The 288,358-nt window shown below is 37.8% G+C and overlaps 2 protein-coding genes, 1 long non-coding RNA gene and 2 pseudogenes across 10 annotated transcripts in view; 2 read left to right on the forward strand and 3 right to left on the reverse strand.

The window, feature by feature from the left end:
• Window positions 1-13,518: 13,518 nt before the first annotated feature.
• On the reverse strand, window positions 13,519-141,387 carry LOC143660877 (uncharacterized). 4 transcript variants are annotated; one of them, XR_013164292.1, is made up of 6 exons: window positions 141,119-141,387; window positions 89,743-89,912; window positions 89,437-89,606; window positions 63,771-63,929; window positions 15,506-15,589; window positions 13,519-13,842 (listed from the first exon to the last, which is right to left on the reverse strand). It is a non-coding gene; the product is annotated as an uncharacterized LOC143660877 (long non-coding RNA). The 4 variants fall into 4 exon arrangements; XR_013164293.1 differs by having other exon boundaries at window positions 13,521-13,842; window positions 15,527-15,589; XR_013164291.1 differs by lacking the exon at window positions 13,519-13,842 and having other exon boundaries at window positions 13,866-15,589.
• Window positions 125,717-126,895, forward strand: LOC143660876 (large ribosomal subunit protein uL3 pseudogene; annotated as a pseudogene).
• Window positions 141,388-169,638: 28,251 nt separating the features above from the next.
• On the reverse strand, window positions 169,639-239,396 carry FAM161A (FAM161 centrosomal protein A). Of its 5 annotated transcripts, none has more exons than XM_077134331.1 (7): window positions 239,117-239,396; window positions 230,709-230,947; window positions 228,701-229,870; window positions 228,143-228,310; window positions 226,395-226,494; window positions 219,790-219,944; window positions 218,636-219,313 (listed from the first exon to the last, which is right to left on the reverse strand). In XM_077134331.1, the coding sequence occupies exons 1-7, from the start codon at window positions 239,303-239,305 to the stop codon at window positions 219,175-219,177; spliced, it is 2,160 nt and encodes a 719-aa protein (XP_076990446.1). In that variant the 5' UTR covers window positions 239,306-239,396; the 3' UTR covers window positions 218,636-219,174. The 5 variants fall into 5 exon arrangements, 4 of the variants coding, with proteins under 4 accessions (XP_076990449.1, XP_076990446.1, XP_076990448.1 ...); XR_013164296.1 differs by lacking the exon at window positions 218,636-219,313 and adding an exon at window positions 224,086-224,195 and having other exon boundaries at window positions 219,847-219,944; XM_077134334.1 differs by lacking the exons at window positions 218,636-219,313; window positions 219,790-219,944 and adding an exon at window positions 169,639-169,839.
• Window positions 239,397-241,793: 2,397 nt separating this feature from the next.
• On the forward strand, window positions 241,794-244,585 carry LOC143661129 (PCNA-interacting partner-like; annotated as a pseudogene).
• A 29,791-nt stretch (window positions 244,586-274,376) lies between these two features.
• CCT4 (chaperonin containing TCP1 subunit 4) overlaps window positions 274,377-288,358 on the reverse strand; it is a 19,035-nt gene continuing 5,053 nt past the window's right edge. The window contains exons 4-14 of the mRNA XM_077134335.1: window positions 284,379-284,487; window positions 283,622-283,764; window positions 281,831-281,952; window positions 281,385-281,517; window positions 280,032-280,171; window positions 278,675-278,771; window positions 278,482-278,592; window positions 278,241-278,371; window positions 277,874-278,108; window positions 276,502-276,615; window positions 274,377-274,871 (exon numbers count right to left, since the gene is read on the reverse strand). Of these exons, the coding sequence (XP_076990450.1) occupies window positions 274,857-274,871; window positions 276,502-276,615; window positions 277,874-278,108; window positions 278,241-278,371; window positions 278,482-278,592; window positions 278,675-278,771; window positions 280,032-280,171; window positions 281,385-281,517; window positions 281,831-281,952; window positions 283,622-283,764; window positions 284,379-284,487 (1,350 nt within the window). The 3' untranslated portion in view covers window positions 274,377-274,856. The remainder of the gene's footprint in view (window positions 274,872-276,501; window positions 276,616-277,873; window positions 278,109-278,240; window positions 278,372-278,481; window positions 278,593-278,674; window positions 278,772-280,031; window positions 280,172-281,384; window positions 281,518-281,830; window positions 281,953-283,621; window positions 283,765-284,378; window positions 284,488-288,358) is intronic.

A 288,358-nucleotide genomic window follows, 5' to 3' on the forward strand; every position in this document is an offset into this window, starting at 1 on the left:
TTAATGATTCAGTATTCATTTTCATTTGTTAAGTCCTATTTTCTATGTATAATTCCACCATCACCTTTGATGTTTCCATACCCCTCTTTGGGGTTTTCTTGGATATGGCAATTCTAAATTTTTGCTATTGGAAGGATCTGTCACTAATATGGGGGAGGAAGATGAAACTATCTGATGTTCTGGAGAGGCTGGGCTAGGTTTCAGGCCTTATCTGCACCAGGGACCCATCTGGAGGTTGTAGATTTCTGGAAAGTTACTCTAGTGCCTGGAACACTTGTGGAATCTTATATATTGCTCTAGGTATTCTTTAGGATTGGCTGGAATGGTCCTGGTTGGGGGTTGGCAGGTTATGATAAGTAGCAAGGTCTACCTGAAGCTGTGTAATAGCAACCTCCAGAGTAGCCTCTCGACTCTATTTGAACTCCCTCTGCCAGATACTTTATTAATTCTACTTCTTTCCCCCCTTTTGGTGAGGATGGAATTGTTGATCCCATGGTGCCAGGTCTGGATTCATCCCTGGGAGTCATCTGCCATGTCGCCAGGGAGACTTTCATCCCTGTATGTCATGTCCCATGTAGGGGGAGGGTAATGATTTCGCTTGCAGAGTTGGGCTTAGAGAGACTGAGGCCACATCTGAGCAACAAAAGAGGTCCTCCAGAAGTAACCCTTAGGCATGTCTATTGGTAGTCTAAGCTTCTCCACTACCTACATTAGTTTCACAAGAGTAATCCTCATGATTGAGGGTGTGACCTAATGATTTGGGTGTCCCTAAAGTTTGATACAGTATCAGGGGATTCCCTGATGGTAACGTTTAATAGTTTCATAGACTTTCTCCCCTCCCTCAGGGGACTTTGCCAATATTTTTTGATTACCTGCTTAATATACTCTAAGATGTTTCCAGGCATTACAATAATCTATAGAAAATTAAAAGACCTCTTTCTTATTCTGTGCTTCCTGTGTTTCAATTGTTCAAATGAGCTATACAGATAGGTTGAATTAGATTATGCACTACAGAAAATTTCAGTTCCAGATCAAATAAACCTTTCTTCCACTCGCCTCAAAGAGTATATGTGGTTCTAAAATATAGACACTGTCTTCCTTACTCCTATGTTCTGAATTACTTTAACCCCAACCTGTTCAGCTTCATTCTTATCTCTAAATATCAGGTTATATATATAAAACAGCCTCTCAAAATCCAGAAATAATAATCACCACTCCGGTTTTAATGTGTCTGCTCTAACAGCTTACAATCTAGGCTCCTGTTTTCTTATAAGCATTTTCTAATGGTGACCATACCATTCTTGTTCTTTTGTTTCTGGCTTATTTTGACTCACCAAATGTCCCACAAGTTCATTCACATTGTTGCATCCCTCACGACTTTGTTCCTTTTTGTAGCAGCACAACCTTTGTTCATAAGCATACACTATCATTCACCAATCTCCTTCTCCATCTGTGCATCCTTCTGCCATCTGCATTTACTGGGCATCAATGAAGAGAGCCCAAAGTCCATAGCTCATCAACATTCTCAATTTTAGATAATTTCATTGTTCCCAAGAGACAGAAAACCAATAAACACTCTCCTCTTAACTCTTGTCTCTCACCCCATTATTTACCTCTGCTGTTGCTGTGGTAGTGCTGATGGTTTCCTTTTGAACATAGTTCATAGAATGCAATAGCATTTTCACTCTGTACCCTGGACTTAAACACTCTTTATACAAGAATCATATCTTTGAAGTAATTCTTACGAGAACTCATTCACATTTCTAGTGTGAGTCAGTGGGACATGTAGGTCTATACAACCCCTTTCAATCTTGTTCATCTTCAATATGGCAATATTACTTCTAGACCCACTACAGAGTCACTTCACTCCTATCTATCCCCTTACATTGGAGTTCAACCTCATTAGCTAATGGTTCACCCATCTCTAGCATCTATGTATCTCTAAGTCCCCTATATTCTGCATTATAAGCCTCTGATTATACCTTTATACTGGTCATAAAAGTGGAATCATACAGTATCTATCCTTTTGTGTCTGGCTAATTTCACTCAGCATTATGTCCTCAAGGCTCATCCATCTTGTCATGTGCGTCAGGGCGTCATTTTGTCTTACTGCTGCATAATATTCCATTGTATGTGTATACCACATTTTGTTGATCCACTCATCTGTTGATGGGCATTTCCATCTTTTGGTGATTGTGAATAATGCTGCTATGAACATCAGTGTGAAAATGTCTGTTTATGTTGCTGCTTTCAGCTCTTCTGGGTATATACCAAGTAGAACTATTGCTGGGTCATACGGCAACTTGATATTTGGTTTCTTAAGGAACCACCAAACAGTCTTCAATAGTGGCTGCACCATTATACATTCCCACCAGCAGTGCATAAGTGTCCCAGTTTCTCCATATCCTCTCCAACATTTATAGTTTTCTGTTAGTTTAACAGCAGCCATTCTTATAGGTGTGAGGTAGTATCACATTGTAGTCTTGATCTGCATTTCCCTTATAGCCAATGAAAATGAGCATTTCTTCATGTGCTTTTGAGCCATCTGTATTTGCTCTTCAGAAAAATGCCTATTCATATCTGTTCTAGTCTGCTAGCTGCTGGAATGCAACACACCAGAGATGGATTGGCTTTTTCTTTTTTCCCTTAAAACAAGCTGCTTTATTGAGCTTCAGTGGCAAATACATAAAAAAAAAAAGTCTTGATCTATTCAGACTTACGGTTTACATTATTAACATGACAATTGTGTGTGAACAGTTTATATTATACCCATACTATACACTAATAAAAGAAAATATCCAGGGGCTCCTTAAATTTCAGGATTAAAAAACCATAATGCCTTGACTGAACAGCATGATTACACACACGTATTATTTTAAAAACAGAAAATTGCTTTATAATACCCCCTCTCCCTTCCATTCTCACTTTATTCCAAAATCTCATTTACTTCATTAAACAATTTGTTTAACATTCATAATTTTTACAGATAGCTGACTTAAAAGACTATGCCTTTTTTTTTCTTTTAACAGTGGATTAAAACGTAATACAAGTGCATTTAATGATCAATGTTTGGGTTACCAAAAAACAAAACAATAGGGAGCGTAAATGTGAGTTCTTTTTACTTAGCCTCTGAGAAGATACCAATGGAAGAATTGAAAGGAATCCTCTTAAGAGATGGATTGGCTTTTAATAAAAGGGGATTTATTTCATTAGTTCTTCAGAGGAAAGGCAGCTAACTTTCAACTGAGGGTCTTTCTTATTCAGGAAAGCACAGGGTGATCTCTACTGACCTTCTCTCTAGGCCTCTGGGTTCCAACAACTTTTCCCGGGGTGATTCCTTTCTGCATCTCCAAAGGCCTGGGCTGAGCTGCAAGTGCTGGGATGAGGTATGCTGAGCTTCTTCAGCTGTGCTACATTGAGTTCTTTCATTTAAGTGCCAGCCAGTTAAATTAAACATAATTCATTGCAGCAGGCACACCTCCTAGCTAACTGCAGATGTAATCAGCAACAGATGAGGTTCACATGCGATTGGCTTATGTCCACAGCAATAGAACTTGGCACCTTCACCTGGCCAAGTTGACAACTGAATCTAACTACTACAATATCCTTAGCACATTTTATAATTGGAGTGTTTGTTCTTCTGTTGTTGAGTTGTATTATTTCTTTGTATATACAGGAAATCAAACCTTTGTCTGATATGTGATTTCCAAATATTTTCTCCCATTGAGTTGCCTGCCTCTTCACCTTTTTGACAAAGTCTTCTAAAGTGCAGAAGCATTTGATTTTGAGGAGTTCCCATTTATCTATTTTTTCTTTTGTTGCTTGTGCTTTGGGTGTAATGTTTAGGAAGCTACCTCCTATTAGTAAGTCTTGAAGATGTTTCCCTGCATTTTCTTCTAAAAAATTTATGCTGCTAGTTCTAATATTTAGATTTTTGATCCACTTTGGGTTAATTTTTGTGTAGGGTGTAAAATAGGGGCAAGTGTTGGAACCCAGAGGCCTGGAGAGAAGGCCAGTAGAGATCACCCTGTGCCTTCCTGCATAAGAAAGAACCTCAATTGAAAGTTAGCTGCCTTTCCTCTGAAGAACTAATGAAATAAATCCCTTTTTATTAAAAGCCAACCCAACTCTGGTGTGTTATATTCTGGCAGCTAGCAAACTAAACGGATATAAATAGGCATTTTTCTGAAGAATAAATATAGATGGCTCAAACGCACATTAAGAGATGCTCATTTCATTTCTTGGCTATTGATATCCAGTTCTTCCATGCCCAATTATTGAAAAGACTATTTTGTCCCAGTTCAGAGGATTTGGGGGCCTTGTCAACAATCAGTTGACCATAGATTTGGTGGTCTATTTCTGCACTCTCGATTCAATTCCAGTGACTTTATAGTAGATTATTTATTTATTTATTTTTGCATGGGCAGGCACTGGGAATCAAACCTGGGTGTCTGGCATGGCAGGCGAGAACTCTGCCTGCTGAGCCACCATGGCCTGCCCTACAATAGGTTTTAAAGTCAGGGAGTGTTAATTTTCCCACTTCATTCTTCTTTTGAGGATGCTTTTAGCTATTCGAGGTCTCTTTCCCTTCCAGATAAATTTGGCAGCAAGCTTTTCCAAATCTTCAAAGTAGGTTGTTGTAATTTTTATTGATACTGTGTTGAATCTGTAGATCAGTTTAGGGAGAATTGACCTCTTAGCTATATTTAGCCTTCCGCTCCATGAGCAGGGAATGTTTTTCCACCCATTTAGATTTCCTTTGATTTCTTTTAGCAATATTATGTAGTTTTTCTGTGTACAAGTCCATTACAGCCCTAGTTAAGTTCATTTTTAGTATTTGATTCTTTTAGTTGCTATTTTGAATGGAAATTTTTCTTAACTAACTCTCAGCTAGGTCATTGCTTGTGTATAGAAATGTCACCGATTTTTTGCACATTAATTTTATATCCCACCACTTTGCTGAATTTATTAGCTCAAGTAACTTTGCTGTAGATGTCTCAAGATCTTCCAAGTATAGTATCATATCATCTGCAAATAATGAGTTTTACTTCTTCCTTTCCAATTTGGATGCCTTTTATTTCTTTGTCCTGCCTGATTGCTCTAGCTGGAACTTCTAGTACAATGTTAATAATAGTGGTGACAGTGGACATCCTTGTCTTGTACCTGATTTAGGGGGAAGGTTTTCAGTCTCTCTCCATTGAGCATGATGCTGGCTATCGGTTTTTCATATATTCCCTTTATTATATTGAGGTAGTTACCTTTGATTCCTATCTTTTGGAGTGTTTTTATCAGAAAAGGATGCTGGGTTTTGTCGAATGCTTTTTCAGCATCAATAGAGATGATCAGGTGATCTTTCCGTTTTGATTTGTTAATGTGCTGTATTACATTAATTGATTTTCTTGTGCTGAACCTTCTTTTTTTTGCATTCCTGGTATAAACCTCATTTGGTCATGGTGTATAATTCTTTTAATGTACTGTTGGATTTGATTTGCTAATATTTTTTTGAGAATTTTTGCATCTGTGTTCATTAGGGAGATTGGCCTGTCATTTTCCTTTCTTATAGCATCTTTATCTGATTTTACCATTTAAATGATATTAGCTTCAAAAATGAGTTAGGTAGAGTTCCTTTTTCCTCAATTTTTTGGGAAAGTTTGAGCAGGATAGGTGTTAGTTCTTTCTGGAATGTTTGATAAAATTCCCCTGCAAAGCCATCTGGCTCTAGGCTTTTATTTGTAGGAAGATTTTTGATGACTGATTGAATCTCCTTACTTGTGATTGGTTTTGTTGAAATCTTCTATTTCTTCTGAGTCAGTGTAGCTTGTTTGTGTGTCTCCAGGAATTTGTCCATTTCATCTAAGTTGTGTAGTTTGTTGGTGTATAGTTGTTTAAAATATCCTCTTATGATTTCTTTCATTTCTTCAGGGTCTGTGGTAACGCACCCCTTCTCATTTCTGATTTTGTTTATTTGCATCCTCTCTCTTTTTTTCTTTGTCAGTCTTGCTAGTGGCCCATCAATTTTATTGATTTTCTCGAAGAACCAACTTTTGGCTTTATTCATTCTTTCTATTGTTATTTTGTTCTCCCATTCATTTATCTCTGTTTTAATCTTTGTTATTTCTCTTCTTCTATTTGCTTTGGGGTTAGTTTGCTGTTCTTTCTCAAGTACCTCCAGGTAAGTTGTTAAGTCCTCGATTTTTGCTCTTTCTTGTTCTTTAATATAGGCATTTAAGGTAATAAATTTCCCTCTCAGCACAGCCTTTGCCGCATCCCATAAGTTCTCATAAATTGTATTCCCATTTTCATTCATCTCCAGATAGCTACTGATTTCTCTAGCAATTTCTTCTTTGACCCACTGGTTGTTTAAGAGTGTGTTATTTAATCTCCATATATTTGTGAATATCCTCATTCTTTGGTGGTTATTGTGATCTAGTTTCATCCCATTGTAATCAGAGAAAGTGCTTTGAATAATTTCAATCTTTTAAAATTCTAAAGACCTGTTTTGTTCCCCAGCATATGATCTATCCTGGAGAATGTTATACCTTGTGTTTTGGGGTGCAATGACCTATATATGTCTGTTAGATCTAATTCATTTATCAAGTTATTTAACTTCTCTGTTTCCTTGTCGATCTTCTGTCTGGTTGTTCTATTTATAGAGGAGAGTGGCATATTGAAGTCTCCTACTATTATTGTTGAAACATCTATCTCTCCCTTCAGTTTTGCCAATGTCTGTATAATGTACTTTAGAGCTCCTTGATTGGGAGCATAAATATTTATGATTGTTATATCTTCTTGGTGAATTGATCCTTTAATTAGTATATAGTGTCCTTCTTTGTCTTTTATGATGTCTTTACATTTAAAGTCTATTTTGTCTGATATTAGTATAGCTCCTCCTGCTTTCATTTTGGTTACAACTTGTATGGAAAATCTTTTTCCATCCTTTCACTTTCAATCTATTTGTATCCTTGTGTCTAAGATGAGTCTCTTGTAAGAAGCATTTAGCTGGATTATGTTTCTTTCTCTTTTTTTAAAAAAATTTTATTGATAAAACAATGTACAAGCACTTACATTCTTAACATATAAGCATTCCATACATGGTGTACAATCAGTGGCTCTGGATTATGTTTCTTAATACATTCTGCCAATCTGTATCTTTTAATTGGTAAGTTTAGTCCATTAACATTCAAAGTTATTACTGAAAAGGTGTTTCTTGATTCCACGAGCTTATCTTTTTTATTTTATTTGTCAGATCTATATATTTTTCCCTCTTTCTCTTTTTATTATTTAAATTACCCCTAGCAGTACACTTCAATTCTGTGCCCTCCTCCAGACCTCCCTCTCCTGTCTTCTTTTTCAGCTGGCAGAACTCTTTTTAGTATTTCTTATAGGGTTGGTCTCTGGTTGACAAATTCTTTCAGGACTTTGTCTGTGAAACTTTAATCTCTCCCTCAGTTCTGAAGGACAATTTGGCTGGGGACAGAATTCTTGGTTGGAAGTCTTTCACTTTCCATATCACTGCCTTCTCACCTCCAGGGTTCTAGTTAAGTAGTCTGAAGTCAGTCTCATTTGATTTCCCTTGTATGTAGTGCATTGTTTTTCGCTTGTCATTTTCAGGATTTTCTGCTTCTCTTCAACATTTGACAGACTGATTAGTATGTGCCTTGGGGAAGGCCTATTTGGATTTATTCTGTTTGGAGTTCTTTGAGTTTCTTTGACTTGCATATTTGTGTCCTTTATGAGGGTTGGGAAGTTTTCCCCCATTATAGCCTCAACTACTCTTCCTAGCCCTTTACTCCTCTCTTTTCCTTCCGGGACACCAGTGATTCTTATATTTGTGTGTTTTGTTTTGTCTATCATTTCCTTGAGTTCCCATTCATTTTTTCCTTTTTTTTTTTTTGCCATTTCTGTTTTGAGTCTTTGAAGTCAATTATCCTGTCATCTATATCCCTTATTCTTTCTTCTGTCTCTTCAAATCTGAAGAGTATGTTTTTTATTTGGTCAACAGAGTCTTTAATGTCTGTGATTTGTGCTATTTTTCTGTTTATTCTTTCAAATTCCTCTTTGTGCTCTTCTACTGCTTTCTTGATCTACTTTATGTCATTTGCTGTCCCACTTATTTTATTAAGTAGAGTTGTATGAACATCTTTGATTAGTTGTTCCAATGTCTGTGTCTCCTGTGGTGTTTTAATCTGGTCATTAGGCAGGGCTATATCTGCCTGCATTGTGATATGCTTAGTGATCTTCTGCTGTCTTCATCGCAGCATATAAATATCTTGATTGATTTACTTTGGAAATTGATTTCTTTCAGTAGTCTACGGCCTTATGCTTGTGGGATGGTTGTACAGCAGGTTGCATGGCATGGGGTGCAGCATTCAGCATGGTGATTTGTTTCAGGGAAGATGTTACACTGATGCTTGTGAACTTGGGCGCCCAGTGGCCAGGGAGGATGTAGCTGTGCGGGTGCACTGGTCTGGGGGGCGTAACCCTGGTGTGCACTGGTTAAGGCACAGAGCTCTTTGTGAACATTCGTAGAGCTGTGGCAGCAGGTCGGCATTATACCTTCATGGATTGGGGTCAGATGCTGTGCAGGTTGGCACTTTCTCCATGCTGGAAAGTGAGGCTGGGGCCTGTGCACATGTGCAGTTCTAGGACTGCTGTAAAGTGCAGTTCCCAGAGTTGAATGACATGATTGGGGGCCCATGTGCATGCGTGGGCCTGAGAGTGCCATAAACAGATGTGCTGAGCTCAGGGTGGGTGGGGTGAGGCTGTGCAACACAATGGGCGGGGATGGGGGTAGCTTAGGTATGGAGGTTAGAGCCTGCAACCTGTATGTACTGGTAGTAGCCTACAGGGAACAGGGAGGGGGACGTAATTCTCAAGAGGGGTGCAGGAGAGGTGGGTTGGGATGCACTTGGGGTGGGGTGGTGGGGCAGGTACGTGCACTGGGGCCTGGTGGGGTGGGGGCACCTGGAGCATGGGGAATGGGAGCAGGTGACAGGGTTTAGGTGTGTGGGATGTGGGGTGAGTCGCTGGTCACAGGTGAGGGTAGTGCCTAGGAACAGGGCCTGGCTTACTTCCTATTCCCGTGCTCCCGTCCATGCACTCCCACCGGCTCTGCTGCTCCACAACTCAGTGCCAGGCTCCAGCTTTCTGCCTCTCAGTTCCAGCCTCTGCAACTAGGGTTGCTGCATGTGATGCAGAAGGCTCTCCCAGGTCAGCCACACTCCCAAATTGCCACCTCAGTTGCACTCCTGTCCCTTCTCTAACTTTTTCATGGAGCAGGGCTAATCTCAATCTACTCTAGTTAGCCATCTTCCCAGAAGTCTGCTTTCTAAGATTTTTAATCCATAAAAGGGTACTGATTTTTGTTGAATACTTTTTCTGCATTGACTCATATGATCATGTGATTTTCATTTTTTATCCTGTTAATATTGGATTATGTCCTGTTAATGGTTAATATTGGATTATTTATTACAGTCTGTTAATGGTTGATATTCTTTTTTTTCTGTATGCTGTGAGGTGGGGATCACATTTAATTCTTTTCTATATGACTATCCCATTATTACAGCACCATTTCTTGAAATTTTTTTTTTTTGGTGGTTGTTTGTTTTGGAGTGCATGAGATGGGTATCGAACTAGGATCTTGCATGGCAGGCAAAAATTCTACCACTAAACTACTCATGCACCCCACTGATTCATTTCTGAATATTGTTCTCACCTTGCATCCTGGGAACAAACCCCATGGTCATGGTGTATAATTCTTTTTATGTACTGCTGAATTCATTTGCTAATATTTTGTTGAGGATTTTTGGATCTACTTTCAAGAGAGATATTGGTCTCATTTTCTTTTTTTGTACTGTCCTTGTCTGTATAAAGGTAATATACATAATGAGGTGGGAAGTTTTCCCTCCTCTTCTATTTCCTGGAAAAGACTGCATAGTATTTGTGTAATTCTCCCTTAAACATTTGGTAGAGTTCTCCAGAAATCATCTCGGCCTGGGGATTTCTTTTTTTTGTAGTTCTTAAATTACTGATTTGATTTTCTAAATAAATACAAGGTATTCAAATTATTACATATTGGATGAGTTCTATTAGTTTGCATTTTTTGTGTTTGTGTGTAATCGGTCTATTTTACCTAAGTTGTCAAATTATTGTGTATAGAATTGCCCACAGTATTCCCTTCCTTACCATTCTTTGGTGTCTGCAGGGTCTATAATGATACCCCATCTCATCCCTAATATTAGTAATTTGTGTCTTCTCTCCTTTCCTTCATCATTTTTGCTAGAGGTTAGCAATTTTATTGAGCTTGTCAAGGAATCTTCTCTTTGTTTCACTGATTTTCTCTATTGTTTTCCATTTCATTGATTTCTGCTTTTTTTTTTTTTTTTTAGACAGCCAGGAAATAGTTTATTGGTGGGCACAAGTTGGTGAGGGCACTGCTGGCAAAGCCATCATGAGTGTAGGGTCTGCCACTTGTCCAAGGGGCTATGTCTGGGGATGTATTTAACCCTTTAACTATCTGGGATGAGATACTTCTCAGCCACCGGGACTTCTAATTCATCAACATTAAACTTGGTAAAGCCCCATTTCTTGGAGACATGGATTTCCAGGCAGCCAGAGAACCTGAACTTGGCCCTGTGTAGTGCCTCAATCACATGCTCCTTGTTTTGTTTTTTTTTTTGTATTTTTATCGACAAATTTTTCACATATATATAGTCCATATATGGTGTACAATCAAGGGCTCATAGTATCATCACATAGTTGCGTATTCATCACCATGTTCATTTTTAGAACATTTGCACCACTCCAGAAAAATAAATAAAAAGAAAAATCTCATGCATCCCATACCCCTGACCCCTCCCTCTCACTGATTGACTAATACTTCAATCTATCCAATTTATTTACCCCTTATGCCCCCTATTATTTATTTATTTGTTATCCATATTTTTTTACTCACGTGTCCATACCCTGGTTAAAAGGAGCATCAGACCCAAGGTTTTCATAATCACATGGTCACATTGTAAAAGTTATATCATTATACAATTGTCTACTGGAACACAGCTTAACAGTTTCAGGTACTTCCCTCCAGCCACTCCAACACCCCATAAACTAAACAGGGATTTCCATATAATGCATAAGTATTACTTCCAGTATAACCTTTTGACTCTGAAATCTCTCAGCCACTGAAATTTTATTTTGTTTCATTTCTCTTTCACCTTTTGGTTAAGAAGTCTTTCTCAATCCCATGATGCCAGGTCCCGGTTCATCCTGGAAGTTCTGTCCCACTTTGCCAGAGAGATTTACACCCCCGGGAGTCATGTCCCATTACGGGGGAGGGCAGTGAGTTCAACTGCCGAGTTGGCTTAGAGAGAGAGAGGCCACATCTATGCAACAAAAGAGATTCTCTGGGGGTGACTTTTAGGCCTAATTTTTAGTAAGCTTAGCCTGTCCTTTGCAGGAATAAGTTTCATAGACATGCTCCTTGTTTTGAAGCTTGGTGTAGATGGATATGATCACTTGGCCAATATGGACACTGGCTACCGTAACCTGGGACGAGGCTCTCCATTTCCAGGTTGTCTGGCTAAATAGAAAGCAGACTTTTGTTGGGCTTTTTTTTTTTTTAAATCTGTGTCACCTGTGGCCAGCTTCTTCAGTTTCTAGTTTGAGATACATGAAGTAAAAGGACAACTCAGAGAACTTATTACCACATTATTCCTCACGTACCAAGGTTCCTAGCTGGTCTGCTTTCTTCTCTTCACCTTTCAGAAACTTAGGTTTATTTTCAGATCATACGCTTTTAAAGTCAGAGGAGATTTTGGAGATTAACTCGTTTAATCATCTTATTTTACAGCTGAGGAAAGTAAAGTCCAAGGTTACAGGCTAGTTAGTGGTAATGTTAGTAATAGAATCCAGCCTTCAGAGCTCATTTTAGTACATCATGTCATCTCAATCAGATGACTTTGTTTCATTTTATTAGATATGCATTTAAATTACTTGGGTCTTTTTCCTTCAAGTGCTCAAATTTAGGGAAAAATATCTTCACTACAGTTTACCTAGTAAGGAACCAAAAACTTAGGAATCATTTTGTAGTGCATAAATTCAAATTTAAAAATTACAAAAAGTTAATTAACTTCTGTTTTACATTTTACAGTGCTTATAATACTGTGAAATATATCACATTACCAACCACCGATAAGATTCTATCTGAAAATCCTATGACATGCAAAAATATTCCAGTTGTTTTTATTTAAAGACAAGCTATAAACTCGATGTAATTATTTTAGGAAACATGTCTACTTCCACTGGTATTGTTTTTTTCATCCCTACTGAAATACCTAGCTGGCTTTAAAATCCTTTATTGCTGTATCATTGCATTGACACAACTGTCAATGAAAGATGTTTGTTTAATCTAGTTTAGGAACAGCTTCAGCTGCATAACTGAGATTTCTAAGATTTCCTAAATTGTTTCATAGATAATTTCAATGGATTTATTTTTCTACTCCCAAGTATTAGGCAGATATCAAATACAAAGCTATATTATTTAGTTTGTCAAAACTCCATACTATGAACAATTGCCACCACCAAACCAGAGACTTAATACTTGATGTATAGCCTTCCACACCTTTTCCTAGGGCATATTTAAATATAGCTTTATGTGAGTGTTTCAGTAGGAAAAACTTTCTGTTTTGGCACTTCTACAGTATTTAGCATGGGGCATGGGGCTCTTAGGCTTTTGAGAAAGAAGGAAACATGTTGTTACACATACAATCTGCTTTTTGGGTTTGTATTATTAATCTTTTTAAATAATGTTAACATTTTAAGTCTATGTAGGTGTAGGCATTTAGGCTTAATTCATTTTAACATTATTCTATGTTGGTAGGAACAGGCTCTCAACCACAGGTAACATTTCCAGGTTGTTGGTAAGAATGAAAGAAAAGAGAAGGCAAAATGAGACATACTGATTTCTAAAGTAGTCATTGTTTAAGATTATTTCTAGAATATAGGGCTTACCATATATAAGCCCTATATTTTATTGTACCAGCTATGAATCAAGAAGTGAAAGGTTTATTAACTTTCCCTAGAGAATCCTAACACACTGTCTAAATTTTTTCTTTTTTAAAAGTAGAATTTATTATTTTCTTATCTATAAAAAATGATCATTAGAGAATATGAAAAAAAATTTAAGTATAGAGAAAATGAAAATGGCCTAAATTCTACTCTTCAGCAATTACAAGTTAATAGTCTGATGTCGCTTCCAATCTTTTCTCAATACATACATATATTTTTATAAAATTGGGATGATATTTTTATGATCAAGTGAACATGAAAAACATTTGAGTGCCAGTAAATTTTAAATGACCAAATTTTTAAATAATTATAAATTGATGTAGCAATTTATACAATAATTTTATTAAAATTGATTTAGGTTAGGTTTTCAATTTCCGTCCTTACAAATGACACTTCAGTGAGAATCTTTTATATATAAATCTTTACTTGAATTTCTATTTCTGTTGGATAGATCCCTAAAAGGGCAGTTATTGGATCAAAGATCACAAACTTTTTTAAGATTATTAATATATCTTGCAAAATAAGTGTCTTAATTTTAAGTATAGTTTTGAAAATTTAACCCGATTTTTATCAAGCAGATAGAGGTGATTTGCTATTGGACAGGGAAAAATACATGCATTTACTATGGATAACATACCTATGTATTGAAATTGCTTCTACCTGTTCAGAACCATGATAAGTAAGCTGGTACCATTCCGGAATGAGCCATTTTAAACTGAAGGGAGTGATAGATCTTTCAACAATAATAGTAGGAGACTTCAATAACACCATTCTCCTCTATAGAAAGAACAACCAGACAGAAGATCAAGAAAAAAACAGAGAAGTTAAACAACTTGATAAATGAATTAGACCTAACAGACATATGTAGGTTACTGCACCCAAAAACGCCAGGATATACATTCTTCTCTAGTGTTCATGGTAACATTCTCCAGGATAGTTCATAAGCTGAAGCATAAAACAGGTCTTTATAAATTTAAAAACACTGAAATTATTCAAAGCACTTAAAAAAAGTTGGAATAGACTCATTTTTGGTATCGCTCTGTTATAGCCTTATGCATGTCTGAGAATACACAGCTGCCTTTTTGCTATGCAAGCTGCACTTTAATGTTTGCTTAATAAACATTAAAGAAGTAAAATAGGAAAGGAAGTTATTACCAGTAATAAGTTGCGATGTTCACATCAGAGGTCTCACCTCTGGCACTGTGCTGCTGCTCCTCAACATCTTGGTTATATCTAATTACTAAGAGTAGCAATTTTCTGTCATTATGCCCGACCTTGCAAAAGAACTCTGCTGATGGAGAGCAGTGGGCTAGAGTTTCCTCTTGCACTTCAGGCAGGGTGCTACGTATGCATCCTGATCAAACTGCCCTATGATTCATACTGTATCTCACAATCATTTTTTCCTTCAAATTTTGTCACTATCTTCATGATTGTTGCTGGATATTCTCTTGGAAAACATAAGGTTCCTAGCAGTGAAATCCCATTTGTCATATTCCATTTTAAGGCCTGGCAGAGTTTGTCAATATTCAGGCTAATAGAGGGTGCGTATCACAGACATATAGAGGTTGGATGGGGGGACAACTCTCAGTTTAAGCATCCTAAGACATGGAAGCTCAAAGAATTGTAAAAATGAAATAATAATTAGTTCTGTTTAGTGAACAGAAAATGTCCAGTTTTCAATTCATCTTTTATTAATAAGTAGAATAAAAATAAACCTCCCATTTTAAAATTTCTTCCTGGGGCTTCTCAAAGAGAAATCTGTGAACACTCTCCTTTTCTCATAATTTATTTTTCAATTCTGGCTGTTAACCATGTCCACCTATCCTTTATGTCAGAGGCAGAAAGAACGGAGAAACAGCAAGAACTTATCTATTTCCTTTCCCCATCAGACTTGCATGGACGCTTACACTAAGAATTTTCACTTTGTTCTTGTCAGCATAATAGATATATATGGTTAGCTACACCTTTCACTTTGTTACCAACTATCGCTGAATTATTTCTGAAGGACAAGGTTTCACTAGAGATAGTTAGTTAGAAGTATGTTTCCAAACTACACAATTCCTTAGGCAAACATACACAGAAGCTGGAGGACAGCTTTTATAATTATTCCAGGAAAGTGCTAAGCATTGTCCCCCTCCCCGCCCCCCTTAAACTCCCTACAAGAAGTGTGAAAACAATGTTTTCAGTTTCCCATAACATAGGCAGAAAACTTATGTGCTAAATCATCTGGCTTCATTTTGATTACAAGGGCTTACAGCAGACAATAACTTGGGAATACAAACATATCATTCAGACATGAAGAAACCTAGATGGCGGTGGCTTCATGTCACTTTTTTATTATGTCTGGGATATATATTGGTTGAAGTTTTTTCCCCCAGTATCTTTTAGATGCCTGAAAGGAACCCTGAAAACACCAACACATCATTTCCCTACTTCGTACCTGAATTTCTCTAAATATTACCTCCGAACTTGGTCTGCAAGCATCAGGTCAGGTGTCTACTGTACTGAACAGTCATCCTGTAGGCTGTAATTAATTAAAAGGCAGTCTGAAATCAGTTACATTTAGGTGGTGATTTTAACCATTTGTATTTTTAAACACAATGAATTCGCTTCAGAAAAATTTAGTACTCTCAAGGGCTTGCTCCGTGATTTTTCTTTGGCCAGGCACTTCGTAACTCAACTGCATTCTTCCCCTTTCGACAATCTATTTACCGACTTCCTTCCTATCACGTTCACTTGGGTCGGGGTGGGGAGCCAGGTGGAGGAAATGCCCAAACGGATCTTCAGGACTCACTCTCCTCGACCGTCCTCTCAGCAGAGATGCGCCTGAGAGGAGGTGACCAACCCAAGGCCGCCCGTCGCCGGCCGAACCCGGTCCTGGAAGGTCCCCAATGGGGGCACCCCCTGGGTTTGCCTCGAGATCCGGCAACCGCTGAGAAGGAAGTGACCGGTAGAGGAGGACTCACCAGAGGAGCGGAAGGAGGAGGAAGACCCTTCTCTAGGCTCCGCCTCGCGCAGGGCCGAACCCGGAGGGGCCGCAGGGGCGGGGCGGGATCCCGGGGGCGGGGCGTCAGGAACGGAAGCGCAAGGCGGGGAGGAGGCTTAGAACTGGGCGGGGCCTGGGGAGCGGAGCCTCGAAGGCGGGAACGCAGGGCTGGGTGGAGGCTCAGAACTGGGCGGAGCATCGGGGGCGGTGGCGCCGGGGAGGAGACGCAGGGGAGGGCTGAGGCACCGGAGAGCGGCTCCCGGCCACACGGCTTCCTCAAAGTGGGCGGGTAGAGTGGACTCGTGTTGTTTTTTTTTTTACATGGGCAGGCACCGGGAAACGAACCCAGGTCCTCTGGCATGGCAGGCAAGCGTTCTTGCCGCTGAGCCACTGTGGCCCTGGACTCGTGTTTTTGCAGAGGAAAGAACCCCTCTTCCCAAGAAGGAAGGCAAGCTCTAAAACAGGGTCACCATCCCGCAACCCCGCAGGTTTTTCGCCCCTCGTCAGGTCAAGGGGTGGCAATTAGGGAGCTTCTGCTTTCGTTTTCTTCTCGCCGCCCTGACCGCATATTTGGAACGTTTTGTCAGAGACGCGGTTAAATTTTTCGCGCTCTGTGACACCATCTTAACCCAAATTTCTCATTGTCTCATATATATACCCCGAAGGTGCACCAAAAAAGGTAAAGGACCGAAAGACAGTAGTAAGGCTGGTAAGGAAAGAATAAAAAAGTCTGTATAATTGTCTGTGCAAAGTAGACTTCAGCTTCCATCACTGCAAAATATGTTGGGTTAAGCAACCCGATTCTGTGTTAAACCCTGGGAAAACAAAGACAGGTAAAACACAAGAAATTCTAATAGGGGAGGCAGAGAAATAGAAAAACAATTACACTTCAGTGTAAGTTTAATGAGAAAAGCACGTAAAATAGGTACAAAGGTAGCATAACTGAAGAAGTAATTCCATAGGGTGTGGGATGGGGGCCTAAGAAAAGATTTCATCAGGAAGTGATGTCCATTTGAGGGGGTATTTGGAGCAAAAGAAGGATTTTTTTTTAAAGGCCATGAAGTAGGTATTAATAAATTGCCACAGAATGCTGATTGACAACACAGAAAAAAAGTGAAATATAAAAGAGTTTAGAATTACTTTAATTGATTTTTAATTTTTTTTTGCATGGGTGGACACCAGGAAGTGAACCCTTTAAAATTGTAGGCAAAGATAGTTTAAACATGGGGTGAAAGGATAGGGAAATTTTTACTCAAATCATAAGTATTAGAGAAATAAAATAACAGCCCTCCATAATTCTCACTCCCAGAAAGACCAGTGTTACTATATTGGTGTAAGTTCCTCCAGGTCATATATATTCATAATGTTTCTATAGAAGTGGAATCTTCACATGCTGTGAGGTGAGATGGGCACGCAAGGGACTGTGTTGCCTTTCACAGTCTAGTGTTGTCTGGGCTGGATTGCCGGGTCCACCACTTCCTACTTCTATCAATTTAGAAAGATACTTCACTTTATCTCAGTTTTCCCCTTTGTAAAATAGGGCTATAACTCTACCAGTTGTCAGTTGAGATTTTAAATATTTGAAGGGACCTTTTGTGGGACTCATAAAACTCTCAATTGATATTTATAAGGGCTTGTGCTGGTTTGAAGCTATTATGTACCCCAGGAAAGCCAAGTCCTTTTTAAAAAAGTTTTTTATTAATTTTTAAATTAAAAAAAATATATGACAAGAAACACAAACATTCTTAACATATGATCATTCCGCTCTACATATATAATCAGTAATTCACAATATCATCACATAGTTAAAGCCACATCCTTTAATCCTCGTTCAACATTGCTTGGGTGGGATCTTTTGATTGTTTCCATGGAGATGTGACCCACCCAATTGTGAGTGGTAACTTTGGATTAAATGGTTTCCATGGAGATGCGTCTCCCCCTTTTCAAGGTAAGGTTATTTACTGGAGTACTTTAAGAGGGAACCATTTTGGGAAAAGCTGGAGAGCGGACATAGCTGAGAGAGCCCACACAGCCAGAGATCTTCTGCAGAGAGCACCACGGAATCCTTTTGAAAGGAGCAGTCAGGAGAGAAAGCTAGCGGATGTGCCTTTCCAGCTGACAGAGATGTTCTGGACCCATCAGACATTCTTGAATCAAGGTATCTCTCTGTGGATGCCTTAGTTTGGATATTTTCATGGCCTTAGAATTGCAAACTTGCAACTTAATTCCCTTTTTAAGGATATATTGCATTCTGGCAGCTTACAAACTAAAACAGGGCTGTACTTTTTTTTTTTTTTTTTTTTTTGCACATGGCTAAGTGCATGCGTTCATTCTTTTTTTTTAAGCAATTTTAATGAAATAAATTCATATACCCTACAACTTGTTCTAGTTTGCTAGCTGCTGGAATGCAATATACCAGAAACGGAATGGCTTTTTTTTTTTTTTTTTAATTTTTTTATTAATCAAAAAAAAGAAAAGAAATTAACACAACATTTAGAAATCATTCCATTCTACAAATGCACTCAGTAATTCTTAGTATCATCACATAGATGTATGATCATCACTTCTTAGTACATTTGCATTGATTTAGGAAAAGAACTAGCAAAACAGCAGAAAAAGATATAGAATGTTAATATAGAGAAGAGAATTAAAATAATAATACTAATAATATATATATATAAAAAGGAAAAAGAAAAAAAACAAAAAAAAAAGATACAAACACACAAACAAACAAACAAAAAACCATATTTCAGGTGCAGCTTCATTCAGTGTTCCAACCTAGTTACATTACACTTAGGTATTATTGTGCTGTCCATTTTTGAGTTTTTGTATCTAGTCCTGTTGCACAGTCTGTATCCCTTCAGCTCCAATTACCCATTATCTTACCCTGTTTCTAACTCCTGCTGGTCTCTGTTACCAATGATATATTCCAAGCTGATTCTCGAATGTCGGTTCACATCAGTGGGACCTTACAGTATTCGTCCTTTAGTTTTGGGCTAGACTCACTCAGCATAATGTTTTCTAGGTCCATCCATGTTATTACATGCTTCATAAGTTTAGTCTGTCTTAAAGCTGCATAATATTCCATCGTAGGTATACGCCACAGTTTGTTTAGCCACTCGTCTGTTGATGAACATTTTGGCTGTTTCCATTTCTTTGCAATTGTAGATAATGCTGCTATAAACACTGGTGTGCAAATATCCGTCTGTGTCTTTGCCCTTAAGTCCCTTGAGTAGATACCTAGCAGTGGTATTGCTGGGTCGTAATCCATTCTGCCATTCTATGTCTTTTGATTGGGAAATTCAGTCCATTAACTTTTAGTGTTATTACTGTTTGGATAATATTTTCCTCTACCATTTTGGCTTTTGTATTATATATATCATATCTGATTTTCCTTCTTTCTACACTTTACTCCATACCTCTCTCTTCTGTCTTTTCGTATCTGACTCTAGTGCTCCCTTTAGTATTTCTTGCCGAGCTGGTCTCTTGGTCACAAATTCTCTCAGTGACTTTTTGTCTATAAATGTTTTAATTTCTCCTTCATTTTTGAAGGACAATTTTGCTGGATATAGGAGTCTTGGTTGGCAGTTTTTCTCTTTTAGTAATTTAAATATATCATCCCACTGTCTTCTAGCTTCCATGGTTTCTGCTGAGAAATCTACACATAGTCTTATTGGGTTTCCCTTGTATGTGACAGATTGTTTTTCTCTTGCTGCTTTCAAGATCCTCTCTTTCTCTTTGACCTCTGACATTCTAACTAGTAAGTGTCTTGGAGAACGCCTATTTGGGTCTATTCTCTTTGGGGTGCGCTGCACTTCTTGGATCTGCAAATTTAGGTCTTTCATAAGAGTTGGGAAATTTTCAGTGAAAATTTCTTCCATTAGTTTTTCTCCTCCTTTTCCCTTCTCTTCTCCTTCTGGGACACCCACAACACGTATATTTGTGCGCTTCATATTGTCCTTCAGTTCCCTGATCCCCTGCTCAAGTTTTTCCATTCTTTTCCCTATAGTTTCTGTTTCTTTTTGGAATTCAGATTTTCCATCCTCCAGTTCACTAATTGTAGCTTCTGTCTCTTTAGATCTACCATTGTAGGTATCCATTGTTTTTTCCATTTTTTCTTCTTTGTCCTTCACTCCCATAAGTTCTGTGATTTGTTTTTTCAGATTTTCTATTTCTTCTTTTTGTTCAGCCCATGTCTTCTTCATGTCCTCCCTCAATTTATTGATTTGGTTTTTGAAGAGTTTTTCCATTTCTGTTCGTATATTCAGCATTAGTTGTCTCAGCTCCTGTATCTCATTTGAACTATTGGTTTGTTCCTTTGACTGGGCCATATCTTCAATTTTCCGAGCGTCATCCATTATTTTCTGCTGGTGTCTGGGCATTTGATCAGATTTCCCTGGGTGTGGGACCCGGCTGGTTGAAAGGTTTTTCTGTGAAATCTCTGGGCTCTGTTTTTCTTTTCCTGCCCAGTAGGTGGCGCTCGTGGCGCGCGTCTGTCTGCACGGCAGTCGGCCCGGGAAACCGCGCATGGAGGCGGGGGTCGCTAGCCGCCGCGGCTTGGGAGAGTGCCGGTCCTAATTGCCCAGCTGGCCCGAAACGCCAAGCGGGACTGGAGGGCCCCGCTATCCAACGTTCCCAGTCAGACCGGGGAGCCACGTGCGTGGAGGGGACCCCAGTCGCCGGCCGCCCCGGCCGGGAAATCGTGCGCCCCTCGGGTATCTCACTGCAGCAGATTCTCCCTGCCCGTTCAGCTGTTCCAGAATGGGGTACGCTGTCTTTTTGGTCTCTGTCGTGACTCCGGGAACTGTTTCGTATTGTTTCTGTTTCTTTAGTTGCTTTTCTGGAGGAGGAACTAAGACCCGCGCGTCTTACTAAGCCGCCATCTTCTCCGGAAGTCCGGAATGGCTTTTAAAAGGGGTGATTTAATGAGTTGCTAGTTTACAGTTCTAGGGCCGAGAAAATGTCCCAATTACAACAAGTCTATAGTAATGTCCAATCAGAGGCATCCAGGGAAAGATACCTTGGTTCAAGAAGGCCGATGAAGTTCAGGGTCTCTCTCTCAAGTGAAACAGCACATAGCAAAAACAGTCAGGGCTTCTCTCTCAGCTGGAAGGGCACATGGCGAACATGGCGTCATCTGCTAGCTTTCTCTCCTGGCTTCCTATTTCGTGAAGCTCCCCGGGAGGTGTTTTCCTTCTTCATCTCCAAAGGTTGCTGGCTCGTGGACTCTATGCATCTCATGGCTTCATTGTTCTGCTCTCTCTGAATCTCTCATTCTCCAAAATATTTCCTCTTTTATAGGACTCCAGTAAACCAATCAAGACCCACCCAAATGGGTGGAGACATGTTGTCCCTTAATCCAGTTTAACAACCACTCTTGACTAAATCACATCATCCAGGGAGATGATCTCATTACAGTTTCAAATATACAGTATTGAATAGGGATTATTCTACCTTTATGAAATGGGATTTGTATTAAAACATGGCTTTTCTTAGGGGGCATACTTCCTTTCAAACCAGCACACGACCCATCTAAAATGTACCATCAATATCTTCTGCTATATTCACAGAGTTGTGCATTCATCACCAGAATCAATTCTAGAACATTTTCACCCTGCAGAGGGTTCACTATATTATAGTCTCATGTTTCATTCTACGGTTTTCCTTCTAGTGACATATATGACCCTAAACTTTCATTTTCAATCACAATTGTGCCCATGTATAAGCACTGTTAGGGGCTGTACATTTCAAGCCTAGTTGTTAAGCATTTAAACACAATTCTCAAACTCATTTAGCAATATTTTGATTTTATGATAAAACACTTTCATTTATTCTTTGATTATAATGTTCAGTGAATTTATTAATTTGACAGTTTAAATTTCCCATTCAAATGCTATTTATAAATGCTGTTGAATTTTTAAGCATCGTACATTAAAGTCACAAAAGTATACAAATCTAACAAATTCTCTGACACGTTTTAACACTGTTTATAAACTTCATTTGTTAAATATCCTTAAATATGTCAAATTCACACATTATTCACACTTTACTGTATCTGATTGTCTTGGGTACTTCACACCTATGAGAAGGCAGATTTGCACTCTAACCAGCGGACTCTTCCTGAACACTTAAGGGCATTGGATAGGAGCATGGGCTTCTAGTCAGTATGCAGAAGTTGAAAGTCTGGCTCTGCTACTAACTGGTTGTGTGGGTTTGGGCAAGCCATGTAACTCTCTTTGCCTCCATTGTATTATCTGAAAATGGAAGTAACAATAGCACACACCTCATCAAGTTGTGTGAGCTTTACTTGATTGAGTTAGGGCATACAAAGCATTTGGAACAATGCCTGGGAAAGTAGTAACACTCAACAAATGCTATGGTGTTTTTAGTGTAAATCTAGTACGTCAAATGTTCTTAAGCATCTGTATAGCATGAAAATGAAACTTATACATTAACCAAATTCACTTACGCATTTAAGCATTTACTACATCCTTAATTGGTCAAATCCTCGATATTTCAGTTGAAATTGTCTGAAATGCCAGGGTTTTTCTAGCCTGTCCAGATTCTCTAAAATATTTCAAATGTCTTAAAAACAGAATGCATGCACACATAGTGAGTTCAAAATTTGTTACTATTTCTGGTGTCATTAAAACAATATTCATATCTTCATCCTGTGTAAGTTTATTGGCGGGCAGTTGTTATCCAAGTGAGGGGAACAGATTTATTTTGAAACTGATATCTTGATGTTATGTGTTCAGGGTTGTCAGTCAAAGACTTGAGATTGGGGGGTTATGATTCAGGGTTTTCAGTCAGAGATCCCAAATGGGGAATGGGTGATAGGGGGTGGGGTGGAGGTGTAACCGAGAAATTAGGATTTAAAGGATGATTTTAATTACTGAATCATACTTCTTTTTGTTTTCTCAGCTATTGGAGTAGACAGGGGAATACCTGAAATCCCTAAACTGTAGTTCACCTGCTATGATATCTGAAAAGAGTGTAAAAGCGCCTATCTTGTGCCTTTGTGACTCTAAGAGCTGTTTTACCCTTTATCTGGTCATTTTCTTGAGGGCAAAGGCCCTAATTCTAATGAAGAAGTCAGCCATTAATTAGCCTCAACCCGGGACATTTGTAGATCATATCAGCTAGTTTCTGCTATTGAAAGATAACTTGTCTTCCTTCCTTTTAGCTTACACCTATAGTACTGAAGTGATAGCTCTGCCACCCCCCTTTCAGTTTATGATCTCCTATTGAAATGATAATGAAAACACTGTCTCCTTTTGTGCTTTGAACTTGCTATTCAAAATGACCTCATCTCCCCTTGCTAAAATGCTTAAAAACCTTGAACTGGGGGAGACAGATTTGGGGCCGCTAGGCCATCTGCTCTCCTCCTACGCACCTAGTAATAAGCTCTTTCTATCTTTGAAACCCCAATGTCTCAGGAATTGGTTATAGAGTGCGTTGAGTAAAAGGATCCATGGTCTTGGTCCAATAACAGAGTGTGCACCTCCTGGGGATTCCATCTGGCCTGCCAGTTAAGAAAATGAGCCCCTTCTATTTGGTGGGATTTGCTTGCTATGTAGTGGGGATTCAACGTCCACACATTTCAGCTTGGATTTGTTTTCACAACCTGTTGATCTTCCCGTCCCTTAAGAATCTTACAAGTTTTACCTTTACTTAATTTTTATGGTAACTGCTTTAAACTTTTCCCTGCTTGATTTGAGAGGAAGGAATTCTGCACTTTCTCACTGGAGCATTCAACTGACCTCTTTGCTTGTTAAAGTTAAATTCTTCACCTTCTTTATATTTTATTTTTTATCTGTTTAAGAAACAGATTAATTTCACAGTCCTACATCATAGGATTATTGTGGGGCTTAAATGAACTTCTGTAAAGCACAATGTCTGGAAGATAGTAAGTGCTTAATATGTATCAATCATTATTATTGTATAGTTACTTTTCTCAGGTTTTTTTTTTTCTTTAAACATTCTGAGTTATTTTTCATGTCACTACATATAGAGATTTCTCATTGCTTTTAGTGGTCATATAGTGTTCTATTGGATATACCATTATTTATTTTGTCTAAACTCTCATGGTCATGTATGCCCTCCCGCTCCTCCTTTTTTTTTTTTTTTGACTATTATGCACAATATTATAGCAAACATTCTAGTACCTATATTTTTGGGCATTTGTATGTTAAATAACCCTCCAAAGAGGTTTTACAAATTTACACTACCATAAATAGTGTAATAAGAGAGGTCATAAGGAACTTGGGCAGGGCAGATGAGGCCATTCCAGGCATGGGAACCACACAAACCAGCTACTGACTTGTTTTGGGAAAACCACAGTTTACATCTAGCCGCATCTACATGAAGCTCTATCTACAAATCAGAAAACTGAACTCAGGCCAGGAACTTAGTGAAGACATAGCATCTGCAGCTTTATAACAGTGGAATTTGAACTGTACATATGGCTTTGTAATTTTTTATTTTTTATACTTCCAAACAAATTGTATTTTTTTATTTTGTGAATGAATGATGATTTATGTAACTTATTCCTTATTACTGAACATTTAGGTTATTTGACAGAAACAAGTCAAGGAATACCCTTTAGCTAAATTTTTGCTCACATCCTTAATCATTTTCCTGGGATAATTCCCAGAAGTAGAATCACTGGGTTGACAGACATGCACATTTTTAGAGGTTTGGTTTATATTCCAAATTGCCTCCAGAAAAGTTGCTCCAATTTATATTCCCTGCAGCCAAGTGTGAAAGCATCCTCATCTCCAAAAGCACAGTGTACTATTACTTTAAAAACAGTCTTCCAATTCCGGAGAAGATGGCGGCTTAGTAAGACGCGCAGATCTTAGTTTCTTCCCCAGGACAGCTACTAGGGGAGTAGAAACGATACAGAAAGCGCCCAGAGCCACAACAGAGATAAAAAAGACAGTGTACCCCATCCTGGAATGGCTGGCTGGCTGAGAGAAGCAGCTCGGGTGAGATCACCGAGGCGCGCGGGCCTCACCGAGCGGGGCGGCAAGCGGCCGGAGTCACTCCCTTCCCCCTTCCTGGGCCGGCTGGGAGAATTGGAGAGGCGGTCCCCTGAAACCGCGGCGGCTGGCGCCCACACCATGCGTGGCCCCCCGTACCAACTGAGAGAATTGGATTGGAAATCCCCAGGCCGCGGAGAACGGTGACGGGTGGGGGAGGCCCCTTCCAAACCCGTGACTCCCCGGGAACGTGCACTCTCCCGGGTGGGCCGCTGCCGCTGGCGCCCTCCCTCCACGCTTGTCGCCCTGGGCCGACTAGGAAATTCAGACGGGCTCTTTCCCGGGCTGCAGCGGCCAGCAACCCTCCCTGCGTTCGGACCCCGGGCCGGCTCAAGCCGCTTCGGACAGCGAACCTCTCGGACGGCGAGAGTTTTCCAAAGTTTAAGGTCCCACAGCACCTTTTACTGGTGGGACCCGCAGACAAACGTGAGCCACGAGTGCCACCTACTGGGCAGGATAAGAAAAACAGAACCCAGAGATTTCACAGAAAAATCTTCCAAACTTTTGGATCCAATACCCAGGGAAATCTGTCTAAATGCGCAGACGCCAACAGAAGATAACGGATCACGCTCAAATAATTGAAAATATGGCCCAGTCAAAGGAACAAACCAATAGTTCAAATGAGATACAGGAGCTGAGACAACCAATGCTGAATATATGAACAGAAATGGAAAACCTCTTCAAAAATGAAATCGATAAATTGAGGGAGGACATGAAGAAGACATGGGCTGAACATAAAGAAGAAATAGAAAAACTGAAAAAACAAATCACAGAACTTATGGAAGTGAAGGACAAAGTAGAAAAGATAGAAAAAACAATGGATACCTACAATGATAGATTCAAAGAGACAGAAGATAGAATTAGTGATTTGGAGGATGGAACATCTGAATTCCAAAAACAAACAGAAACTATCGGGAAAAGAATGGAAAAATTTGAACAGGGTATCAGGGAACTCAAGGACAATATGAACTGCACAAATATACGTGTTGTGGGTGTCCCAGAAGGAGAAGAGAAGGGAAAAGGAGGAGAAAAACTAATGGAAGAAATTTTCACTGAAAATTTCCCAACTCTTATGAAAGACCTAAAATTACAGATCCAAGAAGTGCAGCACACCCCAAAGAGATTAGACCCAAATAGGCGTTCTCCAAGACACTTACTAGTTAGAATGTCAGAGGTCAAAGAGAAAGAGAGGATCTTGAAAGCAGCAAGAGAAAAACAATCCATCACATACAAGGGAAACCCAATAAGACTATGTGTAGATTTCTCAGCAGAAACCATGGAGGCTAGAAGACAGTGGGATGATATATTTAAATTACTAAAAGAGAAAAACTGCCAACCAAGACTCCTATATCCAGCAAAATTGTCCTTCAAAAATGAGGGAGAAATTAAAACATTCTCAGACAAAAAGTCACTGAGAGAATTTGTGACCAAGAGACCAGCTCTGCAAGAAATACTAAAGGGAGCACTAGAGTCAGACACAAAAAGACAGAAGAGAGAGGTATGGAGAAGAGTGTAGAAAGAAGGGAAGTCAGATATGATATGTATACTACAAAAGGCAAAATGGCAGAGGAAAATATTATCCAAACAGTAATAACACTAAATGTTAATGGACTGAATTCCCCAATCAAAAGACATAGATTGGCAGAATGGATTAAAAAACAGGATCCTTCTATATGCTGTCTACAGGAAACACATCTTAGACCCAAAGATAAACATAGGTTGAAAGTGAAAGGTTGGGAAAAGATATTTCATGCAAATAACAACCAGAAAATAGCAGGAGTGGCTATACTAATATCCAACAAGTTAGACTTCAAATGTAAAACAGTTAAAAGAGACAAAGAAGGACACTATATACTAATAAAAGGAACAATTAAACAAGAAGACATAACAATCATAAATATTTATGCACCGAACCAGAATGCTCCAAAATACGTGAGGAATACACTGCAAACACTGAAAAGGGAAATAGACACAAATACCATAATAGTTGGAGACTTCAATTCCCCACTCTCATCAATGGACAGAACATCTAGACAGAGGATCAATAAAGAAATAGAGAATCTGAATATTACTATAAAGGAGCTAGACTTAACAGACATTTATAGGACATTACATCCCACAACAGCAGGATACACCTTTTTCTCAAGTGCTCATGGATCATTCTCAAAGATAGACCATATGCTGGGTCACAAAGCAAGTCTTAACAAATTTAAAAAGATTGAAATCATACACAATACTTTCTCGGATCATAAAGGAATGAAGTTGGAAGTCAATAATAGGTGGAATGCCAGAAAATTCACAAATACCTGGAGGCTCAACAACACACTCTTAAACAACGAGTGGGTCAAAGAAGAAATTGCAAGAGAAATTAGTAAATACCTCGAGGCAAATGAAAATGAAAACACAACATATCAAAACTTATGGGATGCAGCAAAGGCAGTGCTAAGAGGGAAATTTATTGCCCTAAATGCCTATATCAGAAAAGAAGAAAAGGCAAAAATGCAGGAATTAACTGTTCAATTGGAAGAACTGGAGAAAGAACAGCAAACTAATCCCAAAGCAAGCAAAAGGAAAGAAATAACAAAGATCAGAGCAGAAATAAATGAAATTGAAAATATGAAAACAGTAGAGAAAATCAATAAGACCAGAAGTTGGTTCTATGAGAAAATCAATAAGATTGATGGGCCCCTATCAAGATTGACAAAAAGAAGAAGAGAGAGGATGCAAATAAATAAGATCAGAAATGGAAGAGGAGACATAACTACTGACCTCACAGAAATAAAGGAGGTAATAACAGGATACTATGAACAACTTTACGCTAATAAATACAACAATTTAGAGGAAATGGACGGGTTCCTGGAAAGACATGAACAACCAACTTTGACTCAAGAAGACATAGATGACCTCAACAAACCAATTACAAGTAAAGAAATTGAATTGGTCATTCAAAAGCTTCCTAAAAAGAAAAGTCCAGGACCAGATGGCTTCACATGTGAATTCTACCAAACGTTCCAGAAAGAATTAGTACCAATTCTCCTCAAACTCTTCAAAAAAATCGAAGTGGAGGGAAAACTGCCTAATTTATTCTATGAAGCCAACATCACCCTCATACCAAAACCAGGCAAAAATATTACAAAAAAAGAAAACTACAGACCAATCTCTCTAATGAATATAGATGCAAAAATCCTCAATAAAATTCTAGCAAATCGTATCCAACAACACATTAAAAGAATTATACATCATGACCAAGTAGGATTCATCCCAGGTATGCAAGGATGGTTCAACATAAGAAAATCAATTAATGTAATACACCATATCAACAAATCAAAGCAGAAAAATCACATGATCATCTCAATTGATGCAGAGAAGGCATTTGACAAGATTCAACATCCTTTCCTGTTGAAAACACTTCAAAGGATAGGAATACAAGGGAACTTCCTTAAAATGATAGAGGGAATATATGAAAAACCCACAGCTAATATCATCCTCAATGGGGAAAAATTGAAAACTTTCCCCCTAAGATCAGGAACAAGACAAGGATGTCCACTATCACCACTATTATTCAACATTGTGTTGGAGATTCTAGCCAGAGCAATTAGACAAGAAAAAGAAATACAAGGCATCGAAATTGGAAAGGAAGAAGTAAAACTATCCCTGTTTGCAGACGATATGATACTATACGTTGAAAACCCGGAAAAATCCACAACAAAACTACTAGAGCTAATAAATGAGTACAGCAAAGCAGCAGGTTACAAGATCAACATTCAAAAATCTGTAGCATTTCTATACACTAGTAATGAACAAGCTGAGGGGGAAATCAAGAAACGAATCCCATTTACAATTGCAACTAAAAGAATAAAATACCTAGGAATAAATTTAACTAAAGAGACAAAAAACCTATATAAAGAAAACTACAAAAAACTGCTAAAAGAAATCACAGAAGACCGAAATAGATGGAAGGGCATACCGTGTTCATGGATTGGAAGACTAAATATAGTTAAGATGTCAATCCTACCTAAATTGATTTACAGATTCAATGCAATACCAATCAAAATCCCAACAACTTATTTTTCAGAAATAGAAAAACCAATAAGCAAATTTATCTGGAAGGGCAGGGTGCCCCGAATTGCTAAAAACATCTTGAGGGAAAAAAACGAAGCTGGAGGTCTCGCGCTGCCTGACTTTAAGGCATATTATGAAGCCACAGTGGTCAAAACAGCATGGTATTGGCATAAAGATAGATATATCGACCAATGGAATCGAATAGAGTGCTCAGATATAGACCCTCTCATCTATGGACATTTGATCTTTGATAAGGCAGTCAAGCCAACTCACCTGGGACAGAGCAGTCTCTTCAATAAATGGTGCCTAGAGAACTGGATATCCATATGTAAAAGAATGAAAGAAGACCCGCATCTCACACCTTATACCAACGTTAACTCAAAATGGATCAAAGATCTAAACATTAGGTCTAAGACCATAAAACAGTTAGAGGAAAATGTAGGGAGACATCTTATGAAACTTACAACTGGAGTTGGTTTTATGGACCTTAAACCTAAAGCAAGAGCACTGAAGAAGGAAATGAATAAATGGGAACTCCTCAAAATTAAACACTTTTGTGCATCAGAGAACTTCATCAAGAAAGTAGAAAGACAGCCTACACAATGGGAAACAATATTTGGAAACGACATATCAGATAAAGGTCTAGTATCCAGAATTTATAAAGAGATTGTTCAACTCAACAACAAAAAGACAGCCAACCCAATTACAAAATGCGAAAAAGACTTGAACAGACACCTACCAGAAGAGGAAATACGGATGGCCAAGAGGCACATGAAGAGATGCTCAATGTCCCTGGCCATTAGAGAAATGCAAATCAAAACCACAATGAGATATCATCTCACACCCACCAGAATGGCCATTATCAACAAAACAGAAAATGACAAGTGCTGGAGAGGATGCGGAGAAAGAGGCACACTTATCCACTGTTGGTGGGAATGTCAAAGGGTGCAACCACTGTGGAAGGCAGTTTGGCGGTTCCTCAAAAAGCTGAATATAGAATTGCCATACGACCCAGCAATACCATTGCTGGGAATATACTCAAAGGACTTAAGGGCAAAGACACAAACGGACATTTGCACACCAATGTTTATAGCAGCGTTATTTACAATTGCAAAGAGATGGAAACAGCCGAAATTTCCATCAACAGAAGAGTGGCTAAACAAACTGTGGTATATACATACGATGGAATACTATGCAGCTTTAAGACAGGATAAACTTATGAAGCATGTAATAACATGGATGGACCTAGAGAACATTATGCTGAGTGAGTCTAGCCAAAAACTAAAGGACAAATACTGTATGGTCCCACTGATGTGAACAGACATTCGAGAATAAATTTGGAATATGTCTTTGATAACAGAGTCCAGCAGGAGGTAGAAACAGGCTAAGATAATGGCCAATTGGAGTTGAAGGGATACAGACGGTGTAACAGGACTAGATACAAAAACTCAAAAATGGACAGCACAATAATACCTAATTGTAAAGTAATCAGGTTAAAACACTGAATGAAGCTGCATCTGAGCTATAGGTTTTTGTTTTGTTTTGTTTTGATTTTACTATTATTACTTTTATTTTTTTTCTCTATATTAACATTCTATATCTTTTTCGGTTATGTTGCTAGTTCTTCTAAACCAATGCAAATGTACTAAGAAATGATGATCATGCATCTATGTGATGATGTTAAGAATTACTGATTGCATATGTAGAATGGTATGATCTCTAAATGTTGGGTTAATTTCTTTTTTTCCATTAATTAAAAAAAAAAAAGAGAACGGGTAATTGGAGCTGAAGAGATACAGACTGTACAACGGGACTGGATATAAAAACTCAGAAATGGACAGCACAATACTACCCAATTGTAATGCAATTATGTTAAAACACTGAATGAAGCTGCATGTGAGGTATAGGTTTTTTGTTTTTTTTCTTTCTATTATTGTTTTAATTCTTATTCTGTTGTCTTTTTATTTCTTTTTCTAAATCGATGCAAATGTACTAAGAAATGATGAATATGCAACCATGTGATGTTATTAAGAATTACTGATTGTACATGTAGATTGGAATGATTTCTAATTGTTTTGTTAATTCTTTTTTTAATTAATAAAAAAAAAAAACAGTCTTCCCAGTAATAGAATTGATCAAGACCTTTGGCTTGTAGGTTTTATTTTAAAATATTGTTAGTAATTTTTTCTGGCCACAAAAATAACATCTATGGATTTATAAAAATTCAAACATCAAGAAATATATAATGTAGAAAGTAAAAGTGCCCACACTCCTCATCATCCAGAGTTAGTAATATATATCTGTAAATATTGATTATCAAGTATATTGAGTTTCAGCTTTTCCTATGAATATACTAAATGCCCTTTATGCATATGACTTTACAAAACTATGCCTTAATATTTGGTGACTTGTGTACTTCAGTTAACAAAACATCTTTCTATGTCAGTATAATTAGATTGATCACTGTTGTTTTTGTTTTTGTTTTGTTTTTTTGAGACTGAATTAGTGGTAAGCTGGTGCCTGCTTCTACAGCTTGAGAGAGCGAGCCAAATATGCACAAATCTTCACAACTTCGAGTTCATTGGCATCATCTTGTTTGCTTGGAATGTTGAAATGTGTCATGGTGGGGCAATCTACATTGACAAACACTACAAATCAAAGGTTTTTTTGAGAGTCAGTTTACCCAGTTCCACATTGGACTGAATACTATTCCAATAAATAGAAGTACTATAATTTATTTATCACTCCCCTGTATTATAAATTGGGCTGTCTCTGATTTTCTATTATTATTACAAACAATATTACAAAGAACATCTTTGTGCATATGATTTTTCACACTTGTGTGAGTATATTTATAGGACATATTCCTGGAAGTAGAATTGCTAGGTCAAAGGGAAAGAATATTTAAAAATCTATTAGATATTCTCAAAAAGCCCTTTAAAAGAGGTTTTACCAGTGTACTTTTCTACCTATAATGTGTGAGAGTACATATTTTCCCTGGATGTAGGTTTGACATTTAGCTAAACTCAGTTGGAAACATGCTGAATTCCATTTCTAAGTAGGACTTTCACCAAATGAGTACAATGTAATTTACTATCTTTTGATCACTTATCCAAAACCAGCCATGATTGTTGAAAAGAAAACCAGCATAGGATGGTGGAGTTATACAGAGAAGGTAGGGTTTAACAAATGAATATGATTGCTAAATCATTAAATTGACATTTCTTTTAGTCTCCAGTATCTTAGAGCAGCTAGAAGTAAAAACCTAAAATTGTGGTTTGGGTTTTAGGTTTTTACCTAAACTCTGAAATCTGTTCTATAATAAATGTTGTGTTGTGCTTTGAAATTTATTGCTTTTTTGTATATATGTTATTTTTCATAAAAAAGTTGATTGTGATGATAAAAAAATAGTTATTCCTTCTGGGCTCTTATTTCTGGAGTAGCTAGAAGGAAAAATCTGAGATGATGGTATTGTAGCGCAGGACAAACTCTGGGATCTGTCCTGTAACTACTTGTTGAAGAGTGCTTTGAAAGTTATTGCTTTTTTCTTTCCTTGCTTTGTATACAGGTTATATTACACAATAAAAAAAGTTAAAAATGATAATAAATAACTGGAAAGATAAAGATGCCAGGAAAAAAAAAAAAAGAAAGAAAACCAACATGATAACATAATCACAGGGAAAATCAATTGTGTCTTGACTTGCAGCTTGTCAGAGACAGATTTTTCCATAGTTGAATACATTTACATTTCTGATCAATGTAAATAGATTGTACAATTGGCAAGTAAGCAACCAATAAACATTTGTTGAATGAATAAATGAAGGTTTTATGCTTTGGAGAAGAGCTTTGTATGGAACTCTTTCATTAGATTGTGTAATATTTCTTCAGAATGGATTCCTAGAAGTGAGATTCTAAATGTTACTTAAAAGTGAAAATTTTAAGTAACATTTCATCTACCCAGAATATGGCAACACTGCTAAAGCTTAGGAAGTGCATTCACACCTGTACAGTCACACACAAAAGTTCACCAGAGCAGCCAAAATAGCGGACAAAAAGTTACTAAGTCTCTTATATTTCACTCATGGGGAAAACCTTAGACTCATCTCAGATCCCACCAAGTTCACACTTGACATTATATCTAATAAGTTGGTTATCTGCTTTCCATACCTTGGCAGTGTGGAAATAAAAAATTAGAAGGGGAAGGAAGAAAGTTCTAGGTAGGTAAATTGATAGAACTAAAAACACTTGAAGAAACACATCTCAGTCAATAATGTGTCTCATTTATATGATATGATCAAATGAAAGAAAAATATATTTAACCTGTGCATTTAAGTCAAGAAAGGAAGGTGGGAAATAAGAGGTGTTTTATGTCGACTCTCTGATTCTCAAACCTTGGGCAAATCACTATCTGGACATTCACTTCCTCATATGGTAAAAGAGACACTTAGACAATTTGGCATCTAGGTTCCTTTTTACTCTGGAATTCTTTTATTTGAGTTGACACTGAATAGCTTGTCAGCAAGGAAACAATCAGAAGGGCTGCCACACATATGTATGGTGTTATGTACTATTATTTTGCATTATTATCTACTACCATTCAGATATACTACTGTGAATATAATATTTTTTACCATTGTCTGGAACAATCAAGCATGAGGCAGCAGGGCAAGGCATTTGTAGTATAGAAGGCATCACTCTTTCACAGCCAGAATAAACAACTAATATTTATGGTGATTCAATCTAGCCACTAATTACTGAACAACCACTCAGTGCAGGCACTGTGTTAGGTGCTAAGTCTTCATGGGAAATTAATTTACCATCATATGTTTCAAAAGACAGAAGGAGAGAAATTTGGCAATAACTAACTTAAATATATAACTTTTAAATACGTAAATCTTTGGACTTCCAGAAATTCTTCTTTCCAGAAGCTGTTCAAGAGAGGCTTTTATGCAAGTGCTCAAAGGTAGCAGTTCAAAGATGCTTATTTCCACATTGTTTGTGATATTGGAAAACTAGAAATGACCTAAATGTCTATCAATAGAATGAAAGAGACTTATATGTACCAACATGAAAAGATGTCTGAGATATAGTGCTAGATGACAAAAGAAGGTTATGAAGTAGAAAGTTATTCTTTTGTTGATATTTAGATGTAAGTATATGCACAGAAATATCTGAAGGCATTGAGTAGGACAGACTATTAATAAGGGAAAGGATTATAGAGAGTCTGTCCACATTAAAAAATAATATTCACCTAAAAATAATAAACATATTACACAGGAAAAACACAAGGCAAAACAAATAGAATAGTACACAATGAAAGTTAAGACATTAAGTGTTTAGTAATATTTTCGTGGTGGAACTATTGAAACTTTGTTATTTAGAACAAACATATTTTACAAGAATTTGGAATTGGCAGTAGCTAGAAGCTGTGAACTTTCTCTCAGTTTTCCCTCTCTTCATCCTGGTTGGTTTCCGAGTTTTAACAAAGCTTTTTACCTGAGTTTCCTCTTCAAGAGACCTGATTCAGAACACAGGATAATAGTGAGTGCACATGTGCCAATTTGTTTACCGCGAGTCTCTCAGAGGAAATCATGTACATCTATCTGTCTGTTTACTTTTCCTTGGAACCTAGAAGGTCATCCCTAAAAATAGTCTTGCTCGGTGTCAGAGCTTCCATAACAGAATGTACATATTTCGCATGCTCCACGCAGTTACTGCCCTAAGCTGGGCATATCCAGTTCCCCAAATGGCTCAGATTGGAGGAGGGAAAGCAGCTGCCACCTAAACAGTCCCCCTATTGATTTCATTTTATAATGAATACAAAGGAAACCCTTTAAAAGATAGTACATACCTTCTCTCATTATAAAAGCAAGCCATTTATTGTAGAATAATTAGAAAATACAAATTAGCAAAAATTAAATAAATCCATAATTTACCAAACATGGACAATTTCTGGGAGCCTTTTAGTGCTCATCCTTCTAGCTCAGAAAAACATTTCAAATCTCTGACACATATTGCCAAATTCCCTCTTCAGAACCATTTTACCAAATAACATTCTCCAAGCAGAATTTTTTTTTATTTTTATTTTATTTATTTATTTATTTATTTTTATTAATTAAAAAAAGAATTAACAAACCAATTAGAAATCATTCCAATCTACATGTGCAATCAGTACTTCTTAATAACATCACATAGTTGCATGTTCATCATTTCTTAGTACATTTGCATCGATTTAGAAAAAGAAATAAAAAGACAACAGAATAAGAATTAAAACAATAATAGAAAGAAAAAAAACAAAAAAAACAAAAACAAAAAACCTATACCTCACATGCAGCTTCATTCAGTGTTTTAACATAATTGCATTACAATTGGGTAGTATTGTGCTGTCCATTTCTGAGTTTTTATATCCAGTCCCGTTGTACAGTCTGTATCCCTTCAGCTCCAATTATCCTTTCTCTTTTTTTTTTTTAATTAACGGAAAAAAAGAAATTAACCCAACATTTAGAGATCATACCATTCTACATATGCAATCAGTAATTCTTAACATCATCACATAGATGCATGATCATCATTTCTTAGTACATTTGCATTGGTTTAGAAGAACTAGCAACATAACCGAAAAAGATATAGAATGTTAATATAGAGAAAAAAATAAAAGTAATAATAGTAAAATCAAAACAAAACAAAACAAAACAAAAACCTATAGCTCAGATGCAGCTTCATTTAGTGTTTTAACCTGATTACTTTACAATTAGGTATTATTGTGCTGTCCATTTTTGAGTTTTTGTATCTAGTCCTGTTACACCATCTGTATCCCTTCAACTCCAATTGGCCATTATCTTAGCCTGTTTCTACCTCCTGCTGGACTCTGTTATCAAGGACATATTCCAAATTTATTCTCGAATGTCTGTTCACATCAGTGGGACCATACAGTATTTGTCCTTTAGTTTTTGGCTAGACTCACTCAGCATAATGTTCTCTAGGTCCATCCATGTTATTACATGCTTCATAAGTTTATCCTGTCTTAAAGCTGCATAGTATTCCATCGTATGTATATACCACAGTTTGTTTAGCCACTCTTCTGTTGATGGAAATTTCGGCTGTTTCCATCTCTTTGCAATTGTAAATAACGCTGCTATAAACATTGGTGTGCAAATGTCCGTTTGTGTCTTTGCCCTTAAGTCCTTTGAGTATATTCCCAGCAATGGTATTGCTGGGTCGTATGGCAATTCTATATTCAGCTTTTTGAGGAACCGCCAAACTGCCTTCCACAGTGGTTGCACCCTTTGACATTCCCACCAACAGTGGATAAGTGTGCCTCTTTCTCCGCATCCTCTCCAGCACTTGTCATTTTCTGTTTTGTTGATAATGGCCATTCTGGTGGGTGTGAGATGATATCTCATTGTGGTTTTGATTTGCATTTCTCTAATGGCCAGGGACATTGAGCATCTCTTCATGTGCCTTTTGGCCATTTGTATTTCCTCTTCTGATAGGTGTCTGTTCAAGTCTTTTCCCATTTTGTAATTGGGTTGGCTGTCTTTTTGTTGTTGAGATGAACAATCTCTTTATAAATTCTGGATACTAGACCTTTATCTGATATATCATTTCCAAATATTGTCTCCCATTGTGAAGGCTGTCTTTCTACTTTCTTGATGAAGTTCTTTGATGCACAAAAGTGTTTAATTTTGAGGAGTTCCCATTTATTTATTTCCTTCTTCAGTGCTCTTGCTTTAGGTTTAAGGTCCATAAAACCGCCTCCAGTTGTAAGATCCATAAGATATCTCCCAACATTTTCCTCTAACTGTTTTATGGTCTTAGACCTAATGTTTAGATCTTTGATCCATTTTGAGTTAACTTTTGTATAGGGTGTGAGAGATGGGTCTTCTTTCATTCTTTTGCATATGGATATCCAGTTCTCTAGGCACCATTTATTGAAGAGACTGCTCTGTCCCAGGTGAGTTGGCTTGACTGCCTTATCAAAGATCAAATGTCCATAGATGAGAGGGTCTATATCTGAGCACTCTATTCGATTCCATTGGTCGATATATCTATCTTTATGCCAATACCATGCTGTTTTGACCACTGTGGCTTCATAATATGCCTTAAAGTCAGGCAGCGCGAGACCTCCAGCTTCGTTTTTTTCCCTCAAGATGTTTTTAGCAATTCGGGGCACCCTGCCCTTCCAGATAAATTTGCTTATTGGTTTTTCTATTTCTGAAAAATAAGTTGTTGGGATTTTGATTGGTATTGCATTGAATCTGTAAATCAATTTAGGTAGGATTGACATCTTAACTATATTTAGTCTTCCAATCCATGAACACGGTATGCCCTTCCATCTATTTCGGTCTTCTGTGATTTCTTTTAGCAGTTTTTTGTAGTTTTCTTTATATAGGTTTTTTGTCTCTTTAGTTAAATTTATTCCTAGGTATTTTATTCTTTTAGTTGCAATTGTAAATGGGATTCGTTTCTTGATTTCCCCCTCAGCTTGTTCATTACTAGTGTATAGAAATGCTACAGATTTTTGAATGTTGATCTTGTAACCTGCTACTTTGCTGTACTCATTTATTAGCTCTAGTAGTTTTGTTGTGGATTTTTCCGGGTTTTCGACGTATAGTATCATATCGTCTGCAAACAGTGATAGTTTTACTTCTTCCTTTCCAATTTTGATGCCTTGTATTTCTTTTTCTTGTCTAATTGCTCTGGCTATAACCTCCAACACAATGTTGAATAATAGTGGTGATAGTGGACATCCTTGTCTTGTTCCTGATCTTAGGGGGAAAGTTTTCAATTTTTCCCCATTGAGGATGATATTAGCTGTGGGTTTTTCATATATTCCCTCTACCATTTTAAGGAAGTTCCCTTGTATTCCTATCTTTTGAAGTGTTTTCAACAGGAAAGGATGTTGAATCTTGTCAAATGCCTTCTCTGCATCAATTGAGATGATCATGTGATTTTTCTGCTTTGATTTGTTGATATGGTGTATTGAAGAGTTTGAGGAGAGTTGGTACTAATTCTTTCTGGAATGTTTGATAGAATTCACATGTGAAGCCGTCTGGTCCTGGACTTTTCTTTTTAGGAAGCTTTTGAATGACTAATTCAATTTCTTTACTTGTGATTGGTTTGTTGAGGTCACCTATGTCTTCTTGAGTCAAAGTTGGTTGTTCATGTCTTTCCAGGAACCCTTCCATTTCCTCTAAATTGTTGTATTTATTAGCGTAAAGTTGTTCATAGTATCCTGTTATTACCTCCTTTATTTCTGTGAGGTCAGTAGTTATGTCTCCTCTTCCATTTCTGATCTTATTTATTTGCATCCTCTCTCTTCTTCTTTTTGTCAATCTTGATAGGGGCTCATCAATCTTATTGATTTTCTCATAGAACCAACTTCTGGTCTTATTGATTTTCTCTACTGTTTTCATATTTTCAATTTCATTTATTTCTGCTCTGATCTTTGTTATTTCTTTCCTTTTGCTTGCTTTGGGATTAGTTTGCTGTTCTTTCTCAAGTTCTTCCAATTGAACAGTTAATTCCTGCATTTTTGCCTTTTCTTCTTTTCTGATATAGGCATTTAGGGCAATAAATTTCCCTCTTAGCACTGCCTTTGCTGCATCCCATAAGTTTTGATATGTTGTGTTTTCATTTTCATTTGCCTCGAGGTATTTACTAATTTCTCTTGCAATTTCTTCTTTGACTCACTCGTTGTTTAAGAGTGTGTTGTTGAGCCTCCAGGTATTTGTGAATTTTCTGGCATTCCGCCTATTATTGATTTCCAACTTCATTCCTTTATGATCCGAGAAAGTGTTGTGTATGATTTCAATCTTTTTAAATTTGTTAAGACTTGCTTTGTGACCCAGCATATGGTCTATCTTTGAGAATGATCCATGAGCACTTGAGAAAAAGGTGTATCCTGCTGTTGTGGGATGTAATGTCCTATAAATGTCTGTTAAGTCTAGCTCCTTTATAGTAATATTCAGATTCTCTATTTCTTTATTGATCCTCTGTCTAGATGTTCTGTCCATTGATGAGAGTGGGGAATTGAAGTCTCCAACTATTATGGTATTTGTGTCTATTTCCCTTTTCAGTGTTTGCAGTGTATTCCTCACGTATTTTGGAGCATTCTGGTTCGGTGCATAAATATTTATGATTGTTATTTCTTCTTGTTTAATTGTTCCTTTTATTAGTATATAGTGTCCTTCTTTGTCTCTTTTAACTGTTTTACATTTGAAGTCTAACTTGTTGGATATTAGTATAGCCACTCCTGCTATTTTCTGGTTGTTATTTGCATGAAATATCTTTTCCCAACCTTTCACTTTCAACCTATGTTTATCTTTGGGTCTAAGATGTGTTTCCTGTAGACAGCATATAGAAGGATCCTGTTTTTTAATCCATTCTGCCAATCTATGTCTTTTGATTGGGGAATTCAGTCCATTAACATTTAGTGTTATTACTGTTTGGATAATATTTTCCTCTGCCATTTTGCCTTTTGTAGTATATATATCATATCTGACTTTCCTTCTTTCTACACTCTTCTCCATACCTCTCTCTTCTGTCTTTTCGGTTCTGACTCTAGTGCTCCCTTTAGTATTTCTTGCAGAGCTGGTCTCTTGGTCACAAATTCTCTCAGTGACTTTTTGTCTGAGAATGTTTTAATTTCTCCCTCATTTTTGAAGGACAATTTTGCTGGATATAGGAGTCTTGGTTGGCAGTTTTTCTCTTTTAGTAATTTAAATATATCATCCCACTGTCTTCTAGCCTCCATGATTTCTGCTGAGAAATCTACACATAGTCTTATTGGGTTTCCCTTGTATGTGATGGATTGTTTTTCTCTTGCTGCTTTCAAGATCCTCTCTTTCTCTTTGACCTCTGACATTCTAACTAGTAAGTGTCTTGGAGAACGCCTATTTGGGTCTAATCTCTTTGGGGTGTGCTGCACTTCTTGGATCTGTAATTTTAGGTCTTTCATAAGAGTTGGGAAATTTTCAGTGAAAATTTCTTCCATTAGTTTTTCTCCTCCTTTTCCCTTCTCTTCTCCTTCTGGGGCACCCACAACACGTATATTTGTGCGGTTCATATTGTCCTTGAGTTCCCTGATACCCTGTTCAAATTTTTCCATTCTTTTCCCGATAGTTTCTGTTTGTTTTTGGAATTCAGATGTTCCATCCTCCAAATCACTAATTCTATCTTCTGTCTCTTTGAATCTATCATTGTAGGTATCCATTGTTTTTTCTATCTTTTCTACTTTGTCCTTCACTTCCATAAGTTCTGTGATTTGTTTTTTCAGTTTTTCTATTTCTTCTTTATGTTCAGCCCATGTCTTCTTCATGTCCTCTCTCAATTTATCGATTTCATTTTTGAAGAGGTTTTCCATTTCTGTTCGTATATTTAGCATTAGTTGTCTCAGCTCCTGTATCTCATTTGAACTATTGGTTTGTTCCTTTGACTGGGCCATATTTTCAATTATTTGAGCGTGATCCGTTATCTTCTGTTGGCGTCTGCGCATTTAGACAGATTTCCCTGGGTATTGGATCCAAAAGTTTGGAAGATTTTTCTGTGAAATCTCTGGGTTCTGTTTTTCTTATCCTGCCCAGTAGGTGGCGCTCGTGGCACACGTTTGTCTGCGGGTCCCACCAGTAAAAGGTGCTGTGGGACCTTAAACTTTGGAAAACTCTCGCTGTCCGAAGCGGCTTGAGCCGGCCCGGGGTCCGAACGCAGGGAGGGTTGCTGGTCGCCGCAGCCTGGGAAAGAGCCCGTCCGAATTTCCTAGTCGGCCCTGGGCAACAAGCGTGGCGGGAGGGCGCCAGCGGCAGCGGCCCGCCCGAGAGAGTGCACGTTCCCCGGGAGTCACGGGTTTGGAAGGGGCCTCCCCCACCCGTCACTGTTCTCCGTGGCCTGGGGGTTTCCGATCCAATTCTCTCAGTTGGTCCGGGGGGCTGTGCGTGGTGTGGGCGCCAGCCGCTTTTGTTTCAGGGGACCGCCTCTCCAATTCTCCCAGCCGGCCCGGGAAGGGGGAAGGGAGTAACTCTGGCCGCTTGCCACCCCGCCCGGTGAGGCCCACGCGCCTCGGCGATCTCACCCGAGCTGCTTCTCTCAGCCAGCCAGCCATTCCAGGATGGGGTATGCTGTCTTTTTTATCTCTGTTGTGGCTTTGGGCACTTTCTGTATCGTTTCTACTCCCCTAGTAGCTGTCCTGGAGAAGAAACTAAGATCCGCGCGTCTTACTAAGCCGCCATCTTCCAGGAAGTCCCTCCAAGCAGAATTTTAAGGTACCATTTCCTTACACATTTGTCAATCTAGCATCATTTTTTGTTTGTGCTTTTAGTTGTTGTCGAATTGATGGGCAAACATGGTATCTTGTTTTTTAATGGGCGTTTGTTTTATTATCAGGTAGTTAGTCTGGGTCGCCTGAGAAGCAGACACAAATATGGGATAAATGTGCAAGGATTTGATCAAGGGAAATGCCTGCATGAGGGAAAATGGGGAAGATGTCAGACAAAGCTGTAGAGCCATCACACAGCAATGCAAGCTTGATCCTGAGTGAAGGAAAGAGGGAGAGGTGGTTGGGTAGAAAAGTCCTAGACTGCCATGTAGTCTAAGGAAGGTTTGATAATGCTGTCGGAGGAGTTGTGTCAGGAATGGGCCTGCGTAAATATGTGCTCAGCCACCAGCTGGGGGCAGCCCATGAGTAGTGTGGTTTCTGTGCAAATACAGTGATGGATTTCAGAGACAGCAGCTGGGGCTTTTGATAAATTATGTTTCCAGTGGTTGGAGGATTGCAAGGTAACTTCTCATGGCTGCCACACTAGACTAGTGATACTGGATTTTTAAATATGCTTGTTGGCTGTTTGTATTTCTTTCTTTTTTAATTTCTAAAAGAGATATTAAGAGCATGTCTGATAACAAAAGCTGTAGACTGAGTCCCCAATCTTGGGGTTTGTTCATATCAAACTTAACCCCACAAAGGATAGGTCGAGCCTACTTAAAATTAGGCCTAAGAGTCACCCCCAAGAGAACCTCTTTTTGTTGCTCAGATGTGGCCTTTCTCTCCAGCCAATACAACAAGCAAACTCACCAACTTCCCCCTGTCTACATGGGACATGATTCCCAGGGGTGTGGACCTTCCTGGCAACGTGGAACGGAAATTCTAGAATAAGCTGAGACCCAGCATCAAGGGATTGAGAAAACCTTCCAGACCAAAAGGGGGAAGAGTGAAATGAGACAAAATAAAGTGTCAATGGCTGAGAGATTCCAAACAGAGTTGAGAGGTTATCCTGGAGCTTATTCTTACGTATTGAATACATAGCACCTTATGTAGCGGAGAGGCTGAAGGGAACTGCCTGAAAATGTAGAGCTGTGTTCCAGTAGCCATGTTTCTTAAAGATGATTGTATAATGATATAGCTTTCACAATGTGGCTGTGTGATTGTGAAAACCTTGTGTCTGATGCTCCTTTTATCTACCTTATCAACAGATGAGTAAAACATATGGAATAAAAATAAATAATAGCGAGAACAAATGTTAAAATTATTTAGATTGAAAGGCTAGTGATCAATGAAAGGGAAGGGGAAGGGGTTATGGTATGTATGAATTTTTTTCTGTTTTCTTTTTATTTCGTTTTCTGAGTAGATGCAAATGTTTCAAGACATGATCATGATGATGAATATGCAACTATGTGATGATATTGTGAATTACTGATTATATATGTAGAATGGAATAATCAAAAGTTAAGAATGTTTGCATTTGTTTGGTGTTATATTTTTAAAATAAATAAAAGTATATATATAAAAGAAAAGAGTGTGTCTGATGATTGTATAACGACATAGCCTTTACAATGTGACTGTGTGATTGTGAAAACCTTGTGCCTGATGCTCCTTTTAGCCAGGGTATGGACAGATGCGTAAAAAATATGGATAATAAATAAATAAATAATAGGGGGAATAAAAGGTAAAATAAATTGGGTAGATTGAAATACTAGTGGTCAGTGAGAGGGAGGGATAAGGGATATGGGATATATGAGTTTTTCCTTTTAATTTCTTTTTCTGGAATGATGAAAATGCTCTAAAAATGAACATGGTGATAGATACACAACTATACAATGATATTGTGAGCCACTGATCATACACCATGTATGGACTGTATTGTATGAAGTTTTGACAAACAAATTTATTTTTTAAAAAGTTTCTCCATCACAACATCAGGTCAGCAGTTTTTTGATATGTGAGAGCATTTGGGTATTCCATGGTTAAACTGCACAGTTGTATCTCCTCTGCTTTAAAGCAACTTCTTTGGCCTTGCATGATATTATGTGGGATCATGTGTCAGTAGATCAAACACTATGTGGTCCATAAGATAATGTGTCATCTGAGGCCCTGTAATCAGGAAAGTAAAATCTGTATCCAGAATATGTTATTATGAATCACTTCTCTGTCCAGGGTGAAAGGGATCCAGCATATTCAGTTTGCTATCAAATGTATGGTTGGTCTCTTTGAAGGACAGTGTTACTTTGGAGGCTGTTTTAATTTGCTAGCTGCTGGAAAGCAACATACCAGAAACGGATTGGCTTTTAATAAAAGGGGATTTATTTCATTAGTTCTTCAGAGGAAAGGCAGCTAACTTTCAACTGAGGTTCTTCCTTACCTGGGAAGGCACAGGATGGTCTCTGCTGGCCTTCTCTCCAGGCTTCTGGGTTCCAACAACTTTCCCAGGGGTGATTTCTTTCTGCATCTCCAAAGGCCTGGGCTGAGCTGCAAGTGCCGAGATGAGGTATGCTGAGCTGCTTGGGCTGTGCTATGTTGAGCTCTCTCCTTTAAGCACCAGCCAATTAAATCAAACATCATTCATTACAGCAGGCACGCCTCTTAGCCGACTGCAGATGTAATGAACAACAGATGAGGTTCACATAGCATTGGCTCATGTCCACAGCAACAGAACTAGGTACCTTCACCTAGCCAAATTGACAAGTGAATCTAACTACCACAGAGGCTTTGCATTGGTCTCAGTCACTGGCAGATCAAATGTAGGAGTTGTATCAAGATCAGCTTTGGTAAAATGGAGTTCATGCTACTGAGTCCATTCAGAGCTTCTACTGTTGCCACCATTTATGTAACCATTGCACTAACACTAGGATGGCTGTTGGCAGAGATTGGCTGACACCAACTATTTCCTCTTGTGACTGCTGCTCGGATGTCCTAAGTAGAGAGAGAGAGACAGGTCCCCAGGAAGGAGAATCCTACAAGGTGACAGTGATAACATTCTCCCAGTCCTTCCTCAGTGGACATTTGTCCATTGAAGCTTGCAACTATGCACTAGGAAAAGGAGAGTGTGCAGACATTTCAAGGACTCTAAAGACAGAGTCAACTGATATTGATATTGATATTAGTATTGAAACTGAGAACATCATCAGAACTGCCCTTTCCATGTGGGGGCTTATGATGGCCAGACAAAAACTGGATTCCTGGCCAAGGTCCATCATAATCTGTCCAAGTGTTTTTTTTAAAATGACTTTTGCTTTTTTATTGGCTTGTCTGTTTTTCTTATTTGTGAACATGCTCTATATATTCTTGATATGGACTTTTGTGCATGAATATGTCAGAAATATCTTTTTCCATTCTTGATGCTTTGTCCTTTAACATTTTGTTACTGCCTTTGATGAAAATAGAATTTTAATGTAAAAAAAAAAGTATATCTGAACCAGAGCCCTTACAATGGTTATTTAACTTTGTAATAGATACATTTCCTCCTTTGGAAGGGTCCTGAGGTTCTTGATGAATAGGTGGCCCAGAGAATTTATGCATGTTCCTGGTGAACATAATCTTTTCCCTCTGATCCCCACTCTACCCCTCCCTAATTGCAATGGGCAGGAGAGAAAAAAAAAAAGGGAGATGCTAGTAGAAGAGGTGGAGTCAGAGTCACTAGAACTTTACAATTAATTGGAACCAGGTGCAAAGGAGTTCCACCTATCCCAGAAGATTCAACACTTGTGTTAGGAAATTGGTGGTGACATAGTGGAGGAGATGTCCCACTATGAACTCTGAAGCTCATCCTCTCCTTCCTCTCCAGGAACCTTACTCCAACAACTATGTTTTGTCATCTACCTTAATTATTATATATTATATATTATATATTCACTTTCACTGTCTCTTTCCACTTAAGGCTTTTCAAGATTCTCCCACATTAAAAAAAAAAAAAAAAAAGAAGATAAAACCAACCAAAAAAAAAAACCCTTTCTCTTTGAGAAGTGGTAGGAAGAGATTACTCATGTTCTTGCCTTAAAAAGTAGGGAGTCAAGGGATGCTGTTCATGATTAATGGAACAAAAAGTGGAGGCCTGAATAAGGGACAGTAGATTAACTGAGAATGGTGATACTGTTCACTTTGGAGAAGGGAAAGGGAGGGGCATAAGTGAACTAAATCCCCATTCAGCATATCATGAAGTTAGTAGATACTGTCTAAGGCTGATTAATAAATAAATAGCCATATAAGTAGGTTAATTAGAGATAGGTTATCACAAGATAGATAGCAGGTCAAAGTGCTTGCCTCTGGGCTGGGGTAGGGTAGACCAGACGAATTGTTGTTTTTTTTGAACCATGTGCATGTGTTTCTTTGATGTAGTTTTTAAAGCTTTTTTTTTCTTTTCTTTTTTAATGGTGGGGTCTGAGGCCTAAAAAAATTTCCCTGAACTCATATTTTATGGCTAGCACCCCTTTTCTAGTTTGCTAGCTGCCGGAATGCAACACACCAGAGACAGATTGGCTTTTAATAAAAGGGGATTTATTTTGTTGGTTCTTCGGAGGAAAGACAGCTAACTTTCCACTGAGGTTCTTTCTTACGTGGAAGGCACAAGATGGTCTCTGCTGGTCTTCTCTCCAGGCCCCTGGGTTCCAACAACTTTCCCCGGGGTGACTTCATTCTGCATCTCCCAAGGCCAGGGCTGAGCTGCTAGTGCTGAGATGAGGAATGCTGAGCTGCTTAGGCTGTGCTATGTTGCATTCTCTCATTTAAGCACCAGCCAATTAAGTCAAACGTCACTCATTGCAGCAGACACGCCTCCTAGCCGACTGCAGATGTAATTAGCAACAAATGAGGTTCACGTACCATTGGCTTATGTCCGCAGCAACAAGACTAGGTATGCTCACCTGGCCAAGTTGACAATTGAATCTAACTAACACATATCCACCCCTTGTCAACTTGGCAACTTCAAGCATCACCTTAGACAGGTGCAAAAAATTCTCTTCTTGCTGTGGACCTGTGAATCTCAAAACAAGTTGTCTAATGCCAAGATGCAAAGGAGAATACTCACAGGATACAGATTTTCATTTCCATAGGGAGAAATTGGAAGAAACACAGATGTAAAACCTGCAGGGCAAGTGCCATGGAATTTCAAAGTCTGAAAGTCATTCATCCTTTGGCTTAGGAAGTGGCAGTCCCACCCTTTCCGAGGGCCTATGCAGTGGCCCGCCTCTTTCCAAATCAACCTCGGAGAACATCGAGGAGACCACCTCTGGGCTCCACTCTCTCCAGGCATCAGGGCCACCCCTGGGCTCGCTGCCATTTCTGGGGCACATGCTCAACCCCTCCACATGGTGGCAGCCAGGCTCTCCCCGTCCCCCAAGGAGCGTGCTATGCCTTTTCCAAGGCCCAAGGCTGCACAACTATTCCACTGCAATAAGAGGGGAGACTCATCCTCGCCCTTCAGGGTAAACTCACCCTCTCCCTGTATATGGGTGGGTCCACTTTCCTAGTCAAGGTTTCTTGGCTTCAGACCCAAGCTTCCATGGTTCTCACTCTGTAAACTCCAATTTTTTCCCTTTTGTGTCCTCCTTTGTCAAGATTGGCAGTGGTTCCATTTACACCAACAGTCTCTTCAAACACTCAAGGACTTCGTCATCAATCTCTTCACAGTTCCTCCAAAGTCTCCCCTTTAGCCATCCAAAAACTGTTCCAACATATCTGGTATTTGCAAACTGCAGCAGCACCCCACTCCTGGTACCAAATCTGTTCTAGTTTGCTAGCTGCCGGAATGCAACACACCAGAGACGGATTGGCTTTTAATAAAAGGGGATTTATTTTGTTGGTTCTTCAGAGGAAAGGCAGCTAACTTTCCACTGAGGTTCTTTCTTACGTGGAAGGCACAAGATGGTCTCTGCTGGTCTTCTCTCCAGGCCCCTGGGTTCCAACAACTTTCCCCGGGGTGACTTCTTTCTGCATCTCCCAAGGCCAGGGCTGAGCTGCTAGTGCTGAGATGAGGAATGCTGAGCTGCTTAGGCTGTGCTATGTTGCGTTCTCTCATTTAAGCACCAGTCAATTAAGTCAAACGTCACTCACTGCAGCAGACACGCCTCCTAGCCGACTGCAGATGTAATTAGCAACAAATGAGGTTCACGTACCATTGGCTTATGTCCGCAGCAACAAGACTAGGTATGCTCACCTGGCCAAGTTGACAACTGAATCTAACTAACACAACCCTCCTCTTCTTCCTTAAAATATATCCCTTACTACAGTAAAAACAGTGGCCAGCAAGTATTCAAATATTGTTATGTGCCGTGCTTTATCTTAATTGCTTTATAGTCATCAACTGATTTAATCTTCAAAGTGACTTTAATGAGCTTGACCTCTTGAAGGAGTTGTCTATCATCACCATCCCCATTTTCCTATCATCCAATCTCTCCTTAATCCACTGCAGACTGGTTTTTGTCATCAAAACTCTGTTTAGACTGGGTTCAATAAAGGCACCAATAACTTCCCTGTTGTTGAAACTAGTACACTTTCAGCGTCTTCAACTCCGTTATTAAATCTTCTCCAGTGGCTTTCATAATGTTGCAGTCTTCTGCTTTTCCTCCTACCTTTCTAGCTTCTTCTCAGTCTCCTTTAATGTCTTTCTTCTATTCAGCTCCTAAATGTTGCTCTTCTTCAGAGTTCTTTCTTACCCTGATTGTTCTCATACTTTATATCTCCTTGGATTATTTCAGAGACACATTACTGAGGTTACTATCAATGACACTCAAACCTTTATCTCTATGCCAAACAGTTCTTTCTCTTGAGCTGTATAAACCCATAAACCATGGTCTACTGACTTTTTGACCCAAGTATCCCACTGGCACCTCAACTCAACATGCCCTGAATGACATGCATCATCCTCTATCCCTGCCCGTCCTCTTGTGTTACCTCTCTCACTGACTACCCTCCTTCATACAGCCAGCTAGGTTCCAAATGTGGACATTGTCCTTGACTCCTTGGCTGACCACACCGAATCAACCACCACATCTAATCACATTGAACCAACCACCAAGTTCTATGCAGTCTACTTCTTGGCTATCTCACCATTCCTCCTCATCTAGGGTCTTGCTAACTTAATTTATACCATCATGTTCTCGCATGTAGCTAGGGAAGTCACCTGTTCATTGGTTTCTTTACCTACAGTTTGGACTCTCTTGTGTCCTCCACACTGCAGCCAGAGCGATTCATTCTAATATGCAAATCCAAACTTACCTCTGCTCTGCTTAAAAGCATTTAATGATTTCCTGTACTCTCAACAGATTCCAGCTGGCCTCTGCTCTCCTCTACCTCTGGTTACTTCGGCTCTGGCTCCTCCTACTCTGGAATGCTTGTAGCCTTCAAACTCTCTCCCTTATTTTCAGGCAGTTACATTCACCACTCCCTCTTCTGAGATTGCCCTTCCTACTCCCTTTTCTTTCTGTATAATTCCTGCTAGTTCCGTATTTAGCCTAGAGGCTTTCTTTCTGATGGAGGTCTGTCTTGACCCCAAAGGGTGGGTTAGGTGCCCCTTCTGTAACTTCCCACAGGACCTTATCACAACACTTAGTCACCAATTGGATTTACCTGTGATGTCTCTGTCTCTTTCACTAATCTGCAAGGTTTTAGAGGGCAGTTAGTCTGTAATCTGCTGAATGAATTATGGGAGGCTGCCCTATAGATTGGAAAGAACATAGAGTTTGAATTCAGACAGACCTTGATTTTGAATCCCTTCCTTTCTGATCTTGCTTATTTCAGCTGAGATCATGATTTCTTTCTCACAGAGTTGTGAAAATTAAATGAGCTGACACATAAAAATGGCCTAGCACAGTACCAGGCACACAGGAGCCTCCACAGGCATTTTCCCAACTCCCAGCCAGCGGGAACCCGGTTGCTTGGAGAGGAATAATGATGACTCTCCAGGTGGACCACCCAGGAGCAGAGACCCTGCAGAGAGCTGTAAATTGAACCAGAAGTAGGACCTAAAGGTACAGAAGGCTTGGGAGTCACCAGCTTAAGGGTATGAGCTGAGGTGTAGGGATAAAAAAATCACCCAAGGAAGACTGTGCTTTGGAGTCATCTAAGGCTTAGGAAGCCATAAAAGGTGGACTTGCTTTTGAAAAAGAAATAGAAGGAATGGCCTGCAGGGTGTTAGAGGAGAACTAGGAGGAAGAGGGAGGAGCAACAGTGTCACACAGCAGAGAGGCTGGGGGGAAAACGCCAGTGACTTTGGACTTGAGGTCACTGATGTCCTTGGCAAGAGTGTTGATGGTTGTTTTGAGTGGTTAATCATTTGTTCTAGGGCGGAGGAGAAACAGGGGGGCCATGTGGGTGGACAGCGAGTTCCAGAGCAAAAGCCATCTGAACTGATAAGCTGGGAAGGAAGAATTGAAGATAATAGCAGCAAAAGCTGTCTGTAAATTAAGCACAGAGAGCAGCAGGGGCACACACCAGTGCCCAAATGCACATGGCCACTCCCACTTCTCACTCCCCTACCCCAGACCCCACAATTCCTGCCCTACCTAGGTAAAAGTTGGAATACCTAGGCATGGGTGGCAGGAACATGCTGTGCAGGCATTTACAAAAGTTCATATAGAAGTGTTTGCTTTTCATTAAAAACTTCCATCTATTATCTTCTGGGTGGCAGGCATGGCGCTGAATGCTTTGTGCATATTACTTCATTTACTCCTCACAACAGTCCTTTAAAATATTATCCTCTATTAATATGAAAACTGAGGCTCAGAGAAGTTAATTAACCTGCTGGAGGTCAAATAACTGGCAAGTGAGTTACAATCAAAACTCCAATTTCTGTGTCCCCACCATCCTTTCTCTTTCCAGCCCTACTAGACTTGGAGTGGGGAGCGGGGTGGGGGGGAGGGGTGGAGCCTGGAGAAGTCAGTAGGGCTTCCGGAAAGTTGGGGAACGTGCTTTGTGTACAAAACTCCTCATTTCCCTGACTTTCCCAAGCCGATAGTGAATTAAGCTTACCGTCTAAACCACAGGATGCAACATCAAGAGCAGTCCTAGGAATTTTCGGAGCTGATGAAATGTTCTATAACTGTGCTTTTCCAATACAGTGGCTATTGGGCACTTAAAAAAAATGTGCCTAGTGTGGTTGAGGAACTAAATATTTAGTTTTATTTTAATTTTAGTTATTTTAAATTTTATAACATACTGAATTCAACAACTTGGTAATATGAAACTACTTTTCTGATTTAAAATTGTGAATTGTAATCTAAATGCAGATCAAGTATTTCTCATGAAAATTTAGCATCTGAATTGAGAATTGCTATACACTGGATTTCAAAAAATTAGTATAAAAATGTAAAATAACAATAATTTAGAATTAATTACATGTTGAAGTGATAATATTTTGGACATATTGGATTAAATAAAATATAGTATTAAGGTTGATTTTTTAATGTGGCTACTAGAAACATTTAAATTAAATATGTGACTCATTTCTGTAGGACAGCACTAATCTAGAGATAGAGTCTTGCTATTACCATATTTCAGTTAAGTGGTGGAGTTGGAAGGTCTTTCCTTATCTTTTACTAATTCAGACCTTTCCATCCCTCCTTCCTATTCATTCTTCCTTCTCCTCTAACCCTTGTGGTAGGCAAGATATTAAGTACCTAATTATACCTCTTTAGGGTGTTTCATTTTAATGCATTAAATGCATTAGCGTGGTACATTTGTTACAATTAATGAAAGTATTTTAAAATTGTACTATTAACTCTAGTCCATTGTTTATAAAAGGGGTCATGTGATACTTTGCGTAAAGGAGTGATTGATTGACTTTGGATTTCCTGCCTTGGTGAAGGAGGGAGGAATTTGGCCTTCTAGGAGACTCTTCTGATAGATGCCTATGGCATCATTATTTCTTGGATTTCCAGGATTATCCAAATTTTACGTGGTCTGATTATGGGAGTAACTCATACTTGTCAAACCTTGTACCCCAGTTTAAGGTTCTAAAATGTGTATATATAGGAAACTATCAGTTGTTTTTGTATAATGCTATTCTCCCTCTTCCTAAAAGTGGCCCTTCCTGAGGAATTGAAGGACACCTGAGGCTGCAAACCTGTCTGTGGTCCTGCCACAAATCAGAGAGGCCAACTCTTATTGGGAGATCAAAACACTAAAGTTTGCTTATTGCCAACGTCTCTGTTTTCTGGAGTCCGTAATTAAAAGGGCATGTGGTAAAACCCTTTATTCTCTTTTTTTATGGTCAGAAAACTTATATTTAGAATTTGCCAGCTGGACTCAGTTTAGATGATCCCAGTTTTGTTGGCAAAATGTCATAGTCAGGAGCCAGTTGAACATAAAGCCTTCTTCTCTCCATCAGGCCTGATCAGAGTATTGACCTTGTTGATGTCAATGTCATAGAGCTTCTTCACAGCCTGTTTGATCTGGTGCTTTTTGGCCTTGATGTCCACAATGAACACAAGTGTGTTGTTGTCTTCAATCTTCTTCATGGCTGATTCAGTGGTTGGGGGAACTTGATGACACAGTGGTCAAGCTCATTTCTCCTTGGGGCACTCTTCTAAGGATATTTGGGTTGTCTTCTGAGATGCAGCATATTGGGCCAGGGGAATGTGGGTGAAGTGTGGGGTTTTTTTTTTGTGGCTGTGAACACCTTTCAGTACTGCTTTCTTGGCTTTCAAAGCCTTTGCTTTGGCTTTGGTTTTGGGAGGGGCATGGACTTCCTTCTTCGTTTTCAGCGTCATCTCCCTTATTTATTCTTGATTTTAAAATAAAGTAGGCTCAGTTTCTTTATGTAAATTGGCAATAATAATAGAAAAGGGGGATGTTTGGGTGGACTCATTAAGTTGCTAAGAAGACTAAATGAATTCATATTTGTAAAGTCCTTAGACCTATGTCTGGAAAACTTAATCAATGTTATCCTGTACTGCATAAGAGACTTTTAAATGTGTGTCAGATGTACTTTCCTCTACTAGTGAGGCTCTGTTTTCAGTTACAGTTCCAAAAAACATCCAGAAGAAGGACCGTGATTGGCTTAGCTTGGGTCAGTCTCCAACCTTAGAGCAATCAAGTTTGGCCATGGGAGCGGAGACATAGAAGAGTATAGTTGTTCCTATTGGAACCCCATGGTTGGGGGTGGGGAGTTTGGACAGAGCAGTTCCCCAAAGCAAGGGAGGGTCCTGGGCAGAAGCTTGCCATGCTAGTCCTCAGCTAGTGCTGCCCAGGAAAAGCATGGCTTCTGCTCAAATATTGCAACAGAGCCCAAATTTGTTGCAACTGGATGCTGTCAGCTAACTGGACTCCTTGAAGCTGATTAGATCTCTTTTTTTGTTAATAAGCATTTAGTTTATTAGAGAAGTTGTAGTTTTACAGAAAAATCATGCATAAAATACAGAGTTCCCATATACCCCTCTTTCATTATGAACACCTTGTATTAGTGTGGTACCGTTGTTACAATTAAGGAAAGAATATTTTATAATTGTACTATTAAATCTAGTCCATTGTTTACAATAGGGCTCACTGTGTTATACAGTTCTATGTGGTTGTTTTTTTAAAATTTTTATTGTAATAACATATATACAACTTAAAAATTTCCCTTTAATCCGCATCCAAATATTTATAATTCAGTGTGGTTAATTATGTTCACAGTGTTGTGTGACCATCACCACCAGCCCTTACCAAAACTTCACAATCAACCCAAATAGAAACTCTGTATAATTAAAGATTAACTCCCCATTCCCAACCCTCATCCTGCCCCCTGGTAACCTGTATTCTAGATTCTGACACTATGAGTTTGCTTATTTTAATTATTTCATATCAGTGAGGCCATATAATGTTTGTTCTTTTGTGTCTGGCTTATTTTATGCAGCATGATATTTTCAAGATTCATCCATGTTGTTGCATGTATCAGAACTTCATCCCCTTGTATGGCTGAATGATATTCCATTGTATGTAATACCACATTTTATTTCTCCATTCATCAGTTAATGAACACTTGGGTTGCTTCCATCTTTTGGCAGTTGTGAATAACACTGCTATGAACATTGATGTGCAAGTATCTATTTGAGTTACTACTTTCAATTATTTTGGGTATATACCTAGAAGTGGGATTGCTGGGTCATATGATAATTCTATACTTAACTTTCTGAGGACTCACCAAACTGTCTTCCACAGCGGCTGCATCATTTTCCATTCCTGCCAGCAATTAATGAGTGTTTCTATTTCTCTGCATCCTCTCCAATATTTGTATGTTTGTAATTTTCTACTTTTTTAACAAATAGTGGCCATTCTAATGGGTGTGAAATACTATCTGTGGTTTTTTTATTTGTTTTTTTTTTGGCCTGGGCAGGCTCCAGGAACAAATATTATCTGTGGTTTTGATTAACATTTTTCTAATAACTAACGATGTTAAGCATCTTTTCATGTGCTTTTTTTGGGATGTTTGTTTATTTTCTTTGGAGAAATGTCTTGTTCTAGTTTGCTAGCTGCCAGAATGCAACACACCAGAGATAGATTGGCTTTTAATAAAAGGGGATTTATTAAGTTAAAAGTGTATAGTTCTTAAGAGGAAAGGCAGCTAACTTTCAACTGAGGTTCTTTCTCACATGGAAAGGCATGGGGCAATCTCTGCTGGCCTTCTTCCCAGGTCTCTGGGTTCTAACAACTTTCCCTGGGGTGATTCCTTTCTGCATCTCCAAAGGCTGAGCTGCGGGTGCTGAGGTGATGTATGCTGAGCTGCTTGGGCTGTGCTACACTGAGCTCTCATTAAGCACCAGCCAATTAAATCAAACATCATTCAGTGCAGCAGGCATGCCTCCTAGCCGACTGCAGATTTAATCAGAAACAGATGAGGTTCACAAGCCATCCTCTATGAGGATGAGGTCCACACATATTCTCTATTGTGCTTCATTCTGGGGGCCTTTGATTACCAAGCCCTTCTCAAGCAGGGTTTGCTGCACTTGTCTATTCACCATCACAATTCAGCAAAGGAGTGCCAAGAGGCACCTAAGTGGGTCCTCTGAGTTCCACATGTATTCCTCCCTGCCCCCATTGTGGCCAGGAGCTCTGCCTCCACTTGCTCATCAGGAACGATGACTTCTGCCAAGATGGTGACTCCTCTTCTTGCCTGCTGGCTCCTGAACACAAGGAATCCAAAGCGCCCTGGCAGCAGCTACAGTTTACAGTTCACTGAGTCCACTGACAAGAGTGCACTCTCTTTAGGAACCAAGCCCTCTAATCCTGCAGAGCCTGGAGTTTCAGGGCTGGGAAACACAAAATCCTCCTGTGGGCTACTGGAAATGAGGCTAATTGGGACCACTCCTACCCCCACATCTTGGTTCCCAGGTACATATTTTCTTCTTCCTGGGAATATAGCACCATATAGAAGTCTCTGATTCAGTATATGTACTGCATCGTGCAGGATAGCCACCAAGAACATTGCCCCTAAGATGACACTGCAGCTATGTCTTCAGCTGGCCATTCCTTCACGCTACCAGGTTGGTAGCTTCTCCTTTGCTTAGAATGGGGTTCCCTAGTCTGGCTATGTTGTGTGGGATGCCATGCCTGTGGTTAAAGCACTCTATAAATCATTGAATAGCAAAGATGGCTGATGTCTGAGGACAAGGAAAGCAAATCCATACCCAAATCAGTGTCTATTTGTGTGAGAATGAATCTCTGGCTCTTCTAGGACAGAATGAGCTCCATTAGTCAACTTAATAACCCTTGGTCTCCTCAAGGAATAGAGCCATATCAGGGGTTGAGTGTTGTTCTCAGTTGCTGACAGGTTGCATATACAGGGGCAGCAATAGTGAGGTCACCTTCGATAAGTGGGCCCATATGTAGCCTCCATCTCTGCCACTGTGGTCACTCCACTCCTGTGCCCTTGTGCCAGTTCCAATGACATAGTCTGGCCAATGTTGCTGGTTGAGTCATTTTATCTCTTTGGTCATTCAGTGCGTCTTCCATGGAGGATCTTTTTGGTGGATGGATACAAAATCCTCTCACTTTGTGCCCACTCCCATATAGCCATCTTCATGCCTCTATTTCAGACCTCCTCATCTCCTTTCTCCCATTGTTTTTCATTCCAGGGACCTGACCAGCCTGCTAGGACATTTGCCACTGTCCATAAGTCCACAAATATTCTCACCTCAGGTGGCTTTTCTTTTCAACTAAAGTACTTGAGCAAGTCTGTTGCTTATAGTTCTGCCCATTGGGAACCTTTGCCCTCTCCACTGTCTTTCAAGACCAACATTGAGGGTTACTGTAATGAAGTTGCCAGTCATTTTTGGCTTGCACCCACATATCAAGCTGACCCATCTGAAACCAAGTTTATGATTTTTCCTCCTCCTTCAGCTGGTCTTACTGGTCACCTCCCTCCCCTGCATACAGCCATGGATGTGAGCTGAGGGAGGGGCATTAGTGCCCTTATCAGGTCCAGGGTATCCCCAGATGGACAGGCTGGGATTCAACTATAGTTATTTACCTAGAAGCCCAGAGAGGAAGTGGATACAGCTCCTGATAAGGGCAACTATTACCTTGAGGGAGAGAGGACTTTGCAGTGTCTTCTTCCACATGGGTGGTGTTAGCTCTTAGTAGGGAGGGTTTGGCTACTTCTGCAGACTCTGAGAGTTCAGGGAAGTTTGCAGAGCCACTATCTTTGGGTGTACCAATCCAGATGCTTCCATCCCATGTTTCAGGTTCCCAGGTTTTCTCAACCAGGGACCTGACTTTAATAACAGATACGCCTTGGCTGAGCATACAACTGTTCTGGGGGATCTTGAATTTTCAAGTTTTTAATAAACAGCCAATCCCATTGTTCTTGCATATGTTGTCTCCCCCTTCCTCTCCCACACCCCCACCCTCTACTCCCTAACATTTTCAAAGGCTTGAGTCATCTCACCAGCCAGGACATTCTCTGCTGAGATATTCTCTCAAGTCACCACTGGTGATATTTTTAGCAATTGGCCTATCACTTATGGCAAGGACTATCTGTGCCCACATTTCACTTGGGATGGTGGTCCTCCTTGCCAGCCAGGAGATATGAGGTCCAGTCCCAAACAGAGTTTCTTTGTTTTGGACCTTTCCAGTACCAACTGTGTTGATTAGGTTCCCTGGGAAGCAGATACCAAGACAGAGTTAGAAATGTAATGTCTACTAAAGGACAAAAGGGAAAAGGAGCAGGGAAAGTCGGGGAAAGTCTTTAGACTGTGATGTGGGTCTGACACTTGTGAAAGGAGAGGTGAGAGGAAGAAAGATTGGGTTGGAAGAGCTTTAACCTGAGTGTGAGAGAGAGAATCTCAGTCAGCACACAGAGAGGGCTCATATTGGGCAGAAATTTCCAGGTCCCAGTACCTCTGCTGTGTTCAGTCACAGGCTGGGAGCCTTCTGGGAGAATGTGGTTATAGCACATAGTGCCTGGAAGAAGAAGGCAGAAGAGGGCTTCTGGGATTTTGGTAATGATCTGTGTCTTAGTCTGGGTGCTGGTTTTATTTATGCATTCATTTTATAAAATTTTATCTTGCTTTTGATTTGTGCACTTTTATGTATATATGCTAAATCTCAATAAACTTTACTAAAAAAAGTCATAAGTCTCTGCCTATGGCAAAATTACTAGAGACTCTAAATCAGGATTTGAAACTCAAACCTAACTGCTCATACTTGAGCAGTTTGGAAATATACATAGAAAGTCTTAGAAACATGTATACCCATTTCTAGGAACTTATTGCAAAGAAAAGATCACACAATGTATAAAGTCTTAGGTACAAAGATGTTCCATCATTGCACTGCTTATAGTATTGTGGTGGTGGGCAGTCCCTGTGCAGCTTGCTACCTTTTCCTGGGACCTACAGCATCCTGTGCTCAGGATCATAATGTGCCAGCCTGGTGGGATAAAACACAAACCTCTAGTAGATTAGGGGACTGTTAGTACATTCCTTCCCCTATTGCCCCGAGCATATATAAACATTCACTGAAGATAGTCTAACTCTGGGGACCATGTTTTATGACAGCCAGCTCACAATCTGGTGGTACATCTGTCCCTGGATGTGGAATGAGCAGGATTCCTCCACTATAGCAGCACAGGGTTGCAAGAGAGGGGTGCTGTACACAGAAAATCTCCCTGTGTCCTGCTGGCTATGGGAAACCAATGCCCACTAGTGAAGCTCACATTACTCTGTTTCTTTTCTATGTGAGTGAAATGTCTCCTATCAGAGCTTATGTGAGTTGCGCTTTTGCTGGCAACCTTGACACCTGTATTATGACATTCCTTTAGGTGTCTCTCCTGACCAACAGAATCTAAATTTCTGTCAGTATAGGACCTGCTCAATAAATTATGGTTTATTCATACAACAGAATACAATGAAACAGTTTTAAAAATGATGATGAAAATATAGACATGGGACTATGTTTGTGCTATAGCATTAGTAAATGAAAAGAAGTAAATAAGTGGCACAAAAATGTTTAATTTGGCCTCTTTTCCCAAAATGTAATATGTGAATGTATTTATATTTAGTGAAAAGATTATGAGTATTGTACATAAAATGTTAGTAGTGGTTATCTTTAGATAGTATATTTAAATGATTATTTTCTTTTTCTTTTAAATGTAGTTTTGAAATTTTCTAAAATGAAAATTTAGTGCTTTTCTAATCAAAATTCTTCAGGCCATTAGGGTGCGGCCAATCCAAATCCAAACCCAATAGGGTGGCTACTATTTTTTTTTAAATGGAAAAATAACAAGTGTTGGCAAGGATGTGGAGAAATAGGAACCTTTGTACATTGTGGGTGGGAATGTAAAATGATGCAGCCTCTGTGGAAAACAGTTTGGCAGTTCCTGAGAAAGTTAAACATAGAATAACCATATGACCCTAAATCTAGATATATACCCCACAGAATTGAAAACAGGGACTGAAACAGATACATATTTTTTATTAAAAATTTTTTTATTAATAAAACCAATCAATATACAATATGAACATTTTTTAATCACATAGTTGTATATTCATCATCATGATCATTTCTTAGAACACTTGCATCAATTCAGAAAAATAAATAAAAAGAAAACAGAAAAAAATTCATATATACCATATCCGTTGTCCCTTCCTTTCATTGATCACTAGCATTTCAATCTACTAAATTTATTTTAACATTTGTTCCCCCTATTATTTATTTATTTTTAATCCATATGTTTTACTTATCTGTCCATAAGGTAGATGAGTAAATTTATACATATGAATTTTTTTCTGTTTTCTTTTTATCTTTTTCTGAATTGATGCAAATGTTCTAAGAAATGATCATAGTGATGAATATACAACTATGTGATGAGAAAAAAGAATGTTCATATTGTATGTTGATTGGTTTTATTAATAAAAATTAAAAAAAGAAAGAATTCTCTACTTGGGGAAGTTGAATTGAAACAGATATTTTTTATGCCAGTGTTCCTAGCAGCATTATTTACAATAGTCAAAAGATGAATGCAACCCACATGCCATCAACAGATTAATGAATAAACAAAATGTGATATGTACATACAATGGAATATTATTCATTTTATTTTCATTTAAAAGGAATGAAATTCTAACACATATTACAATGTGGATGAAACTTGAAGGCATTATACTGAGTGAAATAAGCCAGAGATAAAAGGACACGTATTATATGATTTAACTTATATGAAATACCTAGAATAAACAAATTCATAGAGACCAAAAGTAAGTTAGAAGTTGCCAGGGGCTGAGTAGGGATAGGGGATAGGGAGCTATTGTTTAAATGGGTACAGTTTTTCTGATTGAGGAAAGAGATAAGTTTTGTTAATGGATGGTGGTTCAATATTGTGAATGTAATTCGTATCACTGAACTGTACATGAGTGGCTAAGTAGGGAATTTTTGTTTCATATTTATGTTATCACAGATTTTCTTTTTTTTAAAGTCACTTCGGTATCTGAGGGAATAGAACCTCCTACCATCCTGCACAGAGAGCACATATAAAACCCATACCTTAGAAAGGAGGCTTAAGAATCCCTCCAAGAAATCCAAGTCACATTTGCCAAGATTGCTTTACCTAAATGAAAGCTGCTGCCTTTATTTCTAAAAATAAAAATGAATAAATAAATAAATCGGTCTTCATTTTTAAAGGAGTAATCAATCCGTCAGTAAAGGTTCATATCAAGCATCTACAAAGAACAGAATTTTATGCTAGGTCTTTATGGGGATTTTTTAAGAGAGGCCCAAGGGAGTATTCTTTACTTCAGGATGAGTTATCATCTTCATGGAGATATAAGACTTAGTTAGATACACAGAATGGGAGAACCAGTGAAGTTTTCTTAAATGTTTGACTAAGGAGGTGAGTCTTGAAATGGGCTTTGAAGATTGGCTGGATAGATATGATACAGATAGAAGACATACTCTGGGTTCTGTAATAAATTATTAGGCTACTAAGCTGAATTTATTGAAGAAAGGGATTCCTTGTCATTCATTTTCTTTCTATTTCTGTGGGCCTGCCAAGTGCTTGGCACATAGCAAGGATTCAATTAATATTGGATTAATCGAGAAATAAAATTGATGAATTCAGCCATGCAAGAATTTCTTTGGCAAAATATAATGCCTAATTCATTAAAGGATATGTTATTTGGAGGAAGAGATGAAAACTCCATTAATTCTTTGTGAAGGGGCCACTCTGATGGCCAGATATTTGAGCAAGCAGGCTAGGCCTCCAAGAAATTTAATCAAGCACATTTCTTATTGCCCAGAATGTCAATTGCGGATCTGCTGTCTGAGAGGACACCTGTCTTTCTGAGGTCAGCGGCTGCTACATTAGATTTATTAACAGTAACCAGATCTGGCTATAGATGCTGCCAAAACAGGATATCCCAACGTGTTGTTAGTGGATGCTAATTTTGGATAAACACCTCCTCAGGGCTTTAAATCCTTCAAAATGAAGATTATATGTTCTAAGAAGTCACGAATATTATTAGAGTAACCTTTCTCAGTGAATGGTTAAGTTCAAATATATATATATATATATTTTCTGTGGTTGGAGTGCTTGGAAATGGACATAATGGCATTTTTGTATACTTATACTGAGGTTTACAATTCAAATATTTTTCAAGGTCCAAGGAACTTGCTTACAAAGTAGTATGTTATGAAAAGAGATCCTGATGCAATATGATCACTCCCTTCGGAGAAACTGCAAGTAAATTTAGTTAGTTAAATCTTCTGCCAGCATGTTCCTAACCCACAGAATAAAAAAAAATATCTTCAGTTGCCAGTTGTTCTTATCTGCTGCTTCTCTAGATGCCTAATTTGGAAAAATCTCCATTTTGTTACAGGTTCAAGTCATTGGGTTATTGTACCCTGGATACTTTCCCCAACTATCAGATTCTCTTGAGCTTTTGGGGAAACTCAGTGGTTCATGACATAGTGCCTTTCAGTCAAAATACGAAAGGATAAAGCTGGTTAAAACAGCAATGTGTTAAGACTTTTTTTTTTTTTTTTTTTAAAGGAAAGACAGAGAGAAGGAAGGAAGGATAGAAGGAAGGAAGGAAGGAAGAAAGGGAAACATTTCCAAACATTTTCTTGCTTTATTGTATTTTGTTTTTCCGTTTTTGTTACATGGGCTGGGGCCGGGAATCGAACCGAGGTCCTCCGGCATAGCAGGCAAGCACTTTGCCCGCTGAGCCACCGCGGCCCACCCTAAGACTTTTTTAAAGCATGTTTTTTTTTTTTCTTGACAGGAAGGGTATTAATTGATCTTATTAGTTAAATGAAGAGATTAACACTTAAAAATAGCCTAGGCTAATCTTCTATAATTAAGCTGGAATGTGGTTTAATGCTTTCTACCATCATGCCAACATGAAATGGCTTTTCTTGCTTTCATTTTAACTAGCCAGAAACTACAGCGAACAAAGCTTAAATCTTAAAATGAGATGGTTTCCTTTTGACCCTCTGGGGCAGAAAATGGAGAGACGAGAAGGAAGGAGGCTAACTTATTCATCCAGGTCACCAAGATGCTCAGAGCTTCAGGGAAAGATTCCCCTAGAGATGATAGGATGTCACTTACAGTTCCCTAAAAAATTTATAAGGCAATTTGCTTTTTAATGCTCCTGCAATCTTAGTGTAGTGGCTTATTATAGCCCTGAGCTATGTCTTTAAATGGATACCCAATTGTAAAAGTGGGCCTTTACATATCACCCCTTCCTGCTGTTTCCAAAAATGGACTCTTTGTTAGTTATTTGCACACTTACACTTTCATTTGGCAACCATTTGAAATGACCCTGACTGGTTATGAACAAAGCCAGTCACTGGTGCCTTCAAAGTTAATCAAGAACAAATGCAGCCAGGTTGCAGTTTGGTACTTAGGAATGTTCATGAGGGGCAGTAGCCTGGTGGTTATGAGCACAGGTTTGGGCTGTGGCAAGCCGGGTTTTGAATCCTGGGTCCACAGTACACTACTATGGGATTTGTGACAGTTACTCTAACTCTTATCTGTGAAAAGGAAACCGTAATAGCACTGAGCTTAACCCATTATCATCACATAGTAAGCGCTTGGTAAATCTTACAGCCAAAAAGAAAATAAGCATCATCATCAATAAAACATTATGTATACAAGACTTTGTCATAGGCTCTGAGGATGCAATGTTGAAGATATAAGGTCCACCCTTCTCAGGAAGGTTGGGGAGAAAGGCCTGGTACACACGTGTTTATGTAAACATTATAATAAGTTGAGATACATGCTGTGAATGGGCAAGGGCGTCTGAACAGGCTTGTTGAGGTGGAAAGACAGGAGCCTGGCCTTGGAGGAGGAGCAGTATGCAGATAAGCTGGCTGCACGGCACAGGGCATTCTCAGGGCTGTCACAAATGCTTAAATGAAAGGGAAGCCGCTCTTGCCAACTTCATTGAGCATCTTAGGTACTTCAATGGCCAAAAATTCATCAGGCAGAGAGGTGGGGGGAGAACTTAAAAAGATCATGGGCAGATTTTTTTTAACCAAATATTTTCAGTTAGGTAATTTTAAAACATAGATTTGTTGCCAGTTTAAAAATACTTTTTTTCCTTAACTAAACTACATACTTTGTGGATTGCCAAATGCAGAATGGAAATAATACTCTGCCATAACAAAATTAAAACTACTTATGCACCCATATGTGTCTTGCTTTCTTGGAATAGCATAAACAAATATGGTCCTTGTCCTTAAGATGCAACCAAAACTCTGAACCATGTAAGTTTATACACAGTTTAATAAATTAGGCTTAAGAAAAGGTTTGGTCCAATTTAGTCCAGGGGAATTATGTGATGGTAGGTGAAGTATGGGGGAAATGTATGGATTTGACATCTTCATAGAGAGGCTATTTTGACATAACATACTGTGAGGAGAACAAGTTGGCAGGTAATATTTTCCCAGACATTCTTCTCTACAGACAATAAAGGGATTTGATGCTCTACTGTAACCAAAATCTTTATCAAAACAGAGTAAAAAATTCCCAAATATTGACAGACGAGGGGTAGAACTATTGGAATATATTCCTTGGAACTCTGCCTGTTAATTTATTCTCTTAATAATTTATTATATTTCCTGCTATGTGCCATGTGCTATATGTTAGGTACAGCATCTACAGTAGTGAACAAAAAAGATGTGATTCCGCTATCATGGATCATGGAGCACACAGTTAAGTGGAAGAAGACAATTAAAAGGTAAGCACATAAATCACTATATAATTATACATCACCTATTTACTTATTCAACAAGTATTTTGGAGCACATATTATATATTGGGTTCTGAGGAGACAGTGATGAGCAAAAATAGACATGGTCCCTGCCTTCATGGGCTTACAGACATGGGGAAGAAGCAACTTAATCAAAGAGTCATGCTAAAAAAAGTAAAGTTGTATCTGTGCTAAGAGTTATATAAGGTGCATATTATAAAGGAATTTGTCCTTCTAAAGAGGTCAAGAAGCCCGGTCAGAGGTAAAGCATGTGGCTAAGGTCATGGCATATCCTAGAAGCTGAAAGATAGTTAGTGTGGCTAGAAGAGGAAGATGAACCCCTGAAGGAGACGGAAAGGGAACAGCTAGAATTGAAGGAGCGAATCTAGGGAACACTGTTCATGGAAGCCATGGGAAGAGACTGTTTCAAGAAGGAGAATGTGGACAACAGAGTCAAATGCTACTGAGATGTTCAGTAATAGGGAACCGAAAAATGCCCCCTTGGGTTTCACAGCATGCATGTCCTTGGTGAGCACAGTGGAACAATGGGCCAGAATCCAAAAAGGAGCAGTTTGAGAGTGATTGGCAGGTGAGGAAATACAGGCAGTCAGTTTATCAATTAGGAATTGCATTTGGCTATATGTAAAGGAAGCTGATGACAATAGCTTAACAAGGATTATTTTTCTCACCTAACAAGAATGACAGGTGGCAGTTCAGGCTGGTACAATGGCTTTATGATGACTTCAATGCCCGAGAATCCTTCTGTCTTCCTTCTGGGTTATCCTCAGTATGTGGCTTTTTATCATCATGATCTCAGCAAGACTGCTGCTTACTCTTGAACCCCAAGTCTGTGTTTCAAGTAGAAAGAAGGAAGAAATGTTATGGTGAAAGGTCAGGAAAGCAAAACTTTCCTGTAAATCTCCAGCTAATCTCAGCTCACATGTCACTGGCCAGAGCTGTGTGTCACTGAAGATTTCTGTAAATCTCCAGCTAATCTCAGCTCACATGTCACTGGCCTAAGGCTGCAAAGGAGGATAGGAAACAGCTCTTTAGCTGGACACCTTACTACTCCAAACTGAATAAGTCTTTGTGAGGAAGAGGGGGAGATAAATATGGAGGGGGCAAATACAGCAGCTACACAGCAAGTACAAATCACGATTTCAAAAAGATATCCATAAATAGGAGGAGAAAGAGAAGATGATTGTTGGAGAGGGATGTGGGATTGAGTGACATTTAAAAAAATTGGGAATGCCTTGGATATGTTTAAAACTCAGTAAGAAACAAATAATGGGGGAAGAAAGATTAAAATAAATTAAGTAGGTTGAAATTCTAGTGGACAATGAGAAGGAGGGATAAGAGGTATAGTATACATGAGTTTTTTCTTTCTTCTACTGGAGTGATATAAATGTTCAAAAAAATGATCATGGTGGTGAATATACAACTATGTGATGATATTGAGAGCCATTGATTGTACACCATGCATGGGATGTTTGTATGTCAAGAATGTTTCCATGTTTGTATGTTAAGTTTTTTCAATAAAAATATTAAAATGAAAAAACTCAATGAGAAATATAATTGTGAGAGAGTCTGAATATACAATAAGGAAAAAGGATAATTGATAATGGAAGGAGGGAGGGAATGGAATCTAAATCAGGAAAGGAGGAATTAACATTAAACAGGTGTAACAACAGGAAGGAAGGTAGGTTAATGCTTTGTATTGAGAAGATGGGGCTTCCATTTCTTCTAAAATGTAGGAAGGAAAGTTTGTTGTTTCAGTGAGAGGATAGGAAGGAATGGTCTGAAGTTTGAGAAGAGAGGTAGAAGTATGAAACAGCTGTCGAGAAGAGTGAATGAGTCATTTGACCTGAGAAATTTAACCGGAGATATTTCTGTGATGATAATAACATAAATAGCCATTTTTTCCTTAGAGTAGTAGTGATTTCATGATATATCTTGAATGCCTTATCTATTCTGTTAAATGATTTTCTCTAAATTGATCAGGAAGAAAAACTTAGTGGCCCTTAATTGCCAGAGAAATATTTTTTTTTAATTAAAAAAATATATATTACAAGAGAGAAACACAAATATCCTTAACATAGACTCATTCCGTTCTACATATACAATCAGTAATTCACAATATCATCACATATTTGCATATTCATCATCATGATCATTTCTTCGAACATTTGCATCAATTCAGAAAAAGAAATAAAAAGTCAACAGAAAAATAAAACAAAAACAGAAAAAAAAAATTATACACGCCATACCTCTTGCCCCTCTCTTTCATTGAACACTAGCATTTCAAACTAATTTATTTTAACATTTGTTCCCCCTATTATTTATTTTTATTCGATATGTTCTCCTCGTCTGTTGCAAGGTAGATAAAAGGAGCATCAGACACAAGGTTTTCACAATCACACAGTCACATTGTGAAAGCTGTATCATTATACAATCATCATCAAGAAACATGGCTACTGGAACACAGCTCTACATTTTCAGGCAGTTCCCTCCAGCCTCTCCATTACATCTTGTATAACAAGATGATATCTATTTGATGCATAAGAATAACCTCCAGGATAACCTCTCAACTCTATTTGGAATCTCTCAGCCATTGACACTTCGTCTCATTTCACTCTTCCCCCTTTTGGTCAAGAAGGTTTTCTCAATCCCTTGATGCTGGATCTCAGCTCATTCTAGAGTTTTTCTCAATCCTTTGATGCTGAATCTCAGCTCATTCTGGGATTTCTGTCCCATGTTGCCAGGAAGATCCACACCCCTGGGAGTCATGTCCCATATAGACAGGGGGAGGGTAGTGAGTTTGCTTGTTGTGCTGCCTGGAGAGAGAGGCCACATCTGAACAACAGAAGAGTTTCTTTTGGAGGTGACTCTTAGACCTAATTTTAAGTAGGCTTGACCTATCCCCTGTGGGGTTAAGTTTCATATGAACAACCCCCAAGATTGGGAGCTCAGCCTATAGCTTTGGTTGCCCACACTGCTTGTGAGAATATCAAGAATTCAACTTGGGGAAGTTGAGTTTTCCCCCGTTCTCACCATTCCCCCAAGGGGACTTTGCAAATACTTTCCCTCTCACTAATCAGATCACTCTGGGATTCATCGGGGCATCACCTGGACAAACCAAAAAAATCTCATGTCCTATACAAAGTTCCATGTACTTAAGGTGTTCAATCAACTATCTACATAAGTTATATTAAGAGATGCACTAGTCAAAGTATAGATTTGTACCAAATAAATATTTTTTTGCTTTAGTCTCACACATTAGTTGAAATTTTAAAATATTAATTACCTTCTATTTTCAGCACACTGCAGTAATGACATTCTTTTTTTCTTCCTCATGCAAAAACATTCTTTAAATTTGTACATTTAATCACTATCATTATACAGTCTAAGCATTCCTAGATTATACCATCTCAATCTTTATCATCTATCTTTCTTTGTGATTCATATACGCCCCAGCCCTCTTCCCTCTATCATTCTCATATGCAGCTTCATACAGTGTTTTAGCATAATTGTATTACAGTTAGGTAATATTGTGTTGTCCATTTCTGAGTTTTATATTCAGTCCTGTTGCATAGTCTGTATCCCTTCAGCTCCAATTACCCAATATCTTACCCTCTTTCTACCTCCTGATGGTCTGTGTTACCAACGAAATATTCCATGTTTATTCACTAATGTCAGTTCATGTCAGTGAGACCATACAGTATTTGTCCTTTTGTTTCTGGCTAATCACACTCAGCATAATGTCCTTAAGGTCCATTCATGTTGTTACATACTTCATAACTTTATTCTGTCTTACAGCTGCATAATATTCCACCTTGTGTAAATGCCACAGTTTGTTTATCCAACTGTCGGTTGATGGACATTTTGGCTACTTCCATCCCTTGGTTATTGTAAATAATGCTGCTATGAACATTGGTGTGTAAATGTCCATTTGTCCTTGCCCTCATGTCCTTTGAGTAGAGACAGCATATAGATTGGTTGTGTTTTTTAATCCATTCTGCCAGACTATGTCTTTTGATTGGAGAGTTTAATCCATTAACATTCAGTGTTATTACTGCATGGGTAGTACTTTCCTCTACTGTTTTGCCTTCTGGATTTTATATGTCATATCTAATTTTCCTTCTTGTTACCTTTACTCATAGTCTTCCTTTCTACACTCTTCTCCATGCCTCTCTCTTCTGTCTCCATATCTGTCTCTAGTGTTCCCTTTAGTTTTTCTTGTAGAGCTGGTCTCTTGGTCAGAAATTCTCTCAGTGATTTTTTGTCTGAAAATGTTCTAATTTCTCCCTCATTTTTGAAGGACAATTCTACTGGATACAGAATCCTTGGTTGGCAGTTTTTCTCTTTTAATGATTTAAATATATCATCCCACTGTCTTCTCGCCTCTATGGTTTCTGCTGAGAGATCTGCACATAGTCTTATTGGGTTTCCCTTGTATGTGATGGATTGCTTTTCTCTTGCTGCTTTCAAGATCCTCTCTTTCTCTTTGACATCTGACATTCTGATTAGTAAATGTCTTGGAGTATGTCTATTTGGATCTATTCTCTTTGGGGTATGCTGCACTTCTTGGATCTGTAATTTTAAGTCTTTCATAAGAGTTGGGAAATTTTCCGTGATAATTTCCTCCATTAGTTTTTCTCTTCCTTTTCCCTTCTCTTCTCCTTCTGGGACACCCACAACACATATATTCATGCGCTTCATATTGTCCTTCAATTCCCTGAGTCCCTGCTCATATTTTTCCATTTTTTCCCCTATATTTTCTTTTTCTTGCCGGATTTCAGATGTTCTGTCCTCCAGTTCACTAATCCTATGTTCTGTCTCTCGAAATCTACCATTGTAGGTTTCCATTTTTTTCATCTGTTCTACCTTGCCTTTCATTCCCATAAGTTCTGTGATTTTTTTTTCAGACTTTCCATTTTTTCTTTGTTTTCATTCCTTATCTTCTTTATATTCCCTCTCAATTTACTGATTTGGTTTTTGATGAGGTTTTCCATATCTGTCCGTATATTCTGAATTAATCGTTTTAGCTCCTGTATCTCATTTGAATTGGGTTGTTCTTTTGTCTGGGCTATATCTTCAATTTTCCTAGTGTGATTTGTTATTTTTTTGCTGGTGTCTAGGCATTTAATTACCTTAATTAGTTTATTCTGGAGGTTGCTTTCACTTCTTTTACCTATGGTTTTCTTACTGGATGAATTTATTTTCTATCTGTTCTTTGACATTCAGTTCAGCTTTATCTGGACCTCTAGCTTAAGTTTTGTTTAACAAGGGAGAATTTTTCAGTTCTTGTTTTCTTGTTTCTTGCCCTGCTTGCATGGTGCTTCCCCCCCCCCCCCTTACCCCTTAAGGTAAGATATTAGATATTAGTCTACTTAGATGTTATAGACCCCAGCCAGATTTCCCCAGACCAAACTGGCCTCCTATCAGGAGGAAAGAGTCACCTGTGTTGGTTTTCCCTGAGGGTGAGACCCAGCAGGTTGAAAGACTTTCCTGTGAAGTCTCTGTGCTCTGTTTTTCTTATCCTGCCCAGGATGTGGTGCTTGTCTGTCTGCAGGTCCCACCAGTGTAAGATGATGTGGTACCTTTAACTTTGGTGGACTCTCCCTGCTGGGGGTGTGGTGGAGACAGAGGAGAGGTTGTAGGCTTGTTTCAATGGCTTCAAATCACCAAGCCCTGGTGTCTGAATTCCTTGAAGGAGGGATTCCACCTGAGTTGAGCTTCACCCCTCCCCTGGGGAAGGCACAGGCTCCAGACAAGCCCCCAGATGAGCTCACTTCTGCCTATGCCTGAGCAGTTGCAGCCTGAGAAGTCCTACCACTATATCCAAAGGCAGACAATCCTTTGTAGAAACACAGCCACAAAAACCTCTGTTTCCTTCTCCCCCCCACCTTTTTCCATCAGCCCTGCCCCTTGGTGCTAGGGTAAAAATGAGCAACCTCCGCTTTGACCAGGTTCACCTAAGCTGGGGGCCTATTTTTAGTAGTCAGAATTTGTTAATTAATTCCACATTAGTGTTTGATTGTGCTCAGTCCCTGCTGCTGGTAAAGTTCCTTTCCTTTCCCCTCTGGGAAGCAGTCTGTGGGAGAGTGGCTCTAGCCACCACGGCTTGGTGAAATCATGGTACTGTGGGTACTCGTAGCCGGTTCAGCTGGTCCAGACTGGGGTAAGCTGTGTGTCTGGTCACTGATGTGGCCCCAGAAGCTGTTCTGTACTGTTTCTGTTTATTTAGTAGTTGTTCTGTAGGACGAACTAAAATGCACACATTGTTCAGCTGCCATCTTGACCCCCATTGATTTGGTTTTTGATGAGGTTTTCCATGTCTGTTCGTATATTCTGAATGAATTGTTTCAGCTCCTGCATCTCATTTGAATTGTTGGGTTGTTCCTTTGACTGGGCCATATCTTCAATTTTCCTAGTGTGATTTGTTATTTTTTGCTGGCATCTAGGCATTTAATTACCTTAATTAGTATTCTGGAGATTGCTTTCACTTCTTTTACCTAGGGTTTTCTTACTGGATGAATTTGTTGTCTATCTGTTCTTTGACATTCAGTTCAGCTTTATCTGGACCTCTAGCTTGGGTTTTGTTTAACAGAGAAGAATTTTTCATTTCTTGTTTTCTTGTTTCTTGCCCTGCCCATATCCTGCCTTCCCCCCCACCCCCCCACCCCCACCTTAGGAGAGTCTGCTTAGGTATTATTGACCCCAGCTGGATTTTCCCAGACCAAAGTGGCCTCCTGTCAGAAGGAAAGAGTCACCTGAATTGGTTTCCCCTGAGGGTGAGACCCAGAAGGTTGACTTTCCTGTGAAGTCTCTGGGGTCTGTTTTTCTTATCCTGCCCAGTATGTGGTGCTTGTCTGCCTGCAGGTCCCACCAGCATAAGATGGTGTGGTATCTTTAACTTTGGCTGGGGGCATGGTGGAGACAGAGGAGAGGTTGTTGGCTAGTTTCAATGGCTTCAAATTACCAAACCCTGGTGACTGAATTCCTTGAGGGCCCTCCCTGGGGAAGGTACAGGCTCCAGAGAAGGCTTCAAATGAGCTTGTTTCTGCCTATGCCTGGGGTGGTTGCATCCTGAGAAGCCCTGCCACTGTATCCAAAGACAGTCAAGCCTTTGTAGAAACACAGCCACAAAACCTGTTTCTTTTTGTTTTTTCTTTTTTCATCAACTCTGCCCCCTTGGAGCCAGGGCAAAAATGAATGACCTCCACTTTGACCAGGTTCACCTGAGTGGGAGGCCTGTTTTTAGTAGTCAGAATTTGTTAATTAATTCCACAAATGGCCTTTGCTTGGGCTCAGCCCCTGCTGCTGGTAAAGTCTCTTTCCTTTCCCCTCTGGGTAGCAGCCTGTGGGGGAGGGGCACCAACCACCATGGCTTGGGGAATTCACAGTTCTGGGGGCGCTTGCAGCTGGTCCACCTGGTCCAGACTGGGGTACTCTGTGTGTCCTGTCACTGAGGTGGCCCCAGGAGCTGTTCTGTACTTTTTCTGGTTATTTAGTAGTTGTTCTGGAGGACGAACTAAAACACGCACATTGCTAGGTCACCATCTTGGCCTGGAATTTGCCAGAGAAATGTTTTATGAGGAGTAAAATATTGTGCAAAAAAATGAAAAGTCAGAAAATATCCAGGGAACAGCTATACCTCACATACTGAATTCTTGGATTTCTGATAAATGGGAGAATAATAGCAGTATATATTTGTGTGTGAAGGACACAAATGTAAGGGCAAAATTGGAATATATCAAAGTTAAAATAAATTATAAATTCTGAAATACCTTTATAAAGCCATAATCATCATCTTTAGTAAATTTTTAATCCATAAAGGAATGGATCTGGAATTCCTAAACTGGCATGAATATATAAAATTACTGCATTTTCCTATGATTTAACAAATTCCAACTCAACCTGAAATTGAAATGAAAAGTCTGAAAGTGCCTCACGTTAAAAATTAGGAATATTCAATTGAGTCATTGGAGAAATTTCATTTGATTTTGTGGAGAGTTTTCATGGCTGCTTGACAAAGTGCATTATATTCATCATGTCAGTTTACTTCAACTTCCAGAATGCATTATACCAGAAATAGACTGGCTTTTATAATGCGGATTTTTTAGTTCTAAATTTATAGTTCTAAGGCCAGGAAAATGTCCAAATTAAGGCATCAAGAGTAAGCCTCCTTCTTTGATGAAAGGCTATTGGCATCTGGGGTTTCTAGCACATGGCAATGTCTGCTGGTTCTTGTTCCAATGGCTGTCTTCAAAATGTCTCTGGGTATTTCTTTTTTTTTTTTAATTGAGAAATATCCACACATGTACAGTTCAACCATATTATACAATCAATGATTCACAGTATCATCACATATGTGTAATCTTCACCATGATCATTTTTAGAACATTTATATCACTGCAGAAAAAGAAAACAATTCATACATCCAATACTCCTTACCCCACCCTCTCACTGACCCAAAGCATTTCAATCTACCCAGTTTTTACCCTTTATCAACCCTTATTATTTATTTATTTTTTATCCTTATTTGCTATTTTTATTTATCTGTCCAAACCCTGGATAAAAGGAGCATCAGACACAAGGTTTCACAGTCACACAGTAACATTGTTATATAGACCTCTTCAAGAATCAAGGCAACTGGGGTGGGCCATGGCAGAGTTCTAGCCTAGCCTGCCATGTTGGAGACCCAGGTTGGATTCCCGGTAAATGCCCATGCAAAAACAACAACAACAACAAAAACAAAACAAAAAACTGCTACTGGAACACAGTTCAACAATTTCAGGTACTTCCTTCTAGCCACTCCAATACACGATCAACTAAAAAGGGATATCTATATAATGCATAATGATGCACCATTATCTTTGATCTTTCCATACCCCTCTTTGGGGTTTTCTTGGTTATGGCAATTCTAAATTTTTGCTATTGGAATGGTCTGTCACTAATATGGGGTAGGGAGATGGAACTATCTGATGTTCTGGAGAGGCTGGCTAGGTTTCAGGACTTATCTGGACCAGGGACCCATCTGGACCCATCTGGAGGTTGTAGTTTCTGGAATTGTTGATTCCACGGTGTCAGGTTTGGATTCATCCCTGGGAGTCATGTCCCATGTCGCCAGGGAGACTTTCACCCCTAATGTAGTGCCCCACATAGGGGGGGAATGCAATAATTTCACTTGCAGAGTTGGGCTTAGAGAGACTGAGGCCACATCTGAGCCACAACAGAGGTCCTCCAGAAGTAACTCTTAGTAACTCTTGCACTTATACCACCCTGTTCTAGTTTGCTAGCTGCTGGAATGAAATATTCCAGAAACAGAATGGCTTTTAAAAAGGGGAACTTAATAAGTTGATAGTCTACAGTTCTAAGGCTGAAGAAATGTCCCAATTAAAACAAGTCTATAGAAATGTCCAATCTAAGGCATCCAGGGAAAAATGCCTTGATATCTTAATCCTAATACCATTTTGTAAAGGCAGTCATTTCTTCTAATCCCTATTCAGCAAATTATGTTTGAAACTGTAATTAGATCATCTCCCTGGAGATGTGATTCAATCAAGAGCGGTTGTTAAACTGGATTAGGTGCAGATATGTCTCCACCTATTCGGGTGGTTCTTGATTAGTTTATTGGATTCCTATAAAAGAGGAAACATTTTGGAGAAAGAGAGATTCTGAGAGAGCAGAACAACATAGCCACGAGAAGCAGAGAGTCCACCAGCTAGCAACCTTGGTGATGAAGAAGGAAAATGGCTCCCGCGGAGCTTCATGAAGCAGGAAGCCAGGAAAGAAAGCTTGCAGATGCCGCCATGTTCACTACATGCCTTTCCAGATGAGGGAGTAACCCTGACCATGTTTGCCATGTACTTACTCACTTCAGAGAGAAACCCTGAGCTTCATTGGCCTTCTTGAACCAAGGTATCTTTCCCTGGATGCCTTAGATTGGATTTCTGTAGACTTGTTTTAATTGGGACATTTTCTCGGCCTTAGAACTGTAAACTAGCAACTTATTAAATTCCCTTTTTAAAAAGCCATTCCATTTCTGGTATAAAAAATTTAGTATTGCCATAACCCAAACAACCCCAAAGAAAGGTATGGAAAGATCAAGGGTGATGGTGGAATTATACATAGAAGATAGGACTTAACAAATGAAAATGAATGCTGAATCATTAAATTGATATCTCCTTTAGTCTCCAGTATTTTAAAGCAGCTAAAAGTAAAAACCTAAAATTGTGAAACTGTAACACAAGTCAAAGTCTGAAATATGTTCTACAACTAATTGTTGTGCTGTGCTTTGAAAATTATAGCTCTTTTGTATATATGTTATTTTCACAACAAAAGAAGGGGAAAAAGTTGTGATGATAAAATAATATTTAAGCCCTCTAGCTTGCTATATTTCGGAGCAGCTAGAAGGAAAAATCTGAGAGGATCATCTGGTAGCCCATGACAAACTCTTGGATCTGTCCTGTAACTACTTGTTAAAGAGTGCTCTGAAAACTATTGTGAGGGCATGGTTTATTGTTTGGGTATTCCTAAAGTTTGACACAGTATCAGGGGATTCTCTGATGGTAACGTTTAATAGTTCCATAGTCTTTCTCCCCTCCCTCATGGGACTTTGCCAATACTTTTGATTATCTGCTTAATATACTCTAGGATGTATCGAGGCATTACAATAATCTCTACAAGATTTAAGGACCTCTTTCTTATTCTGTGCTCCCTGAGTTTCAACTGTTCAAATGAGATGTACAGATAGGTTGAATTGGATTATGCACTACAGAAAATTTCAGGCCCAGACCAAATAAACCTTTCTTCCACTGGTCTCAAAGAGTATGTGTAGCTCTAAAATATAGATACTGTCATCCTTACCCCATGTTCTAAATTACTTTAATCCCAACCTGTTTGGCTTTGTTCTTTTCTCTAAATATTGGGTTATATATATATAAAACAGCCTCTCAAAATCCAGAAATAATAGTCACCACCCTGTACTTAATATGTCTGCTCTAAAAGTTTACAATCTAGGCCCCTGTTTTCTTATAAGCATTTTTTAAAGCTGACCATACCATGCTTGTTCTTTTGTTTCTGGCTTATTTTGTCTCACCAAATGTCCCACATGTTCTCACCAAATAGGAAATCTAAACCTCCTCTCAACTCTTGTCCCACTCCCTATTATTTACCTCTGCTGTTGTGGTGGTAATGCTGATGGTTTCCTTTTGAACACAGCTTGTAGCAGGCAATAGCAGTTTCCCCACTATAGCTTGGTTTAAACACTCTTTGTACAAGAAGCATATCTTTGAAGTAATTCTTAGGAGAAATAATTCATATTTCTATTGTTAATCATTGAGACAGGTAGGTCTATACAACCTTTTCAATCTTGTTCATCTTCAATAGGGTAATATTACTTATAGGCCCACTAGAGAACCACCTTCACTCCTATCTATTCCCTTACATTAGAGTTCAACCTCACTAGTGAATGGTTCACCCATCTCTAGCTTCTATGTATCTTTTGTATATTTTGCATTATAAGCTTCTGACTATACCTTTATGCTGGTCATAAAGGTGGAATCATGCAGTATCTATCCTTTTGTGTCTGGCTAATTTCACTCAGCATTATGTCCTCAAGGTTCATCTTGTCATGTGCTTCTGGACGTCATTTTGCCTTACTGCTGCATAATATTCCATTGTATGTGTATACCACATTTTGTTGATCCACTCGTCTGTTGATGGGCATTTGGTTTGTTTCCATCTTTTGGTGATTGTGAATAATGCTGCTATGAACATCAGTGTGCAAATGTCTGTTTATGTTGCTGCTTTCAGCTCTTCTGGGTATATACCAAGTAGAACTATTGCTGGGTCATACGGCAACTCGATATTTAGTTTCTTAAGGAACCACCAAACAGTCTTCAATAGTGGCTGCACCATTATACATTCCCACCAGCAGTGCATAAGTGTCCCAGTTTCTCCACATCCTCTCCAACATTTATAGTTTTCTGTTAGTTTAACAGCAGCTATTCTTATAGGTGTGAGGTAGTATCACATTGTAGTCTTGATCTGCATTTCCCTTATAGCCAATGAAAATGAGCATCTCTTCATGTGCTTTTGAGCCATCTGTATTTGCTCTTCAGAAAAATGCCTATTCATATCTGTTCTAGTCTGCTAGCTGCTGGAATGCAACACACCAGAGATGGATTGGCCTTTTTTCCCCCTTAAAACAAGCTGCTTTATTGAACTTCAGTGGCAAATACATAAAAAAAAAGTCTTGATCTATTCAGACTTACGGTTTACATTATTAACATGACAATTGTGTGTGAACACTTTATATTATACCCATACTACACACGAATAAAAGAAAATATCCAAGGGGCTCCTTAAATTTCAGGATTAAAAAACCATAATGCCTTGACTGAACACTATGATTAGACAGGTATTATTTTAAAAACAGGAAATTGCTTTATAATATCCCCTCTCCCTTCCATTCTCACTTTATTCCAAAATCTCATTTACTTCATTAAACAATTTGTTTAACACTCATAATTTTTACAGATAGCTGACTTAAAAGACCATGTCTTTTTTTTTCTTTTAACAGTGGATTAAAAAGTAATACAAGTGTATTTAATGATCAATGTTTGGGTTACCAAAAAACAAAACAATAGGGAGCGTAAATGTGAGTTCTTTTTACTTAGCCTCTGAGAAGATACCAATGGAAGAATTGAAAGGAATCATCTTAAGAGATGGATTGGCTTTTAATAAAAGGGGATTTATTTCATTAGTTCTTCAGAGGAAAGGCAGCTAACTTTCAACTGAGGTTCTTTCTTATGCAGGAAGGCACAGGGTGATCTCTACTGGCCTTCTCTCTAGGCCTCTGGGTTCCAACAACTTTTCCCAGGGAAATTCCTTTCTGCATCTCTAAAGGCCTGGGATGAGCTGCAAGTGCTGGTATGAGGTATGCTGAGCTTCTTGGGCTGTGCTACATTGAGTTCTCTCATTTAAGTGCCAGTCAATTAAATTAAACATAATTCATTGCAGCAGGCACACCTCCTAGCCAACTGCAGATGTAATCAGCAACAGATGAGGTTCACATGTGATTGGCTCATGTCCACAGCAATAGAACTAGGCCCCTTCACCTGGCCAAGTTGACAACTGAATCTAACTACTACAATATCTTTAGCCCATTTTATAATTGGATTGTTTGTTCTTCTGTTACTGAGTTGTATGATTTCTTTGTATATACAGGAAATCAAACCTTTGTCTGATATGTGATTTCCAAATATTTTCTCCCATTGAGTTGCCTGCCTCTTCACCTTTTTGACAAAGTCTTCTGAAGTGCAGAAGCATTTGCTTTTGAGGAGTTCCCATTTATCTATTTTTTCTTTTGTTGCTTGTACTTTGGGTGTAATGTTTAGGAAGCTACCTCCTATTAGTAGGTCTTGAAGATGTTTCCCTACATTTTCTTCTAAAAGCTTCATGGTGCTAGTTCTAATATTCAGATGTTTGATCCACTTTGAGTTAATTTTTGCGTAGGATGTAAGACAGGGGTCCTCTTTTATTCTCTTGGCTATTGATATCCAGTTCTTCCATGCCCAATCATTGAAAAGGCTATTTTGTCCCAGTTCAGAGGATTTGGGGGCCTTGTCAAAAATCAGCTGACCATAGATTTGGTGGTCTATTTCTGCACTCTTGATTCGATTCCATTGGTCAATGCTTCTTCTATCTTTGTGCCAGTACCATGATGTTTTGACCACTGTGGCTTTATAATACGTATTAAAGTCAGGGAGTGTTAATCCTCCCACTTCATTCTTCTTTTTAAGGATGCTTTTAGCTATTCGAGATCTCTTTCCCTTCCAGATGAATTTGGTAGAAAGCTTTTCCAAATCTTCAAAGTAGGTTGTTGCAATTTTTATTGGTACTGTGTTGAATCTGTAGATCAATTTAGGGAGAACTGACCTCTTACCTATACTTAGCATTCCTCTCCCTGAGCAGGGAATGTCTTTCTACCTATTTAGATTTCTTTTGATTTCTTTTAGCAATATTATGCAGTTTTTCTGTGAACAAGTCCATTACGGCCCTAGTTAAGTTCATTCTCAGTATTTGATTCTTTTAGTTACTATTTTGAATGGAATTTTTTTCTTAACTGACTCCTCAGCTAGGTCATTGCTTGTGTATAGAAATGTTATCGGTTTTTGCACATTAATTTTATATCCCGCCACTTTGCTGAATTTATTAGCTCAAGTAACTTTGCTAGATTTCTCAGGCTCTTCCAAGTATAGTATCATATCATCTGCAAATAATGAGATCCAATTTGGATGCCTTTTGTGCTGGTTTGGAAGGAAGTATGCCCCCTAAGAAAAGCCATGTTTTAATATAAATCCCATTTCATAAAGGTAGAATAATCTCTATTCAATACTGTATATTTGAAACTGTAATGAAATCATCTCCCTGGTTGATGTGATTTAGTCAAGAATGGTTGTTAAACTGGATTAAGGGATGACATGTCTCCACCCATTTGAGTGGGTCTTGATTAGTTTCTGAAGTCCTATAAAAGAGGAAACATTTTGGAGAATGAGAGATTCAGAGAGATTCAGAGAGAGCAACACTACAAAGCAGAGTCCACCAGCCAGCGACCTTTGGAGATGAAGAAGGAAGACACCTCCTGGGGAGCTTCATGAAATAGGAAGCCAGGAGAGAAAGCTAGCAGATGATGCCGTGTTTGCTACGTGCCCTTCCAGCTGAGAGAGAAGCCTTGACCATGTTCACCATGTGCCCTTCCACTTGAGAGAGAAACCCTGAACTTCACTGGCTTTCTTGAACCAAGGTATCTTTCCCTGGATGCCTTTGATTGGACATTTCTATAGACTTGTTTTAATTGGACATTTTCTCGGCCTTAGAACTGTAAACTGGCAACTCATTAAATTCCCCTTTTTAAAAGCCATTCGTTTCTGGTATATTGCATTCCAGCAGCTAGCAAACTAGAACACCTTTTATTTCTTTGTCCTGCCTGATTGCTCTAGCTGGAACTTCTAGCACAATGTTGAATAATAGTGGTGACAGTGGGCATCCTTGTCTTGTACTTGATCTTAGGGGGAAGGCTTTCAGTCTCTCTCCATTGAGCATGATGCTGGCTATCATTTTTTCATATATTCCCTTTATTATATTGAGGTAGTTACCTTTGATCCCTATCTTTTGGAGTGTTTTTATCAGAAAAGGATGCTGGGTTTTGTCAAATGCTTTTTCAGCATCAATCGAGATGATCAGGTGATCTTTCCCTTTTGATTTGTTAATGTGCTGTATTACATTAATTGATTTTCTTGTGTTGAACCATTTTTTTTTTTTTTTGGCATTCCTGGTATAAACCCCATTTGGTCATGGTGTATAATTCTTTAAATGTGCTGTTGGATTCAATTTGCTAATATTTTATTGAGAATTTTTACATCTGTTTTCATTAGGGAGATTGGCCTGTAGTTTTCCTGTCTTATAGCATCTTTACCTGATTTTGCTATTATAATGATATTAGCTTCATAAAATGAATTAGGTAGAGTTCCTTTTTTCCTCAGTTTTTAAAAAAAAGTTTGAGCAGGATAGGTGTTAGTTCTTTCTGGAATATTTGATAAAATTGCCCTGTGAAGCCAGCTGGCCCTGAGCTTTTCTTTGTAGGAAGATTTTTGATGGAGGATTGAATCTCTTTACTTGTGATTGGTTTGTTGAGATATTCTGTTTCTTCCTGAGTCAGTGTAGTTTGTTTGTGTGTCACCAGAAATTTGTCCATTTCATCTAAGTTGTGTAGTTGTTGGTGTATAGTTGTTTATAGTATCCTCTAATTTTTCTTTTATTTCTTCAGGGTCTGTGAAGAAGAAATGAGACCCTTCTCATTTCTGATTTTGTTTATTTGTATCCTCTCTCTTTTTTCTCTTTGTCAGTCTTGCTAGTGGCCCATCAATTTTATTGATTTTCTCAAAGAACCAGCTTTTGGCTTTATTGATTCTTTCTGTTGTTCTCCCATTCATTTATCTCTGTTTTATCTTTGTTATTTCTCTTCTATTTGCTTTGGAGTTAGTTTGCTGTTTATTCTCAAGTTCCTCCAGGTGAGCTGTTAAGTCCTTGATATTTGCTCTTTCTTGTTTTTTAATAAAGACTTGAAGGGCAATAAATTTCCCTCTCAGCACAGCACTTGCTGCATTCTACAAGTTCTCATAAGTTGTATTCTCGTTTTGATTCATCTCCAGATAGCTACTAATTTTCTAGCAATTTCTTCTTTGACCCACTTGTTTTTTAAGAGTGTGTTATTTAATCTCCATATATTTGTGAATGTTCCCGTTCTTTGGTAGTTATTTAGATTCAGCTTCATCCCATGTGATCAGAGAAAGTGCTTTGAATAATTTCAGTGTTTTAAATTAATAAAGACCTGTTTTGTGCCGCAGCATAGGATCTATCCTGGAGAATGTTCCATGAGCACTAGAGATGAATGTATATCCTTGTGCTTTGGGGTGCAATGACCTATATATGTCTGTTAGGTCTAATTCATTTATCAAGTTATTTAACTTCTCTATTTCCTCTATTTCCAGATCTTCTGTCTGGTTGTTCTATCTACAGAGGAGAGTGGTGTATTAAAGTCTCCTATTATTATTGTTGAAATATCTATTGCTCCCTTCAGTTTTGTCAATGTCCATCTCATTGATTGGGAGCATAAACATTTAAGATTGTTATATCTTCTTGGTGAATTGACCCTTTAGTTAGTATATAGTGTCCTTCTTTGTCTCTTATGATGTCTTTACATTTAAAATCTATTTTGTCCAATATTGGTATAGCTTCTGGTTACAACTTGTATAGAAAATCTTTTCCCATCCTTTCACTTTCAATCTATTTGTATCCTTGTGTCTAAGATGAGTCTCTTGTAAACAGCATATAGCTGGATTATGTTTCTTAATCAATTCTGCCAATCTGTATCTTTTAATTAGTAACTTTAGTTGTTAAAGTTCAAAGTTATTACTGAAAATGCATTTCTTGATTCCACCATCTTATCTTTTTAATTTTATTTGTCAGATCTATATATTCTTTTCCCTCTTTCTCTTTGTATTATTTAAATTACCCTTAGTGGTACTCTTCAATTCTGTGCCCTCCTCCAGACCTCCCCCTCCTATCTTTTTTTTCAGCTGGCAGAACTCCTTTTAGTATTTCTTGTAGGGTTGGTCTCTGGTTGACAAACTCTTTCAGGACTACTTTGTCTGTGAAAACTTTAATCTCTCCCTCAATTATGAGGGACAGTTTGGCTGGGTACAGAATTCTTGGCTGGAAGACTTTTTCTTTCAGGATTTGAATATATCATACCACTGCCTTCTTACCTCCACAGTGCTAGTTGAGTAGTCTGAACTCAGTCTTATTTGGTTTCCCTTGTATGTAGTACATTGTTTTACTCTTGCCACTTTCAGAATTTTCTGCTTCTCTTCAACATTTGACAGACTGATTAGTATGTGCCTTGGGGAAGGCCTATTTGGATTTATTCTGTTTGAAACTCATTGGACTTCTTTGACTTGCATATTTGTGTCCTTTATGAGGATTGGGAAATTTCTCCATTGTATCCTCAAGTACTTTTCCTAGCCCTTTACTCATCTCTTCTCCTTCTGGGACACCAATGATTCTTATATTTGTGTGCTTTGTTTTGCCTATCATTTCCCTGAGATCCAATTCAATTTTTTTCCATCTTTTTTACCACTTGCTGGTTTAGTCTTTGAAGTCAGTTATCCTGTCCTGTATATCACTAATTCTTTCTTCTGTCTCTTCAAATCTGGTGTTGTGTGCCTCTAGTATGTTTTTTATTTGATAAACAGAATCTTTAATCTCTGTGATTTCCTCTGTTTTTCTATTTATTCGTTCACATTCCTCTTTATGCTCTCCTACTGTCTTCTTGATCTTTTTTATGTCGTTTGCTGTTCCACATATTTTATTAAGTAGAGTTGTATGAACATTTTTGATTAGTTGTTCCAATGTCTGTGTCTCCTCTGGTGCTTTAATTCGGTCGTTAGGCAGGGCTATATCTGTCTGCATTGTGATATGCTTAGTGATCTTCTGTCTTTGTGGTATATAAATATCTTGATTGATTTACTTTGGGAGTTGATTTCTTTCAGTATTCTCAGGCCTTGTGTTTGCAGGATGGATGTACAGCAGGGAGCAGGGTACAGGGTGGGGCACTCAGTGTAGTGATTCGTTTCAGGTCAGGTATAGGTGCAGGTTGGGAATGTTATGCTGATGCTTGTGAATGTGGGCGCCCAGTGGCCAGGGAGGATGTAGCTGTGGAGGTGCACCAGTCTGGGGGGTGTAACCCTGGTGTGCACTGATCTAAGGCAAGGGGCCCTTTGTGTGCACACATAGAGCTGTGGCAGCAGGTCAGCTTTATGCCTTCATGGATGTGGGCAGATGCAACCTGGTTGTGCAGGTCAGCACTTTCTCAGTGCTGGGAAGTGTGGCTGAGGGCCATGCGCATGTGCTGTTCTAAGACTGCTGTAAAGTGCAGTTCTAAGAACTGAATGACGTGATTGGGGGCCCAAGCATATGTATGGGCATAAGAGTGCCACAAACTGATGCGTAGTGCTCAGGGGTGGAGGTGAGGGGTGGAGATGGGGGATGCGGGGTGAGGATGTGTGACACTATGGGCAGCGGGGCATGGATAGAGGTTGGTTGTTCTGCACGTGGGGAGGGTGTGGGGCAGGAACATGCACTGGGGGCCTGTGGGGTTGGGGGTGCCTGGAGTGTGGGGAATGGAAGTGTGTGACGGGATTTGGGTGTGTGGGTTGTGGGGTGAGTCGCTAGTCACGGTGCTGTGCTGGTGAGGGTAGCGTGCCCAAGGAATGTGGCCTGGCTTACATCCTAGTCCCTGGCTCATGTCTGTGCAGTCCCATGGGCCCTCCATGCCAGGCTCCAGCTTTTTGCCTCTCAGTTCCTCAGCCTCTGTGACCGGGGCTGCCGCATGTGGTGCAGAAGGCTCTCCCAGGTCAGCTGCACTATCAAATTGCTGCCTCAGTTGCCCTCCTGTCCCTTCTCTAACTTTTCTATACAGCAAGGTAATCTCAAACTACTCTATTCAGCCAAATTCCCAGAAGTCTCAACACTAGACTTTAAAAACTGAATTATATTGTCTTCTGCCATCCAAATGCTTCATTCATAAACATTCTACCCCTCCCTTTTAGTAGAGGAATTGCTACTTCATTTCTACCATCTAAAATATTGGTTTCTATTAGGGACACAATCTACAAAACTTGACTTTTGAAGCTTCTGACTCGATATGGGTAGTTCCCCTTCAAATTTATTTGTTGTGTTTGATTGACACCTGATCTTCTGCTGCTAGAAAAGGAATTTTATCTAGATTTAATTTGTAATTCTAACCAAGTCTAGCTTTAGGGGGTTCTATTTTTAGCATTAAAGGAAAATCCTTTTTCTGATTATATTTCAATTAAATTGAATTTAAAATGAATTAAAAAGGTTACAGTCTTCTCTTGGTATGTTTTTTATTCATTATTTTTTATTGTGAAAAATAACTTATGTCCAAAAAAGTTATAAATTTCAAAGCACACTACAACAGTTAGTTATAGAACAGATTTCAGAGTTTGAAATGGGTTACAGTTTCACAATTTTAGATTTTCCCTTCTGGCTGCTCCAAGACACTGGAAACTAAAAGAAATATCAATATAATGATCAGGAGTCATACTCATTTGTTAAATCCTATCTTCTCTTTTATAACTCCACCTTCTCCTTCATCTTTTTTAATTATTTATTTTTATTAATACATATTATATATTTACATTCCATGTAATCATCCAAAGCGTATAATTAATGGTTCACGAAATCATCACATAGCTGTGCATTTATTATCACAATTGGCTTATTTTTTCTTTTTTGTGAAAAATAACATACATACAAAAAAGCAATAAATTTCAAAGCACATTGCAACAATTAGTTGTAGAATAGCTTTCAGAGTTTGGTATGGGTTACAATTTTCACAATTTTATGTTTTTACTTCTAGCTGCCCTAAGATACTGGAGACTAAAAGAAATATCAATATAATTCAGCAATCATACCCATTTGTCAAAACTTACCTTCTCTGTATATCTTCTTTGGAGAAAAATTTGTTTAGATCCCTAGTGCATTGTTAAATCGGGTTGTCTTTTCTTTGCAATATTTTTCTTTATTAGAGAAATTGTGGGTTTAGTGAACAATCATGCATGAAATAGAGGATTCCCATATACTACGCTATTTATTAAAATCTTGTATTGTATCAATTGTTAAAATTGATAGCCTATTTTTATAATTGTACTAATAACTATAGCTCAGAGTTTAACTTCGGATTCGCTGTTTGTGTAGTGTAGTTCCATGTATGTTTTTTTTAATGCTGTGTGGTAGGGTCACATTTCATTATCTTTCCATGTGAGTATCCTGTTATTGCAGCACCATTTGTTGAATGTTTGCTTGTTTTTTGGGAAGTGCATGGACCGGGAATTGAACCTGGGTCTCCCACATGGCAGGCGAGAATTCTACCACTGAACTACACTTGCATCTCCTCCATGTATTTTTTTTAATAACATATATATATAACATTTCCCCCTTTAATCACATTCAAATACATATTTCCATGCTGTTAATTATGTTCACAATGTTGCACTGCCATTGTGAACATAGTTAACATCATTACCATCAATTAAAAAGAAACATCTCCATCATTCCAAATAGGAACCCTGTATGTTTTAAGCCTTAACTTCCTATTCTCTATCACCACCCTGTCCCCTGGTAACCTATAATCTAGATTCTGACTCTATGAGTTTGCTTATTCTAATTATTTCAAATCAGTGAGGTAATACAATATTTGTTCTTTTGTATCTGGCTTACTTCACTCAATGTAATGTCTTCAAGGTTCATCCATGATGTTGCATTTATCAGAACTTCATTGTTTTTGTGGCTGTGTAATATCCCATTGTATGTATATACTACATTTTATTTATCCATTCTTTGGTTGATGGACACTTTTGTTGCTTCCATCTTTTGGCAATTGTGAATAATACCTCTATGAATGTTGGTGTGCAAATATCTGTTCAAGTCCCTGCTTTCAATTCCTTTGGGTATACCTAGTAGAGGGATTGCTGGGTCATATGGTGGTTCTATCCTTAGCTTTCTGAGGAACACCAAACTGTCTTCCATCATGGCTTCACCATTTTACAATCCCAACAGCAATGATGACTGTTCCTACTTCTCTGCATCCTCTCCAACACTTGCTATTTTTTGTTTTTTGTTTGTTTTGAATAGCAGCCATTCTGATGGGTATGAAATGGTATCTCATTGTGGGTTTTATTTGCATTTCCCTGATGGTTAATGATGCTGAGCATCTTTTCATGTGTATTTTGGCTGTTTATAAATCTCCTTGGAGAGACATATAATCAAGTCTTTGCTCAGTTTTTAAAAATAATTTTATTCACACACCATACAATCCATCCAAAGCTTATAATCAATGGCTATTGGTTTAATCACATAGTTATACCTCATCTCCACAATCAATTTAAGAACATTCTCATTGCTTCAAAAAGAAAAACAAATCCATTTACCCCTTTTACTCCCTATTATTGATGTTTAGCTTTGGTACAGTACCTTTGTTGTAATTGATGAAAGACTATTACAATGTTACTGTTAACTATATTCCTTAGTTTGCATTAATTGTATTTTTCCCATATATCACCCTATTGTTAATATATGTAATACTGATGTACATTTGTTGTAGTTTATGTAGGAACTTATATCTGTAACAATTAACCACAGCCATCATCCAAGACAGGTTTCACTATGTTATACTAGTCCCATAGTTTATCTTCTAGCTTTTCTTCTAGCAATATACATAACCTTAGACTTCACCTTTTAACCATACTCACAATCAGCATTGTTAATTACACTTACAGTATTGTGCTACCATCACCTCTATTCATTTCTGAACCTTGACAATCAATCTTATCCAACATTCTGTACATTTTAAATATCATCTGCCCATTCTCTACCCTCTTTCTATTTCCTGGTAACCTATGCTCTAGATTTTAATTCCCTGAGATTGCTCATTATAATTAGTTCATATTAGTGATCCTTTTGTCTTTTTGTTATTAATTTGAAGCATTTCTTTATAAATTCTGGATATTAAAATCTTACCAGATATGGGGTTTCCAAATATTTTCTCTTATTGGGTAGGTGGCCATGCACTTTCATGATAAAGTCCTTTCAGGCACAAAAGTTTTTGATTTTGATAAGGTTCACTTTATTTTGTTTGTTGCTTGCATTTGGGTGCAAAGTCCATCACCTAACTCAAGGTTCTGAAGATGCTTCTTTATGTTTTCTTCTAGGAGTTTAATAATTCTGGCTCTTATATTTAGGTCTTTGATCCATTTTGAGTTGATTTTTTTGTATAAGGTATGAGGTAGGGATCTTCCTTCTTTCTTTGCAAACAGAGATCCAGTTGTCCCAGCAGCATTTGTTGAAGAGACTATTCTTTCCCAATTCAATGGTCTTTGCCCTTGGTCAAAAATCAGTTGGCCATAAATGCAAGGGTTGATTTCTGAGCTCTCAATACTATTCCATTTGGTCTATATGTCTGTATTTGTACCAATACCATGCTGTTTTGATTACTGTGACTTTGTAATAAATTTTAAGATTGGAAAGTGTGAGTCATCTAACTTTATTCTTCTTTATGAAGACGGCTTTAGCTATTTGGGGTCCCTTATCATTCCATATAAATTTTTGAACCCAGCCACAGGTGAAGGGCAGCATGTTAAGGTAAAGGGGGATGCATATTTGAGGTTTGAGGCAGGTAAACCTAAGCTGGGATAGGATTACAGCCAGGTGAATGACTCCAAATTGAGTTGGGATGTAGCGGCTCCAAGCTGATTTGGGATGGAGGGTTCTAAGCCAAGCTAGGAATAATGGTCTAAGCCAGGATGGCATGGACAGTTTTAAGTTGACTGAGATGGGCAGCTCCAAGCCTAGCAGGGATGAATGGGTCTAAAGTAAAGTCCTCATTATAAGCCACATATGATGGTTCATTGCATCATTCATTAAACAAGTGTCTTGAGCACTTGCTATGACAGTGGTGAGGAGTAGCTAAGGGCATGACTCTGCCATCAGACAGACCTGAATTCAAATCCACTCTGTCGTATTTTCACTGTATGACCTTGTACAAGTCATTTAATCTCTCTGAACCTTATTTTTTTTCTTTTCAAAATGATACTTACATCATAGGGAGGCTATGAAGATTAAAATAAGTAATGCAGGTATAAGAGAGTCTGGTACATCAAAAGATGTCCTTATTGCCTGTATCATTCATTATTAATGAAGTCTTCTTTTTTAATGGAAGAATTGAGATGTATAAATTTCCCTCCAGCACTGCCTTCACTGCATCCAATTAGTTTGGTATGTGGTATTTTCATTTCATTGACCTCAGAATGTCTCCCAATTTGACTTGTGAGCTCCTCTTTAACCCACTGATTGTTTAACAGTATGTTTAATTTCTACATATTTATGAATTTTCCATTTCTCCCTCTGTTATTGATTTCTAGCTTCATTCCACTGTGTTCAGAGACTATACATTATTTTATTTCAATTTTTAAAAAATTTATTGAGACTTGTTTTGTAGTTTAACATATGGTCTATCCTGGAGGAAGATCAATGCACACTCAAGAAGATTGTGTATTCTGTTGTTGTGTGAAGTCTTTTATATATGTCTGTTAAGTCTGGTTGATTTAGAATATCATTCAAGTCTTATATTTCCTTATTGATCTTCTGACTATATATTCTATTCATTTTTGAGAGTGTTTTAAAGTTTCCTACTATTAATGTAGAAACATCAATTTCTCCCTTCAAATTTGTTAGAACTGCTTCATATATTTGGGGGCTCTGCTCTTCTGTGCAGATATATTTATAATTGTTATATCTTCTTGTTGAAATATCCCTGTTATCAGTATATGATGACTGTCTTTGTACCTTGTAACTGTTTTTGTCCTAAAGTCTATTTTATCTGATATTAGTATAGCTACCCCAGGTCCCTTTTGGTTACTACTTCCATGGTATAAATATGTATATTTCCATCCTTTCATTTTCAACCTACTTGTACCTTTGACTTTAAGATGAGTATCTTGCAGACAGCATATACTTGGGTCTCTGAGCTTTTTGGTTGTACATAGTTGTGTCTTTTGCTAAGTTTAGGAAGTTCTCTACCATTATTTCTTTGACTGTCCCTTCTGCCCCCTACTCTCTTTGTTCTCTTTCTGGGATTCTTATATTGAGTATATTGGTATGCTTGATGCTGTTCCAGAGGTATCTTAGGCTATTTTTGCTTTTTATAATTCTTTTTTCTTTTTGCTCCTCTGCCTCATTCATTTCAAATGTCTTTGTCTTTAAGTTCACTGATTCTTCTGCCACATCCAATCTGCTCTTAAAACCTGCCTGGGAATTTTTCATTTCAGTTATTGTATTCTTCAACTCCAGTAGTTCTGTTTGCTTCCTTTTTAAAATTTCTGTCTCTACTAGGATTCTCATATTGCTCAATCATTATTTTTCTGATATCATTTAGTTCCACCTCTATATTTTCCTTCATCTCTTTGAACATTTTTAAGATCACTTTTTAAAGGCTTTTTTTTGGGGGGGGGGTGTCCACATTGTGGTCTTTTGTTAGGGTTTTTTTGGATTTTTTATCTTTATTCTTTAGATTGGTCATTGTTTACTATTTCTTTGTCTTGTATTCTTTTGTTGCACACTATACATTTAAAATATTAAAATATTATAATTAAAATACTAATATTAAAATTAATTCTGGGATTTACTCCTCAGGATATGTATTTCTTGATTTTATATCTGCTGGGGAGAAGATAGAGATTTTCTTGAGCTTTAGGCCTTCTCTCAGGAAGGTCTGCCCAAGGCAAATGCAGTATGCATGGTTTTTCCTGTCTTTCTGAGCCTGTGTCTTGTCTGGGCTTTTGATTGTTAGTTGTTTTGTAGTTCTCCTATTTGTAAGCGTTTGGCTGTCCTCTCTGTTTCCCAGGAGACAGACTTCCCTTTCTTCCATGTTTAAAGCCTGCAAGCCTTTGCTCCACACTGTTGCCTCTATAGTTTCTTACACTCCTTTAGTTACCTCAAGGTGTTTTGTCTGGAGGGAAAATTCTGGGAGAGGGGTATTCCGGAGAGGATTTTCCCAAGTCAGTCTTTCCCAGCCATAACAGGGTCAGGAAACCAATGAAGGTACACAGAACAGCTCTAAAATATCCATGAAGGGCTCCAAGAACTTCTTTCATGGCTTCCTAAAGCTGAGCTTTCTTTACCTGCCCAGCGAATGCAGCCCTTCAACTAACTGTTCTCTGTAGACCTGCTTAAGCATAGTCTCCTCCCTCATGACCTTTGTCTTCCATGGGTTGATACAACTGCCACCACTGCCTCTGTCTGGGGGGGGGGGGGGTTAAACAATGGCCACCCTTTGAGCTAGGACCCCAGTACTCTGAAGTTGCTAATCAAAAGCTATGATCAGCGATTGGTCATGCCTACCCCTAGTCTTGGGGAAGAGAATTTTTATGTCCCTTTCTGTCACCAGTAAGCCAGTAAGGGGCTGGATCCCATGAGACCTGTGGCAAGAGTCGGGGATATGTGCAAGTATTCACCACAGGGAGAGAGAAATTTACTGTTCTTTACCAGAATGTATTAGCGTCTTCCTGCCTCTTTTCCATGAATGCTGTATAGTGTTCTTCTGGCTTTCAGAGTTTCAAAATAGTTGTTTCAAACAATTCTTGCTTGTTTAATAGCTGTTCTGGTGGAAGCACTGCTTCCTGGAGCTTGCTACACCCCCATCTTCCCACAGTCCATTGAGTTATTTGTGTTTTCATTATTTAGTTGTAAGAGTTCTTTATATACTCTAGATACAAGTTTCTTATCAGATACATGATTTGCAAAAATTTTTCTACCATTCTTGTGACTTGTATTGCCCCTTATTTTTTAAAATATATTTTTTATTCTGAAAGTAATACATGTACATGACAAAACATTCAAACAGTATAGAGGTTTACCAATTTTAATGGAAAATTTTAAACCAACACAAAAGTAGAGAGACTAGAATAAGGAATCTCCAGGTATCATCCAGCTTTAACAATGATCATTTTTCCATTAAGTTTGAAATAATTTCTGATAGCATTGTATCTTAAATTCTTTCTGATTTAATTACTATTTCATTCAAATAATACCATGGTCTTTCAACATCATTGATATAATTAATATTTTTAATTCATCAGGGCTGAGGGGACCACTAAGTATTGTTGAAGTTAGTCCACTACAGCCCATGAAGTGTTTCTGTCTTACCTGGGAATATGGTTGTACCTGGGAATATGACCATTGTGGTAATGTTTGGTATTTGTTGGTCCCATTGGGTTGATCCATGTTTACCATACTGGCCATTTATTTTCCCTCCTCTCTTCTTCCTCCTCCTTCTCCTCCTTCTTCTTTTTGACAACTCAATCTTAATTCTCTTTCTATTAACACAGAAACAAAGAAGAAATGTATCCTCTGCAAAGATAATCCAAACAGAAAACTTAGTTGCTTAAATAATGAAAATGTACATTACAGTGTATTTCAGAGTATTCATAGGGGGTCCATTTAAAGGGTTACCTGATGCTCATGATCTCATAGGTTTGATGCCACTGTGGCCCAGATGACTTTCCTGGTTCTGTGACCACATGCTATACTTCTGATCCCCAGCCAGCCTTCTCTAAGATATGACAAAGTGGACCAGGCAGAGAGCATAGACATCTTGATCAAAAGTCTATCCTGCTACATGACTAAAAGAGTAAAAACAATAACAACAGAAACATATTCACATCCATTGTCAAGAGTAGAGCCATTTAAGTGTATTTTTTAAATTTTTTTATTTATTTAAAAAAAATTACAGAAAGAAACACAAACATTCCCAAAATGTGATCATTCCATTCTACATATATAATCAGTAATTCACAATATCATCACATAGCTGCAGATTCATCACCTGATCATTTCTTAGAACATTTGCATCAATTCAGAAAAAGAAACAAAAGGACAACAGAAAAATAAAACAAAAACAGAAAAAAAACCATACAACCATACCCCTTACACCTCCCTTTCATTGATCACTAGCATTTCAAACTAAATTTATTTTAACATTTGTTCCCCCTATTATTTATTTTTATTCCGTATGTTCTACTCATCTGTTGACAAGGTAGATAAAAGGAGCATAAGACACAAGGTTTTCACAGTCACACAGTCACACTGTGAAAGCTACACTATTATACAATCATCATAAAGAAACATGGCTACTGGAACACACCTCTACATTTTCAGACAGTTCCCTCCAGCCTCTCCATTACATCTTGGTTAACATGGTGATATCTACTTAATGCGTAAGAATAGCCTCCAGGATAACCTCTCGACTCTGTTTGAAATCTCTGTCATTGACACTTTGTCTCATTTCACTCTTCCCCCTTTTGGTCGAGAGGATTTTCTCAATCCCTTGATGCTGGGTCCCAGCTCATTCTAGGGTTTTTCTCAATCCCTTGATGCTGGGTCTCAGCTCATTCTAGGATTTCTGTCCCATGTTGCCAGGAAGGTCCACACCCCTGGGAGTCATGCCCCATGTAGACAGGGGGAGGGTGGTGAGTTTGCTTGTTGTGTTGGCTGGAGAGAGGGGCCACATCTGAGCAACAAAAGAGGTTCCTTTGGGGGTGACTCTTAGGCCTAATTTTAAGTAGGCTTGACCTATCCTTTGTGGGGTTAAGTTTCATATGAACAGACACCAAGAGCGGGGGCTCAGCCTATAGCTTTGGTTGTCCATACTGCTTGTGAGAATATCAAGAATTCAACTTGGGGAGGTTAAATTTTCCCCCATTCTCACCATTCCCCAAAGGGGACTTTGCAAATACTTTTCCACTCACTGATCAAATCACTCTGGGATTCAGTGGGGCATCACTCTGGACAAACCAACAAAATCTCACGTCTTACCCAAGGTTCCATGTACTTATGTTGTTCAACCCAGCTATCTACATATTTATATTAGGAAATGAACTAATATAACTTAATTATATTTTATAACTTAAAATATAAATTTTATAACAAATAAACATTTTTTGCTTTAGTCTCACACAGAAGGTGAGATTTTAAAATATTAATTACCATCTATTTTCAGCACCCTGCAGTAATGACATTCTTTTGTTCTTCCTCATGCAAAAGCATTTTTAAAATTTGTACATTTAGCCACTGTCATTATACACTCTAGGCAATCCTAGATTATACATCTCAATCTTTGTTGTCTATCTTTCTTTCTGATTTCATTTGTGCCCCGAGCCCTCCTCCCTCTATCATTCTCACATTCAGCTTCATTCAGTGTTTTTTTTTTTTTTTTTTTTTTTTTTTTTTAAAGGAAAGACAGAGAGAAGGAAGGAAGGATAGAAGGAAGGAAGGAAGGAAGAAAGGGAAACATTTCCAAACATTTTCTTGCTTTATTGTATTTTGTTTTTCCGTTTTTGTTACATGGGCTGGGGCCGGGAATCGAACCGAGGTCCTCCGGCATAGCAGGCAAGCACTTTGCCCGCTGAGCCACCGCGGCCCACCCTCATTCAGTGTTTTAACATAATTGTATTACAGTTAGGTAGCATTGTGCTGTCCATTTCTGAGTTTTTACATTCAGTGTTGTTGCACAATCTGTATCCCTTCAGCTCCAATTACCCAATATCTTACCCTATTTCTATTTCCTGATGGTCTCTGTTACCAACAAAATTCTCCAAGTTTATTCACTAATGTCAGTTCATATCAGTGAGACCATACAGTATTTGTCCTTTTGTTTCTGGCTAATCTCACTCAGCATAATGTCCTTAAGGTCCATCCATGTTGTTACATACTTCATAACTGTATTCTGTTTTACAGCTGCATAATATTCCATCATATATAAATACCACAGTTTGTTTAGCCACCCATCTGCTGATGGACATTTTGGCTGTTTCCATCTCTTGGCAATTGTAAATAATGCTGCTATAAACATTGGTGTGCAAATGTCTGTTTGTGTCCTTGCGCTCATGTCCTTTCAGTAGAGACAGCATATAGATGGATCCCATTCCCTAATCTATTCTGCCAGTCCATGTCCCCCGATTGGGAATCTTAACCCATCAACATCAGTGTTCTTACTGCCCGGGCTTTTTGCCTTTTGGCTTTTATATGTCCTTCTAATTTTCCTTCTTTTTACCTTTACTGATGGTCTTCCTTTCTACACTCTTCTCCACACCTCTCTCTTCTGCCTTTGTATCTGTCCCTAGTGCTCCCTTTAGTATTTTTTGCAGAGCTGGTCTCTTGGTCACGAGTTCTCTCAGTGATGTTTTGTCTGAAAATGTTTTAATTTCTCCCTCATTTTTGAGGGACAATTTTGCTAGATATAGAATTCTTGGCTGGCAGTTTTTCTCTTTTAATAATTTAAATATATCATCCCACTGTCATCTTGCCTCTGGTTTCTGTTGATAAATCTATGCGTAGTCTTATTGGGTTTCCCTTGTATGTGATGGATTGCTTTTCTCTTGCTGCTTTCAAGATTCTCTCTTTCTCTTTGACCTCTGACATTCTGATTAGTAAATGTCTTGCAGTATGTCTATTTGGATCTATTCTCTTTGGGGTATGCTGCACTTCTTGGATCTGAAATTTTAAGCCCTTCATAAGAGTTGGGAAATTTTCAGTGATAATTTCCTCCATTAGTTTTTCTCCCCCTTTTCCCTTCTCTTTGCCTTCTGGGACACCCACAACGCATATTTTCATGCGCTTCATATTGTCCTTCAATTCCCTGAGTCCCTGCTCATATTTTTCCATTTTTTCCCCTATATTTTCTTTTTCTTGCCGGATTTCGGGTGTTCCATCCTCCAGTTCAGAAATCCTATGTTTTGTCTCTTGAAATCTACCATTGTAGGTTCCCATTGTTTTTTTTCATCTCTTCCCTCATACCTTTCATTCCCATAAGTTCTGTGATTTGTTTTTTCAGACTTTTGATTTCTTCTTCATTTCTTGTTCATTCCTTGCCTTCTTTATATCCTCCCTCAATTCATTGATTTGGTTTTTGATGAGGTTTTCCATGTCTGTTCGTATATTCTGAATTGAATGTTTCAGCTCCTGTATGTCATTTGAAGTGTTGGTTTGTTCCTTTGACTGGGTCATATCTTCAATTTTCCAAGTGTGATTTGTTATTTTTTGCTGGTGTCTAGGCATTTAATTACCTTAATCAGTTTATTCTGGAGGTTGCTTGCACTTCTTTTACCTGGGGTTTTCTTGCTGGATGAATTTGTTGTGTCTCTGTTCTCTGACATTCAGTTCAGCTTTTTCTGGACCTCTAGCTTAAGTTTTGTTTAACATAGGAGAATTTTTCAGTTCTTGTTTTCTTGTTTCTTGCCCTGCTTGTCTGGTGCCTTTTTCCCCCCACCCTGAGGAGGGTTTGCAAATGTATTATAGACCCCAGCTGGATTTTCCCAGACCAAACTGGGCTCCTATCAGGAGGAAAGATTCACCTACTTCAGTTTTCCCTGAGGGTGAGACCCAGCAGGTTGAAAGACTTTCCTGTGAAGTCTCTGGGCTCTGTTTTTCTTATCCTGCTCAGTATGTGGTGCTTGTCTGCCTGCAGGTCCCACCAGCATAAGATGATGTGGTACCTTTAACTTTGGCTGGGGGCGTGGTGGAGACAGAGGAGAGGTTGTAGGCTAGTTTGAATGGCTTCAAATTACCAAACCTGGTGTCTGAATTCCTTGAGGGAGGGATTCCACCTGAGTTGGGCTTCACCCCTCCCCTGGGGAAGGCATAGGTTCCAGACAAGCCCTCAAAACGAGTTTGTTTCTGCCTATACCTGAGGCAGTTGCAGACTGAGGAGCCCTGCCACTGTACCCAAAGGCAGTCAAACCTTTGTAGAAACACAGCTGCAAAAACCTCTGTTTCCTTCTCTTTTTTCCCTTTTTTCCATCACCCCTGCCCCCTTGGTGCCGGGGCAAAAATGAGTGACCTCAGCTTTGACCAGGTTCACCTGAGCTGGGGGCCTATTTTTAGTAGTCAGAATTTGTTAATTAATTCCACAATTGGCGTTTGGTTGGGCTCAGCCCCTGCTGCTGGTAGTCTTTTTCCTTTCCCCTCTGGGAAGCAGTCTGTAGGGGAGGGGCGCTGGCCGCCATGGCTTGGGTAACTCACGGTTCTGGGGGGGCTCGCAGCTGGTCCAGACTGGGGTACACTGTGTGTCCGGTCACTGACGTGGCCCCAGGAGCTGTTCTGTATTGTTTCTGGTTATTTACTAGTTGTTCTGGAGGACGAATTAAAACATTGCTAACCCGCCATCTTGGCCCAGAAGTCAGTTAAGTGTATTTTTTATACAAATTTAGTAGCTGTAGCGCAAAGTTTTCTTTCAGTAATTTTAAGAATGGAATTTTTTTTCCTTAAAGTTAAGGATAGCAAATGTCTCATTAAGATATAGATTTCTTAGAGAATGTCTCATAAAAATTTCAAATTAAGATGTGACCTTAAAAAAAAGTGACCCTTTTCCAAGGTCCTTAGTTACTTTTTAAAAAAATTATTATTTATTATTTATTTTCTCCAAATTACTTTAAAAATAGATAGGGTCACTTTTTTTCTTTTTATCATTTTTTCCTCCTGGTTATATTTGGTGGATGCCAAATCTCCAACAGTCAGGCATTATAGTACTATATTACTATATAATACTGATAGTACTATTTGTCCCCTAGCTCCTTTTTGTGGTCACTTATTCTAAAATAATTATAATTTCATAGATTCAGATTTACTGAGTTATATTTCAAGATACTTGATGCATTATTTATTATAAGCCATCAGTTATTTAATTAACATTTTTATTCTTTTCTAATTGCTTCTTCAAGCAATAATTGCTTCTAATATTTATCATTTTCTAATCAAAATACTGTTTAACATTTTAATTAAATGAAAAATATAATTGTATCCTAATTACGAGACACAATTAACATAAAATGTCAAAGAAAATTAAAAATAAAGGAATGTAAAAGATTCACCAGAAAAATACTAAAAAAGGAGATATAACACTTTTATACTCATATTCTACTCACATAATATTCAGTATAGCATTGTAGTATTGTAAAACTATAACTATTTCATGGACTAAGAAAAGAAGGTAGTAGAGCTGTTCTTTAGCCTATTTTATATGCTTGCTTACCTCTACCTCCTTATCTGTAGGATCCTCTACAACTCAGTAGGTTCCCAGTATCCCAGTGTTTTGTATTTTGGGGGATGGTGCATGGTCAAACCTGAGTCTCCTGCATGGCAGATGAGCATTCTACCACCAAGCCACCCAAGCACCCTTCCAGTATTTTTTGTTTTTTTTTTTTTGGGGGGGGGGGGGGTTGTATGCTGTATGGCGGGGTCACACATTTCATTTTTTTTCCATGTTAGAATCCCATTATTGCAGTACCATTTGTTGAATTTTTTTGTTTAGTTTGTTTGTTTTTTTGGGAAGTGCATGGACTGGGAATCAAACCCTGGTTTCCCACATGGCAGGCAAGAATTCTACCATTGAGCTACCCCTGCACCACCACCACCCCCGCAGTGTTTTTATATCCACTCAAAATGGACTCTACACATATCCCCTCAAGACTCTTTTTTAAAATATAGCACTGAATAAAATCAACTACAGCTGTAACTGGGGCTCAATGACCCTAAAAGTTAACACCTTCAATCTTCCCCAAGCCCCATGATATCTCTGCCTCACCTGGGTCCTTGCAAATCTGTCCATATCAGGTCCAATTAGATTCTATCACAGTCCCAAGTCCAGATTACTCTGCCTAATAAGAGGTTTCCCAGGATCCTAGATCTCCCATTCATTCTCTAGAGACCTTTAGGCCCCAACCTCTAGCCCCTCCACATAGGCTCTGAGCTTCTCCTCCTCTGTGCATCATTTAAAGGTTTCAGCTGAATCATGATAGTCTTCTCCCTTTTTTGCTCCTCATCCCCAGGCTTACCCCCTAAAAACATATCCTGAATGTTATGCTCTTTATTCTGTGCTAGGTACATGGTCACCAACTCTAGCTTTTTTACTTAAGTTTTGACCACATTCCACATTAAAAATATGTTTTACATTATGACAAGGTGGATACAGAGTTTTTCCTAAACAATAATTAATCTGGCACTGCAATCTGATGTTTTCTTTTTTGTTATATTGAAAAAAAATTGAGTCACTAAATTGAATTCACTAACCAGTCAGACCATAAAGTCATTAAAACTCTCATTTTGATCTAGAGAGTCCCCCCCCCAACTCTTCTGACATCTTGTTTTATCATATCAGTTCAGATAATATGAAGGCAAATCTAAAATGATCAATGCCTCGTTTCCTGGATTTTCTAAGAGGGAATCCTTTTCCTTAGGACAACAGTTGCTAGTATGTAAACAGATGTACTTTCAGCAATTAATATGATAGCTGTTATTATAGGAAATGATGAAAACTTGTTTGAAGTCTCCTAGAAATATCCACAATCTGAAATCTTATTAAAGAACACAGGTAACAGGATTCCTTTTCTCACCCTGCCACTGTTCAAATAAGGAGGAAAGTCAGTCAGCTGTTCTGAAGGAGGGGATCTTGTTCTGAAGAATGATTGGGTAGAAGTAATTCATCTCCTCACCCCATAAATCTAATGATTCATTCACTCATTCATTTGTTCATTAATTCAGCATATGCTTCCTTAAGTACCAAGTAGGTCTCTCACTCCTTGTATTAGTCAGGGTTCTCCAGAGAAATAGAACCAGGAGATATCTGTAAATATGAGATTTACAAAAGTGTCTCACAACTGGGAATGAAAGAATCCAAAATCTGTAGGGCAGGCTGTAAAGCTCGCAGCTCTGATGAAGGGTCTGGACAAACTCCACAGGAGAGGCTATTGGCTGAAGAAGAGTGAAAGTCTCTCTTCTTCCTTAAAAGATTTCAACTGACTGGATTATCTCATTAAGGAGACACACCTTAGTTGATTGCAGACATAATCAGCCATAGATGCAATCAACTGACTTATGATTTAATACACTAGCCCTCCTGTTTATCAACCAGCCATGAGATATCCTTGCAGCAGTGGTCAGGCCAGTGTTTGCCTGATCAGACAACTGGGCATCATCACATGGCTAAGTTGACACCAGAACCTAACCATCATATTTCTCATCCAACAATTCAAGATTAGAGGGTCAGTGTTAAATATTAATCATGCATCACATGTGATCATACATCAAAGTTCCTTCTCCATCAAATTCATGCTTCATCAGGCACCACAGGGGAAATAAGCAGCTTCATATAAGCACATTAGCCAGAAAAATTTTGTTCATTTATATAAACTATTTAGCTAAAAATGTCTCATATATATTAAAGACTATACTGCAACTTAATAGTTTAATTAACCCTAATAATAATATTGCTTTTGTTTAAATTATATGAATTCTTGTACACATTTAAGAGGCCAAAATATAATTTTTTGACTCTAATTGCCTCTATTTTTTTCCCCACCACTCTGTAACTCTAATTTAACTGTCACAACACCAGATGTTAGTGCCATGAGTGGTAGGAGCATTACTAAAAGACACTTCTACATCAACATAGGTAGCAATAACTTAACTAAACTTAAAAGTGATCATGAACTACATAAAAATATCACATTAATTAAATAGGGAGACTGAATATACAAATGGACAATGGCCAGATTGTATATAAAAATAGAACAATTGTTATCGGATAAAGACAGTGGTTTCTTTTGCCTGACGCGCTCAATAACCAATTCTTGAGACTCCAGGGTTTCAAAGAGAGAAAGAGTTTATTACTAGACAAGTAGTAGGAGAGCACAAGCCTAGTCGCTCCAAACCTGTCTCCCTGAGTTTAGAGGGTTCAAGGTTCTTAAGGATTTTAGCAAGGGGAGATAAGGTTATTTCGAATCGCAAGTTCAAAGCAGAAAGGGAGACAGTGGTATCATTATTTCAATAGGAGAACATAAGTTGAGAGGAGGGGAGGCAGGCTATCACTTCAGAACTAAAGGTGGAAGCCAAAAGGAAGGGAGACAAGTTCTTTCAATAGCAGGGTCTAGCTGATACGATTTACAAATGATGGGGCAAATTTTTCATTAGCATTAGGGCCTTTGCCTTACAAGAAAATGACCAATGAAAGGAGTAACAGCTTTCACAGTCACAAAGGCCCAACATAAGGGCTTTTATACTCATTTCAGATACCAGGGCAGCTGAATTTAGTCAAGAGATTTCAGGTAGTCCCCTCTGTCTACTGCAATATTCTAGAAAGCAAAATGGAATGATTCAGTAATCAAAATCATCCTTTAAATCCTAATTTCTTGGTTACATTTTGACCCACTATCTGCAGCAACTAGACCAGGAAACTCTGACCTGCTTTCTGCAGCAATCTGTCCAGGAAGCTAACCACAATTTACAACTAGCCCAGGAAGCTATACCACATAACAATGAGCCCCAAATGTCCAGGACTTGATCAACAACTGATAGCTTCCCTAATTTTACCCCTGCTTCCACCTTAGGAACAACTGGAGAAAGTCAAATATGCTCCCCTACCCAATAGGGGATCAGTTGTCCCACTTTAGTTAGCTCACCTCCAGTTTCGCCGTACCAGTAGTCTCCAGTTGTGGCATATCTGGTCTTTCCTTTTCATCATGAAGCTTTCCCATTCCTCTGTCTGCCTTTGATCTCTGCCAAATGCAAGTGATGGTGGCTTGGACTCTCTTGCTATACCAAGCTCTGAATGTATAGCACTTGCTTGTTCTCATTGAATATTCTTTATTTTTCACTGTTATTGTAGGGGTTCCACTGAGACCCACTCTGTACTGCCTGTGGCCACAGACTCCAGCCTTCAATCAGGTGCAGCACCCACAAAGGCCACTTGTGCCTTGTTGTTTGTGGCTTGTTGAGTCTGTGCCCATGTGGTAAATCAGTACTAGGTCTGAACTTCACTGTCTTTGCATTGAGTTCTTCAACTATTTATTCTAAGTTTGATTCCTGGGTTTGATTTCTAATTACATCTTTTATTAGTTTGTGCTGCAAGAAAATTCCTTAATTTTCCTATGCCTCAGTTCTTCAATTTGTATAAATAGGATAATAATATCTAATGTGTAAGGCTATTTGGACTTATTGAATTAGATAATGCATAAAGCATGTAGCATCGTGCCTGGTACATGGTTAATGCTAATACATAAAAGTGATTGTTATGCTATGATGATGATGATGATGATGATGATGATAGTATTGTACTGAACACAATAATGGACTCAAGGGCTATTTGAGGGGTATATAATGTTCTGGTTTTTTTTGTTTGTTTTGTTTTGTTTTTTGGCATGGGCAGGCACCAGGAATCAAACACGGGTCTCTGGCACGGCAGGTGAGAATTCTGCCACTGAGCCACTACCACACCATCCGGTATATGTTTTTTGACTTTATAATAAATGTACTCCAAACTACTATGGTTTTTTAATTTCTTTAATTTGGCTTTAATTTCCAAAGGTTTTCAACATTCTGCAATAAATTATGGTGAAAAATAAAGAATTTTCTAATTTAAGCAGAAAGCTTACATAAGAAGGAGGTCAAGGCAGAAAAGACGGTAAAACTTCAGGAAATATTTCCATATTCCCAGAATCCAAAGATACAATTTTCTTGCCACTGTAAATTAATTCCAAGATCCATGGCTTCCCATAACTCCCTCTCAACTGTGGCCTCCTATCCATCTTGTATGAACAGCAACTTGTCCCACTCATAATTTTAGCTCAAAGAATTTTCCTATACTTTGTACCTCTGTAAAACCTATGTTTTTACATAACAGAAGGCTACAGCTTCAGGGAAAAGTTTAGGATGGGAAGAACCTTTTGCCAACCACTTCTTGGCTCTGCTAGGGGGGCTTCCTGACTCTTCTGTCAGTTTTGCCAGTGTTTGGCTAGATGTTAGACTTGTGTATCTAGGAGAGGTAAGGAACACACCAAATGCTTGCTCATGAATCCAGAGTAGTCAATCCACTCTCAACCAGAAATTTTTTGAAGGGGGAGTTGCAGATATCCTTACTGTTATATATGTACATACCAGAGTCAAATGGATAAGTTTATAGTTTTGAGAAGCTGAAGAAGTGACATTTACAGCCACTGTTCTGTCTCTAGAAGCAGAGAGGAAAACCTCTGTTGCCAAAATGGAACCTTCAGTTATGCAGATGACAAGCAGGAATCCACTGATTGTTCTTAAAGAAAATGGTGAAGACAACTGCAGCCAGTTGTAGCGCCTCTGAAGGCATAAAGTATTAAGACTTCCATTCAGGGATATAAATTGGGAGTATCTTTAGCCATTGCAGTCAGAAATATTTGGATTGCAATCTTTGCTCTGCTACTATTAGTTATTGGGAAAGTTAATCTGAGGCTCAATATCTTTATTTAAACAGTGGAAAATACCAACTTTATAGGGTTGTAAGCATTAAATGAAATGACATACAAAATCTCTCACATGGCAGACAGAACACTATCCACAGTGTAAACACTCAACAAACATTAGTAATCTTTCCATCCTCCTACCTTTATCCCCTAGAGGCGTGCCATTTTATTTCTAATTGTAAAATCTTAAACTGACATTCTGATTTATCAGTCTCTCATGAGTTTGTTCTACATGTTTATAAAATGTCTATTTTTCACATTAAAAAAATGATAGAATTGAAATAAATTTTATTACATATTTCAGTGACTAACCTTGATTCAATTTATTCATTTTTCAAACACTTATTGAGCATTTACTTTGAGCCAGATACCATGCTAGTTTCTGAAGACACCAAACGAATTGACTCTTCATGCCAGGGCCAAGACTAGGGTGAGACTAGAGAGGTGAGGTAAACAATTGCCTTAGGCAAAAAATTTAAGGAGATGAAAACAAAACAAAAACAAAAACCCCTCAACAATCAATATAAATATCTTCATGCAATATTATAAAAATCAGAATTAATGCAAAAATATGTGATGAACAAAATATCAAGATTCTAAGTAAAGACAGTATAACTGATTTTTGCTTTTACTTTAGGCTAAATATGGTCTGACACAGTACCACACTGTGTCATATTCATACCATTACGACTCATACTGTTTTTGTCTGAACATTATCCCTACATGGCTTCTCGTAGGGTTATCAAACCCATACCCCAAGGCCGTATGGATGGACAGGTGACTCAAGCTCAATCAAACAAGAGTATCTTATTCTCTTAATCATACTGATTGATCCAAAGCAGGACAGGTAACCCAAGATGGCCTACAAAGTATTTTTCCTTAGAGATGAATGAGGTCAACACACAGAGGTAAAAAGAGCCAAAAGTTGTCGAGGGTGAGACATGTAAATAGAAGAAGAGAAATCTGGAGGAAGGTTTCTTTTGAGCTAGTAAATATGGCTCCATGACTCCCAGGGGTATGGACCTTCCTGGCAACGTGGGACAGAAATCCTAGAATGAGCTGAGACCCAGCATCAAGGGATTGAGAAAACCTTCTCAACCAAAAGGGGGAAGAGGGAAATGAGACAAAGTGTCAATGGCTGAGAGATTCCAAACAGAGTTGAGAGGTTATCCTGGAGGTTATTCTTATGCATTGAGTAGATATCACCTTGTTATTCAAGATGTAAGGTAGAGGCTGGAAGGAACTGCCTGAAAATCTGGAGGAAGGTTTCTTTTGAGCTAGTAAATATGGGAAGCCAACTCTATCTCTTAACTTTCTAGGGACATGGGTCAAACAATCTCTTTTATGCTTATACTTATTTGAGTTAGGACCCTATTACAGCTAAAAAAGTCCTGACTAATAGAACATCTAAAGAAAGAGTATTTCAACCTTGAGGAGTATTGATCAGCATCATAAGCTTTTAGCAAAGACTCAGAGAAGCAGTGTACCTGCAGTATTATCCAGGGAAATGGTGGCTCTAGATATAATCTACAGTGGAAATGGAATCACCAAGTCCTTAGGATGAGCCAGCAATTCCCCTTGATTTAATCCTGAGCTCACCAGGGAGCTTATGATTACAATTTGACTTCCTACGTAGACTTGCCAGGAAAGAGAATAATCAATGAACAAGAGTCTTCAGTCTACTTGATGACTGAGTTGCTCATTTTTACGTAAAAAGTTGGCACTTTATGGGTCAATGCCAAGAATCAGATTACCTTGGAAAAAGTTGACAGTGCTTTGGAGAAAACATAATTACATTTCTAAAACCTAGACTCTCGAGCTAGGTTGCTCTGCCACTTACCAGCTGCATCATTTTGGGCAAGTAATTTAACTAATCTGTACCTTATCTATTCATCAGTAAAATGGGGATATAACAGTCTTACCTTGCAGGCCTCTTAAATGAGAATTATATATATGAGTTATATTTGCAAAGAACCTAAAACACAGTAAGTACTGTAGTGGTTTGTTAAAGCTGCTGGAGAGCAACATACCAGAAATAGTATGGCTTTTAAAAGGGGAATTTAATAAGTTGCAAGTTACAATTTAAGGCCATGAAAATGTCCAAATTAAGGCATGAACAAGAGGTCACCTTCACTCAAGAAAGGCTGATGCAGTCCAGAACACCTCTGTCAGCTGGTGTCTGCTGGTCCCTTGCTCCTGGGCTCCACTGCTTTCAGCCTGTTTTCCTGTGCTTCCCACGCTAAACATCTGTGGGCCTTTACTTAGTTCCTCCAGGACACAAGGCTGGAAGCATCTCATGGGAAGGCACATGGTGACATCTGCTGGTCTCTACCCATATCCAGGCATCTGCTCTCTCTGTCAGCACTCCAGGGATCCCCAAATATCCGTGTCTCTGTCAACTCTGAAGCAACTGTTCTCCAAGTGTCTGCATCTAAGGTTTCTTCAAAATGTCTCCCCTTTAAAGGACTCCAGTAAACTAATCAAGGCCTATCTTGAATGGGCAGAGTCCCATCTTCATCTAATCAGAAGGTCACTCCACAATTGGGCATGCCACATCTCTGTGGTGATAATCTAATCAAAGGGGTTTCTGCCTTAATCCTGAATCAGGATTAAAGGATATGACTTTTCTAGGATACACATCATTTTCAAACTAGCGCAAGTTCTACAAGCACTCTAAAATAGAAAATAAACACATACTAAATCAAGGGATGGACCTGGACCTATAAGCACTTTAAAATATAAAGTAAACATATACTAAACCAAGGGATGGACCCAAAAACTGACACTATTCCAGAGAGACTGACTGAATGGCTCTTCAGTACACAAAAAAGAATAGAACTTATTTAACTATATGCTTACATTTCTAGCTGAACAGTTGAAAACTAAGGTTCTAGAAGGCAGGAACTGTGCCTTATTCATCTTCAGGTTTCTAATATCTGAGATTCAGTAGGCACAAAGAGACAGAGAACGCTGTTCAAGGAATCAGAAGACCTGAATCTTCCAATTCTACCTAACCTTTTTCTTAGGCAATTTACTTACCTTCCCAGACTCTCACTTTGCATGGCAGCAAGTGAGAATAATAATGACTTTCTCAATTATTGAGAGTATTATGAGACTGAGGACCTTCAGATTATATATTGAGAGTATGAAGGAGGATAATTTAGGGATGTTTCTGTAATGCGTGTAAATCCCATTCAGTCAACATGGGCTTCCTTCCAACTCTGATATTTATAGTTCCAGAAATATTTTTCAATATTATTTAAAAAATACACTTATCTAAATAATCTATAGAGCTTATACGATCAGATAAAAGCATACTTCATCAATATTGTGGGTTTGATTTCAGACCACCACAATAAAGTGAATATCCCAATAAAATGATTTACACAAACATTTTGGTTTCTCAGTACATATAAAAGTTATATTTAAAAAGTTATATTTATACTATACTATAGTCTATTAAGTGTAAAATAGCATTATGTCTTAAAAAGCAATGTATATACCTTAATTAAAAATACTTTATTGCTAAAAATGCTAACCATCATCTGCACCTTTAATGAGTCATCATTTTTTTGCTGGTGGAGAATCTTGCCTCAAAGTTGACAGCTGCTGACTGATTAAGGTGATGGCTGCTGAAGGTCGTGGTAGCTGTGGCAACTTCTTAAAATAAAACAATAATGAAATTTACTGCACTAATTAACACTTCCTTTCATGAAAGATTTCTCTGTAGCATGTGATGTTGATTGATAGCATTTTACCCACAGCAGAATTTCTTTCAAAATTGAAGTCAATCCTTTCAAACCCTGCTGCTGCTTTATCAACTAAGTGTATGTGATATTCTGATTCCTTTGTTGTCATTTCAACAATGTTCATAACAACTTCACCAGGAGTAGATTTCATCTCAAGAAACCACTTTCTTTGCTCATCGATAAGAAGCAACTCCTCATCCATTCATGATTTATCATGACATTGCAGCAATTCAGTCACATGTTTAGGCTCCACTTCAAATTCCAGTTCTTTTGCTATTTCCAACACAGCTGCAGTTACTTTCTCCACTGAAGTCTTGAAGCCCTCAAAGTCATCCATGAGGATTGCTATTAACTTCTTCCTAACTCCTGTTAATGTTGATAATTTGACCCCATCCATGAATCATAGATGTTCTTAATGGCATCTAGAATGGTGAACCCTTTCCAGTAGGTTTTCAATTTTCTTTGCCCAGATACATCAGAGGAATCACTGGCAGTGATAGCCTTACAAAATGTTCTTCTTAAATAATTACACTTGAAAGCCAAAATTACTCCTTGACCCCTGGGTTGCAGAAGGAATATTGTGTTAGCAGGCATGAAAATAGCATTAATCTAATCATACATCTCCATCAGAGATCACTAGCCTCTACCAAGAAAGTCAGCTGTACTTTGAAGCTTTTAAGCCAGGCATTGACTTCTGCCTAGCTATGAAAGTCCTAGATGGTATCTTTTTCCAATATAATGCTGTTTCTTTTACATTGAAAATCCGATTTTAGCTAGATCTTCCGAATAACTTGCAGTGGCTTCTACGTCAGCACTTCCTGCTTTGCCTTGCACTTTTATTTATGGAGATGGCTTCTTTCCTTAACCAACTTTTGTTTGCTCCAAATTTTTCTTCTGCAGCTCCCTCACCTCTTTCAACCTTCACAGAATTGAAGACAGTTAGGGCCTTACTCTGGATTAGATTTTGGGTTATGGGAATGTTGTGGCTGGTTTGATCTGCAGGCCTGCTTTCTCCGCACTACCTTCCTGTGGGTCAAACTGCTTTCCTAGCTTCACCATTGAATTATTTTCCCGTTCAAGAGACCAGCTAAGACTAATCACAAATTACTGAGAAAGAGAATATTATTAGCTGGGCTTGAAATAGTTTTCTACCTACCCTTGACCCAATCAGCTATGGAAAGTGAAGGGGATGAGTAGGGTCAAGTGAAATAAGCATAAGGAAATAGATAGGGATGTGGGGTGGAGAGGAAGGTGGGCAGAGAAGGGTCACATAAGCATGCCATAGGTCATCAGATTCCATATTGTGGAAAGGCCACATAACCATAGCTCTGAGATCAAACAGCCTGGGTTTAACTTTGAATAGCCTATTTATTAGCTTGATCTTGGACAAGTTATTCAATCCCTTTGTGCCTCAGTTTCCTCATCTGTAAAAGGACGGGGATAATAATAGGGTTGTTATATGGATTAAATGAATTAACATAAAGCACTCAGCAAAAACTAGTATTGAACATTTATTACTTTTGTAAAGATGTCCATTTTCCCTAAATTAATCTATAAACTACTGCAATTCCAACAAAAAGCACAACTCTTTTTAATTTGACAAAATAAACTTACTATGAAAGACAGCAGACCTATTGAGGGTCTGGCAGGGGAAGAGCACATAGATTGATACAAACTGCTGGCAACACACTAGATGTTTTGGTTGGCTTAAACTGTCAGAACGAAATATACCAGAAATAGGATGACTTTTATGAAGGGGATTTATTAAGTTACAAGTTACAATTCTAAGGCTGTGGAAATGTCCAAATTAAGGCACAAATCAAAGGATACCTCCACTTAAGAAAGGTCTATCAAGTCTGGAGTTTGTCACATCAGAAAGCACATGGCAATGTCTGCTGTCCTTCTCTCCATGCTTCTGGTCTCCATGCATCTGTATCTAGACATCTGTTCTCTGTGTCGGCTCTGAGCTCTCTCTTCTCTGTGAGCTTTTTTTTTTTTTCCAATGGCTTAAAAACAGCATAAATTTACCCTCTTACAGTTCTGGAGGTCAGGAGTCTGAAATCAATTTCATTGGCCGAAATTAGAGTGTTGCAGCACTGGGATCTTCTGGAGGCTCTAAGGAGAAAATATTTTCTTACCTTTTTCAGCTTCTAGTGGTTGTCAGTATTTCTTGCCTTACATCTTCAAAGTTCCAATCTCTGCTTTCTTCATTAAATCTCCTTCTCTGACTTTGTAAGATCTCTCTCTGTTTCCCTCTTTTTAAAAAAAATATTTTTATTGACAGATCTTCACATACATGGTGTACAATCAATGACTCATAATATCATCACATAATAGTATATTCATCACCGTGATCTGTGAGCTCTTTTAAGAACTCCAGTAAACTAATTAAGACCTATGTGGATGAAGCCAGAAGGTGGAAGCAATGAAACACGTGAGGGAAGGGAGAAACAAGTAGATATTGCCATATGCCTGGCTATGTGACAAGGGACCTGGGAACTGCTGGTAGCCGGTCTTCAGGGAATAAGCATGGTCTTTCTGATTGCTGTTTTCTTTTTCTTTTTTAATTTTTTTAAATTAATTTTTAAATTTTTTTTAAAAAGTGACAAGAAAGAAACACAAACATTCTTAACATATGATCATTCCGTTCTACATATATAATCAGTAATTCACAATATCATCACAATATCATCACAATATCATCAACAATATCATGCATATTCATCATCATGATCATTTCTTAGAACATTTGCATCAATTCAGAAAAAGAAATAAAAAGACAACAGAAAAAGAAATAAAATGAAAACAGGAAAAAAAAATTATACATACCATACCCCTTACCCCTCCCTTACAATGATCACTAGCATTTCAAACTAAAATTATTTTAACATTTGTTCCCCCTATTATTTATTTTTATTCCATATATTCTACTCATCTGTTGGCAAGATAGATAAAAGGAGCATCAGACACAAGGTTTTCACAATCACACAGTCACATTGTGAAAGTTATATCTTTACACAATCATCTTCAAGAAACATGGCTACTGGAACACAGCTCTACATTTTCAGGCAGTTCCCTCCAGCCTCTCCATTACATCTTGAATAACAAGGTGATATCTACTTAATGCATAAGGATAACCTCCAGGATAACCTCTTGACTCTGTCTGGAATCTCTCAGTCAATGAGCCATTGACATTTTGTCTCATTTCACTCTTCCCCCTTTTGGTCGAGAAGGTTTTCTCAATCCCTTGATGCTGGGTCTCAGCTCATTCTAGGATTTTTCTCAATCCCTTGATGCTGAGTCTCAGCTTATTCTAGGATTTCTGTCCCACATTGCCAGGAAGGTCCACACCCCGGGGAATCATGCCCCATGTAGATAACGGGAGGGTGGTGAGTTTGCTTGTTGCGTTGGCTGGAGAGAGAGGCCACATCTGAGCCACAAAAGAGGCTCGCTTGGGGGTGACTCTTAGGCCTAATTTTAAGTAGGTTTGGCCTATCCTTTGTGGGGTTAAGTTTCATATGAACAAACCCCAAGACTGGGGGCTCAGCCTACAGCTTTGGTTGTCCACACTGCTTGTGAGAATATCAAGAATTCAACTTGGGGAGGTTGAATTTCCCTCTGTTCTTACCATTCCCTGTAGGGGACTTAAGCATGGTCTTTTGATGCTTTGATCTGGATGCTTTCACAGCCTAAGAATTGTAAGCTTTCAGATTAATAAATCCCCATTGTAAATGCCAAAAGAAAAAAAAAATGACCTACATTGAATGGGTGGGTCACATCTCCATGGAAACAACCTAATCAAGAGGTCCCACCCACAACTGGGTGGGTCACATTTCAGTGGAAACAACTTAATCAAAATGCCCCATGCACAATAAGTCTGCATCCACAAGACTAGATCAGGATTAGAAGAATATGGTGCCTGCCATGCCAGAGGACGCGGGTTCGATTCCTGGTGCCTGCCCATGTAAAAAAAAAAAAAGAATATGGCTTTTCTGGGGTACATAAAAGCTTCAAACCAGCACACTAGGTCTTAGGTTGGGGGCCAATTTCATATTATGAGTTTTTAACATATATATTACACAACTTTATTTGCATATATAAAATATATTTTTAAAATACAAATTTAAAGAAATACTCTGAAAAAGAAGATCAGTGATTGAGGACTTACTTACTCTACCAGAACTTAAAAAATAATTTAAAGGTATACAATTAAAGCAATAATATCATGCCCAGTAATAGATAAATCAATGGAACAGATAAAGTGCATATGGAAAACAATATGGGATTCAATGAGATTTGTAATAGGAACCCAATAGAAATATTGGAGTTGAAGAGCGTAAAATAACTGAAATGTAAAAATTCCTAGATGGTTTCTATAGCAGATTAGAAGTGGCAAATGAAAGAATCAGTGATCTCAAAGACAAGAAAATTTAAATGATTTAAGCTAAGGAGTATAAAGAAAAAATAATTAAAGAGTAAAAACAGAGCCTAAGAGACCCATGTGATACCATCAAGCATAACAATGCACACATTATCAGAGTCTTAAGAGAGGAAAAGAGGAAAGGGGGCAGAAGAAATATGCAAAGAAACAATGGCAGACTATGCACATCTAAGAAACCCAATAAACTGGACAAGTATTGTATGAAGAAAATACAGCGTCACTTCCGGGTCAAGATGGTGGCTTAACAATGTGCGCATTTTAGTTCATCCTCCAGAACAATTACTAAATAACCAGAAACAGTACAGAACAGCTCCCGGAGCCACGATAGTGACCGGACACACAGCATACCCCAGTCTGGACCAGCTGGACCGGCTGCGAGCACCCCCCAGAACCATGAGTTCCCCAAGCCGTGGTGGCCGGCACTCCTTCCCCACAGGCTGCTTCCCAGAGGGAAAAGGAAAGGACTTTATCAGCAGCAGGGACTGGGCACAATCAAATGCCAATTATGGAACTAATTAACAAATTCTGACTACTAAAAATAGGCCCCCAGATTAGGTGAACCTGATCAAAGTGGAGGTTGCACATTTTTGCCCCGGCACCAAGGGGGCAGGACTGACAGAAAAAGGGGGAAAAAAACAAGGAAACAGAGGTTTTTGTGGCTGTGTATCTACAAAGGCTTGACTGCCTCTGGATACAGTGGCAGGAATTTTCAGGCTGCAACTGCCCCAGGCATAGACAGAAGTGAGCTCTTTTGGGGACTTATCTGGAGCTTGTGCCTTCCCCAGGGGAGGGGTGAAGCCCCACCCAGGTGGAAGCCCTCCATCAAGGAATTCAGACACCAGGGCTCGGTAATTTGAAGCCATTAAAACCAGCCTACAACCTCTTCTCTGTCTCCACCATGCCCCCAGCAGGGAGAGTCTGCCAAAAATAAAGGTACCGCATTATCTTAGGCTGGTGGGAACTGCAGTCAGACAACCGCCACATTCTAGGCAGGATAAGAAAAACAGAGTCCAGAGACTTCAAAGGAAAGTCTTTCAACCTGCTGGGTCTCACCCTCAGGGAAAACTGACACAGGTGACTCTTTCCTCCTGATAGGAGGCCAGTTTGGTCTGGGAAAATCTGGCTGGGGTCTATAATATCTAAGTAGACCCTCCTAAGTGTGGGGGATGGAAAGGCACCACACAAGCAGGGCAAGAAACAAGAAAGCAAGAACTGAAAAATTCTCCTCTGTTAAACAAAACTTAAAGCTAAAGGTCCAGATAAAGCCGAACGGAATGTCAAAGAACAGATAGACAACAAATTCATCCAACAAGAAAACCCTAGATAAAAGAAGTGAAAGTAATCTCCAGAATAAACTAATTAAGGTAATTAAATGCCTAGATGTCAGCAAAAAATAACAAATCACACTAGGAAAATTGAAGATATGGCCCAGTCAAAGGAACAAACCAACAATTCAAATGACATACAGGAGCTGAAACAATTAATTCAGAATGTACGAACAGACATGGAAAACCTCATCAAAAACCAAATCAATGAATTGAGGGAGGATATAAAGAAGGCAAGGAAAGAACAAAAAGAAGAAACTGAAAGTCTGAAAAAACAAATCACAGAACTTATGGGAATGAAAGACACAGTAGAAGAGATGGAAAAAAACAATGGAAGCCTACAATGGTAGATTTCAAGAGACAGAACACAGGATTTCTGAACTGGAGGATGGAACATCTGAAATCCAACAAGAAACAGAAACTATAGGGGAAAAAATGGAAAAATATGAGCAGGGACTCAGGGAATTGAAGGACAATATGATGTGCATGAATATAAGTGTTGTGGGTCTCCCAGAAGAAGAAGAGAAGGGAAAAGGAGGAGAAAAACTAATGGAGGAAATTACCACTGAAAATTTCCCAACTCTTATGAAAGACTTAAAATTACAGATCCAAGAAGTGCAGCATACCCCAAAGAGAATAGATCCAAATAGACATACTGCAAGACATTTACTAATCAGAATGTCAGAGGTCAAAGAGAAAGAGAGAATCTTGAAAGCAGCAAGAGAAAAGCAATCCATCACATACAAGGGAAGCCCAATAAGACTATGTGCAGATCTCTCAGCAGAAACCATGGAGGCAAGAAGACAGTGGAATAATACATTTAAATTATTAAAAGAGAAAAACTGCCAACCAAGAATTCTATACCCAGCAAAATTGTCCTTCAAAAATGAGGGAGAAATTAAAACATTTTCAGACAAAACACTGAGAGAATTTGTGACCAAGAGACCAGCTCTGCAAGAAATACTGAAGGGAACACTAGAGACAGATACGAACACAGAAGAGAGAGGTGTGGAGAAGAGTGTAGAAAGGAAGACTATGAGTAAAGATAACAAGAAGGAAAATTAGATATCACATATAAAATCCAGAAGGCAAAATAGTAGAAGAAAGTACTACCCATGCAGTAAGAACACTGAATGTTAATACATTAAACTCTCCAATCAAAAGATATGGTCTGGCAGTATGGATTAAAAAATAGGACCCATCTATGTGCTGCCTCTACTCAAAGGACATGAGGCCAAGGACACAAATGGAAATTTACACACCAATGTTTATAGCAGCATTATTAACAATTACCAAGAGATGGAAACAGACAAAATGTACATCAACAGATAGCTGGCTAAACAAACTGTGACATTTACATAAGATGGAATATTATGCAGCTGTAAGACAGAATAAAGTTATGAAGTATGTAACAACATGAATGGACCTTAAGGACATTATGCTGAGTGTGATTAGCCAGAAACAAAAGGACAAATACTGTATGGTCTCACTGATATGAACTGACATTAGTGAATAAACTTGGAATACTTCCTTGGTAACAGAGACCATCAGGAGATAGAAATAGGGTAAGATATTGGGTAATTGGAGCTGAAGGGATACAGATTGTGCAACAGGACTGAATATAAAAACTCAGAAATGGACAGCACAATATTACCTAACTGTAATACAATTATATTAAAACACTGAATGAAGCTGCATATGAGAATGATAGAGGGAGGAGGGCTGGGGCATAAATGCAATCACAAAGAAAGATAGACAATAAAGATTGAGATGGTGTAATCTAGGAATGCCTAGAGTGTATAATGATAGTGACTAAATGTACAAATTAAAAAAATGTTTTTGCATGAGGAAGAACAAAAGAATGTCATTACTGCAGTGTGCTGAAAATAGATGGTACTTAATATTTCAAATTTTCAACTAATATGTGAGACTGAAGCAAAAAATGTTAATTGGTACAAATCTATACTTTGACTAGTGCATCTCCTAATATAACTTATGTAGATAGTTGGTTGAACACCTTAAGTACATGGAACTTTGTATAGGACATAAGATTTTTTTGGTTTGTCCAGGTGATGCCCTGATGAATCCCAGAGTGATCTGATCAGTGAGTGGAAAAGTATTTGCAAAGTCCCCTTGGGGGAATGCTTAGAACAGGGGAAAATTCAACTTCCCAAGTTGAATTCTTGATATTCTCACAAGCAGTGTGGACAACCAAAGCTATAGGCTGAGCCCCAGTCTTGGGGTTTGTTCATATGAAACTTAACCCCACAGGGGATAGGTCAAGCCTACTTAAAATTAGGTCTAAGAGTCACCTCCAAAAGAACCTCTTCTGTTGTTCAGATGTGGCCTCTCTCTCCAGGCAACACAGCAAGCAGACTCACCACCCTCCCTTTGTCTACGTGGGACATGACTCCCAGGGGTGTGGATCTTCTTGGTGGCGTGGGACAGAAATCCCAGAATGAGCTGAGATTCAGCATCAAGGGATTGAGAAAAACTCTAGAATGAGCTGAGACCCAGCATCAAGGGATTGAGGAAACCTTCTCGACCAAAAGGGGGAAGAGTGAAATGAGACAAAGTGTCAATGACCGAGAGATTCCAAACAGAGTCGAGAGGTTATCCTGGAGGTTATTCTTATGCATTAAGTAGATATCACCTTGTTATCCAAGATGTAATGGAGAGGATGGAGGGAACTGTTTGAAAATGTAGAGCTGTGTTCCAGTAGCCATGTTTCTTGATGATGATTGTATGATGATATAGCATTCACAATGTGACTGTGTGATTGTGAAAACCTTGTATCTGATGCTCCTTTTATCTACCTTGTTAACAGATAAGAGGAACATATGGAATAAAAATAAATAACAGGGGGGACAAATGTTAAAATAGATTTAGTTTGAAATGCTAGTGATCAATGAAAGGGATCAGTAAGGGGTATGGCCAGTAAAAGTTTTTATTTTTGTTTGTTGTATTTTTCTGTTGTCTTTTTATTTCTTTTTCTGAATTGAGCTAATGTTCTGGGAAATGATCATGATGATGATATGCAACTATGTGATGATATTGTGAATTGCTGAGTATATGTGTTGGGAATGTTTGTTTCTTGTAATTTTTTTTAATTAACAAAAAATTAAAAAAAAACAAAAACCATTAGAACTCAGAATGGAAAAATAAAAAGTTATCTAGTTACCCTTAAAAGAAAAAAGAAAACACAGCTTCAAATAAACTCAAAGAAAACCACATCCAGACATGTGGAAATCAAACTGCGTAATGCTAAGGACAAGGGGAGAATTTTGAAAGCTTTAAAAGAAAAGCAACAAGTTAGGTACAAGGGAACCCTGACAGGATTAAGTTCCAGTTTCTTATCAGAAACCCCAGAGGAAAGAAGCAGTGGAATGGAATATTAAAATGCTGAAAGAAAACAATTGCCAAGCAATAATTTTCTATCTAGCAAGACTTTCCTTCAAAAATGAGGGTGACCTTGGGTAGGACATGAGATTTTGCTGGTTTGTCCACGTGATGCCCTGATGAATCCCAGAGTGATTTGATCAGTGAGTGGAAAAGTATTTCCAAAGTCCCCTTCCGGGAATGGTGAGAACGGGGGAAATTTCAACTTCTCAAAGTTGAATTCTTCATATTCTCACAAGCAATACAGACAACCAAAGCTATAGGCTGAGCCTCCAGTCTTCGGGTTTGTTCATATGAAACAACCCAACAAAGGATAGGCCAAACCTACTTAAAATTAGGCCTAAGAGTCACCCCCAAGAGAACCTTTTCTCTTGCTCAGATGTGGCCTCTCTCTCCAGTCAACACAACAAGCAAACTCACCACCCTCCCCCTGTCTACGTGGGACATGACTCCCAGGGGTATGGACCTTCCTGGCAACGTGGGACAGAAATCCTAGAATGAGCTGAGACCCAGCATCAAGGGATTGAGAAAACCTTCTCAACCAAAAGGGGGAAGAGGGAAATGAGACAAAATGTCAATGGCTGAGAGATTCCAAACAGAGTCGAGAGGTTATCCTGGAGGTTATTCTTATGCATTGAGTAGATATCACCTTGTTATTCAAGATGTAAGGGAGAGGCTGGAGGGAACTGCCTGAAAATGTAGAGCTGTGTTCCAGTAGCCATGTTTCTTGAAGATGATTGAATAATGACATAGCTTTCACAATGTGACTGTGTGATTGTGAAAACTTTGTGTGATGCTCCTTTTATCTACCTTGTCAACAGATGAGTAGAATATATGGAATAAAAATAAATAATAGGGGGAACAAATGTTAAAATAAATTTAGTTTGAAATTCTAGTGATCAGTGAAAGCAAGGGGTATGGTAGGTATAATATTTTTTTCTTCCTGTTTTTGTTTTATTTCTTCTATTGTCTTTTTATTTCTTTTTCTGAATGGATACAAATGTTCTAAGAAATGATGAATACGCAACTAAGTGATGATATTGTGAATTACTGATTACCTATGTTAATTTTTTTTTAAATTTTTTTATTAATTAAAAAAAAGAAAAGAAATTAACACAACATTTAGAAATCATTCCATTCTACAAATGCACTCAGTAATTCTTAGTATCATCACATAGATGTATGATCATCATTTCTTAGTACATTTGCATCGATTTAGGAAAAGAACTAGCAAAACAGCAGAAAAAAGTATAGAATGTTAATATAAAGAAGAGAATTAAAATAATAATACTAATAATATATATATATATATAAAGGAAAAAGAAAAAAACAAAAACAAAAGATACAAACACACAAACAAACAAAAAACCATATTTCAGGTGCAGCTTCATTCAGTGTTCCAACATAGTTACATTACACTTAGGTATTATTGTGCTGTCCATTTTTGAGTTTTTGTATCTAGTCCTGTTGCACAGTCTGTATCCCTTCAGCTCCAATTACCCATTATCTTACCCTGTTTCTAACTCCTGCTGGTCTCTGTTACCAATGATATATTCCAAGCTGATTCTCATATGTCGGTTCACATCAGTGGGACCTTACAGTATTAGTTTTGGGCTAGACTCACTCAGCATAATGTTCTCTAGGTCCATCCATGTTATTACATGCTTCATAAGTTTAGTCTGTCTTAAAGCTGCATAATATTCCATCGTAGGTATACGCCACAGTTTGTTTAGCCACTCGTCTGTTGATGAACATTTTGGCTGTTTCCATCTCTTTGCAATTGTAGATAATGCTGCTATAAACACTGGTGTGCAAATGTCCGTCTGTGTCTTTGCCCTTAAGTCCCTTGAGTAGATACCTAGCAGTGGTATTGCTGGGTCGTAATCCATTCTGCCATTCTATGTCTTTTGATTGGGAAATTCAGTCCATTAACTTTTAGTATTATTACTGTTTGGATAATATTTTCCTCTACCATTTTGGCTTTTGTATTATATATATCATATCTGATTTTCCTTCTTCTACACTTTACTCCATACCTCTCTCTTCTGTCTTTTCATATCTGACTCTAGTGCTCCTTTTAGTATTTCTTGCAGAGCTGGTCTCTTGGTCACAAATTCTCTCAGTGACTTTTTGTCTATAAATGTTTTAATTTCTCCTTCATTTTTGAAGGACAATTTTGCTGGATATAGGAGTCTTGGTTGGCAGTTTTTCTCTTTTAGTAATTTAAATATATCATCCCACTGTCTTCTAGCTTCCATGGTTTCTGCTGAGAAATCTACACATAGTCTTATTGGGTTTCCCTTGTATGTGACAGATTGTTTTTCTCTTGCTGCTTTCAAGATCCTCTCTTTCTCTTTGACCTCTGACATTCTAACTAGTAAGTGTCTTGGAGAACGCCTATTTGGGTCTATTCTCTTTGGGGTGCGCTGCACTTCTTGGATCTGTAAATTTAGGTCTTTCATAAGAGTTGGGAAATTTTCAGTGATAATTTCTTCCATTAGTTTTTCTCCTCCTTTTCCCTTCTCTTCTCCTTCTGGGACACCCACAACACGTATATTTGTGCGCTTCATATTGTCATTCAGTTCCCTGATCCCCTGCTCAAGTTTTTCCATTCTTTTCCCTATAGTTTCTGTTTCTTTTTGGAATTCAGATGTTCCATCCTCCAGTTCACTAATTGTAGCTTCTGTCTCTTTAGATCTACCATTGTAGGTATCCATTGTTTTTTCCATTTTTTCTTCTTTGTCCTTCACTCCCATAAGTTCTGTGATTTGTTTTTTCAGATTTTCTATTTCTTCTTTTTGTTCAGCCCATGTCTTCTTCATGTCCTCCCTCAATTTATTGATTTGGTTTTTGAAGAATTTTTCCATTTCTGTTCGTATATTCAGCATTAGTTGTCTCAGCTCCTGTATCTCATTTGAACTATTGGTTTATTCCTTTGACTGGGCCATATCTTCAATTTTCCGAGCGTCATCCATTATTTTCTGCTGGTGTCTGGGCATTTGATCAGATTTCCCTGGGTGTGGGACCCAGCTGGTTGAAAGCTTTTTCTGTGAAATCTCTGGGCTCTGTTTTTCTTTTCCTGCCCAGTAGGTGGCGCTCGTGGCGCTCGTCTGTCTGCACGGCAGTCGGCCCGGGAAACCGCGCGTGGAGGTGGGGGTCGCTGGCCGCTGCGGCTTGGGAGAGTGCCGGTCCTAATTGCCCAGCTGGCCCGAAATGCCAAGCGTGACGGGAGGGCCCCGCTATCCAACGTTCCCAGTCAGACCGGGGAGCCACGTGCGTTGAGGGGTCCCCAGTCGCCAGCCGACCCGGCCAGGAAAACGCGCGCCCCTTGGGTAGCTCACCACAGCAGATTCTCCCTGCCCGTTCAGCTGTTCTGGAATGGGGTACGCTGTCTTTTTGGTCTCTGTCGTGACTCCGGGAGCTGTTTCGTATTGTTTCTGTTTCTTTAGTTGCTTTTCTGGAGGAGGAACTAAGACCCGCGCGTCTTACTAAGCCGCCATCTTCTCCCTGCAAAATCCCTATGTTAATTTTTATTTCATTTGTTAATTTTTTAAGAAATAAATAAATTTGAAAAAAAAAGATATAACTTTCACAATGTGACTGTGTGACTGTGAAAACCTTGTGTCTGATGCTCCTTTTATCTACCTTGCCAACAGATGAGTAGAACATATGGAATGAAAATAAATAATGGGGGAACAATTCTTAAAATAAATTTAGCTTGAAATGCTACTGATCAATGAAAGGGACGGGTAAGGGGTATGGTATGTATAATTTTTTTTTCTGTTTTTGTTTTATTTCTTTTTCTGTTGTCTTTTTATTTCTTTTTCTGAATTGATACAAATGTTCTAAGAAATGATCATGATGATGAACATGCAACTATGTGATGATATTGTGAATTACTGATTATATATGTAGAACGGAACGATCATTATGTTAGGAATGTTTGTGTTTCTTGTCATATATATTTTTTTAATTTAAAAATTAATTAAAAAAAGAAATTGTACTTGGAAATTTATTTTCTTTGTATATATGTTACATTTCACAATAAAAAAATTACAAAAAATTAAAATGAGGGTGAGATTAAGATATTCCCAGATAAACAAAAGCTAAGGCAGTTTATTATCATTAGACCAGTCCTACAAGCAATGCTAAAGATAGTTCTTCATACTGAAAGGAAAGGTCACTAGACCATAGAGCAAACCAGCATAAAGAAATAAAGACCTTATAAAGAGGCTAAAATGCAAATGCTTTAAAAGTAATGATAAAAGTAAATAGTTTTAGACATACAATATATAAAGATATAATTCGTAACAAGTACAAAAAAAAAAGGTGAGAATGGAAGTGTACAGAAACAGTGTACATGTAAGCTATAGAGGTTAAGTTGGTATCAAACCAAATATCACTGCCACAGATTTAAGATGTTAAATTTTAACCCCGTTGACAACCACAAAGAAAGTACCTGAAAAATATATTCAAAAAGAAATTAGAAAGGACTCAAAATGGTATAACACAAAAATCAAATATGAAAGTAGACATTAACAAAAGAAATGAGGGCCAAAAGAGGGAATAAAACATACAAAGACAAAACAGTAAAATGGCAGAAGAAAGTCCTGCCTAACCAGTTTTGCTTTAAATTGGGTGGTTCTCTCCAATCAAAAGGTAGAGATTGGCAGGATGTGTAAAAAAGCATGTGCTAACTGAATACTATTTACAAGAGAGTCACTTTAAAACAGCTGGGGTAGCTATAATAACATTAGATAAAATAGACTTAAAGTAAAAAACTGTTACAAGGGACAAAGAAGGTCATTATATAATGAAAAGGGGGATAATTCAATGGGAAGGTGTAACAATTATAAATATATATGCACCCAACAGCACAGCCCCAAAATACATGAAGCAAATATTGACAGGGTTGAAGAGAGAAATAGAAGGTTCTACATTAATAGCAGGAGACTTCAATACACCACTTTCAGTAGCAGACAGAACATCTGGATAGAAATTTAATAAGGAAATAGAAGACTTGAATGATACTCTAAACCAACTAGATAAAACAGACATCTAAGGAACACTTCACCAAAAAAGTGGCACATGGATCACCAAAAAAGTGACACATGGATCTATGGAACACTTCACCAAAAAGTGACACACTTCTGTAGTGCACATGGATCATTCTTCATGACAGATCATAAAGCAAATCTCAATAAATTTAAAAATATCGAAATCATGCGATGTATCTTCTCTGACCACAATGGAATGAAGCTAGAAATTGCTAACAGAGGAAGAAGTGGAAAATTCTGAGATGTGTAGAAATTAAACAATACACTCTTAAACAACCAATGTATCAAAGAAGAAATCATAAGGGATATTAGGAAATATCTTGAGATGAAAGAAAATGAAGACACAACATACCAAACTTATGGGATGTAACAAAAGCAGTGATGAGAGGAAAATTTAAATCTTTAAATGTCTACATTTAAAAAGGAAGAGCTCAAGCAGAGACCTAACCACAAAACTGCAGGATATAGAAAAAAGAAGTGGAAACTAAACCCAAAGCAAGCAGATGAAAGGAAATAACAAAGATTAGAATGTAGATAAATGAAAAACAGTGTTTAAAAAACAAGAGAGAGAATCAACAAAACCAAAAGTTGGTTGTTTGAAAATGTCAATAAAATTGATAAACCATTAGTGAGACTGACAAAGAAAAAAAAAGAGAGATGAGGCAAATAAAAATAATCAGATATTAAAAGGGAGACTTTACTATGAACCTCAGAGAAATAAAAAGAATTTTAAGAGGATGCTATGGATGACTGTAATACAAAAAAAAAATTATATAACCTAGATAAAATGAACACATTTCTAGAAACACATAAACTGCACTGACTCAGTAAGAAATAGATCTCAACAAACCAATAAATAGAAAAGAAATTGATTCAGTAATCAAAAACCCTCCATCAAAAGAAAGCCCAGGAGTTTGGGAAGATGGCAGAATAGGAAGGTTGAGTTCATCCCTGCTTCAAGGAACAGCTAGAGAAGGGGCAGGAAGGTGACTGGGACGGTAATTCCAGGCTATAAGTGGCCTAAAAGGGTCTTCTACACCACATATGGAGGCCCTTGTTGAAAAAGCAGATTTTCAAAGAACTATAGTCTGTTCAGCTATTGCAAACAGACTAAAGTACCCCTTTCCAAATGGAAGCCCAGGTCCCTCAGGACTGCACAGGGGACAAGGAAGTAAGCCAAGTCATGTTCTTTAACCGCGCTACCCTCACGCGCACCACCCCCGTCCTGTGACCTACGACCCACAACTGTGACCCATCCCATCCCACAAACCTGAACCCCATTACCTGACCCCTCACCATGCTGGAAGCGTCCCTACCCTGACCACCCTCACCCCCGCATGTCTTGCCCACACTCCTACCTGCGCATGCCTGCCCCAGAAATAAATCTAACCAAGGATGTAAAAACGTGTCCACAGAAAATTACAAAACATTTTTGAGGGAAATCAAAGATCTAAATAAATGGAAGGACATTCCGTGTTCATAGATGGAAAGAGTAAATATTATTAAGATATCTGTTTCACCAAAAGTGATACACAGATTCAATGCAATCCCAATCAAAATTCCAACAGCCTTCTTTGCAGAAATGGGAAAGCCAATCATCAAATTTATATGGACGGTTAGGGGGCCCTAACAGTCAAAGTCACTTGATAAAGAAGAGTGACGTTGGAATAAACATTTCCTAATCTTAAAACTCATTACAAAGCCAAAGTAATCAAAACAACATGATACTTAACAATGTACCACACTAATGCTAAGAGTCAATAATAGGAGGGCATAAGGGAAATGGGAAGAGTTTGATTTTTTTTTCTTTTTGAGTAATAAAAACGTTCTAAAATTGATTATGGTGTAGAATATACAACTATGTTATGATTTTATGAACCACTGATTGCATACTTTGGATGAATTGCATGATACATGTGAGTATAAATGAAACTGCTGACAAAAATAGAAACATTGAATAATAAATGAAACTTACTTAGAAAAACAATAGCAACAAAAAAACAGCATGGTACTAACACAATACAGACCAATAGAATCAAATTGAGAGCTCAGAAATCCACCCTCATATTGATGTCCAACTTATTTTTTTGTCTTGAAATATTTATTTTCATGTATACCAATTGAGAATACAGAAAAAAGAAAATAATATAAGTATACATTACCAGCTTTATCAAATCTTAATATTTTTCCATAATTGTTTCAGATTGTCCAACTTATTTTTGACAAAGGTGCCAAAACCACTCATTTGAGAAAGAATAAGCTCTTCAACAAATAGTGCTGTAAAAACTGGATACTCATATGCAAAAGAATGGTAGTGGACCTCTCGCTCACACCATATATAAAAATCAACTCAAAATGATCAAAGATCTAAATATAAGAGCCAAAAGTATACAACTCCTAGAAGAAAAGATGAAACATGAGGAAGCATCTTCAGGACACTGTTTTAGGTAATGGTTTCTTAGACTTTACACTCAAAGCACAAGCAATAAAAGGGAAAATTGATAAATGGGACCAAATCAAAATTGAATACTTTGCTTCCAAGGACTTCATCATGAAAGTAAAAAACAACCTATACAAATGAAGAGACCATTGGAAATCTGATAAGAATTTAATAACCAGAATACATAAAGCAACCTTCAATTTAACAACAAAAAGGCAAACAATCCAATTTTAAAAAGCATACTTTCCGGAAACGTCAAAAAGAAGTTTTGGTGTATATTGCCATCTGCTGGGCAGACCAGGAAAACCCAGTCTTGGGCAGCTGGATTAAAAAAAAAGCTTTTTGGAGTCTTTCCTATCTCTCCAGGGCTGTTTTGATTTGGTCTGTATTCCTGTGCAGGTACCTGGCCACGTTTTAGATGGGAAATATTCACAAACCAACTGTCAAAGAACAGCCTTATTGAGGAGGAAAGAAAGCTACTTAACTTTTGTTCTATGAAGCCAACATCACCCTAATACCAAAACCAGAAAAAGATACTACAGGAAAAAGAAAACTATAGACCATTCTCTTTAAAGAATACAGATGCAAAAATCCTCAACAAAATATTTGCAAATAGAATCCAGCAGCACATTAAAAGAATTACACATCATGACCAAGTGAAATTTATTCCAGGTATGCAAGGCTGGTTCAACACAAGAAAGTCAATTAATGTAATACACCATAACAATAAATCAAAGCAGAAAAACCACACGATCATCTTTTGATTGGTGCAGAAAAGTCATTTGACACATTCAACATCTTTTCTTGAAGAAAACTCTTCAAAGGATAGGGATAGAATGGAACTTCCTGAACATGATAAAGGAAATATATGAAAAACCCACAGCTAATATCATACTCAGTGGGGAAAAACTGAAAGTTTTCCCTCTAAGATCAGGAACAAAACAAGGATGCCAACTGTCACTAACATTGTGCTGAAAGTTTTGGCCAGAACAATTAGACAAGAAAAAAATAAAAGGCATCCAACTTGATAGGAAGAAGTAAAACTTTCGCTGTTTGCAGGTGATATGATATTACATATCAAAAATCTTGAAAAATATAAAGGAAACCTACTAGAGCTGATAAATGAGTACAGCAAAGTGGCAGGGTACATGATCCATACCTAAAAATCTGTAGTGTTTCTATACATTAGTAATGAACCTGAGAAGGAAATCAAGAAAAAAATTCCATTTACAATAGCAACCAAAAGAATAAAATACTTAGGAATAAATTTAAAAGGACACAAAAGGCCTATACACAGAAAACTATAAGAAATTGCTAGAAGAAATAAAAGAAAACTTAAATAAATGGAATGGCATACCATGTTTGTGGACTGAAAGAACAAATACAGTTAAGATGTCAATTTTACCCAAATTGATTTATAGATTCAATGTAATACCAATTAAAATCCTAACAAATTACATTGCAGAAATAGAAAAACCAATGACTAAATTTATTTGGAAGGGCAAGGTGCCCTGAATGCTAAAAGTATCTTGAGAAAATGGAATGAAGTGGGAGGTCTCACATGATCTGACTATTACAAAGCTACAGTGGTCAAAACAGCATGGTACTGGGTATACCAGATAGATATACTGACCAGTGGAATTGAAATAGAGTGTTCAGAAATAGATCCGCTCATCTATGGACAATTGATCTTTAATAGTCAAGCCAACACAACTGGGATGGAAAAAACTCTTCAATAAATGGTGATTGGAGAACTGAATATCCATATGCAAAAGAATGAAAGAGGACCCATATTTCACACCCTACATAAAGATGCGCTAAAAACAGATCAAAGACCTAAACATTAGAGTTAAGAGCATAAAACTTTTAGAAGAAAATGTAGGGAAATATCTTATAGATCTTATGATAAGAGTTGGTTTCCTAGACCTTATACCAAAGCACGAACAATACAAAAAGAAATAGATAAATGGGATCTCCTCAAACCTCTTTTGTTGCTCAGATGTAGCTTCTCTCTCTAAGCTGACATAACAAGTGAACTCACTGCCTTCCCACTGCATGGGACATGACTCCCAGGGGTGTAAACCTCCCTGGCAATGTGGGGCAGAAATCCTGGGATGAGATGGGACCTGGCATCAAGGGATTAAGAAAACCTTCCTGACCAAAAGGAGGAAGAGAGAAATGAGAAAAAATAAAGTGTCAGTGGCTGAGAGAGTTAAGAGGTTATCCTGGAGGTTATTCTTATGCATTACAGAGATATCCCTTTTCAGTTTATGGCAAATTGGAGTGGCTAGAGGGAAGTACCTGAAACTGAAGAGCTGTGTTCCAGTAGCCTTGCTTCTTAAAGATGATTGTATGATATAGCTTTTACAGTGTGATTGTGAAAATCTTGTGTCTGATGCTCCTTTTATCTAAGGTATGGACAGATGAGTAAAAAAAATGGATAAAAAATAAATAATAGGGGAGACAAAAGTTAAAATAAATTGGGTAGATGGAAATACTAGTGATCAATGGGGGGTGTAAGGGATATGGTATGTATGAGTTTTTTCTTTTTTCTTTCTTTTTCTGGAGCGATGAAATGTTCAAAAAAATGATCACGATGATGAATACAATTATGTGATGATATTGTGAGCCACTGATTGCACACCATGTATGGAATGTTTATATGTTAAGAATTTGTATGTTGTTTTATCAATAAAAATATTTTTTTAAAAAAGGGATCTCCTTGGGCGGGCCATGGTGGCTCAGCAGGCAGGGTTTTCACCTGCCGTGCCGGAGACCCAGGTTCAATTCCCAGTGTCTACCCATGCAAAAAAAAAAAAAAGATCTCCTCAAAATTAAACATTTGTGTGCATCAAAGCACTTTGTCAGGAAAGTAAAAAGGCAGCCTACGCAATGGGAGACAATATTTAGAAACCACATATTAGATAAATGTTAATATCCAAAATATATAAAAAGATTCTACAACTTAACAGCAAAAAGATGAACAATCCAATTTAAAAATGGACAAAAGATATGAACAGACACTTTTCAGAAGAGGAAATACAAATGGCTAAAAGGCACATGAAAAAATGCTCAACTTCACTGGCTATTAGGGAAATGCAAATAAAAACTACAATGAGGTATCATCTCACACCCACTAGAATGGCCATTATAAAAAAAATAAACACAGAAAAATACAAGTGCTAGAGAGGATGTGGAGAAAGAGGCACACTCACTGTTGGTAGGAATGTGGAATGGAGCAACTGCTCTGGAAGGCAGTTTGGCGATTCCTCAGGAAGCTAAGTATAGAACTGTCATATGGTCTGGTAACCCCATTACTAGGTATAATGGAACAGAAGGACACAAATGGACATTTTGCACAGAGATGGTTTTTTTTTTATTTTTTATTTTAATTTTTGTTCTGCATACTGATGTTTATAGCAGCATTATTCCCGATTGCCAAAAGATAGAAACAGCCCAAATATCCATCAATGGATGAGTGGCTAAACAAGCTGTGGTATATACATACACTGGAATATTATGCGGCTATAAAACAGAATAAAGTCATAAAGGATGTAACAACATGGATAAACCTTGAGGACATTACTCTGAGTGAAATTTGCCAGGAACTAAAGAACAAATACTATATGGTCTCACTAATATGAACTAAAATTAATCAGTGAACTTTGAGAGTTAAAGTTGAGAACACAGGTTATCAGGAGATAGAAAGAGGGTAGAGATTGGGTATTTGATGCTGAAGGAGTACAGAATGTGAAAAAGGGCTGATTGTAAAATCTAGAAATGGATAGCACAATACTATCTGATGATAGCACAATAATATAAGTACACTGACTGAGGCTGAATGTGAGCATGGTTGAGGGAAGAGTGCTGGGGGCATGTATAAAACCAAAAGGAAAGACAGAGGATAAAGAAAGAGATGGTATAACTTAGGAAATGCCTCAAGTAGATAATGACGGTGAATCAATGTACAAACATAAGAATATTATTGCATGAGGGAGAGCAAATGAATGTCAACATTGCAGGATGTTGAAAATGGGATGCTATACAGGAAAAAATACAATCAATGCAAGCTAGGGTCTATAGTTAACACTAACATTGCAATATGCTTCCATTGAACATAACAAAGGCAATATACCAAACTAAATGTCAATAAATGGGGGATATGAGGGATGGGTATGGGATTCTTTGGGGAAGAAAAGGAAATGTCCTCATATAGACTGTGGTGGTGAAGCCACAGTTATATGATTATATCAGGAACCACTGATTTTTTTACTTACGTTGGACTGTATGATATTTGAACAAAAGTGTTTAAAAATGAACAGAGGGATCCAAGAAAAAAAAAAAGCCTTAGCACAAACCCAATCAACAACAAAATCTGAGATGAGAGAGAAAATGACCTTGAGAATCAACCGATTAAGATAATCAGATTCTTATATATCTGCAAAAATATTTCAAGCCATACTAAGAAACAGGAAGGTGTGGCACAGTCAAAGGAAGAAATGAAAAAGTTAGAGGGGATACCAAATTTGGAACAACTAGTCAAAGATGTTCAAACAAGTCTCCTAAATCAATTCAGGGAAATGAAGGAAAATATGGTTAAAGAGATAAAGGATAGTAGGAAGATATTGGGTAAGCCTAAGGAATTTCAAAGCATATAAAGAAAAATAACAGACCTTATGGGAAAGAAAGTCACAATAGATGAGATTAAATAACACACTAGAGAAGACCTCTACCAGTGGCACTCAGGATGTGATGTCCCACAGGAAGTTCTCTGCTCCCAGACATGGGTTCCTGGGTTTCTTGCCTTGGAAATGCAGCAGCCGGCACCGTGGCAAAGTGAAGTGCTTCCCCAAGGATGACTCTACCAAACCTGTCACCTCATCATCTTTCTGGGCTACATGGCCGGCATGACTCGTATTGTGTGGGAAGTCAATAGGCCAGGATCCAAGGTAAACAAGAAGGAGGTTGTGGAGGCAGTGATTGTCGTGGAGACAACACCCATGGTGGTTGTAGGCATTGTGGGCTATGTGGAAACCCCTCATGGCCTCCGTACCTTCAAGACCATCTTTGCTGAGCATTATCAGTGATGAATGCAAAAGGTGCTTCTACAAGAACTGGAATAAATCTAAGAAGGCCTTCACTAAGTACTGCAAGAAGTGGCAGGATGACGATGGCAAGAAACAGCTGGAAAAGTACTTCAGCAGCATGAAGAAGTTTTGCCAGGTCATCTGTCATCGTGCACACCCAGATGCACCTGCTTCCTCTGCACCAGAAGAAGGCCCACCTGATGGAGATCCAGGTGAATGGAGGCACTGTGGCTGAGAAACTGGACTGGAGCTGGAGCAAGAGATGTTTGTGAGCCAAATGTTTGGGCAAGATGAGATGATCGATGTTGTCGGAGTAACCAAGGGCAAGGCTGCTGGCACACCAAGAAGCTGCCTTGCAAGACCCACTGAGGGCTGTGCAAAGTTGCCCATATTAGGGTGTGGCATCCTGCCTGTGTGGCCTTTTCTGTGGCTTGTGCTGGACAGAAAGGCTATCACCACCGTACTGAGATCAACAAGAAGATCTACAAGATCCTCCTCATCAATGAAGGCAAACTGATCAAAAACAATGCTTCCACCAATTACGACCTGTCTGAAAAGAACAGCAATTCTCTGGGTGGTTCTGTTCATTATGGTGAGGTGACAAATGATTTTGTCATGCTGAAAGGCTTGTGGTGGGGACCAAGAAGCAGGTGCTCACCCTTCACAAGTCCTTGCTAGTCCAGACAAAACGCTTGGCCCTGAAGAAGACTGACTTCAAGTTCATCCACACCACTTCCAAGTTTGGCCATAGCTACTTCCAGACTATGGAGGAGAAGAAGGCATTCATGGGACCACTTAAGAAAAACTGAATTGCAAAGAAAGAAGGAGCTTAATGTTAGGAACAGATTGTACAACTGGTGGGGTCTCAATAAAAAGACTAACCGATTAAAAAAAAAAAAACACTAGAGGAATACAACAGCAGATTTGAACAAGCAGAAGAAAGGATCAGTGAGTTTTAGACAGCCCATCTATGACTGAACAGAGAAAAGAAAAAATACAGAAAAGAGTGGAAAAAATTAAGCACGGCTGCAGGAAACTGAATGACAGCACGGAGCTGTCTGTCATGGGTGTCCCAGAAGGAGAAGAGAAGGGAAGAGGGAAAGAAAGAAAACTTAAGGAAATAAGTAGTCAAAAATTGCCTGACTTTTATAAAAGACATACATATATATACATAAGAAGCACAGTGCAGTCCACAAAGAATAATAAATCTGATTAGACTCGCTAAAAGTCACTACTAATCAGATGGCCAAATCTCAAATATAAAGAGAGAATTCTGAAAGCAGCAAGAGAAAAGCAATTCACCACATACAAGGGGCACCCAAGAAGACTAGATTCTGATTTTTCATCAAAAGCCATGGAGGTGAGAAGGCAGTGGTATGATATAATTAAGATACTGAAAGAGAAAAATTGCCAGCCAAGAATTCTTTGTCTAGCAAAACAGTCCTTCAAAAACGAGAGAGAGTTTGAAATGTTCGTGGATAAACAGTAGTTGAGGTTTGTTAACAGACCTATACTACAAGAAGCACGAAAGGAGTACTGCAGGTTGAAAAGAAAAAGCAGGAGAAAGAGGCTTAGAGGAGAGTGTAGAAATGAAGATCATCAGTAAGAGTAACTAAAAGGATTAAAAAAAGAAAAAATGAGATGAAAAATAAAAACAAAAAGACAAAATGGTTGAAGTAAGGACTGCCTTTTACATTAATAACACTGAATGTCAATAGATAAAACTCCCCAAACAAAAGACACAGATTGCCAGAATGGATAAAAAAAAAATGACCCATTTATATGCTGTTTACAAGAGACTCATTTTAGACCCAAAGATACAAATAGGTTGAAAGTAAAAGGCTGGCAAAATACATTCCACACAAGCAGCAACCATAAAAGAGTTGGTTCGCTATACTAGTTAATAATAATGTATCAGTATTGGCTCATTAATTGGAATATATATCATATTAATGTAAGATGTCAATAATGGGGGAAATGGGGAGTGAATTGTATGGTTTCTCTCTGTATTTGTTTCCCAATTTTTCCGTGAATCTAATATTAAAAAAATAAAGTATATTATAAAAGACTGAAAAACCATGATCCATCTATATGCTATCTATTAAAGACTCACCTTAGACCCAAACATACAAACAGATTGAAAGTGAAAGGTTGGAAAAAGATATTCTACATAAGCAGTAACTAAAAAAGTCTGGGACAGTTACACCAATATTGTTCAAAGTACACTTTAAATGCAAAAATGTTGAGACAAAGAAGGACATTACATATTAATAAAAAGGCCATTCACCAAGAAGAAGTAACAATGATAAATATCTACGCACCTAACCAAGGTGCCTCAAAGTACATGAGGCAAACACTGGCAAAACTGAAGGGAGTAACAGATGTTTCTACGTTAATAGTTGGAGACTTCAATACACCACTCTCATAATAGTTAGACCATCTAAACAGAGGATCAATAAAGAAACAGAAGACCTAAATAATACGACAAATGAATTAGATCTAATAGACATGTATAGAACATAGCATCCCAAAACAGGAGGATATATTCATCTCAAGTGCTCATGGATCATTTTCCAGGATAGTCCAGCATAGTTATTTTCTAGGGACAAAAAATAAGTCTCCATAAATTAAAAAATACTGAAATTATTCAAAGTACTTTCTCTGATTATACTGGAATGAAGCTGAAAATCAGTAATGGAGAACTGGAAAATTCACAAATACATGGAGGTTAAACAGCACAGTCTTAAACAATCAGTGGGTCAAAGAAGAAATTGCAGGAGAAATCAGTAAATATTTTGAGACAAATGAAAACAAGAACACAACATAACAAAACGTAAGAGATCCAGCAAAGGCAATGCTGACAGGGAAATTTATAGCCCTAAACGCCTGCATTTAAAAGGAAGAGTGCTAAAATCAAAGACCTAACTGAACACCTGGAGAAATTAGGAAAGAACAGTAATATAATCCCAAAGCTAGCAGAAGGAAAGAAACAACAAAGATTAGATAAAAAAGAAATGAAATTCAAAGAAAAAAAATCAAAACAACAAGCAAACAAAAGACAATAGAGAGAAGCAATAAAACCAAAAGTTGGTTCTTTGAGAAGATCAGTAAATTTGGCAAATCCTTAGACAGACTGACAAAGAAAAAAGAGACAGAGAGAATATGCAAATAAATGAAATTAGAAAAAAGAGGTGGGACATTACCATTGGCCTCATGGAACTAAAAAATTCATAAGAGTATATTATGAACAACAGTATGCCAACAAATTAGACAACTTAGATGCAATGGACAACTTCCCAGAAACACATGAACAACCTACATTGATTCTAGAAGAAACAGAAGACCTCAACAAACCAATCAGAAGTAAGGAGATTGAATCAGTCATCAAAAACCTCCCAAAAAAAAAAAAAGTCCAGGATCAAATGGCTTCACATGTGAATTCTACCATATTCTCAAGAAAAATTCATTACAATTCTGTGTAAACACTTCCGAAAAAAATTGAAAAGGAAGGAACACTACTAAACTCATTCTAAGGAGGCAACATTACCCTAATACCAAAGCCAAATAAAGATACTACAAAAAAATTACAGATCAATCTCTCTAATGAATATCACAAATCCACAACAAAATACTTGCAAATCAAGTCCAGCAGCACATTAAAAGAATTATACAACATGATCAAGAGGGTTTTATTCTGGGCATGCAAGTGTGTTTCAACATAAGAAAATCAAGTAATGCAACACACCATCTTGACAAATTGATGGGGAAAAATTACATGATCATATTTTTAAAAATTTTTTAAACTAAAAAATATTACAAGAAAGAAATACAAACATTCTTAATATATGATCATTCTGTTCTACATATATAATCAGTAATTCACAATATCATCACATAGTTGCATATTCATCATCATGGTCATTTCTTAGAACATTTGCATTAATTCAGAAAAAGAAATAAAAAGACAAAAGAAAAAAAAATGAAAACAGGAAAAAAAATTATACATACCATACTCCTTACCCCTCCCTTTCATTGATCACTAGCATTTCAAACTAAATTTATTTTAACATTTGTTCCCCCTATTATTTATTTTTACTCTGTATGTTCTACTCATCTGTTGCCAAGGTAGATAAAAGGAGCATCAGACACAAGGTTTTCACAATCACACAGTCATATTGTGAAAACTCTATCTGTGCTGGTTTGAAAGGAAGTATGCCCCCTAAGAAAGCCATGTTTTAATAAAAATCTCATTTCATAAAGGTAGAATAATCTCTATTCAATACTGTATGTTTGAAACTGTGATTGGATCATCTCCCTGGTTGATGTGATTTAGTTAAGAATGGTTGTTAAACTGGATTAGGGGATGACATGTCTCCACCTATTTGAGTGGGTCTTGATTAGTTTCTGAAGTCCTATAAAAGAGGAAACATTTTGGAGAATGAGAGATTCAGAGAGAGTGACACTATGAAGCAGAGAGTCCACCAGCCAGCAACCTTTGGAGATAAAGAAGGAAGACACCTCCCGGGGAGCTTCACAAAACAGGAAGCCAGGAGAAGACACGAGCAGATGACGCCGTATTCACCACGTGCCCTTCCAGCTGAGAGAGAAACCCTGAACTTCATCGGCCTTCTTGAACCAAGGTATCTTTCCCTAGATGCCTTTGATTGGACATTTCTTTAGACTTGTTTTTAATTGGGACATTTTCTCGGCCTTAGAACTGTATACCAGCAACTCATTAAATTCCTCCTTTTTAAAAGCCATTCCGTTTCTGGTATATTGCATTCCGGCAGCTAGCAAACTAGAACAATATCATTATGCAATCATCATCAAGAAACATGGCTACTGAGCACAGCTCTACATTTTCAGGCAGTTCCCTCCAGCCTCTCCATTACATCCTGAATAACAAGGTGATATATACTTAATGCATAAGAATAACCTCCAGGATAACCTCTCGACTCTGTTTGGTATCTTTCAGCCACTGACATCTTGTCTCAATTCACTCTTCCCCCTTTTGGTCAAGAAGGGTTTCTCAATCGCTTGATGCTGGGTCTCAGCTAATTCTAGGATTTCTGTCCCACATTGCCAGGAAGGTCCACACCCCTGGGAGTCATGTCCCACATAGACAGGGGGAGGGTGGTGAGTTTGCTTGTTGTGTTGGCTGGAGAGAGAGGCCACATCTGAGCAACAAAAGAGGCTCTCCTGGGGGGTGAGTCTTAGACCTAATTTTAAGTAGGCTTGACCTATCCTTTGTGGGGTTAAGTTTCATATGAACAAACCCCAAGACAGGGGGCTCAGCCTATAGCTTTGGTTGTCCACACTGCTTGTGAGAATATCAAGAATTCAACTTGCGGAGGTTGAATTTTCCCCCGTTCTCACCATTCCCCGAAGGGGACTTCGCAAATAATTTTCCACTCACTGATCGAATTACTTTGGGATTCATCGGGGCATCACTCTGGACACACCAACAAAATCTCATGTCCTGCCCAAGGTTCCATGTACTTATGGTGTTCAACCCAGCTATATTAGGAAATGCACTAGTCAAATATAAATTTTGTACCAAATAAACATTTTTTGCTTTAGTCTCACACATAAGTTGAAATTTTAAAATATCAATTACTATCTATTTTCAGCACCCTGCAGTAATGGTACTCCTTTGTTCTTCCTCATGCAAAAACATTTTTTAAATTTGTACATTTAGTCACTATCTTTATAGACTCTAAGCATTCCTAGATTATACCATCTCATTCTTTATCGTCTATCTTTCTTTCTGATTTCATTTATGCCCCCAGACCTCCTCCCTCTAGCTGAATGCTCACATTCAGTGTTTTAACATAATTGTATTACAGTTAGGTAGTATTGTGCTGTTCATTTCTGAGATTTTATATTCAGTCCTGTTGCACAATCTGTATCCCTTCAAATCCAATTACCCCAATATCTTACCCTATTTCTATCTCCTGATGGTCTCTGTTACCAATGAAATATTCCAAGTTTATTCCCTAATGTCAGTTCATATCAGTGAGACCATACAGTATTTGTCCTTTTGTTTTTGGCTAATCTCACTCAGCATAATGTCCTTAAGGGTCTTAATGTCCTTAAGGTCCATCCATGTTGTTACATACTTCATAACTTTATTCTGTCTTACAGTTGCATAATATTCCATCATATGTGTATGCCACAGTTTGTTTAACCACCCATCCATTGATGGACATTTTGGCTGTTTCCATCTCTTGGTAATTGTAAATAATGCTGCTATAAACATTGGTGAGCAAATGTCTGTTTGTGTCCTTACCCTCACGTCTTTGAGTAGAGACAGCATATAGATGGGTCCTGCTTTTTAATCCATTCTGCCAGTCTATGTCTTTTGATTGGGGTGTTTAATCCATTAACATTTAGTGTTACTACTATACGGGTAGTACCTTCTTCTATCATTTTGGCTTCTGGATTTTATATGTCATATCTAATTTTCCTTCTTTTTACCTTTACTCATAGTCTCCCTTTCTACATTCTTCTCCACACCTGTCTCTTCTGTCTTTTTGTATCTCTCTCTAGTGCTCCCTTTAGTATTTTTGCAGAGCTGGTCTCTTGGTCACAAATTCTCTCAGATATTTTTTGTCTGAAAATGTTTTAATTTCTCCCTCATTTTTGAAGGACAATTATGCTGGATATAGAATTATTTGGTTGGCAGTTTTTCTCTTTCAGTAATTTAAATATATCATCCCACTGTCTTCTCACCTTCATGGTTTCTGCTGAAAATCTATGCATAGTCTTATGGGACTTCCCTTTTATGTATCGATTGCTTTTCTCTTGCTGCTTTCAAGATTCTCTCTTTCTCCCTGACCTCTGATTAGTAAGTGTATTGGAGTACGTCTATTTGGATCTATTCTCTTTGGGGTACGTTGCACTTCTTGGATCTGTAATTTTAAGTCTTTCATAAGAGTTGGGAAATTTTCAGTGATAATTTCCTCCCTTAGTTTTTCTCCTCCTTTTCCCTTCTCTTCTCCTTCTGGAACACCCAGAACACGTATATTCATGAGCTTCATATTGTCCTTCAATTCCCTGAGTCTCCGCTCATAGTTTCCCATTTTTTTCCCTATATTTTCTTTTTCTTGCTGGATTTCAGATGTTCCATCCTCCAATTCACTATGCCTATCTTCTGCCTCTTGAAATCTACCATTGTAGGTTCCCATTGTTTCTTTCATCTCTTCTACTGTGCCTTTCATTTCCATAAATTCTGTGATTTGTTTTTTTAGAGTTTTGATTTCTTCTTTTTGTTCATTCCTTACCTTCTTTATATCCTCCCTCAACTCACTGATTTGGTTTTTGATGAGGTTTTCCATGTCTGTTCGTATATTCTGAATTAATTGTTTCAGCTCCTGCATCTCATTTGAATTGTTGGTTTGTTCCTCTGACTGGGCTGTATCTTCAATTTTCCAGTGTGATTTGTTATTTTTTGCTGGCATCTAGGCATTTAATTACCTTAATTAGTTTATTCTGGAGATTGCTTGCACTTCTTTTACCTAGGGTTTTCTTGCTGGATGAATTTGTTGTCTATCTGTTCTTTGACATTCAGTTCAGCTTTTTCTGGACCTCTAGCTTAGGTTTTATTTAACAGAGGAGAATTTTTCAGTTCTTGTTTTCTTGTTTCTTGCCCTGCTTGCATGGTGCCTCCCCCCACCCCACCCTTAGGAGGGTCTACTTAGGTATTATAGACCCCAGCCAATTTTCCCAGACAAAAGTGGCCTCCTATCAGGAGGAAAGAGTCACCTGTGTCACTTTTCCCTGAGGGTGAGACCCAGCAGGTTGAAAGACTTTCCTGTGAAGTCTCTGGGCTCTATTTTTCTTATCCTGCCCAGTATATGGTGCTTGTCTGCCTGCAGGTCCCACCAGCATAAGATGATGCAGTACCTTTAACTTTGGCAGACTCTCCCTGCTGGGGGTGTGGTGGAGACAGAGGAGAGGTTGTAGGCTGGCTTTAATGGCTTCAAATTACCAAGCCCTGGTGTCTGAATTCCTTGAGGGAGGGATTCCACCTGAGTTGGGTTTCACCCCTCCCCTGGGGAAGGCACAGGCTCCATACAAGCCCTCAAACAAGCTTGTTTCTGCCTGTGCCTGGGGTAGTTGCAGCCTGAGAAGCCCTGCCACTGAATCCAAAGGCAGTCAAGCCTTTGTAGGAACACAGCCACAAAAATCTCTGTTTCCTTTTTTTTTCTTTTTCCGTCAGCCCTGCCCCCTTGGTGCTGGGGCAAAAATGAGCAGACTCCACTTTGATCAGGTTCACCTGAGCTGGGGGACTTTTTTTAGTAGTCAGAATTTGTTAATTAGTTCATGATTGGCGTTTGGTTGGGCTCAGCCCCTGCTGCTGGTAAAGTTCCTTTCCTTTCCCCTCTGGGAAGCAACCTGTGGGGGAGGGGTGCCAGCCGCCACAGCTTGGGGAACTCACAGTTCTGGGTGGGTTCGCAGCTGGTCAAGCTGATCCAGACTGGGGTACGCTGTGTGTCTGGTCACTGATGTGGCCCCAGGACCTGTTCTGCATGTTTCTGGTTATTTAGTAGTTTTTCTGGAGGACGAACTAAAACGTGCACATTACTATGCTGCCATCTTGATTCCTTACTCTACATGATCATCTTGATTGATGAAGAAAAGGCATTCGAGAAAATATAAATCCTCTCTTGATAAAGTTACTTTCAAGGATAGGAATAGAAGGAAACTTCTTCAACATGAAAAACCACAGGTAGCATTTTATTCAATGGTGAGGGACTGGAACCTTTCCCTTTAAGACCAGGAATAAAACAAGGATACCCACTGTCAGTACTGTTACTTAAAATTGTTCCAGAAGTTCTAGCTAAAGCAATTAGGCAAGAAACAGAAAAAAAATACATCCAAGTCAGAAAGGAAGAAATAAAATGCTCATTATTTGCAGACAACATGATTCTATATTTAGAAAGTTCCAAAAAATCTACAACAAAACTATTAGAGCTAATAAATGAGTTCAGCAAAGTGGTGAGGTATAAAATTGACAGGCAAAAATAAGTAGTGTTTCTATACATTACTAATGAGCAATCTGAGGAGGAAATCAAGAAAACACTTCCAATTACAATAGCAACTAAAAGAATCAAATAACAGGAATAACATTAACCAAGGATAGAAAGGATCCATATTCAGAAAACTAAAAAACATTGTTAAAAGAAATCAAGGAAGACTCAAATAAATGGAAGGATATTCCAAGTTCATAGATTGGAAGGCTAAATGTCATTAAAATGTCAACTCTACAATGCCATTTTGACCAAAAGGGAGAAAAGAAGTGTAACAAATAAGGAATCAGTGGCTGGGAGAATTCAAATAGAGTAAAGAAACTACTCTGGAGATCACTCTTAATGCAAGCTTCAATTAGATATTGCTACATACCATAACTTGCCAAACCACAACCACTACCATTCCACTCAATCCTAAAGAACACCTAGGGTGTTATATGACTCTACAAAGGTTTCATGCACTAGGATAACATTTCAGAAACCTACAATCTCCAGATGGGCCCCTGGACCAGATAAGTCCTGGAATGCAGAGGGGCCAGCCACTCCAGAACATCAAATAGTTTCATCCTCCTATCCCATATTATCAACAGCCCCTTCCAACATGAAAAAGTTAGAATGGGAATATCCCAAAAGAGTAGGAGAAATATCAAAGGTGATGGTGGAGTTATACAGAGAAGATAGGATTTAACAAATGAGTATGACTGCTGATTCACTATATGGATATTTCTTTAAATCTCCATTATCTTAGAGCAGCTAGAAGTAAAAATCTAAAATTGTGGAATTGTAACCCATACCAAACTCTGAAATCTGTTCTACAACTAACTGTGTGATGTGCTTTGAAATTTATTGCTTTTTTTGTATATACGGTATTTTTCACAAAAAATTAAAAAAATTTTCTTCTAGCCTCCAGTGTTTTGGAGCAGCTAGAAGTAAAAATCTGCAATAGTGGAATGGTAACCCATAATAAACTCTGAAATCTGTTCTGTAACTACTTGTTGAAGTGTATTTTGAAAATCATTGCTTTTTCTCTTTTTTTTTTTACATATATATTAAATTTAATAATAAAAAACTTAACTTACCAAATCCCAACCAGGACCATTCTAGCCAATCCTGAAGAACACCTAAGGAAATACATAAGATTCCACAAGGGTTTCATGCACTAGTGTAACTTTCCAGAAACCTACACCCTCCAGATAGGGTCAGATAAGTCCTGAGACCTAGAGGGCCCAGCCTCTCCAGAACATCAGACAGTTTCATCTCCCTACCCCATATTAGTGACAGACCCTTCCAATATCAAAAAAATCAGAATGGCCATAGCCCAACACCCCTAAAGAGAGGGATGGAAATTTCAGAGGTGATGGTAGAGTTACACAGAGAAGACAGGACTTAGCAAATGACTATGAATGCTGAATCATTAAATTGATATCTCTTTTATTCTCCAGTATCTTAGGGCAGCTAGAAGTAAAAAGCTAAAATTGTGGAATTGTAACCCATAGCAAATGCTGAAATATGTTATATAACCAATTGTGGTGCTGTGCTTTGAAATTTATCGCTTTTTTGTATATATGTTATTTTTCACAAAAAAGAAGAAAAGTCTATCGTGAAGATAAATATTTATGCCTTCTAGCCTCTTATATTCTGGAGCAGCTAGAAGGAAAAATCTGAGAGGATCGTAATGATAGTCCACGACAAACCTGGGATCTGTCCTATAACTGCCTGTTGAAGAGTGCTTTGAAACCTATTGTTTTTTTATTTCTTTGCTTTGTAAATATGTTATACTATACAATAAAATAAGTTTAAAAAAATTGTTGGGTGGGATTTTTTTATTGTTTCCATGGAGATTTGACCACCCATTTGTGGGTGATCCCTTGTGATTAGATGGTTTCCATGGAGATATATTTCCATCCATTCAAGTGGGTCTTAATCTGCCTACTGGAGTCTTTTAAGAGTGAACCATTTTGGAAAAGGCTTCAGAGCAGACACAGACAAGAGATCTTTGGAGGTGCGAAAGAAAATGCTCCCAGGGAAGCTGTTTGAAACAAGAAGTCAGGAGGAAAAGTTAGCAGATGTCACCATGTGCCTTTGCACCTGACAGAGAAACCCTGAACATTATCAGTCTTTCCTGAGTCAAGATATCTTTTACTGGATGCCTTAGTTTGGACATTTTAGGGCTTTAGAACTGTAAACTCATAACTTAATAAATTCCTTTACAAAAGTAATTTCATTTCTGGTATATTGATTTCTGGCAGCTTTAGCAAGCCAAAACAGTATTCATCTGGGATAGAGCTGTCTCTTCAACAAATGGTGCTAGGAGAATTGGATATCCATATCAAAATAATGAAAGAGGAGCCCTACCTCACTCTTTATATAAAAATTAATGAAAAATGGATCAAAGACCTAAATATAAAAGAGCCAGGACCCTAAAATTCCTAGAAGAAAACATAAGGATGCATCCTAGAAGAAAATATAGGGAAGCATCTTCAAGATCTTGTGGTAGGCAGAGGTTTATTAGAACTTACAGGACAAGCAATAAAAGAAAAAAATAGATAAATGGGACCACCTCAAAACTGAATACTTTTCTGCTCCCAAAGAGTGCGTCAAGAAGATGAAAAGACAGTCTAATCAATGGGACAAAATACTTGGAAACCACATATCCAATAAGGGTTTAATACTATACTATATAAAGATATCCTAAAACGCAACAATAAAAAGACAACCCAATTTTAAAACGGGCAAAAGATTATGCATAAACATCTTTCCAAAGAGGAAATACAAACAGATAAAAAATATGTGAAAAAAACATGTAAATCATTTCCACAATGAAATATCATTTCACACCTACTAGGATGGCCACTATTAAACAAACACAAAACTACAAGTGATGGAGAAATAGGAACACCTATTCACTGTTGAAGGGAATGTAATATGGTACAGCCATTGTGGAAGACAGTTTGGTGGTTCCTCAGGAAGCTAAACATAGAACTGCCATATGATCTGGCAATCCTGCTACTTGGTATATACTAAGAAGAATTGAAAGCAGGAATGTGAATATTCATTTGCACACTGATGTTCATAGTGGTATTACTGACATTTGCTAAAAGATGGAAACAACCCAAATGTCTATCAACCGATGGATTAAAAATTTGGTATATACATACAATGAAATACTATTCAGCTATAAAAAGGAATGAAGTCCTGATGCATGTGACAACACAGATGAAACGTGAGGACATTATGTTGAGTGAAATAAACCAGACATAAAAAGACAAATATGGCATGATCTCACTAACATGAATGAAATATAATAAACTCATGGAGTTAATATCTAGACTAAGTTACCAGAATGATAGAGTGAGGACAGAGAATGTGGAATGGCTTCTTAATTTGTGAAGAATTTTATAATAAGGTTGACTGCAAATGTTTGGAAATGGATAGAGGTAATGGTAGCACATTTTGCATGTTTAAATAATAGCACTGAATTGGCAGTGTGATTGTGGTTGAAAGAGGAAATTTAGAGTTGGGTATATCACTAGAAGGAAAGCTAGATAATAAAACGAGTTACTGGATAACATACTGAATCCTGTTGTGGATGATGAAGGTGGTCAATAGTACAAATATAAGAATGCTCTTCCATGAATTAGAACAAATGTATGACACAACTACAAGATGTTAATAGGGTGGTATATGAGAAAAATACTAATGAAAACTGTGGATTAGTATTAACAGTAATATCTTTGGACACCACATATCTGATAATAAAGGCTTATATCCAGTATATAAATATATAAAGAAATCCTTCAACCTAACAACAAAAAGACAAAAACCCCAATTAAAAAATAGGCAAAAGATTTGTATAGCCACCTCTCCAAAATGCCAAAAAAAAAAAAAAAGAAAAGAACAGAAAAAAACAAATAACCAGAGGCACATAAAAAGATGCTGAACATCATTAGCCATCAGGGAAATGCAAATCAAAACCATTTCACTCCCACTAGAATAGCTGCTACTAAAAAAAAACAAACACCACCAGAAAATTACAAATGTAGGAAAGGATGCAGAGAAATAGGAACATTCATTCCCTGCTGGTGGCAATGCAAAATGATGCTGACTCTGTGGAATTCATTTTGATGGTTCCTCAGAAAGCTAAGTACAGAAATACCATAACGCAATCCCAATATTCGGTATATTTCCAAAAGAACTGGAAGAAAGGACTCAAACAGATGTTTGCCAATGTTCAGAGTGGCATTATTCACAACTGCCAAAAGATGGAAGCAACCCATGTGTCCATCAACCAATGAGTGGAATAAACAAAATGTGGTATATACATACAATGGAATGTTATTCAGTCTAATGAAACCTGTAACAACATGGATGAACCTTGAAGACATCAAGTCGAGTGAAACAAGCCAGACACAAAAGGACAAATATTGCGTGTGTCACATTTAAAACAATTAAAATAACCAAATTCAAAGACTCAGAATCTAGAATTTAGGTTACCAGGGGACAGGCTGGTGAAGTGGAAGGGGAAGTTAAGGCCTAAAAATATACAAGGTTCCTAGTTGGAATGATGGAAATGTTTTGGTGAAGGATGATAGTGAAAGCAGCACAATATTTTGAACTCACTGAAATACATATTTGAATATGATTAAAAGAGGAAATGTTAATTTATATATGGTAACAATAAAAAGAAAAAAAATATCCACAGAACTACAGTACAAAATAGTCAGCCCTCAGTTAAATCATGGACTTTATAGTATAGATGCAAAAATGTGTTATCATTAATTGTAAGAAATGATCCACACGAATGCAGGGTGCTGCTGGTGGTGTGGTGTGGTGTGGTGTGGGGAATCCTATATTTCATGCATGATTGTTCTGCAAATCCATACTTCCATAGTAATGATCACTAAAACAAGAAATGCTAGAAGAAAATACATACAGGTAAGGATGATACTAAAGCTAGAAATAAAGGAAAAGACTAACAGATGTGCCTACATAAAAATGAAAAACTTCTTTCAGCAAATAAACACTTCAGGTCAGATTACAAGATAAACAGGAACATTCTTGTAACCATATTTCTAACAAAAGTTAATACTTCTAATATACAAACAGCATTTGTAATTTTTTTTAAGAAAATGTATATACTGCCAGTTAAAAATGGGTATAAATCATAATAGGCAATTCACAAAAACAGAGCCAACAAATACACGAAAGGTGTTCAGTTTCACACTTAATGAAAACTAAAATAGGTTTCTAGAGGACAGAATCTTTAAAAATGTGCATTCTGTTTGACCTAGGTTGTTATATTTCTATGAACTTACATCATAAGGAAATAACCAGGTACATGCGCAGATTTACATGTAAGAATACCCTCCTCGTATTGCTAGTGGAAGCAAAAGCCTGGAGATACCCCAAAAATCCAATGAATTGAGCACTGGGAACAAATTATGACATCCATAGCTATCAAAAATGATTATGCAATCCATAGTAATCTACCTGTTAATGAGATATTAACATATGCACATTTTTCTATGAAGTTACTTTCACATATATATATATATATATATATATATATATATATATATATGAAAAGCTTGTTTATACAGCAAATATGCTAGTGTTATTTCTGGGTGCCGCAACTGTGCTATATAATGTTATTATATATATACACACTTCCATATATCGCTGGACGGTTTTATAGCAGGTAAAACACAGTAAAATTTTTTTAAGTGGATATTTTTACAATCAGAAAAAAACGAAACACTAAACTATTAACTTATGGAGGGAAAATGGGCGTTGGGAGGCTCCCATCTCCACAAGAGATAAGAAGCAAAAGTTCCCGAAACCCAAGCCTCGTCCTGGAGGGCACAGCGGCCGGAAACACGCCACGCGGGACCTCGGGAATTCTGGGTAACAAACGGACACCGCCTTACCTCACAAGGAGGTAAAACTGTTAACTTTTTTTTTTTTTAATGAATTCTTCCTTCCTTTAACACATCTCCATTACCGTGAGCGCTGCCCAGGGGCGCTTCTATACTTACCTGCGCACCGGGGCGAGGAGAGGTATGACAGGTTTTTCCCCTTGAAAATGAAAAACAGATTATTGCTCCCCACCACCTTCCTGCTCACACTAGAGAAGATTTGAGGCCGCCTCGGGGGAAGGTATTTCTAGAGGCGGGAATAGCATCAAGCTGGCTATTGTGTTCGGAAAGCTGCTCTAAAAGGATTGGACGTGGGACTCCCGGAGTAGAGGTGAGACACGTTCTGATTGGCCCGGGGCTCCGCACGCCCCGCGCCCGGGTTTGGGATAGTAGGGGCGGGGGGGGGGGGGGGGGGCTGCGCGCGGGCGCCGAGGTCTTTTCTCGCGTTCTCCTGTAGTGTTCTCGGGCTATCCGTCTCGAGGATGGGTGGGGTACGGAAAGTTTGCTCGGCTTGGAGAAGGATTGGGTTAATCTTCTCGGTCCCGTAACTAACTGCCCCCAGGAGGCAAGCGAGGCTTTCGTCCAAGGTTATGACCCTGTTGGACGTGGGACTGCGGAGGACAAGCAGGAGAGGCGTGACCTAGGGAGCGAGGCTGCGTGCGGCCTGCGGGTCAGCCGGGGCAGAAAGGGCGAGTCCCCCGCCTGTCCTGGCGGAACTGTAGGTGGGAAGGCGGAATGGGGAGAAATTGACTGCCCTGGACATGGGGTCCCAAGACTTCGCTGTACAGTGGAACCGTTCAGGGACTGTAGAAGGCGGAGAGAACTTGAGTGATTTACACTGTAGCACGTAGTAGAAGGGTCTTTGTTACTAGTAGCTAAATGCAATTCCTATTTGGTAAATGTATGATATATATTTGGCAATCCTTTTATGTAGAGTCAAGACTTAGTTTAATAATAAACTTTATTTTTAGAGCAATTTTGGGTTTACAAGAAATGAAAGTACAGAGTTCCCTAATAACTCCACCACCACCACCACCCCACAAGCGCACACACAATTTTCCCTATTATTGTCTTGCCTTATTGTGGTGTTTGTTATGATTAATGAACCAATACTGATACATTATTAGTAAGGAAGTCCATAATTTTCATTAGGGTTCACTCTGTATATACAGTTCTATGGCTTTTGACAAGTAATCATGTATCCATCATGGTATCATTGCCCTAAAAATACGTTTTTTCACTTAATCATCTGGCCAAGACATTTTGGATTTGAGTTCTCTGGTTGGCGTTCAGTATACCTCCATAAATTACACCAGTAATGCATTATCTATTATTGAGAGTTTTCATTTCCTTAATGTGGAGTAACAACTTGAAGATACTTACAGAGCAATCTGAGTGCAATATTCTAGATTTTTAGGTTTTTTTCTCTCATATTTTATTCTTCTTTCACCTTAACCTAATTTGATAGCAGCTTGGTTGTGTGTGTGTGTGTGTGTGTGTGTGTGTGTAAATCACCATTTTGATTTTCAGAGGAACCACTCTTTTTACTTATATTTAATCAACTTTTCCGATACTGAATAAAAGTACTTAATTACAGTAACGAGTACAACTTACACACATAGATTTAGGAACAAACAGACTCTCCTGGTAAGCAAACAACTCAACTGGTGAAAGCAGAAATGCACAGGTATGTTCAGAAGAAAACTACCAGACACAAATGTTCACTTCACTGTAGTCTTTATTCAATTTGTTGTACAGAGGAAACAGCAAGACAGTTAAACCAGTGAGTTTGTCAAGTAGCGGTCACTGAAGTGAGCCTCTGTTGCTCCACTTTCTCCAGCTTCCCAGGGAAGAGGTTTTTATTTCTATAGATGTATTATACTTGTGTATATGAGTGAATTCATAGGCTAAATCTCTAGCTTTGTTCCTTTTTTTGTTTGCTCAAACATTATGGAATCTGCACTACATGACAAGCCCTCTGCTAAAACCCTAAGGATTTGAAGATGAGTAAGACATGATGGTTGCTGCCCTTGAAAATCTAAGTGTTGTAATAGAATACTCAAAGCTGCATTCAAAGTCACAGCTAATACTGGACATACACATGTTAACAACAGGGCCTTTAACTACTATGGTGTATAAATAAAAATCACCTGGGTGCTTGTTAAAAATACTTATTACCACTTTACCTCTCTGATCTTCCTCCCCAAACCCATAAGCCAAGTGTAATCATGACAAAAAGACAGACAAATTTCAATAGTCAGGCACCCGACGAAACACCTGACCAGTATGCCTCAAAACTTGTCAAGGTCATGAAAAACAAGGAAAGTCTAAGAAAATGTCACAACCAAGAGGAGCTTAAGGGGACAGACAGCTAAATGTAATGTGGGATCTTGGATGGGATCCCAGGACAGAAAAAGGACATTAGGGAAAAACTAAGGAAATCTGAATAAAGTGTGGACTTCAGTTAAAAATTTGTATCAATATTAGTTCATTAATTGTAATATGTGCCATACTAGTGTAAGACAGTAATAATAGAAATTGTGTGTGTATACTGAGAGAGTGTAATGTGGGAACTCTCTCTGCTATCTGCTCAATTTTTCGGTAAATCTGTCCTAAAACTAAAGTATGAATTTCTTTAAAATGCTATATCTGTGCTCTCCTCTGGATCCAGTAATTCTAAAGGAGTGACTGGGAATCTAAAATTATTAATAATCTTAGTAACAAGAGCTACGTGGTCCACACAATAGAAATTTGAGAAACACTGCAGGTTTAGAATAAAATAGTGTTCCACAGAAATTAGAGGTCCCAGTATGTATGTGTTGGCAATAGATACTTATTTGGGCTCTCTCAAATAATGGAGATTTGTTGCAGGACTGCACAATCAGTAAGTGAAACAAGAGTCCCACAGAAATCCTAGAACAGGAATCAAGGCACAGTCAAGTCTTGTGGAAACAGAACTCTAGGCATCCATCTCTAAGACTGGGTTTGGGGACTGTACTGGCTTGAAAGGATGTATGTCCCCTAGAAAAATGTTTTGATCAAAATCCTATTTCATAAAGGCAGAATAATCCCTATTCAATACTGTAGGTTCGAAACTAATTAGATCTTCTCCCCGGAGATGTGATTTAATCAAGTGTGGTTATTAAACTGGATTAGATGACGACATGTCTCCACCCATTTGCATGGGTTTTGAGAAGTATCTGGAGTCCTATAAAAGAGGAAACATTTTGGAGAATGAGAGCGATTCAGAGAGATCCAGAGAAGAACGACATAGCCATGAGAGCCCACAAGCCAGTGACCTTTGGAGAGAAGAGGTAAAACACCTTTCAGGGAGCTTCATGAAACAGGAAGCCAGGAGAGAAAGCTAACAGATGACACCATGCTCACCATGTGCCCTTCCAGCCAAGAGAGAAACCGTGACTGTGTTTACCATGTGCCTTCTCAGATGAGAGAGAGACCCTGAACTTCATCTGCCTTCTTGAACCAAGGTATCTTTCCCTGGATAACTTTGATTGGACATTTCTATAGACTTGTTGTAATTGGGACATTATCTCAGCCTTAGAACTGCAATTTAAAATTTTAAATGCAATTTAAAAGCCATTCCGTTTCTGGTATATTGCATTCCAGCAGCTAGCAAACTAGAACAGGGACTCATATTGTTCCTCCTTTAACATGATTCAGCTATTCTCTTGATCTCTACTTTCTTCATATTTTTTCAGGTCAAATTGCCAAGAGAAATTATCCTATTTTCTTAGTCACCATATGCCATCTCCCATTTGGGTAGTTTTGCTGCCTTTGATCCAGAACAGAGTAGAAAAGGAAAGCAAGGTAATATGGAATAGAACATGGGTACTCAAGGAATAGCCACTTTTCTCAACCGGAACTGTGGCCAGGGCCATTTTTCATAGAAAGAGTTGTGGGTGAGAAAGGCATTCTAAAAATTTCCTGACTAACACTGAAAGAGACAAATACAATTTGAGGGTTGAGGATTAAGTTCCGATTATATGGCTTATTCACAGTTATTTAACTCAATGCTTCCCAAATAGCTATTGAATTGGAGTCTCTAGGGGAGTTACCCAGGAATCTGTACTTGAGATGGATTTATAAAGTGACATATGACCCTTTGGAATGATTTCCTTGCGAGCCTGAAAGAACACTGATGGAGGTTTATTTGTTGAAATTCTCTTCTTCAACTGACCAAAGTGTTAAACATTTTTAAAAGCCTTCATTTCAAACTTTATATTAGTATTGTGTTTATAGAAAATAGAATAAAATTGTTGGATGTACAATATGTAAATTGAAATTGTTATAAAAATGTTTACTATAAAGTCAGTAATTAAAAGCTAGTTAAATGTAAGCAGTTATATCATATGAAATATCTAATTCTCAGGTTTCTTGTTCCTGCCTGGAAAGTAATATGCCTATGCTAGTTTGAAATTATTTATGTACCCTAGAAAAGCCATCTTTTAATCCTAATCCTATTTTATAAAGGCAGCCTTTTCTTCTAATCCCTATTCAGTACTGTATATTTGAAATTGTAATTAGATCATCTCCCTGAATATGTGACTCAATCAAGAGTGGTTGTTAAGCTGGATTAGGTGGAGATGTGTCTCCATCATTTGGGTGGGTCTTGATTAGTTTACTGGGATCCTATAAAAAAGGAAACACCTTGGAGAATGAGAGAGATTCAGAGAGAGCAGAGAAGAATGACATAGCCACGAGAAGCAGAGAGGTCTGTTGTTGGGCCCTGTTCTGATACACTGATTGATCCGAGTAACCTTGGGCCGGTATTGAACGGTCCTGATTACTACAGCATTAGAGCAAGGTCTTTATATCTCAGAGGGCAAATCCTATCTCCACCCCCAACATCACACCAAATTTTTCTTCCTTAAGCGTATATTGACTCTTCTTATCCATGTGCTCTCTCATAAAACTTCTAGAATTAGATTGACAAACTCTACATCAAACAAATAAACAAACAAACAAAAACTCTGTTAAAACTTTGATTGGATTTGTAGATTGACTCAATACTGAATCTTCCAATTTGTGAATATGGTATAGCTTTCCATTTATTTTGGCCTTTTAAATGTCTTTCAATGAAGTTTTATAATTTTCTCCATAAAAATTGCAATATAGAAATATTATGTTTCTGAGATTTCTTCTTGAAAATCAATACCATCTGTATCAGGATCTAAAAAACAGTTGGTACCTTCATAGTGGATAATTAAGGAGAATTTAATAAAGGGGCTATTTATAAAGTCGAAGTTCAAGAAAAATAAAGAAGGATGGTGCAGTACTCAGGGCAGGTAACAACAGGGAGCTATTACCTACCTTAAGCCTGAGGAAAAGGGGAGGGAGCAGTTGCTAACCCCTGAGGGAAAGCTATGCTATGAGGGCCACCTGACAGGAATGGAAGCCTTTGATAGAGGGAAAAGCCAACCTATGGCTATGTGGCAGGAGGGAGACAAGAGAATAAATACCCTTTCCTCACTCTCTTACCAAAAATTTCCTACTAGAAGCACCTTTCCCTCCACAATGGTTGACTCCAACAAGAAGCCAAAGGGCAAAGAAGACCAATGGTGCAGTGTGTATGGATCAGCCTGTCAAAGTAGGGTGGAGGAGTGGAGAATGACTCTAAAGGGAAAATAGAAGATTATCTGTGATGTGTAGATTCCCATTAACTTTAATCAAAGAGGGTACCACTTTCTTGGCCTGAATATTTTTGCTTTATTCATCTGTTTTTGCCTCTTGTCATTACCTCTTGGATTTTAGGCTTACCTCTCTTTTGGACCTATAGCTGCCGCACACTACTTGGAAGAGTTAAAGTAATCATCTTGAGCCTCTGGATAGCTGTTTATTTCAATCAAAGCCATAGCTACCCCAGAAGAGGAAAGTGTTGCCTGAACACCTTTGCCAAGCTGGTTCCTGTCACTGGGTCAAAGCCTATAGCTGGATTTCTTATTCCTTATAAGTTTAAGTATGGCTGCCAGTAATTTAATTGAAGGTTTAGGCTGCCCTACAAAGACCTATGAGGAAAAAGAAGTATAGTTTTAGGAGGCAGCCCTTGCCCAGATGGAGAAGGTAGCTGAGATTGAAGGAGACCTGAGAGGGTTAAGTTCGTGGGTAAATTTTCTCAGTGCTTAAGAATAGAATACGTTTCTTGAATCAGAAAGATTTACAGCATTGTTTAGTGAATGGAAAATATTTTCACCTTTTAGTTTATATACATGTATTTTAAACAAGCTGTCCCTATTTGATTAGACACATTTGGAATCAATATTGATAAATAGGCTCATCACTAGACGGTGAATCTAGACTACAGGCTTTTTGGATAAACAAGTGAATGACATCAATAAAAAATTGTTCTACTGGTAAACCAATACAGTGACAGCAATAGCACCCTTTCCATGCTGAGTGAGCATTTAGCTTCTTTCCCTTTTCTGCATAGGGCAGAGGCAAAAAAAAAAAATTATGTTATTTACTGATATTAATGCATGATTCAAGAAATACTCTAGCTGCTTTTTATAATATCTTGGCACATTAATAAAAATCATTAAAATTAAGAGTAGCCAGTACCTTTTTTAAAAAAGCATTAAATATGTCTTTACTTAAGTGATTTAAAATTAGAATTTCTACAAACACTCAAATATTTAGCACAGACAGCTCCATGGAGATGATAGAATGCAATTCAAGTACAATTCAATTCCTTTCTTCTCCAATGTGTGTGATCCGTTTCCATGGAAATTTCATGTTGGCCAAGAATTGTAAAAATACTGTATGCAAACATTACTCAGAAGCAAACATTTTGGAGAATAATCATGATTTAATTTGAATCATGTCATTAAAATTGTTCAAATAATAAAGAAGACTATTCTTGTTTAGCAGGGGCCAATGTGCAATTTTCCTTTGTTTAATATATTAATCCTACGGAGTTGGAGATTATAGGGACTTTAATTTGCCTTTTTAAAAAGAATAACATTAAATCTTAATGACTTGAGTAAATTTATTCATTCAAACAAGTTGAAGACTTAATATGAGTCGGGTATTGTTAGGGTACTGAAAGGGATAAAAGATGTATACCAATACTATAACAGTATAAAATGGGATGGCTGTAGCAAAGAGAGAAATTAAGGTTCTCTGGAAGCACAGAGGAGGGAGAAATGTTTCTGGTTGGTAAGATTGAGAAACTCTTCTTGAATGAAATAGTAGTTGAGCTAGGTCTTAAAGGAGAGGGCCCTCCTGGTGAGGGAAAATATCTGAGCAAAGACACAGAGGTGGGAGAGCAGAGGGCATGTTTAGGGAATGATGAGCAATCCAACTGGCTGATGTGTAAAGGGAAACTGAGGAAGGTAAGATGGAAAGGTAGACTTTGGCTAGATTTTGGAAGGCCTTGAATGTCACACTAATTTGAATATTATGCTCAACAGTGGTAGTGTTCAGTTAGGAAATAATAATCTAGACTGTCAAAAGTTGAATATTGACTGATGAGACAGTGAGAACATCATTACTTTGAGAAGAGCTACATTAAAAGGATTAAGACAGCAGGGAATAGCTTGAAGGACTAGCAGACTTGAAACAATGGTTTATTTGAGACATATGTTGCTTTTAAAATATGCCCACTTTTTATTTTTTAAAATTTCTTCCTTTACAAGTTGGAGACTAATACCTCTCTTTTGAGTGTGGGCAGAATTGCTTCTAACAAATAGAATAAAACAGAAATAACAGTGTGCTGCTTCTGAGACTAGATCACAAAAAGCACTGTTCCTTATTGCTTTCTTTCTGAGCTCACTTGCTGTGGGGGAAGCCAGCTGCAATGTTGTGATGTCACTCAAGTATACTATAAAAAGGCCTACTTGGCAAGGAATTGAGGCCTCCTGCCTAGACTCATTGAGAGAGCCATCTTGGAAGGGAATTCTCCAGCCCTTGTCAAGGCTTTGGATGATTATAGCTCTAGTGGGCATTTTGGTTGCAGCCTCGTGAGAGATGCTGAGCCAGAACTACCACCAGCTAAGGTGTTTCCAAATTCCTGACTCACAGATATGTGAGATGATAATTGCTTGTTGTTTTAATCTGTTTTGCAGTAATTTGTTATGCAGCAATAGGTAATTAATGTAGAAGATTTAGGAATAGGAAAATCTTAGATATGTTTGTGGATTAAGAGGAAAGAATCAATGAAGACTGAGATGTTGTAGATCCCACAGGGAAAGAAGGATTCATCCTTAGGTCAATTCTGGAAGGAGTTTCATAGGAGATTGAATCATGAGGAAAAGGTGGAGAAATTATTTTTGGAAAGGAAGAGTGAGAATCAGGAATGTTTTCAGATTGGAAGGATGGAAAGTGAAATCAAGTCAGGTGTCCTTGATTTCTTTAGCGAAGGAAAAGGGTTAGATCATTTGCTGAAATGTAGGAACCCCTGGGATCAGTTCCTACTGGAGGAGAGTAGGAAAAGTTGGAAGAGCTGCTGTGAGATACTACATAGGGAATCAGGAAAAGCAAAGGACATAACTTTCTTCAGCTATTGCTTAGCACAGTGGGAGTCAGCTGAGAAAGAAGACAAAGAAGATTACCCAGGATTGGGATTAATAAATCAAACATGAAAAATCAAGTAGGTAAAGAATCTGGGATGCTGAAAAAATTGAAGTGGCTAGGCATGACGTCTAGCCTGGGGACAAGGACATGTGAAACTATAGGGGATTAATGAACTGAGAATACGAAGGGGTAGAACTTCTATGGCAACTGCAATCTGTACCATACACTTCACATATTATTCCTGTGCTGTCATATATGGATTATATAGCATTTTTGATGGTATGACTAGGTGCCCTGGTGAGATCATAAACTCAGGTTACCATTTTTGTACTGCCCCTGGCAGCTAGCATATTGCTTTATAGGCATTCATATATTTGTAGAATCAATGAACGAAATCATTCTAGCATTTTGTTGGAGTTCTATTGGTTTTTTTTCTTCCTTCACAACAACCATCTGATTGAGGCTAAAGATCTGCTCCTTTTAGATAACCAAATGTATTCCATCCTTGTCTCTAAGAGCCAAGATTTTTGAATACTTTAAAGAAGCATTATGAAATTATAAAAAGAAGAATACCTGATTGGCTAAAAATAATAAGCCTAATTATGCCCATGCAAAGCAACCTTGAAATAAACCTTGAGTGATTTCTCTTCAATCTGAAAAACAACAGCAAAACAATGAAATAAAAGTGAAAAGGTTTAGAGAGAAAAAGAGACTGAACTGGAAAATCAGGGGAAGTGGAGTCTTCCATTTAGAGGAAATTTGCAAAAGCTTGTATGTGGATCAACAGCTCTGAGAGGAAGGTCTAGTTTTTGAAGATTACTAGTACAAACTCCCTAGCATAAATGGACATTCATTTATTCTTTAGCTGTTGCAGTCTTCATTCCCAGGAAAGTCTACAATTGTTAAGGTGATACAGCTGTTAAGAAAAAAATTGAAAACCGTCTTTTTTTTTTGAATTGCATAACATAAATACAAAGCAAAGAAAGAAAAAAGCAATAGTTTTCAAAGCACTCTTCAAGAAGTAGTCACAGGACAGATCCCAGAGTTTGTCGTGGACTACCATACCATCATGTCAGATTTTTGCTTCTAGCTACTCCAGAATATAGGAGGCTAGAAGGAATAAATATTTATTTTTACCGTCTATTCTAGTTTGCTAGCTGCCAGAATGCAAAATACCAGTGGCTTTTAAAAAGAGGAATTTAATGAATTGCTAGTTTACCGTTCTAAGGCTGAGAAAATGTCCCAATTAAAACAAGTCTGTAGAAATGTCCAATCAAAGGCATCCAGAGAAAGATACATTGGTTCAAGAAGGCCGATGAAGTTCAGGGTTTCTCGCTCAAATGAGAAGGCACATGGTGAACACAGTCACATTTCTCTCTCAGCTGGAAGGGCACATGGCTCTCCTGGCTTCCTGTTTCATGAAGCTCCCCAGGAGGCTGTTTCCATCTCCAAAAGTCACTGGCTCGTGGGCTCTCTGCTTCTCATGGCTATGTCGTTCTTCTCTTCTCTGAAAGAATCTCTCTCTGAATCTCCTTCATTCTCCAAAATGTTTCCTCTTTTATAGGACTCCAGAAATTGATCAGGACCCAACCAAATGGGTGGAGACATGTCACCACCTAATCCAACTTAACAGTCACTCTTGATTAAATCACATCTCCAGGGACATGATCTAATACAGATTCAAACATACAGTATTGAATAGGGATTATTCTGCCTTTATGAAATAGGATTTAGATTAAAACATGGCTTTTCTAGGGGACATACATCCTTTAAACCAGCACACCATCACAACTGACTTTTTTTTCTTTTTTGTGAAAAATAACATATATACAAAAAAGCAATAAATTTCAAAGCACAGCACCACAGTTAGTTGTAGAACAGATTCCAGAGTTTGGTATGGGTTACAATTCCACAATGTTAGGTTTTTATTTCTAGTTTCTCTAAGATACTGGACACTAAAAGAAATATCAATTTGATGATTCAGCAATCATATTCGTTTGTTAAACCCTACCTTCTTTGTATAACTCCACCATCTACATTTGATCTTGTTATTCTACTCTTTAGGGATATTTGGGCTATGGCCGTTCCAGCTTTTTCATGTTAGAAGGAGCTGTCAATAATATGGGATAGGGAGATGTATCTAGCTGATGTTCTAGAAAGGCTGGGCCCTCTAGGTTTCAGGACTTATTTGGTCCAGGGACCCATCTGGAGGTTGTAAGTTTCTGTAAAGTTACCCTAGTACACGGAACCTCGTAGAATCTTACATATTGCCCTGGGTATTCTTTAGGATTGGCTGGAATGGGAAAACCATCTTTTTAACCATAGGACAGAGCTACTTATTGCAATCATATATATATGGCTCTTTAATTTTTTACCACTGACCCTTCTGTATATTATACATTCACAGTTCAACCCGCCTTTCATTCAATTTCATTTCATTCATTTATGTATTAGCTAATGAATTTGTGTTTTGTGCTATTATGGTGACACAGACAAGAGTTTCAGTTTACCACCTTTGTTGATGAATTCATTTTAACAAATATTTGACCATTTTATTATGTTTTGTCCCCCTATCTTATTAACATGAAAGGAAACAGAAAAACGAAAGTATTTATACCTGTGAAGCAAATTTAGATTTCCTACACTTGCTACAATTACGACAAAGATGAAAATCCCTTGTCTGTCTAAAAGAAACAGAACTTAACCTCAACCAGATGCTCGTTGTAAAGGAAAACAAACCAGAGAGAGAACATGTAGAAAGTACTGGGGCTAAATTACTGAAGATTATGTGTGAAATTGAGGAGTAATTAGGGATCTAATTGGCCTATATTGTTGTGCTCCAGGAAGCCCATGGATACATGGCAGTGGTAAGAGAAGGGCCAAGAGGGCAGAGCTTCAGGCTTCCCACCCCTGTGTCTACTTCTACCAAAATGGAACTCCTTTTCTGATTTTTCATTTTGGATTCTGAAGTTTTTTTTTGGCATGGGCAGGCTCTGGAAATCGAACCCAGATCTCCAGCATGGCAGGTAAGAATTCTGCCATTGCACCACCGTTGCATTGCCCTGGAGATTTATTTTAAAGGAAGGATTCCCAAGTAACAAAAGTCTGAAAATCACTGCCTTACTGTTACTAGATAAAGGTGGTGGATTTTCTGTCTGATGTGCTCCAGTGACCAATTCCTGAGACACCAGGGTTTCAGAGAGAGAAAAGGTTATTGCTACGTGTGAGGCAGGAGAGCAGATGGCCTATTAGCCCAAAACTCTGTCCCCTCGAATTGCAGTAATTCTGATAGTGTTATAGTATTAAAAGATGAGCATATTTTAGGATAATGAGCATACTGGTCCCAGATGATGTAATTAGCGGCGATTTAATAGTTGAGCATGCGCAGATTGATTACATGCTTAGTCACAGAACATATATAAGAAAATGGAGGCCTTACTATGATGATAGGCATGATTTTTAGTACTATAATGAGGTATAGGTGACTTATAGGTTAAAGTCTAAGCTACTGCACATGTTAGGTGAGCCCATTTCGGTTAGATCCAATCTCGGTTATCAAGATAACTTTTGGACTTGGGGTGGGTTAGTTCTGGGCTGACCCAAGACCCTTCATTAATAAACCTCAGGGGCTGTCTTTGGTGATTACGAAACTCCAAAGTTGAAAAACTCAACAAAATGAGTACAAGTGAGAGTCAGTCACAAGGTTTTTACAATCATAAGAGTGCAAGCTAAAGGCTAAACAATCATTATCAGAGATCAAGAATTGGATTACAATTCATAGATTTCAGGTGTTTCTCTCTGCCTACTCCAATAAACCAGAAAGCAAAAACAAATATCTAAATAGTGATTCAGCAACAATAATCATCACTTAAATCCTAATTTCTCCATTACATTACCTTGACATAGTATTTATACAAGAATATGAAGTGGTTCAAATTTCTGGGGGGACTATTTGGCAATATCTCTTAAAATCTAAACATTTATAGTGTTTAACTCTTTAGCAATTGATCGTACACACAAAAAAATCATTCAGGGGCACAAAGGTACATTTACTGCAGCATTGTTCCTAATAACAAAAGATTGAAAACAGTGCAATTATCTATAAGTAGGGAACCTGTTAGCATAATAATATGCATGAGATACTCCATAGTCTTTTAAAAAAAATGAGATAGAAAGATGTCCAAGATTAATTAAATGGGAAAAAAACAAGTTAAAAAACAAATATTCCATTTGTAAGTCAAATAAGTTAATAAATAAAAGAAAATCATTCCCTTGGTAAATGCAAATAATAGCTGTTACTTTGCTCCTTAAAATCATTACTAAAATGCATAGGCTTGTTTTATTTTAGGTATTAGATGGCATGATCTTTTTTTTTGTTGTTCCCCCTATTATTTATTTTTATTCCATATGTTTCTCTCATCTGTTGACAAGGTAGATAAAAGGCGCATCAGACACAAGGTTTTCACAATCACGCAGTCACATTGTGAAAGCTGTATCATTATACAATCATCATCAAGAAACATGGCTACTGGAACACAGCTCTACATTTTCAGGTAGTTCCCTCCAGCCTCTCCATTTCCTCTTGGATAACAAGGTGATATCTACTTAATGCATAAGAATAATCTCCAGGATAACCTCTGGACTCTGTTTGGAATCTCTCAGCCATTGACACTTTGTCTCATTTCACTCTTCCCCCTTTTGGTTCAGAAGGTTTCCTCAATCCCTTGATGCTGGGTCTCAGCTCATTCTAGAGTTTTTCTCAATCCCTTGATGCTGAATCTCAGCTCATTCTGGGATTTCTGTCCCACACTGCCAGGAAGATCCACACCCCTGGTAGTCATGTCCCACGTAGACAGGGGGAGGATGGTGAGTCTGCTTGCTGTGTTGGCTGGAGAGAGAGGCCACATCTGAGCAACAAAAGAGGTTCTCTTGGGGGTGACTCTTAGGCTTAATTTTAAGTAGGCTTGACCTATCCCCTGTGGGGTTAAGTTTCATGTGAACAAACCCCAAGACTGGGGGCTCAGCCTATAGCTTTGGTTGTCCACACTGCTTGTGAGAATATGATCATTTTTTTAAAGTACCGGGATAGTACTTATCCAATTTGGGAAATACTTTGAAGTTTTCCATAATTGCTCAATCTGAAAGCCTATGTTCTTGCACTGAAAAAGTGATTAATTGAACTTTTAGTATGGTGATTTTTAGAAAATGAAAAAAATTATATATTTGAAAACGTAAGGAGATCTTCAGCTGGTGAAGTCACAGGGTTTGACTAAAAATATTGATTCCTCAAGGTTACTCACAAACCTGGTATTTTAGTCACATTTAAGGGAATAATTACGTATGTTGATGCAGTGGGGATTTTCATAATTTAACCGTAGAGAGCTGTTTTCTCTTCATTATCCATTCATAAATTGGGTACATCAGATTTAAGGTTTTGCTTACACAAAAACCTGTTAGAAGGAGCTGTGAAATCATGACACTTTGTTGTTGTTGTATGGTTGATAAGGTCTTTTATTCCTTTATTTTGAAGCATGGAAAACTAAAAATGGATTTCCCAGCAGAGGACTTATTCTCCTGCATTTGACCTCAGTCTCAATGTCTCCATCAAATCTACAGAAAAAGTGGGGTTCTGTAAACCTACACTTTTCCTATTCAACAGGGGTAGAAAATGTCAGGGTAAATTTTACAAATAAATTAAGCTGATAATGTCATAGATAAGAACAGAGAAATGAAAATTATAGATTTCTTAAATGTCATACCAACATCCTCACACTACCTATTTTTTTTGGGGGGGGGGGCGGGCATCGAGAATCTCAGTATGGTAAGTGAGAACTCTGCCTGGTGAGCCACCCTGTTCTTCCCCTTTACACTGCTTTTTAAGAGCTTTGAAGACATTCCACTAGAAAACAGATCATAGGTGTATTTGCCTTCTTAAAGTAGAAGGATTGCTGTCTTAACATATGTATATTGTTGTTCCCCAGAGAGATCACAGTGGTGATACCATAAAAGGCACAGAGTACTCATCTTCTGGACAGCAACTCAAAGAATATTTTGTCCTGCAATAGGGTTCTAGGCAAATTCCACAACTTTACATATTATAGATGAAGCAGCAGTCTTGACAGGGAAATTTATAGGCCAAGTGTATGCAAGACAAAGTATAGGGCCTCAAAGTGGTGGGGTCAGGGTGCTCTGTTGGACATGTCACAAATGTGCATTTCAAGAAAGTGACATCTGCTCCCCTTTTGCTCTCCGTCAAAACCGTAGTTGTGAACATCCTTGTCAGGATGTTCCACTCAGACTACTTGGTATCGGACTATCTGGGTTTAGATGACAACTGTCAAGGGTTATCTGAGAAAGCCAGCTGCCTTTAAAGTATTTGGACTCCTTGGGTGTCCATGGGAAGTTGTAGCCCCTCCTGGTGGGAGAGAGAAAGTCCCAGGTATCATAAGAAGCTGAATTTAGCAATAAATATGGAAACCCCTGGAAATAGCTGGTTCATTGTCCAGGCAATCCAGAATGATCTCCTGGGTTCACTGTCAGACTATCCTATCTGTTTCACCACTGGCACTGTCAGTAGCATCATCCTTTAATATGAGAAGCCATAAAATATAGGGTTCAATTTTAATTACAATTTTAAGTTGTCTGTTTCTGTTATTATTTGCAATGTCTAGGACTTTTGAAAGTCTTCCATTTTATGGAAGCCAGCTTTAACAAAAGGAAAATGTTCTAAAAGTTTTCATTTAATTAAGAGTTTTAAACATTCTTGCCCTTGTAGCTTTGACTATGAGTAGTTCTCTTTAGCATCCTGTCACTTACTCACTGCCACCTGCTGGAGTAAAGAAGAAGTGCAGCTGCACACTTGCCATCGCCTTAGACCTGTGTTTCCTCTTCTCAGCCATGGAAATCATACCCTTCCATACCCATTCCTCCGTATTGCCCCAAGTGAAAGCAGAGGAATGGTGTGTGGGGGGTTCCCTTTCCATTCCAGTGATGCATCTTGTGACCTGCAGCCATCCTTTTATGCCGAGGGAGGCGGGGAGGTAACATGATGAGCTGGAGAAATATGAGCAGGTAAATTCACCTCCTGATTCTGAGAGCCAAGAGAAGTACCAATATTGAATTTATTGCTGCTTCAATACCTACTGCTGTTGGTTTAGAGTAACTTTGATATTATTTGATAATTTTGTGAACTAGTTAGGTTTACTTACTTAGGATAATGTTATATGATCTTATGTAAAAGGATAAGAGAAAACTATTTTCAAGCCTGTACTCTGTAGATATAATATTGGACTGATAAGCAGGCAATCTGTAAATTTGTTCACCACAAATGTTTCATGACTCCATAAGATATTTAATTGTATTGTTTCTTTCAAGAATATTGCTAAAGGAAAATTGTTTTTCAAATCTATCAGCTTCTTTCCTTTCCTACTGAGCTCTAGCTAACTACAGTCTTTCATCTGGACTGCTCTCACCCCAACCTCCAAAACTTTCCCATACTGCAACTAGAATGATCATTATAAAATGCAGACCTAAGCATGTTAGTGCTCTGCTTAAAAATCCTTCAGTCTTTTTTAGAGTACAGTCTCTTTAATGTGCTTATGAGGCCATTCAGGAGCTGGCCCAGCCTCTTCTTTTTTTTTTTTTTTTAAAGAGAGAGGGAGGAAGGGAAGGAAAGAAGGATGGAAGGGAAACATCTTTAAACATTTTCTTGTTTTATTGTATTTTGTTTGTTTTTTACATGGGCTGGGGCCGGGAATCGAACCGAGGTCCTCCGGCATGGCAGGCAGGCACTCTGCCCGCTGAGCCACCGCGGCCCGCCCCCCAGTCTCTTCTTTTAATCCTTTGCTTTGTCATTATTGGTCTTTGCAATATGAACCCCTCTCCATTTCTTAAGCACTATCCTTCACACACTACTGCAGTGTCTTCGCTTGAGCAACTGACTGACTTCTACTCATTCTCTGGGCCTTTGCTTCCTTAGCTTCTTTTCAGATGTCCTAGCAGTGAGCCTTTAACACTATCTGTGAGAGCCTGTATTCTTGTCTCCATTCCCCTTTTGACTGCAAGCTTCCTGAGAGCAGGGGCTGGGTGTTGTTTACTTTTGTGTCCCCAGCACCTAGTACCATACCTGGCACATAATAGGTGTTCAAAAAATAAATATTGCATCAATAAATAAAATTATATGTTTTAAGAATTTTTAATTACCACTTAGAGAAATCAATGAAACTAGTTTTATAGACTAAATCAGAATCACGGTCTTTCTTTAAAACTAGGTTTTCCAATGAAGAAATTCACAATTTATTCTTACAATTTTATTTAAAAAAAATACTAATGTGAGAGATAAAATAACAATGTTCTCTCAAATCCATTATAAGTAAAATAAAAGATTCATAAGAATCATTGAAATCTTTTTCGTTTTAGACCTGACTTTCTTAATAGCATATATTAGTTGAGAATGCGTTTTGCAATAGACTAAAATAGTGTTATGAAAAATAAGTTTGGCTTTACACACTGATTAATTTTGGCCGTATTTAAATAATCCACAATATTCTTTCCCACTAAAGAAGTTGTGAAAATACTTTATTTGAATAAAATTGTAGCCAACATTTTGTAAAGAGGGCAAAAAGCAGGGCACATTTAAATTCTTGGCCTCCAGACAAAATTTTAAAAGGCTTTCTATAGTACCCAAATGACATTATTGTTAATGGTGCCTGTGTGTCCCTCTATTCTAGAGGCTTCCAAACACAGCAAAGGCTGCTGGGCATCTAACTGTACCCATAAAGCCAGACACTATGTGTTCACTGGCATTTGGCAAGGACACTAAGGCCTTGTTTTATAATGTGGGGATAATGACTCTAAGTTGTGAATGCTTGAGATTTTATATCCTGTCTGCAAAGCATGATGGGATCTACTGGTACAAGACATAAAACAGTTTGTTCTCAAGTACTGTTTTAACACCTCCATTGCTGATTAACTTAATTTTGTGGGAGTTTCTTGCTGGAGGACAATCAAACATTTTTATGAATGAGTCACGAATACTATTACACTGCTTCTTTAGAAAAGATCAGTCTTCTTATATAGGAAAACAGTCATGGCATTTCTTAGTTTTCTAGAACACGTTTTCCAAAAAGGGAAAAGTTAAAAGTGAAAAATAAAAACTGCCTCCTGGTATCTTCCTTATAGGAACTTCCCTCTGGCTACAAAAGCACTATATCAGGTTCTAATCCCTGGAACCTGTAAATATTATTTTATTTGCAGACACAATCAAGTTAAGGATCTCGAGATAGAAGAGTTTCCTGGATTAGCAGATGGTCTCTAAATGCAATCACATGTATCCTTGTAAGAGGGAGAAAGAGGGAGATTTGACATGTACAGAGAAGAAGAAACTGTGAAAATGGAAGCAGAGATTGGAGTGATGTGACCATAAACCAAGGAATGCAGGCAGCCACCAGAAGCTGGAAGGGCAAAGAACAGATTTTCCCCTAGAACCTGTGGAGTGAGTGTGGCCCCAGTGACACCTTGATTTTGAGCCAGTGATACTAATTTTGGACTTCTGGCCTCTAGAACTGGAAGAGAATATGTTTCTGTTGTTTTAACACACCCAGACTGTGGTAATGTATTATAGCAGTCATAGGAAACAAATACAACTAGATGTTAACAATCATTATGTGATGGTTAGGTTCTGGTGTCAACTTGGCCAAGTGATGATGGCCAGTTATCTAGTCAGGCAAGAACTGACCTGACTGTTGCTGCAGGAATATTTTGTGGCTGGTTGATAAACTGGAAGGCTGGTATATTAAATCATCAGCCAGTTAATTGCATCTGTGGCTGATTACATCTGTGATCAACTAAGGCATGCCCCCCCCTCAACAAGATAATCCAACCATGAAGGCTTTTAAGGAAGAAGAGAGAATTTTCCCGCCAGCGAGCCTCTCCTGTGGAATTCGTCGAGACCCTTCATCAGAGCCACCAGCTTCACAGCCTGCCGTACGGATTTTGGACTCTTCTAATCCCATGGTTGGACACACCTTTATAAATCTCATATTTACAGTTGTCCTATTGGTTCTGTTTTTCTAGAGAACCCTGACTAACACACATTATAATGAGCTCTTGAAGCAAAATGTTTATTTTAGTGGATTTGGGTTAGTTATAATGCTGAAAAGTCTTTAACAAATAATTATTGAACATCTACTATGTACCACTAACATATAGGTTCCATGTAAAATATAGGGCAGAAATTTTTCTGTTTCGTTCACTACTATATATAGAGTACCTAGAGAGAGCAATACTTGGCACATAGTAGATGATAAGTAAATATTTTTTAATGAATATGTCGCTGTTCTAGGCCCTAGGGATGCAGTATACAAGACAGATGACATCCCTGTAGTGAATAAGAGACCACAAATAAGCAAAAAAATAGTATTACATAAAACCTAGTAATGATAAATGCTGTGTGGGAAATGCAGAGTCAACAGTAAGAAACTGGGAGTGTGGTTTGGTGCCCTTTAAGATATGGGAGTTAGGAAAAACTTCTTTGAGAAGGCGATATTTCATCAGAGACCTGAATGAGGTGAGAGAGAACAAGTCTGCTGACTATCTGAGGTTTGTCCCAGGCCGAGGGAAAAACAAGTGCAAAAGGCCTGAAATGGGAAAGTGCTTTGTGTACTGGAGGAACAGGAAGAACAGCAAACAGTCAGTGTGGCTTTGAAGTGCGATGTGTGGTGTGTGTTGGAGGTAGGGGTTGGACCTGTGGGAAATTAGAACAGAAGTAGGCAGGGCAGGGACCAAATCATAAGGGCCCTTTTTGGTTAGAAATTGCCTGAAATAGGAGGGGGAAAGTTATGTATTTTCTCTACAAAGAATTTATAAGTAATTGTAAATTTTCTGAACTCTAGCTGTTAAAAGAAAAAGAGAGGTTTCACATATCTACCTTTCCCTTTATCCTGACCCTTTTCTTCCCCGGGCCCTAATTTCATAGTATGTTCATTGGTTTTATGGATTGATGGTGGGTTTAGGTCATCTTTTCTAGTAGGGGTCGAATGGGACTTAAAAGACTGTCAGTGTATTGCCCTTAAAATGAGTTATGTTGTGTTATGACACATTTAAGTTTGCACAGTTTGGTCACTTTGTTTAGAGACTGTTAGGTAGTCAGATACTAGAAGATTCTTGCTAAAAAAATACTTGTTTCTAGAATGCTTAGTAAACAGAGCATATGGTTACTTGTAGAGGTGTGAAAATAGCTTCTTTTACATGGAGAACACTAACATGCACGAGATACTTCTGTAGAACCATTCATGTTTTAGTACTATTTCCATTATTCAGTGTTTATAAAAAAGTTCTAATTAAACAACTTTTTGCTCTACCCAGGACACTAATGGCTAGGATTAATATCTGTTTCTAAGACTCAAATATTTATTCTACAATGTATATGTGCAAAATTGAATTTTGCAAAATCATACCCTAAAGCCCCTGGACTTAGAAGAAAAATAGGACTGAAACAAATCACTCAAATTCCGTATAATATCAACAGAGCACTAACAAAAACTAATAATTCTGACAAAAATATTAGCACATTCAATCTTCATTTGCATTTTGTACCAGCATCAAACCCCAGGGCTTGTACTGCCTCCTTTGAGATGCTGATATGAGAGGGAATTACAGACAGTTTCATGGGAAAAAAGTCTTATGAAACTAAATTCTGTATTTCCACACAGGGAGAAATGTATGTGCAACTTCTTCAGTTGCATCTCAGTTACCTTTTGGCAAATAACATTAGGGAAAGGTTGGTGATTTTTAAAAATTTTTATTGATTAAACAACATACAAGCACATACATTCTTAACATACAAACATTCCATACATGGTGAGCAAGCAGTGGCTCACAATGTCATCACATAGTTGTATATTCATCACCATGATCATATTTTAGAACATTTGCATCACTCCAGAAAAAGAAATTAAAAAATAAAAACTCACACATAATCATACCCCTTACCCCTCCCTCTCATTGACCAGTAGTATTTCCATCTACCCAATATATATATATTTAATTTTAGTGTTTGTTCCCCCTATTATTTATTTATTTTTAATCCATATGTTGTACTCATCTGTCCATACTGTAGATAAAAGGAGCATCAGACACAAGGTTTTCACAAAGATTGGTGATTCTTGAACCCATTAAATTGCCACAACTTGCACTTAGGGATGGCATTTCTGTAGGATCAGGATTTTTTCCCTTAAACTCTTCACACATGCCTTGAAAATATTAATGTGTTGGGGAAAATTGCATGTTAAACAACACAACTTCCATGCTATGCCCCCAGTTTACCAATTCACACGGGTTGAGTATCATTACAGAAATGTCTTATTGGAGTTTTAAAGAATGCACAGAAATGAAAATTCTGATTCTATCAGTCAGCATTGCATCTGGTTGCATATAAATAGAAACCCAAAGGCAATCACTTTACCAAACAGGATATTTTTTTTCACATGATAAGAGTTGAAAGGTTGGCAGTTTAGGCTGTTGCAGCTGCACAAAGAAGTCATCAGGGAGCCAGTTTCCTCCCAGTTCCCTGGTCCACCTTCCTTAAGATGTTGCCTTCATCTTCGCGGTGGCAAAATGTTTCCTCTGCCATCAGGCATCATGTCTGGGAGTCAAGCAGGAAGAAGAGCCAGGGGCAATGGGCATGTACCTGCTAAATCTGTCCCTTTTTATGGAAATCAGAAAACTTTCTAGAAGCCCCTGCCAGCCACTCTTTATAGAGTTGTGAATTGGCCAGAATCATGTTTTCTGGTACCCCTAACTGGGAGAGGAGATGAGAGGGCAATATTTTAGCCTGATATGCCCGGAATAAAATTGGATTCTGTAAGGATGATAGGAAGAATGGCTATTAGGAAAGCAACCTTCAGTGTCTGTCACACTGGCATAATAAGTATCTTAAGGATGGTAGTTAGAAACTTGATATTTATTGAATTCTGGAATTTCTTAGGAGGACTTGGGGCAGAAGCTCACAAGAAACATTAAATCTTCTCTGCTGGAAAATATTAAATATTACCAGTTCAAAATTACCAGGATACATTTTGCATACTCTCTTAAATAATGTTAATAAGGGATTTAGTATAATGCTAAAAGAAGGACTCTAGGAATATAATTTTAAATTTAAAAGTAAAACAAAAACTTCTATAACTAGCATTTCCCCCACAACCAGCAACTCTTCATTTGTGAAATGTATTAAGCTAAATTAAAACATGTAAGAAACATACATCAAATTTAAATTTCAGTCAGAATAAAACTGCCAATATAGTTTCTGAGTAACATTTATTAATCTCTAGGGCGGGCCATGGTGGCTCAGCAGGCTGAGTTCTTGCCTACCATGCCAGAGACCCAGGTTCGATTTCCAGTGCCTGCCCATGCAGAAAAAACAAAAACAAAACAAAACAAAACAAAAAATTTATTAAGCTCTAAAAACTTTCTCTAAAATTGAATTGTTTACTGTAACACGTTCCCTTGAAAGGGAAACACTGCATGTGATTTTTAAAAAGTCAGGTTGGATACCGTTCTTCCAGTCATCAGTTGTTGACTGCAGGGGACACATTGCCTACCTGGGGGCCATCCCCACCTTCCTCTTTCCTAGTAGCACCACAATCCTACTCAGGCATCCTCCTGCCTCCCACAGCCCCTGGGTCTTAGAAGAAGCCGACTCTGTCCCCAGCACCATGGGAATACCATCCCTCTTCCCAGGGATTTGGTCAGGAATGGCCATTAGATAGTATAAATTAGAATTTCTGTTATTATTCTGATAGTTCTGTTATACTATCCAATATTACTAATGTTGAACAAATTACTTAACTGTCCAGCATCCCAGTGTTTTAATCTGTAAAGCAGGGATGATATTGTCTCTGCTTTATCTATTTGAAATAATCTCTGTAAAAGTGCTTTTTTATTTTGCAAAATGGAATATATTCAATGGGTGGTATTATGTCAAAAGAAATAAAAGTAAGTTGAATAGCTTGGGGTGTTTCATGTAAACCATCGGTTATTGTCATATTTGCAAAATATGAAAAACTTTGTTTTAAATAATCATTTCAAATATATGCATTCAAACAAGTATCAAGTATTTAAAATTAGTCCCATTGTTAATTTATGCATTTATTCATTCAGCCAATGTTTACTGAGCATCTTGTATGCTCCAAGATCTATGCTAGGGTATAATAATTGGAAAAATGGTCATAGCCCCTGCCCTCATCGAGCTGCCAGGGATGTTGCCTCTATTGCCTGAAACACTTTCAGGGAGCCACTTACAGACTCACCTCAGAGGTATTTTATGAGCAATGTAAGAAGAGCAGTCTCATTATTTCACTGCTGAGCTTTTTCGCTAAACCAGTACCACCTGGTCTAATAAGCTACCTTATTCTCTGGTCTTGTTATACTACTTTTGTCAGTTTTGATTTTTTTAAATTAACCTGTTCTCAGAGAAGAAATATTTGGCACAAATATTCATCAAAAGAATATAGCACATGTTCAGAAATCAATTTCAATCCAAAAGAATAGTTTTAAATGTTTGATCCATGGTGGCTCAAAACATATTTAGAAACATTATTTTGCAGGAGCCATCACTACTTGAATAAATGCATTTGGAGTTCTATTTAAAAACTCCCAGTATTTTATCATCTCAGCTTGAGATTCTAGCATTACCATTCAATGAGCAGCTTTCAATTGTGGCAGTGATTGCAGTTGCCCCCATTATTCTGTTACCATCATTGTATAATGTTCATTTTAAATACCTAGGGAATGGATAATTAACCATGACTTAATGTTACATAAAGGATTACTTGACTTTTTAGTGGCAATTCTCAGCTTTTAATTTTCACACAAATTAACCTTCCTTATTTAGAAGTAAATTTAGAGAAAGAAGATTTTATGAGAAATTGATTTTTTAAAGTTTAGATCATGTATAAGCTATCATTTTTCATATGAAAGCAATTTTGCTTTCCATGTCTTTTTATTTGAAAGAATCAAATCTCACATTTGTCGGATGAAATTGCTGCCTAAATTATCTAAGATGATTTTTCACATTATTTTGTGGAAATAAAATTTCGTAAAATTGTAGAATGAATTTAGAAATGATGGTAGTGTGTTCTGTCTTCCAGGGGAGCTTGCTAATTGAAGTTGAAGCATCAAATGTTTGTCCTCGGGAAAGCACTCAATCAAGCTAATGTGGTAACAAAAGCTCAGAGGACAAAAATTAAGCAAACCAAGTTAGTTCTTGAAATGTAAATCTTGAAATCCTAACTTGAGAAAATGAAGCAGAAAAAGAAACAAAAAATCAAATGTATAGAATAGGCGATCTTTATGAAAAGAGGTATTTTTTTTCCTGTTTAAGTATATATTTGGTTTTTTCACTTACATGTATAAATTGTACTATGGTTTTGAAAGTGCAAAATATGCCCCTTTATTTCATGTCTCTTCTCTGTTTGAAAATGTGAAAACTCCTCTTGTCTCTATCTTATGTGTGCAGGATTGCAAACTCACATGCCTCTGGGGGCTGTGTGGGGCGATCCCACAGAAGGCTGCAGCAAAGTGGGGGGGCACATGGCCATAAAAAGGGTAGCTTCCTCAGGGCCTCAGACCGACTGCTGCACTCCAGGTATTCAGAAGGACACTGTTCTGATTTGGACTCAGCCAAAAGTAGACCCTGAAACTGGGATTTGAGTGCAAGTATTAAATCGGGGGTTATCCTAGGGAGCTGGATGAAGGAATGGGGCAGTGAGGGCCACCTGCCCTCTGGCCACCACTGAAAGTGGGGAATTGTCTTGTCTTTGCAGGAGTGGTATTATGGAATTTCACTTATTAACTGTAAACATATTTAAAGTTTCTTAAATCTGCAGGCAAATTGGGCAAAATCCAGGTTTTAAGGCAGGTTCTTTTCCTTTCTTTTAGGCATAGAATGCACTGTTAGAAATTATGGCATTGTTGTATTATAGAATTCTTGACAAGAATAAGTTCGGGAAGATTTGGAGGGGAAAAGTTAAGTAGTTACATTTGGGGTGGGCATGGGGGACCAAACCTCACTGGGTAAAGTAAAACAAGAAGCAGATAGCACAGCAGAATATGGTTATGATTTGTATGTTCGTGGTGGGGTGAATTGGTAATACCTGATCACAGCTAATTATGAACGAGCAATATAATATCCACCTTTTTTTAAAATATGAATTTTTTAAAGGCTTAATCCTCTTTGTTCATTGCTAAGACCTGTGGTAACTCCTGTATCCAGGTCTAAACTGTATAAAAATCATGAAAATGTTCATAGGACTGAGGAGACCAATTAAAATCATTACTGTGCTGAATCTTAGGGCGTTGCTTTCCTTTACCTTCCTTCTCAATTCCCTCCATGTTTATAAGCCTTCCCAAAATAAATGTTTTACTTACTTCCACCTTTGAGTTATAGAAGAAAATTTATAAGTGGGTTAATGAAAAAAACAGGTGAATATAAAATGACATGTATGAAGCAATGTCCGTATGTCACTTTACATGGAAAGTATATAGAATGTTCTTCCCTGTCACAGTTTATCACTCTTCCTGGAAACTCTCTTTCCTTGGCCTTCAAGACACCACTACTTCTCCAGGGCCTTGCTGGCTGCTCCTTCTCAGAGTCCTTGCTGGCTCCTCCTCCTCTTCCAGACCTCTCAACACTGGAGTGGCCCAGGGCTCAGTCTTCCACCTCTTCTCATCTATATAAGTTCCCTAGATGCTCTTATCCAAGTCCATGACTTTAAATACTGTGCATATTCCATTGACCTCCACATCAAGTATCTATAGCCCAGACCTTTGTTCTGAATTCTAGACTCATATATCCAACTGCCAATGTAAAATCTCAACTTGGATTTCTCTAGTAAGTATCTCAAACTTAACATGTCCAAAGCAGAGCTTTGATTCCCACCAATACCCCCAGCTTAGTTTGGATTCCTCCAAAAGCAGGCCCTGAGATAAGGACTGAGGTCAATAGTTAATTTGGTAGATTGCAAAGCTGGCCTCAAGAATTCTTCCCATTCCTGTATTCCTACCCCTTTCAATATGACTTCGATATTCCTCCCATCAAGAGGTAGAATTTGTTTCTTTGCCCTTTGAATTTGGTCTGGCCTTGTGACTTGATTTGGCAAAAAATGTAAGACTGTGGGACTTCTGACCCCAGGTCTTATAAAGCCTTGCAGCTTTCACTTTTGCCCCCTTGGAATACTACCTGAGACTGCCAGGCTGACAATTCCAGGTTAGCCTCCTGGAGGATGAAACGGCATGGAGAGAAAGTGAGTCATCCCTTCTGAAGCCCCCTAAACACACGAGCTGACAGCAAGCAACTATCACTGATATGGGGTGAGGCCCAGTCAGGCTGCCAGACAACCGCAGCAATGAGTGAACCCAGGCAAGACCAGCAGAAGATTTTCCCAGCAGAGTCAGCCTAAATTGCTGGAACATACAATGGTTGTTGTTTTAAGCCACTAAGTTTTGAAGTGGTGTGTTATGCAGCAAAAGCTAACTTATACAAAAAGGTATCTCTGGAGACACAAGTGAGGATGTAGGAGAATTAATAAAGAGAAGGAAAAAAAGCTAATAAAGGGTACATTAAAGAGTAAATGACTTCTGTGGGCAATTGAAGCTCAATCTTGTTGGAGACCCTCTGAGGAATCTTGTAGAATGGATCTCAGAATTGTTCTGCTGAGGGAGAAAGAAGCTGGGTTAATTATCCAACAATTCTAGTTCTTGTATCTCACTGTTGAGGGCTTCTCTTAGGGGATTTAAGTCCCTGTTCTGGATTGCTCTGTAGCTGGACTGAACAAGTTCCCCTGGCAATGGAGAAAGCTCCAGGCAAGAAAGTAGAGGATGTGTTGAGCTTGAGGTAGAAGCTGTCAGTATATCAGGGAACTCTCCACCCTGGCTGTAAGTAAATTTAGAGTTGGACCAAGGGGATGTGAGACAAGGCATCCATAGCTTCTAACTCATAATCCAATTCCTTCCCAAATCATCCCCAACTCAGCAAGTGGCAACTCCATCCAGCAGTTACTCAAGTTAGAAACTTCATCCTTGGACTTATCAATTTCTCTTACAGCCCACATTCAAATCCTTTCAGCATTACTTTTGACATATGTATCTAATCTGACCATTTTATCATGATCTCCTCCAGTACTAACCTCTGGTCCAAGCCAATATCATTTCTCAATTAGATTGTTGCAACAGCCTCTTCACTGGTCTCCAAGTGCACCAGCTGGAGTGGCTGTTTAAAACATAAGTCCTTCTCCTGTTTTCAACCCTCTAAGAGCTCTGTATCTCATTCAGAATAAAATACAAAATCTTTACCATGGCCTACAAGTCTCCCTGGTATTTGGCCCCTGCTATTTTCCTGTTGTATCTCTCACTGCTATGGCCTCACTGATTTCCTTGTAGTTCTTCAAAAATCAAACTACTCACATCATATACAAAAATTAACACTAAATATATCAGTGCCCAAAATATAAGATCTAAAAACCATAAAACTTTTAGAAGAACACATAGGAATAAAACTTTGTATTAAGAAATGGATTTTTCTGTATAAGACAAAAAGCAAAAGAAACAAAAGAAAAAGTAAATTGGACTTTATGAAAGTTAAAAAACTTTTGCATATCAGAGGACATTATTATGAAAATGAAAAAACCTAAATAATGGGAGAAAATAGTTGCCACATCCTGAAAATATAAAGAACTACAACTCAACAGCAAAAAGACAAATAATCCAACTTAAAAATGGGCATAAAACTTGAATAAATATTTCTCCAGAAAGATACTCAAATGTCCAATAAGCACATGAAAAGATGTTCAACATCATTAGTCATTAGGAAAATACAAATCAAAACCACAATAAAAAATGCCACCCACACCCACTAGGATGACTATTACTAAAAACAACAAGAGCAACAAAAATAGAAAATAACAGTTGCTGGTGAGGATGTGGAGAAATCAGAACCCTTCGTACATTGCTGATGGTAATGTAAATTGGTGCAATTGCTATGGAAAGCAGCTTGGCAGTTCCTCAAAAAGTTAAACATAGAATTATCATATGACCCAACAATTCCACTCCTAAGTTTATACCCCCAAGGAATTGCAAGCAGGAACTCAAACAGATACTTGTATACCAATGTTCATAGCAGCATTATTCATAATAGTCAAAAGGTGGGAATATTCCAAGTGTCCATCAACAGATGAATGGATAAACAAAATATGTTATATTCATACAATGAAATATTATTCAGCCATAAAAAAGGAATGAAATTCTGACACATGCTACAACATGGATGAACCTTGAAAACATTATGCTAAGTGAAATAGTCCAGATACAAAAGAGTGAATATTGTATAATTCCATTTATTTGAAATATTTAAAATAAGCAAATTCATAGTGACAGAAAGTAGATTAGAGGTTACCAGACACAGGAGGAAGGAAGAAATAGGGACATATTGCTTAATGGGTATGATGTTTCTGTTTGGGGTGATGAAAATGTTTTGGACAATAGTGATGGCTGCACACACAGTAAATGTAATTAATGCCACTGAACTGTACACATAAAAATAGTTAAAATGGCAAACTTCATGTTATATATATTTCCACAATACGTTTTTTAAAAGAAGAAAACAAAAGCAAAAGAAACACCAGTGTGGTACTAGCATAAGGATAGACATATAGACCGGTAGAATAGAATTGAGAAAAAAAATCCAACTCACCTCAGGGCCGTTATATTTACTGGTCCTTCTACCTGAGACATTCTTCTGCAGGGATTTGCTTGCCTATGGCCCTAACTTCCTTTATACTTTTGCTCAAAAGTGCCCTTATCAGAGAGGCCTTCCCTGACTCTAACTAGGTAAACTCTCCCCCAGTCACTCTTTATCTCCTTACTTGCTTTACTTTTCCTCCTAATCATTGGCTCCATATATTTATACTACTTGTCTCCTCCCACTACAATGTAAATTCCATGAAAGTTAGGACTCTGTCTTTTTTTGTTTGTGGATGTATCCTCAGTACTTAGATAAAGTTTTTGTTGACTGAACAAATGAGTATATATTGTGGGGTGTTATTATTTTGTATCTGTTGGCTGGCTGGCTGGCTGATTGAAATAGCAGAACTAAAAGCCTCATGTAAAACATTTCATACTTTATAGTCTTGCCTTCAGGGATTCAACATCACAAGCAATTACAATTGAACAATGAGAAGTCCTGAGCTAGAAGTGTGTGGGTGTTGCTCGACAGTCAGGGCTGCCATCAGCCAGGTAAGGTCAGGAGTCCAGAAAGTTTCCTAGAGGAAATGACAGGACAGAAAATACAGATATCTCTCAGACTCTATCTGGGGGGAAAGGGGAGGCCAGTTTGGGGGAACAACAAGCATCCACAGAAATGCTGGGTGCAGGGTGACAACTGGGCGGCAGTTCAGGATGGCTGGATTGTCAACATACCCATGAGTAAAGTACAGCTTTAGACTGGATGTGGACTACCAAATAGAAACCTCTGTTGGTTTTACGTCTAAACAAACAGCTTCTGTTAGAAGATGTAATGAAGTAGCACAAATATTTGGGAACATATTTAGTTTCTTTTAGGAATTAATTTGAATTATGATACCCAATGTTTGAGATTTAGAGCCTTGTTAATTGCTTTTTCTCCAAGTTGCTAGATTCTTGAGTTTGTCCTTTTGGACTCTTTATTCCTTTATTACAAAGTTGTGTCAGATCTTTTGGCTGCTTTTTTTTTTTTTTTTTTTTTTTTGCCTACCCTGAAATACAGAATGTCTTCACCAAAGGTGGTGCTTTACTTCAATTTTCTTCTCTTCTTTTTCCCCGTTCCCTCCTCTCCTCCCCATCTCCCATCCCTCTCACTCATCTTTGGAAAATTTGGATTCTTCTAGTCAATTGTAATATTACTTCCAAATATATGGATAAATACCATTCTTTAAGAATTAATTAGTTCCGTGGTGGAATTCTCACCTGCTGCACGGGAGACCCGGGCTTAATTCTTGGTCCATGCCCTTCCCAAAAAACAAGCAAGCAAAACAAACAAACAAAAAACAGACAAACAAAAATTCAACAAATGGTGCTGCAATAATGGGATACTCACATGGAAAAAAAAAATGAAATGTGACCCTGACATACAGCATACAAAGTTTTAAAAATAATACTAATAGCTGAGAGAATAATCATTTGTGTCACTGGAATATTTAGTGTAACATGAGTTGAAATGTTTTGTAACACCATAATAGTTAGACAACTGTCATCACAATTATATTCTGTATCTCTTCCCTTCTTTCATTCCCACTTAGATTCAAGAAGCTTAAGAGAAATATTACCCATCTAAGTCTCCCATGTAACCCAGCAGTTTCCTCCATCTTCTGAGCTTTAGATCTTGTCCCTGGCCACTCTGAGTGGGGAGCAGCAGTTCCCTGCTTAGGGGTGGATAGCTATTCCTTGATGCTGACTGGTCTATGAGGAGAAGCTATGCCTTGTCAGATGATTCTGGATAGTGAGGGGCAAACCTGGGTCAATTCTATAGAAGCTTGAAGTCCTTGCACCTTCTATACAATCGAGGTTTTTCCTCTCTCTAGGGATACAAATGTGGCTATTGAATTGTGGCTTCAGTCATGCCAGGATCTGGGAGGACCTTTCTCAGAGAGATTCTATAAAATTACAAAGTTACACGGAAAAATGTTGTCTAAAAGCCCTGCCTGCATGCTGTTTCATGATGTGCCTAGAGAGCAGAAAAGAATCTGCCTACTGAACTGCCTCCAGGGAGGGGATGAGTTGATTACTAACCCCATGGCCAATTGTTCTTCCTCATGAGAGCACATACAGAAATCTCTCCACTCTGAAACAAAGTGTTTGAGGGAAAAAGTTGTACCTGTGGTAAGGTTGGGTTGGAGGGTTGGGAGGGGGAACCAGGACTACATCTGTTCATATACTTGAAGATGGAAAAGATCTTACAGGCATAGAGCTGGAACCAGGTGGCAACATCTGAACATTATGTAAAAATTTGGGGTGCAAAGAAGATAGAGCAACTGTATAATCCTTTGATTGGTCTCTGGGTCCCATGTTGTCCTGAAAATTCTACGAAGTTACTATTTTAAAGAAAATAACTGAATTAGGCTTAATGGAAGAATTTTGGCAAGTTATCTACAGATTATCTGCTTAATGGACAAAGCATACACACAAAGCCCCTGGGGAGGTTTAAAAAGTTTTCATTTTTCAGCAGAATGGAGCAGTGTTCTGGTTTGAATCTGCTATGTAGCCCAGAAAAGCCATATTTTTTTAACCCAATTTTGTAGTGGTTGGCCTATTGGATGGGACCTCTTGATTAGGTTGTTTCCATGGAGATGTGACCCTGCCCATTCAAGGTGGGTTTTAATCCACTTACTGGAGTCCTTTAAGAGGGAGACGTTTTGGAAAAAGCACAAATGGTTGGTGATAGAAATACCCTGGGAGATGCTAAGCAAGGACCCGCAGAACTGAAAGAGCCAGAACCTGGGGAGAGAGTCAAGAGAGCAGCTGAGAGTTGAAATCCAGAGAAAAGCCTCAGGAGGACAGAAAGAGCCATTGAAACCAGAATCCAGGAAAAAGGGATGGGCAGACTTCGCTATGTGCCTTCCTATGTGACAGAGAAACCCTGGATATCAGCAATATTTCCTCCAAGAAAGTATCTTCTTGTTGATGCCATAATTTGGACATTTTTATGGCTTTAGAACTGTAAATGTCTAACTTAATACATCTCCTTTGAAAAAGCCAACCCATTTCTGGAATATTGCATTCCATCAGCTTTAGCAAATCAAAACAAGCACAGTACAGGAAATCAGGCCCTGGGTCCTGCTCTCTTATATTGCCCAAAGGACAAGCAGTGTTCCTCCTTTGCTAACACTCCTCTCCCTTATTTCCCCAAATTCCCTTTACCTTCTCTCTATTTTCTACTCCCATCTACCACTGCCTCCTCCTTTTAGGACAAACTGATCCTCCCTCCAAAAATACTGAAATTCCTATCTTTTTCTTTCTTGTGTCTTACAAATTTTGTAAGATTTGTAACACTCCAGAAAGGGGAGTGGTAAATGAAATATAAAAGAAAGAAACTAAATTTGTGGAGTTTGCTCTGCTCAGCTGATGTTGACCGTGCTTTGCTCAGCTGATGTTGACCATTGTAACAGCTTGGTATCTGATCGTAAGATGTTATTTACTGTCTGCTCAAGGCAACTTTGTCTAATCTATTGATTATTAATGTATGAAGAAATATATTCTTTACACAATTTTTAAGAAAAATAATAACAGTGTGTAGCCAGAGCAAGATCAGATCCAAGGGCTGAATGAAATATATATGTATATGTGCACACACACCACATATATATATATATAAGAGCTTGCCTTGCTGTGAGATTTACTGCCAGGCAGAAATGAAAACACAAAGTTGTTTTTAGAGGAACAGCTTGACCCATCGTGTGACTGTTGTTCTCACCACAGAAACCAGCTTAGCTGTTATTAGCCAAACAAACATCTAGTGACATTGTATTTGGACAGTAAAATATGCAGATCTGACTCAGAAGGCTGGCTACACTCCGAGATGGGAATGCACTTTCATAAAAATATTTTTATTCAAGGAAGTTTCCTTTGAGACCTAGGCAGTCTCATGAGAAACACTTGGGCTTGGTCACATAATTGGACCATAGCTATAGTTATACTATATAAACCACCCACAAACAGTTAGACTTTGGAATCTCATCTGAGAGGAGGATGCTTGGCTCAGGACTTTCCCAGGCAGACCCCAAAAATGCTGTCTCTGGGATTCACCAGCTTTCTTCCTGTGTTGGTGAATTCCTGCTTGGTGATGTAACTTACTTTATTTCTCTTTCTTATGTGAATCTTTCTTATTTTAATCAATAAATACATATTTGCTTGAATTAGAGAGAGTTGTGTTACTCATGAATCTGACCCTGTTCAAATTGAGGCCTCACCCACATTTCTTAACTAAACATAAGCACGGGCCTTTCTTGCTTCCTCCATCCTCACCCATTGAGGAGGGGTGAGCTCTGGTCCCTTGGATGGTTATGAGACTTCCATTCCACATAGACTTTCTCACAGAACATGAAATCCAACACATTTCACCACCAAAAGATGCAAGTTCTTCTGAAGTTCCACAGCTATCTATACAAAGAAGTCTTATTCCTTTAGACATTTTTTCACATTATTACCTTATATTTGCACTCCCCTGCTGTGCCAGTTTGAAAGTATTATATGCCCCAGAAAAGCCATACTTTACTCCTGATCCAATCTTGTGGGAGAAGCCATTTCTTTTAATCCTAATTCAATTCTGTAGGGTAGAATATTTGGATTAGATTATCTCCTTGGAGAATTGATGCGCCCAATTGTGGGTGTGACCTTTTGATTAGATGGAGCCATGACTCCACCCACTCCAGGGGGTCTTTATTAGTTTACTAGAGTCCTTTGAAAGAGGAAACATTTTGGAGAGAGCCAGAAACGACAAAAATGACAGAAATGATAGAAGCCTCAGAGCCGACAGAGCAGATGTAGATGCTTGGAGAATAGTTGCTTCAGAGACAGAGAATTGGATGTTTGGAAATGCTTGGAGCCCAGCAAACATCATCATGAGATGGTAAGCAAGCCAAAACCTGGAGAGAGCCAAGGGAAGCCAAGAGATGAAAGCCAGTCCCAGAGAAGTTAAGTGTGTTTCCCACATGGACAGAGACTGAAAGCAATGGAGCCCAGGAGCAAGGGACCAAGAGATGCCAGCCATGCGACTTCCCAGCTGACAGAGGCATTCCAGAGCTGAGCGAGGTGTTCCTGACCTATTGGCCTTTCCTGGAAGAAGGTAACCTCTTTTTGGTGCCTTAATTTGGACACTTTCACTTCCTTAGAACTGTAAAATTGTAACTTTTAAATTCCCCTTTTCATTTTATCATTTTATTTTTTAATTTTTTGCATGGGCAGGCACTGGGAATCAAACCCAGGTCTTGCCTGCTGAGCCACCATGGCGCCCTCCCCCCTTTTTAAAAGCGATTCCAGTTACGGTATATCACATTCTGGAAGCTTACAAACTAACTCACCTGCCCAGGTCACATTACAAAGCACTCTGACCCTGACTGACAGTGAAGGCCAAAGGAATACTCTCTGATCCCCAAGACTCACCCAAACGCAGGAGCAGTGGTGGCTGGAAAGTTCTAGTTTACCCTGCCTCTACCTTGCCCCACTGTAAACTAAGTTTATCGGCAAGTTTGATGTGTGTGAACTCCTTGACTCAGAATCAGTAGCCCTTCATTATCTGCCCTATTTGCCTCTGTGACCATGTTCTTAGAACCCCTCTTCCTTCTAGCCATGCTGATTGCATGACAGAAACCAGGGAGGACAGTCAGGAGACAACCACAGAACCAAGATCATTCATTTCCAAAGTGGGATGCACATCTGAGGTGAAAGGACGCAAGAGGCTCCATTTGCTGCATAAAGAAACTACTACTAGAAAATTTGTAATTTTATCTAAGAAAGAGATAATGCTTTACCAAAATTTAATACTTGGATTGTTTCCAGGCGCTCAAATGCTCCAGTCATTGGACAGCTGAACACGCACTGGAACAAAACCCTCCACTTTCATTCACTTTGAACTTGTGGCCATGATCTCAGGTTGTGTGTGCCCTGATAGGTAGCTTCACAGATTATATTATCAGCTTTACAAGACCAATCCTTATAAAATGGAAAAGCAGCTTTAAAAGAAAACCATACAAAGAAATCCCAGACTGAGGATAATACTATTAATAATGCAAACACAAAGTGAACAAGAAAATGCCAGAGTGTTTTTCCTGGACTTGGAAACAACTCTAAATCAGCTATATTAGGAGGTAAAACCAATGCTAATATAATCAAGTCTTACTTTGGAGTAAGCCAAACGATTCAAAAATGATCAACATTATTAAAATAAGGATTTACATTCACTATACTTAACAAACTTCACCAGGTGAAATATGAAGTACAGAGTATTGAGGCTCATGGGGTATCTTTCTCAGCATGGCAGGCATTCAAGGCCATCACTGAGACACAGTCAACTTAGAAGCAATCCTTCAAATTGTTTTATCGCAAAGTGTCAAACCGACATTTTCAAAAATAAAGAAGCATATTCAATAAACTTCCTCTCATGAAGCAAAAGTTTTTGTATGATTATTACATTAAAATACTTTTAAGAAAATGTTATATTCCAATCATCCTTTTAAAAGTATCTGTGCATGTCTTATAGTAAAGATAATATGTTAGCAGGATAGCATACATACATAATAAACATTGGTGGTACATGCTCCAATTTATTTTTTTCACGGTGTGTGCAGTCATAAAAGGTTGGAGACTATTTTTATCAATGAGAGATGATTGTATTTGGACTAGTGTGAAAATGGAAAGAAGTAGTATGATCTAAGATGTATTGTGCAGGAATTTTCAATGGGACTTGCTGATAGACTGAACATAGGCCATAAGAAAGAGGCAGGAAACAAGGTTGAACAACTCCCAGTTTTCTGACTTGAACAACTGAGTGACAAAAATGCTACTTAATTAGATGGTGCATCTTAGAAGAAAATATAGGGGGAAAACTTAGGACTTTGTATTTGGCAATGGATTCTTAGATGTAATGGAAAACCATATGCAACAAAAGAAAAAAATAGGTAAGTTGGACTTCATAAAAATAAATAACTTTAGCGCATCAAAGGACATTAACAAGAAAGTGAAATAAACAGTGAAAAAACAACCTAGAGAATGGAAGAAAATAGTTGAAAATCATATATCTGATAAGGTATAACATCCAGAATATATAAAGAGCCCCTACAACTCAATAACAAAAAGATAAACAACTTAATTAAAAATGGTCAAGACTTGAATAGACATTTATCAAAGAAGATATATATATATATATATATATATATATATATATATATATATATATATATATATATATATATATATATATATATATATATAGTGCTGTTTTGAAATGATGTATGTACCCTAGAAAAACCATGGTTTTAACCCTAATCTCATTTTGTAAAGGCAGCCATTTCTTCTAATACCTATTCAGTATTGTATGTTTGAAACTAATTAGATCATCTCCCTGGAGATGTGATTTAATTAAGAGCAGTTGTTAAGCTGGATTAGGTTGAGGTGTGCCTCCACCCATTTGGGTGGGTCTTGATTAGTTTCTGAAGTCCTATAAAAGAGGAAACATTTTGGAAAATGAGGGAGATTCAGAGAGAGCAGAGAATGCTGTAACACCACAAAGCAGAGTCCACCAGCCAGTGACCTTTGGAGATGAAGAAGGAAAACGCCTCCCAGGGAGCTTCATGAAACAGGAAGCCAGGAGAGAAAGCTAGCAGATGATGCTGTGTTCACCATGTATCTTTCCAGGTGAGAGAGAAAACTTGACTGTGTTTGCCATGTGCCCTTCCAGCTGAGAGAGAAACACTGACTGTGTTTGCCATGTGCCTTCTCACTTGAGAGAGAGAGACCCTGAACTTCATCGGCCTTCTTGAACCAAGGTATCTTTCCCTGGATACCTTAGCTTGGACATTTCTATACACTTGCTTTAATTGAGACATTTTCTCTGCCTTAGAACTGTAAACTAGCAACTTATTAAATTCTCCTTTTTAAGAGCCATTCCATTTCTGATATATTGCATTCTGGTAGCTAGCAAACTAGAAATATATATAGATATATAAATGGCAAATAAGCACATGAAAATATGCTCAAATATCCTTAGGCATTAGGAAAATGTAAATCAAAACCACAATGAGAATCAGGGATGGGGCAAGATGGCAGCTGTGCTGTTTTGCAATTGTTATGTACCCCAGAAAATCTATGTTCTTTTAAATCCTAATCCAGTCTTGTAGGGGCAGACCTATTGTTTAGGGTGTGATCTTTTGATTAGGTTGTTTCCACAGAGATGTGGATCTGTGGATGTGACCTTTAGATTAGATGGAGATGTGTCCCTGCCCATCCAAAATGAGTCTTAAGTAATTTCCTCGAGTCCTTAAAGGAGCTCATAGAGAAAGAGATGAGTTACAATACAGAGAGCTGGTGCAGATATTTGGAAATGCTTTGAAAACTGAAATAGAGAACAGAGAAATGAAACCAAGACACAAACATTCGAAGAAGCTAAGCTAAATGATGAAATCCAGAGTTTGCCCCAGAGAAGCTAAATTAGGGCCCACGGAAGCTCAGAGAGGAGTTGAAAGCAATGAAATGCTGGAACAAAGGGCCAACAAACATTGCCATGTGCCTTCCCATGTGACAGAGAAATCTTGGAAGTGATTGGCCTTTCTAGAGTGAAGGCATACTCTTTGGTGCCTTAATTTAGACATTTTCATGGCCTTAGGATTGTGACTTGTAACTTAATAAATCCCCTTTATAAAATTCAATCCATTTCTGGTTTACTGCATACTGGTAGCATTAGCAAACCGAAACAGTGGTGTAGGGAGATGTGGAATTTAGTTAGTCCTCTCGAACAGCTAGTAAATAGCCAGGAACTGTCTGGAACAACTGTTTGGGGGACATCTGTGACTGGACATACATCATATAGCAGTCTGGAACAGGTAGAAGGGCTGAGATTACAGCACAGAACTGTAAGTAAAATCTCCAGAGGCTGTCATTCCTCCCCCACTGGCATGGCAGGCTCAGTTAAAGACACTTCCCCATGGGAAAAAATAAGCGGTCTCTGCAGGGAGCAAGGGAGGGCAGCTCAGACAAAATGCAAATGTGGTTTAAAGAACAAATTTGGACTGCTGATACAAGTTCCAAGCACAAATTGACTGAAAACAAGCAGGAAAGAAATCCTGATCCTGAGGTCTCTCCTGGCAAAGAAGAGGTGGGGCTTATAAAAGAAAAAAAATGAGTCAGGAGAGCTCAGAATACTGGAAAAGGGCTGCACCCAAAGGAAAGGGCACACATCGCTTGCTACCAATTTTGGTTCTTGGCAGATGAAACTTGGAGCCTAGGGACAGGCTAGGAAAAGGGATTTCTTTTTTTTTTTTTCTTTTTAAAAACTATTCTAAGTAGCTCATTAGAGAAAGCCTCAGTCATTTTCATTTGTCAGCCCTGACCCAGGCAAGAGGGGAGTTAAGATAGTTCTGAGAGACAAAGTAACAAATGAAGTGAAGGAGATAATTCCTTATCTTCACCAAGAAAAGTGGTGGCCCTCCATCAGAGAATTCAGATCCCAGGGACTAAGCTCTAAACGCACCATCTACCTCAGCCTCTGTCTGAACGACACTCCTGGCAGGTAAAGGGTATGCTTAGAATTAAAGGCATGATACCTCTTCACACTGGTGGAGAGCTGTGGGGTGACAAGGATAGGAAAAGCACAGAGTCTAGAGGCCTCACAGGAATCTCTGACAGTCTACTGGGTCTCATCCTCAGGGAAACTTGATTCTGATTACACCCTCCTCCTGAGACATGGGTCTGTATTTTCTGGGAAAATGTGATTGGGATCAATCATATCTGGGGAGACCTTCCTAAATAAAAAAGGCTCCATTTAGGCAGGAAAAGAACCAGAAAAACAAGAACTGAAAACTTCTGATCAGATACATAGAAGTTATGCTAGAGTTATAGAATAAGTTGAACCAACACCAAAGAACAGATAGAGAATAAGCCAACCAACAAGAAAACCATAGGTAAAATAGTGAAAACAAAACAAAAAACACCCCAGAATAAACTAATCAAAGAAATCAGGGGCTGAGACACCAAAAAATTACAAGTCACACTAGGAGAAATGAAGATATGGCCCAGTCAAAGGAACAAGCTAACACTTCAAATGAAATACAGGAGTTGAAACAACTAATGAAGATTTTTGAAAAACTTGCTAAATCAAGTAAAAAAAAATCAAATCAACAAGTAAAGGGCAGATGTGGCAAAGAGATGAAGGATATAAAGAAGACATTGGATGCATAAATAAGAACTCAAAAGCTTGAAAAAACAAATGGCTGAACTTATGGGCATAAAAGGAACAACATAAGGGATGAAAAACACAATGGAGACTTAAACAGTAGATGTGAAAAGGCAGAAGAAAAGATTAGTGAACTAGAGAACCAGACATCTGAAATTTCTTTTGTAGGATAGGCAAAAGAATGGGAAAATATGAAAAGGGTCTCAAGGAATTAAATGACAACATGAGGTGCACAAATATAGTATGGGTGTCCCAGAAGGAGAAGAGAAGGGAAAGGCTTTGGGGCAGAAAGAATAGTGGAGGAAATAATCACTGAAAATTTCCCATCACTTATGAAAGACATAAAATTACAGATCCAAGAAGTGTAGTATACCCCAAACAGAATAGATCTGCATAGACCTACTCCAAGACACTTAGTAATCAGATAGTCAAATGTCAGAGACAAAGAAAGAATTCTGAAAGCAACAAGAGAAAAGTGATCCATTACATGCAAGGGAAACTTGATCCATCACATACAAGGGAATATGATAGTATTACTAAGAAAGTACTGCTTTCACAGTAATAACATTAAATGTTAATGGATTAAATTCCCCAATTAAAAACATAGACTGTCAGAATGAATTGACAAACAGGACCCATCTATATGCTGACTACAAGAGATTCAGTTTAGACATAAGAACAAAAAGAGGTTGAAAGTGGGAGAAAGACTATGGAACTATTAAATCTTACCATCTGGGAATCCCCTGATACTGTGTCAAACTTCAGGGACACCCAAATCAATAAGCCATGCTCTCGATCATGAGGTTTACTCTTGTGAAGCTTATTTAGGTAGTGGAGAAACTTAGACCTTCTATAGTCATGCCTAAGAGTTACTTCTGGAGGACCTCTATTGTTGCCTCATTCTGTGTGGCCTCATCCTCTCTAAGCCCAACTCTGCAAGTGAAATCATTGCATTTTCCCCTACATGGGACATGACATCCAGGGGTGAAAGTCTCCCTGGCAATGTGGGAGATGACTCCCAGGGATGAATCCAGACCTGGCACCATGGGATCAACAATTCCATCCCGACCAAAAGGGGGAAAAGAAGAGTAACTAATAAAGTATCAGTGGCAGAGAGAGTTCAAATAGAGTCGAGAGGCTACTCTGGAAGTCACTCTTATGCAAGGTTCAGGTATGACTTGCTACCTGTCATAACCTGCCAACCCCCAACCAGGACCATTACAGCCAATCCTTAAGAACACCTAAGGAAATATATAAGATTCCACAAGGGCTCCAGGCACTAGAGTAACTTTCCAGAAACCTACAACCTCCAAATGAGTCCTGGTCCAAATAAGTCCTGAAACCTAGCCCTGCCTCTCCAGAACATCATATAGTTCCATCTCCCAACCCCATATTAGTGACAGACACTTCCAATAGCAAAGATTTAGAGTTGCCATAGCCCAAATAACTCCAAAGAGAGGTATGGAAAAATCAAAGGTGATGGTGGAATTATACATAGAAGATAGGACTTAACAAATAAATATTAATGTTGAATTATTAAATTGATATCCCTTTTAGTCTTCAGTATTTTGAGCAGCTAGAAGCAAAAACCTGAAATTGTGAAATTGTAACTCATGTTAAGGTCTGAAATATGTTCTACAACTAATTATGATGCTGTACTTTTACATTTATAGCTTTTTTATTTTTGTAATTGTTCCCAAAAAAAATGAAGGAAAAAAACTCGATTGTGATGATAAAAAAGTATCTAAGCCCTCTAGCCTCCTATATTCTGGAGCAGCTAGAAGGAAAAATAAGAGAGGATTGTATGGTAGCCTATGACAAACTCTGTGATCTATCCTGTAACCACTTTTTGAAGAGTGCTTTGAAACTATTGCTTTTTTATTTCTTTGATTTGTATATATTTTATACTATGCAATAAAAAAGTTAAAAGATAGGTTGAAAGTGAAAGGTTCAAAAAGGATATTTCATGCAAACAACAGAAAAGAGCAGGGGTAGCCATATTAATATCTAACAAATTAGACTTCAAACAAAAAATAATTAAAAAAGACAAAAATGACAGTACGTGTTAATGAAAGGAATAATTTATCAAGAAGATATAGCAATTATAAATATTATGCACCAAGCCAGAGTGCCCCCAAATGCATGAGACACATACTGACAACACTGAAGGGCCCAATAAGTTGGAGACATCAACACACTGCTCTCATCAGTGGACAGACGTCTAGATAGAGGCTCATTAATGAACAGATTTTGAATAGTATGATAAATAAACTAGACTTAACAGATATTTACAGTACATTGCACAGCACAACAGCAGAATACAAATTTTTCTCAAGTGCTCATGGATCATTCTCCATGTCGTTCTCCAACCACACATTGGGTTACAAAGCAAGTCTCAATAAATTAAAAAAGATCTGAAATTGTACAAAACTCTTTCCTGGATCATAAGGAATAGAGTTGGAAATCTATCAAAACTTACAGGATGCAGAAAAGGTGGTGCCAAGAGGGAAACATATGGCCTAAAATACTTATATTAAAAAATAAGAGAGCAAAAATCAAGGAATTAGCTGCTCACCTGGAGGAACTAGAGAAAGGACAGCAAACTAACACCAAAGCAAACAGAAGGAAAGAAATAACAAAGATTATAACAAAAATAAATGAAATTAAGAACATGAAAATAATAGAGAGAATCAACAAAAACAGGAGTTGATTCTTTGAGAAGATCAATGAAATTGATGGACCCTTCACTAGGCTGACAAAAAAAATAATAAGAGAGGATGTGAATAAGTAAAATCAGCTGGGGGGAGGGAACATAATTACTGATGCAGAGGAAAAAAGGAGATAATGAGAGGATACAATGAACAACTATATGCTAATTATACTACCCAACATAGATTAAATGGACAATTTCCTAGAAAAGCATGAATGACCAACATTGACTCAAGAAGAAATAGATGACCTCAACAAACCAATCACAAGTAAAGAGATTGAATCAGTCATCAAGAAGCTCCCCAAAAAGAAAAGTCCTGGATCAGATGGCTACACATGTGAATTCTACCAAGCACTCAAGAAAGAATTAGTACCAATCCTGCTCAAACTCTTCAAAAAAAACTGCAGAGTAGAGAAAGGTGCTTAACTCATTCTATGAAGGCAACATTTCCCTAAAACCAAAGCCAGACAAAGATATCACAAGAAAAGAAAATTACCAACGAATCTCTTTAATGAATATAGATGCAAAAATCTCAACAAAATACTTGCAAATTGAATCCAGGAGCACATTAAAAGAATTATTACACCATGACCAAGTGGAATTTATTCCAGGTTACAAGGCTGGTTCAACAGAAGAAAATATATTAATGTAATACACCACATCAATAAATTACTAAAGCAGAAAAACCACATGATCACTCGATTGATGCAGAAAAGGCATTTGGCAAAATTCAGCATCTTTTCTTGATGAAAACAGTTCAAAATATAAAATAGAAGGGAGTCTCCTCAACATGATAAAGGAAATATATGAAAAACCCACAGCTGACATTATACTCAATGGGAAAAGACTAAAAGCTTTCCCTCTAAGGAAAAAGGCAAGGATGCCCACTGTCATCATTGTTATTCAACATTGTGCTGGAAGTTCTAGCTAGAGCAATAGACAAGAAAAAGAAATAAAAGGCATCCACATTGGTAGAAAGAAGTAAAATTTTCACTATTTGCAGATGACATGATGCTATATGTCAAAAATCCTGAAAAATCTATAGCAAAACTAGAAGAGCCAAAAAAATGAGTACAACAAAGTACAGCAAGACAAAAAAGTCATTAGTGTTTCTATACACTAGTAATGAGCAATCTGGGATGGAAATCAAGAAAAAAATTCCACTTACAATAGCAACCCAAAGAATTAAATATTTAGGAATAAATTTAAACAAGGCCACAAAAGACCTATAACAAAACCATAAGAAATTGCTAAAAGAAATCAAGGAAGAACTAAATATATGGAAGGACTTACTGTATTCATGGATTGGAAGACTGTTCTAGTTTGCCAGCTGCCAGAATGCAGTATACCAGAAACAGAATGGCTTTTAAAAAGGGGAATTTAATGAGTTGCTAGTTTACAGTTCTAAGGCTGAGAAAATGTCTAAACAAGTCTATAGAAATGCCCCATCAAAGACATCCAGGGAAAGATACCTTGGTTCAAGAAGGTCGATGAAGTTCAGGGACTCTCTTTCAAGTGAGAAGGCACATGGTGGACACAGTCACAGTTTCTCTCTCATCTGGAAAGGCACATGGTGAACACGGTCAGGGTTTCTCTTTCATCTGGAAGGGCACATGACGGACATGGCATCATCTGCTAGCTTCTCCTGGCTTCCAGTTTCATGAAGCTCCCTGGAAGGCATGTTCCTTCTTCATCTCCAAAGGTCGCTGGCTTGTGGACTCTCTGCTTTGGGATGCTACAGCATTGTATGCTCTCACTGATCTCCTTCATTCTCCAAAATGAGTATCCTTTTTTATAGGACTCCAGAAAATTATCAAGACCCACCCAAATGGGTGTAGACATGTTGTCACCTAATCCAGTTTAACAACCACTCTTGATTAAATCACATCTCCAGGGAGATGATCTAATTACAGATTCAAACATACAGTATTGAATAAAGATTATTCTGCTTTTACAAAATGAGATTTTGATTAAAACATGGCTTTTCTAGGGGACATACATCCTTTCAAACCAGCACAAAGACTAAATATTGTTAAGATGTCAGTTCTACCCAAATTGATTTATAGATTCAATGCAATACCAATTAAAATCCCAACAACTTACTTTGCAGAAATAGAAAAAATAATAACCAAATTTGTTCAGAAGCTAAAAATTTATTGAGAAAGAGGAATGAAGGGGGAGGTCTCACAGTACCTGACTTTAAAGTATATTACAAAGCTACAGTGGTTGAAGCAGGATGGTACTGACATATAGATAGATATACTGATCAATGGAATTGAATTGAGTGTTCAGAAATAGACCTTCTCATCTATGGACAACTGATGTTTGATAAGGCAGTCAAGCCAACTCAACTGTGACAGAGCAACCTCTTCAGTAAATGGCACTTGGAGAATCAATAGCCAAAAGAATCAAAGAGGACCCATATCTCACTTTTTATACAAAAATTAATTCAAAATAGATCAAAGACCTAAATTAGAGCTAAGACCATAAAAGTTTTACAAGAAAATGTAGGAAAATACCTTTTAGATCTGGTGATAGGAAGTGGTTTCCTACACCTTACACCCAAAGCATGAGCAATGAGAAAAGAAATAGACAAATGGGATCTCCTCAAAATTAAACACATTTGTGCATCAAAGGACTTTGTCAGGAAAGTAAAAAGGCAGTCCATGCAATGGGAGGCAATACTTGGAAACCACATATCAGATAAGGGTTTCATATCCAGAATACATAAAAAGATTCTACAACTCAATAACAAAAAGACAAACAACCAATTAAAAATGGGCAAAAGACACAGACAGGTCCCCAAACAAGAAATACAGATGTCTCAAAAACTATGAAAAGATGCTAAACTTCACTGGCTGTTAGGGAAATGCAAGTTAAAGCCACAGTAAGATACAATTTCCAAAATACTAGAATGGCCATTGTTTAAAAAAAACTGAAAAATACAAGTGCTGAGGAGGATGTAGAGAAAGAGGCACACTTATCCACTATTGGAAGAAATATAGAATGGCACAACCACTCTGGAAGGCAGTTCGGTGGTTCCTAAGGAAGCTAAGTGCAGAATTCCCACATGATCCAGTAAGTCCATTATTAGGTATATATTCAGAGGAACTGAAGGCAAGGACATGAATGGATATTTGTACACTAATGTTTTTAGTGGCATAATTCATGACTGCCAAGAGATGGAAACAGCCCAAGTGTACATCAATGGATGCATGACTAAACAAACTGTGGTATATACATACGATGGGATATTACACACATCAAGACAGATGTTGTATGCATCAGGTTGTCTTGATGCATACAACAACCTGTATGAACCTTGAGGACATTATGCTGAGTGAAATTAGCCAGAAATGAAAGATAAATATTGTATGGTCTCACTAATATGAGCTAACATTAATGAGTGAACTTTGAATTAAAGTTAATAACATAAGTTATCAGAAAATAGAAAGCAGGTAGAGATTGGGCTTTTGATGTTATAGGAGTACATAATGCTCAACAGGAGTGATAGTAAAGATTCAGAAATGGGTAACACAGAACTAGCCGAAGATAGCACAATATTGTATGTACACTGAACACAAGTTGTGTGTGAATATGGTTGAGGGAGGGGAGCTGGCGGAATGTATGACACCAGAAGGAATGATAGAAGATAAAGACTGGCATGGTATAACTTAGCGAAGACTGGAGTGGACAATGATAAGGATTAAATGTACAAATATAAGAATGTTTTTGCATGAGGAAGAACAAATGGAAGTCAACATTGAAGGTATTGAAAATGGGACGGTATACGGAAAAAATACAATCAATGCAAATTAGGGTATATAGTTAACAGTAACACTGTGATATGTTTCCATTGGTGGTAACAAAGGCAATATGCCAAAGCTAAATGTCAGTACATGGGGTATATGGAAGAGGGGTATAGGATTCCTTGTGGAAGAATTGGAAATATCCTCATATAGATTGTGTTGGTGAAGGCATGGCTATGTGATTATACCAAGAACCACTGAGTTTTTACTTAGGTTGGATTGTATTGTGTGTGAATAAAACTGTTTAAAAAGTAACAGAGAGATACAAGTGATGGAGAAAATGTGGAGAAAGAGATGCACCTATTCAGTTTTGGTAGGGAATTAGAGTGGTACAGACCCTCTAGAGGGCAATGTGGTGACTCCACAGGAAACTAGGTGTGGGGTTGCATATGATCCTGAAACCCTGGTGTTAGGTGTAGAGTTGGAGGAACTGAGACAGGGACCTGAATGGATATTTGCACACTGTGTTTATGGTGGCAATGGGTGGAGGTGATCTAAGGGTACATTGACTGAGGAATGAAAGGGGAAACTGTAGTGTATAAATACAATGGACTATTGAACGTCTACAAAAAGGAATGAAGTTGTGGGGCATGAAATTAGTTGGATGAACCTTGAGGACAGTATGTTAAATGAAATAAGCCAGAACTGAAAAGACTAATTATAACTGTAATGTGCAAACTCTGAGAAATTGAATTCAAGAGCATGGGTTATCAGGGGAGGGCCTATTTTAAAAGTGCTTAGATTGTAAGCTCTTAGAGCAGTCATATCTATTTCTGAATTGTAATGGCTATTTCTAAAGTCTGAGATGCTGAGCTCTTAGTGTATAAACTGGTGGTTCCCGAGAACTTTGGGTATCTGAGTAACACCTGTGATTCACAGCTAGTCCTGCAGCTATAAAAGTCAGCATTTCCCCATACAGCAAGGGTTAGAAACACTAAAAAAAAAGATCAGATTTCTATTAGAAATATGAATTAAGCTGATATGGTTAGGACTAAGGTAAATCAGACTAAAGGGTAAAGGATGATATTAACTGTATATTAAAAAGTCAACTTCTGTGTGAGACAAAGGAAGAGACATATATATATGAATATTCTTGTTCTTAGGAAAAGTACATGGAAGCATTATATATTCTAGAAGGTAATGTATATAACCTATTCTACAATGATTAGAAGATAGGTAGATAGACTCCAGGCCAAGATGGCAGCTTAATAATGTGCACATTTTAGTTCGTCCTCCAGAAAAACTACTAAATAACCAGAAACAATACAGAACAGCTCCTGGGCCACATCAGTGACCGGACACACAGCATACCCCAGTCTGGACCAGCTGGACCGGCTGCAAACCTTCCCAGAACCATGAGTTCTCCAAGCCATGGTGGCTGGCGCCCCTCCCCCACAGGCTGCTTTCCAGAGGGGGCAGGAAAGGGAATTTACCAGCAGCAGGAGCTGAGCCCAACTAAATGCCAACTGTGGAATTAATTAACAAGTTCTGACTACTAAAAATAGGCCCCCAGCTCAGGTAACCTGGTCAAGTGGAGGTTGCTGATTTTTGCCCTGAAGCTGAGGGGACAGGGCTGACAGAAAAAGAAAAAAAAAAAAAAGGAAACAGATGTTTTTGTGGCTGTGTCTCTACAAAGGCTTGACTGCCTTTGGATTCAGCGGCAGGACTTCTCAGGCTGCAACTGTCGCAGACATAGGCAGAAACAAGGTTGTTTGAGAACTTGTCTAGAGCCTATGCCTTCCCTAGGGGAGGGGTGAAGCCAAATCAGGTGGAATCCCGCCCTCAAGGAATTCAGACACCAGGGCTTGGTAATTTGAAGCTATTAAAGCCAGCCTACAACCTCTCCTCCGTCTCCACCAAGTTCCCAGCAGGGAGAGACTGCCTAAGTTAAAGGTACTATATCATCTTATACTGGTGGGACCCACAGGCAGACAAGCGCCACATACTGGGCAGGAAAAGAAAAACAGAGCCCAGAGATGTCACAGGAAAGTCTTTCAACCTGCTGGGTCTCACCCTCAGGGAAAACCAACACAGGTGACTCTTTCCTCCTGATAGGAGGCCAGTTTGGTCTGGGAAAATCCAGCTGGGGTCTATAATACCTATGTAGACCCTCCTAAGTGTGGGGGGGAAAGGCACCATACAAGCAGGGCAAGAAACAAGAAATAAGAACTGAAACTTTCTCCTCTGTTAAACAAAACCTAAGCTAGAGGTCCAGATAAAGCTGAACTGAATGTCAAAGAACAGATAGACAACAAATTCATCCAGCAAGAAAACTCTAGGTAAAAGAAGTGAAAGCAATGTCCAGAATAAACTAATTAAGGTAATTAAATGCCTAGATGCCAGCAAAAAATAACAAATCACACTAGAAAAATTGAAGATATGGCCCAGTCAAAGGAACAAACCAACAATTCAAATGAGATACAGGAGCTGAAACAATTTATTCAGAATGTACGAACAAATATGGAAAACCTAATCAAAAACCAAATCAATGAACTGAGGAAGGATATAAAGAAGGCAAGGAAAGAACAAAAAGAAGAAACTGAAAGTCTGAAAAAACAAATCACAGAACTTATGGGAATGAAAGACACAGGAGAGAGATGAAAGAAAACAATGGACACCTACAATAGTAGATTTTGAGACAGAACATAGGATTTCTGAATTGGAGGATGGAACATCTGAAATCCGACAAGAAACAGTAACTATAGGGGAAAAAAATGGAAAAATATGAGCAGGGACTCAGGGAATTGAAAGACAATATGAAGCTCACGAATATACGTGTTGTGGGTGTCCCAGAAGGAGAAGAGAAGGGAAAAGGAGGAGAAAAACTAAGGGAGGAAAATTATCACTGAAAATTTCCCAACTCTTATGAAAGACTTGAAATTACAGATCCAAAAAGTGCAGCGATCCCAAAGAGAATAGATCCAAATAGACGTACTCCAAGACACTTACTAATCAGAATGTCAGAGGTCAAAGAGAAAGAGAGAATCTTGAAAGCAGCAAGAGAAAAGCAATCCATCACATACAAGGGAAGCCCAATAAGACTATGTGCAGATCTCTCAGCAGAAACCATGGAGGCGAGAAGACAGTGGGATGATATATTTAAATTACTGAAAGAGAAAAATTGCCAACCAATAATTCTATATCCAGCAAAATTGTCCTTCAAAAAATTAGGGAGAAATTAAAACATTTTCAGACAAAAAAAATCACTGAGAGAATTTGTGACCAAGAGACCGGCTCTGCAAGAAATGCTAAAGGGAGCACTAGAGAGAGATATGAAAAGACAGAAGAGAGAGGTGTGGAGAAGAGTGTAGAAAGGAAGACTATGAGTAAAGGTAAAAAGAAGGAAAATTAGAAGCACATATAAAATCCAAAGGGCAAAATGGTAGAAGAAAGTACTACCCATACAGTAATAACACTAAATGTTAACGAATTAAACTCCCCAATCAAAAGACATAGACTGGCAGAATGGATTAAAAAACAGGACCCATCTATATGCTGTCTCTATTCAAAGGACATGAGGGCAAGGACACAAATGGACATTTGCACACAAATGTTTATAGCAGCATTGTTTACAATTACCAAGAGATGGAAAGCCAAAATGTCCATCAACAGACAGGTGGCTAAACAAACTGTGGTATATACATACAATGGAATATTATGCAGCTGTAAGACAGAAGAAAGTTATGAAGTATGTAACAACATGGATGGACCTTAAGGACATTATGCTGAGTAAGATTTGCCAAAAACAAAAGGACAGATACTGTATAGTCTCACTGATATGAACTGACATTAGTGAATAAACTTGGACTATTTCGTTGGTAACAGAGACCATCAGGAGATAGAAATAGAGTAAGATATTGGGTAATTGGAGCTGAAGGGATACAGATTGTGCCACAGGACTGAATATAAAAACTCAGAAACGGACAGCACAATACTACCTAACTGTTATACAGTTATGTTAAAACACTGAATGAAGCTGAATGTGAGAACGATAGAGGGAGAAGGGCCGGAGACATAAATGAAATCACAAAGAAAAGTAGGCAAAAAAGATTGAAGTGGTATAATCTAGGAATGCCTAGAGTGTATAATGATAGTGACTAAATGTACAAATTTAAAAAATGTTTTTGCATGAGGAAGAACAAAGGAATATCATTACTGCAAGGTGCTAAAAATTGATGGTAATTAATATTTTAAAATTTCAACTTATGTGTGAGACTAAAGCAAAAAATGTTTATTTGATACAAAATTTATATTTTGACTAGTGCATGTCCTAATATAACTTATGTAGATCGTTGTTTCAACAACATAAGTACATTGAACCTTAAGTAGGACATGAGATTTTGTTGGTTTGTCCAGAGTGATGCTCCGATGAATCCCAGAGTGATTTGATCAGTGAGTGGAAAAGTATTTGCAAAGTCCCCTTTGGGGAATGGTGAGAACGGGGAGAAATTCAACCCTCCCCCCCAGTTAAATTCTTGATATTCTCACAAGCATTGTGGACAACCAAAGCTATAGGCCGAACCCCTAGTCTTGGGGTTTTTTCATATGAAACTTAACCCCACAAAGGATAGGTCAAGCCTACTTAAAATTTTTAGGCCTAAGAGTCACCTCCAAGAGAATCTCTTTTGTTGCTCAGATGTGGCCTCTCTCTCAAGCTAACACAACAAGCAAACTCACCACCCTCCCCCTGTCTACGTGGGACATGACTCCCAGGGGTTGGGACCTTCCTGGCAATGAGGGACAGAAATCCTAGAATGAGCTGAGACTCAGCATCAAGGGACTGAGAAAACCTTCTAAACCCAAAGGGGGAATATTGAAAGGAGACAAAGTGTCAATGGCTGAGAGATTCCAAACAGAGTTGAGAGGCTATCCTGGAGGTTATTCTTGCATTAAGTAGATATCACCTTGTTATTCAAGATGTAATGGAGTGGCTGAAGGGAAATGCCTGAAAATGTAGAGCTGTATTCCAGTAGCCATGTTTCTTAATGATGACTGAATAATGATATAGCTTTCACAATATGACTGTGTGATTGTGAAAACCTTGTGTCTGATGCTCCTTTTATCTACCTTGTCAACAGGTGAGTAGAACATATGGAATAAATTAAATAATAAGGGGAACAAATGTTAAAATAAATTTAGTTTGAAATGCTAGTGCTCAAAGAAAGGGAAGTGTAAGGGGTATGGTATGCATATATTTTTTTCTGTTTTCATTTTATTTCTTTTTCTGTTATCTTTTATTTCTTTTTCTGAATTGATGCAAATGTTCTAAGAAATGATCATGATGATGAATATGCAACTATGTGATGATATTGTGACTTACTGATTATATATGTAGAATGGGATGATTATATTTAAGAATGTGTTTCTTTGTTGTCATATTTTTTATTTAAAATTAATTAAAAAATGATTAAAAGATAGATGATAGATAGGTAGGTAGGTAGACAGATAGATAGAATGATACAGCAAATGTAGCAAAATGTTAAAATTGGTGGATCTGGGTATCAGAGTGGTATGTTGGTGTTCTCTGTATGGGTTTTGTATTATCTTTGCAACTTCTCTGTAAGTTGGAATTTATTTCAAAATAAAAAAGCTTAAGGAAAAATAAGTCTATAGCCCAATAGGTCAGGGGAAACAAAAGTAGTCCACAAAGAGATGACATCTCTGAGAATGATGATGATGGTGAGTATGTATGAAATATGTGATGACAATCATGGGATATAGATAAAAATTACACAATTTATACATAATAGATTATATGATACATTAATAGAGTATATAATCATATAACATTTCTGAATATACAGAAAACTACTTAAACTAATTTAGGCCCTTTTATATTATTTAAAGCTTCTACCATGAAAATATAAAATATTTTAAACTTAAAAAAAATTTAATCAGTTGTTCCTAATAGTTTTCATATCATAACTGTAACACCTTTGTGAATTACACCTTGCATTACATTTGAGGTACTTTTTAAATTTCTAGATTCTGGAGCTTTACTTTTGAGTGGTTATTAAAATTTGACAGTGAAAATATTGCAATAAAACATCTAAATTGCAAAGGAATATGTTAAAAAATTCTAAAAGGTACATAAAGTGCTGAATTAAAATTGTCAATTCTTTTTTTTAATTTTTAAATTTTTAATTTGTTTTTAAATACCAAAAAAACAAAGCAAATGTAAACATTGCTATTTTGATCATTCCGTTCTACATGTATAATTAGTAATTCAATCACATAGTTGCTTATTCATCATTATGATCATTTCATGGAATATTTGCATCTATTCAGAAAAAGAAATAAAATGAAAACAAAAAAATTTATACATACCATACACCTTACCCCTCCCTTTCATTGATCACTAGCATTTCAAACTAAATTTATTTTAACATTTGTTTCCCTTATTGTTTAATTTTATTCCATATGTTCTACTTGTCTGTTGACAAGGTAGATAAAAGGAGCATCAGACACAAGGTTTTCACAACCACACAATCCCATTGTGAAAGCTATATCATTATTCAATCATCATAAAGAAACATGGCTACTGGAACACACCTCTACATTTTCAGGCAGTTCCCTCCAACCTCTCCATTACATCCTGAATAACAAGGTGATATCTACTTAATGCGTAAGAATAACCTTCAGAATAATCTCTCGACTCTGTTTGGAATCTCTCAGCCATTGACACTTTGTCTCATTTCACTCTTCTCCCTTTTGGTTGAGAAGGTTTTCTCAATCCCTTGATGCTGAGTCTCAGCTCATTCTAGGGTTTTTCTCAATCCCTTCATGCTGAGACTCAACTCATTCTAGGATTTCTGTCCCACATTGCCAGGAAGATCCACACCCCTGGGAGTCATGTCCCATGTAGATGGAGGAGGGTGGTGAGTTTGCTTGTTGTGTTGACTGGAGAAAGAAGCCACAGCTGAGCAATAAAAGAGGTTCTCTTGAGGGTGACTCTTAGGCCTAATTTTAAGTAGGCTTGACCTATCCTTTGTGGGGTTAAGTTTCATATGAACAAACCCCAAGACTGGGGGCTCAGCCTATATCTTTAGTTGTCCACACTATTTGTGAGAATATCAAGAATTCAACTTTGGGAATTTGAATTTTCCCCCTTTCTCACCATTCCCCGAAGGTGACTTTGCAAATACTTTTCCACTCACTGATCAAATCACTCTGGGATTCATCAGGGCATCTCTCTGGACAAACCAATAAAATCTCTTGTCCTTCCCAAGGGTCCATGTACTTATGGTGTTTAACCAAGCTATCTACCTAAGTTTATTGGGAAATGCACTAGTCAAAATATAAATTTTGGGCTCCCACCGCCATCTAGCCCTCCTCTTCCCCCTTATCTGCCAGTGCTCCTGCCGCCATCTAGCCCTCCTCCTCCTCCCCCTTCTCTGCCAGCGCTCCCGCCACCATCTAGCCCTCCTCTTCCCCCTTCTCTGCCAGCACTCCTGCTGCCATCTAGCCCTCCTCTTCCCCCTTCTCTGCCGGCGGTGCTCCTGCCGCCATCTAGCCCTCCTCCTCCCCCTTCTCTGCCAGCGCTCCCGCCGCCATCTAGCCCTCCTCTTCCTCTTTCTCCGCCAGCGCTCCCGCCGCCATCTAGCCCTCCTCCTCCCCCTTCTCTTCCGGCGCTCCTGCTGCCATCTAGCCCTCCTCTTCCTCTTTCTCCGCCAGCGCTCCCGCCGCCATCTAGCCCTCCTCTTCCCCCTTCTCTGCCGGCACTCCTGCCACCATTTAGCCCTCCTCTTCCCCCTTCTCTGCCGGTGGCGCTCCTGCCGCCATCTAGCCCTCCTCCTCCCCCTTCTCTGCCAGCGCTCCCGCCGCCATCTAGCCCTCCTCTTCCTCTTTCTCCGCCGGCGCTCTTGCCGCCATCTAGCCCTCCTCTTCCCCCTTCTCTGCCGGTGCTCCCGCCGCCATCTAGCCCTCTTCTTCCTCTTTCTCCGCCGGCGCTCCCGCCGCCATCTAGCCCTCCTCTTCCCCCTTCTCTGCCGGCAGTGCTCCCGCTGCCATCTTGCCCTTCCCTTTCTTCTCCTACTCCAGCGGCTCTCCAACCACCACCGTGCCCTCTTCCGCCTTCACTGGCTCCTCCGCCACTGTCCTCGACACCCTTGCTATCCTCACCTTTCCTCCTCCAGAACAGCTACTAGCGGAGTAGAAACGATACAGAACAGCTCCTGGAGCCACGACAGAGATAAAAAAGACAGCGTACCCCATCCTGGAACGGCTGACTGGCTGGGAGAACCCGCTCTGGTGAGATCGCCGAGGGGCGCGGGCTTCCCCGGGCGGGGCAGCAAGCAGCCAGAGTCCCTCCCCTCCTCCTTCCCGGGCCAGCTGGCAGAATTGGGCAGGCAGTTCCCTCAAGCCACAGTGGCTGGTGTCCCCACCACGCACAGGCCCCCACACCAACTGAAAGAATTGGATCGGAAATCCCCAGGTCACGAAGAACGGTGACTGGGGGGGTCCCTTCCAAACACGTGACTCCCCGGTCCGGCTGGGAAAGGTGCACTCTCCCAGGCTGTGGCAGCTGGCACCCTCCCGCCACGCTTGGCGCCCCGGGCCGACTAGGAAATTCGGACGGGCGCTCTCCCGGGTTGCGGCGGCCGGCGACCCTCCCCGCGTTCAGACCCCCGGGCCGGCTGGCACTCTTCCAAGCCACTTCAGCTGGTGAACCTCCCCCACAGCGAGAGTTTTCCAAAGTTAAAGGACCCACAGTACCTTATACTGGGGGGACCCACAGACAAACGTGTGCCACGAGCACCACCTATTGGGCAGGATAAGAAAAACAGAACCCAGAGATTTCACAGAAAAATCTTCCAACCTGTTGGGTCCAACACCCAGGGAAATCTGACTAAATGCCCAGATGCCAGCAGAAGATAATGGATCACGCTCAGAAAATTGAAAATATGGCACAGTCAAAGGAACAAACAAATAGTTCAAATGAGATACAGGAGCTGAGACAACTAATGCTGAATAAACAAACAGAAACAGAAAACCTCTTCAAAAACGAAATCGATAAATTGAGGGAGGACATGAAGAAGACATGGGCTGAACAAAAAGAAGAAATAGAAAAACTGAAAAATCAAATCACAGAACTTATGGAAGTGAAGGATAAAGTAGAACAATGGAAAAAACAATGGATACCTACAATGATAGATTTAAAGAGACGGAAGATAGAATTAGTGATTTGGAGGATGGAACATCTGAATTCCAAAAACAAACAGAAACTATCGGGAAAACAAAGGAAAAATTTGAACAGGGTATCAGGGAACTCAAGGACAATATGAACCACACAAATATACGTGTTGTGGGTGTCCCAGAAGGAGAAGAGAAGGGAGAAGGAGGAGAAAAACTAATGGAAGAAATTATCACTGAAAATTTCCCAACTCTTATGAAAGACCTAAAATTACAGATCCAAGAAGTGCAGCGCACCCCAAAGAGATTAGACCCAAATAGGTGTTCTCCAAGACACTTACTAGTTAGAATTTCAGAGGTCAAAGAGAAAGAGAGGATCTTGAAAGCAGCAAGAGAAAAACAATCCATCACATACAAGGGAAACCCAATAAGACTATGTGTAGATTTCTCAGCAGAAACCATGGAAGCTAGAAGACAGTGGGATGATATATTTAAATTACTAAAGGAGAAAAACTGCCAACCAAGACTCCTATATCCAGCAAAATTGTCCTTCAAAAATGAGGGAGAAATTAAAACATTCTCAGACAAAAAGTCACTGAGAGAATTTGTGACCAAGAGACCATCTCTGCAAGAAATACTAAAGGGAGCACTAGAGTCAGAACGAAAAGACAGAAGAGAGAGGTATGGAAAAGAGTGTAGAAAGAATGAGAGTCAGATATGATATATATACTACAAAAGGCAAAATGTGAGAGGAAAATATTATCTAAACAGTAATAACACTAAATGTTAATGGACTGAATTCCCCAATCAAAAGACACAGACTGGCAGAATGGATTAAAAAACAGGATCCTTCTATATGCTGTCTACAGGAAACACATCTTAGACCCAAAGATAAACATAGGTTGAAAGTGAAAGGTTGGGAAAAGATATTTCATGCAAATAACAACCAGAAAAGAGCAGGAGTGGCTATACTAATATCCAACAAATTAGACTTCAAATGTAAATCAGTTAAAAGAGACAAAGAAGGACACTATATAGTAATAAAAGGAACAATTAAACAAGAAGACATAACAATCATAAATATTTACGCACCGAACCAGAATGCCCCTAAATACGTGAGGAATACACTGCAAACACTGAAAAGGGAAATAGACTCATATACCATAATAGTTGGAGACTTCAATTTACCACTCTCATCAGTGGACAGAACATCTAGACAGAGGATCAATAAAGAAATAGAGAATCTGAATATTACTATAAATGAGCTAGACTTAACAGACATTTATAGGACATTACATCCCACAACAGCAGGATACACCTTTTTCTCAAGTGCTCATGGATCATTCTCAAAGATAGACCATATGCTGGGTCACAAAGCAAGTCTTAACAAATTTAAAAAGATTGAAATCATACACAATACTTTCTCGGATCATAAAGGAATGAAGCTGGAAATCAATAATAGGCGGAGTGCCAGAAAATTCACAAATACGTGGAGGCTCAACAACACACTCTTAAACAACGAATGGGTCAAAGAAGAAATTGCAAGAGAAATTAGTAAATAGCTCGAGGCAAATGAAAATGAAAACACAAGATATCAAAACTTATGGAATGCAGCAAAGGCAGTGCTAAGAGGGAAATTTATTGCCCTAAACGCCTATATCAGAAAAGAAGAAAAGGCAAAAATTCAGGAATTAACTGTCCACTTGGAAGAACTGGAGAAAGAACAGCAAACTAATCCCAAAGCAAGCAAAAGGAAAGAAATAACAAAGATTAGAGCAGAAATAAACGAAATTGAAAACATGAAAACAATAGGGAAAATCAATAAGACCAGAAGTTGGTTCTATGAGAAAATCAATAAGATTGATGGGCCCTTAGCAAGATTGACAAATAGAAGAAGAGAGAGGATGCAAAAAAAGAAGATCAGAAATGGAAGAGGAGACATAATTACTGACCTCACAGAAATAAAGGAGGTAATAACAGGATACTACGAACAACTTTACGCTAATAAATACAACAATTTAGATGAAATGGACGGGTTCCTGGAAAGACATGAACAACCAACTTTGACTCAAGAAGACATAGATGACCTCAACAAACCAATGACAAGTAAAGAAATTGAATCAGTCATTCAAAAGCTTCCTAAAAAGAAAAGTCCAGGACCAGATGGCTTCACATGTGAATTCTATCAAACATTCCAGAAAGAATTAGTACCAACTCTCCTCAAACTCTTCAAAAAAATCGAAGCGGAGGGAAACTACCTAATTCATTCTATGAAGCCACCATCACCCTCATACCAAAACCAGGCAAAGATATTACAAAAAAAGAAAACTACAGGCCAATCTCTCTAATGAATATAGATGCAAAAATCCTCAATAAAATTCTAGCAAATCGTATCCAACAGCACATTAAAAGAATTATACATCATGACCAAGTAGGATTCATCCCAGGTATGCAAGGATGGTTCAACATAAGAAAATCAATTAATGTAATACACCATATCAACAAATCAAAGCAGAAAAATCACATGATCATCTCAATTGATGCAGAGAAGGCATTCGACAAGATTCAACATCCTTTCCTGTTGAAAACACTTCAAAAGATAGGAATACAAGGGAACTTCCTTAAAATGGTAGAGGGAATATATGAAAAACCCACAGCTAATATCATCCTCAATGGGGAAAAATTGAAAACTTTCCCCCTAAGATCAGGAACAAGACAAGGATGTCCACTATTACCACTATTATTCAACATTGTGTTGGAGGTTCTAGCCAGAGCAATTAGACAAGAAAAAGAAATACAAGGCATCAAAATTGGAAAGGAAGAAGTAAAACTATCACTGTTTGCAGACGATATGATACTATACGTCGAAAACCCGGAAAAATCCACAACAAAACTACTAGAGCTAATAAATGAGTACAGCAAAGTAGCAGGTTACAAGATCAACATTCAAAAATCTGTAGCATTTCTATACACTAGTAATGAACAAGCTGAGGGGGAAATCAAGAAACGAATCCCATTTACAATTGCAACTAAAAGAATAAAATACCTAGGAATAAATTTAACTAAAGAGACAAAAAACCTATATAAAGAAAACTACAAAAAACTGCTAAAAGAAATCACAGAAGACCTAAATAGATGGAAGGGCATACCGTGTTCATGGATTGGAAGACTAAATATAGTTAAGATGTCAATCCTACCTAAATTGATTTACAGATTCAATGCAATACCAATCAAAATCCCAACAACTTATTTTTCAGAAATAGAAAAACCAATAAGCAAATTTATCTGGAAGGGCAGGGTGCCCCGAATTGCTAAAAACATCTTGAGGAAAAAAGACGAAGCTGGAGGTCTCGCGCTGCCTGACTTTAAGGCATATTATGAAGCCACAGTGGTCAAAACAGCATGGTATTGGCATAAAGATAGATATATCGACCAATGGAATCGAATAGAGTGCTCAGATATAGACCCTCTCATCTATGGACATTTGATCTTTGATAAGGCAGTCAAGCCAACTCACCTGGGACAGAACAGTCTCTTCAATAAATGGTGCCTAGAGAACTGGATATCCATATGCAAAAGAATGAAAGAAGACCCGTATCTCACACCCTATACAAAAGTTAACTCAAAATGGATCAAAGATCTAAACATTAGGTCTAAGACCATAAAACAGTTAGAGGAAAATGTTGGGAGATATCTTATGAAACTTACAATTGGAGGTGGTTTTATGGACCTTAAACCTAAAGCAAGAGCACTGAAGAAGGAAATAAATAAATGGGAGCTCCTCAAAATTAAACACTTTTGTGCATCAAAGAACTTCATCAAGAAAGTAGAAAGACAGCCTACACAATGGGAGACAATATTTGGAAATGACATATCAGATAAAGGTCTAGTATCCAGAATTTATAAAGAGATTGTTCAACTCAACAACAAAAAGACAGCCAACCCAATTACAAAATGGGAAAAAGACTTGAACAGACACCTATCAGAAGAGGAAATACAAATAGCCAAAAGGCACATGAAGAGATGCTCAATGTCCCTGGCCATTAGAGAAATGCACATCAAAACCACAATGAGATATCATCTCACACCCACCAGAATGGCCATTATCAACAAAACAGAAAATGACAAGTGCTGGAGAGGATGCGGAGAAAGAGGCACACTTATCCACTGTTGGTGGGAATGTCAAATGGTGCAACCGCTGTGGAAGGCAGTTTGGTGGTTCCTCAAAAAGCTGAATATAGAATTACCATATGACCCAGCAATACCATTGTTAGGTATCTACTCAAAGGACTTAAGGGCAAAGACACAAACGGACATTTGCACACCCATGTTTATAGCAGTGTTATTTACAATTGCAAAGAGATGGAAACAGCCAAAATGTCCATCAACAGAAGAGTGGCTAAACAAACTGTGGTATATACATACGATGGAATATTATGCAGCTTTAAGACAGGATAAACTTATGAAACATGTAGTAACATGGATGGACCTAGAGAACATTATGCTGAGTGAGTCTAGCCAAAAACTAAAGGACAAACACTGTATGGTCCCACTGATGTGAACTGGCATTCAAGAATAAACTTGGAATATGTGATGAAGCTGCATCATCACATAGATGCATGATCATCATTTCTTAGTACATTTGCATTGGTTTAGAAGAACTAGCAACATAACCGAAAAAGATATAGAATGTTAATATAGAGAAAAAAATAAAAGTAATAATAGTAAAATCAAAACAAAACAACACAAAACAAAACAAAAACCTATAGCTCAGATGTAGCTTCATTCAGTGTTTTAACATGATTACTTTACAATTAGGTATTATTGTGCTGTCCATTTTTGAGTTTTTGTATCTAGTCCTGTTGCACAGTCTGTATCCCTTCAGCTTCAATTACCCATTGTCTTACCCTGTTTCTAACTCCTGCTGAACTCTGTTACCAATGACATATTTCAAGTTTATTCTCGAATGTCCGTTCACATCAGTGGGACCATACAGTATTTGTCCTTTAGTTTTTGGCTGGATTCACTCAGCATAATATTCTCTAGGTCCATCCATGTTATTACATGGTTCATAAGTTTATCTTGTCTTAAAGCTGCATAATATTCCATCGTATGTATATACCACAGTTTGTTTAGCCACTCTTCTGTTGATGGAGATTTTGGCTGTTTCCATCTCTTTGCAATTGTAAATAATGCTGCTATAAACATTGGTGTGCAAATGTTCGTTTGTGTCTTTGCTCTTAAGTCCTTTGAGTAGATACCTAGCAATGGTATTGCTGGGTCGTATGGCAGTTCTATATTCAGCTTTTTGAGGAACCGCCAAACTGCCTTCCACAGTGGTTGCACCCTTTGACATTCCCACCAACAGTGGATAAGTGTGCCTCTTTCTCCGCATCCTCTCCAGCACTTGTCATTTTCTGTTTTGTTGATAATGGCCATTCTGGTGGGTGTGAGATGATATCTCATTGTGGTTTTGATGTGCATTTCTCTAATGGCCAGGGACATTGAGCATCTCTTCATGTGCCTCTTGGCCATCCGTATTTCCTCTTCTGAGAGGTGTCTGTTCAAGTCTTTTTCCCATTTTGTAATTGGGTTGGCTGTCTTTTTGTTGTTGAGATGAACAATCTCTTTATAAATTCTGGATACTAGACCTTTATCTGATATATCATTTCCAAATATTGTCTCCCATTGTGAAGGCTGTCTTTCTACTTTCTTGATGAAGTTCTTTGATGCACAAAAGTGTTTAATTTTGAGGAGTTCCCATTTATTTATTTCCTTCTTCAGTGCTCTTGCTTTAGGTTTAAGGTCCATAAAACCACCTCCAGTTGTAAGATCCCTAAGATATCTCCCAACATTTTCCTCTAACTGTTTTATGGTCTTAGACCTAATGTTTAGATCTTTGATCCATTTTGAGTTAACTTTTGTATAGGGTGTGAGAGATGGGTCTTCTTTCATTCTTTTGCATATGGATATCCAGTTCTCTAGGCACCATTTATTGAAGAGACTGCTCTGTCCCAGGTGAGTTGGCTTGACTGCCTTATCAAAGATCAAATGTCCATAGATGAGAGGGTCTATATCTGAGCACTCTATTCGATTCCATTGGTCGATATATCTATCTTTATGCCAATACCATGCTGTTTTGACCACTGTGGCTTCATAATATGCCTTAAAGTCAGGCAGCGCGAGACCTCCAGCTTCGTCTTTTTTCCTCAAGATGTTTTTAGCAATTCGGGGCACCCTGCCCTTCCAGATAAATTTGCTTATTGGTTTTTCTATTTCTGAAAAATAAGTTGTTGGGATTTTGATTGGTATTGCATTGAATCTGTAAATCAATTTAGGTAGGATTGACATCTTAACTATATTTAGTCTTCCAATCCATGAACACGGTATGCCCTTCCATCTATTTAGGTCTTCTGTGATTTCTTTTAGCAGTTTTTTGTAGTTTTCTTTATATAGGTTTTTTGTCTCTTTAGTTAAATTTATTCCTAGGTATTTTATTCTTTTAGTTGCAATTGTAAATGGGATTCGTTTCTTGATTTCCCCCTCAGCTTGTTCATTACTAGTGTATAGAAATGCTACAGATTTTTGAATGTTGATCTTGTAACCTGCTACTTTGCTGTACTCATTTATTAGCTCTAGTAGTTTTGTTGTGGATTTTTCCGGGTTTTCGACGTATAGTATCATATCGTCTGCAAACAGTGATAGTTTTACTTCTTCCTTTCCAATTTTGATGCCTTGTATTTCTTTTTCTTGTCTAATTGCTCTGGCTAGAACCTCCAACACAATGTTGAATAATAGTGGTAATAGTGGACATCCTTGTCTTGTTCCTGATCTTAGGGGGAAAGTTTTCAATTTTTCCCCATTGAGGATGATATTAGCTGTGGGTTTTTCATATATTCCCTCTACCATTTTAAGGAAGTTCCCTTGTATTCCTATCTTTTGAAGTGTTTTCAACAGGAAAGGATGTTGAATCTTGTCGAATGCCTTCTCTGCATCAATTGAGATGATCATGTGATTTTTCTGCTTTGATTTGTTGATATGGTGTATTACATTAATTGATTTTCTTATGTTGAACCATCCTTGCATACCTGGGATGAATCCTACTTGGTCATGATGTATAATTCTTTTAATGTGCTGTTGGATACGATTTGCTAGAATTTTATTGAGGATTTTTGCATCTGTATTCATTAGAGAGATTGGTCTGTAGTTTTCTTTTTTTGTAATATCTTTGCCTGGTTTTGGTATGAGGGTGATGTTGGCTTCATAGAATGAATTAGGTAGTTTTCCCTCCACTTCGATTTTTTTGAAGAGTTTGAAGAGAATTGGTACTAATTCTTTCTGGAACGTTTGGTAGAATTCACATGTGAAGCCATCTGGTCCTGGACTTTTCTTTTTAGGAAGCTTTTGAATGACTGATTCAATTTCTTTACTTGTCATTGGTTTGTTGAGGTCATCTATGTCTTCTTGAGTCAAAGTTGGTTGTTCATGTCTTTCCAGGAACCCGTCCATTTCATCTAAATTGTTGTATTTATTAGCGTAAAGTTGTTCATAGTATCCTGTTATTACCTCCTTTATTTCTGTGAGGTCAGTAGTTATGTCTCCTCTTCCATTTCTGATCTTATTTATTTGCATCCTCTCTCTTCTTCTTTTTGTCAATCTTGCTAAGGGCCCATCAATCTTATTGATTTTCTCATAGAACCAACTTCTGGCCTTATTGATTTTCTCTATTGTTTTCATGTTTTCAATTTCATTTATTTGTGCTCTAATCTTTGTTATTTCTTTCCTTTTGCTTGCTTTGGGGTTAGCTTGCTGTTCTTTCTCCAGTTCTTCCAAATGGATAGTTAATTCCTGAGTTTTTGCCTTTTCTTCTTTTCTGATATAGGCATTTAGAGCAATAAATTTCCCTCTTAGCACTGCCTTTGCTGCGTCCCATAAGTTTTGATATGTTGTGTTTTCATTTTCATTCGCCTCGAGGTATTTGCTAATTTCCCTTGCAATTTCTTCTTTGACCCAGTCGTTGTTTAGGAGTGTGTTGTTGAGCCTCCACGTATTTGTGAATTTTCTGGCACTCTGCCTATTATTGATTTCCAACCTCATTCCTTTATGGTCCGAGAAAGTGTTGTGTAAGATTTCAATCTTTTTAAATTTGTTAAGACTTGCTTTGTGACCCAGCATATGGTCTATCTTTGAGAATGATCCATGAGCACTTGAGAAAAAGGTGTATCCTGCTGTTGTGGGATGTAATGTCCTATAAATGTCTATTAAGTCTAGTTCATTTATAGTAATATTCAGATTCTCTATTTCTTTGTTGATCCTCTGTCTAGATGTTCTGTCCCTTGATGAGAGTGGTGAGTTGAAGTCTCCAACTATTATGGTATATGAGTCTATTTCCCTTTTCAATGTTTGCAGTATATTCCTCACGTATTTTGGGGCATTCTGATTCGGTGCGTAAATATTTATGATTGTTTGTCTTCTTGTTTAATTGTTCCTTTTATTAGTATATAGTGTCCTTCTTTGTCTCTTTTAACTGTTTTACATTTGAAGTCTAATTTGTTGGATATTAGTATAGCCACTCCTGCTCTTTTCTGGTTGTTATTTGCATGAAATATCTTTTCCCAACCTTTCACTTTCAACCTATGTTTATCTTTGGGTCTAAGATGTGTTTCCTGTAGACAGCATATAGAAGGATCCTGTTTTTTAATCCATTCTGCCAATCTATGTCTTTTGATTGGGGAATTCAGTCCATTGACATTTAGTGTTATTACTGTTTGGATAATATTTTCCTCTAACATTTTGCCTTTTGTATTATATATATCATATCTGATTTTCCTTCTTTCTACACTCTTCCATATCTCTCTCTTCTGTCTTTTTGTATCTGACTCTAGTGCTCCCTTTAGTATTTCTTGCAGAGCTGGTCTCTTGGTCACAAATTCTTTCAGTGACTTTTTGTCTGAGAATGTTTTAATTTCTCCCTCATTTTTGAAGGATAATTTTGCTGGATATAGGAGTCTTGGTTGGCAGTTTTTCTCTTTTAGTATTTTAAATATATCATCCCACTGTCTTCTAGCTTCCATGGTTTCTGCTGAGAAATCTACACAAAATCTTATTGGGTTTCCCTTGTATGTAATGGATTGTTTTTCTCTTGCTGCTTTCAAGATCTTCTCTTTCTCTTTGACCTCTGACATTCTAACTAGTAAGTGTCTTGGAGAACGCCTATTTGGGTCTAATCTCTTTGGGGTGCGCTGCACTTCTTGGATCTGTAATTTTAGGTCTTTCATAAGAGTTGGGAAATTTTCAGTGATAATTTCTTCCATTAGTTTTTCTCCTCCTTTTCCCTTCTCTTCTCCTTCTGGGACACCCACAACATGTATATTTGTGCGGTTCATATTGTCCTTGAGTTCCCTGATACCCTGTTCAAATTTTTCCATTCTTTTCCCTATAGTTTCTGTTTCTTTTTGGAATTCAAATGTTCCATCCTCCAAATCACTAATTCTATCTTCTGTCTCTTTAAATCTATCATTGTAGCTATCCATTATTTTTTCTATGTTTGCTACTTTATCCTTCACTTCCATAAGTTCTGCGATTTGTTTTTTCAGTTTTTCTATTTCTTCTTTATGTTCAGCCCATGTCCTCTTCATGTCCTCCCTCAATTTATCAATTTCATTTTTGAAGAGGTTTTCCATTTCTGTTCGTATATTCAGCATTAGTTGTCTCAGCTCTTGTGTCTCATTTGAGCTATTGGTTTGTTCCTTTGACTGAGCCATATTCTCAATCTTTTGAGCGTGGACAGTTATCTTCTGCTGCTGGCGTCTGGGCATTTATTCAGATTTCTCTTGGTGTTGGACCCAGCAAGGTTGTAATATTTTTCTGTGAAATCTCTGGGTTCTGTTTTTCTTATCCTGCCCAGTAGGTGGCGCTCGTGGCACACGTTTGTCTGCGGGTCCCACCAGTAAAAGGTGCTGTGGGACCTTAAACTTTGGAAAACTCTCGCCGTCCTGGGGGTTCGCTAGCCGAAACGGCTTGAGCCGGCCCGGGGTCCGAACGCAGGGAGGGTTGCTGGTCGCCGCAGCCAGGGAAAGAGCCCGTCCGAATTTCCTAGTCGGCCCTGGGCAACAAGCGTGGCGGGAGGGCGCCAGCGGCAGCGGCCCGCCCGAGAGAGTGCACGTTCCCCGGGAGTCACGGGTTTGGAAGGGGCCTCCCCCACCCGTCACCGTTCTCCGCGGCCTGGGGGTTTCCGATCCAATTCTCTCAGTTGGTCTGGGGGCTGCGCGTGGTGTGGGCGCCAGCCGTCTTTGTTTCAGGGGACCGCCTCTCCAATTCTCCCAGCCGGCCCGGGAAGGGGGAAGGGAGTAACTCCGGCCGCTTGCCACCCCGCCCGGTAAGGCCCGCGCGCCTTGGCGATCTCACCCGAGCTGCTTCTCTCAGCCAGCCAGCCGTTCCAGGATGGGGTACGCTGTCTTTTTTATCTCTGTTGTGGCTTTGGGCGCTTTCTGTATCATTGCTACTCCCCTAGTAGGTGTCCTGGAGAAGAAACTAAGATCCGCGCGTCTTACTAAGCCGCCATCTTCCAGGAAGTCCATTCTATATCTTTTTATGTTGTGTTGCTAGTTCTTCTAAACCGATGCAAATGTACTAAGAAACGATGATCATGCATCTATGTGATGATGTTAAGAATTACTGATTGCATATGTAAAATGGTACGATTTCTAAATGTTGGGTTAATTTCTTTTTTTTTCCGTTAATTAATAAAAATATAAATATAAATTTTGTACCAAATAAGCATTTTTTGCTTTAATTTCACACATAAGTTGAAATTTTACCATATTAATTACCATCTATTTTCAGCACCCTGCAGTAATGACATTTCTTTGTTCTTCCTCATGCAAAAACATTTTTAAAATTTGTACATTTAGTCACTATCATTATACACTGTAGGCATTCCTAGATTATACCATCTCAATCTTTATCATCTATCTTTCTTTCTGATTTCATATATGCCCTCAGCCCTCCTCCCTCTATCATTCTCACATTCAGTGTTTTAACATAACTGTATAACAGTTAGGTAGTATTGTGCTGTCCGTTTCTGAGTTTTTATATTCAGTCCTGTGGCACAATCTGTATCCCTTCAGCTCCAATTACCCAATATCTTACTCTATTTCTATCTCCTGATGGTCTCTGTTACCAATGAAATAGTCCAAGTTTATTCACTAATGTCAGTTCATATCAGTGAGACCATACAGTATTTGTCCTTTTGTTTTTGGCAAATCTCACTCAGCATAATGTCCTTAAGGTCCATCCATGTTGTTACATATTCATAACTTTATTCTGTCTTACAGCTGCATAATATTCCATTGTATTTATATGCCACAGTTTGTTTTGCCACCTGTCTGTTGATGGACATTTTGGCTTTCCATCTCTTGGTAATTGTAAACAATGTTGCTATAAACATTGGTGTGCAATGTCCTTTTGTGTCCTTGCTCTTTTGTCCTTTGAGTAGATACCTAACAATGGTATTACCAGGTCATATGGCAATTCTATATTCAGCTTTTTGAGGAACCGAAATTGGCAATTCTTAAAGTGTTACAACCTCTATGGAGGGGAATTTGGCAGTGTCCAGTAAAACTTACTTTACCCTTCCACCCAGAGATTTCACTTCTAGGAATTTATACTAAAGATATACCTTCACAGACACAAAATAACATATGTATAAAGTTATCATCATAGCATAATTTCTGATCTCCAAATTTAGGAAATCATCTAAATGCTGGTTTATTAAACTATAAAGTAGCTACACAGAGTCCTGTGCAGCTATAAAGAAAAGAATGAGGAGGCACTGTATGAAATGATAAGGCTTTTCTCCAGGATATTTCCAAATTAAGTGGAAAGAGGAAGATGAAAAGAATATAGGTAGTGGGCTATCTTTTCTGTAAGAAGCTAGGGGAAATATGAATACATATTTGTTTATTTTGAAAAAAGAAAGACTGGAATGATAAAAAATTAATGAAAATGGTTGATCATGCAGGTAGAAAGGATTGGGGTAGAAGGATCAGGGATGGAAGAGAGACTCCTCTGAGTAAGCTCTTAACATGGTTTTTTACTTTTGAATCATGTATATTTATATATTTAAAATATAAAATTATATCAAAAAGGAAGAGGATAGGATAATCATAAAATTGAATACAGACAAAAACCAAATTTTCCTAATCTAAGTGTTAGCCACATAACCACACAGAAAAAAGAAATCATCATTAGTAGGTTCTGTTCTAGGGATCAAAGAAACTATGCTTTACCTGAACTTTACTCCTTTCATTTTATTTATTGTTTGTTCTTAATTGTATTGTGTAGTAATTCTGAAATTATTTTGCATGTCCTGTAGGTAAATATGAGTAAATATATTGACGTTATGGGGAGCTGGGTTTCTCTCTGTGAGTAAAAAAGAGATAAATATGCAATGGGGAAAGGTGAAGAAGCATCCTGTAGTGCTGGATTTGAATTTGTGCTATCAGTATAACTCAATTTTAAAATATATTTATTTCCCAGTTCTGTCCAGTTCTGCTGGTTCCGAATATCCTCTGAGAGAAGCCCTAAAAGCAATGACACCCAGTGGCAGTGAGCACACCTAACATCCAGATCCAAGTTTCTGAACACTGGTCTCTATTAAAAGTTATAAGGGCTCCCCAGAGAACTAGCTGACTCTAGAGCTGGGATAGAGAAAGTATAAGATGAGTCTTGAACAACTTCTTATTGTGCCAGAAAGTAAGAAACTGCCCAAAGATTGATGGGAAGACATCAGTAAACACATGGATCAGCTTACGTGGGCTCCTACTATAAGCCTCCTTATTGTGAATATATTTTTAAAAATTTAATGATGGCAATAGGCTATAAAACACTGAATAAAAGAAGTCATGAGTCATAGTAGACACTTAAAGTAAAGGAGAGAGGGAAGCTCTTGTTTACAGAGACTATCAACTTATAAATATAGAAGGGATAATAGAATTAGAAAATTTGCAGCCTCCAGTATAATAACTCATTCAGGCAAAGACATCAAGGGATGCTAAAACTATGGGGTGAAAAGGGGAACAGGATATTCATACAGTGTCATAGTAGCACCCTCCCCAGGTTTACTTCTTCATCATAAAGGGAATACAATATTGCTTGAGTTATTTTATTTTCTCCACTGCAAAATGGGAAGGATACTCTATCTGCCTCACAGGGTAGATGTGAGACACCAATGATAAAAAGTGAAATACTTTAAAAATTACATTTATACAAGCAAAATAGAGATTCTTATTTAATGAATAATACATGCTTCTCTTCCCATATCTTTGCTGCTTTTGAACACTTCTCCCATTCCCCTTTTCTTAAAAATCTGATTTTCCTAGTGGCTCCAAAATTGATGGTAGGTCCAAGGGGGTCCTTCTGAGATAGTTCAGCTTGTTCAGTTAGTGTGAGATCAACACCTTGGGAGGAAGGAGAAAGGCAGAACTAAAAAATAGAAATGGGATATTGCCTGCTGTGCTGGCTTGAAAGGGTGTATGGACTTAGAAAAGCCATGTTTTAATCAAAATCCCATTTCATAAAAGCAGAATAATCCCTATTCAATACCATATGTTTGAAACTGTAATCAGATCATCTCCCTGGAGATGTGATTTAATCAAGAGTGGTTGTTTACTGGATTAGATGATGACATGTCTCCACCCATTTGGGTGGATCTTAATAAGTTTCTGGAGTCCTATAAAAAAGGAAACATTTTGGAGAATGAATGAGATTCAGAGAGCAGAGCAGAATGACATAGCCATGAGAAGCAGAGTCCACCAGCAAGCGACCTTTGGAGCTAAAGAAGGAAAATACCTCCCAGGGAGCTTCATGAAACAGGAAGCCAGGAGAAGAAGCTACCAGATGATCCTGTGTTCACCATGTGCCCTTCCAGATGAGAGAGAAACTCTTACTGTTTACCATTGAGAGAGAAACCCTGAACTTCATCAGCCTTCTTGAACCAAGATATCTTTCCCTGGATGCCTTAGATTGGACATTTCTATAGACTTGTTTTAATTGGGATATTTTCTCAGCCTTGGAACTGTAAACTACCATCTGATTAAATTCCCCTTTTTAGAAGCCATTCTCTTTCTAGTATATTGCATTCTGGCAGCTAGTGAACTAGAACAGGTTTTGGTACCAGGAGTGGGTACTGCTTCTGTGGCTTGCAAATGCCAAACATGTTGGATCAGCTTTTTAAATAGATAAGGGGAAGATTTTGGAAGAGGTTTGAGGAGCTTGATAGAGAAGGTCTAGAATGCTTTAGAGAGACTGTTGGTAGAAATGTGGACTCTAAAGCTACCCATGATGAAGCTGTAGACAGAAATGAGGTATGTGCTATTGCAGACTGGAAGCAAGGTAACCCTTGTTTTAAAATGGCAGATAATCTCGCAGAGTTGACTAGTGACTTTGACTGGAAGGCAGGTTTTAAAAGCCATGAACTTGGATATTTAGCAGAAGAGATCTCCAAATTAAATGTGGAAAGTGCAGCTTGGTTTCTCCTTGCAGCTTATAGTGAAATGCGACAGGAAATAGATAAGCTGAAAACTGAACTCTTGAGTAAAAAGAAACCAGAAATTGAGGTCCCAGAAAATTCATGTCCCATTTCAAGCGAAACAACCTAACCCAAATGTCCCACCCACAGTAGGTCTGCACCCACAAGAATGGACTAAAAGAGCATGCCTTTTTTGTGTACACGACAGCTCCAAAACCAGCACAGTTGTTTAAGAATACTTTAAGAAATTTCCACATATTTGTAAATTTTCCATTTTTCCCTCTGGTATTGATTTGTAGTTTCATTCCATAGTGGTTGGAGAAGATACATTTTAGGATTTCAGTATTTTTTAGTTTATTGAGACTTGTTTTGTGGCCTAGCTTATGAACTAGCCTGGAAAATGATCCATATGGACTAGATCATTCTAGTATTGTTGTTGTTGGATGCAGTCTTCTATATATGTCTATTTGGTCTAGTTGGTTTAGAGTACTGTTCGAGTCTTCTATATCCTTACTTAACATCTGCCTAGATGTTCTATCCTTTATTGTAAATGGTGTATTGAAGCCTCCTACTATTAATGTAGAACAATCTATTTCACCCTTCAAATCTGTCAATATTTCCTTCACATATTTTGGATCTCTGTCATTATCTGCATATATGAATTTATACTTTTATGCCTTCCTGTTGAATTGACCTCTTTTTCAATATATGGTGACCTTCTTTGTCCCTTATTTCAATTTTTGACTTGAAATCTATTGTATCTGATACTAGTACAGCAACTCCAGCTCTCTTTTGGTTATGATTTGCATAGTACATTGTTTTCTATCTTTTCACTTTCAACCAACTTGTATCTAAAGTTCAGTCATGAATTTTTATTCATTCAGCCAAAATCTTCCTTTTGACTGGAAAGTATAACCTATTTACATTTAAAATAACTACTGATAATGCAGGACTTTCTTCTGTCATTTTGCTCTTTGGTCTTTGTGAGTCATATAACATTTCTGTTCCTTAATTCTTCCACTAATGCCTACTTTCATAATTATTTGATTTTTTTAAGAATCATTTTGATTCTCTTTTCTTTTTTTAAAATATTTTCATTGAGATATATTCACACACATACAGTCCATCCAAAGTCCCATCTCATTTCTTTCTAAATATACTTTTCATATGTTTTTTGTGTGTACGTGTTTGTGGTTACCATGGGGCTAAAATTTAACATCCTAAATCTATAGCAATCACATTTGAGTCAATACCACTTAACTTCAATAGCATACTCATACACTGTTCCTGAACACTCATCCGCCTACCTTATTTTTCTACTTATTACAAATTATATCTTTATATATTGTGTCCCAAATCATAGATTTATCATCATTTTTTATGCTTTTGCATTTTAGCACTTATAAGAAGTGGACTTATATTACCAAAAAATATAATTGTACTGCCATTTATAATTAACATATGGTTACCTTTACTGGAGAACATTATTTCTTTATGTCACTTTGATTCACTGTCTAGTATCCTTTCGTTTCAGTCTAAAGAACTCCCTTTAGCCAGCTTGTAGGGCAGATCTAGTTGTGATGAATGCCCTCAGCTTTTGTTTATCTGGGAATGTCTTGATCTCTTCCTCATTTTTGAAGGAAAATCTTGCCAGATATAAAACTCTTGCTTAGCAATTGTTCTCTTTCAGCATTTTAAATATTTCATCCCACGGCCTTCTTGTCTCCATGGTTTTTGATGAGAAATTAGCATTTAATCTTAACTCTGGGATTTAGTCCCTAGCTTTCTATTCCTTAAATTTGTAATGAGGTGGCAGATTTCTTTGAGTGCTAACAAAAATAAACCTAAAGAAAAAGCAATTTTCAGTCTTTGCAAATTGAATCTGCTTGGCCAGTGGTTTTCCTCAGAGTTTAACCCTCCTATTAAGATCAACTGAAGGTGAATGTGATATGCAGGATCCTCTTTTGTGTATCCTTCTTCTTTTCCTTGGCTTGTGCTGGCTCATGGCCTTAGGAACTCCCTCATTTATAGGATTTTGAATGCCTGTCTTCACCCTTAGAAATAGACTTTCAACCTGGTCCTGGGTGCCCTATGTTATGGCCTAAAGCAGGTGGCCCTTTGCCCCAGACTATTTTTACTTAATTGTTTCTTACTTTGCTTTAGTTGTCAGCAAACTGCTTCTCTGTCTTTAGGACAAATTCTGGGAGGGAAAGCCTGAGACAAGTTTCCTGGCTCAGTTTTTCTCACTTCCACTAGATAGACTGACACTGACATACAGGCAACACAACATGCGCATAGGACTTTTGCTGCTTCCTCTGGAACATGGTCATCAACCCACAGTGGGAGCACATTCTGGCTCCACAATGCCCTGAGAAGAGTGTGTGTATGTTCTTACAAGAGCACCATGAGCTTCACCTATCATTTTTTTCAGGCTGCTCCTTCTTGACTTGGCACTTGCCTAGTTACTGCAACCCTTTATTTGTTTTCTAGAGTTTTCAGGAAGATAGTGCTGAGTTTTTGGTAGTTGTTCAAAGATTCTATGGTAGAAAACATCCTGGAACATCTTATTCTGCTATCTTGGTCTATCAGAAGTCTCACCACTTAATTTTATTGTACAAATTATCCAAGCGTTTTTGGTTTTGCCACTCGTCTTTTTGTGGGGTGGGTGGACAGATTTCTGAAAGATTCAAACACTGGACTGCTATTGCTATCACCTTTTCGGAATACTCTCAAGACTTCATTTCCCTACGTACTTTTGAGCTGTTTGATTTTTTTACAATATTATTTACAGAAATAGTTTAATTGAAAAATATTGGACTGTAAGTAAAGGTTTTAGTCCCATCCTGCACCTTAAAAGAGGTCAAATAAGATAAAAAGATGGTGATAAATGCAAATCTTATAGAAAAAGAGCAGTAAAGGTAGTGTGCTAATTTGAAAGGATTGTGTGCCCTGGAAAAGCAATGTTTTAATCCTGATCCATCTTGTGGAGGCAGCCATTTCTTTTAATCCCTATTAACACTGTACGTTGTTAACTTGATTAGATTATCTCCACAGAGATGTGATTCACCCAGTTGTGAATATTAACCTTTGATTAGAGGAAGATGTGACTCCACCCCTTCCAGGTGGGTCTTGATTAGTTTAATGGAGTAATATTTTGAAAAAAGCCCCAAGAAAGCCACAAGAGTCACAAGAACCATGAGAGCCCACACGGTCAGAGACCTTTGGAGATGAAGAGAGAAAACGCCCCTAGGGGAACTTCATGAAGCACGAAGCCTGGAGAGAAAGCTAGCGCACGTCGACATGTTCGCCATGTGCTTTACCAGTTGAGAGAAACCCTGAACTTCATTGGCCTTTCTTGAGTGAAGGTAACCTATTGTTGGTGCCTTAATCTGGACATTTTTAAAGACATGCTTTATGTGAGATATTTTCACAGCCTTACAACTGCAAACTTGCAACTTAATAAATTCCCCCTTTTAAAAGCGGTTCTGTTTCTGGTATATCACATTCTGGCAGCCAGCAAACTAGAACAGGTAGTTTGTAGGTGGGAGCTCATGTCACAAGTATAAATGAGTTGATTAGAGAGGGTGACATTTAAACAAAGACCTGAAGGGTGAGGGGTGGGCCCAGTGGATATCAGAGGGCAAAATTTGCCAGGCAGAGAAGAGCCAGTGCAGAGCTCTGAGTAGCAGTCTGCCTGACTGGAATGTTTAAGGAACAGCAAAGAGGCCAGGGTTGTTGGAACAGACTGAGGAAGAGGAAATGACACAGGAGATGAGCTTGGAAAGAGACAGAGGCCGGAGAGAGACAAAGGCTGGAGGGAGACAGAGAAGGAGGGGTCTTGGAGGCCATAGTAGGACTTGGGCTTCTTCTCTAAATGAGATGAAGAGCCTCTAGGAATTCTTGAATAAAGTGATATATCTGACAACATTATGATCTTTCTGCTGTTGGTGAGAATGGATAATAAGTGACAAGGGCAAAAGCAGGGACATCACTTCAGAGGCCTATAAAGTAACCCATATTTCAAGTCCAAGTGTGTCTGATTTCAAAGCCAATTCTTCTTCCATTGCACCTCTTGGATATTAAAGTAGTCGCAAAGGTGATTCGCCCTCGAATGTATGGATGATGATTTTTTTCCTCAAAACAACTTGATTATATATAGGCCATGAAAATTGTCCTTTAAGAGATAAAAGTTCTCTAAGACCCTCTCACTAAAATTTTCAATATATAACACTTGAAATTCTTTTATTTTGCCATTATAAGCTTTACCCCAAAGGAAGGAAAACTTTGACTCACTATAATAATAGCATAGAGAAATTCAAACCATCCCTTGCAGCTACTTAAACATGTTTTTCTTTAATTTTTCTTGGAGTCGGTCCACTGGGGACTGAAAGCAGCAGTAGGACCATTTTATAAAAGTATTTCTTTGTTGTTCTTATAACTAGAAAATAACCATTATGTTGCAAACATGATCTTGAAATAAAGTAGTACTTTTTCCAATAAAATTACATTCAAGGCTACCAATTTTCTTTACCCGTATCTATTTTCCCTTTCTTCCTTAATAATAGCTCCCTATTTTTGCTGGAATTGGCAAAATGCCCACCTTCCTGGCCAGACTCTCCTGGCCAGAGATGTGGGATTTTCAAGACAGGGTTTTAAAAGGGAAAAAACTGGCAGGTTTGGCTGCTTTGTCTTTATGTTTGCTCCTTTCCTCCTTCTTCCTTCCTGGATCTTGAATGTGATATAGCTTGTAATCATGAGGAAAAGGCCAAGGAAAACCTGAGAAATCTCATCCCTCACACTTTTTAGTCACAGAATCAAAACAAGCAATTGCCAACCTACAGACTATATAATCTTGTTTAAACCTCAGTTATTTATGTTTCTTAATTAAATGTAGCAGAACACAATTCCTAATTCAAGAGATATCATCATTAAATACACTTTGAATGGAGTTCAGGTGCATGGGGTGTGGGAGGAGTCACGGGGAGGGGGCGGCACACATGAAGGTAGCAAGTTCAAGGAATGCAGCTTGGCTTACCTCCTTGTCCCCATCTCTCTGTGCGTTCCTGAGGGCTCCACGTTTCTGTTTCGAAAGGGGTATGTTAGGCTCTTTGCACCAGCTGGATAGTCACCGGTTTTCTGCATCTCAATTCTTCAGCTTTTGCAACAAGGGCCTCCCTATGTGGTGTAGAAGACCCTCCCAGGTCACGTACACCCTGGAATCACTGTTCCAGTTGCCTTCCCGTCACTTCTCTAGCTGTTCCTTGAAGCAGGAGTGAATTTGATCTACCCTATTCCGCCATCTTCTTGGAACTCTACTCTTTGACTTTTGACTGTCATATACCAGCTTTTTTTTCTTCTTCTCAGTTTGTATCTCCTTCTATAAAGATTTAGAATTTGCCAAACACCACAAGTCTTAGTTATTATAAAAAGGGAAAATTAACTGGAGTAAATAGACATTGTAAATATTAGCATATCTGCTTTTATAGCTAGGAAATCTTATAAACCATGGTTTTATTTTTAATTGATTCAGACTGTATTAGTTATTTAACAGATTCTGAATATTGGGATTTTTTTCCTAGTGGAATTTCACAACTATCCAGTGACATTGATTTGTTTTTCTCCTCTATAGAAAAAGAAAAAAAAATCTGCTATAAAAGTTATTCAATGAAACCCTGGCACTGGGGGATCAATAATGCATCCTGACCAAAATGGGGTAAAGAAGCATAACAAGTAAGGTATCAGTGGCTGAGAGAGTTCAAGTAGAGTCGAGAGGCTATTTCGCAGTTCACTCTTATGCATGCTTCAGTTAGACATTGCTACCTATCATAACTTGCCAAACCCTAACCAAAAACCCTTCCTGACAATCTTAAAGAACACCTTATATAAAATTCTATGTAAGAGTCTACAAAGTTTCCATGCACCAGGGTAACTTTCCAGAAACCTACAACCTCCAGATGGGTCCCTAGACCAGAAAAATCCTGAAATGAAGGGAGGCCAGCCTTTCCAGAACATCAACTAGTTCCATTCCCCTATCCCATATTATCGACAGCTCTTTCCAACATGAAAAAGTTAGAATGGGCATAGCCCAAATACCCCTACAGAGTGGAAGAAAGATCAAAGCTGATGGTGGAGTTATACAGAGAAGGTAGGTTTAACAAATGAGTGTGAGTGCTTGAATCATTATATTGATATTTCTTTTAGTCTTCAGTTCCTCAGGGCAGCTAGAAATAAAAACCTAAAATTGTGGAATTGTAACCTATACCAAACACTGAAATCTGTTCTACAAGAATTGTTGTGTTGTGCTTGAAATTTATCACTTTTTTGTATATATGTTATTTTTCACAAAGAAAAAAGAGAGAGGAGGAGGAGTATAATAGAGAAGATGGGATATAACAAATGAGTATGTCTGCAGAATCATTATATTGCTATTTCTTTTAAAAATAAGAAAATAAGTGTCTTGGAGCAGCTAGAAGAAAAAATGAAAAATCATGGAACTGTAACCCATGCCAAACTTTAAAATCTGTTCCATAACTACTTGTTAAAGTGTACTTGGAAATTTATGGCTTTTTTGTGTATATATTTCACAATTTTAAAAAGTTAACAGAAATTAATCAAGGATGATACAGATAAGTTAGCCAACCACAGGCCATGTTAGGACAACTTATAAGCTACAAGAAATGAGAATGCCTAGAACATTTAGGACAGGGTAATCACTTTAGTTAGAATACAATATATTGACAAAAAATCCTTTAAGTACTTGATTGTTCTTTCTAAAGCAACCAATAAACTCACACATACACACACAGGGATAGGATGGTGGTTGAGAAGGGTATACTTTTTTTTAAGCAGGCTCCAGGAAGTAAGATAATTTTTATAAGGTTAGTGATTTTTTTGCCTAGGTCCAAATGTTGAGACCTTTGCTATTCTCAAACTATTAGAATTAATTTGAGAAGAGCTATCCATGAGAAAAAAATGCCTGATGTATTTAAAGACATGCTTATTTTACTGTGTAGACTTCATAAATGGAGTGAAAGAATAGTGTCTAAAATTTTCCATCATATCTATAATATATACATATACCCATGTGTATGTATATATCACTTAAATCCCCCAATATGCAGACCATTTCTTCTCAAGAAATATGTACGTATTAAGTTAACAGATAATCCAGTAATATTTTTTAAAATTGAAGGATGTTAAGTTTATCATATATAATGGAGCACCCCATAAGTAAAAAAGAATAATTGTGGAATAAATTCATACAATACAAAAGTACAAAATTTTCAAAGCTAACTGCCTGCTGAAAAACATTTGATTTAAACTTTCTAACTAATTTTTGACCATCAATGTGTAATTCTATGATTAATCTCAGCTATTAATTTGATAGCTTTCTAAAAAATATAATGGATGAGTAGAATGACTTTAAAATGCCTGTCTTTTTTTAAGATCGGTTCTGTTGTCTTCATAGTGGTTCAAAAATTATGTATGTTGAAATCACTTGTGTATCTCACTTAAATAAAAAGTATGTTGACTTAAAATGAAAAGTTTCTGCAGGAATATTATCCTCTACTACCATTATTTGAATAAAAAATAAAAAAGCTCTTTACAAAGAGCTTTTCCATACATTATCTCATCCATCCTTCCTACAGCCACCCAAGATAAGTACTATCTCCATTTTTAAAGATATAGAAACTGAAGACAGTCCTGAAGCCCAGTCTTTTATGCTCCAGGCCCATATTCTCCCCCATAAGATTGCTAAGGGACAGTGTCAAGTGAATCCTTGGAAGCAAGTCACATTGTAAACATTACAATTTGTGGACTATGTTTCACATACTTTTGTTCTAACATAAAGCAAAAACATCAGGCTCTCAGTAAGCTGGAAGGGAAATGTTTTTTGACCCTGTGTACTCACTAAAGTAACTGTAAGTATAATCAAAACCATATTTATCCAAGCACTCATTCAACCTTTATTAAGTATCTACCATATGCACAATCCTGTGCTATATATTAAGGGAAAACAAAGACGAATTTTAAAACTGCCAACCCTTAAGGAGTTTACAATCTAATGACAATGGTGAGCAGTTTAACACAAACTGTAAGAAAGGAATTACAAGTAAACATTTGCCTCCAGTTGAGAAAAATCCTTTTGTAAAAAAATATTTTTGAGAAATCTTCACACACATATAGTCCTTCCACAGTTTATGATCAATGACTAACAATATCATCACATAATTGTGTATTCCTCACCATGTTCCTTTTTAGAAGATTTGCATCACTCCAGAAAACGAAATAAAAAGAAAAAAGAAAAAACTCATACATCCCCTACCCCTCCCTCTCATTGACCACTAATATTTCAATTTACCTAATATTTTTTTATCCCTTATCCCCCCTATTATTTATCTATTTATTCCCTTCTTAGTTTGTCAGCTGGGAAATACTACTAATATTATACTTTTATTGGCTCATCCTCTTTAAAGGATACCGATTGTTTTTAGAAAAAAAAATGTCTTACATATCACATTTTTATGATTGGTTTGAATTTTAAAAACAAAAAATTGCTTAAGGAGGAAAAATGGGTGATCCATAAAATTAGTTTGCCAAAGAGAGACAGAGTGTGTTTTTGCAAAAAGTTGAACACAACTGGGTCTAGCATTAAAAAAGCTAAATCTGAAATTATCTTGGAAACTTGCCATGGACAAGTTACTATGAACAATTTCATTATCTATAAAACAGGATTGATATTTACCTCTACTTAAGATTATATAATTCACAGATACCATAATTATTTCCATTTGCCATAATATACAGGGTTAAAAATAACTATTAGTATGACTTTCCTAATAATTTCATTAGTAAAAAAAATTTGGACTAAACCTACAGATAAAAGGAAAAAGTGATGATGGCATGATTAACTTAATAGTAAATTATCAGGGCAGAAATGAATATAAATTTGCAAGTATCTAGTTTTTATATGTTTTATTACATTTTTTAATGGTCCAGTTAAGAAACTTAAAATTCCAAATAAAACAAGTTTGAGGACTCACTATGTGAGATGTATTTCTGGGGAAAAATAGTAGCTTTAAAATATTTATAGATTCACGCTTTCCATAAAAAAATTTTCAAACATAGGTCAATACTTCTCTCTGCTCTCAATACTAGGCCATTTTCCATCAAAAAAAAAGTAAGTAATGTATATTTTTATAATCAATCAGTTTGTGACAGCTATGATTCTCAGACACTTTTTAAAAATACAAGTGAGGTTTTAAAGGTGCAAATAGGCATATATTGCAATTAGAAAAACTGAACAGGCAAAGCCTTACTCTAACAGACTAAACAGCTAATTAGATGGAGTTGGTCTTTTCAGGCTACAGATGACTTGCTCAACAGCTCTGCACACAGTGGAGATGTTTCCAAAGATACTCCACACAAGTACAGATGATGACAACCTGATGATGCAAACAACAAACAGCAAGGGCATAGGGAGGAGGCCTTGCTGATTCAGTTACATTCAGCAGATAGCTCTTCTTCACTTTCTTCATTGGCTTCATCATTTTCCTTGCAAGAATCGTGGCTGTTGATATCAGCAAAATAATTTTCTTCTTCGTTCTCTTTTTCCTCTACTTTTTCTTCATTAAAGCTAGAGGAAGAAATGTATCGATCTTTCAAAGGAAAAATGATTTGCTTTAAAGGTAAACAAACCCTTTGTAATGTATGTCATCACACTGTCAGTCTTCCTCAAGTGTATGAATTTCAATTTATCAAGAAAAACTTATCAAAGTGCAATTGTGAAATTAAATATTCCTCTGAGAATTATCTTATTTCAAACTTGAGTGACTGACTCTTTAAACTTCATTTTGAAAACAAGTTGTTATTTTTGTTACTTATCTCAATCAGGAATCTAGGTTATCTTGCCCTAAAAAGCAAAGTATGTCATCACTGTGCAATATTTTGAATGTGTCAAACATGCTAAAATATCAATATGCTTTACAATAGCTCATAAATATTCCATTAGGTAAAAGACTTTTTAAAAAATAGTATAAGACAAATTGTATGCTTTCCTGCAGGTAAGAATTTTTTCAAAGATAAACCATTCAGACATTTTACATATGTTACCTTTCTTTATCTTCAGTGAAATGTTTCATCTCTTGATTGCTGAAGTACTCAAATATTTTTCCACTTTGGCCTTTCTTTAAAACAAACTCATCACACATTCCTAGTGCTTTTAAGGTGTTAGAATAATGCCTTTCTGCTGCCATTCTTGCATTTTTCTATTGGAAAGACAAACCTTCTTAGATGAGAACAAAAGATTTTAAATTTCTAGAAGAGATTTATGGGTTAAAAGCTCCTGTGAAAATTAAGTTCAACAATTGTAGTTGGTTGAAAAATGCATACCATTTAACCATCAATTCCTCTCCTAAGTACATTCTCAGAGAAACTTCTGCATATGTGCCCAAGACACATGTATAAGAATATTCAGAATAGTACTGCTTGCAATAGCCCCAAACTGGAAACAACCCAAATATCCATCAACTGTAGGATGGATAAATTGTGATCTATTCATAAAATAGAGTAAAATAAAGTAATGAAAATGAATAAACTACAGCTGCACACCACAACATGGATGGATTTCATAAACACTGCAAAAAAGCAAAGCAGAAAAGAGTACATATAGTATCATTGATTTATATAAACTTCAGAAACATGTAAAACTAAGCTACATTGGATGATGAGAAAGTTCTGGTAATTGATGGTGATGAGGGTAGCACAACATTCAATGGAATGCTTTGGAGTGGATAAGTTAGGAAAGTTTATGTTGTGTATGTTCCCACAATTTAAAAAAAGGAAAGAACAATTAAATTAAAAAATGACAATTAAATGCAATACATGATCCTGAACTGGATCTAATAATAGGGGAGAAAAGGCCCAGAGTGGCATTATGGGGACATATGAAAAAAATTAGAATATGGACTGCAAGGTTTATATCAATGTTGAAGTTCTTGAACTTGATAACTGTATTTAAGGTGGTTATATAAAATATCTTTGTTCTTAGGAAATGTACATGGAACTATTAAGAGTTCAAGAAGCATGATGCATATAACCTACTCTCAAATATTTAGAAAATATAGTAAAGAGACATACAGATGCATTGATCGATGAATAGATGGAATAATATGGCAAATGTGGCAAAACATTAAAAGTTGGTAGATCTGGGTAAATGGAGTGGGGAGGGGTATGTTGGAGTTCTCTGTATGGATTTTGTATTATTTTTGCAATCATCCCATAAGTTTGAAATTATTTCAAAATTAAAAGTTTAGGAAAATAATTATATTGTTTGGAGATTTGTAACAGATAGTAAAACTGCAATGAAAATCAAGGAAATTATCTCAAATTTTAGAATAGTGGTTACTGCTAAGGGAGAAAGTGAGAGTTGTGATAAGGAGGGACAACCTGAGGGTTCCTGGGGTGCTGATAATGCTCTATTTGTTAACTTGGACGGTGGCTACAAATGGATTTTATCTAGGAGTATTCCTTTTATTGCTGTACCTATGGTTTATGTACATTTATAACTATATAAAGATTTCTGGAAAATTCAGTAAGGAAAAAGTTCACATGGTAGTTGTCAAGGGTTCTTTCATGTCCTTACTGTGATTTTTAGTCTTTACAAGCCGTATCTCCAATCCATTAAAGATGATAAAATTATCAGTGTTCTTATGGATGATTTCCTCTCTATGGAGGAAGTAAAGTATGCAATGAAAAGAACATGATAGCACTGGGTTCAAATCTCTGGACTTTTACTTCCTGGCTTCCAGAACTGTAGGGATTAATGATGACCCTCTTATACTTGAAGCCAATAGGAAGTCATCACAGTTCCTGAAACCACAGGTTTTACAGATCCACAAATGACTGGGGTTCTTGTGGGTGCTCAGCTTTTGTCCACTTGGGATTAAAGGTCCTATTTTTGTTTTAGCTTCTATGAGTGGATCTTTACTAGTATAAGATCAAGAATTGCTCTCTGAAACCCTAGAATGAGCTAAGACTCAGCATTAGGGGATTGAAAAAACATTCTCGACCAAAAGGGGGAAGAGTGAAATGAGACAAAATAAAGTGTCAATGGCTGAGAGATTCCAAACAGAGTCGAGAGGTTATCCTGGAGGTTATTCTTATGCATTAAATAGATATCACCTTGTTAGTCAAGATATAGTGGAGAGGCTGGAGGGAACTGCCTGAAAATGTGGAGCTGTGTTCCAGTAGCCACGTTTCTTGAAGATGACTGTATAATGATACAGCTTTCACAATGTGATTATGTGATTGTGAAAAAAGGAGCATCAGACACAAGGTTATCTACTTTATCAACAGATGAGTAAAATATATGGAATAAAGATGAATAATAGGGGGAACAAATGTTAAAATAAATTTAGAGTGAAATGCTGGTGATCAGGGAGGGGAGGGGGGTATGGTATGTATGAACTTTTCTCTGTTTTCTTTTTCTGAATAGATACAAATATTCCAAGAAATGATCATGATGATGAATATGCAACTATGTGATGATACTGTGAATTACTGATTATATATGTAGAACGGAATGATCAAAAGTTAGGAATGTTTGCATTTGTTTGGTGTTTTTTGGTATTTAAAAAAAATGAAAAAAAAATATATAGGTACACCTCACAGCTATTGCAGGTTCAGTTCCTGACCACTGCAACAAAGCAAATCACAATAAAGCAAATTATATGAATTTTTTGGTTTCCCAGTGCATATAAAAGTTATGTTCTTACTATACTGTTGTCTATTATATAGATTAGCATTATGTCTAAATATATATATTAGCAAAATATATATATATATTATTTTGGTTTGGTAAAGCAGATGAAATGTAATATACTGGTAATGGACTGGCAAAATAAATAAATAAATAAATAAATAAGAATTGCTCTCTGCATCTCCAACTAAAGCATGGTGACTAGAAATGGCCCAGTTCCAGTGGAAAGGGCATGAAAAAGCACTTAGTCCAACCCCCATGATTTAACCAAGGAGGACACCAAGACCCTCAGAGGTTAAATGTTTGCATTTAAATGGGTCACAAGGCTGTTGGGTGGTAGAACCAAATCTCCTGAGTCTTTCCTGGGCCTTTCCACTTCCCAATGCTGATTTCTCTGATGTAGTAGTGGTTGTCTTACAGCGTGAAGGTAGCCTGGAGCCTGACGTCGGCAATGCAGTTGTCAGGTATTTTTTTAATCAAGGAACTCCCAACAAAATGAGGGACCTAGTGTTTCAGAGAAGGAGACTAGTGTTTCAGAGAAGAAATTCAAATGGCAAAGACTGATTACAATAGATAAAACTATCACCCAGTGCATTTCCTTATACCCTGGAGAACTAAAAAAGAAGCATTCACACTGCTGCAACCACTACAAATAACAACAATTTTTATAAAAGCAAAAATATATCCAGAAGTTGTTATACCAACAGACAAGTTCTAGGGAAATAAAAGGCTTGGTAAAGTGAGAAGATAAGAACTGTACCTTAAAGTCTGCAGAACAAAATAAAGAAATTCCAAGCCCAAGTCTGAATGCATTAAGAATGCCATATTCTAATTAAAGCAAATTAAATATTAAAGAATAGATATTAAAATGACACTAATCAAAGTTAGTGCTAGCAAGGCTTCATCTACTCAGTTAATAAATCCTGTAATTTCCAAGAAACAGGATGCGATTCTGAAAGGGATCATAGGCATACTCTGGTAGGGGATAATTCAATAGCAACAAGACTACAATTAACACATTTAAATGGGTAAGGCAAGAAGATGCCAATGAATTTATTGGATAGCAGCTGTTATTTAGCAGCAGTAGTCAACAGCACAGTATATACAAGACAACATGCCCTAATTTATGTTAACAAAAGCAACTACATGGTGATTCACTGCCATAGACTCTGTATTATTATCACATTTTAATATTTTACATCAAGGTGAATAATGTATAATTGTTCCTAAGTGGATCAAACAACTCTCCCTGCATCTCACCAGACAAAAGAACTGTAAAGATGAGATTAAGGAATTGTTTAAATAACTGTTCAATTTACCATTAAAGACTCTGGAAAAAAATGAGCTTTGTTGTTTCTTCCAGAAACTAAAATAACAAGTGAAGATGAAAGTCTGTCTACAATCAGTGCCTTGGTGTGAAGAGGAAAAAAAATTATTTTTTATGACTAAAAGTTCAGTTTATAGTAGTTCTTTCATTCATTTAATAAATAATTACTGAACATTTAACTTGTTTCCTCCCTCATGAGAGGTGGGAAGAGGAGAGGTTTGGAGGAAAAGGAACACATATATGAGAGTCAAAAATATCAACTATCAAACTAACTTTGTTTTCAACATTTAAAATTTCTTCATGAACTTAATTTCATATTTACCATTTATCTTGTCACATTTTCTCTGATGCTTAGAAATGGTGGAAATTCATAGCATGACAAGCCATTTACTAAATATCACTAAAATGTCAGGGTAGTGCTCTCAGCCTGGGCTAAACCCGAAAAGAAAATGAAAGTTCATTATCTGGCTAAATTTGATCATAATTGTTCAGTTCTGGTTCAACAAATATTTATTAACATCTCCTTTGTGCCAGGCATTGTCTTACGTGGTAGGTGCTAGAAATACAACAATTTTACCATCACCCTTAAAGTTAAAATTAGCTAGGAGAAGAGAGACTATTAAACAGATCATTTCACACAATGCAGAAGAAGCAAACACAAAGGTGTGTACAGGGTTCTAAAGAGAAAAGGGCATCGAACCCAACCAGAGGAAACAATGTAAGAAGCGATTACACACTAGGAGTTGAAGGACAGGTAGGCATTAGGTAAAGATAGGAAGAGGCTCTAAGGTAGTTAGGGTTTAAGAAACAGCATGAATTTGAAACAATCTGGTATGGCCTGAAAGTAAATGGTATATATAAGGGTGTGTGTCTACAGTTGGAGAATGGAGAGGGGTGGGGGGAAGGGGGTGGCAGGGGGCAGAAAATTTAGTAGAGGATAGACTAAAGAGGTAATGGGGATCAGATCATACAGCATTCTGTATATCATGCTAAAACCCATGAATTTATCTTGTGGAAGGAAGCAAGACAGTTTAGTATTAAGTACATGGGTTTTGGGAGCAGACTGACTTGGGTTCTAATCCTAATCTCACCATTTACTAACTATAAAACCTATGAATTACTCATCTTCTCTGAGCTTTGGTGTCTTCATCTGTACTATGAGGAGAGCTACCTCACAGAATTATTTGGAGAAGTCAATAACAAGACTCCTTGATACCATTAGTTGGAAATGAGGACAAACAGAATCAGTGAAAACAGATGATTGCCTCTGTTAGCAGGGGTTATTACTGACTACCCATACTTAATATTTTGGCAAGGGAATGGGAATGGCAAGGTGAAAGAGAAGGGGCAGCTTCGCAAAGAGCAAGGCAAGAAGACTAGTCAAATGATTATAATAATTCATGTAGGAAATTAATATTAGTTTCATCTAGCATATAGGCCTCAGGGACAGTGAAGGAAAGATTAAAAAATTATTAAGGAAGAAAACTTTACAGGTCTCTTGGCAACCAACTGAATGAGGAGGAAAGTAGCTCCCCATTATCTAAAATGTCCTCCAAACAAAATAGGAAATCAAGGGGAAAGATCTACTTGGGGGCAAGATGCCTATGAGAAATCTGGGTAGACATGTCTATCAGACAAGCGGGCATAAAAACCTGCAGTTCAGAGGCTGGAGATAACTACTATGGGTCAAAAGTTAAATCACTTTATACCATATAATGGAGAACAACTTATAATGATCTTTTTTCCTTAAAGTTGAAACCAAGATCTCAAAAAAAAAAAAAAAATTCACCCCTTAATACAAAAAGCATTATATAATATTATATCCAAATCAGTAAGTAAAAGGATTCCATGACTGTGAAAGTCTGTAATGTATAGATTCTCCCAAAATACAGGATCATTGTCCTTATGAATTACAGATGGTCCTGCATATACTCATCTGTCACGGGTTGGTGCTAGCAGGAGACTCCAATTGTCTATTATCCAATTGTAACAGCTTGAAATTCACAACATAGCACCTGTAAACTCCAGTGATTTCATCTAATGTTAAGCCATGTCACCCATACAAACCTTGCAAGGGGAGAAAGAAGAAGACCTGAAATTGACAAATCTCCCATAAGGGAAATATTGTAAAACTGAGTGTAAATTTAGTAAAATCAGGGCCCAGTGTCCTTAAGAATAGTTTATTTTCCTACAAAAAGGAAGTCCTTTTTGTAAGTGTAGATAAAATAGAAAATTACAGACTCATTTCAAAAACACTGGTAGAAATTTCATTTCATTTTTTAATTCTTCGAAGACCTCCAAATCATATCATAAAGCCTCACCTTAATACTTGGTCAAATTGATAGTCAAAACAGACTGGACATCAAAAAGAGGTTGTGACACTATTATTTTAAGAACAATTAGATTAAGAGTACCCTCTTTATCATGCTTACATGCCTTATCAACAAGATTCATTGCTCAGACTTTAAGCAAAATTACTTACTTGGTTGATCTGACGAAGTTGTCACAGAAACAATAGTATTTTCAGTAAATTATATAACATGTAGGAAAAAGGAACTATAAAATTAGGACCTGAAGATGTTAAAAAAGAAAAAAAGTTGACAATACTTCTTAAATTCCAACAAACACAACCTGAGCAACTCTTTCAAATAGTAGTGGCCTCTTTTTTAATTTTTCTTCTCTTTCTTCTAGTTCCTGGCAGTATTCTCTCATCCTTTCCTTTTCACTCTTTCTAAAATTAAATAAAAGGAATGGAATTATAAAAGTTCACCTAAGAAATAAGAACTTGCATTTGTAACACTTAGCTTATAAAACAAATGAGAATTAAATGTATTTACAGGCACAGTTTACCATTATTCCTATTTTAGGCTGATACATTTTCATGTAATGGGGAATAAAAATCCCAGGTTCTGGCAAAACAAATTTAGCTCCAGGAACAGTCTGGGTACTTTGGACTCCTGAAATTTTCAAGGCATAATGTATGATAGGGCTTCAAACTGGCCTGAGATGAAAGAATGCCCTCTTATCTCATTTATAAGCAATCAGTGCATAAAATTAAGAAAATGTGGTTCACATTAGATACCTTTTCTTTAAATGATTTCTTCTGAAAACAAGACCTTGCTCTTATTTTTTCCCCTAAATGGAACCTCCTATAGGGTGTGGCAAAGTTAATAAATGGGAGCAGGTCTGAGGAGAATGAGAACAAAATATAGCGAACAGGAACTAAGTACATCAATTCATTTAATCTTTAGACAAGATTCTCTCATGTATTAAACTATGCTATTTTCTTTAAGTAATATATATTGGCTTTATCAAGATAATATGATTTCTTATTGGATTAGATTGGGTTAGAGAAAACAATTATATTAGAATGATAATTATGCTTAATTATATGCAAGTTGGTGTTATGTAAAAGCCAGTTTATTTTCTAAGGGTCAGTAACTTTTTCCTAAGGAGTTTTTACTCAAGCTCATCCAATTAAGTCCTATAGAAAGATTAATGCTTCATTATAAAGGAATATACATTGTAATTAACTCAAATATATGTACTTATATCTGTACTTTCGTTTCTTATAAATCAGATGATTAGCAATTAATGAATCATATTACTTATCTATCTTTTGGGGAATACTTTCCTATGGAAACAGGAATATTTTCATGTGCAACAGTAAAATGTACATTTTATATGCAACATAAAAATGTACATTTTTACATAAAAATGTTCCTCTGGAACACTGGTTTTCAAACTGTGTACTTCAGAATTCTAGTGTTCTGTGATGGACTTGGGGATTCTGTGAACATATTTTTTATATATTTAAACTAACAAAATGTAAAAAATCAATACATAGGGGCCCAAGAATGTGTCAATTTGTGTTATCAGACATCATGCAGACCTTGTAATAAAGCTCTCTGACATATCTGTTCACTGAAGAGTCTTTTGAGATTATACAGCAAATGATTAAAGAAAAGCTTTATCTTTGAATTAAAGTTTTTCTCAATGCTGTACTGTGCAATAAAAAAGTAAAATAAAGAGGGTGGGCCACGGTAGCTCAGCAGGCAAGATTGCTCGCCTGCCATGTCAGAGGACCCAGGTTCGTTTCCCGGTGCCTGCCCATGTAAAAAAAAAAGTAAGATAAAGAAAAAAATTAGATAATGATAGAAGATTACAACTATCAACTATAACTAAAATATAAATCACCAAAATGGCCTACTCGTTCTCACTGTTGACTATAAGTACCTGATAGTAATTTGAATCCATAAAATAAAATGCTAATGCCATTCTTAATCTGTTTACATACTGGTTCCACTGATTTCAAAAAGAAGAAAAAGAAAAAGTTTGAAAACCAGTGACCTGGAGGTTTAGAATTATTTCCATGATACCTGAGAGATTTTACTCTGGATTTAGACATTTGAGCTAAACTCTGGTGTGAGTCATAAGCCTTAGCCCGGGTTGTCAGGAGTTTCTGCAATTCTTTCATTCTTTGCTTCTGTTTAGTTAGCATCCGATTTCTCTCCTCTTCCAACATTTTCTTTTCCTCAAGTGATCTCCTGAGGGCAACAAACTAAGGCTTAATTCACTTTAAGCCAATGAGAATGTGGTTTACAAGGATTCAACATGGGATAATTCAAAGGTTAAAAAAAGGCAAAGAAAGCAAACCTTTTGAGAAGGATCTGAGTCATCACACTGAAAAGCAACAGGCTGACTATAACCTTTCTATCCCCAAAGATTCATAAAATGGAAAATACATTCATTTGTTAGACGAATACCCTCTGGCAAAATGTTTTATTATTATATAGTAAGACATCTTACAAAGATAGAATAATAATTTGTTAATGATTTCAAATTCACCAAGACAAACTCAGTAGAACTCTATACAATTATAAGCAACTATGCTTAAGCAACCATGAGTCAGCTGGTACTAAATCCTAATTATTTACCTTATGGCTTGTTCTCTTCCTCTGGAAGATCCTGTGGGCCTTGGAGGGTAGCAGTCACAAGGCATAGGTTTTGCACTTGCACCTTTTACTGGCGACTTGTGCCTTGGAGACAGATAAGGCCAACGTGTTTCTTTTAAATTTTCTTCATCTGCTTCAATGTCTGCCAAAATTTTCCCTCTTTTAGAAGATGCACATGGGGATGCAGTAAGATCAAATGGTTCACAAACTGTTAGAAATTTTGGACCCTTATGATCTGAGAAGTGATCCTGGTATTTCTCAGGAAGTTCTTCAAAATCAGAAGTCTGGTACCTGACCTTGTGTTTACCCTTCCATTTTTCAGCCTCTTCAGGACTTTTGGGTTTCCTTGTAGCAAGACTTCTATGAACTGGTCCATATGGCAGAGGGGACGAATTCTGTAAAAGTTCTTGGGCTCTTAGCTGCCTCCTAACATTTCTATACAGCTCTTCTTCTTTTAACCTGTCACTGGAATTTGAACCATAAGTAGATCGAGGTATAGGTCTGGCTTTAAATCGATTTGGTTTTTTTTTAGACTTTAAAAAATCTCTCAGCTGCTTTTCCCGAACTGCTTGCTTCTGTTCCTCCCTTGCAATAAACTTAAACGGCTTTTGTGAAGCCAAAAGAGCTTCTTTGTTTTTCTCCTTCATATATTTCCTCCGTTCTTCATTTTGCTTGACTATATCATGATAAAGGGGGAGAAAGACATATGCAGGAACTGGATTGGCTCGGAATTTCTTCTGACATGCTGCATCATCTTCCTGTTTTTTGAACAGGTCGTGTGCCGTTTCAATATCTGATTTGGATTTCATGTTTTCTTCTTTTTTCTTCTCTTCTCTAATCATCATTTGAAAAGGCTCAGGTATTGTAATCTTTGGCACCCATTCTTTTGGTTTCTTCCTTCTTCTTTCAACTTCTGGGAAGTCAGGATCTTCATGCTGAATATAATCTTCAACAGAGAAGTCTGTCCACATGTTGTTGATGAGCTCCTTAGCATAGGCCATCATTTTGTTTTCCTCAGGGTACTCCTTTTCTAGGTTGGGCAATTCATCTTCAGAGGAAGACCCACACAAGGAGTAAGATTGGCCTACATCAGCCTCTGATTGTGATGGCATTAAAGGTTCGGGGTGATGGAAGTTTTTTTCTGATACGGATCTAAGAAAGAATAATGTTAACTTTCAATTATACTATTGATTAAGGTAGAGTGACATATTTTCTAAGACACACTATTTTCACGTGCCCATGGTTTTACATTCACAGTTTCTGCCCCCAGAAGGCCACCCTGTGCCTCCTGCATCTGCTGCACTTCTACTCCTTCAAGACCCAACTCCGATGTGACCCTTCTATAGAAACTTCTCTGCATGCCTCCCTCCACTGATACCTCTCCTGATCAACCACTTCTTCCTCTGTCTCCATAATATACCCTTGTATCATGTTGTATTGCAATTTTTGGTTCTTAGCTAGTCTTCGAGCTCCTCAAGGGCATCTGGCATTTGAATCCCCAGGGCCAGTAAGGTCTGGCACACAGGAGATACACACCCAGTGTGGACTGACTGGATGAGTTAAGGGACTTGCCACAAGTTTGAAATCAAGCTGGTTTATCCCAGAAATGGGTCCTGAAATTACAGATCATTTTGAAAATGTAAATCAGATTTCTGTCTCCTAGTCCTGAACACTCTGTACTATATCTCCAAGGAGCACATGTTAATGCACGCATTACAAAGGGCTTTTAAAATTAAGCTTTAAATATTCATCCTGTAAAAGGCCCAGACTAAATATTTTGACATATGTTTATAGGTCTATGAGTGGTGACTGAGAGAGAAAAGACCAAATGGACATTAAATGACTTTCAAAGCAAGAAGTCACCTCGTAGGTTGACAAGCCATTAAATATCCTGAATAAAATCCCACTTCCACTTGTCAATAAAATGTTAAGAGAAATTTGAGGGAAAACATTTCCATCTATAAATAAATAACATTGTGTATGAACTTACCTGGAAGAGATACTAGGAGTGTCTTCTCTGATGATCACTGGCTGAATTCCCTTTAAATTTAATTTATTCTGGTACATTTTCTCTAATTTTGCCATAGTTTCCAAGTGTGCAGCCTTCAGCTCTTCTAGTTTCCTGAAATACTCTTCATTAGAGAGGTATATATCAGATAAGTTCACAAAGTCCTCATAGCCTATAGATGTATGTTCATCCACCCCAGAAATGTTGGTGTTAAAATCAGCCTGGGGGAGAGCACGGGAGAAAACCTGTTATGGTGTGTGGAATTGAAAGGCAAATTAAGTCAATGCAGATCTGAATGCCACTTCTTAAAAAGTCCCCCTAATAGGGGTGGTGCGATGGTGGCTCAGTGGCAGAATTCTCACCTGCTATGCCAGAGACCTGGGTTTGATTCCCGGTGCCTGCCCATGCAGGAAAGAAACAAACAATAACAATAACAACAAAACACACACACACACATACACACACACACAAAAGACCACCTAATAGGTTATATGTGACTTATGGGTTATGCACATGTAATAGTTTGTTTGAACAACAGTATAAGTTACTTGTGTGCTTATTAAGAACAAAAGAGAGACCAAGCTCCTGGAAAATAAATGCTATTTAATCTATTTTATAAAGGACAGATAGATTCCCAGATCAACCAACAAAGGTATTTAAGCCATTATATTCACACTATAAGACAGAACCAGATCATCCTGTATAGATAGTTTTTATAAGGAGCCTCGTTCTGAGTGGTAAGTTGTTAGAGGTGAAAAGGAACACAGCTCCTCTTGTTACAAACCAAGCAAGCCTAGCCCAGCACCCTCCTGCAAGCTGGGCTCCTGCAGGGTGGGCTCCGAAGGTGTACCAGTGGACAAAGAGCAAGGGACTTGGGGAACTCTGAGGGTCCAAAGTCCTCAATGGCTCATGAAGGAGATAAGGAGAAACACTCCCCACAGTGGGGGAATACCCCAGGAGGGAGTAGGAGGAAGTGAAGAGAGTGGGTGGGAGCAGAAGAGACTTTCTGAGAAGCCTCTCCTGTGCGCAATAAGAACAGCAGTTTCCATGGGTGATGGTAACTCTGGGTGTGACAAAGGTAGAGAGGATAGAACTTGGTTATAGTTATCTATAGCCAGGAGGGCCTGCCTAGACTTATTCTCAATTCTTTTATATACCTTTTACAGTTCTTTTAAATGAAGCAACTAAAGAGGTAAAACCCCATTTTTCCTATAAATATTAAAAGTATTTTCTCAGTTGAGAAACAGTTGAAATTATCTAGGAAACTGTGCATACAAATCTTCTGAACATGGTTTTAAATTTAGCCTACTGCCTGCAACAGATTCAAAATCTTAAAAGTATATTTGGTATGGATTATTATAGATCCATTATAAGGCTCTAGAAAATAAATCTGTTTAGCTTCTCCCAATAGGGTAACTCAGAGAGTGAATTGTATATAATTGTTAAATATATGTAGTTTTAAAAATGGATTAAAAACAATGTACAAGAGTCCTAAGTTATATCACTGGGGGTAACTCAGACAAAGCAAATGGGGGAAAATGTTTTCTTCAATGAAACTGACATGCAGAAATTTGTTGCCAACAAATCTATGAATCAGAGAAATGTTTATTTATGTCATGCAACTCAAGGGAATTTTCTGATGTCTTTCACTGTTTCTGTGTGTGTTCCTCATCGTTACCTTCTTAGCTCTGGGATACATGCTTTGCTAATTTCCTCACTCATGAAATACTTGATATTCTGCATTTAGTTAGCTGCTGAAGACTACAAATCAGAGAGAAAACCTGCTCTTGAAAAGTTAGTTTAGGTGAGAACATATAAGCAAATAATTGATAAGACTCTGAATGGGACAGAAACCCTGATTCCTGACTGTGAGTTGCTGATTCTTCTCCAGCCGAGCAGGGGGACAGACGTACCACAGATTCCCAATATCAGAAGTGCCAGGATGCTGAGAACCACAGAAGGAATGCTTAATCCTAACCAGGGCAGGGGAAGAAGAGGGAATTCACACAGAAGTGAGCTGGATTGGAGACATAAGTTAGATAAAGACAAAGCAGTGAAAAAGGAACAAAGAAATTGAGGCACAGTGCTAGGGCATTGGTCATACATGACCCCACGAAGACTCACAGGCAAGTACTGTTCTCCATTAAGAAACTGGGGCTTGGAGGAGTTAGCAATTTGCTTGCAGTCACACAGCTAGTAAAAAGCAGTACTGGGATTCAGTCCCAAGTCTATTAGCCTCCAAAGACATACCATGCTTCTCCCAAGGCTAGGAAGGGCTTTTAAGCCACAAGGACCAGTATGCTTAGAAGGACGAAAGGTCTGATATGCTTAGAGATGTAAACAGCCCTGAATGGAATGGGAACAGGGCTCAGAGAGCACAGAGGTGACTGCAGTTTTTCTAACACTCACAGTATCACCAGGGTCAGTCACATTGTGCCTCTCTTGGAGTCTCTAATGCCAGCCAGTTGGTGCCCACTCCCTGGCTTTTGGGTCTGGGGCCAGGGAGGCCCTCTTCAGAGGGAGCCACTTGCATCTCACTCACATAAGGTGTGCACCATCTGCTCCCTCTCCTAGACTTCATTTCCTACCACTTTCATCTTCACCCACTCTGCTTCCCCTAAGTTGGCCACCCTCCTTGAAAATGCCAGCACACTTACACCTCAGGGCCTTTGTGCTTGCTATAGCTCTCTCTGGGATGATCTTCCTCCTGATATCTTCACTGTCCATTTGCTTACTCCTTCAGGTCTGCTCAAATATAATTTCCTCAGTAAGGTCTTTGCTGACTACCTCACTTAAAATTAGAATTCTTCCCCTCACTGTCAGCTTCCTTTTCTGCTTTACTTTTCTTACAAGTACTCACTACTGATATTCTGTGTATTTTTACTTATTTGTGCATTATATACCTGCCCCTACTAAAAAGTAAGCTTCACCACAGCAGGAGTTTGTTTGCTTTGTTCTCTGCTGTGTCCCCAGTGCCTGGAAAAGTGATAGCAAATGGCAGGTGCTCAATCTATATTTTTTGAATGAATGAATATACAGTTAAGAAAGATGTAAGTTTCCATCAAGGGAAGGAGAGAGAAATTCTCTCACAAGGTCTGAATCATTCAAAAAATATTGGCTGCTCTAAAAGCTATATTCTACTGAGTGTTTACAGTTCCTAAAACTGTAACTAAAAAGGGGTAAGATACTTCAAAGAACTGTTTTTAGGAAGAAGCATCTATATGTTCTCCTTTCATCCCTTAAAATAATGCCTTACAATGATCACTTGTACCTAAAAGATCCAACTTTTTTAGACTCCTAAAAAAAGGACCTGGAAAAACTCAAAAAGATATAAAAGGATGAGCAGCTTCTGAAGAGATGTGGCAGGTGTAATAAAATATATTTATGCACTGACTTTGGCATAGCACTATTCCATTTTCAGCTTAATGATGTTAGTGCCAGTTGAACTTTTCAGATAAACTGATAAACAGATCTCACAGTGTTTTGTTTTATTTTGTCTTCCAGTGTTTTAAATAAAACAGATGAGTGATGATATTGTGAATTGCTGAGTGTATGTGTTGGGAATGTTTGTTTCTTGTAATTTTTTTTAATTAATAAAAAATTAAAAAAAATAAAATAAAACAGATGAATGGCTAACAAGCAGCTTCAATTCTAATTTCATCTTTAATTGTTTCCACACAAAGGAAAACTTTTAGCATATATGGCTTAGGCCAAGGATATTATTTTCTAAGAACACCCTTTCCCTTTAATGGTTTGGCTTTTCATGGAATGCTATAAATGCAGCCTTTAGATTAGAGGATAATCTTCCCTAGAGTGGCTTGACCCATTTAGATGGTGAATCCTTCCAGCACCTGTTACCTCAATAGTAATCAGCATAGGTAAGAATTATATTTTAGTCTGTCTACATTTAATCACGATTCTGTAATTTTTATTGAGAAAATGATTTTTAAGGAATGAGACATATCTACATGTACTAACATGGCTAAACTACCAAGGTATTTATTGATAAGTGAAAAAAAGCAAGTTGCAGAACACTATACATATAGACTACGCTACCACATATTTAAATAGTCTACACATAGGAGCACAGAAAAAAGCCTGTAAGAATATATATTGATATAAAAACAGTGGCCACCATGGGAGATGAGGGCTTCCAGATTTTATTTTGGGGGAAGAAATTAAACGGCCTAATTCTTATTGTAACATTCAATATTCTAAAAGGAGAATGTATTCACATATTTCTATAATTAAAATGTAAATAAAAAATAAAAGGAAAAGACTGTTTTATGAATATTAATCATAAATTAAACACTGAAAAATTTCAAATGGGCACCTGGCTTGCCTGGCACCCCCATGTTCCTTCTGGAAAATGGCTCTCCCAAGCTCCCAGCAATCATGCTGACCTTCGCCATTCTCCTCTAACTTCTCCTGACCCTAACCTCAACTGCCCACTGATAACTCTAATTTCTATTTCTTTTAAGAAAATAGAAGCCATCAGAGGGAAGTTCTTTCATCTTCCTATCTACAAAACTACCTTCTTTTGCCCCTCTTTTCTCCTTCTCATTTCATGGATGGAATGTTTATGTCCCCTCTCTCAGCAGCATTTGACATTTTCCCTCATTGTTAAAAACAATAAATGTAGGACGCCCATGCTTTTATGATTTTCCTCCTACCATTATAGCTCCTTCTTACTCTCTTTTGCCTCCTTTACGTATACCTGATTGTTAAAGGTGAGGTTCTTTTTTTTTTAAAGGAAAACATTTATTACTTTTCCAAATGTGACAGTAAAACCAGATGGAAGAGAATGGTTTTAGCAGTTGGGGAAAAAAATATACAAATCTGGGGTTTGGCCATTTAAAGTTAGTTACAAGGCAGAGGGGGAAAAAAAGACAACAAGTTGTTTCACATTACAGACCTCTCCTTCCACCCCCAAAGCCTAAAACTTGCTTACCAAGTGAAAAAAGAGACACAGCTGATTCACAAGCTGGAGGTCTGATCTTGAGTAAGACATTTATAAAAACCCAGATGGGTAGTGTCCTCCCCAGCTCAGGGCACAGCATAAGATACTAAAAACTCAACAAGGGGAAATGTTGGACACTTAGGGTTTGGGAGTCCAAGCACCCCACTCCTGGCTCAGGGATTGAGGGAGCACGGTAAACAAAATCTACTTGGAAATGATCAGGGAAGAAAACCAGCAACTGCTTTCTGCAGGGGTGGGGCCAGGAGAGGAAGTAAGCCAGGGGCAAGAGCATTTCACATCACTAACCTAACTTGGGAAACTGCCGGGATCCATCTTCAACTGGCTTCCAAAGGAAGACCAAACTGATGATGGGAAAATCCACAGGAGGGAGAGGAGGAGAGAAAATGTGGTTGGGAGGGAGCAATAGCCCCTTCCTTTCTGGACACACGAAGGCAATGGTGAGGTTCTTTAAAGCCCTTGGGTGAACTCATTCATTTTCATGGTTTTAAAAATGCTGAAAACTACCAGATATAAATCTTCAGCCCAGTCCCCAGAGGACTCCAGGCATCTTGAACTTAACATATCCAGAATGGAAACTTTGATTCCCAATCCCCACCAAAGCCTTTTCTTCCCCAGTTCAGTAAATGGCATTACTTTCTAGGCAGTGGTTGAAACCAGAAACATGGGAATGAGCAGTCTTCATCTTTCTTCTGCTTTGGTCCTTACATCCACTCCAACTATAAGTCCTGTCCATTCTAGAGAAATTTGTCCACTTCTCACTATCCCCCTGGACCCAAAGTTCAAGCAACCACCTAACACACTTGAATTACTGCAACAGCCTCCTAACAGGTTTCTTACTTCCACTTCATCAGTCCTCCAATCATTCTCCACAAAGCCATCAGAGTGAATTTTTTAAAACCATAAATAGGAATATGTCATATCTCTTAAAAATCTTCAACAACCTCCCACTGTTCATAGAATAAATCTAAATTTCTTCCCTTAGTATATAAGGCTCTGTGGGACCAGGGCCCCATGTACCTCTCCCCCTCTTTTCCAGACCTGCTGACTTTCTTTCAGATCCTTAATCACACAAAGCTCTTTCTCTTCCCATGTTAGGGCCTTGCCATATGCTGTTCCCTCTGCCTGGGATGTTCTTCCCACCCCCACTCTTCAAATGGCTGCTCTTTCTTATTCATCAACATCACTTTAACGTTACCAACTCATTTAAGTAGGTCCCATCTATTCCTTTCTTAATCATAGTACCCTATTCATTTCTTTCCCAAAATTTCTTGTCTTATAATCGTTTGATTGAAATTTTTATTGTTGTTACTGTTAACTTCCACACTAGACTGGAAGCTCTGTAAGGATGTGGACTATGTCTGCTTCACTCACCACCACACAGTCATTGAATAGCTCTTAATTAATGCTCAATATTTCTTGGAAAACAGAATGTCACCCAATTAGGAAATGCAGTGGAATTTTTAATGCAAACTATAAAATATTGCTTTATTCATGCCATCATCACCCACCTAATAAGGCCTAAAAACTGACACTGTCCCAACCCTCCTCCCTCAGGGAATGAGGTAGTGTCCAACATGGCAAGGGCACGTGGGGATGGTCTGACATTGGCAAAACCAACTGACTGAAAGGGCCTATTGTGGCAGTTAGTTCTTATATCAATCTTATGGGTGGATTCTTTGTCTGAGTTTACTACATTTTATAGATGACAAAGTTGGGCAAATTTATCTTTGAAAATCAAGTTAGAGACTCAAGCCAAGCCGTGATGAAGACAAAGCCTGGCTCCTGTGCTCCACCTCTTATTCCTGTCTTTTTAGTTCTATTCTCCTTTCCCCAGCGTCCTCTGGCTCATCAGGTCCATTGGGGCTGCTTATCCAGATTAGCTACTGGCTCCTCATAGCCAGGTAAATTCATAAGACTTCCATCATTTCTGTTTTCAGGATCCTGCTTTTCCAAAACTAGCCTATTGAGTAAACTCATTTATTCTAAGGTAACAACCATTTCAAATACAAATTGCAGTTTAACAGGACATGTGGGAAGTACAGCTACAAGTATAGGAATGACTGACTCCTCTACCACAGGAAGCCAGACAGAATTTAATCTTTGGGTGAGTTGCTCAAACAACAGTCCCGCTGGCAGTTGCTGTTATTATCAATTTATATAAACCGGTATTTAAATAAGACACACATTCTCTTATTTGGTTCTCATAACAGACAGTGAGATAGAAAGATAGAATTATTATTCTCCTACAGATAAGGAAACAGGCTTAAGGAAGTTAAGTGCTAATGTCATCTAGCAGATGGCAGAGCCTGGATCCTAAACCAAGACCCCAAGTCTTTTTCTTCCATTCAAACCTTTCCCCTCCATAGGTCTGCCTCTTTTGTTGCCCACCGCAACTTGTGTTGAGAGCAAATTTTATCATGAACAAAACTGACCCTAGGAATCTTACTCTTGATTCATGTTCTAGGTCTCAATCTGCCTTACTCTGGATAATCATGAGTAGTTTGTGTCTGTTGCTGAAATACTGACCATAAAAGGTGCTGCTACAATTTTCTCATGAACAGCTGTAACACAGAGTAGAGAGATTAGAATTCCAAAATATCCAGTGATTTCTATTAACCCCATTCCATGCTTTGTATCTGAGAAATTTTGGACATATGGTATTAAGAAAACTTAACCGAGAATAGGGAGCATTATTCCGGCAGGTTGCTAAGTTTAAACTCAAGGTTTCCATCTTTTAAGCAAACAGAACAGATGGCAGACTCTGTCCTCCACCTGGTGGCCAGGTGTCCACACCCATTCGGCAATGAAAATAGATCAGTGAAAAGGCTCTCACTCCACCCTGAAGAGGTGATCAAGAAACACGTAGAACCTCAGTAATTAATTTCTCTATTTTATATATAAACTCGATGTTTTAAACATCTGCCTCTAACTTATTGTGTTAGATCCACTAATAACTAGGACCTTAAGGCGATGATAAGGCATACCTGAAAAGCACAGCTAACTAACTTGAGTTTTTATGGGTTATCAACTATTGGAATAGATCAGTTTTACAAGTTAAAAAAGGAGGGGGGGGGGTTGGAGGTGCGATATCCGATACCAAGACATTCTGAGCGTAAGGAGTAAAGTTCTGTACTTTGAACTTCATAGAAATGGAATGAGGTAAATGCTCTTCAATACATTTTTACAACAATCTTCTCTTTGGTGACTATAAAGACTTTCCAACGCCTCTGTTTTGAGTATCTTCCGTGAGGGGCGGGGGGTGGGGTGGGGGGAGAGGGAACAAAGAAAGGGTGGGAAGGATCTGGGCAGGACACCGCGTTTCCCACCCTGTTCCGCAGTCGGGTGGGGATCCCACCCGCCCCCAGCTTACGCCCGGCCGGCAGCATCCCGGGTCCCGACCCTACGTTACCGACGCCGGCGCCGGCAACACTGTTTTCTCCTCCTCTTCCTCCTCCAACTCCTTCAAGGCCGCCGCCTCTGCCGCTGCCGCCGCTGCCGCCAAGGCCTCCAAGGAGTCCTCGTTTTCGTACAGGGCGGAATCTACCCGGGTTTGGAGAGCAGAGGCCGCTAGCTTCGCTGCTCGGTGCGAGGTGTCCATCACCGCGCCGCCGAGGCCTGAGCGCCCGCGCTGGCCCCGGGCAGCGAAGCTGAAGCGGCCTCGGGCGACCCGCCGGCTCCTTACTTGGGGCGGGCGGTTACTAGGGGCGCGGTAACCAAGGACGCTACGGGCACCTCGAGGGACCAAAAGCCATACAAATTCCTCTCACTTTACCAAAGACGAGGGTCGGGTGTCTCCTGATTAGTGGAAGTCAGAGCTGAGTTCGACTGCTGGTTTGGAATAGACTGGAGGAAAAGGGAACTTTTTCTTCTCCTTCGCATTTCAACGCCTAAACGCAGATTTCTCACATTGTATTAATTAAATAACGCGTTTTATGTAGAAAATACACGTTTTATTCATTGAGATAATACGTTAGTAGAGACAGAAGCGGAGAGGAAAGGAGGAGATATTGTGTGGCGATGGCAGCTTTACATCCCTCTTCCTAACGTGTCCCACTCTTCTTTGATCTGACTGATAAAAGCCTGAGTGAGGAAGAGCCTGCCCTACCCACCAGTGAGTGACAGCCCAGGTAGCGTGAATCTGGCGTTTTTTTGCTTTGTCAGCTGAGTTGGAAGGCGTGAATTCCATGGGGACGGCAGACACAAGCCTTCGCCACCTCATCCCTATGAAGTCCTCCCACTCCGGGTCCGAGGACTTTATGTGGTACCTTCCCCCGGAACCAAGTGGTTATAAGAGACTCCGAGCCTCAAAAAAGTCAGCGAGGCGCAGTCTCAGCCCCGTGCTACCCAGCCCTTCCTACTTCCTGAAGCCGAGGCTGCCGCAATCCCCCTCCCCACTCTATCCTCTTCCCTCGCTGGCCCATTACCAGACCTCACCGCCATAAAGTTACAGAATTTTTCTCCATTGTGCAGCAGAACATCTAGAATCCATTAATAAGGTCTCAGCCCTTTTTATTTTTTTATTTTCCTGGCACTAAGTGATGCCAGGCTTCATAGGAATCCCTCCCTCTGTGCTCTGCCAACCTAGAGATGCTTTGCTGCATCACTTTGAATCTTTTTGCTTAATACACACGTGGAGTATGGCCTGATAGCTTCTTACCAAGCGTTCCTTGTTTGCTGATTGGGAGTGTGAGCACCTGCAAAACCCCCCATGCCCTCACCTTCTTCAGATTTTTGGCTGAGCATTTGCTTGGCACACTGGAACAAATGCTGGCTGAGTTCTAAGCATAAGGAACACCCAAGTCGCTTTCCGTACTTTGTATGGCAAGCCAAAAAAATATTAATCATCCAGTGAAAAGAATAAGGAGAATTTGAACAGTGCAATTAACAATCAGATAATGTATATCTATCAGATGATACATAACTAGCATACATGTATATTTAACACAGTTCGAGAATATCCATTCCTTTAAGCATACACGGAACATTTATGAAAGTACCCATGGTATTAAGTCATAAAACTAACTCAGTAGGTTTCAAAGGATTGACGTCATACAATCAACAAGCTCTGATCACTTAATACAATTAAGTTAGACATTAATAAAAGAATGATAATAAGAAAGACCTTTTCTGTACAGAAACTTAAAAACACTTCTAAAAATAATCCATAGGTTATGAAAGAATTCATAATGGAGATTAGAAAATATATAGAATTGAGTAACAACAAAAACACCGTATGTCAAATGTTTTAGATATGTGTGAAATGGTATAGTCACTTAAGAAAATAGCTGGAAAGTAGTTTCTCAAAAAGTTAAACATAGAATCACTATATGACTCACTCGTAGGCATATATGTAAGAGAATTGAAAACATATATCTATGGCCCTTTGCCACATGGCCTGGCATGTGGCAGTGTCTGCCAGTCTCTCCTTTGTCTTCTGGGTTTTGTTGATTTCAGCTTCTTGCCTTTGAGGCTTTCATTCTCTTTGTCTGAATTTCATTCTCTTATGAGGTGGGACACATCTTAACTGAAGTAACCCCTTCAAAGGGTCCTACTTACATGGGTTTACACCCACAGGAATGGATTAGATTTAAGAACATGTTTTGTTGGGGCGCATATAGCTTTAAACCACCACACACTTTATCATCAATACAGTATATACAAGTACAGGATACATGATCAGTGTACAATAAAGAGAGTGGTCAGAAAATTTTAATGAATGAATAATAGAGCATATCTGACATTTGCCCTTTACTAGCAAGTTCTCTCTGAATAAGTAGAAGAAATCTGAGGGGGGAATATTTAAAATCTTAATGAATAAGATTTTACAACTCTATGAAAATGTATTTACAAATTAAATCCTAGTATTGAATAAATTAATATTCAGTAAAATTTCTAACATACTATAATATCTCCTAATTATTTGTATGTTGTACTGGCTCAAAATTTGTTAGTAAGCACATACTACCAAGTACAAAGCTTTCTGCCTTTTTTACTTTATTATTACCTTATCTTAAAAAGAATTTACTAAAAACCCAGTATAGGATCACAGAATCCTTGATGACCTTAAAGATCATCTAATAATGATAATGATAATTGCTAGTGGTAATTCTGCCAGCTAGTATTCTAATTGTTTTGCTTATATAAACTCATTCCTTCCCTATAACAATCCTATGAGAGTAACTAAGCTATGGTTATTCTTTTACAGAGGAAGAGATTGTGTCACGGAGAGTTAAAGAGCTTACCCAAAGTGGGAAGTTGCAGAGCTGTGACTGGCACCCAGGCAGTCTGACCCCTAGTCCATCCTTTCCACACCACCTTCTCTCTTGGACTGTGCTGTCTTTCCTGGGATATCTCAGGGGATGGGGAGATCATGACTTCAAAAAACCCTGTCCTATTGTTGGACACCTCTATTTGCTTCCTTGTGATGTACCAAACTTCTTCCTCCTGTATATTTCTTACATTCGTCCTGGCTTGGTCATCTAGACTAGGGGCTTCAACCCAGATTCTTTCAGGTTTAGTCTGGGTATAAAGAAATGGTGATTTCAGGATTTTTCAAAAACTTGTCATTTGATGATATTTGTTCCAGTTTCTGGTTTGCTTTAGATCGCTACTAGCTAGCTTAATTTCTTCTTCCATATAATAACCCTTCATATGATAGAATGCAATATGATGTGTCCTGCCAACTTTTCTCACTGTATGTTCTTGGACATGCTATTTAACCTCCTTGAGACTCAGTTCTGTCATCTGTAATTTAGGGATAATAATACCTACTTATTGGAGTGGTTTTAAAATTAACTTAAAGTCATCATTGCAGGAGGTCATATACTCTCATTGATAAAGATATACCTGATTAAAAGCCAGAACGGCAGGGATCCTTTCTATAAAGCAGTAGAAGAAGTTGCTCAGAATTTGGGTTTGAGGATTGAAAATATCATCTATTCTCATCAAGAAATAGTAACTGTTAGCACTACTAACATCAGTCCTGCACAGCCAAAATTATATGCCATAAATCCTGTGTACGCCAGTTTGAAAGGCTGTATGTACCCTAGAAAAGCCATGTTTTAATTCTAATCCCATTTTGTAAAGGCAGCCATTTCTTCTAATCCCTATTCAATACTGTATATTTGAAACTGTAATTAGATCATCTCCCTGGAGATGTGACTCAATCAAGAGTGGTTGTTAAACTGGATTGGGGGAGATGTGTCTCCACCCATTCGGGTGGGTCTTGATTAGTTTACTGGAATCCTGTAAAAGAGGAAACATTTTGGAGAATGCGAGAGATTCGGACAGAGCAGAGATTGCTGCAGCACCATGAAGCAGAGAGTCCACCAGCCAGCGCTTTGGAAATGAAGAAGGAAAACACCTCCTGGGAGCTTCATGAAACAGGAAGCCAGGAAAGAAAACTAGCAGGTGACGCTGTGCTTGCCATGTGCCCTTCCAGCTGAGAGAGAAGCCCTGTGTTCACCATGTGCCTTCTTACTTGAGAGAGAAACCCTGAACTTCATCGGCCTCCTTGAACCAAGGTATCTTTCCCTGAATGCCTTAGATTGGACATTTCTATAGACTCACTTTAATTGGGACATTTTCTCAGCCTTAGAACTGTAAACTTGAAGCTTATTAAATTCTCCTTTTTAGAAGCCATTCCATTTCTGGTATATTGCATTCTGGCAGCTAGCAAACTGGAACACGATGACGCTGCAAACTAGAACACTGTGACGCTGCATACTGCGGTAGAGATACTATAAAAATTTTACTAGTTCTTATGGATAAAGAAGCAGCCAATGCTCCTATCCAAAACAAAGCAGAACTTTTATATGATGATGAAAATACAATTAATAATAGTGGAACTTCTATTCTTACACTTTTCAGATCTCCCACACAGGTAAAAAAACTCAACAGTAAACCCCCTAGGAGAACACATCCAAAAGTCAATGCAAGAGATAAAAAAATAAGTGAAGCAAACCTTAATAAGATCCCAATTTTCCTGTACTTATAAACATGACTGCATGATAAGCAAGGATAAATGGAATAGTAATAATTCTGCATCAAGCTCTTTATGTGTTCTCTACATAGAAAATAGCCTTTCTGGTGTAAATCCATCTGTTGAAACAACAGCAATTGGAACAAGTTTTGAAAATGTCCATCCAGACAGAAGTAAAAATGAAAATGTATTAGAAAATCAAGAAGTCAGACAGGAAATAAGAGCTTAAAAAGGAAACAGGTGGATTTCGATGGTGAAAATTTTCTCTCTGATAATGGAAATTAAGTGTTTCAATATAAAACTGCTAAGATACGTGTTCTAGTTTGCTAGCTGCCGGAATGCAACACACCAGAGACGGATTGGCTTTTAATAAAAGGGGATTTATTTTGTTGGTTCTTCAGAGGAAAAGGCAGCTAACTTTCCACTGAGGTTCTTTCTTATGTGGAAGGCACAAGATGGTCTCTGCTGGTCTTCTCTCCAGGCCCCTGGGTTCCAACAACTTTCCCCGGGGTGACTTCTTTCTTCATCTCTGAAGGCCTGGGCTGAGCTGTGAGTGCTGAGATGAGGAATGCTGAGCTGCTTAGGCTGTTCTACGTTGTGCTCTCTCATTTAAGCACCAGCCAATTAAGTCAAACGTCACTCATTGCAGCAGACACGCCTCCTAGCCGACTGCAGATGTAATTAGCAACAGATGAGGTTCACGTACCATTGGCTTATGTCCGCAGCAACAAGACTAGGTATGCTCATCTGGCCAAGTTGACAACTGAATCTAACTAATACAATACATGAGGCGCCAGACAAGTCGCAGAATAAATTGAAAGCAAAGGCAACAAGTATACTGCCAAGGGCAAAGTGATTACTGGTCAGACAAAGTTAACTAAGTTTTTTAGACTATGAACTTGTCTTTTATGTGCTTTAGATTTATTTATATCTAAAACCTTTCACCAAAAGCATACCGTAAATTTTTATGTTTGCATGTTTCTTTGTCAAGATTTACAATACCCTTAATTTTTTTTTTTTTTTTTTTTTTTTTTTTTTTTTGAGGAAGGAAGGGAAGGAAAGACAGAGAAGGAAGGAAGGATAGAAGGAAGGAAGGGAGGAAGAAAGGGAAACATTTTTAAACATTTTCTTGTTTTATTATATTTTGTTTGTTTGTTTGTTTTTTACATGGGCTGGGGCCGGGAATCGAACCGGGGTCCTTCGGCACGGCAGGCAAGCACTCTTGCCCGCTGAGCCACCGCGGCCCGCCACAATACCCTTAATTTTTAAAAGATCAAGGTGTAAATTATACTAATGCTTTATTATTTTGATCAGGAGTGTATGTAAGGTTTGTATGTTAAGTATTGTTCAAAAATACTAGTATGACTTGCCAAACCCCAACCAAAACCATTCCAGCCAATACTGGGGAACACCTCAGGCAGTGCATAGGATTCTGCAAAAGTTCTATGCACTAGGGTAACTTTCCAGAAACCTACAACTTCCAGATGGGTCTTTGGACTACATAACTCCTGAAACCTAGAGGGGCCAGGCTTTCAGAACATCAGCTAGTTTCATCTTCTTACCCTGTATTATTGACTGCTTCGTCCAGCATGAAAAAGTTAGAATGGGCATAGGCCAGATACCCCTAACGAGTGGGATAGAAAGATCAAAGGTGATGGCAGAGTTACACAGAGAAGGTGGGGTTTAACAAACAAGTATGATTGCTGAATCATTATACTGTTATTTCTTGTAGTTGCCAGGATCTTAGAGCAGCTAGAAGTAAAAACCTAAAATTTTGGAATTGTAACCCATACCAAACTCTGAAATCTGTTCTACAACTGATTGTTGTGCTGTGCTTTGAAATGTATTGCTGTTTTGTATATATGTTATTTTTCATTAAAAAGAAAAAAAATCAATTGTGGTGATAAAAAAATATATATTTATTCCTTCTAGCCTCTTATACTCTGGAACAGCTAGAAGGGAAAATCTGAGAGGATGGTATGGCAGCCCATGACAAATTCTGGGATCTGTCCTGTAACTACTTGTTGAAGAATGTTTTGAAAACCATTGCGTTTTTTTTTCTTTGCTTTGTATATAATGTTATATTATGCAAAAAAAAAAAGTCCCAGTTTGGATGATGAATTAATTACATATTTACCTGACATATAATGCATACAAATAAACATGTCAATAAAAAAAATACTAGTAAGTCATAATTTTGCAGAATTTTCACAAAGTTTAATGCCCAGAAAAAAGCATATCATTTAGGATACTGCTATGTCTTAATTTTTTAAAGCAGACATTTAAAATTATACATAAGTCACAATAACATTAAGGGCTTTTCCTCCCATTGGCAATTAAACGATTTTGTTCCCTTCTGAAAAAATGGTATGGATCTAGAAATATCAGACTTACCAACAAGGTCGGTAGGTTCTTCCCAGCATACACCTGATCACTGAAGGAAAAAAAAGTTTAAATTGTTTAATGAACTATTATTATCATGCCAGATGTATTAGAAATTAAAGAATGAATCTAGTATAGCTAAGTTTGCATAAGTCAAAGTTATAATAACTGATTATACACTAGTTTACCACACATTTGCGGGGGGAGGGGACTCATTTATATGGACTATAATTGAATCATGCTCTTATTTGATTTTATTATGATTGTTTCCAAATATACTTAAACTCAGAGTTCTATTTTATGGTATTAAGCTATAAGAATTGAATTTTTAAAAGACTACTCACTGTCAAAATCTCTGCTCCCTAAAGGAAACTTACTGAGTTTTCTTCATCCATAATTTCTCTTTGCCTGTGTTGATCCAGTATTTTGAACTCCATTTGCAGCTGGAAAAGCTACAGATCCTTTCAGTGCAAGATAAGGTTTTATAGCTAGATTCAGTGACAGATCATGATTTAAGGAATTATATTTGGGGCCTGTTTCTGCAAGGAAAATATCAATTTGTATTTTAGTTGTTTCATTGGAAATGAAACTATAATACAATAGAATAATTGAATAATATTCTTATTGCCCTGTGCTACTTCTGAATCTTTAAATATAAGTTTATTGTTGGAAAATTTTTTCTTAGATAAGAGGTCTTCTCCAGGGAGGTAAAACAACCTGATATATATAAAACATCATCAATTATTCTAATGCATTTTATATACCTATTTGTACATACATACTTCTTTTTTTTTTACATGAGCAGGCACCGGGAATCGAACCTGGGTCCTCTGGCATGGCAGGCGAGAATTCTTGCTTGCTGAGCCACCATGGCCCGCCCTACATACATACTTCTGTTTATAAAAATAAGAGTATCAATGTTATATTTCAAAGGATTTCTGAAAATCATTTAAATTTCCAGTAAAATAAAGTATTAGTCACAAAGCCAAATATATATATATATGTGTATATGCAAAACATGTACATGGATGTTCATAGCAACACTACTCATAATAGCCAAAAGTAAACAATATAAATATCCATTAAGTGATGAATGGTTTAAAAAAATGTGGAATATCCATAAACTGGAAATACTGGTTGGCCATAAAAAGGAATGAAGTACTGATACATAATACAACATGGATGAACCTTGAAAACATTATGCTAAGGGAAAGAAGCCAGATGCAAAATGTCTCATATTATATGAAAAATCTAAAATAGGCAAATCCATAAAGACAGAAAGTAGATTAGTAGTTGCCAGGGGCTGGAAAGAGAGGGGAATGGGGAGTAACTGCTAATGGATAAGAGATTCCTGTTTGGGGTTATAAAATTTTCTGCAGTACACCATGGTATAGGTTCTCACTACAACTTAGTGTTATAGGTTTTAAATTTTTAAAAAAGAAGTTGTATTTCAGAAAAATTAGGCAGAAAATACATAGTTCCCATATACTCTCGCTATAGTTCTCCTCTTATTAATACTCTGCATGATTGTAGCGCATTTGTTACAATTGATTAAACAATACTATTGTAATTATACTATTAATTATAGACCATAGTTTACATTAGGGTTCACTGCGTTGTATAGTCCTACAGTATTTCTACATTTTTATTCTAGTAGCTTATATACATGCTAAAATTTCTCTTTTGACCATGTTCAAAAATATAATTCAGTGGTGTTAATTACATTCGTAATGTTATGCTACCGTCACCATTCTCCATCACCAAAACTTTTCCATCGCCCCAGAAACTGTGTACCAATTAAGCATTAACTTCCCATTCACTACTGGCACTTCTACCCCTGGTAACTGTAATTGTAGTTTTTGACTCTGAATTTATTTATTTCAGTTATTTCATATCAGTGAGTAATATATTTATCCATTTTTGTCTGGCTTATTTCACTCGGCATATGGTCTTCAAGATTCATTCATGTTTTTGCATGTATGAGGACATCTCTCCTTTTTGTGTTTGAATAATATTCCATTGTGTGTATATCACATTTTGTTTTATCCATCATTTGTTGATGGGCACTTGGGTTGCTTCCATCTTTTGGCAATTGTGAATAATGGTGGTGGTCGTGGTGGTGGTGTTTTTTGTTTTCAGATTTTTGTGATTTTCTGTATATAGTATCATATCATATGTGAATAGGGATACTTTTTTCCAAGTTGGATGTCCTTTATTCCTTTTTCTTGCCCAATTTCTCTGGCTAAAACTTCCAGCAAAATGTTTAATAGCAGTGGAGAAAGTGGCATCTTTGCTTTGTTCCTAATCTTAGGGGGAAAGCTTCTCATGCGTCACTATTGAGTATGATATAAGCTATGGGTTTTTCATCAATCTTTTGTGATGAAAAGATCTTATGATCTTTTGTGGCCCTAAGCCTCATCATAAATCACATTGTTGCTTTGGTGTGACCCAAGATCCCCTGATGTCTTTGTCCGGTTTTGGTAGTAGGGCAATATTAGTCTAACACAATGAGTTAGGAATGAACCCTCCTTTTCTATTAGTTAGAAGTTGAGAAGTATTAGGCCCTTTAACATCCTGAGGAAATTCCTTCTATTCCTCATTTTCTACTGTTTTCATCATGAAAGGGTGTTGGGTTTTGACAAATGCTTCTCCTGCATCTATTGAGATTATTATGTTTTTTATTTTATTTTACTGATATGGTGAATTATATTAATTTTTGGATATTAAATCACACTTACATTTATGGGACAAATCCCATTTGGTCATGGTTTATAACCTTTTTTTTTTTATTAATTAAAAAAATTAACTAACACAACAATAGAAATCAATCCATTCTACATATGCAATCAGTAATTCTTAATATCATCACATAGGTGTATGGTCATCATTTCTCAGTACATATGCATCGATTTAGAGAAAGAAATAGCACTACAACAGAAAAAGAAATAAAGTAATAACACAGAGAGAAAACACAAATAAAAATAAAAAGTACAAAAATATATAAGAGAAAAAAAAAACAAAACAAACAAACAAAAAAACTATAGATCAGATGCAGCTTCATTCAGCGTTCCAAGATAATTACATTACAATTAGGCAGTATTGTGCTGACCATTTTTTTTTTTTTTTTTTTAGACATCATACCATTCTACATATGCAATCAGTAATTCTTAACATCATCACATAGATGCATGATCATCGTTTCTTAGTACATTTGCATCGGTTTAGAAGAACTAGCATTATAACAGAAAAAGATATAGAATGTTAATATAGAGAAAAAAATGAAAGTAATAATAATAAGAACAAAACAAACAAAACAAAACAAAACAAAAACCTATAGCTCGGATGCAGCTTCGTTCAGTATTTTAACATGATTACTTTACAATTAGGTATTATTGTACTGTCCATTTTTGAGTTTTTGTATCTAGTCCTATTGCACCGTCTGTATTCCATCAGCTCCGATTACCCATTATCTTACCCTGTTTCTAACTCCTGCTGAACTCTGTTACCAATGACATATTCCAAGTTTATTCTCGACTGTCGATTCACATCATTGGGACCATACAGTATTTGTCTTTTAGCTTTTGGCTAGACTCACTCAGCATAATGTTTTCTAGGTCCATCCATGTTATTACATGCTTCATAAGTTTATCCTGTCTTAACACTGCATAATATTCCATCGTACGTATATACCACAGTTTGTTTAGCCACTCGTCTGTTGATGGACATTTTGGCTGTTTCCATCTCTTTGCAATTGTAAATAACGCTGCTATAAACATTGGTGTGCAAATGTCTGTTTGAGTTTTTGCCCTTAATTCCTTTGAGTAGATTCCCAGCAATGGTATTGCTGGGTCGTATGGCAATTCTATATTCAGCTTTTTGAGGAACCGCCAAACTGCTTTCCACAGTGGTTGCACCATTTGACATTCCCACCAACAGTGGATAAGTGTGCCTCTTTCTCCGCATCCTCTCCAGCACTTGTCATTTTCTGTTTTGTTGATAATGGCCATTCTGGTGGGTGTGAGATGATATCTCATTGTGGTTTTGATTTGCATTTCTCTAATGGCCAGGGACATTGAGCATCTCTTCATGTGTCTTTTGGCCATTTGTATTTCCTCCTCTGAGAGGTGTCTATTCAAGTCTTTTTCCCATTTTGTAATTGGGTTGGCTGTCTTTTTGTTGTTGAGTTGAACAATCTCATTATAAATTCTGGATACGAGACCTTTATCTGATATGTCGTTTCCAAATATTGATTCCCATTGTGTAGGCTGTCTTTCTACTTTCTTTTTTTTTTTTTTTTTTGTCATACCATCTTAAATTTTTTTTTTATTAATTAAAAAAATTAACTAACACAACAATAGAAATCAATCCATTCTACATATGCAATCAGTAATTCTTAATATCATCACATAGGTGTATGGTCATCATTTCTCAGTACATATGCATTGATTTAGAGAAAGAAATAGCTCTACAACAGAAAAAGAAATAAAGTGATAACACAGAGAGAAAACACAAATAAAAATAAAAAGTACAAAAATATATAAGAGAAAAAAAACAAAACAAACAAAAAAAAACTATAGATCAGATGCAGCTTCATTCAGCATTCCAACATAATTACATTACAATTAGGCAGTATTGTGCTGACCATTTTTTTTTTTTTTAGACATCATATCATTCTACATATGCAATCAGTAATTCTTAACATCATCACATAGATGCATGATCATCGTTTCTTAGTACATTTGCATCGGTTTAGAAGAACTAGCATTATAACAGAAAAAGATATAGAATGTTCATATAGAGAAAAAAAATAAAAGTAATAATAATAAGAACAAAACAAACAAAACAAAACAAAACAAAAACCTATAGCTCGGATGCAGCTTCGTTCAGTATTTTAACATGATTACTTTACAATTAGGTATTATTGTACTGTCCATTTTTGAGTTTTTGTATCTAGTCCTATTGCACCGTCTGTATCCCATCAGCTCCAATTACCCATTATCTTACCCTGTTTCTAACTCCTGCTGAACTCTGTTACCAATGACATATTCCAAGTTTATTCTCGACTGTCGATTCACATCATTGGGACCATACAGTATTTGTCTTTTAGCTTTTGGCTAGACTCACTCAGCATAATGTTTTCTAGGTCCATCCATGTTATTACATGCTTCATAAGTTTATCCTGTCTTAACGCTGCATAATATTCCATCGTATGTATATACCACAGTTTGTTTAGCCACTCGTCTGTTGATGGACATTTTGTCTATTTCCATCTCTTTGCAATTGTAAATAACGCTGCTATAAACATTGGTGTGCAAATGTCTGTTTGAGTTTTTGCCCTTAATTCCTTTGAGTAGATTCCCAGCAATGGTATTGCTGGATCGTATGGCAATTCTATATTCAGCTTTTTGAGGAACCGCCAAACTGCTTTCCACAGTGGTTGCACCATTTGACATTCCCACCAACAGTGGATAAGTGTGCCTCTTTCTCCACATCCTCTCCAGCACTTGTCATTTTCTGTTTTGTTGATAATGCCCATTCTGGTGGGTGTGAGATGATATCTCATTGTGGTTTTGATTTGCATTTCTCTAATGGCCAGGGACATTGAGCATCTCTTCATGTGTCTTTTGGCCATTTGTATTTCCTCCTCTGAGAGGTGTCTATTCAAGTCTTTTTCCCATTTTGTAATTGGGTTGGCTATCTTTTTGTTGTTGAGTTGAACAATCTCATTACAAATTCTGGATACTAGACCTTTATCTGATATGTCGTTTCCAAATATTGATTCCCATTGTGTAGGCTGTCTTTCTACTTTCTTGATGAAGTTCTTTGATGCACAAAAGTGTTTAATTTTGAGGAGTTCCCATTTATTTATTTCCTTCTTCAGTGCTCTTGCTTTAGGTGTAAGGTCCATAAAACCGCCTCCAATTGTAAGATTCATAAGATATCTCCCTACATTTTCCTCTAACTGTTCTATGGTCTTAGACCTAATGTTTAGATCTTTGATCCATTTTGAGTTAACTTTTGTATAGGGTGTGAGATATGGGTCTTCTTTCATTCTTTTGCATATGGATATCCAGTTCTCTAGGCACCATTTATTGAAGAGACTGTTCTGTCCCAGGTGAGTTGGCTTGACTCCCTTATCAAAGATCAAATGACCATAGATGAGAGGGTCTATATCTGAGCACTCTATTCGATTCCATTGGTCGATATATCTATCTTTATGCCAATACCATGCTGTTTTGACCACTGTGGCTTCATAATATGCCTTAAAGTCTGGCAGCGCAAGACCCCCAGCTTCGTTTTTTTTCCTCAAGATGTTTTTAGCAATTCGGGGCACCCTGCCCTTCCAGATAAATTTGCTTATTGGTTTTTCTATTTCTGAAAAATAAGTTCTTGGGATTTTGATTGGTATTGCATTGAATCTGTAAATCAATTTAGGTAGGATTGACATCTTAACTATATTTAGTCTTCCAATCCATGAACACGGTATGCCCTTCCATCTGTTTAGGTCTTCTGTGATTTCTTTTAGCAGTTTTTTGTAGTTTTCTTTGTATAGGTCTTTTGTCTCTTTAGTTAAATTTATTCCTAGGTATTTTATTCTTTTAGTTGCAATTGTAAATGGGATTCGTTTCTTGATTTCCCCCTCCGCTTGTTCATTGCTAGTGTATAGAAATGCTACAGATTTTTGAATGTTGATCTTATAACCTGCTACTTTGCTGTACTCATTTATTAGTTCTAGTAGTTTTGTTGTGGATTTTTCCGGGTTTTCGACGTATAGTATCATATCATCTGCAAACAGTGATAGTTTTACTTCTTCCTTTCCAATTTTGATGCCTTGTATTTCTTTTTCTTGTCTAATTGCTCTGGCTAGAACCTCCAACACAAGGTTGAATAATAGTGGTGATAGTGGACATCCTTGTCTTGTTCCTGATCTTAGGGGGAACGTTTTCAATTTTTCCCCATTAAGGATGATATTAGCTGTGGGTTTTTCATATATTCCCTCTATCATTTTAAGGAAGTTCCCTTGTATTCCTATCCTTTGAAGTGTTTTCAACAGGAAAGGATGTTGAATTTTGTCAAATGCCTTCTCTGCATCAATTGAGATGATCATGTGATTTTTCTGCTTTGATTTGTTGATATGGTGTATTACATTAATTGATTTTCTTATGTTGAACCATCCTTGCATACCTGGGATGAATCCTACTTGGTCATGATGAATAATTCTTTTAATGTGTTGTTGGATACGATTTGCTAGAATTTTATTGAGGATTTTTGCATCAATATTCATTAGAGAGATTGGCCTGTAGTTTTCTTTTCTTGTAATATCTTTGCCTGGTTTTGGTATGAGGGTAATGTTGGCTTCATAGAATGAGTTAGGTAGTTTTCCCTCCACTTCAATTTTTTTGAAGAGTTTGAGGAGAGTTGGTACTAATTCTTTCTGGAATGTTTGATAGAATTCACATGTGAAGCCGTCTGGTCCTGGACTTTTCTTTTTAGGAAGCTTTTGAATGACTGCTTCGATTTCTTTACTTGTGATTGGTTTGTTGAGATCATCTATCTCTTCTTGAGTCAAAGTTGGTTGTTCATGTCTTTCCAGGAACCCGTCCATTTCCTCTAAATTGTTGTATTTATTAGCGTAAAGTTGTTCATAGTATCCTGTTATTACCTCCTTTATTTCTGTGAGGTCAGTAGTTATGTCTCCTCTTCCATTTCTGATCTTATTTATTTGCATCCTCTCTCTTCTTCTTTTTGTCAATCTTGCTAAGGGCCCATCAATCTTATTGATTTTCTCATAGAACCAACTTCTGGCCTTATTGATTTTCTCTATTGTTTTCATGTTTTCAATTTCATTTATTTGTGCTCTAATCTTTGTTATTTCTTTCCTTTTGCTTGCTTTGGGGTTAGCTTGCTGTTCTTTCTCCAGTTCTTCCAAATGGATAGTTAATTCCTGAATTTTTGCCTTTTCTTCTTTTCTGATATAGGCATTTAGAGCAATAAATTTCCCTCTTAGCACTGCCTTTGCTGCGTCCCATAAGTTTTGATATGTTGTGTTTTCATTTTCATTCGCCTCGAGGTATTTGCTAATTTCTCTAGCAATTTCTTCTTTGACCCACTCGTTGTTTAGGAGTGTGTTGTTGAGCCTCCACGTATTTGTGAATTTTCTGGCACTCTGCCTATTATTGATTTCCAACATCATTCCTTTATGGTCCGAGAAAGTGTTGTGTAAGATTTCAGTCTTTTTAAATTTGTTAAGACTTGCTTTGTGACCCAGCATATGGTCTATTTTTGAGAATGATCCATGAGCACTTGAGAAAAAGGTGTATCCTGCTGTTGTGGGATGTAATGTCCTATAAATGTCTATTAAGTCTAGTTCATTTATAGTAATATTCAGATTCTCTATTTCTTTGTTGATCCTCTGTCTAGATGTTCTGTCCCTTGATGAGAGTGGTGAGTTGAAGTCTCCAACTATTATAGTATATGAGTCTATTTCCCTTTTCAGTGTTTGCAGTGTATTCCTCACGTATTTTGGGGCATTCTGGTTTGGTGCGTAAATATTTATGATTGTTATGTCTTCTTGTTTAATTGTTCCTTTTATTAGTATATAGTGTCCTTCTTTGTCTCTTTTAACTGCTTTACATTTGAAGTCTAATTTGTTGGATATTAGTATAGCCACTCCTGCTCTTTTCTGGTTGTTATTTGCATGAAATATCTTTTCCCAACCTTTCACTTTCAACCTATGTTTATCTTTGGGTCTAAGATGTGTTTCCTGTAGACAGCATATAGAAGGATCCTGTTTTTTAATCCATTCTGCCAATCTATGTCTTTTGATTGGGGAATTCAGTCCATTGACATTTAGTGTTATTACTGTTTGGATAATATTTTCCTCTAACATTTTGCCTTTTGTATTATATATATCATATCTGATTTTCCTTCTTTCTACACTCTTTTCCATATCTCTCTCTTCTGTCTTTTTGTATCTGACTCTAATGCTCCCTTTAGTATTTATTGCAGAGCTGGTCTCTTGGTCACGAATTCTTTCAGTGACTTTTTGTCTGAGAATGTTTTAATTTCTCCCTCATTTTTGAAGGATAATTTTGCTGGATATAGGAGTCTTGGTTGGCAGTTTTTCTCTTTTAGTATTTTAAATATATCATCCCACTGTCTTCTAGCTTCCATGGTTTCTGCTGAGAAATCTACACATAGTCTTATTGGGTTTCCCTTGTATGTGATGGATTGTTTTTCTCTTGCTGCTTTCAAGATCCTCTCTTTCTCATTGACCTCTGACATTCTAACTAGTAAGTGTCTTGGAGAACACCTATTTGGGTCTAATCTCTTTGGGGTGCGCTGCACTTCTTGGATCTGTAATTTTAGGTCTTTCATAAGAGTTGGGAAATTTTCAGTGAAAATTTCTTCCATTAGTTTTTTCCTCCTTTTCCCTTCTCTTCTCCTTCTGGGACACCCACAACACGTATATTTGTGCGGTTCATATTGTCCTTGAGTTCCCTGATACCCTGTTCAAATTTCTCCATTCTTTTCCCTATAGTTTCTGTTTCTTTTTGGAATTCAGATGTTCCATCCTCCAAATCACTAATTCTATCTTCTGTCTCTTTAAATCTATCATTGTAACTATCCATTATTTTTTCTATGTTTGCTACTTTATCCTTCACTTCCATAAGTTCTGCGATTTGTTTTTTCAGTTTTTCTATTTCTTCTTTATGTTCAGCCCATGTCCTCTTCATGTCCTCCCTCAATTTATCGATTTCATTTTTGAAGAGGTTTTCCATTTCTGTTCGTATATTCAGGATTAGTTGTCTCAGCTCTTTTGTCTCATTTGAGCTATTGGTTTGTTCCTTTGACTGGGCCATATTCTCAATCTTTTGAGCATGGACAGTTATCTTCTGCTGCTGGCGTCTGGGCATTTATTCAGATTTCTCTGGGTGTTGGACCCAGCAAGATTGTAAGATTTTTCTGTGAAATCTCTGGGATCTGTTTTTCTTATCTTGCCCAGTACGTGGCGCACGTGGCACACGTTTGTCTCAAGTGTTTGGAATGGGTCTCCCCCAGTCACCGATCTCCGTGGCCTGGGGCTTTCGGATCCAAATCTCTCCGTTGGTTCAGGGGCCGCGCGTGGTGGGGGCGTCAGCTGCCGCGGCTTGAGGGGACCCTGTGGCTGGTTGCGGGCCGCAGCGGGCCTGGGGGATTCCCCACCGGACCAGGAAGCCTCCCGTGGGGGGGGGCTTCCGCGGCTTGGATAGCCCTCCTATCTGAGACTCGTATCCGCGGACTCGAAGCAGAGACTCGAAGCCGCCCACAAAAGAGGGGTGCCACCTGCCTCGGCTTGGGAAACTTGCTTCTCCAATACTCTCAGCCGGCCCGGAAAGGGGGGAGGGAGTAGCTCGGACCACCGCAGCTGCCGCTGATCGGGAGATCGCACGCCGCTCGGGGGTCTCACTGCAGCCGAGTCTCGCAGTCAGTCTAGCCAGCCCAGACTTTGGATAGCCCTCTGATCCGGGACTCGTAGCCGCGGACTTAAAGCCGAGACTCGAAGCCGCCCGCAAAAGAAGGGCGCCGCCTGCCTCGGCTTGGGGAACTTACTTCTCCGATACTCTCAGCCGGCCCGGGAAGGAGGGAGGGATTAGCTCGGACCGCCGCAGCTGCGGCCGCTCGGGGGTCTCGCCGCAGCCAAGACTCGGAATCAGACTTGCCAGCCCAGACTTTGGATAGCCCTCTGATCCGAGACTTGTAGTCGCGGACTCGAAGCCGCCCGCAAAAGTGTGGCGCCGGCCGCCTTGGCTGGGAAGCTTGTCTCTCCGAGTCTCTCAGCCAGCCCCGGAAGGAGGGAGGGATTAGCTCGGACCGCCGCAGCTGCGGCCGCTCGGGGGTCTCGCTGCAGCCAAGACTCGGAATCAGACTTGCCAGCCCAGACTTTGGATAGCCCTCTGATCCGAGACTTGTAGTCGCGGACTCGAAGCCGCCCGCAAAAGTGTGGCGCCGGCCGCCTTGGCTGAGAAGCTTGTCTCTCCGAGTCTCTCAGCCAGTCCCGGAAGGAGGGAGGGGTTAGCTCGGACCGCCGCAGCTGCGGCCGCTCGGGGGTCTCGCTGCAGCCAAGACTCGGAATCAGACTTGCCAGCCCAGACTTTGGATAGCCCTCTGATCTGAGACTTGTAGTCGCGGACTCGAAGCCGCCCGCAAAAGTGTGGCGCCGGCCGCCTTGGCTGGGAAGCTTGTCTCTCCGAGTCTCTCAGCCAGCCCCGGAAGGAGGGAGGGATTAGCTCAGACCGCAGCAGCTGCGGCTGCTCGGGAAATCGCCCGCCGCTCGGGGATCTCACTCACCGCAGCTGAGTTTCGCAGTCAGACTAGCCAGCCCAGACTTGGTTACGCTGTGTGTCCATTCCCTGCTGTAGCCCCGGGAGTTGTTTTGTACTGTTTCTGTTCACCTATTAGTTGATTTGGAGTCGGAGGAACTAAGACGCATGTACCTTACTAAGACGCCATCTTGGATCTCCTCCGGTTTATAACCTTTTTAATATATTGCAGGATTCAATTTCTTAGTATTTGTTGATGCTTTTGCATCTATATTCATAAGAGATATTGGTCTGTCATTTCTTTTCTTGTGATGTCTTTGTCTGGTTTTGATATAGGGCAATATTAGTCTAACAGAATGAGTTACGAATGAACCCTCCTCTTCTATTAGTTAGAAGAAGTTGAGAAGGATTTGGTATTAATTATTCTTTGAATGTTTGGTAGAATTCACCAGTTAAACCATCTGGGCCTGCACTTTTCTTTGTGCAAAATTTTTTGTTTTTTAACATGGGCAGGCACTGGGAATCGAACCCGGGTCTCTGGCATGGCAGGTGAGAATTCTACCACTGTGCCACTGTGGCACAGCCCTGTGCAAAGTTCTTTGATTACTAATTACATACCTTTACTTGTTGTAAGGGTTAATTTCATGTACCAATGCAACTAGGTTATGGTGAACAGTTGTTCAGTAACACAAGCACTGTCGTGATTGTCGTAGATTTAAATCATTAGCCAATTGATTCTATCTATGGTCAATTATATCTGAAACCAACAAAGGAAACTGCCTTCAACAATGGGAGAAGTCTCTTCTAATCAGTTGAAGTCCTTAAAGAGAGAACTGATGATTTCAGCAGTCAGAAGAAGTCTCTGCTTCAGCCAGCCAGCTTCTCCCAGGGAATTGACCACTTCATCAGCATTTCCGACTTGCAGCCTGACTTATGAAATTTTGATTTGCCAATCCACACTTGCTATAGATCCACTCAGATTTTGTTTCTACTTGATTAAGTTCATCGTAAATCTTGACAGACATACGTACTTGAGTCAGTTCAGTAATTTATATATTTCTCAGAATTTATCATATTTATTTGTTTAATTTGTTGGCATACATTTGTTCATAATCTTTCCTTATAATTCTTTTCATTTCTGTTAAATCACTGGTAATATCTCCTATTTGTGATTTTAGTCATTTGTCTCCTCTTTTTTTCTTGGTCAGTCTAGAAAAGATTTGTCAAATTTCTTCATATTTCAGTGAACCAGCTATCGGTTTCATTGGTATTTTCTATAAAGTTTCTATCTTCTATTTATTTCCATTCCTTTTGTTTTGTCAGGTATAGTTTGCTTCTCTTTTCCTAGCTTCTTAAGGGGAAGGGCTAGGTTATGATTTCTGAACTTTTCTCCTCTTTTAATATTGCTGTCTACAGCTATAAATTTCCTTCTAAGCACTGTTTTAGATGCATTCAGTAAATTTTGATATATATGATTTCAATTCATTTATGTGAAGGTATTTTATACTTTACCTTTGATTTTCATTTCACCCATTAATTATTTAGTGTGTTGGTTAATTTCCACATATTTGTGAATTTCCCAAACTTCCTTCTAATATTGATATCTAATTTCAGAGGAAAAAGTTTATATGATTTTGTGTTGTAAAGAAATAATCTTACCCAAAGAGAGGTCTGGGTTTGCCATTACCTCCTGGGAGGTGATTTCAAGACCCTTAGAATGTCTGCCTATGTTCATCAGGGGATCTTGGGTGACACCAAGCAACAATGTGATTTATGATGATACTTAGGGCCACAAAAGATCAATAAGGAGATAGGAGATCTTCTCAGGCTGCAACTACCCCAAGAATAGGCAGAAACAAGCTCGTTTGAGGGCTTGTCTGGAACCTGTGCCTTCCCCAGGGGAGGGGTGAAGCCCAAATCAGTTGAAATCCCTCCCTCAAGGAATTCATATACCAGGGCTTGGTAATTTGAAGCCATTAAAACCAGTCTACAACCTCTCCTCTGTCTCCACCATGCCCACAGCAGGGAGAGTCTGCCAAAGTTAAAGGCACCACATCATCTTATGCTGGTGGGACCTACAGGCACTTGTCACATACTGGGCAGGATAAGAAAAACAGAGCCCAGAGACTTCACAGGAAAGTCTTTCAACCTGCTGGGTCTCACCCTCAGGGAAAACTGATGCAGTTGACTCTTTCCTCCTGTTAGGAGGCCATTTTGGTCTGGGAAAATCTGGCTGGGGTATAGAATACTTATGTAGACCCATCTAATGTTGGGGGTGGAAAAGGCATGCATACAAGCATGGCAAGAAACAAGAACTGAAAAATTAACCTCTGTTAAACAAAACCTAAGCTAGAGGTCCAGGAAAAGCTGAACTGAATGTCAAAGAGCATATAGACAGCAAATTCATCCAGCAAGAAAACCCTAAGTAAAAGAAGTGAAAGCAATCTCCAGAATAAACTAATTAAGGTAATTAAATGCATAGACGCCAGCAAAAAATAACAAATCACACCAGGAAAATTGAATATATGGCCCAGTCAAAGGAACAAAACAACAATTCAAATGAGATACAGGAGCTGAAACAATTTATTCAGACTATATGAACAGACATGGAAAACCTCATCAAAAACCAAATCAATGAACTGAGGGAGGATATAGAGAAGGCAAGGAATGAACAAAAAGAAGAAATCAAAAGTCTGAAAAAATGAGTCACGGAACTTATGGGAATGAAATTCACAGTAGAAGGGATGAAAAAAACAATGGAAACCCACAATGGTAGATTTCAAGAGGCAGAAGGTAGGATTAGTGAACTGGAGGACAGAACATCTGAAATTCGACAAGAAAAAGAAAATATAGGGGTAAAAAAAGGAAAAATATGAGCAGGGATTCAGGGAATTGAAGAACAATATGAAGTGCACGAATATATGTGTTGTGGGTGTCCCAGAAGGAGAAGAGAAAGGAAAAGGAGGAGAAAAGCTAATGCAGGAAATTATCATTGAAAATTTCCCAACTCTTAGGAAAGACTTAAAATTACAGATCCAAGAAGTGCAGAATACCCCAAAGAGAATAGATCCAAATGGATATACTCCAAGACACTTACTAATCACAATGTCAGAAGTCAAAGAGAAAGAGAGAATCTTGAAAGCAGCAAGATAAAAGCAATCCATACATAAAAGAGAAGCCCAATAAGACTATGTGTAGATTTCTCAGCAGAAACAATGGAGGAAAGAAGACAATGGGATGATATATTTAAATTATTAAAAGAGAAAAACTGCCAACCAAGAATTGTATATCTAGCAAAATTGTCCTTCTAAAATGAGGGAGAAATTAAAACATTTTCAGACAAAAAAAACTGAGAGAATTTGTGACCAAGAGACAAGCTCTGCAAGAAATATTAAAGGGAGCACTAGAGTCAGATATGAAAAGACAGAAGAGAGAGAGGTGTGGAGAAGAGTATAGAAAGGAAGACTATGAGTAAAGGAAAAAGAAGGAAAATTAGATATGACATATAAAATCCAAAAGGCAAAATGGTAGAAGAAAGTACTACCCATACAGTAATAACACTAAATGTTAATGGATTGAACTCCCCAATCAAAAGACATAGACTGGCAGAATGGATTAAAAAACAGGACCCATCTATATGGTGTCTATAGGAAACGCATCTTCGACCCAAGGATAAACATCTTCGACCCAAGGATAAACAAGCATCTTTTTACCTTTACTCATAGTCTTCCTTTCTATACTCTTCTCCACACCTCTCTCTCTTCTGTCTTTTCATATCTGTCTCTAGTGCTCCCTTTAATATTTCTTGCAGAGCTTGTCTCTTGGTCACAAATTCTCTCAGTTTTTTTTGTCTGAAAATGTGTTAATTTCTCCCTCATTTTAGAAGGACGATTTTGCTAGATATACAATTCTTGGTTGGCAGTTTTTCTCTTTTAATAATTTAAAAGAGAAACAGTAATAACACTAAATGTTAATGGATTGAACTCCCCAATCAAAAGACATAGACTGGCAGAATGGATTAAAAAACAGGACCCATCTATATGGTGTCTATAGGAAACGCATCTTCGACCCAAGGATAAACATAGGTTGAAAGTGAAAGGTTGGGAAAAGACATTTCATGCAAACAAGAATCAGAAAAGAGCATGATTAGCTATACTAATACCCAACAAATTAGACATCAAATGTAAAACAGTTAAAAGAGACAAAGAAGGACACTATGTATTAATAAAAGGAGCCATTCAACAAGAAGACATAACAATCACAGATATTTATGCAAGAAACCAGAATCCTACAAAATACATGATGCAGATACTGAAAATACTGAAAAGAGAAATAGACACATCTACCATAATAGTTGGAGACTTCAGTTCCCCATGCTCATCAATGGACAGAACATCTAGACAGAGGATCAATAAAGAAACAGAGAATATGAATAATACAATAAATGAGCTAGACTTGACAGACATTTATAGAACATTACACCCCACAACAGCAGGATACACCTTTTTCTCAAGTGCTCATGGATCGTTCTCAAGGATAGACAATATGCTGGGTCACAAAGCAAGTCTCAATAAATTAAAAAAGATTGAAATCATACACAACACTTTCTCGGATCATAAAGGAATGAAGTTGGAAATCAATAATAGGCAGACTGCCAGAAAATTCACAAATATGTGGGGGCTCAACAACACATCTTAAACGACGAGGGGGTCAATGAAGAAATTACAATAGAAATCAGTAAATATCTCGAGGCAAATGAAAATGAAAACACAACCTACCAAATCTTATGGGATGCAGCAAAGGCAATGCTAAGGGGGAAATTTATTGCCCTAAATGCCTATGTCAAGAAAGAAGAAAGGGCAAGAATTGAGGAATTAACTGTCCACTTGGAAGAACTAGAGAAAGAACAGCAAACTAACCCCAAAGCAAGCAAAAGGAAAGAAATAACAAAGATTAGAGCATAAATAAATGAAACTGAGATGATGAAAACAATTGAGAAAATCAACAAAACCAGAAACTGGTTCTATGAGACAATCAATAAGATTGATGAACCCTTAGCAAGATTCACAAAAAGAAGAAGAGAGAGGATGCAAATAAATAATCAGAAATGGAAGAGGAGACATAACCACTAACCCCACAGAAATAAAGGAAGTAATGACAGGATACTGTGAACAACTTTATGATAATAAATACAACAATGTAGGTGAAATGGACAATTCCTGAAAGGCATGAACAACCAACTTTGACTTGAGAAGAAATAGATGACCTCAACAAACCAACACAAGTAAAGAAATTGAATCAGTCATTAAGAAGCTCCACTAATAGAAAAGTCCAGGACCAGATGGGTTCACATGTGAATTCTACCGAACATTGCACAAAGAATTAGTACCAATCCTGCTCAAACTGTTCAAAAAAATTGAAGAGGAGGGAAAGCTACCTAATTCATTCTATGAAGCCAACATCACCCTCATACCAAAACCAGGCAAAGATATTACAAAAAAAGAAAACTACAGACCAATCTCTCTAACGAATATAGATGCAAAAATCCTCAATAAAATTCTAGCAAATCGTATCCAACAACACATTAAAAGAATTATACATCATGACCAAGTAGGATTCATCCCAGGTATGCAAGGATGGTTCAACATAAGAAAATCAATTAATGTAATACACCGTATCAACAAATCAAAGCAGAAAAATCACATGATCATCTCAATTGATGCAGAGAAGGCATTTGGCAAGATTCAACATCCTTTCCTGTTGAAAACACTTCAAAAGATAGGAATACAAGGGAACTTCCTTAAAATGATAGAGGGAATATATGAAAAACCCACAGCTAATATCATCCTCAATGGGGAAAAATTGAAAACTTTCCCCCTAAGATCAGGAACAAGACAAGGATGCCCACTATCACCACTATTATTCAACATTGTGTTGGAGGTTCTTGCCAGAGCAATTAGACAAGAAAAAGAAATACAAGGCATCAAAATTGGAAAGGAAGAAGTAAAACTATCACTGTTTGCAGACGATATGGTACTATATGTCGAAAACCCGGAAAAATCCACAACAAAGCTACTACAGCTAATAAATGAGTACAGCAAAGTATCAGGTTACAAGATCAACTTTCAAAAATCTGTAGCATTTCTATACACTAGCAATGAACAAGGTGAGGGGGAAATCAAGAAACGAATCCCATTTACAATTGCAACTAAAAGAATAAAATACCTAGGAATAAATTTAACTAAAGAGACAAAAAACCTACAAAGAAAACTACAAAAAACTGTTCAAAGAAATCACAGAAGACCTAAATAGATGGAAGGGCATACCGTGTTCATGGATTGGAAGACTAAATATAGTTAAGATGTCAATCCTACCTAAATTGATTTGCAGATTCAATGCAATACCAATCAAAATCCCAAGAACTTATTTTTCAGAAATAGAAAAACCAATAAGCAAATTTATCTGGAAGTGCAGGGTGCCCCGAATTGCTAAAAACATCTTGAGGAAAAAAAAACGAAGCTGGAGGTCTCATGCTGCCTGACTTTAAGGCATATTATGAAGCCACAGTGGTCAAAACAGCATGGTATTGGCATAAAGATAGATATATCGACCAATGGAATTGAATAGAGTGCTCAGATATAGACCCTCTCATCTATGGACACTTGATCTTTGATAAGGCAGTCAAGCCAACTCACCTGGGACAGAACAGTCTCTTCAATAAATGGTGCCTAGAGAACTGGATATCCATATGCAAAAGAATGAAAGAAGACCCATGTCTCACACCCTATACAAAAGTTAACTCAAAGTGAATCAAAGACCTAAACATCAGGTCTAAGACCATAAAACAGTTAGAGGAAAATGTAGGGAGACATCTTATGAATCTTACAATTGGAGGTGTTTTTATGGACCTTAAACCTAAAGCAAGAGCACTGAAGAAGGAAATAAATAAATGGGAGCTCCTCAAAATTAAACACTTTTGTGCATCAAAGAACTTCATCAAGAAAGTAGAAAGACAGCCTACACAATGGGAGACAATATTTGGAAATGACATATCAGATAAAGGTCTAGTATCCAGAATTTATAAAGAGATTGTTCAACTCAACAACAAGGAGACAGCCAACTCAATTACAAAATGGGAAAAAGACTTGAACAGACACCTACCAGAAGAGGAAATATGGATGGCCAAGAGGCACATGAAGAGATGCTCAATGTCCCTGGCCATTAGAGAATTGCAAATCAAAACCACAATGAGATATCATCTCACACCCACCAGAATGGGCATTATCAACAAAACAGAAAATGACAAGTGCTGGAGAGGATGTGGAGAAAGAGGCACACTTATCCACTGTTGGTGGTAATGTCAAATGGTGCAACCACTGTGGAAGGCAGTTTGGCGGTTCCTCAAAAAGCTGAATATAGAATTGCCATATGACCCAGCAATACCATTGCTGGGAATCTACTCAAAGGACTTAAGGGCAAAGACACAAATGAACATTTGCACACCAATGTTTATAGCAGTGTTATTTACAATTGCAAAGAGATGGAAACAGCCAAAATCTCCATCAACATAAGAGTGGCTAAACAAACTGTGGTATATACATACGATGGAATATTATGCAGCTTTAAGACAGGATAAACTTATGAAGCATGTAATAACATGGATGGACCTAGAGAACATTATAATTAATAAAAAAATGTTTTCCTTTGTCTGTTCATAATTTTTTACTTAAAATCTACTTTTTCTGATAAGAATATAACAACTTCACCTTCTTTTGAGTTTGCATGGTATTTAATTTTCAATCCTTTTACTTTCAACCTATTTGTGTATTTGAATACAAAGTATGACTCTATTAGATAGCAAATAGTTGGACCAGGTTATTTTTTCTAAGTCCACGCAGCTAATCTTTTCCTTTTGATTGGAGTATTTAGTACATTTATATTTAGTATAATGTACTAAATTAGGTAGAATTTAGTTTAGAATTACTAATTAGGTACAATTTACATCTGCCATTGTGCTATTTGTTTTCTATGTCTTATGTCTTTTTTCTTTCTCTATTACTCTGTTTTTGGTGTTAAATATATATTTTGTAACATAACATTTTAATATCCTTGGTGTTTCTTTTATACTATGCTTTTAAATTATTTTCATAGTGGTTCCATTGGGGATTACAATTAACCTTGACTTAAAAAACATCTTGTGAATCTTATTTATGTAGCAGAGAAGCTAAGCCTACCTACAGCTATACCTAAGAGTTACTTCCAAAGGACCCCTTTTGTTGCTCATATGTGGCTTCTCTAACCCCAACACTGCAAATGAAATTATTATCCCATCCCATATGTGGGACATGATATTCTGGCGTGAAAGTACCCCTGGCAATGTGGGATATGGCTCCCAGGGATGAGCTTGGCCCTGGCACCATGGGATTGACAATGCCTTTCTGACCAAAAAGGGGGAAAGAGTTGTAACAATCAGATATCAGTGTCTGAGAGAGTTCAAATAGAGCCAACAGGCTACTTTGGAGGGTGCACTTATGCAAGCTTCTGCTAGACATTGCTATTGATTATGGTTTTCCAAACCCCAATCAAAGCCATTCCTGCCAGCCCTCAAGAACCCCTAGGGCTTTATCTGAGATTTTTACAAAGTTTCCATGCACTTCGATTATTTTCCAGAAACCTGTAACCTCCAGATAGATTCTGAGGCCAGATAAATCCTGAAACCCAGAAGGGCCAGCCACTCTCAGAGCATCAATTATTATCCCATATTATTGAGAGCTCTTTTCAACATTAAAAAAAAAAAATTTGAATGGGTATAGCCCAAATACTCTCAAAGATTGGGAAAAATATCAAAGGAGAAAGTTTATTATAACAGAGATATAGGATTTAACAAATGAGTATGACTGCTGAATCATTATATTGATATTTCTTATAGTTTCCAGTGTCTTGAAGCAGTTAGAAGGAAAAATCTAAAATTGTGGAACTGTAATCCATACCAAACTTTGAAATCTGTTCTCTAATTGTTGCAGTAAGTCTTGAAAATTATTGCTTTTTTGTGTGTATGTAATTTTTCACAATAAAAAAATATTTTAAAAGGCTCAGTGGCAGAGTTTCCACCTGCCATGCTGGAGACCCAGGTTCAATTTCTGGTGCCTACCCATATATATATGGCTTTAAAACACTACAGTTCAGATTGATACCAACTTAATTTCAAAGTAAGCAAAAACGTTGCTCCACCCCTCATCCCCTCACCCCTCAGTTGTAGTATTGCCATACAAATTTCATGTTTATACATTTTAAATTCATCAACACAGCTTTATAATTACTGCTTTATGAAGTTGCCTTTTAAATAAGATAGGAAAGAGATACAAGCAAAAATACACATTAACATCTTTTATATTTACTGTATAATTTAACCTCACCATTGCTCTTTCTTTATCCAAGTTTGAGTAACTGCCTAGTATATTTTCACTCCAGCCTGAAGGACTCTCTGATATTTCCTGTATGGCAGACTTGGTAGTGGAACTTGTCTGTTTTTGATTACCTGGGAACATTTAATTTCTTCAATTTGGAAGGATAATTTTGCTGGGTATAGAATTCTACATTGACATTTTTTTTCTTTCAACATTTTGAATATGCTACCTTACTGCCTTCTGGACTCCATGGTTTCTGATGTGATGTAAAACTGTTCTTGTGGATCCTTTGAATGTGATGAGTCACTTTTCTTTTCCTGCTTTCAAGATTCTTTATCTTTCTACAATTAGCCTATGATGTGGCTAGGTGTGGCGTTCTTTGTAGTTTTTGAGCTTTTCAGATGCGCAGACTAAAGTTTTTCATCAAATTCAGGAAGTTACAAATATTCTTTCTGTTCCTTTTCTTCTCCTTTGGGAATCCTATTATGCATATGTATACTTCCTTGTGTCCCACAGGTCTCTGAGGCTCTTTTTTGTTGTTGTTGTTAGGGGGGAAAACCCTCAGAAGCATTACTATCTTTTATTTTTCAGGGCAATTGTGGGTAAAGAAAAATATCAAGCAGAAAGTGCAGAGCTCCCATATGCTCCCTCCACCCCAGTTTTCCCTGTTATTAATATTTTGCACAAATGTGCTATATTTGTTTAAGTTGATGAACCAATTTTTATACTCTTTTTTTGGGGGGGGGGTGCATGGGCCAGGAATTGAACCCAGGTTTCCTACATGGCAGGCAAGCATTCTACCACTGAACCACCCATGTACCCTCAATTATTTTTATAAGTATTAAGTAAAGGCTATTTTACAATTATGAACTAAAGGCTATAGTTTAAATTAGGGTTCACTCTTTTTGTTGCAGAGTTCTTTTTTTTTTCAAAAGTTTTTATGGTAACATGTACACAACATAAAATTTCCCATTTGAACCACATTAAATTATGCAATTTAGTTATATTCACAATGTTATGGTACCATCTTCACCACTCATTTCCAAAACTTTTACATTATTCTATTAAGCATTAGCTTGCCTTTTCTCACCCCCATCCTTACTATTGGTAACCTGTATTCTACTTACTATAAATTTGCATATTCCAATTATTTCATATAAGTGAAATCATAAAACATTTTTCTTCTTGTGTCTGGCTTATTTCATTCAACATAAGGTCTTCAAGATTTGTCCATGTTGTAGCTTATATCAGAACTGTATTCCTTTTTATAGTAGAATAACATTCCATTGTATGCATATACCACACTTCATTTATCGGTTGGTGGACACTTGGGTTGCTTTCACCTTTTAGCTATGAATATCATTGTATAAAAGTCTATTTGAATTCCTTCTTTCAGTTCTTTTCGATATGTACTTAGAAGTGAGATTGCCGGGTCATATTGTAATTGTATACTTAACTTTCTGAGGAGCTGCAAAGCTGCTTTCCACAGTGGCTGCATCATCTTTTCATTCCTGTCAACAGTGAATGAGTGCTCCTGTACCCCTCATTCTCACCAATGCTAATTTTCCATTGATTTATAATAGCTATCCTACTAGGTATGAAGAGATATATCATGGTTTTGATACGCATTTCTCTATTGAGTAGTAATCTTCAAACATCATTACATGTCCTTTTGGTCATTTTGTATATTGACTTCAGAGAAATATCTGTCAAGTCCTTTGTCCATTTTTAAATTGGGTTTTGTCTTTTTGTTGTTGAATTGTAGGAGTTCTTTATAAATTCTGGATATTACATCATCATCAAATATATGATTTAAAAATATTTTCTCCCACTTTGAAGGTTGCTGTTTCACTTTCTTGGCATTGTTTTGATGTGCAGAGGTTTTAAATCTTGAGGTCCAATTTAGTCTTTTTTTTTTTGCTTGTGCTTTTGGTGTCTAAGAATCAATTGCCTAGTAAAAGGTCCAGAAAATGTTCCCATTTGATTTAGTTTTGTAGTTTTAGTTATTTAGATATTTGACCCATTTTTTGAGTTAATTTTTGTATGCAGTGTGAGGTAGGGATCCACCTTCATTTTTTTGTGCATGGATATCCAATTTCCTGAGCACCATTTGTCGAGTTGACTTAACACCCTGTCAAATGTTAGTTGACAGTAGATTGAGGGTTTATTTCTATCCACTGGTCTATATGTCTATGTCTTTGTGCTAGCACCATGTTGTTTTGATTACTGTTGCTCTATATAACTTTAAAAAATTGTGAAGTGTGAGTCCTCCAACTTTGTTCTTTTTCAAGTTGGTTTTAGCTATCTAGGCCCCTTACCGTTCAATAGGAACTTGATGCTTGGGTGTTCCATTCCTGCAAAGAAATGTGGAGATTTTGATTGGGATTGTGTTGACTCTAACTTACATCTTCACAGTATCTAGTCTTTCAACCCATGGAAATGGATTTATGGTATTTAGATTTCCAATCCATGAAAGTGGATTCACCGTATTTAGTCTTCCAATCCATGAACATGGTATATCCTTTCATTGATTTAGGTCTTCTGTAATTTCTTTGAGCAATGCTTCACACATCACTTATCAGAGTAATGGTATCACAGGTTTATTAGAAAGTACTTTCTTGTCACACTCTGTTACTGAATGAATTTTGGATAGCAATTTTGTTTCAAGTTTACATGACTTTAATCAAGCTGAAAGGAAGCACCAGGTATTATGTGATATGTGAAAAGACTATTGTCTGAAGTTGCCTGTATTTTGACTGACATCAGAGAATGATCCAAATCTTTAGGATATGCTGAAATGCTATTTAATTTTGTATTTTTAGATACAAAAATTTTTGAAAAAATTTAGCAAAATGTTATTTCTTATAGATGCTATTGATTAAATTATTATATGCTACCCTATGGAAATTACTTTTTTATGTGGAATAACTTAAGCTTTATATTTCATTTGTTACTTTCCACGGGTTACAAGAGATACTGCACTGCAACCATTTGGTATGTAATTTCCAGGGTTGCAGTTATTTATCTCCCCAAATGAAAAAAAAAAATTCTCAGTGTAAAAACTGTAGCATATAACCACTATTCCTGTTAACACTTTAGTGACAGATATCTCCTGATATCTCTATGCCTATTGAGTGTTATAAGATTTACTATGAACTTAGCATTATGAACTACACATAATGTGTACTGTATACACATCTTTGTGCTGTTATGATATTATCCCTTCAGGAAAACTTGAGTCAAGGGCAAGCATAGTTTTAAGTCTTTTGATAATGCCACACTGCCTTTCACAAAGGTATACCAGTTTACGCACTAACCAGATTGCGCCACAAACATATGGTTGTATAACTTTACCTTTGCAAATTTTTTGTATGCTGTATGATGGGGTCACATTTCATTTTTCCATGCGAGTATCCTGCTATTGCAGCACTCATTTGTTGAATTTGTTTTTGTTGGTTTGTCTTGAGAAGTGCCTAGGTCGGAAATCAAACCCGGGTCTCCCACATGGCAGGCGAGAATTCTACCACTGAATTATACTCGGAACTCCCTGCAAATCTGATTTTATTTGCATCTTTGATAAGCAGTGATAATGAACATCTAGTTTTTCATGTTGATTGTCCATTTATATTTGCGTAAATTGACCTGTTCCTTTCTTTTGCCTGGTTTTCTAGTTTAGTGTGGGTATAACGTTTCCCAGTTTTCGCATAACTTTCCTTTATAGAACGTTAATAAAAAGCTTCAGATTTTAAAAGCATTTTAAATTTTCAAATGCTTCCCTACTCAAAAATGCTTATCAAATTTAATTATATATGTCAAATTTAGAAAAGTATGTTTAATGTTTTGTATGTTGCCAAAGTATTGTCCAGATTACTCAATTGCAAAGAATAAATGTATATTTGTAAAAGAGATCTGCTAATCACTATGCTAACGAAGTGTTCAAATTTATTATCTTTACAACTAGACATAGCACTTTCTGATTAACTACAATACGAAGTATACAGTATGTCCTATGATGTAAAGGTTTAACCTGAATCTAACCAGACTTCTTTAAACAATTAACTTTGATTTTACAGGAAACAGAGGACAGAGGAAGAAATTTTAAAAAATGGAGAAACAGAGAAGCCTAGCATGTGAGATAGACAATAGGACCAAACTCTTGAAAAAGCCAATGTCATTAAAAATAAAGGCCTTTCAAAACAGCATGGTATTGGCATAAAGATAGATATATCGACCAACGGAATCGAATAGAGTGCTCAGAAATAGACCCTCTCATCTATGGACATTTGATCTTTGATAAGGCAGTCAAGCCAACTCACCTGGGACAGAACAGTCTCTTCAATAAATGGTGCCTAGAGAACTGGATATCCATATGCAAAAGAATGAAAGAAGACCCGTATCTCACACCTTATACAAAAGTCAACTCAAAATGGATCAAACATCTAAACATTAGGTCTAAGACCATAAAACAGTTAGAGGAAAATGTAGGGAGATATCTTATGAATCTTACAATTGGAGGCAGTTTTATGGACCTTAAACCTAAAGCAAGAGCACTGAAGAAGGAAATAAATAAATGGGAGCTCCTCAAAATTAAACACTTTTGTGCATCAAAGAACTTCATCAAGAAAGTAGAAAGACAGCCTACACAATGGGAATCAATATTTGGAAACGACATATCAGATAAAGGTCTAGTATCCAGAATTTATAAAGAGATTGTTCAACTCAACAACAAGGAGACAGCCAACCCAATTACAAAATGGGAAAAAGACTTGAACAGACACCTACCAGAAGAGGAAATACGGATGGCCAAGAGGCACATGAAGAGATGCTCAATGTCCCTGGCCATTAGAGAAATGCAAATCAAAACCACAATGAGATATCATCTCACACCCACCAGAATGGCCATTATCAACAAAACAGAAAATGACAAGTGCTGGAGAGGATGCGGAGAAAGAGGCACACTTATCCACGGTTGGTGGGAATGTCAAAGGGTGCAACCACTGTGGAAGGCAGTTTGGCGGTTCCTCAAAAAGCTGAATATAGAATTGCCATAGACCCAGCAATACCATTGCTAGGTATCTACTCAAAGGACTTAAGGGCAAAGACACAAACGGACATTTGCACACCAATGTTCATAGCAGCGTTATTTACAATTGCAAAGAGATGGAAACAGCCAAAATGTCCATCAACAGAAGAATGGCTAAACAAACTGTGGTATATACATACGATGGAATATTATGCAGCTTTAAGACAAGATAAACTTATGAAGCATGTAAAAACATGGATGGACCTAGAGAACATTATGCTGAGTGAGTCCAGCCAAAAACTAAAGGACAAATACTGTATGGTCCCACTGATGTGAATGGACATTCAAGAATAAACTTGGAATATGTCATTGGTAACAGAGTCCAGCAGGAGTTGGAAACAGGGTAAGATAATGGGTAATTGGAGCTGAAAGGATACAGACTGTGCAACAGGACTAGATAGAAAAACTCACAAATGGACAGCACAATAATACCTAAGTGTAAAGTAATCATGTTAAAACACTGAAGCTGCATCTGAGCTATAGGTTTTTTTTTTTACTATTATTACTTTTATTTTTTTCTCTATATTAACATTCTATATCTTTTTCTGTTGTGTTGCTAGTTCCTCTAAACCGATGCAAATGTACTAAGAAACGATGATCATGCATCTATGTGATGTTAAGAATTACTGATTGCATATGTAGAGTGGTATGATTTCTAAATGTTGTGTTAATTTCTTTTTTTTTCTGTTAATCAATTAAAAAAAAAAGGCCTTGATTACACCTTAAACACTGAAAAGATTTTAACAACTAAATGCAATTTGTAGAACAAATTGATCTTGGTTTAAAACAAAAGCTAAAAAAATCATTCTGGGGAAAGACATAGATTGAATATTAGACATTAAAGAATTGATTTCCTAGGTTTGAAAATTGCAAAACATGCATGTTTGAATAATTACAAAGCTTCAAGCCTGCAGTTTACTTTCAAATGATTCAACGGTGAACAGTATCTATACAGATAAGTTTTACTACAATGCATTTTGAAAACATGAATTCATTCCAAAGCAACTGATACCTTAGTGAGCAATTTGAACACTAATTTTCCACTTGCTTGGGATTTTCTCCCCCAAGAATAGGTGAATACAGGTAAAATGCACCCACCTGAACTGTGTATGAGCACACAAAACACACATCCATCTCAGTTCACTCTGTCCTGAGCCACACCTATCCACATCTGATGTTACAATTTTCTGTCAAGGGGCAGATAACTCTCCTCCTACCACCTGGTAGCTCATGAGCTGCAAAAGTACCAACACCCATTCACAGAAGCAAACTTCAGTTGCTTTTCAAGGTAAAACGCCCTATTTAATGTAGTATGTTACGTATTTTCTTACCATTTAACATATATGAAAAAGTTACCATTTTATTAGCTCCATTTTTGGGGGTCACCTCATTTTCCCCAAAAGTGCTATGGTTTCTGTTGCACAATTTTGCAGTGTGGTAATTTCTAGCTATGAATGTCATGTTACAGAACTGTATAACAAAGTTAATAACTGTCAAATTTAGGTGAGGCATATATGGTATTCGTACAACTCCTTAAATTGTTGTACATATTTGAGAATTTTGTAGTAAGTTGAGGGTGGGGAATAAATAGCATTTGAGAAAAAAATGTGAAACCTCAGCCCCATCATTTACATATCCCCTTTCATTCATTAAAAGCATGTTTTGTATGCTTTTAGTAGGACAAATTTCCCTTTCATTGATTCAAAATTATGTAACTAAACTTTATCAACTCCTACTTAGAGCTTTTTCATTTGCTCTTTCACTCCCTAAACTAACACTGCCAGCTCTATGTTAACTATTTTATGTTTAAGCAAAAAATGTTTTAAGCACAGAACTCTGTGCTAAATAAAATGCTTAAATATTAATAATTTGGATTATGGAAGTATTCTTTTGGCATATCTGATTCAATTGCTTTATGGCACCCAGAAAAATTCCACAGCCTATTTTAGAGCAAGCTCTTAATAACCCATTAAAGTGAAGAATAACTGCAGATAATTAAGAAATATTAAGCTAATTATCTGCCAAATTTAAATACCACTAGTTCCATCATATATACAAAACGAGGTTCAGACTGGTTAGCAGAAATCTCACAGATGTGGTAAGGCCCTAGCAGCTTTCCTAACACTCCTTGTGAAATATTCAAGGAGGAGGATGAAGTATCTAACTGCGTAGGTTCAAAGTGTGGCTACCTTAAAGTTCTGGCCTTTATCAAGACGATCAAAAACCATGAAAGAGAGTTCCTGACAAGTTTTTAAAAGATCCCTATGTATTAGTTGGCTAAATCAAGGGCAAATACCAATTAGGACATTTTACACTATTGACGGTGAGATGGTGTTCGGAAGAGGGTGTGGCAATAAAGATGTTTAAAACAAGACATGTTAGTTAATCCCTTTTATACAAATTAAGTTTTCCTAGGCATATGTATATACTTTTATTTGTAGAAGGAATCCCAATTCACACAATTGGTTATTCTTGAGCAAACAGCCTGTGATAATAATATACTTCAAACAGTGTTATCATTTAGGTTGATATTTTTATGCCAATAGGGATTTATCAAGGTTGATGAGGCTGATGGGTTATTTTTCCCTTTTGAATACTGTTTAACAACAACAACAATAAAAAGTTAAACCAGTGAAATGGAAAAATGCCCAAATAGAGTACAAAGTAAGGAATGTACCCAGGTTTAGGGCTGGAGTAGCCAAACGTTAAGGTAAATCAACACGGTTTTTTTTATTCCTCCATATATAGGTTTTTCAAGAGTATCAGGAAGAGCAGGATACCGAACAGGGGCAATACGTTAATTATGCCGTTTGAAACCAAATATTTAATATTTTCATTAAATGTGTCAATACAATTCCAAAACCAAATGTCAACTGGAAGCCCAAGCCCAGGATTTCATAGAGGAAACAATCTTTCAAATAACAAGGAAGATCAAGGTCATCTTCTTCCACTCCAGCTCTACTAACACTGGCCAGTCAGCCAGTTTATCCAGATTATCGAGTGTTCACCTGGTAAGAGAAAAATTCATGTTTCAAAAGTTGTACAGAAACTGACACTCAGAATTAGAATTATGAAGTTATGAAGGTCAGCAGTACCCAATACAGGAACTATTTAAAAGCTGAAAAAGGAATCACACTTTAACTAGAGATATGAAGGATGCTGATCTAGATACGACTAAGGTAGATCAGAATACTGGGTAAAGGATGATACCACCCATATTTTAAAACTTCAACTTCTGTGGGAGACCAAAGGGAAAGATGCTTATTTGGTGCAAAATTTCTATTTTGGGTAGCACATTACCTAATTTAACTTGTGTTCAGTTTATAGTTGAACACCTCAAGTACAGGGAATCTTGAATACTGTGTGAGAGTTTGTGGGTTTATCCACATTAGTGTGATGTCCCAATATGTCCCAGAGTAATGTGGAGACTGAATAAAGAAGTATTTGCAAAATTCTCTTGAGGGACTGAGGAGAAAGGGGGAAATATTCAACTTTCCCATTTGGAGAATTTTTTATATTCTCGCAAGTAGTGGGGACAAGCATATCAATAGGCCCAGCCCTTGATCTTGGGTCTGCCCCTATGAAACTCATTCCTGCAAAGGATAGGCTAAGCCTACTTTTAATTATGCTTAAGAGTCATCCCCAGAGAACCTCCTTTGTTGCTCAGATGTGGACTCTCTCTCTAAGCCAACTCAGCAGGTGAACTCACTGCCCGCCCCCCTATGTGGGACATGACACCCAAGGGTGTAAATTTCCCTGGCAATGTGGGACAGAATCCCTGGGATGAACCAGGATCCAGAATCAAGGGATTGAGACAGCCTTCTTGATCAAAAAGGGGAAGAGAAAAATGAGACAAAATAAAGTTTCAGTGATTTCAAATAGGGTCACAAGGTTTTCCTAGCAGTTATTCTTATGCATTATATAGCTCACCATTTTTAGTTTATGATATATTGGAATGGCTGGAGGGAAGTACTTGAAACTGTTGAGCTGTGTTCCATTAGCCTTGATTTTTGAAGATGATTGTATAAAGATATAACTTTTATAATGTGACTGTGTGATTGTGAAAACCTTGTGTCCTGTTATCCAGGGTATGAGAATGAGTAAAAAAAATATGGATAAAATAAATAAAGAAATAATAGAGGGAATAAGGAGTAAAATAAATTGGGTAGATGGAAATACTAGTGGTCAATGAGAGGAAGGAGTAAGGGGTATGGGATGTATCAGTTTCTTCCTTTTTTTTAAATTTCTTTTTCTGGAGTGATAAAAATGTCCCCCAGAATGATCATGGTGAATAATACACAACTATGTGATGACATTGTAAGCCACTGATTGTATACCATGTAGGGACTGTATATGTGTGAATAAATACGTCAATAAAAATGTTAAAAAAAAAAAACAAATCTGTACGGGCACAATTTTAAAGTTGGAAGATACTTAAGACAATTATTTCCATTTTACAAATGAGAAAAAAAATTTTAAGTATGAACTGTTAAACCCTGATGATTAGCAAACTAACAGTTTTTCAAAAACAAAACCAAAACACCAAGCAAACAAACAAACAAAAAACCTTTCAAGTAAATATATGCCTTTCTGACCTTGTAGGGAAACTTAAAATTTGTAATCTGTATATATACTTACCACATCGTCAATCTTCAGAATGCTCCGGACAGTTTCAGTTGCTAGGGTCAGGGCACTGACTGATACCAACAGAGGCTGGACAACCAGTTCCTCCAAAATGTTGGAGATTCCACCCTGCAAAGGAGTATACACATCAGCAACTAGTGTGTCATCACTATTTCTCTCTAGAAATTTTCCAATCTAATTTTACCTTAGTGTAGTCAGTTTAGAATAAGATACTCGAAGCTCTTCCCTACATTTGTAGGTTACATTTCAACTGAAATATGGAAGAACTGCATTAATGCTGGATGTCCCCAATTCTAACTCCAAAACAACTTCTAGTATCCTTTATTTTTAAAATCCTAGCAGAAGTTTGTAGACAATCATAGTAGTCTGGTCTACTAATTGTGTTCTGTTCTTCTTTTATATTTCGCACTTTTATCACTTTTGAAATTCTTACTGCTACTATCCTAGCTTCTTTTATCCCAGGATTACTACTGATGGCCATAAAAGGTATCTGACCCCAAATACCCTTCTTAACCACTCTTCATCACTTTGGCCTCTTGCTTAGAAAATGTAAACGACTCCCAGCTCCTGAGGACAAGAAAACAAAATCAAAACCCATACCTGCTTCAAAACTCAAGGGTCTTCTCACTCTTGCTTTTATCTGAGTTTTCTAACCTTAAAGAATACTACATTAACATATAACCTCTACTCTAGACAAGGTGAATAACTTCTTGGTCCCTCTCACCAGTAAACCATTGCTCCCCAACTTGAAATGTCCTTATCCCCTACCAACCAAACTTTCACGTTCACAAACCTTTTCCTTACCAGACAGCACCATCCCCTCTGGCATTCTATACTATTCAGAAAATATCATCTTGGACTCTAAGACTTTTTTCCATTGTGTTATTTACCTTTTCAATTAAACATTAATAAAAAAGAGACTATTACTATTCTCTGTGTTTAATTCACATGACTATACTAATTGGAACTCATAGCAGCAGCAATGTTTAATACTTACATATTGTTTACTATATGCTAGGCATTATCCTAAGAATTTTCTAATTAGTAACACACTTAATCCCAACAGCTTTTAGAGTGAACTATGAACTGTCACTATTTTTACAAATGGCAAACTGAAGCACAGAATATTTCAGTAACTTGCTAATTAAATGCCTCAAGGCCAGTAAGTGGCAGTTAATAATCCTTCCCACTCGAAGCACTGTTTTCATTTTCACTCAATGGCATGCATAATTAATCTGTAAATCCCATTACTTAAATCCAAGATTACTTTTAATTACAAAGTATTTTATCCAATAGATAATTATGAAATTTTTAATAGTTTTATATTTATTCAACATTTTTCTGCAATAATTAAAGATTAAATTACCTTTCGGACATTAATGCCTGTAGTTTTTTCTCCTTGAGCATGCCGGTTTCTTAGTTCTGTTACTGTAGAAATGGGATTCAGGCCTGCATTTTCAGCTAGTGTAGATGGAATGACCTCCATAGCATCTGCAAAAGCCCGAACACAGTAGGACTCCATACCACTCAAAGTTCGTGAATATTCAGTTAACCGCAGGGCCAACTCTATTTCTGGAGCACCACCTCCTGCAATAAGAGCTCTGAAATTCACAAATACGTTTTAGCTTATTTTATCCAACCAAAGGCTACTTTAAATAATTTCTGATTTATGTCTTAGTAATAGTTAAAACACAAGTTTTAATGGCAAAATGTTACTCAGTAATTTCTTTTACCTCTTCTTCACTAAACAGCGAATAACACATAGGGCATCATGAATGGAGCGCTCAGCTTCTTCAATCACTAATTTGTTAGAACCACGAACAACAATTGTAACTGTTTTTCCGGGGCTTGCACAACCTGTAATCTTTAACAAACAAATCCAAAACTAAGTATTTAAAGTAAGGGTTAAAAACAACAACAGCAATGACAACAAAATGCCAAGGCAAAAAAAAAGTTTAATTATAATATTATTACCTTTAGCAGTTTGCCAGAACCATTTAAATTGACTTCCTCTGCTAGCTCAGCAGAACCCAGCATGTCAGTAGTGAACTGGTCAATATGAGCAACTGGCTTGGTTCCAATTGTCTGGAAATAAGCAAAAACTACAAATTTTCAGACATCTGACTACTGGACATTTCCACATATACAGATATTAAGAATATTTTACCTTACAAATGAATTCAATGTCTTCTCTTTCAATATCTTTAACCACCATAATTTTCATTTTATTGAGGAAATGTAATGCAAGATCACTAAGCGCATCTCTAAAATACAAAATCAGTGATTATGTCAATGTTATACACAAATTTTTTTTTGCTGTACTACTTACTGTTCTTAAGGTTTTAATGATCTTACTTTTGCATAGATGGCTTCTCCCTCAAATTATTTGTGATGGGAAATGCTTTAAATATATTAGCTTACCAAACTTAAGAGCTCTAAATTTTTAAATTTATAATTGATATTATTAAAATGCCCATTGCCCTATTTGTAGAACATACAGTAAGAAAATGATGTCACCATTTTACTTAATGCTAAATGAACACATCTCTGATAAGTGAAATTTATATTTCACAAATTTAAAAGGAAGTATGAACTATTCAGATTCTACAAATTCATACTTTCCCACAATTTACCTGGAACATTCCTTCCAACAACCCTTTTTTTTTTTTTTTTTTTTTAAAGGAAAGACAGAGAGAAGGAAGGAAGGATAGAAGGAAGGAAGGAAGGAAGAAAGGGAAACATTTTTAAACATTTTTCTTGTTTTTATTGTATTCTGTTTCTCCGTTTTTGTTACATGGGCTGGGGCCGGGAATCGAACCGAGGTCCTCCGGCATAGCAGGCAAGCACTTTGCCCGCTGAGCCACCGCGGCCCGCCCCCAACAACCCTTTTAAAAGAGAAGGGTGGATATTACTATCTCTTCTATATAGAAAGTAAAGTGAGTTTTAGAAAAAATTTACTCAAGGTTACTAACTATTAAAAAACTTGGGAGTAGAACAAAATATTCCAATTCTTTATCAAGGACTACATAAAGTGAACATCCACAGTAGTTTTTGGCATATCAATGGAATAAATATGAAGGTATCTACCTATTATAAGAAAACATACTAAACTTAAAAAATAGATCCATTAAATTCTGGAGAATTATTTCAATCCATAGGCTATCCAAAGTATTCCAGAAAAGAACTTCTAAATTCCAAGGCAGGCCATTGCATTTGCCTTTAAATAAATGCCTCTTTTAAAACTAATTCATTGTAAATCAAGTGTATTTAGCTTTTAAAAAGCAACAGGCATTATTTGATACTTAGGAACTAGGTCTAAAAAAATTTTATATCCCACATTAAATTATTACAATGGAAGAACAGAACCAACTTTAGAGGGCTTATCCAAATAAAATCATGCCGCAAAATGTAGATTTATTCTCGATTTCTTGTGGTTTACCCACCTCAAATGTTTCTTTAAAAACCTGCTAGTGGGCAGTCAAAATCAATTATCACTAAGGGATGAACAAAATACTAACACACACCTGAGAATAGATTTCTGTATGAGAAGAACATTACAGCCTGTTTTTTTAATTTGCTTCACTAAATTTAAAATATAGGATCTTTCCTCTCGCAGTACTCGGTCCATCTGGGCATAGTCAGAAACCACTATTTGGTTATCCATCTGTTAAAAAAAAAATAGTATACTGAAAATTTGCACTATGAGTTTTTAAGTGAAAAAGTAAAAAAACTTTTAAAGTGAAAACAGCATGTATAGTGTTAAATCCAACCCCAAAAAGAAACAATGTAGACATATACAGGAAAAGGTCTGGAAAGACTATATATTTATATACCATACATAACACTGGAGGTTTTTTTACTTCCAACTATACACATTGCTGTTTTTACAGATTTTCACAAGTACATTTCTTTAAAACACCAAAAAAAGTTAAAATAATTATTTTATTTACTGAATATGTAAATCCTCTTCATACAAACAAGTATGTGTATTACTGAATAATTTAAGTTGCATCCTTTTTATTCTATGGCTTGCTATAAAAGCAGGTATTCTAAGAGGAGGTATCCAAAACAGAGCTTGTTTATATGAAACACCTACAAAACACTTATTGCTGTATAGTCTAAAGTTCACTTTTTTTTTTGCATGCTATACGGCGTGGTAACATTTCATTCTTTTTCCATGTATCTTATTATTGCAGCACCATTTGTTGAATTTTTTTTTGTTTGGCTTCTTTGATTTTTGTTGGTTTCTCTTGTTTGTTTTGGGAAGTGCATGGGCCAGAAACCGAACCCAGATCTCCTGCATGACAGGTGAGAAGTCTACCACTGAACTACCCCCGCACCCCCTAAAGTATACTTTTGGTAAATAAACTACTAATCGTATGCTAGTGTCAAGTAAAATGCAAGCAAATCTAAGTGAGGTGACTTAGATAATTACCCTTTTAGAGAAAGGGACTGTGACTAATAGATATGGGGCTATATTAAATAAGAAGGAATTCCTTCAGAGTATGGATATTAAACAAACTGGCTTAATGTTTTATTTGTGCAAATGCAGAAAAAAAAGATCTACATGTTATTACTGGAGGAAGGGGTGAGAGCTAGAAAGGATCTGAAAATGCCACTTACAAAATACCTTTTTCACATAATTTAATTTGTTTACTTCATACATACTCTTAGTTGTTATTTAAATATGAAAGAAGCTACTGAAGCTCAATTTCAATGAACATCCAAAATTGAGATTACAAATTTGTACACTTTAGTATTCCGCAATTTCTAGTGCTCCCAGCATCAGCATTTTCATTTTTTAATATGATGAACAACAGTGTTACTAGAAAGTTAAATACACAAACAGGGAACCAATTTAGTTGGATTCTACTTACGTCTGTTTTTGGAGCAGATAAGCAAAACTGAATAAGCCCAATTTTAGCCTTTTCAACTCTAGTTATGCCAGAATTTGCCACTTTTTGGGTAAGAACCAGCCCTTCCACCAATTCACAGTCGTCAATTGTTCCACTAAAAAAAAAAAAAAAAAAGGAACAAGTTGGGGAGAGCTGAGGGGTGGAAATTTAGATTACTAACAGACCAAAAAAACAGTCTGATAAAATGTGCTTCTACCTAACTCACATTTATTAGTGCCCCAGTCTTGGTCCTCTTTCATGATACTACTGCCTTCCCATCATAACACATTTCCACGTTAATACAGGGTTCTCATGAAAAAGAAACTAAAAAGAAAGCGTTTCTCTTCTTCTAGTTTATTTTTGGCAACTGACGTGTTTATTTTCAAAATTAATTTTTATTCATGAAAATTATAATTAAAGATGCTTACCCAAGTTTCTTAACTATTTTAATATCTCTAAGATCTACACTAGAAGCTGTGGCTGGGTCAATCACTTTCATCACTGCATTTACACTCATTGGAGAAAGGAGACTTGAATACTGAGAGACAACCTAGACAGAGTTAATAAAAAAATAAAAGTTAGTTTCACAGTAGAAAAAATCCTAGTTCTTTAATGATAATAAATTCAAGAATAAATCATGATCACTTTGAGGAGGGGAGTGAGAACACATGAAAAAATGTGTCATATAAACTGACTCTTCCAATCAGGTTGTCAGTCTCCAGGGACACAAATAAAACTATGTATACCTGCTTTTCTCTTTTATTAATAGTAGGTGGGAATGTCTGATTATAAGTTTCATAAGTAACATAATAAAGCACCAAATTAATTTTATGTGGAGGTTCCTATCTAAAATTAATGCATAACAGGATATCAATATTATATATGCACCCAATACTGAGGAGTTGGTAAAGAGAGCTAATGGCATTTATTAAGAATTTATGTGCCAAGCAGTAGTCTTAGCATTTTTCCATACATTAGCTTACTTTATCTTTAGATAAAGCAATTGAAGCAGAGTTTAATAATGATCCCAAAGTCACACAGCTAATTAAGTGGTGAAGTCAGCACTGAATTCAAACAGTCTAGACTTTTTGACCAGTACTTTTAATCACTATGCTACATTGTCTCTATTATTTTGGGGGACCCTGAAGATAATATTACTTAACATCATTAAAACTATCTAGCGCTCTTAATATTTAAAGATTTAAAGTAGATAAATGGAAAAGAAAAACTGGGGTTGATGCAGGACATGACAGAAAACAGACGACTAAAGTTCCTAAGAAATGTAAAAGTACATCACTGCTTTAAGTTTGATAAATAAGAAAAGCATTATAGGTATTGGTGGTTAAGGGAGACACTGTGGATAGGTAGGCCTGTCCTGGGTTCAAAACCCAGCTCTATGTCTTATTGATGGCGTTTTTTTTTGTTAACTTCTCTAGACCCAGTTTTCCATCTGTTAAACAGGATCCTACTACTACTAACCTGAAAGTCTTGAAGGAGGTAATAAACGCAAAGGATTTAGAATTCTTGCAACACTAAATATTCAATAAAACCTATAAAGCTATATTGTCAGACAAAATTAGAATCTAGAATACAGGTCACCAGAGCTGAGGATAAGGAATGGGGAGTTAATGCTTAATTTATACAGAATTTCTATTTGGGTCAACTGCAGAAAATTTAGAAATGGATAGTGGTGATGATAACACTGTGAGTGCAATTAATAGTACTGAATTTACACACATTAATGTGATTAAAAGGGGAAATTTTAGAGCATATATATGTTACTAGAATAAAAAATAAAGATTTAAAAAACAAACAAAAAAAACATTTAGTTATATAGCCAGAGATTCTATGGCAGTCTTACCGATTTGGGAGACGGACAGGTTTCTAACAGGGATGCATAAATATCCTACACAAAATATTCTAACCATCCCCCCTCCTTGTTAGCCTTGTAGCTCATTTCATACCATAACCTTACTTAAATAAATCCAGCTACACGAATTACTTATCTAGTTGCTTTTTTTTCCCCCCACATGGGCAGGCACTGGGAAGCGAACCCAGGTCTCCAGCATGGCAGGCAAGAACTCTGCCACTGAGACACCGTGGCCTGCCCTCCAGTTGCTTTTGAGAAGTACTGTGTAAAATCAAGAATCACGTAAGAATTACAGTTCTAATGTATCTTAAACTGTAATTTGACAACAATCTCTCAATACTTGTATTACCTTTGAGTTCAATGAAGTGGTTGCACTATTTAACAAAGTTTCTCTGTCACTCAGTTCCACAGGTCGAGACATGTCAGTCAGGATCTCAATACCCTTTTCCAAAGCCTTCTGGAATGACTCCGAAATGATGGTTGGATGAATCCCTGTCATTTGTGAAAATCAATTTAATTTTAACAGATAAACTTCATATTTGACAAGACAAAAATGTTAATTGTTACACTTCCTAACAACAAACTAATTCATACTTCAGTTTTAAAGATAATGGCTTGAAAAATCTTAATTGCTCATTATGGCTAACGTGGACTCAAATAACTTCCATTTAAACAGATGAACTACACATTCATGCGATACTTAAGGGTAAAGTTAAAATCTTAAACTTTTCAAAACATCATTTCTGTACATAGTAAGTAAAAGGCGGAACTGCTGGAGAGTTACTATGAGTAAGCAAAAGCAAGCACCTGTATTTTCTCTCCCAAATCACCTTTCTCATTCAAAGTCTAAGATTGGTAACACACCACCACTTATTCGTGAAAAACACAATGTTTCAGTAAAATCTTATCCAGTTTCATTCAAAAAGAAGCCTGAAATAAGTCAGAATAGAAAGAAGTTCTTCTAATTCATACTATAGAAGATAAAATTTAATCTAAAAATTCCTGGTAACGATTAGTTACTCCAAATTAAATTTATATCCATTCTACTTAATAACTTTAAAAACCTTTTTTATTTAGTAATATTGTATATCCTATGTCCTACCAACCTTTCTGAAGAAGCTTGGTACAGGAATCCAAGAGAGAGCCAGCAATGATGACAACTGATGTAGTGCCATCTCCTGCTTCTATATCTTGAGCCTTAGACAGCTCCACCAGCTAAATGAAAAGAACATGCTAAGATGCCCAACGAAAAATGAGTATACCTGAAAAGATCTAATTCAAATATCACACCAAAGGCCTTCTCATCAGTGTCACCAAAAGAATCTGAGCCTTATTAACATTAGAAGTGTTAGTTTTCTAAAGGAATGTCAATAATGCAAAGTGTTGAAAATAGATGGTAATTATTTTACAACTTTGACTTATATGTGAGACTAAAAAAAATGTTTATTTGGTCCAAAATTTATATTTTGACTAGTGCATTTCCTAATATAACTTATGTGGACAGCTTAACTGAACACCATAAGTACTGGAACCTTGAGTAGGGTATGAGATTTTGTAGGTTTGTCCAGAGTGATGCCTTGATAAATCCCAGAAGGATGTGAACAGTGAATAAAAAAGTATTTGCAAAGTCCCCTTGCGGGAATGGTGAGAAAAGGGGAAAATTCAACTTCCCCAAGTGGAGAATTCTTGATATTCTCATAAGCAGTGGGGACAACCAAAGCAATAGGGTGAGTACCCAATCTCGGGGTTTGTTCATATGAAACTTAACCCCGCAAAGGATAGACTAAGCTTACTTAAAATTAGGCCTAAGAGTCACCCCCAAGAGAACCTCTTTTATTGCTCAGATGTGGCCTCTCTCTCTCTCAGCCAACACGACAAGTGAACTCACTGCCCTCTCCTCTCTATGTGGGACATGACTCCCAGACGTGTGGACCTTCCTGGCAACATGGGACAAGAATCCTAGAATGAGCTGGGACTCAGCACCAAGGGACTGAGGAAACCTTCTCGACCAAAAGGGGAAAGAAAGAAATGGGATAAAATAAAATGTCAATGGCTGAGAGATTCCAAACAGAGTCGAGAGGTTATCCTGGAGGTTATTCTTAAGCATTAAATAGATATCATCTTTTTAGTTAAGGCGTAACAGAGAGGCTGGAAGGAACCACCTGAAAATGTAGACCCGTGTTCCCGTAATCATGTTTCTTGAAGATGACTGCATAATGACATAGCTTTCACAATGTGACTGTGTGCTTGTGAAAACCTTGTGTCTGATGCTTCTTTTATCTACCTATGGACAGATGAGTAAAAATAAATAAATAATAGGGGGAACAAATGTTAAATAAATTTAGTATACTGAAATGCTAGTGATCAATGAAAGGAAGGGGTATGGTGGCCTCTCTCTCCAGTCAACACAACAAGCAATCTTATCACCCTCCCCCTGTCTACATGGGACATGACTCCCAGGGGTGCGGACCTTCCTGGCAACGTGGGACAGAAATCCTAGAATGAGCTGAGACTCACTATCAAGGGATTGAGAAAAACCCTAGAATGAGCTGAGACTCAGCATCAAGGAATTGAGAAAACCTTCTGGACCAAAAGGGGGAAGAGTGAAATGAGACAAAAGTGTCAATGGCTGAGAGATTACAAACAGAGTCGAGAGGTTATCCTGGAAGTTATTCTTAGGCATTGAGTAGATATCACCTACTTCTGTAATGGAGAGGCTGGAGGGAACTGTCTGAAAACGTAGAGCTGTGTTCTAGTAGCCATGTTTCTTGATGATTGAATAATGATATAGCTTTCACAATGTGACTGTGTGATTGTGAAAACCTTGTGTCTGATGCTCCTTTTATCTACCGTGTCAACAGACGAGTAGAACATATAGAATAAAAATAAATAATAGGGGGAACAAATGTTAAAATAAATTTAGTTTGAAATGCTAGTGATCAGTGAAAGCGAGGGGTAAGGGGTATGTTAGGTATAATTTTTTTTTCTGTTTTCGTTTTATTTCTTTTTCTATTGTCTTTTTATTTCTTTTTCTGAATGGATGCAAATGTTCTAAGAAATGATGAATATGCAACTAAGTGATGATATTGTGAATTACTGATTATGTTAATGTTATATTTTGTTTGTTAATTTTTTAAATTAATACATAAAAATAAAAATAAATTTAAAAAAGAAGCGGTGAGGGGTATGGTATGGATGAATTTTTTGTTTTCTTTTTATTTCTTAAAAAAAAAAGCAGTGTAAGTTCTCAATTTTCTTTCTAATTTGTTGTTCACCTTGGGTTTTGTTTAAAATAAGAACCAATATATTAATAGTACACAAAATTCTACATAAATACTTTCTCCAAAAGAGGTTAAACTATGATTTGCAGTGCAGACGTGGGCTACTATTTTTCCTGCTACACGAAAGAAATGTTGCTATAAGTTTATGAAATGAGGCATCCCACATGAGGAAAAAGTATTACTTTGGAGCCTTTGCAAATTCATTTAATTGGAACCTGTATGGGCATATTCTGATTCACCTTTTTTAAAAAAAACTTTTAAAATTGTATAGTAACATATATACAAAGCAAAGAAATAAAAAAAACAGTAGTTTTCAAAGACCTCTTCAACAAGTGGTTACAGGACAGATCCCAGAGTTTGTAATGGGCTACCATACAATCCTCTCAGATTTTTCCTTCAACTCTGGAATACAGGAGGCTAGAGGGCTTAAATTTTTTTTTATCACAACAATCGACTTTTTTCCTTTCTTTTTTTGTGGGAAAAGAGCATATAAACAAAAAACCTATAAATTTCAAAGCACAGCACAATTAGTTATAGAACATATTTCAGAGTTTGACATGGGTTACAATTCCAGAATTTTAGGTTTTTACTTTTAGCTGTTCTAAAATACTGGAGACTAAAAGAGATATCAATTTAATGATTCAGCATTCATATTCATTTGTTATATCCTATCTTCTTTGTATAACTCCACCATCACCTTTGATCTTTCCATGCCTCTCTTTAGGGGTATCTGGGCTATGGCCATTCTAAATTTTTCATACTGGAAGGGTCTGTGACTAATATGGGTTAGGGAGATGAAACCATTTGATGTTCTGGGGTGGCTGGGCTAGGTTTCAGGACTTATCTGGATCAGGGAACCATCTGGAGATTTTAGGTTTCTGGAATGTTACTCTAGTACCTGGAACCCTTGTGGCATCTTATGTATTACCCTAGGTGTTCTTTAGGATTGGCTGGAATGATCCTGGTTGGGGGCTGGCAGATTATGATAGGTAGCAAGGTCTAACTGAAGCTTGCTAAAAACAACCTCCAGAGTAGCCTCTTGGCACTATTTGAACTCTCTCTACCACTGACACTTTATTAATTACACTTCTTTTCCCCCTTTTGGTCAGGATGGAGTTGTTGATCCTATGGTGCCAGATCTGGATTCATCCCTGGGAGTCATCTCCCATGTCACCAGGGAGACTTTCACCCCTAGATGTCATGCCCACATGGGGGGGAGGGCAACGATTTCACTTGCAGAGTTAGGCTTAGAGACACTGAGGCCACATCTGAGCAACAAAAGAGGTCCTCCAGAAGTAACTCTCAGGCATGCCTATAGGTAGTCTAAGCTTCTCCACTACCTACATAAGTTTCACAAGAGTAAGCTTCATGATTGAGGGCACTGCCTACTGATTTGGGTGTCCGAAAAGTTTGGCACAGTATCAGGGGATTCCTTGATGATAAGGTTTAGTAGTTCCATATTCTTTCTTCCCTCCCTCAGGGGACTTGCCAATACTTTTTGATTATCTGCTTGATACATGCTAGGATGTTTTCAGGCATTACAATAATCTACACAGGATTAAAGGACCTCTTTCTTATTCTGTGCTCCCTGTGTTTCAGCTATTAAAATGAGCTATAAGACAGGTTGAATAAGATTATGCACGACAGAAAATTTCATTTCCAGACCAAATAAATCGTTCTTCCACTGGTCTTCAAGAATATGTGTGGTTCTAAAATACAGACACTGTCTTCCTTACCCCTATGTTCTGAATTACTTTAACCCCAACCTGTTTGGCTTTGTTTTTATCCCTAAATATCAGGTTACA

This window comes from Tamandua tetradactyla, chromosome 17 (assembly GCF_023851605.1).
Source record: "Tamandua tetradactyla isolate mTamTet1 chromosome 17, mTamTet1.pri, whole genome shotgun sequence".
Lineage (NCBI taxonomy): Eukaryota > Metazoa > Chordata > Mammalia > Pilosa > Myrmecophagidae > Tamandua > Tamandua tetradactyla.

Coding starts and splice junctions, on each gene's coding strand:
- FAM161A (XM_077134331.1), bottom strand. CDS start 239,305: ATGGACACCTCGCACCGAGCAGCGAAGCTAGCGGCCTCTGCTCTCCAA. Junction 230,948..239,116: donor TGTTGCCGGCGCCGGCGTCG/GTAACGTAGGGT, acceptor GCTCTCCCCCAG/GCTGATTTTAACACCAACAT. Junction 219,314..219,789: donor TTCACTGAAGATAAAGAAAG/GTAACATATGTA, acceptor TTCTTCCTCTAG/CTTTAATGAAGAAAAAGTAG.